The following is a 252,745-nucleotide window of genomic DNA, read 5'->3' on the forward strand; positions in this document are numbered from 1 at the left end:
TTAAATCTAAATGAGAATTATGAAAATCACATCACCCTTCCTCATTTCCTTTAACTGGAATACCTTCAAAATTTTTTCAACAGTCAGCTTAAGCTTTTGATTGTCAGAGGAAATATGCATAAAAACCAAAGAAACAGTAAATAACGTCAGTGGAGGAAGTCTAAAATTTGGTGGTTTTGATAAATTATAATAGGTATGTTAGTTTTCTATATGAGCTCAGGGAAATAAGGGAGGATATAAGAGTTCTGCAGAAGGTTTCAGCTGTTAGTAAGGAAGACTTACGTTCAAAATCACAAGACAAGATTGTGTATTTAAAAAAAAAAAAGTCTGCAGGAACATATCATGTGGACTACATTATCGTTTGAAAAATGTGTAGGAGTCAAATTTAATAGCAGAATGTATCTAGGTTTGAGTACAGATTCATCTCATAACTTGTTAGTGAAAAGTGCAATGCTGAAATCCAAAAGAATAAAAAAAGGAGCATATACAAAAGCAGTAAATGGCAATTTAAAAATTTGCATAATAGTGTCAAAATCAAAAAGCAAAAAAGTTGCATAGGGGACTTGAAATTTGATTCAAGATCTGAGGAACACAATAAAGAAGTTTTATACTATTCTTTGTGTCACTGAAGTGCTCTTTTGTGTGCCACTGGGTGCAGTTATTACTGTATAATTAGTTCAGGGAGGTAGTATTACTGCAGGTATGAAAAACCCTCTAATAATTCACAAAGTACTCCAACTTATTGACAATAGAATTAAGTACAATAATGCGAAGGATGACCTGGAAAGCTAGGGGTAATCATTGCTGAGCAAATAAATAGATCTGAAAGGAAAAAAATGGTAGAAAATATAACCATCAGTCACCATAGGTGATTTATCCACATTGCACATGCTATGGGCCAGATCTGAGAAAAACTTATTCAAATAATACTACAGACAATAATTATTAGAGTATTATGTTAACAAAATCTTCTGTCAGTTTCTGGTAGAACAACATTATAATAAATGAAAAGCATCAGTTTACTTTTCATTTATTATTACAGCATTCATTACTTGCGAATAAAAAAGACACATTTATTAAAATATTCATTTACATGAACAAAACATTTATTCGCCTTTTGTAATAAAATGGCTTATGGATAATACACAGGTAAGTTTGGGATGGACAAACTTTTCTTGCTCCAATTTTTTGGCATTTGGATGTATAAAGCAAATATACTTTTTGATGCATTTAAATTGGTTTTCAGAACAATTTTTTGTTCAAATATTTTGTCAAAAAGTTTATTTGATTTTAAAAGATTTGCCATTGTGATACATAGAAAATATGTTCTACACATGTCATAGAGTGTAGCGACACCTTACGTCTCCTGAAAATCGTTTTGCTTCAGGACAGCGATGTTGTTGTTGTTGTTGTGGTCTTCAGTCCTGAGACTGGTTTGATGCAGCTCTCCATGCTACTCTATCCTGTGCAAGCTTCTTCATATCCCAGTACTTACTGCAACCTACATCCTTCTGAATCTGCTTAGTGTATTCATCTCTTGGTCTCCCTCTACGATTTTTACCCTCCACGCTGCCCTCCAATACTAAATTGGTGATCCCTTGATGCCTCAGAACATGTCCTACCAACCGATCCCTTCTTCTGGTCAAGTTGTGCCACAAACTTCTCTTCTCCCCAATCCTATTCAATACTTCCTCATTAGTTATGTGATCTACCTATCTAATCTTCAGCATTCTTCTGTAGTACCACATTTCGAAAGCTTCTATTCTCTTCTTGTCCAAACTATTTATCGTCCATGTTTCACTTCCATACATGGCTACACTCCATACAAATACTTTCAGAAATGACTTCCTGATACTTAATTCTATACTCGATGTTAACAAATTTCTCTTCTTCAGAAACGCTTTCCTTGCCATTGCCAGTCTTCATTTCATATCCTCGCTCCTTCGACCATCATCAGTTATATTGCTCCCCAAATAGCAAAACTCCTTTACTACTTTAAGTGTCTCATTTCCTAATCTAATTCCCTCAGCATCACCCGACTTAATTCGACTACATTCCATTATCCTCGTTTTGCTTTTGCTGATGTTCATCTTATATCCTCCTTTCAAGACGCTATCCATTCCGTTCAACTGCTCTTCCAAGTCCTTTGCTGTCTCTGACAGAATTACAATGTCATCGGCGAACCTCAAAGTTTATATTTCTTCTCCATGGATTTTAATACCTACTCCGAATTTTTCTTTTGTTTCCTTTACTGCTTGCTCAATATACAGATTGAATAACATCAGGGAGAGGCTACAACCATGTCTTACTCCCTTCCCAACCACTGCTTCCCTTTCATGTCCCTCGACTCTTATAACTGCCATCTGGTTTCTGTACAAATCGTAAATAGCCTTTCGCTCCCTGTATTTTACCTCTGCCACCTTCAGAATTTGAAACAGTATATTCCAGTCAACATTGTCAAAAGCTTTCTCTAAGTCTACAAATGCTAGAAACGTAGGTTTGCCTTTCCTTAATCTTTCATCTAAGATAAGTCGTAGGGTCAGTATTGCCTCACGTGTTCCAGTGTTTCTACGGAATCCAAACTGATCTTCCCCGAGGTCGGCTTCTACTAGTTTTTCCATTCGTCTGTAAAGAATTCGTGTTAGTATTTCGGAGCTGTGGCTTATTAAACTGACTGTACGGTAATTTTCACATCTGTCAACACCTGCTTTCTTTGGGATTGGAATTATTATATTCTTCTTGAAGTCTGAGGGTATTTCGCCTGTTTCATACATCTTGCTCACCAGATGGTAGAGTTTTGTCAGGACTGGCTCTCCCAAGGCCGTCAGTAGTTCCAATGGAATGTTGTCTACTCCGGGGGCCTTGTTTCGACTCGGGTCTTTCAGTGCTCTGTCAAACTCTTCACGCAGTATCGTATCTCCCATTTCATCTTCATCTACATCCTCTTCCATTTCCATAATATTGTCCTCAAGTACATCGCCCTTGTATAGACCCTCTATATACTCCTTCCACCTTTCTGCTTTCCCTTCTTTGCTTAGAACTGGGTTTCCACCTGAGCTCTTGATGTTCATACAAGTGGTTCTCTTATCTCCAAAGGTCTCTTTAATTTTCCTGTAGGCATTATCTATCTTACCCCTAGTGAGATAAGCCTCTACATCCTTACATTTGTCCTCTAGCCATCCCTGCTTAGCCATTTTGCACTTCCTGTCAATCTCATTTTTGAGACGTTTGTATTTCTTTTTGCCTGCTTCATTTACTGCATTTTTATATTTTCTCCTTTCATCAATTAAATTCAATATTTCTTCTGTTACCCAAGGATTTCTACTAGCCCTCGTCTTTTTACCTACTTGATCCCCTGCTGCCTTCACTACTTCATCCCTCAAAGCTACCCATTCTTCTTCTACTGTATTTCTTTCCCCCATTCCTGTCAATTGTTCCCTTATGCTCTCCCTGAAACTCTGTACAACCTCTGGTTCTTTCAGTTTATCCAGGTCCCATCTCCTTAAGTTCCCACCTTTTTGCAGTTTCTTCAGTTTTAATCTACAGGTCATAACCAATAGATTGTGGTCAGTGTCCACATCTGCCCCTGGAAATGTCTCACAATTTAAAACCTGGTTCCTAAATCTCTGTCTTACCATTATATAATCTATCTGATACCTTTTAGTATCTCCAGGGTTCTTCAATGTATACAACCCTCTTTCATGATTCTTAAACCAAGTGTTAGCTATGATTAAGTTATGCTCTGTGCAAAATTCTACCAGACGGCTTCCTCTTTCACTTCTCTCCCCCAAACCATATTCACCCACTACGTTTCCTTCTCTCCCTTTTCCTACTCTCGAATTCCAGTCACCCATGACTATTAAATTTTCGTCACCCTTCACTATCTGAATAATTTCTTTTATCTCATCATACATTTCTTCAATTTCTTCGTCATCTGCAGAGCTAGTTGGCATATAAACTTGTACTACTGTAGTAGGTGTGGGCTTCGTATCTATCTTGGCCACAATAATGCGTTCACTATGCTGTTTGTAGTAGCTTACCCGCATTCCTGTTTTCCTATTCATTATTAAACCTACTCCTGCATTACCCCTATTTGATTTTGTGTTTATAACCCCGTAGTCACCTGACCAGAAGTCTTGTACCTCCTGCCACCGAACTTCACTAATTCCCACTATATCTAACTTTAACCTACCCATTTCCCTTTTTACATTTTCTAACCTACCTGCCCGATTAAGTGATCTGACATTCCACGCTCTGATCTGTAGAACGCCAGTTTTCTTTCTCCTGATAACGACATCCTCTTGAGTAGTCCCCGCCCGGAGATCCGAATTGGGGACTATTTTACCTCCGGAATATTTTACCCAAGAGGACGCCATCATCATTTAATCATACAGTAAAGCTGCAATCCCTCGGGACAGCGATAGAAGACTTAAATTATGACTTTCTTGGGTAAACATTAAAGAAATTTCTAATTTCACTCTACTTTTTGGCGATTAATTTCGTTGTGATTCCACATCAACTCCACATTTTATTTTTCTATAACAACTTCATCTGAAACTCGTCACCAGATTTCTTCAACATTTATTGGGCTCTTATACTTCTCCAGCTCAATGTAATCTTCCACTGGTCATGGAAAGCAATACAAAATATCTATTTGTTTTTAAATCATACTAAAGTTTGTATGTTCTCCCTCTGGTGTTGAAAGACAAGAAGTCTTCAATTCGTCTGTTGATACTATTATCTCCATAGGTAGCTGTCAGTATGCTGCAATAAATAGTGAAACTCGATGTCTCTTATGAAATTTTTCAATCCCAAAGCTTTATGTAACTGCATAGATGTATGTCATCTTGTAATTCAAAGATTAGTCAGACTTATTCGTAAAACATTTTCAATTAATTCAGATGAGTTTGTATGTCCAGCAGCTTCGCACAAAGTGTTACATTTTCGTATAGTTGTGCTGTGAACTATGGATAGTGCTGTCTTAGGATACTTTAGATTCAAATTCTGTTCATGTTACTCTGTACCAATAGCGCAGTCCTAATTGTATTCACATATTCTGTACAGTATTTTATTTCTAATTTGCCCAGTTACTCTCATGTGTACAGTACAAGACATTAGATATTTGACAAGTGAATATTTAAAACTACGCTGAACTTCAATAAATAATTACAGTTGAACATCTGTTACACATAAACAGCATTTTAGCACTACAAACAACAGAGATCTGCATGATTATATCAAGGAGACATCTAAATGCAATACAATAGTGGAAATTAGTATAAAGGCATGTGGTTATCTGTAGAAAACCCCTTGGTTTACGTATTTGGTATAGTATTCATTTTCCGCGAACAGTTTACAATAAAGCAAACTAAAATACATTCGCACTTCACCATTAAAATTAGGCTGAGTACTTAAAAATTGAAAAAAAGCAGTCTTTCGGGTAGGAAGGGGCGGCAGTTGATATAAAGATAGCTTCGCTAGATGACCCACACAATAGTGAATGTTAAATGTTCGCTGCAGTTGCAGTTTGGAGGCATGTCTGCTAATGTCGTACGGCAGTTATTGTGATAACACAGCGTGGAAAACCTCTGTCGGGTAACGAACAAGCGAGCACTAAGTTGCACAAAGAAATGGCACTGCCTAATCGCCAGATTGCTAAGAAATCAGGGTGTTCCAGTAGTGTTACTGACAATTTTCTCAGACTGGGTGCACAGTATGATAAAAATGGCAAATATAGCCGGACACGAAAATTGTCAACATCAGATACGCGTTTGATTCTGCGTAAAGCAAGAGTTAAGGGCTTCTGTTCCTCTCAAATAGTGGTTAATTTGCGGTTATCAGTCACTTCCATGTGCGCTACAGAAATCCTGGCTCAGGATGCGAATCTGGTATTCAAGAAACGGCTCCATAAGCCATCTTGAAACAATGCGCATGAGGAGGCCCGACTGAAGTTTGCGGAAGAACATATGTCGTGGACTGCAGAATGCAACAAAGTAATTTTCAGTGATGAGAAGAAGTTTAATGGGCCACACGGTTTTCGCAGTATTACTGGCATAATCTCTGTACAGAAGAACACGTTCGGATGAATAGAAAATTTGACAGTGACAGCGTTATGATCTGGCCAGCATTTTGTGCTTAAGGCACGTCCAACATATCATAGCTGCATTCCAAAATGAAGTCTCATGATTCCACAGGAATGCTGAAATTTAATTGGATCGTAGGTATGAGAGATTTGACGATGATAATTTACTATTCCAACACGAAAACGCTAGGATTCAGGTCTGACAAGAGAAAGACGTGGTTTCAAGATGAAGAAATTCCATTTCTGAGCTAGTCATCGAGAAGTCCGGATTTAAATCCCATGGAGAGTCTACGGCAGGGAGGGGGAGGGGGGGGGGGGCGACAATCTTTGCACGACGTGTTTATCGCAGTGGGGGACAGTTTGAGACTGCGGACGAGCTGCAAACGGCAGTTCGAATGGAGTGGACCTCAGTCTCGGAAGAAGAGATCACTGCCCTTGTACCTGTACAATCAGTGCCTTAGAGGATTTTCGCAGTAATTGATAACAGTGAAAGTTCGATTAAATACTAGGTCTTAGTTGTGGTCTATTTACTGTATACGTTAGTCTGACAAAAATTCTTAAGTGACTTTATATCAGTTTCCACCCCTAAAGTTGTCTTGTTTCTTTAAGTTTCTTAAATACCGATCCTAATGGAAAAATGAAAATGTATTTTGTTTTGCATTGTTGTAAACTGTGAGGGTAAAGTACATGCACACAAAAATCGTAAATAAACATCTTTTTTCCACAAATGAACATCTTTTTCCACAAATAAACATCTTTTTTCCACAAATGAACATCTTTTTCCACAAATAATCACGTACCTTTGTCCTGATTTCCACCGTTTTAGTGTTAGCAGTCTTGCTGCACTTAAGGAAAGTATTGTAGATTAGTCTCTGTTGGCCGTAGTCTCGTTAGCAGGGGGAAAGAGAGGAGAAAGACCTGGCAAGTGCAGTCAGTTGAACAGCACTGCGTCGACTAAGTGAACTGCTATGGCTATTCACCTAGCTAGGACTTTTATGTTACATTTGTTTTGGTGTAAAACAAGTAAAGCTGTGCTCGACCTGAATGTTGGCTCGATCACTACACTGCTTTACTACGCAATATGCTGTTAGAGGTGATATGCCCTTGGCTTCTTTCGACTTTTGAAGCGACTTATTCAGCCAGCTATAGGAAGACCTAAAGCTCAACGTGGGCTTTAAAATGCGGTGAATTTGACGTTTTTCTCATTGTTGAATACGAAAAAAACACGATAAATGACAGAAGAAATCCCAAGACAAAGGGGAGTCGAGCCCAAGTGCTTTAGTTTTGTAGTTGGGAACACTGACACATTCTGATCAAATGTATCCGAGCACGTGTTTCTGGACATTAAGACTGGGTGTGTTCACCCTTCGCCTTTATGACGGCTTGAACTCTGCTGGAGACACTTTCAGTGAGGTATCTGGATGCATGTGGAGGAATGGCAGCCCACTCTTCCTCAAGAGCCGAAACCAGAGAAGGTAGTGATGCTGGATTCTGCAGTCTGGAGAGAAGTCGATATTCTAACTAATCCGGAAGGTGTTTGATTGGGTTCTTGTTGGGACTCTGAACAGGCCAGCCCATTTCAGGAATGTTATTATCCACAAACCACTATATCAATGACGCTACTTTAAGACAGTGTGCATTGTCGTGCTAGTACAAACACTCATCGTCTCCAAACTGTTCCATTGCTATAGACAGTACACAATGAGGTAAAATGCATTTTGGGCCTTCTTAAGCATAATGAGAGGACCTTACATTAACCACGATAAACACCCCAACACTGTAACACCACCTTCTCTGCAGTTCACTATTGGCACTGTACATAATGGCAGGTGAAGTTCTCCATAAATTCACAGAACCCAAGTCCTTCCATCAAACTGCCATGGGGTATAGCGTGATTCATCATTTCACATCACTTGTTTCTAATTAAGCACTGTTCAGTGGCATGGCTCTTTACACCATCTTAAATGTCACTTAATATTGACTTCAGAAATGGATGTCTTATGATCATCTGTTTGACCATTGTACCCCAGTCTTTTTAATTCCTTACGCACAGTCACTGTGTTAACTGGACTCGCGATATCACTTTGGAACTCATCGGTGATTTCTTCCGCTGATTACATGTGCTTTTTAATAACCATCTCCCCTGTAATACTCGACGGTTCCCGTCCATCAGTACATGAGATCTACCTGGCCTTGGTTTAAGTCGACTGTTCTTTCGCGTTTCCACTTTAAAATCACATCACCAAGGTTGGCTTGGACGGTTTTAGATGGGTTGAAATGTCCGTGATGGATCTATTACTCAGGTGACATCCAGCGGCCAGCCCGCACTCGAGTCACTGAGCTCTCCTGACAGACCCACCCTGCTGTTACTGCTCCACTAACCACAACACTACCCGCACCTCCTTTTGTACTGGTGTGTCCTCTTTCGTGACATCTACTGGTCAATTCCGCATTACAGATGGGTATTCGGATACTTTTAATCATATGGTGTAATTTATAATCAAGTTCGAGACAGTCTGTAAAAGTCGGCACTTTCAATAGCGTACAGTTATCATTTCTGCTTGTGGGTAATTCGAATGATGGTAACAACTCGAAACAGTCGTGCTTTACTCTTCACACCTAGTAAAAACACCGTGTTCGCTAGGTCAGTTATACTATATACATAGCACAAAAAGGGAGGACTCCGAAAATTTTATTATAATTTTATGATGGAGAGACTTTCTATCTATAAAAGTCAATCTGAATGAACATTCCGGACTTGCTGCAAAGCTACGAGCGTTGACTGAAAAGTAATGCCTCCACTTTCGTAACTCTTCAACAGTTGGCAGCATTGGTATGCAGCAGGTACTGGCTTGTTCCGTAGCCTCTTCTCTACAGCTCCAGTTGGCGGGAAGCCTTAGCATTGAACGGTTGTGTTGTTACAGTGTAAAGTATGGAACCCTGCGCAGACGGTCGGTCAGTGCGATTTAAGCAACGTGCAGTCATTGAATTCTTGGCAGTAGAAGGTGTCACCCCAAAGGAGATTAATCAGAAAATGAAAGCAGTTTATGGCGATTGCGTTGATGTGAGTACTGTGCGTCGTTGGGCGAGTAAGTTTAAAGATGTTGAGGTGGGAACATTTGACTGCGTGACAAACAAAGAGTTGGACGTCCTGTGACAGCAACCACCGAGTTTCACAAGCAAAATGTTGACAGATTGATTCAGGACGATCGACATATCACTCAGAGAGAAATTGCAAGCACAATCGGCATTTCACAAGAACGCCTGGGTCACATTATTGCTTTGCTTGGCAAACCACCCATTTCAAGTGCCACAACAGCAGAACTTCAGAGACTGAATCCTACCACCATACGGCATCCTCCACACAGTCCATATTTAGCACCATCTGACTTCCATCTGTTCCTGATAATGAAAGACCATCTGCGGGGTCATCATTACGCTTCTGATGAAGGCTTGAGAGAACTGTGAGGCTATGGTTGCGGAAACAGAGTGCCGACTCCTTCCCTGACCGCTTCAGAAAACTTGTTCATCGTTGGCAGAGATGTATCAAAAAATGGTTCAAATGGCTCTGGGCACTATGGGACTTAACATCTGAGGTCATCAGTCCCCTAGAACTTAGAACTACTTAAACCTAACTAACCTAAGGACATGACACACGTCCATGCCCGAGGCAGGATTCGAACCTGCGACCGCAGCGGTCGCGCGGTTCCAGACTGAAGCGCCTAGAACCGCTCGGCCACCAGCGGCCGGCAGAGATGTATCCAATTGGCTGGTGATTATGTGTAAAAGTGAATATTGGTAATTAAAGATCACACTCTAAGGATTATTTCTGCGTTTGATTTATTAAAGTATTCCCATCCAAACACACTTAACGAAGGTGGAGGCATTACTTTTCATTCAACCCTCGTACAACGACCTCCTTCAGGGCAAGATTTGGGGTGGGGGAGAAGTGCCTCCATTTATTGCAGATGATCGGTGTCAATAGTAATATTTATGAATTATTGGCCATAAAATACAGGGTGTTTGGAAATTCCCGTCACAAATCTCTAGGACTTGTAGAGGGGAGTGTGTTAACGTGCCACAGCAATGCCTCTGCGACGTGGTTACCGTCGTCGCTGGCGGCACAGTGTACCTGTGTATCACAGTTTGAAGGCGATTGATATTGACTTGGCTGGGCAGTTTAATAAACAGCAACTGATTGGAGGTCAAAAGTTTTTCGTGGACTGCATCTGAACTTCACTTGTGGTGTACAAGCAGTGTTCGGAGGTAGTACATGGCTGACACTGGCTGCTGTATGGGGCAACCAAGCAGATTATGGTGGCCTTGAAGCATTTCCAGATGCTAACATATTGTTTTGGAAGACGTGGAGTATTGTTGAGACTACAGGACTGTTGGTTAAACAGCCTTATGGAACTCTTGTTCCAAGCATGCCATTTGTATTGTCTACTAGAAGAAAGAAGAAGTTAAATGCTGATGAGTACCTCTTTTTGTGGGCGAAAGTCGGCAATGGCAATTATAAAATCAAGATCAACGGTGACTGTATGCTGAATAGGAACCCACGTCTGGAAACGTACTGTTTCCTTCTACGATGGCTTCAGTTCAGGTTTTTAACTCACCCACTTCAGCTAGAGGAATTTAATTAGGTGTGACGCTACATGTAATGTGAATAACGACTGTAGTTCTCTTCATAATAAATGTCGGGATTTCAAAAAAGTCACCCATTAATTCTTTTGTGGAGTGCAAATATTCATCAAGAATATTAAAATCGCTTCCAAATGGGCTACAGAGAATCTATAAAATTGTTACCAGGTTTGTACAATTAATATTAGCAAAGATATTAACATTGGTGTGGAAAATTGTTTGTAACAACAGTAACCAAAACTACAGACGCGCTACAAATACATATGATACATCATCTGCCAGCGCTTGAAATTAACCATAAAACGACATACAGACAAAACATGCTATGTATTTATTATAGATAAAAATATATATTATAATTGTTGAGTGCCAAAATAAATAGTTCTGCACAGTTACTCGAAAAGGCTACCCACTGAATCAGTTGTATACAATATTTTTCATTGCTTATGTTCATTTCATTTAATAAGAAATTTGTGGATTAACTATTATAAGGAAGTTATCTGAACAACATACTCATAGTGCGCAAGCATCAAAAGATAAGAAAGACTGTCAGTTTACTAGCATCACTGTTCTGCTTCGTGCAGAATACATACTGTAAGTCTATGCTAGTTAATTAACAATGTGTAACTAAAAGCAAATGTCCGTCTGCTTAGCTGGATGGTAAGGTGCTTGCCTCCCGTGCACAGGGTCTGGGTTCGATTCCCACCTAGGTTCGCGATTTTCTCCGCTCGTGGACTGGGTGTTATTTTGTCTTCATCATCATTTCATCCTCATCACCGGCGCACAAGTCGCCCATTGTGGCGTCGACTGAAATAAGACTTGCACTTGGCGGCCGAACTTCCCCGGATGGGGCCTCCTGGCCAACGATGCCATACGTTCATTTAATTTTTTTAAAAGCAAATGACATTCTCTTACTAATATTCAAATGTGTTTTAAAACCTGTATAACATCATATAGTGCAGTAGCTCTTATGACTGAGGATGTCAGTCCAGTCACATGAGATAGCTGAAGAGGGAGCAAGCAGAGCATTATCAGGGTCTTTTGGTCGCTATTGTTAAAGTATTTGTTTGGGATGCAGCAGCATTGGACACAGTCATTTTAGTATCTCAGTTTGCAGCTTGATATTGTGTATTCATTGTGAGCTAACATAGAATTTTGATACTGAATGTTGTTGGTGGTCATTTGGCATTCAGATAGACTTGAGACGACTGTTAAATGTACTGGATTTGTTCAGGTTAACCATCTGGTGCACTGCACAATATCGTAGGCACATGTTAAACGTTGCCTGTGTGCGCTCTGCTTGCTTTGAACATGCTGCTATTTCAAATTAATTTGTTTTAATTACGGTGGAACATCGCATAGCGAGCATAATTCGTTCCAGAATCTTACTCGTAGTGCGAAACTATCGTTAAGAGAAACAATTTAGCCTGTAAAAATTAAAGTAAAATACGATAATGCAGAAAAAGTACTAAAAGTACTTCAAAGAAAATCATACATAAAATTTTATGTACTTTATTATTCACGATACATAACTAATTCTTTTTTACTAGGAAGCTATCTACTGTCATTTGCTTCTGCCGGCACTTCAACACTTAGGCGAAAATGCGATACAGCATTATCGTCAAATAAATTTGTAGCACGCATAGCCACCATTTTATTGGGATAATGATTTTCAGTGTACGATACAACCGATTCCCGTGCTTCCAGAATTTCTGTTATTGCATCAGAAGATGCTGCTTTGCTGTTACCGCCTCCTCCTCCTCCTCTGAAGAACTCCTTTCCACAACTTCCTGCTGTGAAACACATAGCAACTCCATACGCTCTTCAGTGCTCATTTCTTCGCTGTGATTTCCACAGGCTCATCGATATCACTGTTATCCACTTCTAGACCCATGCTCTTGACCAAAGGCACAATCTCGTTGACTTAGGCTCCAAGGGTACTGATTCAAATGCCTCAGAGTCACGTTCGACAACGCACTCCGGTCAAAGCTTCCTCCAAGCAGAAGTGGAAGTTCTCTTGGTAACCCACGCCTTTTCGATCATCTTGACGCAAGCAACGATGTTGAAGTGATATTTCCAAAACTCTCTGAGAGTGAGATTGGTAGCTTCAGTCAACTCAAAGCAATGCTCGAAGAGTGCTTTAGTGTAGAACTACTTAAAGTTAGAAATAATCTGATGGTTCATAGGCTGGAGTAACGGAGTGGTGTTGGGAGGCAGAAACTGGATCCTGATGAATTCAAATTCTTCAACGAGGTGGCCTTGTAGGCCTGCAGAATGGACAGGAGGGTTGTCCGTAACAAGCAAGACATAGAGTGCCAAATTCATCTCATGTCAATATTTTTTCACCAAAGGACAAAACACTTATTTGATCCAATCACGAAAAAGATCACGTCACCCAAGCCTTGTTGTTGGACCTCCACATCACATTTAACCTGCTCTTCTGGGCTTTACACTTCATGAAGGCTTGTGGAGTTTCTGAATAGTAAACAAGCAGCGAGTTTAATGTTTAAATTGCTGCTTGCATTGTAACAGAATAGCAGTGTGAGAAAGTCTTTCATTGGCTTGTGACTGGCAAAGCACTCTCCTCTGCTGTTACAAAGCACGGTTCGGCGTCTTTTTCCAGAATAGACCCGTCTCGTTGCGGCAGATAACCCACATATTCTACAAGCATCTTGAAGTTGTTGATGAAGTTCTCTGCTGACTTTGTGTTGGAGCTGGCTGCTTCGCCGTGCCTCACAACGCTGTGGATGTTGGATCTTCTTTTAAACTTCTCGAACCACTAACAGCTTCCCTTAAACACTTCTTCAGCCGCTGATGGTCCTGACGCCTTCTGAATGAGATTGGAGAAAATTATTGTTGTCTTCTCACAAATGATGTTCTTGTTATTAGTGTCGCCTTGCAGTTGCTTTTCACTTATCCATATAAGGAGCAACCTTTCGACATCGTCCAGAATACGAAACCGTTGTCTAGATACTCTTGTCAGTCCATTTGAAGCATCAATTACCTTAACCTAGTCCTTGTTCTTGAGGAAAGTGCGAATAGTTGGTGCAGACCGATTATATGTGCGTGCTAAATCAGCGACCCTCACACCACTTTCGCGTTTTTCAGTGATTTTACATTTCATTTCTAAGGTCATTTCCTTTCTCTCATAGTCGTCTTCTAGCTGCTTCATCATTGGGGACATTTGTACGAAGTTTATTAAAATTTGCACACACAAAAAAAACACTGTGTGAACACGTTTAGAAAAATGTGTGATCACAAGCTGCACTAAGATGGTAGCAGAAAGAGCACTAAATCCACACTGCAGTACTTACTAAAGACATTGTTCGTAAGCCGCTGCCGACAATGAAGGGTGTTCATATTGTTGAACTTTTCACCCGGCGCGCGCGGCTGGCTGCTGACGTCACACTACATCGTCGACACTCGTTATTCGGAACATCGCTCGTTAAGCGAGTCTTTTTTTCTTTCAATTTGTTTTGGACGTAATGCAAATTGCGAGTTATGGTAGGTGCTCGTTAAGCAAGGTTCCACTGTATTTTGAAATTTATTCATTGAATGTTCCTTAGGATGGGGTTTTATGATTCAAAAGATTTCATTAGGTAACAACTCAACAGCGAACAACCAGACCACCATATCAAAAGACAAGCCCTTAAATTGGTATATGGTTGTGTACTCGCAATCTGCTGTTTTGAAAGTAATAAATTAGGTGATCTGATGCTCAGTTCCACTTCATAATTTTGTTACCATAAACCTCCCCAATGCGTTGCAATTTGGTTGGCTCGTCTGGGATATGACTATAGTGGCAATCTATTACATGATTTATTTCAGGATCGAGTGTCCCAATAAACAGTTTAGGGCTTTGGACAGACAGGTTGGGGACTCTGATCTGTAGTCACCGCACTAGCAGCAGCAACAGCATTAGCAGTGCGCCCATCGTTTATGGGTGTACATCTGTGGCAGCAGTAGCTACAGCATATGGAATACAGGAATGTATATGCTATACGCTGATTTCCTGCCGCCACATTCTTTACCACAGTCTTTGCATCACAAGTAAGTGCTGTTATGTGTTTGTGCCACCTTTATGACACTGCCAATGTAACACTGCAGTCATCACAGGATGCTGCTGACCAAACAGCTGCCTGCCAGTGCCACTAAGGACTGATCTGCAAGGAAATATGTAATTCTGCTTTCTTACGAATTATGTTTGTCTGGTAACATTAATTTAAACTACACATTTGCTAATACCTTCAGGGAGATAACGGATGTTTAAAAGCGCATGAAAAACTTTGAACGTGTGCTAATATTTGAATTTTGTATGTGTTTTCTATATTCATTTCCTGATTAACATTCACTTGAGAGCAATGCACAGCAGACACTTAATGATCCAGGGAAGGGTTCACATAGCCTTATCACTGGGGGATGACTTCATTTTAGTGCATCATTTTGTAACTGTGTGCATTTCTCTGCATGATTTTAATTAATGTTCACATTTACTTGTCTTTTTCAATTTCTCCATTAACTGTTATTTAGGCTGTGCTTTCGTGATTCAAATGATTCCATGAGGACACAGTGTAAAAGCGCATAATCAAACCCCTAAACTAGTAGGTGAATCATGAACTTAGCATTTTGTTGTGTTCTCGCCTACCTGGTGGTTGAAAAGTAGCAAATGAGCTTGATGATTACTTCCACTCAATAATTTTGCTACCATAAACCATCCTGGTAAATTGCAGATGGTCCACTTGCTGCTGTTTGAGAATAGGTACCAGATCTCACCCTTTCATTTCTCTCAGCTTCATCATGTAACACAAACATAGCACTACTATACACACATCCATTATACTCTCTCCTACACTCTCCAATTACATACACAACACAGCTCCCACATATCCGCAAGGAAAGGCATAAATGTGCACGGAGTAAGAACACCCTTTCCAAACAGGCAGCTGAACTCTCCCTGTGGAATATCACAGCCAACAATGCCTTATAGTATTTGTATTTACCAAACCTAAATTGTGCCTCAGAAGTAAAATTCTTTGGACAACTAGAATTATTCTAGCAAACTGAAATCTTCTTGAAAACTGAAACTCTTCTTGAAAATTACAAAAAGAGTTCTTGGAAGTTAAAATAATCATTAAAGTTAAAAATGTTCTGAAAATTAGAAGTCTTCTTCAAATTAAGAAAACTATCTGAACTGATAGTGGGTGGATTGTCACATTCTCGTCTCGCTAGATTTTTTCTTTCCATAGATTGTATGTGAATATTTTACATCACGAGGCTCTCGTTATCTATTCAGTTATTTGAATTTGTTCTGGATCTCATTTCCCCAAGTGCACCTCTCAGGCAGGCAGTCTTTTTCATCTAAAACTGATTGAGCCTGTTGTGCACTACAACTTGTTTAAATAACAGCTTCATAATTTACTATCAGTAATAATATATTCATTGCATTTTATGCACAAATGGCCCACCATGTGTTGGCAACATAGTTCCATCTGAACCCTCATATAATTCAAAATGAACTCAAATTTATTTCACAGATTTTGATTCCAGTGTTCTCCTAATATTTCGTATGTGGACGTTAGTACTCTTCTAGGGTAATGACTTCATTCATTGAACTTCTGCACTGCACAAAAAAATTAAAAGGTCACGTTATTTAAACCATGTCATTTTCTTCCATTGCGACACAGATGTTCGAAATTTGGCTTGGAGATGCCTACAATTTTCCTGTGTAATCACGCCCTGTGATGTCACCCTGTCGTATGGATATGATTCAGACAGCAAGACGTTGACATGTGCAAGAAAGGGTGGATATCATAAGCTCAGGCGGGGTGTAAGATGGGTTGATGAAGCCACGTTGTGACCATAATTTATCAAAATTCTGCCTAGCGCCACCGTGGACGTTACACACGATGGGAAGGTGTGTAACCCATACCTCCTTATCTCTTCTCTTGACGCTTCTGCATCAGAGGTCAGAACCACAATGCGCAGCATTTAAACCACATGTTTTTTCTTATGAGTGGCCGACGAAAACCTTTCGCACACACCACTGCTCCGAATCAAGAGGCAAAAGCGTCAGAAAGTGCCACAAAGGCCGTGACTGAAACCACCTCTTCCCTTGGAATTTTCATTTTCACACATTTCGCTGTCGAAAATGACAGTTTGCAGTGAGATGCACAATAGGACGATATTCTTGAGAAACTTCGGCGCTGCTGGTACCTCTTAGACGTTTCAAAACTTATCTAAAGAGACCGCGGGACTGCAACCGTATTTAACATGATCTCATCCCTTTGGAGTGTAGCATGAACGCAATTTTTGCTCTGTTATACAGGGTGGAGACATTAGGAGCCGTTCAGAATCATTCAACGAAATTTTAACACGATCTGAAGCATAAAAGAGTGTTTTCACTTTTTCATCCCTCCTTTTACTCGTTCTCCTGTGGCACGTGCAAGGGGGTTCGTGGGAGGGGGGGGGGGGGTGCAACATTGTCACGCACGTGAATAAAACAGCAGTGGGTCGCTCTAAGACCTTTCAGTTCAGTAACACTCTGGGCGCCATCTGCGCACCTTTGCTAGGTGCTTTTAACATGTCCCTGTACGTAAACACTCACCCACCGCACCCTTCCCGCCAGCGAGGTAGGAGACACATTCCACATCACATTTCTCATGTGGCCAGTAGGCAACACCGTTGTGCGGGTTTGTTATCCTGCTGGTGTGTACGGATAGGTGGATGAGTGTTTCTGTACAGTGACATTTTTAAATTGCCCAAGGATGTTGCCGAACTGGGTGGTCTTAGAGGGACCATTTGCCGTTTTATTGGCGTGTCCGTCAATTTAGAACACTCCCACGCACACGCCACAGAAGGGTACGAAAAAGGATGGATGAGAAGTACCGTTTTCTACTCTTGATTACATTCAGATTTCGTCGAATGGTTTTGAACGGTACCTAGTGATTGCGCTCTGTATACAAGAGCAAAGATTTCAGTCACGCTACGTTCTAAAGGAGTAATGTCACGTTAAATGGCATTACAGCCCCTTGTTGTCCTTGGAGAAGTGTTGAAACGTCCGGGGGATATCAGCAGAGTCAAAGGTGCTCAAGAAAGTCGTTCTGTTGGATATCACTCCACAAACTGTTGTTTCTGATCGCGAAATGTGTGAAAATGAATATCGCAAGGGAAGGTTGGTTTCTGTCTTGTCGTTTGTGATACCTTCTGAGGCCTCTTCGTGTCGATTCTGAGCAGCGATGTGTCCGAAATTTTTCTTCAGTCTCAGATAAGAAACTGCGTGATTTCAACACTTGGCATCACGTTTCTGATTGCCGTCACAGACACGACAGGAGAAGGGCTGAATGGTGGGTAAGACGAGGTGTGACAACTTTCGTGGAGTGACACATCCACAATGCCAATGGTCAGAATCGTAGTGAAATATGGTGCCTACGTGACATCATTAACCCATCTTACAGCTCATCTGAACTTCTATCCTTTTTTGCACACATCGACAGCATCATCAAGCCAGAGGGTGAGACAACAGGGCGCCCTGCTTCTGCACCATTCAAGAGGAAGGTTGTAGGTATCTTTGAGCCAAACTTCGAACTTTTGTGTCGGAGTGGGAGAAAATGACGAGAGTTCAAAAATGTGACTCTTTAAATTTGTTGGACAATGTATTACCGCCCCTAACTGGGTATTTTCATCTCGGCATGGTCTCTAATACTCCGACCACCGCCCATTGCTGAAGACATACGTCGTCTCCCATTTACCTGAAACATAAGAAAGGTATTCATCTGGGTTAAACAGTGACGAAAAAATCGCAAAACCAAAGAATAATTAATGGAGAGTACTGAAATTTCGTGAATAGATTTGTCTAGATACCATATTTAAGTGATTAACATTGCAAGATCACAGCTTAGTGTACGCATTAGATAAACCATTGCAGATGCGAAATACTGGTACATCAATAACAGGTGTAAACGCCAGAACGTTGAATGCAAGCACTGAAATGTCTGTGCATTGTGTTGTATGGTGTCGGATGTCAGTTTTTGGGATGGAGTTCCATGCCTGTAGCACTTGGTCAATCAAATGAATGGCAGCACAACAGGTCGGATCACCAGGTTGACTTACAGATCTGCAATCAGAGTTCGTGGGATAACCATGAGAGCGCACCTGTTGTCATACGAATCGCACCGCAGACCATAACTCCAGGTAGTCCAGTGTGCATAGCACGAGGACAGGTTGGTTGCAGGCCCTCAGCTGGCCTCCTCCTGACCAACACACGACCATCACTGGCCACAAGCAGAGCCAGCTCCCGTCAGAAAACAACTCCCCGCTACCCTGCAATTAGCTCTCGCTTCACACCACGGAAGTCGCAAGTGGCGGTGGTTTGGGGTCGGGGGAATGCATGCTACAGGCGTCTGGCTCGGAGATGCCTTGCAGTAATCAATTGAAGGGGTCGGAGAGATGTAGTCATAAGCCACATCGAACTAGTTTTGAGATACAGCGAGTTTAAAGTTCCACGGAGGTCTGAAAATGTTTAATACAAAATAGAAACCTTATTTCTACTGCAAACACTTGCTTAATACTTGCGAAGCATGTTGTTAAATAGTCAACTCTCTGCATGCTATAAAATATTAATTTTAGAATGATTCTAATTAAGATGTAGTCAACGGTGGCTTATGACTATATCTCCCAAAAAATTGTTTAAAACATAAAGTATCAATTTGTAAGGATTTATTTTAACTACTCTTACACAGCAAGCAGAATATATAATTTTTACACATTAATACATACATATCAGGTATCTGAGATGTATAAATTACTTTTTCATTGATACAGTTACATCAAGGAAGTTCCTCTACCTCATCATTGTACACGTTATTTCCATTACATGACCGAAAGAAATCTTGATTTGCTTCAGGTATGTATGGCATAAGAGACAGTACACCATCAGTTTTTTTCTGGTTAATTGGTAGTGGCTTTCTGTACTTTATTGGCAGCTGATATGGATTTGGTTCAACTAGCCTTCCTTTCTTTTTGACACGAATATCCACTGACATGAAAGCTCCTACGTCTGAATAAGAGTACTTTACACTTAGCTTGAAGGGATCTTCAGACTCAAACTTAAATTGAGTAGCTTCACTCAAATGGTGGGGATCTACAGACGTGGATTCTGTACGTTTTGAGATCAGTGTCTTCAGGCTTTCCAAACTTCTGAAGTCTTCTCTTTCCACTTTAGTTACAATGAAATGTTTGGGACTCGCAGATTTTATTACTTCTGCCCATTCATCTGGAGTGTACACTATTGGACGTCTGTTTCTTGCATACCGTTCAATGCGACCAAAATCACGATTGCATGGTGTGACCTACCACAGGGAAGTAATGCTGGAAAGAATCAAATCTTTTGGTAGCAACAAGGGACCTTTCCAAAGCAATAATAGTCCAATTCTTTGCCTGACCCTTGCAGTTGTCTGTGATTATGTGCAGATGTTTTGTCTGAGGATTAGTTATCTCCAAGTACTTCAATAAGCAGCTCCCAACCTCATCTGAACCCCGTCCTCCATCTTTCTCGCTCCACAGAAACATATAACCCTTATTTGATCCACAGTCGTGGATACAATAGTGGTATGTCCATATTTTTCTCTTGCAAAATGCTGGACCAACTGTTAGTTTAAGTGTGGGGAACGTTTGCTGAATGTCCATTGCTATCACATGATGCTCTTTCGAATTTTCTTTAGCCAGAGCAGTTAAAGACGCAATTGTATTTTGTCCTCTGTCAGCCTTTTTGAGATGCAGTTCATATTGTTGTTTCTTTTCTGTGACTTCTTCTGCACATAATTCTGGGTTATTTATTGCAATTAGAAATCCATCACATTTTGAACAGGTGTCACTTTTTGGTAGTTTGAAGCCTATTTAAATTCAGATGCGAAAATTTCTCTGAATTTACTTTCAGATACTGCAGGAACCTGCTTTTCCATGCCGTATTCTACTTATCTCGAAATAAGGAAGCAATAAATTTGTAACAGTTCCTTGTTACACTGTGGTGCCAACTGGTGCTCAAATTGCTGTTGCAGAAGCATATAAGATGTGTCAGAATCACACCCCGAACACTGTGGTCTCCCATCTCGGTAGTGCCATCTGGACGTTCGGAGCCCGGTATTTTTGTGACTACATTCTCATGACAACTGCTGCCAGCAGTAATGTACAGTGGCTACATTCTTGCGAAGTCTTTTTGCAGTATCGCAGAAGGAACATCCATTTTCTAGTAGCCATGTTAAAGGACCTCAGTGAGGTGTTGATAATGGCGTCTTTGTTGGCTTAAAGGCATTCTTGACTAATATCAACTCATCACGTCAAATCTCAAAGGTATCTAACGCTCAGGTCCGTTACAGTGTGTATTTAAAGCAAATCTGACTTCTGTACTCATTGTAATGCTCTAGTGCCACTCCTATGCGACTGGCGCGAAATTGGAATAGTTATCTTTCAGATATAAAAACACGCCTACCAGCTTTCGTTTATGTCGCACAACTCCTTCTTGATGTTGTGTTTTTGTTTTCGTCCTTGTTATTACGACATATCATTGTTGTAGCAGTTGCTGTTGTGGTCTTCAGTCCAGAGACAGCTTTGAAGCAGCTCTCTATTCTACTCTATCCTGTGCAAGCTTCTTCGTCTCTGAGTAACTACTGCACCCTACATCCTTCTGAATCTGCTTAGTGTATTCATCTCTTGTTCTCGCTCTATGATTTTTACCCTCCACACTTCCCTCCAATACTAAATTGGTGATCACTTGATGCCTCAAAATGTGTCCTACCAACCGATCCCTTCTTCTAGACAAGTTGTGCCACAAATTCCTCTTCTCCCCAATTCTATTTAGTACCTATTCATTAGTTACATGATCAACCCATCTAATCTTCAGCATTCTTCTGTAGCACCACATTTCAAAAGCTTCTATTCTCTTATTGTCTAAACTATTTATCGCCCATGTTTCACTTCTATACATGGCTACACTCCATATAAATACTTTCACAAAAGGCTTTCTGACACTTAAATCTATACTCGATGTCAACAAATTTCTCTTTTTCAGAAATGCTTTCCTTGCCGTAGCCAGTCTACATTTTATATCCTCTCTACTTCGACCATCATCAGTTATTTTGCTCCCCAAATAGCAAAACTCTTCTACTACTTTAAGTGTCTCATTTCCTAATCTAATTCCCTCAACATTACCTTATTTAATTCGACAACATTCCATTATTCTCGTTTGCTTTTGTTGATATTCATCTTATATCCTCCTTTCATGGCACTGTCTATTCCGTTCAACTGCTCGTCCAAGTCTTTTACCATATCTGACAGAATTACATCATCATCAAACCTTAGAGTTTTTATTTCTTCTCCCGCGCCCAGGTTCCCGGGTTCGATTCCCGGCGGGGTCAGGGATTTTCTCTGCCTCGTGATGACTGGGTGTTGTGCGATCTCCTTAGGTTAGTTAGGTTTAAGTAGTTCTAAGTTCTAGGGGACTGATGACCATAGATGTTAAGTCCCATAGTGCTCAGAGCCATTTGAACCATTTTTTTTAATTTCTTCTCACTGACCTTTAATTTCCACTCCAAAGTTTTCTTTGATTTTATTTATTGTTTGTTCAACGTACAGATTGAATAATATCGGAGATAGGTTACAACACTATCTTACCCCCTTACCAACCACTGCTTCACTTTCACGTCCCTCAACTCTTATAACTGCCGTCTGGTTTCTATATAAGTCGTAAATAGCCTTTCGCTCCCTGTATTATATCCCTGCTGCCGGCCGCGGTGGCCGTGCGGTTCTGGCGCTGCAGTCCGGAACCGCGGGACTGCTACGGTCGCAGGTTCGAATCCTGCCTCGGGCATGGATGTGTGTGATGTCCTTAGGTTAGTTAGGTTTAAGTAGTTCTAAGTTCTAGGGGACTTATGACCTAAGATGTTGAGTCCCGTAGTGCTCAGAGCCATATCCCTGCCACCTTCAGAATTTGAAAGAGAGTATTCTAGTCAACATTGTCAAAAGCTTTTACTAAGTCAGAAAATACTAGAAACATAGGTTTGCCTGTCCTTAATCTATCTTCTAAGATAAGTCGTAGGGTCAGTACGGCCTCGAGTGTTCCAACATTTCTACAGAATCCAAACTGATCTTCCCCGAGGTCAGCTTCTACCCTTTTTTCCATTCGTCCGTGAAGATTTCATGTTAGTCGTTTGGAGCCGTGACTTATTAAACTGATAGTTTGGTAATTTTCACATCTGTCAACACCTGCTTTCTTTGGGATTGGAATTACTATATTCTTCTTGAAGTCTGAGGGTGTTTCGCCTGTCTCATACATCTTGCTTACCAGATGGTAGAGTTTTGTCATGGCTGGGATTATTGTTTATGACATACTCTGGTATCGAAATTTTGGCTGTCCGATAGTATAGACGTGCAGTCGTTTCGTCTCATCCACATCGGAGAACCACGAAAGAGCACAGAATCTAGAGTACGAGTAAATTTTGTCATATTTTCCCCTACTTATGGCAGAGCTCCTTTCGCACTAGCTACTATTGGTGAAGTAACTAATGGACACTATAGTAATAATAATGATACGTTCAGGTATCCTGCGTGTAGAGATTTACAAAATTTCCAAATATCCTTAGGTAACTACAATACCAGGTTAAAAACGTGATGCACCCAGAAGGGTAAGTGGAAACGTAATGAAAATTCACGAGTCGAGAGGATATGTGCTGTTACTGTAGTTATCACAAAAGAGATCCAAGTTTATAAAGAACGTGGCAATATGTGGCCACTTATCAATATGACGTTGTACCCCTATAGCAAGTATGCATCCAGCTCGGAAGTGTGTCACATAGTCGTATTCTCTCGTGAGGTAAACTGCTGTAACTGGTCTTTGATATCCTGGAGATTGGCACTGAGACCAAGTTGACGCCTATTTTGACGTATGGGAGGGTGATTTGTTCTAATATTATCGCTTTTCTGCCTCTTCCTGTTCTGACACTGTAAGAGAGAAATATGATCTTCTCTTGTACGTGCCCTAATCTCTCTTACAGTATTCATATGAATACCATCATAACAACCGGGAGAGCAGTGTGCTGACCACACGCCCCTCTTATCCGCATCCTCCACTGAGGATGACAGGGCAGTCGGATGGTCCCAATGGGCCACTTGTGGCCTGAAGACAGATTGCTTTTTTTGAGTTTGTTCGATTGGTTTCATATACAGGACAGCATGCGCTACTTGTATGAAGATATTTTGCTCCTTTTTCTTTTATGTTTCATAATTCACATGTTGCAAAGATTCTGCCACAGGTTAGGAACACTGATCAAATAACAATGACCTTGAGGTTTTACTAAAATGTTTGAATGATGAAATTATACTTATCTTATGTGGAGATTTATTGCAAATTTGTATCGCACTGTTTGTAATAGAACTTTTATAAGTCTGTGTCTTATTGGACATGGTAGTTTCCTTTTCGTCTTAAAACATGTACATGGATATTGAAATTTTTATTTGTGAATGTTACATACAGAACAACGTGACTAGCATATGGACAATAGTGGGAACTCTACATAACCTGTTTAGTAAACAGTGTGATTTACGAGCTAGCAACATTCCGCAACTGCCGCTGTAGTGCGTTGTAATCGCACATACCACGTTGGAGCCCATGTACCATATGCAGAAGTCGCACTGTTCCTGAGCGTTCAGCAGGATGTTGAACTCAGCATGCTCAAAGTTGACGTTCGACAGCAAGGTTCGTGTGCCGACGGCTTTCGGGAGTCTATCCAAACGTGCAGAGCAGTATCTAGCATGTCAGATATTCTGAGTGTGCATCTGAGCGTTGACCAATGAGATGGCACAACGCTATCTACGTCACATGCACGCCATCTCCTTCCAGCACAGATCTGTGAGGCGCCATATTGGCATTCATTTCAAGCCTTTACGTGTATGTGCTGCTTCTGCGCACCAGCAAATTGAGAATCACTCGAAAACCCATTGTTAACTGTGTGGTTCATTACAATAAAATAATGAGAAACATCTTATTCGTGGCAAAAGTATTATTGTAGCTTGCGTATTATGAGAGTATGCCATTTGAAGGCAACAGCAAGCTGAGGATCCAGCAAAAACGCACTGTTCTTTGTACAATTTGTTATAATTAAATTTCAATTAGTAACATAGCTACAATTAAAGCTTTTAGCGACTGGAAACATGATAAAAATTGGCTATCAGCAATTAAGTGTCGGTTTAACATACTGAGTAGCATTACTGACTGTCAACGAGATATATGGCAGTGGTTCGCGTCTCGTCACATAAGTTTTTTTTTCCGTAACATTCGCATTTTTAATAGGTTCTGATGCTTTATTATTAGTTTCGTATAAGTATATACTATAATATTTGATGTTATGTAAATAGAAGTTCACCTCTTTTTGAGGAGTGAGTTTGTTCGATTGGCTTCATCTACAAAATGGTTCAAATGGCTCTGAGCACTATGGGACTAAACATCTGAGGTCATCAGTCCCCTAGAACTTAGAACTACTGAAACCTAACTAACCTAAGGACATCACACACATCCATGCCCGAGACACGATTCGAACCTGCGACCGTAGCGGTCGCGCGGTTCCAGACTGCAGCGCCTAGAACCGCTCGGCCACTCCGGCCGGCGTTTCATCTACAGGAGAGCGTGTTGCAAAGATTCTGTTACTGAATAAGAACAGTGATCAAGTAAGAAAGACGTTGGGGTTTTACTAAAATGTGGGAATGATGGAACAATGTTTATCATATGTGGAGAACTACTGTAAATTTATATAACACTGTTTGTAATGGAACTATTATAAGACTGTGTCCTTATTAATTGGGCATGGTACTTTCCCTTCCGTCTTAAAACATGTAGATCGATATTGAAGTTTTTATTTGTGTGTATTACATATAGAAGAACTAGACTAACATATGGACAATGGAGGAAATGTGCTTTTTTTTATAGAGCTAACATGGGAATTTTACGCGCGCCCATTTAGTAAACAGTGTGATTTACGAACTAGAAACCTCCTGTAACTGCCGCTGGAGTGCGTTGTGGTCGCATAAACAACAATGGAATCCATGTACCGTATGCACAAGTCGCATCGTTTCTGAGCGTTCAGCAGCACGTTGAACTCAGTATGCTCAATTTGACGTTCGACAGCATGGTCCGTGTGCCGACGCCTTAAGCACTGCCCTACTCGGATTAACGCCTCCCACAGGAAACAGGTCTGTCAGCAGATCTGCCTACACTACACGTCGCATATGTCCTGCATGGCATGTTTCTGCTCTCTCTCGCTGTGCTGCCCACGCCGGTTCATTTGCCACTGTCGCGGTGTCCACTGGCCGGGATACGAATGGAATCATTGGGAAGAAAGACATCATAATGTTCGCGATACACTATTGGCCAGGATAATAGAAGAGGATGTGCATGCGACCATTCTGTAGGGTTCATATGAATACTGTAAGAGAGATTAGGGCACGTACAAAAGAAAATTATATTTCTCTCGTTCAGTGTCCGAATCGAAAAGGGCAGAAAAGCGGTAATATTAGAACAAAGCACCCCTCCCCATGCGCCAATTCAGGAGTAAACTCGGGTCTCAATGGTAGTATCCAGGATATCAAAGACCAGTTACAGCAGTTTGCCTCACGAGAGAATACGACTTTGTGACACCATTCAGAGCCTAATGTGTACTGGTTATAGGGGGTGCAACGTCAGTAATAAGGCTATCATGTAGAGAACTCCCACCTCCAGAAATTCTGAAGGAATACCTCACAGGAAAAATTCGAAATGTAAATGAGTCTTTCAAAACTGTTCTATCAACCAGGGTGCCAAAAACCGTATTTGTGGGCTTGAAAACACTGGAGATTGGGATCAATGATACTGTGATCCTGTTGAGTGATGGAAGTGCAGGCAGAATAAAAGTTCTGAAGCAATCTGGAATTAAGTCTAGCCATAATACAGAAGCAGTCCCACTAGAACTAGATAGGCAGCGAGTCCCCAAGGCATAAACTGTGGTCAAAAATACAGCGGAAGCAGCTAGATTCCTCAGACAAACAAAGAGACTGCATCTGGTTGATCCTCAAGAAAATAATGATTACAAAGCTATAGACTTTCAGGCTGCTTTTGTCATTCAACAGTGAGTTTTCCTTTACTTCAATTATCAAGTGCAATTTCTGAAAACTACTTTTTTTGTAAATGTTTCCCATCATCTCAGAAAAATAACTAGATCTATATTTTAAGTACTGTACTTCAAATGAAATAAAAAATACCTTTTTAAAAAAAGTATTTGAAAAGCAAAATAAAAATGTGTTTTGCATTTGTATTTCAGATACAAGTATTTCACATAATTCACATCTCTCCCTGGCTGGCTGGCAACTCTGGAACATCTATCACTGGGAATAATCTCTCCTCCCTGAAGGCATCAAATACCTATGGCAAAATGACTGAGAAACACCAAACGGTACAGTTGCCCATGTGTTGCTTTATTTGGGTGCTGTTTAAAGGCAAATGCTAATGGCTTCTGGTCTGTGAATATTGTGAATTTTCTGACTTCCAGAAGATAGCAAAAGTGTTTGACAGCCAAATATGCTGCCAACAATTCACAGTCATAGTGTATTGGAGGGAGACCTGGAGAAAATTGAATGTGGTTCAGGTGTTCCTTCTTGCAGCTGGTGTAAGGAAGCAGCTATAGAACAGTATGAAACATCAACCACAAAAATTAATGGAAGAGTTGTCGAGGGATGAGGAAGCTGAGTTGCATTAGCTAGTTCTGATTTTAACTTTCTGAATTATTTGTCTGCTCTGTCATTCTGCACAACAGGGTTATTGTCTTTCCTCTTGGCATTCTTGCACAAATTGAACAACGGCTTTAGATTTCTGCAGTATGTGGTATTATACATCTGTAGAAATTCACCAGTGCTAAAAGCATCATCGTTCTGCTACTGCTCTAGGATAAGGAAAGTCTTAGATTATTATCGCCTTATCTTCTGATGGTGAAATTCCTTGATGTGACACATAGTAAGTCAAGAATGATATCTCTTTCTCTCCAAAAACGTATTATAATGTTAAGGTGACTTTCATCCAACCATTTACAAAGCTGTTACAGATGCATTATATGTTCTTTATCTGGTGCTGAAGCTAAGTGAATATCATTTAAATAGGAATACATAAAAGATAAATCATTCAATATGTTACTAATAAATCGATGTAATGCTTGTTCTACATTCTGAAGACCAAATGACAGCTTCAGAAATTCGAGAAGTCCAAATGGTGTAATCACAGCTATCTTATGTGCTTCTTATGACGCAACAGGAATGTGGTGATACGCCTGAATAAAGTCAGTTTTAGAGAATACGTTTCTGTTGGAGAGCCGTCAGTTGAAATCTTGTAAATAAGGTACTGGATAGCAATTTGGCACTGTGAGAGCATATAAAATTCTACAATCTCCATAGGTACGACAAGTTTCATCTTTCTTTGGAACAAGATGTAGAGGACTAGAATAACAGCTTTTATATGGGCAAGATATAACATTGTTGATAATCTCTTGAAATACGAGTTTTGCTTCCTCTAATTTTGCTGATGGCAAGCGTCTGACTAGTGCAAGCACTGGAGAGTCTGTAGTTGAGGTCGTATGTTGCACACTTAATTCAGAAAAATTGTAATTAGGTTTCTCTTTGAGAATGTCACGACATCCCTCTATCAAATCTCAATATTTGTGCTGTGCATCAATAAAAACACTAAACTGCTGTTGGGTACAGCTGCAGAAGCTATACTAGCGATTTTACATTTGTTGTCAAGAAACATTTGTGACTTAACCTCAAGCAGCAAATCATAATAGTAGTACAGCTGAGTGGGTTCTGTGACAGAGTGCATTGTTGTCAGATCTCTGATGATGTCAACAGTGACATCATGTGCTGTTGCCAGATTTCCCCCTCCCCACTCCCTCTGACAGAAGCCAATTGCACTTTGTGAAAATGGTGAAAAACTAAAAAGAATGATGGGAAATTCAAAAAAGCCCAATCACGCTACAGGGTTTCCCCAACTCTTAACATAACTGCAGAAGTACGTCGCTTGTAAGTATAAGCTTGTAGAAAATCCAAGATCATACTTTGTTCTGTTCATGTAAAATTCAAGGGCAGGCTCAATGACATCAGAATCCAAAATGGCTGACCAGGGGATACTAGGGCAGCCTGTATTGTTGCTGGATTCCCTGGGTTTTCCCCATCTTTATGATGTAAGAATCCAAAAATCTTTACACACTAGAATAAAGGAAGGCAATCTTGTGTAGTAATCTATCTGAACTTTCCTACCATTTACATAGCTGCCCTACTCGCAGCAACATGAGAAACCACTTTTCACGTTTTCCCCAGTCTATTATTCATTCAGATGTATGGGGACCCACAGTCATACCTGTCAAGTCACTTATAAATTTGAAGTTGGCTGCTGTTTTTTTTCACCTTCTGGTGTCACACGTACTGTTTGTCCTAAGTTAAAGCCCAATTCCCCTCTGATGTAACAGATTGTCGCCTTAAGGTTGTATCTGACTTGTTCTAAATCCACTTGTGCTATGCTGGGAAGTGTATAGATGTTTGATTTGAAGTGTGTATCAATTTTTACCTCTCTACTATATTATTCCGAGAAGTATTGACCTTTTGAATCCCCTATACAGTGATCCTATTCTGCTATATCTTTGTTGGCGTCCATTTATCTTATTTTCTCTCATTTAATGGAGAACTCCATGTTGACAGCTTTAGACAGAATTGGTATCCAGCTTCATTACATCTTGTCATTGAATGAGTATGTAATTCTTTGAAAGTGTTCTTCTTGTCACTGAGTATGCTTTGTAGTCTTAGTGATTAGAGCATTTTTCCTTGCAAATACTAAAAATAAAACAGTAGTTACGCAAATTGTTACAATACATTTTAGCAGAAATTAATGTACTAGAATCATCTTTCGATTCCAATGAAAATTTCGGAGTTCTCCATTAAATGCGAGTAAGTACAAAAAGTAGATGCAAACAATAAAAGTAAAATATGATCAGTGTATTTACAGTGAACTTAAATAAAGTAGTTTACATATGGACTCATAATCAGGTTCAACAATGCGTGAGTTCACAAAACACCATTTGACAAAACCAGCTTCTCTTTCATATGAATCAAAAACAAATCTGGAATCAGTTTCTTCACCTACTATCACAGGTGTGAACAAAAATAAAGCAGAATGCTTGCAACATATCATAATTCCATTCATTGAGTCCAATACACGCAAGATGTCGTAATCAGGAACACAATGTAAGAAAACCAGCTTCTGTGCCATGTCATGTCATGTCACATGGTTTTTAGGTTTCCATAAGTGCTAAAGCAAAATTATTTCCGCTTCATAATGGCCACACAGCAAAATTGCAATATTAGGTTTTACCAAAAATCTTTATACTATCAAAAGGAGAATGGGATGACATTACAATATCTTATATGAAAGTGGACCTAGCTATGAGAAGTTAATCTTAGTTTTCGAGTCAGGTTTATTGAATGTATTACTTTTCAAGGTCACGAAATGTTTCCAGGCAGGTCCTAAACCACTAGACTCCGAGGCCTACCCATAACGTAAAAATTTAAAATATTGTTATCTAAAATACAGGGTAGTCCATTGATAGTGACTGGGCCAAATATCTCAAAGAAAAAAGCTACAAAGAACGAAACTCGTCTAGCTTGAAGGGCGCTGCCATAGGTCAAACGGATATCAACTGCGTTTTTTAAATAGGAACCCCCACTTTTATTACATATTCGTGTAGTACGTAAAGAAATATGAATGTTTTAGTTGTACCACTATTTTCGCTTTGTGATAGATGGCGCTGTAATAGTCACAAACGTATAAGTACGTGGTATCACGTAACATTCCACCAGTGCGGACGGTATTTGCTTCCTGATACATTACTCGTGTTAAAATGGACCGTTTACCAGTTGCGGAAAAGATCGATATCGTTTTGATGTATGGCTTTTGTGATCAAAATGCCCAACGGGCGTGTGCTATGTATGCGGCTCGGTATCCTGGACGACATCATCCAAGTGTCCAGACTGTTCGCCAGATAGTTACGTTATTCGGAATTGTTCAGCCACATGTGAAACGTCAACCACGACCTGCAACAAATGATGATGGCCAAGAAGGTGATTTAGCTGCATGTGGCGGCTAATCCGCACATCAGTAGCAGACAAATTGCGCGAGATCGGGAATCTCAAAATCGTCGGTGTTGAGAATGTTACATCAACATCGATTGCTCCCGTACCATATTTCTATGCACCAGGAATTGCATGGCGACGACTTTGAACGTCGTGTACAGTTCTGCCACTGGGCACAAGAGAAATTACGGGACATTGACAGATTTTTTACATGCGCTCTATTTAGCGACGAAGCATCATTCACCAACAGCGGTAACGTAAACCGGCATAATATGCACTATTGGGCAACGGAAAATCCACGATGGCTGTGGAACATCAGCGGCCTTGGCGGGTTTATGTATGGTGCGGCATTATGGGAGGAAGGATAATTGGCCCCCATTTTATCAATGGCAATCTAAATGGTGCAATGTATGCTGATTTCCTACGTAATGTTCTACCGATGTTACTACAAGATGTTTCACTGCATGACAGAATGGCGATGTACTTCCAACATGATGGATGTCCGGCACGTAGCCCGCGTGCGGTTGAAGCGGTATTGAATAACATATCTCATGTCAGGTGACGTGGTCATCAAAGCACCATACCATGGCCCGCACGTTCACCGATATTTACTATCGTGAGTCACCGAGAACGCCTGACAACATGCTTCAGCGCATTGTCAATGCATATGTGAACATTACAGAAGCCGAACTACTCGCTGTTGAGAGGAATGTCGTTACACGTATTGTCAAATGCGTTGAAGTTGACGGACATCATTTTAAGCACTTACTGCATTAATGTGGTATTTATACGTAATCACGCTGTAACAGCATGCGTTCTCAGAAATGATAAGTTCACAAAGGTACATGTATCACATTGGAACAACCGAAATAAAATGTTCAAACGTACCTACGTTCTGTATTTTAATTTAAAAAAACCTACCTGTTACCAACTGTTCGTCTAAAATTGTGAGCCATATGTTTGTGACTATTACAGCGCCATCTGTCACAAAGCGAAAAAAGTGATCCAACTAAAACGCTCATATTTCTTTATGTACTACACGAATATGTAATAAAAAATGGGGGTTCCTATTTTTAAAAAACGCAGTTGATATCTGTTTGACCTATGGCAGCGCCATCTACCGGGTCAACCATAGCGCCATCTGGTTTCTCCCCTCAAGCTAGACAAGTTTCGTTCTTTGTAGTTTTTTCGTGTTACACTTATTTCGTGAGATATTCGGCCCGGTCACGATCAATGAACCACCCTGTATAGAAGAATATAGATTTACGGGCATTCGATTTTCATTGTCTGGCTACTATGAGCGCTACTGTCGTTCTCAGCAGCCCTATACGGTGTCTTTCAGCCGCTCTCCCTATCTGTTCGGTAGGTAAGCGCACTGAGTGGTTTGTCTATCGAAGGAGAGCATTTCGGAAGTCATGCCGTACGGCTCTAGCAAACTGAGGCACTGTTGTTGCTTCTCCTCGCGCCAGCCAACTAAATACAAGCGGCCACAGGTCCACACCTGTGCACTGTGCCATGAACCAGAAGTGGCTAGCAGGTGACAAGGGCATGCTATTCTTCGCAGTACCGGAAAGCGTGTTTGCAGGTCTTAGTACTGATCAAATTTCCCTGACCACATTTCCATGCGTGCGTAATAATTACCATATTATGTCATTATATTCACATTCACGTTCATCTTGTTTTGGATTTTGTATTTCGGAAAATGGAATGGAATAGAACAGAATAGAATATTTATTCGCCTTTGAACATGCTTACCTGTAATTGGTGTCATCATATATTTTTTATAGTTACAGCATTAGAGTTATTTTACAATTATACTTGCCTAATTATGCTGCAAGGAGGGTTTTACATAAGTAACTACTTCAGGAAAGTACATTGTAACACACATTGATCGCTATTTGCAAACCAAATTCAGTATGCCACAATGAATCAGCATATTATGATAGTCTCATTGTATCTAAATAATCTCTATACAATTATAATAATCATAAATTTTATCTCTAAATTGCCTTATACAATATGGCACAGGGAATCAACATACCACATGGGTAGCTTCACAAAATATTACAATTTATAATTGAGTATATAGTCATACCTCAAAACTCCAAATCATCTATGACACATTCTTAAAATTATTTCACTGTATAGAAAACTTTGCTTTTTACCCACTTCGTTATTAAACTTTTGAATTTATTCAGGGCAATGAGTGGGCATTTTTAGGTAGTTTGTTAAAATATGTGACACCAAGATATTTACAAAAAAAATGGCTCCGAGCACTATGGAACTCAACATCTGAGGTCATTAGTCCCCTAGACTTAGAACTACTTAAACCTGAGGACATCACACACATCTATGCCCAAGGCAGGATTCGAACCTGCGATCATAGCAGCAGTGCAGTTCTGGACTGGAGTGCCTAGAACCGCTCATTCACCGCGGCTGGCAGGTATTTACAGCTATTGTGGATCTTTGCTAGTCTAGCATATGGCTTGTCAACTGCATGTCTCTGTTTACTGATATGATGGTGTATTGACATCCTAAGGTCAAAGTTATCCAGGTTTTCTTTCTTATATACTAGGTAACTATAAATATATAAACTAGGTACTGTCATAATATTCCATTTCCTTAAAGTAGTGTATACATGATTCGTGTGGTGCGAGTCGCACAGTGCATCTGATGGCCTTTCTTTGCCATTTAGATACAGTCTCAGATTCAGGTGAGTTTCCCCATAGCAAAATCCCATATGTCAGTAAGTAATTCAAGAAAGCCAAGTATGCATAGAGCAGCAGAGTTTCACTTACACAGCCTCTCAACTTATACAGCAGATAAATCACACAAGCTAGTCTGGAGCATAATTTATCTGTATGTGTTTTCCAGCTTAAACTTTGATCAATATGGAATCCAAGAAGTTTCACTGATGTATTTTCCTCACACACTCATCTACTGCTATTGCTACATTTAGCTGTAACTCAACCATGTTAGTATTCTGAGCTATTTATGTGGTGTCATCTCCATATAGTACAGAGTCACAGGGCAATATGGAAGGCAAATCATTTACACACACACACACACACACATATATATATATATATATATATATATATATATATATATATATATAGAGAGAGAGAGAGAGAGAGAGAGAGAGAGAGAGAGATGATGATGATGTTGTGGTTTGTGGGGCGCTCAACTGCGTGGTTATCAGCGCCCGTACAATTATCCAATCTTTGCTCAGTCCAATTTCGCCACTTTCCTGGATGATGATGAAATGATGAGGACAACACAAACACCCAGTCATCTCGAGGCAGGTGAAAATCCCTGACCCCGCCGGGAATCGAACCCGGGACCCCGTGCTCGGGAAGCGAGAACGCTACCGCGAGACCACGAGCGGCGGACAAAGAGAGAGAGAGAGAGAGAGAGAGAGAGAGAGAGAGAGAGAGTGTTACAAAAAGGTACAGCCAAACTTTCAGGAAACATTCCTCACGCACAAAGAAAGAAAATATGTTATGTGGACATGTGTCCGGAAATGCTTACTTTCCATGTTAGAGCTCATTTTATTACTTCTCTTCAAATCACATTAACCACGGAATGGAAACACACAGCAACAGAACGTACCAGCATGACTTCAAACACTTTGTTACAGGAAATGTTCAAAATGTCCTCCGTTAGCGAGGATACATGCATCCACCCTCCATCGCATGGAATCCTTCATGCGCTGATGCAGCCCTAGAGAATGGCGTATTGTATCACAGCCGTCCACAATACGAGCATGAAGAGTCTCTACATTTGGTACCGGGGTTGCGTAGACAAGAGCTTTCAAATGCCCCCATAAATGAAAGTCAAGAGTGTTGAGGTCAGGAGAGCGTGGAGGCCATGGAATTGATCCGCCTCTACCAATCCATCGGTCACCGAATCTGTTGTTGAGAAGCGTAAGAACACTAAGACTGAAATGTGCAGGAGCTCCATCGTGCATGAACCACATTTTATGTCATACATGTAAAGGCACATGTTCTAGCAGCACAGGTAGAGTATCCCGTATGACATCATGGTGGTGAATCGAGGAAGTACAGTACATACTGACGAAACTAAAATGAGCCCTAACATGGAAATTAAGCGTTTCCGGACACATGTCCACATAACATCTTTTCTTTATTTGTGTGTGAGGAATCTTTCCCGAAAGTTTGGCCGTACCTTTTTGTAACACCCTATATATATAATTGGTGGTTTGCCCTTAAAGAGCGCAGTTGGACTAAACTACATGGCTAATTCCTTTTGTTGCCTTCGTTGCTGCCCAAACTTCCCTCATTCGCTCGCTGTGTTTCTGTTTCCGGTCCTCTGTCCATGCTTCTTGTCAGCTTCATGTCTTTGGTTTATCTTGGTTGCCTTTTTGGTTGCCCATATTTCTTTCATCTTCTCTCTGTGATCTTGTTTGTGTTCTTCACACCATTTCACGCCTAATCATTTGTCACAGTGTATCTCATGTAGTTTACTTTTCTTAATGATGTTTCTGAATTTTATGTCTGGTGTGGTGTTGAGTTTGTTCAGGTCTTTTTTTTACCTCTGCCACGCTTTTGTCATTTCTAGTGGTTACCCAGTCAAAGATCCATTTGGTCAGTCTGTGTGACGGCATTCTGTATAGGTATCCATAGAATTGTACTTTGTGTTTTCTAAACTTTTCTGTAATTGTCTCTGTATGTTTGTATAGTTCCTCTGTAGGTTCCTTGATCCATATTGCATTGCTGTCAGTTGCGCAAAATATTTTCATAAGTATTTTCCATTCTACTTTTTCTAGTTGTCTGATACTTGTACGCCCAAGGATTAGTGTGGTCTCTGCTGCATACAGTGCTTCAGGGAGCACCACCATGTTGTAGTGGCGTAATTTGGCTTTTTGTGAGATACACTTATTGTTGCAATGATTCCATATTACTTTGTATGCCTTGTCAAGTTTAACTTTTCTTTCTTTGTTTGAGTCTGTGTTATGTCTGCTCATTTGTAGTTTTCCACCGATGTTCTTGAAATCTGTCGTTTTGTGAATCGTGCCATACTTTGTGTTCAGGGATGTGAGTTTTTTTGTACTCATAAACTGTGTCTTTTCATAAGAGATCTGTAGTCCAGTTTTGGAAGCGATTTCGTGTAGTTTTTCAATAGCTCCTTTGGTTTCGTTTATACCTTTCGTGACGATTCCCAAATCGTCTGCAAAAGCCATGCTTTTAATCTGTAGGTTTCCTAAGGTTATGCCCTGTTGTGATATTTCCCATTCTTTTATTACCTTATCTAACACTAAATCGAAAAGGAGAGGTGAGACGCCATCGCCTTGTCGGACACCTGTGCAAATTTCAAAGAGCTCTGATAGTTCCCCACAGAAATTCACTTTGGAGGCCGTGTTGGTCAAGATTTGCTCTATGATAGTCCATGTTTTGTTGTCTATTTTGTAGTCATCTTGAATTTTGAAGAGAGTTTTCCAGTCGATAGAGTTCTACGCCTTGATGAAGTTGACAAAGGTAATGATCAGGTTCTGTTTGTGTTGTAAAATCATTTCCAGATTCCAATTTTGTTCTGCACAAGACCGCCCGTTACTGAAACCTGCTTGGTATTCCCCACTCAAGTGGTCATTCTGCCATTCTAGTCTGTTTAGTAAAGCTTCAGAGAGGATCTTGTATGTGACTGCTAGTAGGGATATTCCTCTGTAGTTGTTTGGGCCAGTCTTGTCATCTTTTTTGTGTAGTGGGTGTATCAGAGCAGTTTTCCAGTCATCAGGTATTTTCATGGTCTCCCAGATATCTTCCAAGATCTTGTGGATGTCTTTGGTGAGTTTTGGGTCTTGTAATTTCCAGATTTCCGCGATGATGCCGTCTTTCCCTGGTGCTGTACGATTCTTGAGTGTTTTGATTATTTGTTTAACTTCTTCTAGAGTTGGAGGTTCACTATCTGGATTGTACGCACTCGTTTTTGTCACCAATTCTTCCATAGGAGGGTCCATGTTGAGGAATTTTTCAAAGTACCTTGCCATAATGTCACAATTGTTTTTGGTATTGGGTTCTAGGGTTCGATCTGCTCTTCTGAAGCACAAGTTCGGTGGTTGATATCCAGTCATATTTTCTCTGAACGTTCTGTAGAAGTTTCTTGTATTGTTCTACGTGAAGTCCAATTCGATCTTCGTCAGTCGCCATTTATCATACTGTCGTTTTCACTGCGCTGATTCGTTGGTCAATTGCTTGGTCCCATGTGTGGTTCCACCAACGGTGTTTCCTTGTGTGTGGTACTGGTGCTAGTTTCATGGCCTCTCGGATTCTTCCTGAAAGTTGTGTCCAGCCTGTCGTTTTCTCCATTTTAATTTTGTCTAATATTTGTGTCTGGTTTAAAGAAGGTATTCTGAATCTGTTCTAACAATTTTGTTCTTCTGGAGCTTTTTCTTGGGCCAAAGACGAATCCTGATCTGTAGTAGGTGGTGGTCTGAGTTGAAGTACCCGTTACATGTATCTATGTTCAAAATTTCTTTTTGTGAGCCTTTCTGGACTATTTAGTGGCCGATTTGTAGTTCTTGCTTTCTGCTGGGGAATTTCCATGTGGTAAGTTTCCGTGTTGGCTTCTTGAATTTTGTTGGCATAATGGTGAGGTAGTGGCTTTTGCAAAAGTTTATCAGGTATTTTCCATTTTTGTTTGTGTCCTTGTGTGGAGTATATTTTCCTGTATTCCTTTTCTTTTATGAGTTTAGCACTGAAGTCTCCCAGTATTATTTTGATTCTATGAGCAGGAATTTTCCTGATAGTTTCTTCCATTGATGTCCAGAAGTCATCAATTTCGTCCTGGTTTTTCCTTTTGTAGTCATTAGTCGATGCATGTGCGTTGATTATTGTGTAGGATTTGTTGGCTGACTTCACTGTGATGGTACTGATTCTTTCGTTTGGTTACGAAAAGTCGATTATGTTGCCCGTGATGAACCTGTGTACCGCTAATCCTGAGCCAAAAAGCTGTAGGTTTTTCAGTTGTCTCGGCGGTTTTCCTTTGTATATTCTAAAGTTCTCCATGTTGAAATGGTCTTCGTCTGTGAATCGTGTTTCTTGAAGTGCACATATTTTGATTTGAAATTTTTCAAGAGTGTCTGTGAATTGTTTCATCATTCCTGCCTTCACCAGTGTGTTCACGTTGAGTGAGTTCAGTATAATTATACTGAACATGTTTACATGAAGCTGGTGTCGTCACATGTTATATAGTTACAGCATTACAGTTATTTTACAATTATACTTGCCTAATTGTGTTGCAAGGAGGGTTTTACAATAAGTAACTACTTCAGAAAAGTATATTGTAACACAAACTGATCCACTTTTGCAAACCAAATACAGTATGCCACAATTAATCAGCATGTCTTGTTAGTCTCATTGTATCTAAATAATCTGTATACAATTATTATAATAATTATATATATATATATATATATATATATATATATATATATATATATATTGTATTTATCCCTATCTGTTTTATTGTGTTGTGATCTACCATAATACAGGAGGATCAAGTTTCATAAGTTATTTAGTTGTGGTGTATATCAGTATTTTAAACTCCCTGGCTTAGAATGGGAGTTATGCTTGTAATCTTCCTTATAAGTTATTCTTGTAATCTTTCTTATAATGTCTAGGGCATACTTCTTCAAAGATCTCAGTTACCACTTCTAAAAATCTTCTGGCCGACTCATTAGCATCCATATCATGAGTAAGTACTTCATTCCAGTCTATTAATGTTAATCTAGATTTTAGATTGTTTAGCTTCTGTTCATTAATAGGTCTCATTGTTCTTTTCTGGCAGCTATCTTCTTCATGATCTAGGGGAATTCTTAGCCACAATCCTTCGTGGTCAGAAATACCTAATTTTATTGTATTGTACTGACACCCACTGATGTGAAAATTATAGACAATGTTATTCAAACTTGCATTCAGTCTAGTGGGCTTGTCATTTATAAAGTAAAAATTTAGTGACCTTAGTGTATTGAGTAAATTCTTTTTACTTTTACTCCTAATCCTACTGTCTATATTAATGTCACCAAATATTAAAACTCTGCAATTTTTATACTTAAGTTACAATATTATAAGTTTCTGAAGACTTTCTATAAACAAATCATCATTGTGATTGGGAGGGCGACACACAGACACTGCTATAGTTTTCAATTTTGGCAACAGTACTGCTGAAACTTCAAAGTTAGAGTCTACACATCGTACATCTATAATTTTATAGTTTCGTTTTAGAGTTTTATTAATATAGAGAGACACGCCACCATGTTTCATACACTCCTGGAAATTGAAATTAGAACACCGTGAATTCATTGTCCCAGGAAGGGGAAACTTTATTGACACATTCCTGGGGTCAGATACATCACATGATCACACTGACAGAACCACAAGCACATAGACACAGGCAACAGAGCATGCACAATGTCGGCACTAGTACAGTGTATATCCACCTTTCGCAGCAATGCAGGCTGCTTTTCTCCCATGGAGACGATCATAGAGATGCTGGATGTAGTCCTGTGGAACGGCTTGCCATGCCATTTCCACCTGGCGCCTCAGTTGGACCAGCGTTCGTGCTGGACGTGCAGACCGCGTGAGACGACGCTTCATCCAGTCCCAAACATGCTCAATGGGGGACAGATCCGGAGACCTTGCTGGCCAGGGTAGTTGACTTACACCTTCTAGAGCACGTTGGGCGGCACGGGATACATGCGGACGTGCATTGTCCTGTTGGAACAGCAAGTTCCCTTGCCGGTCTAGGAATGGTAGAACGATGGGTTCGATGACGGTTTGGATGTACCGTGCACTATTCAGTGTCCCCTCGACGATCACCAGTGGTGTACGGCCAGTGTAGGAGACCGCTCCCCACACCATGATGCCGGGTGTTGGCCCTGTGTGCCTCGGTCGTATGCAGTCCTGATTGTGGCGCTCACCTGCACGGCGCCAAACACGCATACGACCATCATTGGCACCAAGGCAGAAGCGACTCTCATCGCTGAAGACGACACGTCTCCATTCGTCCCTCCATTCACGCCTGTCGCGACACCACTGGAGGCGGGCTGCACGATGTTGGGGCATGAGCGGAAGACGGCCTAACGGTGTGCGGGACCGTAGTCCAGCTTCGTGGAGACGGTTGCGAATGGTCCTCGCCGATACCCCAGGAGCAACAGTGTCCCTAATTTGCTGGGAAGTGGTGGTGCGGTCCCCTACGGCACTGCGTAGGATCCTACGGTCTTGGCGTGCATCCGTGCGTCGCTGCGGTCCTGTCCCAGGTCGACGGGCACGTGCATCTTCCGCCGACCACTGGCGACAACATCGGTGTACTGTGGAGACCTCACGCCCCACGTGTTGAGCAATTCGGCGGTACGTCCACCCGGCCTCCCGCATGCCCACTATACGCCCTCGCTCAAAGTCCGTCAACTGCACATACGGTTCACGTCCACGCTGTCGCGGCATGCTACCAGTGTTAAAGACTGCGATGGAGCTCCGTATGCCACGGCAAACTGGCTGACACTGACGGCGGCGGTGCACAAATGCTGCGCAGCTAGCGCCATTCGACGGCCAACACCGCGGTTCCTGGTGTGTCCGCTGTGCCGTGCGTGTGATCATTGCTTGTACAGCCCTCTCGCAGTGTCCGGAGCAAGTATGGTGGGTCTGACACACCGGTGTCAATGTGTTCTTTTTTCCATTTCCAGGAGTGTATTTGTCCTGCTGTAGCCTGTAAGTAATTCGTAGTCATTTGGTACATGTAAATCTAGTTCTCTACATGGTAACCAGTGTTCATTTATCATAAGTATGCTACAGTTTAACTTTACCAGCCAATATTGAATATCCAGAAGTTTATTTTTTAAAGGCTGTACATTTACATGAAGCAACATTAGGCTTCTTTCATACAAGCTGTTAATAAGTCTACTGCAGAATTATTCAGTGCACTTACACTACTTGTCAGTTCTAGTTGTTCTATATTATTTTCTTTTAACACAGACAAATACCTATTTGTAGATGTCACCTTATCATTTATTGTAGTTTTTGTTGCTGAACACTGCTGTAGTGTTTTCTTCTCTGAAAAAGTGCCATGACTGTAATATAGGGCTATTGGTTCCTTCTTCTTGCATAAAACAAGGCACAGAGACTTTTCATTTCGTTCACTAATCTTAATTTACGTTTCATGTTCATGGGAAGTCCATGCCACGCGTGTTCATCCCTGTTCAGTTTGCTGACATCTACCAAGTGTGCATAGCTGAATTTTTTACATAATTTCTGTAACACTGTATTGTGATCCTCTATTTCCCTATTTACACAAGACCACTCTGGAAGGTCGTACCATACCCGTAATTAGTTATCACAACATTGGTGTGGTGAAATTGTGGCAATAACTTCCTGTAATTTTGCAGTGCGTATTAGCTTTCATTTTTGTATAAGTCGTTGGCGCCTCCTATGATCCATCTTTCTTCAGTTTCTTTCTTTCAGTTGTTAAGTTCCCTACAACAGACATAAACGAAGCACCATGTTTGACATTAGAAAACACAGAATAATCAAAGTTTATGTTTTCACTAAGTTAAACCGAGAGTCCATTGTCATTGCTATCAGTATACATTATGATGGTGCTTTAGGAATGGTGTGTAGTGCCATACTGATCGGTAAAAGGCCTCAGAATCTTACAGAATAGCAACTTCAGTTAAGGGGCTCCGGAAAGGCTCAAAATCATGAAAAGTTCAATTTTTACTTTTTTGCGTTTTCTGAATCTGCAGACTATTACCTTTTAATAGATATATAATTTATTCAATTCTGAAGACTACAACTATTTTTAAATTTTTTTTGAAATGTGTTCTACATGGGCGTGACCCACTGTGGCGCTGTTAAACTGCTGTCAAATGGTGTTATTATTAACGTCCGTGTTCATCAGGTACATTTTAGTGATGTGAGATAAAGTATGTGTTGTGGCTAACCTGTGATGGTTCAATATATATCGCTGGTGTGATTGTCGATTGTTTCATGTTTATTTACTCTGTCGTTATCTCGAAAATATTCATAATTAATTCTGTTTCTTGAGTCTCTGTTTTGTTGAAGTATAATAATGAGTAAAAGTAAAGTTATTAGAAATCCTCTGAAGGCTTTTAAGAAAAGGAGAAATGTTGGAAAGCCAAAGGTATGTGTTATTACTGTAAACAATAAAGACGATAACCAAGTGAGTGAACCTAACCTCTCAAGTACACCTGCCCATAGCAGTCAAAGTGGGAAAGAAAATACTTCACAGAAGAAGCTTGGTTCAATGAGTGAAAACTATGAATGTTTTATGGGCGAATCGGATGTGAATGAAATATTTGATATGTCGGTTCTCAAAGGAATTTTTTCAAACTGTGTAAGATGTATTCATTGTAGTGAAGTTGTTCTGCAACTCTCCATAATAAAGCACGTAGGACTTGCTAGTGAAATACAACTGAAATGTGATAAGTGTTCGTATATGACCACCTTTTGGAACAGTGTTGCAGTATCTGCAACTGAAGAAAACGGTACCAAAATCTATGAACACAACAACGAGCGATGCTTGCTTTAGACAAGGAACGCCTTCGGGCTACAGACAGGGCTGTAAAGAGTCTAGAAATACAAGCAAGAGTAAACAGGAGGAGGAACAAGAGGAAGCTGGAGGAGGAGTTTGCAGAGGATGAAGATAATCCATCCTATGGACCTGGAATGCACTAAAAAGTTAATCCAATCTTTGTCGCTCGATTCCCAAAACTTTTATTTTCTCATACTAATTACATGTTTTCTAAGGATCTTCCAAACATATTTGTTTCAAACTTTCAGTAAATGTTACACAGTACCTTCTGCATAATTTAACACAGCCTTTTTCCAAAAAAACTGTATATTTTTGAATATATAAATAAAATATTGCAAAAAAATGTTGTGAATTTTCATTACAATTGAAAAAAAAATCATCTTTAATAACTGAACTAAAATTTTGTAAAATCCCTGTGTTAAGTTGTAGCCCATATTCCAATAAATAATCTGTAAAAAGTTCAACTTCCTACCTCAAATACTTTGTGAGGGAAGATGTAATTTATAAGCGTTATTTTAACATTACAAGTATAGGGCGTTCCGGAGCCCCTTAACGAACGATAAATGACACCACCACTGAGGCTAGCCTACCACACCGATAGATATGAACGATACAGAATAAGGCTACTGCTTCGATACTGTAACGTGGGCTGTGCACATCATATCGTTTGCTGCTTCTGTATTGTCACATGGGCATTGCGCAATAATACCCACCAGGACCAGGAAACGGACCTACAACCTTTAGCACTGCAATCTCTAGCCTTAATCATTTGGCCATGACCACCATTCACAACATGTCAAATATTTCTGCTAGGTTCAATGGAGAGGGATGCAGGCTTACTTCGTTGTAGAACGATATGGATGTAAACTATATATGCATAAAATTTGGTAAGGTTTAGACTGCCAGGCTTCACAAAATTTCTTTCCATTGTTACTTAAAAGTTGTATCCACATGTGCATTACTTATATGGTAGTGCATTTATTATACTTTGGTGTTCTGTGGGTTCTATATTTCTTATAACATCAGTCGTCAGGCACTGTTGCTAGACGTCGCCCGATAAAATCGGCGGATAGTGTGGTCACAGTGCGTCCGATCTCCTCCATCAGTTTTTGGCAAGGTCAGAGGAAATTAGGTTAGGTTAGAATTCATTCTGTGTATGATGTAGGCTAGATTTTAACCTCTTATGGTGGGTTGGATACGACGAGGTGTCCTAGCGGCTTGTACTATTAATGAGACGCCTAATGCATCTGAATGAATTTCCTGTCTCGTAAAGAACGTGTCGAGTACTATATATTTCGTCCTCAGTTATCGGAATACCATACAAGTTTTACGAATATATGAGATCACGGGAGAAAAGCTCTGTCACGTACTCGAGATAATTGAAAAACAAGTTATGAACACTCTGTTTCGCTGTATTTGTTTAAAGTTGCTCAGACGTACGTCAATTAATCATCAATGATTGTCATGTAGCATACGAGTGAAAGACAAGCATTAAGCGTAGCCATAAGATGCTCTGATAACGTACAGCACTTACTCTTACTAACAGAATCACTACCCTAGAGGCATAAAACGCCAGTATGCAGTAATAATAATTTATAGACGACTAATGAAACCTATCAAAAAAAAGATCCAGTACAGTAGCTGTAAGCATGTTATGATACGCAACCCTTTTCACTTGAACAAATTATCTTTTAGAGGTTACTACCAATGCCTAAAATTTCCAATAAAGATTTTGCTTATTTGAGGTTTCGAATAAACCTGCGGTTTCAATCCATAGATTCCGAACTGTATCCCGATTATGATACTTTCATCCTCAGAACGACACAAACTCACTCTTTCATTTACTACACTCACCAGTTCCTCACGTTCCATATTTCGTGTGTGAGATCGTCGGTCGATTTGACCGAAGAAAACCAACTGATTTGAATTTCACACTTTGTCGTCAGAAGTCTGTACGTGACCGCGCACGTAGTGACGCACTGATTTGAAAAGATCGGCCGTTTCCGGGCGATGTTGTTCGTCGGTGGAATCCACCGGTACCGGACAAACCGACAGTTTGCTAGCGAATGATTGAAGTTTTCATTATTGTATGAAATCCAAAGCTGTATTTTCGATTACAGCAATTAAACTGCTATAAGCTTCCCGTGATTGCCCGCCGAACACAGAACTTAACTCAAAAAAAGATGATTTTTGTAACGTTGCTTCCAAACTTAACAGTTCCGAAAATATTGTCGGTATTGTAGTTGGTAGTATACACTATACTGGATTCAGAAAACAGTTTTGCTTACTCTACAGAATTTGGAGAAGCATTGAGACACAGAATTTCTATGAGCTCTCCCCACCCCGCTGCCCCGTCAAAATCCTGGTTGGACTCTGCGTGATTATGAAGTTGAATCACACAGTTTTCATCTTCCTCCGCTGTCTGTTGCCGTAATATCTTCTTCTATTCTCACTCTATGGATTCAACACAAAAGGAAACGTAAATAGCACTACTACTGATAGCCAATTAACACATCTGACAGTAGCGGACAGCTGTGCCAGTGACACATAATAATAATAATAATAACAGCTCTGACCAAAGACTTGTGATCACTCTGAAATGGCCAACATAAGAACGTTCGAATGAGCAAATGTCGAGAGGAAGAAAGGAAATACGCATGAGTGTAAACATACACATCAAGAAGTTTCTATTTTGTTATGTGAAATGTTGTATTGTTGTCTTTGTGTAAATAAACATTGTGTGTGTGTGTGTGTGTGTGTGTGTGTGTGTGTGTCATCACTCCAGAGATGTTTCATGTGGTACAATTGAAGTTGTGTACATGTCGAAAGTTTTAATAGTAATGCACGATGGTAGTACCGTAAATATACTTGTCATGTGCAACGCGGAAAGGATTTGACCTAATGTAAACGGTTGGTATCAACGTAGGCGTTGTCTTATTCGGTCCGTGTTGACAAACCGAAAATTGAGATACTTGTTTAAGGTGTGAGTACTTTCAATTTAGGGCCCAGAATAATGCCACTATTTGGTAAAAAGGACGACAGAGGTATTGACTACAAATCTAGGTTGGAGCATAAACTATATTTGGTGAGTCTAGAGATTATGACAGTATAAATATATTACAATCACAGATTAAGATACTCGTCTTCTGCCCCAAATCGTATTAATTACAGTTCAAGGTATTTTACAGGCTCGTGAAAATCCGGAGCCAGTTTTCGATTTGTCCGATTGTGCGCTGAAACATGTGCCATCCGGTGTCTACACGCTCTGTAAAGTGTTCAGGAAAGAAGCGCTTTATATGCAGGTACTCGAGCGATCTTCTTTATTACATTTTTCATAACTTGTTGTTTCAAATAATAGTGACATCTACAGGAGTCAGTTTTAATATCCTTTGGCAGTCGCATTACACTTGTTGCAGGGAATTACCAGTTGTTATACAAGCAAATAATAACACCATTGATTGAAATGGTGTGATTGACATTATACAGTGAATTGCTGGCAATAAATAACGACTGGCAGAAAATCTGAAGACGAGTGAGTGAATTTGTCACTTCACATTGTCTGAAGGGTCAAAGCGATATGAATACATCCGATGTAGTGAAGACTGTGAAACAAAATTAGTTCAGATAGAGTTGCTTGTTAGCCTAACAACAATTTGTAAGCAAACGATTGCTCTTGATAATCTACATTGAATATCCCAAGAGAGTGAAAATTCCGTTGTTATTTTATGGATTCAGATTACTTAGCACATAAGCCTAAATGCATGAATATTAATTTAGGAGTGACAGTGATGGTTATATAGTATGTACGGTACTTAACTACGCACTTTGTGTGGTGTTTCCACATAGATGTTTACAAGATAATCTTTCATTATTTTAATCTGGTCAGTAAGTTCATACTGTCTGCACGTAGGTAGATTGTAATCCTCGCGTAAGTATATTAGCTCAATCACCAACTCATTTACTTAAATTCCCTACTGAATGAATAAAACTGAATCTGTAAGGCAAGAACTGCAATAGCAAAGAAAAGCAGTTCTGGTACTACAAGCTTGTTTCTGCAACCTAAGGAAAACTTATTCGTGGTAAAAGTGATATTTATAAATGACATTACATCTATTTTGTAATTTATATGCTTCAATAATTATAGAAAAAACCTCTTAGTTAGCATGGGGTATGCTGCCCTTGTATTTGATTAATCACCTTCTAGTTCATTATACTGAGAGTCATAGATAGAAAAGTTACCTACACACTGTGAGACTGGAGATTAGTATCTTAGAGTACTGGAGCTTGACAATAATCCTGGAGTGTGGACCAATCCGACATAGCACTCTATCTCCATACTAATATAAGCATAATAATCTTCCCCCCCCCCCCCCCCCCAACGGCCCTCGCCAAATAGACAATGTAAGCAACATGTGTGAAATACCTTCCGCTTTGTTGTTTGGCTATGGGCAATAATGTGCAATTGGTGAGTCACTATAGTTTAGAGCACAGAAACGTTAACACAATCCATACTGCACTAGATATGACATTAGCCCAATGCAGATCAACATTTGAACTGCAGAATCCTTTCTCCTGACGTGTAGTAAAACTTTTGTCATTCTGTGTGAAAGTTACATATTGGATACTCCTTTTACTTTTCAGTATGGTGTGAATGTAAGCACTGGAGCTGCTGAAACTATCAACTTCGTGTGTGCACCACTTCACAGTTCATGCATGAAGTCTGTGCTTGATTCGGTCACTGGAGGCCACCCAGTCTGCTAGTACAACAGCAGCCTGCCAGCTGCACTCCTTGTTAGAACTAATGACTATACAGATTAGAGTGCAAGGCTGTGCTGGCCACTTACTTTCTCTCGTGTGCTTATGCTTTTTCATGTAATAAGGTCAGAGTGTTTTTGGGTTAGAACGGGAGGCGTATCAGGTCCCCTGTAAATTTTGTTAGAATTCAGATTTCGAATTGAATGAGAAATATTAGTAAATAGAGAATATATTGAATTAAGTCTTCAGAAATGTCTCATTGAAATGCTATACTGACTTTCCTTACCTATTTTTATCCAATCTGAGTTTGTGCACATTATTTAAATATAAGATTACCCGTCCATATACATTTATCAAGAGAATTGGTATCTTATGGACAATCCTTTGGGTAAGAAATAACTTTGTCATGCCTAATGTCGTAACTAATTCTGTTACTTCCATTTTCTGAGACTACAGAATGTCATCATTTGGTAAATAATCGGTCGACAGGATTATCAGTTGCTCCGTCTTCAATGTGTTATGCACAGCGTATTGTTTGCCCAAACCCTTAAAGACAAGGTAGGGTACCTGCAACCTTCATTAATCAGTGACTTGAATATAGTATGTAGATATTCTGTCCCATTTAATATCACCAACGGATTCATGTAGAAAACGAAGTCATAAAATTTATTATCAAATCCAGATTATCAACTCTTACTGTATGCTGGATTGTTTGTCAGTAGCCTCCAAATGGCACTAGAAATTTTAATGAAATATGCTGTTTACCATTACAAGTGTTACCTCTCCTTTCAGCTGCTCCTGAAACTCTTAATCTATGTGAATTTCTTTTTTAGCACTCTCAGCTTCTGCTCATGTCACTTTTGATGTTTCTGGTCCTTTGTTTACTACAAAGGACATACCTGCTTCATTACATTTCTTGAGACCTCCAGCCTTCCCACTTCTTGACACAGCTACCTTATTCTTAAGTGTTTAGTTCACAGTTACTTTTACACAAGCATATTGATAAAGGGTCTGTAACATCCATGCCAGATTTGACCAGGAGAAGAATGGAACAGGTTTATAATTTGTTCACAGCCAGCAGCTTAACACTTTATCTTACAAAGACTTACATGACAATTCCAAAAAAATAAAAATCACATATAGTTACCACAAGGAGAGAGTATACACTGAATGAGGCTCTGTTAGGAAGTTTCTGGATGTCCATGTGGACAATAAACTGCGGTATGTACCAGTAAGTGGGTAAGTTAATTAAAACATTCAATTCTTCCTGTTTTGGATTTAGAAAATCTCTTTGGAGCATCTTCAGGGCGAGGGATTATTACATATATCAGCCTATGGTATTAGTGGTTAATAACAGGAGTGATTTTTAGAGTTATCTCCGTAGTTCACAACTGCTGCAATAGAAGTAAAAATAATTCCCATATAGAACAATGGAAAATCCAAGATGGAATAATGACAATATTATGAAAGGACAAATCACTGTTCACCATGTTGAGGAGATGTTGAGTCGCAGGCAGGCACACCAAAACTCTCTCCTCACATCCTTCGGCCCTCCCAGAACCTCTCTCTCTCTCTCTATCTCTCTCTCTCTCTCTCTCTCTCTCTCTCTCTCTCCTCTCTAACACCCCCACCAACCACCACCACCACCACTCCTATCTTCTACCTGCTTCCTAAAGTCCATAAACACAACCACCCAGGACGCTCCACTGTGGCCGGTTACCATGCCCCCACTCAGAGAATCTCTGCTCTCATAGACCAGCACCTTCAGTCTGTTACCCAAATCCTACCCTCCTATATAAAAGACACAAACCACCCAGAACACAAAAACGCTCACCTGGTTCAGATTCATCGATGACATCACCATGATCTGGATCATGGATGAGACATCCTATCCACATTCCCTCACAACCTCAACACCTTCTTTTCCATTCACTTCATCTTCTCCTCCTTGACCGAACAAGCCATCTTCCCTGATGCTGACCTCCACGTCAAAGGTGGCTACATCAGTAACTTCATAAATATCAAACCTACCAACAACCAGCGAAATCTCCACTTCGAAAGCTGCCACCAATTCTATACCAAGAAGTCCTTCCACACAGCCTAGTCACCCATGTTCGTTGCACATCAGATGATGAGCAGTCCCTTCTCCAAACATACCAAACGTCTCACTAAGGCATTCACAGACTGCAATTACCCTCCCATACTTGTACAGAAACAGATCTCCTGTGCCTTCTCTATCCAGTCACCCACCACCTCCCAGGCTACCACATCCGGCCACAAAGGTGCACTCGTCTTGCGGCTCAGTACTACCCAGGACTAGAGAAACTGAATCATGTTCTCTGCCAGGGTTTTTACTACCTCTTGCCGTGCCCTGAAATGAGGAATATCCTACCCACTATCCTTCTCACCACTGCCACAGACTTATGCCACCACCATCCACCCCTGCTCCCAACCCCTTGCCTCATGGCACATATCCCTGTAATAAACCTAGCTGCAACACCTGTCCCATACATCCGCCCACCACCACCTACTCCGGTCCATTCACAAGAATCACCTACCCCATTGAAGGTAGGGATTCCTGTGAAAGCAGTCATGTGACCTACAAGCTAAGCTGCAACCATTGTGCTACATTCTGTGTGGGTGTGACAAACCACAATCTGTCTGCGTGAATAACCTCCAACAAACTGTGCCCAAAAGACAGCTGGACAACCCAGCTGCTGAGCAAGCTGCTCAACACATTGTTTTTCACTTTGATGACTGCTTCACAGTCTACACCATCTGAATCCTCCTTACCAACACCAGCTTTCCTCAGTTGCACATGGGGGAACTCTTGCTGCAATATATTATGTTCCCCTATCACACCTGGCCTCAACCTTTGTTACCCCTGTCCTTCACCCACCTGCCCCCTTCCCTTCACCCACTCCAGCAGTACACAACATTGTATTCCACCAATACACCCACTAGTCCCCCTCTCTCCCTGCCCCTCTATTCCTCCCCTGCCCCTCTTTTCCTCCCCTGCCCCTCTTTTCCTCCCCTGCCCCTCTTTTCCTCCCCTGCCCCACTTTTCCTACCCCTCCCCCCCCCCCTGGGTCTGGGGGTTAGAATAGGCCCGAAATATCCCTGCCCATCGTAAGAGGCAACTAAAAGGAGTCTCTCACTTTTCGGACCTATAAGTTCAGGTCCCATTTTATGGTTTGACCTGCAACTTTGCAAATTCTACAGAAGTGCAGGCCATATGGGGAAGGACACCTTATGTGGTGCATGAGTTATCCATAGTGCCCTTTGATTCAGTCTCCTCAACCTCTTGTCATGGATTTGTATCTCCACCTGCAATTCAACTATTTGGGTGAGGATACTTTCTGGGGTACGTCATATTCTTTCGTCTCCTGTCCTCTTTCACCCCCATGATGATTGAATTTCTCTGCGTCCAGTATCCAGCATGGTAGCCAGTCCATTGTGGTGAGGCTGCCATGTACCCATTTGGTAATAGTCCCATGACAACACAAGGATCACACAGCTGATCCCTGAGCAGTAAACTCTCTACATATGCCAAGGAATAGATGCCTGTCTTCCTGGGGCATCAGGATTCGAGGCAGTGGCCATCTTGCCAGGTGGCCTTTGCTGTGACTGGGTGGCGTCCGTGGGGTGAGCCCCTGATCAGAGTGGGTGGCATCAGTGCGGATGACCCGCAATGAAGCGATTAAGTCATCTCTTGCTGGTGAAGATACAGTGCCAGCAGTCTCTAAGAAGGACAAGATCGAGTACAATGCTGACAGATATGACCCTAAATCATTTTCATCTCCCGCTACACCATGGGAGGAACGTAGGGCTACAGAAAGAAGAGTGTCCTATTCGCCTTGGTATTTTGTTTGTAGCAGAATGGATGGGGGCTCCCTTCTCCCTATGAAGCCTCAGTTTTTTGTTGAACATCTTGAGGGTAAGTTTGGGGAAGTGACAGCGCTGTCCAATATGAGAAACAGTGCAGTCTTGATTCAGACAGCATCCCCAGCCCAATCCTGGGTGTTACTCACTTGTGACCGGCTGTTTCCATTGCTCCCCATAAAAGCCTCAACATGGTCCAGCGGATTATTTTCCATTGTGACCTCCTCTAACAGTCTAATGACGAGCTCCGTGCCAATCTAGAATGGCGAGGTGTTCAATTCATCCGGCACGTTTACAGGGGACCCAAAGACAACAGGGTTGCTACCGGTGCCTTCATCTTGGCCTTTAAGGGTGATTCATTGCCTGAAAGGTCAAGGTGATGGTTTACCACTGTGACGGTAAACCATACCTCCCTCCCCCTATGCAGTGCTTTAAATGCTGAAAATTCGGGCACGTCCTGCCGCTGCCCTTGCAATGCCACACGTCGAGACTGCGGACGTCCACTGCATCCAGATACTCCCTGTGCACCTCCTCCCACTTGTATCAGCTGCGGAGAGCAGCATTTCCCCTGCTTGCCAGACTGCACAGTACTCCAAAAGGAGTGGAAAATCGTGGAGTACAAGACACTGTACCAGTTAACTTGAAAGATTACACTCCATTTGGTTGACTTCCACATATGCTGCAGCTACACTACCATCGCCATCACAAGAACCAGTCGTACCACACACTGTGCCATGAACAGTGGGCCCTCCGGGCCTCAAGAACACATCTGCCCCCTTGGTGGTAGGGGGAAAATCTCCTTCCGTTCCTCTCGAAGTACCTACTCTGGCAGCAAGGCCCCCCCAAACACAGGGGACATCAGTCCCCTCCCCACAGCTGGAGAAGCAACAGCTGCCTCTGGCTCCTCTCATGTGCAAGGGGTCCCTTGGGACCCTCTCTCCCAAGGTCTCCACTAATGCCACAGCGGACACTAGGATCCAAAAGCTGCTGGACGAAGAGCTTCACGGTCTTCCTCTTTGCCTGAAGCTACTTCGGTCAAGTCCTCCCAGCAAGCCGCTAAAGAGAAGCGAGAGGATAAGCAAACAAATTCTGCTAAGAAAAAGGACCCTCCGGTGGCCCCAACACCACCACTCCCTACCAGTTCTGCACCTGTGGATGAGGTGGAGATCTCAGCATCCCCTGAGGCCCTGGATATCACTGATGCCTCATCCACAATAGGAATGGATACAAATATTCAATTGGTGGCAGCAGGTGACCCTGAGGCGGAACCTGCCTCCTTGCATGCTTCGTGCCTTCCCAGCCTCACGATAACGTCATCCTCCAATGGAATTGCTGCGGTTTTTTCTATCACCTGGCTGAGCTATGGCAACTGTTAAGCTTTACACCTGCTTTCTGCATTGCAATGCGGACCCCTGCCATTTGCGGCTATAGGGGATATTACAAGAACCGTAGTAACTTTAATAGAGTGGAGTTTGTGTCTATGTCCTGAGCTCAGTGTTCAGTGAACCTGTGCCCCTTCAAACCTCTCTTGAAGCTGTGGCTGTCAGCATAAGGACAACGGAGGAAATATGTCTTCCTCCAGATGGTGCAGTACCCCTGAACGCATTGCCTGCACTGATTGATCAACTCCCTAAACCTTTCCTACTTTCGAGAAATTTTAATGCTCATAACCCCTTGTGGGGTGGCACTGTTCTTACTGGCTGAGGTGAAGGTGTCGAAACTTTCCCATCTCATCTGGACCTCTGCCTCTGAAATACTGGGGCCCCCGCACATTTCAGTGTGGCTCATGGCACTTACTCAGCCATTGATTTATCCCTCTACAGCCCAGGACTTCTCCCATCTGTCCATTGGAGAGCCCACGGATGACGTGTGTGGTAGTGACCACTTTCCCATCTTCCTGTCACTCCCCCAGCAATATTCCCTTGGACACCTACCAAGATGAGCTTTAAACAAGGCAGACTGGGACGCTTTCGCCTCTACTGTCACCATTGAATCTCTCCCTCATGGTACCATCGATGTGGTAGTTGAGCAGGTCACTAGAACAATCATTTCTGTGGCAGAAAACAAGATCCCTTGTTTATTAGGTGCCCCCACCAAAACCAGTATCTTGGTGGTCGCTGGAAATCGCTGAGGCCATTAAAGAGTGTGGGCGAGCTCTACAGTGACATAAGTGGCACCCTTTTCTAGATCACGTAGTAGTTTTTAAACGTCTCCGTGCCCACGTTTGCCAGCTTGTGAAAAGATGGAAACAGGAGTGTTGGGAGAGGTACGTCTCGACCATTAGGTGCCATACGTCACCTTCCCAAGTCTAGAAGAAGATCAGATGTCTTTTTGGATACCAGACCCCAACAGGTGCCCCTGGCATTAACATCAATGGTGTGTTATCTACCGACGCAAATGCAATTGCTGAGCTCTATGCTTGAGCCTCTGTGTCTGGGAATTATCCCCTAGCATTTCGCACCCTCAAACAGCGGATTGAAAGGAACATCACAGTGAACCCAATAATGCTCCATTTACAGAGTGGGAGATCCTCAGTGTCCTAGCACATTGCACCGACACAGCTCCTGGGCCAGATCAGATCAACAGTCAGATGATCAAACATCTCTCGTCTGACTGCAAGCGACATTTCCTTGTCATCTTCAACCGGATCTGGTGTGATAGCGTCTTTCCATCACAGTGGTGGTAGAGCACCATCATTACAGTGCTCAAACCTGGTATAAACATTATTGATGTGGATAGCTATCGGCCCACCAGCCTCACCAACGTTCTTTCTAAGCTGTTAGAACATATGGTAAGTCGCCGGTTGTGTTAGGTACTGGAGTCACGTAGCCTACTGCCTCCATGCCAGGACAGTTTCACCAGGATTGCTCTACCATTGATACTCTAGTTTCCCTAGAGTCTGCCATCCGAACAGCCTTTTCCATACGCCAACACCTAGTTCCCGTCTTTTTTTATTTACGAAAAGCTTACGACACGGCCTGGTGACGGCATATCCATGCCACATTATATGAGTGGGGTCTGCGGGGGCCACTTCAAATTTTTATCCATGTTTCCTATCACTCCATACTTTGTGTGTCCAAGTCGGTGCCTCCCATAGTTCACCCCCTATCCAGGAGAATGGGATCCCGCAGGGCTCTGTATTGAGTGTATCTCTATTTTTAGTGGCCATCAACGGTGTAACAGCAGCTGTTGGGCCATTGGTCTCGCTTTCTCTGTATGCAGACAACTTCCGCATTTTGTACTGCTCCTCCAGTACTGGCGTTGCCAAGTAGCACCTACAGGGAGCCATCCACAAGGCGAAGTCATGGGGCTCTAGCCCATGGCTTCCATCTTTCAGCCGTGAAGTCGTGTGTCGTGCACTTCTGTCGGCATCGTACCTTTCATCCATAACCAGAAACTTACCTTAATGACGTTCCACTCATGATAGTGGAGACATATTGGTTCTTAGGATTGGTTTTCGATGCCCGATTGACGTGGCTTCCTCATCTTCTTCAGCTGAAGTGGAAGTGCAGGCAGCACCTCAATGCTCTCTGCTGCCTGAGCAACACCAGCTGGGGTTCAGATCGCTCTACGCTGCTTCAGCTCTACAGAGCCCTTGTTCAATCCCACCTTGACTATGGGAGTGTTGTTTATCATTCGACGGTGCCCTCTGCAATGTGTTTACTCGACCTAGTGTACCACTGTGGTATTTGACTGGCAACAGGAGCTTTTAGGATGAGTCTGGTGACCAGTGTCCTGGTGGAGGCCAGATTCCATCCATTGAAGGTTAGGCATGCACAACTGCTCGTGAGTTATGTTGCACACATTCGTAGTGTTCCTGAGTATCGAAATTACCGTCTCCTTTTCCCATCCACAGTGGTTCATCTCGCGCAACGGAGGCCCAGGTCAGGGCTTAAGATTGTGGTTTTGTGTCCTATCTCTTCTGTCTAAAATGAAGTACTTGCCTTTACCACCTATACTCGAGGTCCAATCACATACACCTCCATGGTGCACACCTAGGCTGAAGCTTCGCCTGGACCTTCCACATGGTGCTAAGGACTTTGCTAACCCCGCAGCTCTCCACTGTCACTTCCTCTCGATTCTTGACATGTACCGGGACCGTGAAGTGGTTTACACTGACGACTCGATGGCTGATGGTCACGTTATCTTCATGGAGAACATGTTGAATAGCACTCATTGCCAGATGGCTGCAGTGTTTTCACTGCAGAGCTGGCGGCCATTTCTCATGCTCTTGAGTGCATCCTCTTATGCCCTGGCAAGTTGTTCCTCCTCTGTACTGACTCTTTCAGCAGTCTACAAGCTATCAACTACTGCTACCCCCGCCATCCTTTGGTAGCGACCATCTATGCCCTGGAACAGTCCAGTCATTTCGTGGTGTTTGTGTGGACCCCAGGCCACATTGGAATCCCAGGAAATGAACTTGCCGACGGGCTACACGGAAACCTCTTCTGGAGATCGGCATCCCTGTACATGAACTGTGATCATTATTATGCCGCAAGATCTTTCAGCTTTGGGAGACGGAATGGCATAATCTCAGTACACACGACAAACTGTGTGCCATTAAGAAGACCTCCATGAGAGACTCTGTGGTTCTCTGCCGGCTCCGCTTTGGTCATACGTGGCTAACACCTGGCTAACTCCTCTGTCGTGAGGACCCACCTTGCTGTCACTGTGGCTCACATATGACTGTTGTCCACATCTTGCTGGACTGCTGGACTGCCCACTTTTCGGCGGACTTTTAACCTTCCCTGCACCCTACCTTTGGTCTTGGGTGACAATGCCTCAACAGCAGATTTAGTTTTCCATTTTATTTATGAGGCGAGGGGGGGGGGGGAGGGGGTGGTAGTGTTCATCGTACCATCTGAGGTCGGGCATTTAACCTTCTCTCTGAGGTCGCCACCCTCCCTCCATTTTAACTCTGGCGCACTTTCTTTGCATTTATTTGTCTTGGTGGTCATCTTTTCCCTAAATGTGTTCATCTTGCCTTGTCTTTTTGGGGTGGACATTTTAATGTGTTGCAGAGTGGCTGGCTCATCCTCTTTTATTATTGTGATCAGCTAACCCAGACTAACTGCTCTGTGGTTTTAATACCTTCTTCTACTTTTCTGTGTGGTGTATGTTTTCCCCATTTTTCGTTCATTCCATTTGTTTTCTTTTTAGGTGTGGTGTTAGGTGTTTTTGTACCTGGAGCCTTGCTTGTGTCAGCAAAAAGGGACTGATGACCCTGTAGTTTGGTCCCTTTATACGCCAAACCAACCAAACAACCAACCTTCCCTGCCCCTCCCCCTTCTACATCTACATCTACATTTATACTCCACAAGCCACCCAACGGTGTGTGGCGGAGGGCACTTTACGTGCCACTGTCATTGCCTCCCTTTCCTGTTCCAGTCGCGTATGGTTCGCGGGAAGAACGACTGTCTGAAAGCCTCCGTGCGCGCTCTAATCTCTCTAATTTTACATTCGTGATCTCCTCGGGAGGTATAAGTAGGGGGAAGCAATATATTCGATACCTCATCCAGAAACGCACCCTCTCGAAACCTGGACAGCAAGCTACACCGCGATGCAGAGCGCCTCTCTTGCAGAGTCTGCCACTTGAGTTTGTTAAACATCTCCGTAAAGCTATCACGGTTACCAAATAACCCTGTGACGAAACGCGCCGCTCTTCTTTGGATCTTCTCTATCTCCTCCGTCATCCCCATCTGGTACGGATCCCACACTGATGAGCAATACTCAAGTATAGGTCAAACGAGTGTTTTGTAAGCCACCTCCTTTGTTGATGGACTACATTTTCAAAGACTCTCCCAATGAATCTCAACCTGGTACCCCGCCTTACCAACAATTAATTTTATATGATCATTCCACTTCAAATCGTTCCGCACGCATACTCCCAGATATTTTACAGAAGTAACTGCTACCAGTGTTTGTTCCGCTATCATATAATCATACAATAAAGGATCCTTCTTTCTATGTATTCGCAATACATTACACTTGTCTATGTTAAGGGTCAGTTGCCACTCCCTGCACCAAGTGCCTATCTGCTGCAGATCTTCCTGCATTTCGCTACAATTTTCTAATGCTGCAACTTCTCTGTATACTACGGCATCATCCGCGAAAAGCCGCATGGGACTTCCGACACTATCTACTAAATCATTTATATATATTGTGAAAAGCAATGGTCCCATAACACTCCCCTGCGGCACGCCAGAGGTTACTTTAACGTCTGTAGACGTCTCTCCATTGATAACAACATGCTGTGTTCTGTTTGCTAAAAACTCTTCAATCCAGCCACACAGCTGGTCTGATATTCCGTAGGCTCTTACTTTGTTTATCAGGCGACAGGCTGTATCGAACGCCTTCCGGAAGTGTTGCCTTCTGTGTTGCATGGCCACAGATTTGGATGGAGATCATCTGGGATCTGAAAGCCTCCATTGCTCGAATGGCATTCCATTGTTTGTTCTGAATGCTGTTACTGGAATTTCAGGATTGCACTGTTTTCTTACACCGATGGCACTGATCAAGTGGGATCTTCTGTGGCAGGGACACAATCTCTTGCGTGCCACATGTGGGATGTTTATTGCGGAATTGATGGCGATCTGTTGGGCCCTTTTTTATTAAACGGCTCTCCCTCACCCAAGTTTTGTTATGTACGTACTTCATGAGTGGCCTTCAGGCTATTGCTCGGTGTTTTTGCTGCCATCCCTTATCTCTACCATCCACGACTTTCTCATATGAACTTGGTGATGCTGATTCTTCTGTCAACTTCCTTTGGGTTCCTGGCCACGTAGGTATTCTGGGTAATTAGTTTGCTGATCTCTGCCTCTCCTGGTAGTAATCTACTAGCCTCTTCAGTCTTCATATTGACGATACTAGGTTGACCCACAGATTTTTAGCCTGCAGTGAGTCAGCACCCATGTATAGTTGTGAGGCTGCACTAATGGTGACAGATATTTTGTGGACAAACCCTGACTTTTGGCCTTTCATATTAAGCATGCCCTCCCACATTCGTTGTCTTGGGTGTTAGCAGACGACCCACACATGGTTATGTCTGTCCTTGGTTTTCTTCGCGAAAGTAGTTGGTACTCTCAGGTGTAATTCCTTGAATTTTTTTCTTGAATTTGAATCCCTCACTTAGCATAGGCATTGGTTATGGAGGCCTTGATTTTGCCTTCACACTGACCAGGTTCTTCCTGCCTTTTTTCCCTACATTTTGTTTGGTCTGTTGTGGTTTCCCCTTTTTTTTGTCTTAATCCCATGGTGTTGTCCCAATTGATTTGTGATAATGGTATGATATGGTACGGGGTGGGTGTCAGGAGCATTCGGTGGCAGCGGTGGTTCCCCACCATGCATAGCATTTCTGGGGCACCCCTGCTCTCCCAGTTTCCACTTGTCCCCTGCTCTTTCTTCTTCCTGCTGCCTTGACGTCCATTTTCCCTCTTTTGTTTGCACGTTATCCCTTCCCCTTGACTGGACTGTGATGTTTGTATTGGTCCATCCTTGATTTGTATAATCGTTGATAATGGACCAATGACCTCGCTGTTTGGTCGCCTCCCCCCAAGTCAACGAACCAAGCAACTAACCAATCTACTTTCCTCCTTTCCCTCCACTCTGCACTTTATGGTCCCCCACCCCCACCCCCGCCCTACCCCATCCCTGCCCCAGCCCCAGCTTCTTCCTCACCCCTGCCACCCAGTTTACTTCTCCCATCATGTGCAATTGCTCATAGTCTTTCCTCTGTGGGCAGAGACAGTCTTCTTGTCTCTGTGAGTTGTGCTTGCCCGAAACTGTATGTGTAGTCTACTGTGGAAGATGGCTTTTAGCTGAAAGCTCACATGTTTAGCAGTCTTTTTGGTTTGCCTATCTACAACACGGAGCATCTCCTCTATATGGTGAGCAGCAATCTGTCTTTTCCATCCCGTGTAGAGCATGCCTCTCTCCATGGCTCAGAATGGAGTTTTATACTGCTGTATGTACAAAAGTCTAGAGCAGGTTGCCAGTAGACATCAGGCAAGAAATTGAAAAATCTTCAGAAACAGTGTACAAGACCACATCAGTAGCCACTCTAATATTTATATGGAACAGATCTTGGCATATTATATAGACAGCAGAAAGGGGTATGTGTAAAGTATTAGGTAAAAACAGCAGCTGAATGTGTAGGGAGAAGAGCAGTGGTTTTTTCTAAGTAGCTGTTTTCATCCTAATACACACATGTAAAGCGCAGGGGTAGAGTAAAATTAGTCATAATTGTTGTTAGTACATTTCTCAGATGTAGCCAGCAGTAGTTACTTGGACCTGTTGATATATAATTTGACTTGTTCCACATTCCTGAAAACTCTCCTTCATGATGGGGTTTAAGCAACATGCTGCATGAATGAATTGGTGTATGCAGAAAAGAAGCTGCAAAAGATGTTTTGTACATCCGGTGCAACTCCCCCCCCCCCCCCCCCCCCCACACACACACACACGTGTGCACACCAGTGTGTGCAGACCCTGATCAAATCCAGACAATCTAGTTGTTGCAAATGCAGTGAAAAAGTGAGGAAGTATTAAAGTTAATGCGCAGTGTGAGGGAAATTGAAACACATGTACAAGTAATAGGTAAACACTCCAAAAATTCACTAACACAATATACATATTAAGTTTCTATGGTTTCCTTGTCTTGTGTGTGTGTGTGTGTGTGTGTGTGTGTGTGTGTGTGTGTGTGGTCATGATGTGACAGTGGAAACATGTTGTTAAGGTATGGAAATTAACATGTTGGGCATACTGAACCAGAACCTAACAGCCTTGCGTTACTATAGCAGTAAGCTGGAACAGCTGATACAGTGCATACCAGAACATTCTGTAAGTTCAAAATGTCGGCGTGTCTGCCAGTATATTAGGCCAAAAAAATTAGTGACCTAAGATTCCATAGATAAGTGCACTGTTGTAGCAACAGTCTCAGTGTTGAGTCATCAGATATAGTGTATTGAATTGTCTGACAAGATGATATTCCCCGTAAGAAATTATTTTCTGTGACCACTGGTTATTTGACAAACTAAAAGTGTAAAAAGTGATATGCAACAGAAAATTGTATTTCTGCACTAACAGTGATGTGGGAAAAGTATCATGCCATACACAAAACAAAGCATTGGGTTCCCAATACTAACATAATTAAGACTGACATGTATTCAGACAGGCAGAGCAAAGGAATTGTCAAAACTTTGAGTTTGGACTGAAAGCTACAGGTTTCATAAAACATGGTGCTTGTGTGGAAGAAATGTCACAGACCTGTGGAACTAGAGACAGTCAGGCTATAGTATGCCGCAAAATTAGTTCATTACAATCAGTAACAAAACGATCGAGGTTTACAAGAATGAACTAGAAGAGTCAGCTCATGGTTGGAGAATTGCTCTAAGTAAGAAAGATAAAAAGCTTTGTAAAATGATCATCCAGTAGACTACAAAGTAGCTTACATTAGATGCAGAATTATTATAAATGCCACCGTGGGAGGAAATGTACATATTGCAGTAATATGGAGAGTTCCTGTGCAATAGATATGTGGAAGTTAATAAATGGTATTGTCAAAGATTCAAGAAATGACAGTGACAGTACCAATGTTTCTCCTCATATATATATATAAACAAAGATTCTGTAACTTACCAAACGAAAGCGTTGGTACGTTGATAGAGACAATAACACACACACACACACACACACACACACACACACACACACACACAAATTTCAAGCATACAGACACAAGCAGACATATATGTATATGTGCGGATGGATATGTGTGTGTGCGCGCGAGTGAATACCTGCCCGTTTTTCCCCCCAAGGTAAGTCTTTCCGCTCCTGGGATTGGAATGACTCATTACCCTCTCCCTTAAAACCCACATCCTTTCGTCTCTCCCTCTCCTTCCCTCTTTCCTGATGAAGCGACCATAGGTTGCGAAAGCTTGAAATTTGTGTGTGTGTGTTTGTGTTTGTTATTGTTTCTATCAACGTACCAACGTTTTTCAGGAAACATTCTTCACACACAAAGAAAGAAAATATGTTATGTGGACATGTGTCCGGAAACGCTTACTTTCCATGTTAGAGCTCATTTTATTACTTCTCTTCAAATCACATTAATCATGGAATGGAAACACACAGCAACAGAATGTACCAGCGTGACTTCAAACCCTTTGTTACAGGAAATGTTCAAAATGTCCTCCTTTAGCGAGGATACATGCATCCACCCTCCGTCGCATGGAATCCCTCACGCGCTGATGCAGCCCTGGAGAATGGTGTATTGTATCACAGCCGTCCACAATACGAGCATGAAGAGTCTCTACATTTGGTACCGGGGTTGCGTAGACAAGAGCTTTCAAATGCCCCCATGAATGAAAGTCAAGAGGGTTGATGTCAGGAGAGTGCAGAGGCCATGAAATTGGTCCGCCTCTACCAATCCATCGGTCACCGAATCTGTTGTTGAGAAGCATAAGAACACTTCGACTGAAATGTGCAGGAGCTCAATCGTGCATGAACCACATGTTGTGCCGTACTTGTAAAGGCACATGTTCTAGCAGCACAGGTAGAGTATCCCGTTTGAAATCATGACAACGTGCTCCATTGAGCGTAGGTGGAAGAACATGGGGCCCAGTCAAGACATCACCAACAATGCCTTCCCAAACGTTCACAGAAAATCTGTGTTGATGATGCGATTGCACAATTGCGTGCGGATTCTCGTCAGCCCCCACATGTTGATTGTGAAAATTTACAATTTGATCATGTTGGAATGAAGCCTCATCCGTAAAGAGAACATTTGCACTGAATTGAGGATTGACACATTGTTGGATGAACCATTCGCAGAAGTGTACCCGTGAAGGCCAATCAGCTGCTGATAGTGCCTGCACATGCTGTACATGGTACGGAATCAACTGGTTCTCCCGTAGCACTCTCCATACAGTGACGTGGTCAATGTTACCTTGTACAGCAGCAACTTCTCTGACGCTGACATTAGGGTTATCGTCAGCTGCACAAAGAATTGCCTTATCCATTGCAGGTGTCTTCATCATTCTAGGTCTTCCCCAGTCGCGAGTCATAGGCTGGAATGTTCCGTGCTCCCTAAGACGCCGATCAATTGCTTCGAACATCTTCCCGTCGGGAGACCTTCGTTCTGGAAATCTGTCTCAATACAAACGTACCGCACCACGGCTATTGCCCCGTGCTAGTCCATACATCAAATGGGCATCTGCCAACTCCGCATTTGTAAACATTGCACTTACTGCAAAACCATGTTTGTAATGAACACAACCTGTTGATGCTATGTACTGATGTGCTTGATGCTAGTACTGTAGAGTAATGAGTCGCATGTCAACACAAGCACCGAAGTCAACATTACCTTCCTTCAATTGGGCCAACTGGTGGTGAATCGAGGAAGTACAGTACATACTGACAAAACTAAAATGAGCTCTAACATGGAAATTAAGCGTTTCCGGACACATATCCACATAACATCTTTTCTTTATTTGTGTGTGAGGAATGTTTCCTGAAAGTTTGGCCATACCTTTTTTATATATATTAGGGTCAAGGAGACAGTGCTATCACCAAACTAATTGTCATATCTGCAGTCCTACTAGCAGAAAACCATTGTAGATCATCACATAATATGAATATGTTTACTTTTTCTGAAGTTTCTTCTAGTTTCACCCTAAATCTGGAAAAAAGGAACGTCAAATCATCGGACATAGCAGATACAGTGTATGTGATACATATTTTCTAACTTGCTTAAGAAAGTAATGTATTTTTCACTCCTTGACGTATTGCATAAATGAGTGTCTACAGGATGTTTTACTAAAGAATATAAATTATCTAGGATGGACCTGATACATAAAAATGAAATAGACTTCTTTAGGCTGTAGACCAGTTTCCATAATACCTGCTTTTACAAAATATTTGAAGATATCCTTTAAAAAGAGTTGTGTGTGGGTTTATGAAGTCTGAAAACAATGAAGCACAATATGACTTCAAGAAAAAATTTATTAACTATTGAGACCATTGACCAATTAAATGTACCCTTAAAGTATTTGACATCAAAGGTTTTGCATGTAAGTCACATTTGTAATGTAAGTAACGTCTTTTAAGTGCTTAAAAAATGTATCACTCCTGTCCGACTTGGATTTTTGTTGCATTGAAGCAACAACTTACAACTGTTAAAATTGTAAACTAGAGAACTATAAGCTAGTTTATCTTTGTAGTTGATGAAAGATCTGTGTATATAGAATAAAAATCGCTGTAAGTGTTTCACAGAGATGTGTGTTGAGATCTTTTTTCATTTCTGGCAATTGATGACCTGCCCTTCTTTATAAGATTAGTACAATGTTATATGCAGACGACAACATCCAGGCACAGATATGATTATCTCAGTAGTCAGAAAAATTGTGTTGATGGTACAACAGATTACAGCAAATTGATTTTGGTGTCGATGAAAAAGAAAAACCCCTGTGATATTATTTCTTTCAAGTTAGATGACTTATCATGGGGCAGTGTGTAAGGTATAGTAGTGATATATTCTCTAGAGTAATTTATTTGGTAACATGTCTAATGAACTACATGCCCAGTAATACATGTTAGAACACCTTATCATTATTTTTAAAATGTTATGCCGTATGTTATCTTCCAGGGCTATGCAATTAACACAGTATCCTTTTATTGCAGAAGAAAGCCATTAGAGAAATTATTAGGTCTTTGTGTACAGCACACTGCACACTGACCAAAAAAATTTACAGTAATAAAATTGTATTTACTAACAATTTTTGTCAGTGAACAGAGGTGCACTGTACAAGAAACAATAAACCGACTTATATTCTATATTATGGAGAGTCACATCGTAGATTATCAAGATCTGTTAACAACTTTGAGCTCAAAGGACATAAATCATTTAGAAAACTGTCATTAGTTGTACAAGATATTCCAGAACTTCAGTTTAAACAAAGAATATGCGACTAATCAATTTCCAACTGATTCTGTGTAGTAAAAGAATATGTTAATTGTAAAATCAATAACTAACCATTTTTGTTGTGTATATATTAATTCAACTAAATTGCTGTTGGTTTGATGGAGCCTGTTTCTGTAATAAGCTATCAACAGTAAGATTATTATTAATAATGTTTTTGTAATTCCAGTTGTCTGATATGCAAAGTGTATAGTAAGGGAAATCATTTATTAAGAGATTTCCAGATAAACATTAGCTTTGCTCCAGAACGAAATTTTCACTCTGGAACAGTATGTGTGCTGATATGAAAGTTCCTAGTAGATTAAAACAGTGTACCAGACCATTACTTGAACTCGGGCACTTCACCTTTTGCGAGCAAGTGCTTTACCAACTGATCTACCCATGTATGACCCACGATCTGTATTTTCACCAGTAGCTCATCTCCTACTCTCCAAACACCACCAAAAAATAGACGTTCATACATATGACACAAGAAGTGAAGATCAGCTGAGAAGTATTCCAAACAGACTGACAGCTGTTGAAAAGAGTCCTCAGCACTTACTTCTCTTTTTTTTTCCTTTGGTCTCCCATAAAATGCATAACCTTAAATCATTTGATTCAGGTACAGGAGACATGGCAAAATTGCAGTAAAATTTGAGCATAAACACAGAACAGTTGATGTTAATAAACAGCAGCATAATAATAATACTATTTTGTTATATACACATACAATGAAACCTAACGCTTAATTACCCCTTGCTCAGATTATCATTTCATTCTCTATGAATTCTTATATTGAATAGTAGCATTTCTCTCACAGACTCTGCTGTAGACTAATTTTTAAAATTTATGCCTTCGTATTAAATATGTTGTTGTCATTAACTTGCTATGTATTGTCATCCCAATATACTGTGGAGTCCATGCATATAAAATTAACTGGAATGTGTGTACCATAAAACTGTTTTTATTTCTCATGTTATCAAATAATTTTTGTCTGCTGTGTAGAGAGATCATAATTTCATAAATGTAAATGGGGTCGAACAGTAAGGAATTATAATTTGTGCAATAATGGGCGAAAAGACTGTTTACTGTGTAGCACATGTGTATCTGACAATTTTATTTTGTAGTTTCAGTATTCAATATACATAAGTTGACCATCCCCAAAAAATTTGCCATGTCTGATAAGATTCAGCATAACTATGATAAGCAATTTTTTGTGTACTCAATTCAGTGGAATCTGCTAGTATTTGCACTGCAAATGCAAAACTGCATAGTTTATTTGATAGGAAGTTGATGTGTGTATTCCAGCTTAACATTTTTGTCCACGTTTACTCCCAGGAATTTGACTGTCAGCTTCTTTCATAAGTTGATTGTTATATTGTTTTTTCAGTTCCCCAAATTTTGAATGTTTGGTTTTGAAATATACCATATGGGTTTTTGCAGTGTTCAGATCCAACCTATTTAACTAGAACCAGATTTCTGAGGTATCCAGTATGCTTTGTTTTCTGTTGTGCAAGTATGATGTGAGGCAGTTTAGAGCATTGTCCTTAATATCCCATTTTGTCTGATTTGTAGAAAAGCAAGTCATGGTTCATGGAGTCAAATCCTTTTGCAAGTTCACAGAAGATACCTGCAACTTTACTTTTCTGATCCAATGATTTCCATATCTTTTCAATAAAGTTATTCACTGCATCCAAGGTGTTTTTTCCTGATTGAAATCCAAATTGGTTATATGTGATAATATCATTTTTTATGAAATTTTTTTTGACCTGGTTTGCAGTTATTTTCACTTTTGACAGGACTGTAATAATAGAAATAGGATAACAGTTTCCTATGTCTTTCTTCGACCTTTACTTGAACAGAAGTCTGACTTCGGCATACTTCAAAACATTGGGAAAGCATTCCTGTTTAAAAGAGTGGTTGAATATTTTAGTTAAGGGAGGTGCTATTACGTCACACACTGTTTTAATCACTTTAGTGGGAATCCCTTCCCACCCAGCAGAGTGTTTATTTTTTTTAATGATAATGTAACATTTTCCGCATACTTTAGTGTGACTTTTTTAAAATCTGTAAGACACTTAGCTTCTTGGTGGAGTCCAAAGGGATTTTCTTTACTCTGACACTCTGTTATATCACTATCTGACTTTCCCAAATTTTTGAAGAATTCATTTAAACACACTGATATTTGATATGGGGTTACAATAAAGTTATCACCTACTTTAATCCTAATTATTTCATTATTACTAACTCTTAAAACCCAACCCTGAGTTGACAATGTACCACACTGCTTTTGTTTTATGTTGTACAGTGAATTTAATGTTTGCCATTTGCTTGGCTGCCTTCACAACTTTTTTAAAATATAGCTTTATAATGATGAACATACTCAGTAAAATGTCTGTTTTTATTATATTTCAGTTCACTGTGGAGTTTCCTCTTCCTGGCATTGGAAGTTTTTATACCCTCAGTTACCCATTTAAGTTTATTAGTCGTTTTGTTACATGTGGTTCTAAGTGGAAAAGTTTCATTAAATATTTCAGGAAAATTGCATAAAGAATTGTTAAAGTTACTAATACTCAAAATACACCTGTTGTACAGCCATACAACCTCTCTCAACTTATTTCTAAATGTAACTGAATTTCTTTCATTGAAGTTCCTTTCCATGGCTTTTGTTACATGAAATTTCTTTGTTAATTTTTGGCATTTGAGTGAATAATGCAGAGTGTTTAGAGATTCCTAAACCTCTACAAAATTTATAAATGTCTCGAACACAATTTATTAGAATATTATCAATATACTGTGCATTTACTCTAGTGGGTTGCATGAACTTTATTTTGAAGCCAAAGTTTTTTTTATTAAGTCAGTGGGCATGTCATTGCTTTCAGCTATGATATTAATATTGAAGTTAGTAATAGCTGCTATCTTTTTTTCTTCTGTGAGCTTTTCAAGCAGGCAATGAAATTTCACCAGAAAGGCTTCAATTGTAGCGTTCTCTGGTACTCTACAAATAGAAACTACTATGACATTTAGGTTCCTCAACTTGATACAGCAGCTTTCAAATATACGCTCTTCATTAGAATGAGTAAGTATGCAAGATTCTCCATGTGATTTCTCTCATCTGTGAAAGCTGTTGGCTAATTCAAAATTTGCCATTTTAATCAGCTGAATATCTGGTAAAATGTCTTCATAAGAGTCTATAGGACAACATGAATGAGAAGACATTCCAGAAACTTCTAAATGGTTATTTAATGTAAAAAGAATTTTATAGTGCAGAGGAGTATATGCGTCTTTCAGATATGTTTCTTGACTCTCCAGTGTTTGTGTGTGATCCCTATCATTTGAATATATTGTATGAAACACATATTTTTGTATGTCTACTCGGTAGTCATGTAAATAACTTTAAGGACCATATATTGTTAGAGGAAAAAAATGTATACTCTAGTACTATCATTATTTCCATCTTAATGCCTTATGTTGTAATATGTAGGGTAAATGCTTTAAGACTACATTAAGCTGAACAAGTCATTAGATTTCTAGTACACACTCTGTACATAGTGTAATCAAATGGGACCAAATAAAAAAATCAATCAACCAACAAGTATATTCGTATGAAAACTTTCACTTATTAAAGAAGAGTAGATCCTTAAAGTCACAGCCCATGTGCTCATCAAAAAATGTGACCCATCTATGAGTATTTACTCCCTAATACCACTCCGCTGTGTACGAGAGTGACAAGCACAACAGTAGTTCTTTCCTTCAGGCATCTAAAAGTATTCTGAAACTTGTGGAGGACATGTTCCTCATTTCTGTTGCACAGTTAAAGGTTATACTTATTACAGTCGTCTCTCAACTTTATTCTTAGGGTGCTGAGGCTCTTGTTACTAAGAACTGTTACACTCATAATCTTAAACTGTTGTAGGAAGCAACAATGCCGCATTGATAGAAAAATCTGCAACAAAGCATTGTGTCTGTCCATTAATATTTCTATACGTGTTGAGAAGAGAAAGTGTAAAGTGGTTTGGTAAGAGTGCTCTGTTGACTTGAATGCTAGATATTGGGTAAATTAAACGTAAAAAAATACTCTTGCTGGGAATATTTTGCTGCAAAGGATTGAAATACTAAGAAAAAGCATCAGGAATAAAGACATTTGGAATACAGATATTGCAATAGCAATAAAGTGGAATAATATCAATATGTTACATGAAAAGGACAGGAAAGGATGTAAACGATGATTGATGGTGACCAATGCTGTGACGGCAACAAAAGTGCTTTCTGGGACTGTGGAGTAATCTTGTTTTCCTTGGATGTGATTTCAACCTCTGTTCAATTTTTCTGTTTCTTATTCTTGAATATACATGGTAAAATTTAGTCACAAATATTTCTGACCAGTGTTAACCTTCACAGTATTCTCATTCTCTGATAACTACCTTCTTACCACTTTTTACCAAATTTTTTCATATCAAAATACTCGTCAGCCTCCTTATAAAATGTCCTGCAAAGATTTTAATCTTTACAAAATTTTGGTTTGATCAAGTACTTCATAGAGTATGACAGATATAACAAGAAACTGATGTTCTTGGGATGTACTAGGAATGTGCTGAAAATTAATGTGTGACATATTAAAATTTAAATAAAAAACTGTAACTAATGATATAGTAGTGTAAAGATAAATACTTGAAAAATGGATTGAGAAGACCTATTGCCAGAATTATGTTGTTTATTGGTGATCTTAGATCCAACATTTCTACACATGCAGACTGCACTATGAACAAAGAGTGACAAGCTCAACTGGTAGATAACAGATAGTACAAAGGTCATGAAGGCAAGAAATACCTTTTATTTAGTGTCTCAGGGCTCAGGGGGGCATGCACTCTGTGTGTGTGTGTGTGGGGGGGGGGGGGGGGGGTTGAGATGGAAACTGGTTTAGGGGTAACACTTTGATCATAAATAAAGGAAAAATAGTAAAGTTAGAAGCAGCAAAAGAGCTGAATTATGGAACAACACTATTGCACAAGCTCTATGCAAAAAATTCTAACAATATCGATGGATGGGCATCTGAAGTAGGGAAAAGCATCGGCAAGTTTTGAATAAAGTGCTAAGTAAACATTACTATGTGCTAAGAATGCTAGGACTGTTGCAGCATTGAATTGTGGTCGTGTACCTATTGTTTGCTTATATCTGCTGTGATTTACTGCGAAATACAGGTATGGCAAAACACTTCCAAACTCCAAAAAAAGGACTATCACAATAATGAAAGCACTTCCCAAAGAAAGCCATGCAGAAAAATATTTAAAGGACTTAAAACAATTACACTTCCTGACTCATATGTTGATGGATGTGTGTGTGCTTTTTGAAAACTCGCCAAGGATTTTTAGCATTGAATAATCAGGTTCATAACTAACTACAAAACAAGAAACAGAAATGATCTACACACACACCTTTTTCTTTTTTTCTGGCAAGGCCACATTTGGAGAAGATGGCATCAAAAACTTACATAATACTCACGCCAATTTGGATCATTTTGTGATAATATATTTTCAACCATTGTCACAAAGCCTTATCCCACTATCATTTCTATAGGAATGGTATTTGAAATGAAAGAAAGATACAGATAGATCGTTCTGCGAGGTGTGAAGCATGGTCAAATTACTGGCATTTGGCACTTGACGACACTGTTTCCTAAGCAATCCGTTTGTTGTCATTGGAGGCAAACATTTTCTGGAATGTAAAATATAAACCAAGCAAAGTGCCTCACACAGAGGATTTTAAAATTACTATGCTGGGAAATGGCAAGCAAGAGCTAACAGTTATCATTATTGTTAATGATTATGTACAGTGTACAAAAAAGAAATTGCCTTTCTTTCCCTTTTGTGGATTTACAGAGGAGTTCCAAGCCAAAACTTATATTAAACTGATGTCTTTAGTGGACATGTGTAACTAGAGGTAGCTGTGTACACACAAGAATATGCCACTTGTGATGATTAAAGATATAGGGATATCGTTTCCTCCGTAAATTTTATCTGTGGTAACTGAGTAAACTTTTTCTTAAGGGAAAAAGTAGTTCTTAGGAACTTATTGCATGAACTGTGGAGAGTTGCTTAATTTTTGATTAGTATGCAAGGGATAATTGACTGAAAGCTCAGTTTTGCATGTCCTGTATATTTTACTGAAATAAACTTGGCTCTGTGTAATGCTTTAGTGGTTCTCAAGAATTGCATTTTCTGATGTATTAGAAAGAACGAAAATAGAAAATGCATATGTTTTTGTACCTGTAGAATCAAGCCAGACAGGATTAATGTATTTAATTGGATATTAAAAATACTAACAAAAACCTTTTCCATAATAAAGCTAATATCAGATACTGCATTTCCAAACTAACTTTACAGTATGTTGAAGAAGAAAAATATATAGCTGACTAACACAACATGGCAGTTCTTAACCAGACTGTGTAATTGTAAAATCAATTTCCCCATTACAAATCTATTTAGGGGAATACTTCAAAGGGAGCTAATGTTGGAAGGAGGCATCATTAAATTTAATTAGTACAAAACTGTAATCAAGAAATGTATGTAACAATTTCATTTCTGGGTTGAATGAAATATTCAAGTGCAGTGCACAAAATATGTGAGTATTTAACCCAGTTAAAAGAACTTACATATGTTAGCTATCTTACAACTTGCTAGATTCTGAAACTAAATGCATACCCAATTACAAATACATTCTCCATAATTTCTTTCATAGTATTGATATTATGCTTAAAATAAGTTCGTTATGCAAAAGGTAGCTCATACTATAGTAAAAATTTTGTGGGACACAGGCTATAGGAAAGAGCACGTCTGTGTTATATGCAGAAGTTTAATCCAGCTCATCTGTTTATCGGAATAATTTGTTTGCACCATGAAAATATTCTTTACTGTTCCATTTATGTTGTTTTGTAGCTTTAGTATTTTGTTTGTTCCTTTTAGGACAATCATTTGACATCTCTATCTGGAGGAGGGAATCTGGCTGACCTTTCACTTCTGCAAGTGCTGGATCTTCATAACAATTCTCTTTCAAAGTTACCAGATGACTTAAGGCATCTACAAAACCTTAGGGTATGTAGTGACCAAAGGCAGCAACAGTTTGAACTTATTTTAATGTAAACTAATATGATTTTAGTAGCACATTTGGCATGTACTTATAGTTTCATGTGTGTTGTTTTGTGTGATGGGGAACTTTAAATTCTCTTAACACCCCCGTGTGGAACCTTGAAAGAGATTCTTTCAGGATCTGAGGCTTTCTTTCTATTTAGTAATGGGATTGTGCTCCTCTCATGATAATAGGCCTTACCCAGTGGTATGATATCAGATTTTTTTTCCTTGTCAAATGAGGTAGCTGAAATCGTACCATTACTTGATCAAGTGAAGGAAGTCATGTACAGAGCCTTCCAGAAACTGCATGTCTTGTGGAATTGATAACACTAGGTAAGTTCAGTCTTGTCTTTGAAGTGTTGGCAGAAGAGCCAACACCGTGTAGCTAGAGGAGGCCGAAATGCACGCTATAAGCTCACGCAGACTGGCGTGAGGTCTGGAACAGTTAAAGAAGTTGAGTCTAATAAATAAAGTACAAAGCTCTTGGAATACTTAACTTTAATCCACAATTGTGGAACATCGCTCTTGATTGTACATGCTTCATAAAAGAATATCAAATGCTATGGCGCCTTGCTAGGTCGTAGCAAATGACGTAGCTGAAGGCTATGCTACTATCGTCTCGGCAAATGAGAGCGTAGTTGTCAGTGTCCATCTCTGGCTAAGTCGGCTGTACAACTGGGGCGAGTGCTAGTACGTCTCTCTAGACCTGCCGTGTGGTGGCGCTCGGTCTGCAATCACTGACAGTGGCGACACACGGATCCGACGTATACTAACGGACCGCGGCCGATTTAAAGGCTACCACCCAGCAAGTGTGGTGTCTGGCGGTGACACCACAGTCTTAGTAGGTAATATATCTCCCTTGATACTCAAGTAGTGATATTGGGCCATCAATCATTGTTGAATCTGATCTCAGCCCAAAATAATTCCTTAAGAAGCATTTTAACTGAAAAGTATTAGTGAGTAATAGATGCATACTGCATGTCTTCATGTGCTTGTGTATGTCAAGTGATATTTCAAAAAGAAGTGTTTCTTTTGCATACAAAAAGAATTGGCAGTTTAATGACAGACGTGAAAGAAAAACATGGGTATTTTATCCATTTCCTTTGAAAATATGACAAATTGTCATGATCGTGCACATTCCTTCGGTGTATATTCTGCTTACAGTGCCAGTACTGTAGCAATGAAATTTTTATATGAAGGAGAATGGACTTGAAAATTCCTTTAAAAAATATGTTAGTCAATCCTTGACTATTGAAAAGGGAAATATCATCCTTAGTCAATGGTAAAGTGATCTTTGGAGAAGAGAGAAGCACCTGTGGAGGTATCATGACCTCTGACACTAAGCAGAGAAGGTAGTAGGAATATAAAGAAGTACTATACAAGAGAAATTAACTACAAGACAATGTTACAGAAAAAGAATGAAGATTAGATGTGAGATATGATACTGCAGGAAGAATTTGACAGTGCACTGAAAACCCTCAGTTGAAACTAAGACCCAGGAGTTGATGATATTCTTTCAGAATTTCCGAGATCCATGATGGAATTATTCAATTTGATGTGCAACTCCTATGCGACAAGCAAAATACCCTCAGACTTCGAGAATAATGTAGATTTTGAGAAAGATTTTTGATGATGCTGACTGGAACACATTCTTTGAAATTTTGAAGGAGCACCAGGAGTAAGATACAGGGAGGAAAATGCTATCTATAACTAGTACAGAAAACTGACTGTAGTCATATGAGTCAAAGGACATGAAAAGGAAGCAGTAGTCAAGAAGGAAATGAAACAGGATTGTAACCTATCCCCAATACCCCTATATTGAACTGTCTGTAAAAGAACCATGGAGAAATAAAAAAAAAAGAATTAAAGTTCAAAGAAAAGAAATAAAAACTTTTAGGCTTGCCAATGACATTGTAATTCTGTCAGATGGCAGAGAATCAGAAGGACAGTTCGTCAGAATGGATAGTGTCTTCACAACAGATTATAGGAGGAACATCAACAAAGGAAAACTGCAATAATGGAACTATCTGTTATCTGCAGCTGTGCTCACATATCAGTAAAATGACATGTGCATATGGCTTTATTGGTCAGGAGACCGCATTTGGTATGTTTGGCGCTTAGTGCAAATCTTTTTATTTGACACCAATTCAGCGGCTTACACGTTGATGATGATAGAATGATGATAAAGACAACACCCACACACCCAGTCTCCAGGGGAGGAAATCAACCGAGCTGGGCACTGAACCCGGAACCCTGTGATCAAGGGTCAGCAATGCTTACCAAAAGACCATGCTTATCAGTAGTTTAGTTATGATGAGTGATGACGATGGTACTAAAATGAAATGTGGACTTCCTAAAACTAATAAATAGCATTAAACTAATGAATAATGAAAATAAATAATTTGTAGTTCTGTGTAGTGTGAATTTTTTAGCATTTGTATAAATCAGCTGCCCTCACACTTCTGTCTTTTACCTGTGTCTGCACTTGCATACCATAATCCAATACAGCCTCAGTAAATACCTCTCACTTTCTGCTTATAAAAGCCTGACATCTCTTTGTTTGTCATACAGCATTTAAAGGACATTGTTGCGAGTCTTCAAGCGTCTCAGAAGCTATAAGTTATGTGACTGCCAGCAGCTAAAATGTGACAGTCCTGTGAATGATTAGTATAGAAGTATGGGTTAGGCATGTTGAGGATTGTATAAGTACTGTATTCATTTTGTTGAATTGTATTATGTACAGTGTATCAAACAATAAAAGCATATTCATAAATATGATACAGTTCAAAAGTTAAAGAAGAAATATCTTTTTCAAAGGGTAATTATTGTTCCATATTTCATGTCATATTCCTCAAATCAATAAATACCATGCACTACATACTTCCTAAAATAGCCTATGTTCTTCCTTGGTGCCCAAACTATCTCCATACCAAATTTCATCAAAATTGGTTCAGTGGTTTATTCATGAAAGCATAACAGGCAGCGTGACTTTCGTATTTATGATATTATTATCGATGTAGTAGACACAAATCAGGGAGCTAGATTAGGAAATGAGATGAGATGAGTTTTCTGTTTGGGCATCAGAATAGCTGATGATGACCTAACTAGAGAGTATATGAAATTATAAACTGGTAATAATAAGGAAAGCATTTCTGGAAAAGAGAAATTTGTTAGCATCAAATATAAAATGAAGTGTCCCAACTTGTGTGTTGTGGGTGCAGCCTTATATGGAGTGAAACATGGATGGCAAGCAGTTCAAACAGGAAGAGGATAGAAGCTTCTGAAATGTGGTGCTATAGGAGAATGCTGGATATTAGATGGACGGATCAAATAAGCAATGATTAGTTACTGAATTAAATTGGGTAGAGGAGAAGTTTATGGCACAGCCTGACTAAAATAAATGATTGAATAATAGGGCATATCTGGAGGCAGAGACACCAAGGAATTTTCAGTATGGTAATGGAGGGAAATGTGTGTGGGAGGGGGGGGGGGGGGGGAGGGCTTATAAAAATTGTAGAGGGAGACTAAGGCTTGACTACAGTAAGCAGGTTGAAATGGCTGTAGGTAGCATTAGTTCTAGAATGAGATTTTCACTCTGCAGCGGAGTGTGCGCTGATATTAAACATCCTGGCAGATTAAAACTGTGTGCCGGACCGAGACTCGAACTCGGGACCTTTGCCTTTCGCGGGCAAGTGCTCTGCCAACTGAGCTACCCAAGCACGACTCACGCCCTGTCCTCACAGCTTCACTTCTGCCAGTACCTCGTCTCCTACCTTCCAAACTTTCGCAGGAGAGCTTCTGTAAAGTTTGGAAGGTACTGAGGTACTGGCAGAAGTGAAGCTGTGAGGACGGGGTGTGAGTCATGCTTTGCTAGCTCAGTTGGTAGAGCTCTTGCCCGCGAAAGGCAAAGGTCCCGAGTTTGAGTCTCAGTCCAACACACAGTTTTAATCTGCCAGGAAGTTTCAGCATTAGTTCTGTCAAGATGGAGAGTTGTATGTGGAATAGGATAACACACAGAGGTGCATCAAACCAGCATGGGCTGAAGACCACAACAATGCCGTTGTCTGACAAGGAAACATCACCAGCTTGACCATATATTTCAAGAAGGATAAAAGCACATATGCAATATATCAACCCCAGCAATTGATCCTGCATGAAAATTTGGGCTCTAATTCTGATAACAGGCTGTTATGAGCTTCTGAACATACACCCTAAATTTTTGTGCACACCAGTTTTTTGTCACACACTTTGGCCCATTTCAGCCACCTAATGCATGAACATAAAGTACTGTACAGTAGACTAACAACTAGAACTCCCCTGTTTGCAGAATATTAAAGGTGAGGGAAGAGGGAGGTGGAGGTGGACACATCTGGCCAACGTGTTTTTAAATATTGTTTGAGAACACACATTATTTTACCAGAAAAATAGTAAGGAATAGCACATCCCAACAAATGTACTTCACTTTAACAGTGCCAGCTTTAAAATTCAAAAAGAAAATATTGAACATCAGTGATGTTAATAATTACATGGTGCTACACTACTTCTTTGATGACAAACGTACCTGTTTCATTCATTTACACTGCATTTGTGAATTGCAGTGTAAAAGTGTTCAAAGTAAGGATATCTCTGGCAGCAGCTACATATTAGAAACTGCTCAGTTTAACAAAATGAACAAAGTATGTTACCAGTGTCAAAACGGTATGTCACAAACCTCTTATTCACTCCACTGTGCAGTACTTTGTGCTCGGGCATTAAGTGGCTGCAGGGGGGCAGAGGGAGTGACAACTGGTGCATGTACATATCTAAAAACTGCGCTTCCAGGAAGTCATAACTGTGTACTACCAGAAATGTGGGTCACAGTTTCATGCAGGATCAGTTGCTGAAGCTGATATTCAGCAAATGCGCTCTTTTCCCCCTTGAAATATGAGGCCAAGTTGGTGATGTTTCCTTGTGAGTTCTTGGAGTTATGATGCATCAGAAGTAGAACAAATTAAGTACTCTCTATTTATATAAAATTATGGTATGTATTTGGTTTTTCCATGCTTCTGACGTGCATAATTTTTTGTGAAGCATACTTCGATGGCCATTATATCCTAGCAAACAGCGGCTGCTAGTATCTTTGGGTACACACTACCCCAACAGCCTTGGCATTTGGCACTGATTTTGCTCCACTGCATAGTTTGCCAGGCTTCTCAAACAGAATAAAACATTACATCAGCTGCATAATATTTAAGAACCTTTTTGAAATAAGGATGACAGCTTATTCATTTATATACCAAAAAGTGGCATTGTGTACATTGAAAAACAAGATTATCTTTTTGTGTCTTGAAAGTCATGCATAAATTTACTTCCACCCATATTAATTGCTGCTACAGCTCTGCATAGCTACCAAACACAATATTACAGAAGTAGAATATCGTTCTTGATGTGCCCAGGAAAATAAGGTAACAAATATCTCAAAAGGCCATTTGCATGGGTCAGTATGTTTTTCAGAATTTTAGGATGTTGCTCTGGAGATTTTACTACTAAAGTTATGTGACAACACTGTTGTTGTCGTCTTCAGTCCAGAGACTGGTTTGATGCAGCTCTCCATGCTACTCTATCTTGTGCAAGCTTCTTCATCTCCAAGTACCTACTGCAACCTACATCCTTCTGAATCTGCTTAGTATATTCATATCTTGGTCTCCCTCCACGATTTTTACCCTCCATGCTGCCCTCCAATACTAAATTGGTGATCCCTTGATGCCTCAGAACATGTCCTGTCAACTGACCCCTTCTAATGTAAGTTAATTAATCATGTATGAGTATTTTGTGTCACTCACTATAACTGGCAGTTTAGATGGAACTTAAGACAGTATTTGCAAGTTGTGCATTATAATCTATTGGAATGGTGTCATAATGCTACAGTGCATATCTGCTGCTGAAAGACAAATCGTTAAAAAATACAAGCATAAATTGAAGTGACATAATGAATAGAATAAGCATAGTGACATGATGACTTTGTACATTCCTAAATCAGTACACAATGAAGAAAAAATGTTGCACTTGGAGATAGAACGCAGTTTCTCATCAGATTCTAGACAAAAGTTTATCAAGCAAAATCAGATTGGATGCATTTTGAAAACACATATATGAAAACAAGGAACTGGCAACACTGTACAAAGGAACATGTATCACCCCAGACTACCTACAAACCATCGTAGCTCATTGAGAAGATTGCTGGGACAGCAAATCCACATCCACTATGGAACTGTGGTTCGAATCCTCATCAGGCTCCTATTTGATTTCTTAGACATCCATTCCCTAGTTTTTGTTGTTAATAAATAGGACATCATTTTGTCACTGACAATAACTTATCACATGAAACTTGGATCCATTACCTGAAATACAGGTATCTAGAAAAATCAGCAGGGGCTGAGCACAGTTTGTTAAATAAACATAAGATTTTATTCAATGAAACAAGAATACTTGCTCACACTTCAAACTATTGGGACTCTGTCATCAGGGAAGCAGTTGAAATTAGACTATGTTAAAATAATTTCAACAGAGACTCCGGATATGCACTCATCAATGCATGGAAGCACGCAGTTGATAAAGAAAGAGCGCAGAGGGAGATTCTTGCATTCCTCGCAGTTCTCCGCCTGTTGTGATGGATGGTGCTGCAAGCAACGCTGGATAAAGTGCGCAAACAAAATCTATAAACATAGAGGCCACCACCTCCGTACACGCCGTTTTCACCGTGATGTCATCCAGCCAATGAGAAGCCCTCCACTGCTTATAAGAGCGGAAGCCTCACCAGTCCATGACAGTCAGTTTTACCCCTGACAAAGATTACATAGGTGGTCATTGAAAGCTTGGGATTTTATCCAAATTTGACAGGGCAAGTAAACCGAGAACTTTTTATGCAACTTACCCTCGTATGTAACCTCCTAACTGTTTTGCTGAGAAGTGTTACCCTCCAAATTTTATGCATTCCTGTACCAACGTCACAATTATGAACATTGTAGTTTCTCTCACTGCTGATAGTTAGCACTAGCGTCCAGATTATAATCATTGTAATTCCTTTTGCTGTCACTTGTTAGTGTTTTGCTGCAGTGTATTGCTACTGGCTTGTGCTTGTGTAGTTTTCGCAACATTACCGTGTTGTTTTGTAGCATGTTGGTGCAGTTGTTACAGTATTACATCTGCTTGCAGCATTCTAAAATGAACAGTGATTATTCCAGTGATGAAGATCAGTGGGAAGACATCCCTGTTTCAGAATCTGATGATGACTCTTTTGACCTTTCGTCAAGTGAGGAAGAATGTGATGAAGACACTGATATGTATTGTGAGAGTATGGCATATTTGGGATAAAAATGATTGTGTTCCACTAAGATTTCCATTTACTGCTAACTGCTAATCCTGGCTGTATGATTCCTTTTGCTGATTATGAACTTGAAATATTTGAACACTTATTTAATTGGGATTTGGTGGAAATAATTCGGTTGGAAACAGCTAAATATATCAGTCAGTGTTTTTCAACCATTAGATGTAATGTTTTGCCACCATCATGTGAAGAACTTCTTTTCCTTGCTCTAACCATTTTGCAAGGTGTTGTTCACAAACCTGAATTGCAGATGGACTGGATGCAATAGACAAGCACATGAACTCCATTTTTCAATGACGTAATGTCTTACAAAATGTTTTGCTAAATGAAAAAGTATCTTCATTTTTCTTGTAATTGAGTGTATGATGCTGCAAATCACACAGATCCTTGGCTGAACAAAATTTGGCCAGTTTACCAGCACGTTGAAAATAAAATCAAAGCTTCTTATGTTCCTAAATGGGTCATTATGGTGGCTGAAGATCTACTTTTTCGCAATGGCCAACTGGGTTGGATACAGTATATCCTGATGAAAATATCAAGATATGGAATCAAATGCTACATGCTGTGTGAATCATCTAGCAGATACATGTGGTCCCTGATTACTTATGTGGGGGAAAGGAGAAAGCTGGATTCAAACTTTACAGATTTTCCAGTGTCGTAATAAGTTGTTTTGACACTTTCCACTCCTAAAGCAAGGTTACTGTCTAATGACAGATAGCTTTTACACATCCCCAGAGTTAGCAGATTTTCTAATTTTGAAATCCAGCGATAGATATGGAACAGTAAAAATGACCCAAAAAGACATGCCACAATCTCTCCTAAATAAAAAATTACAAAAAGGTGAAGTTGCAGGTGAAAAATGAGGAAAAGCTGTAGCATTGCGTCGGAAAGACTAGAAAGATGTGGTGTTTCTTTCAACTATCCACACTATGGGTATGATGGAGACTGAGAAAAGGTCAAAGAAAATAATGAAGCCAAAGCTTTCGCTTGAGAGGAGTGGACCGAGCTGATCAGAGAATGGCATCATATCCAATACCAGAAAGCAAGGCAAGACATACTACAAGAAAAATCTTTGTCCATTTCCTGGAAATTCCTGTGTGGAATTCTTTTATTTTGTGTGGCATGTCTGGAGAGAAGCAGGAATTACTGGAATTTATGTTGACCTTCTCGGAAAAAATAGTTGAGAAATACAAAGGGGGTGCCATTTCTCCTGAGCCAGGCTGACCGGGATGAACACACCACCCTCTTCGGTTGACAGAAAGACATTTTCCAGAAGTATTAAGCCGACAGAGAAGAAGAGCAGTTTGACATGAATATGCACAATTTGCTCCTAGAAACAGGATGCACATGGGAAGTTCGTCTGGAGGGAAGTACGATACTACTGCCCCCAATGCCAGGTCCCTTTGTGCATCACACCCTACTTCAGAATCTGTCATGCAGAAACGGGTTTATAATACCATTCTAAGTTGATTCTCGTTTGTATGTACCATCTGATCTATATCTTTAAATAAAATAAATTTCATCTTTTTAATAAACAGTGTGTTGTAACAAGTATTTGCAGAGATTTGTGATGAGCCCAAGTTATCTTGGGATAATACCATTTATCCACCTCGTCCTACAATATCTCCTTACATTTTTCTGATAAATGTAGGAATGAGTTGCCAAAGCAATATATTTTCAAAAAAACGTAAAATTACGTAGTAGAGGAAATAAGCAAGGCTTTGAAAGTTTTGTGGCAAGAATAGGTACATTATGAAGTTAAAGGAAGCATTTACAGGGAAATGGATTTGTCATGGAGGTCCAGTGTACTGGCCTCCATGTTCCCTGAGCCTTAATTCACTATATTTTTATTTGTGGGGACACTTAAAGGAACAAGTTTATAGTACTCCACCCATGGATGTACACGGCCTGATAGCCTGCATGCTTGATGCTTCAGCAATATTGCACGCAGGAAGATTGTGTAGGGTCCAGGAAAGCACACTCCAGCAAGTGGCAAAGTGTTTGCAAATGCAGGGTGGTCATTTGAACATCATCTCTAAAGTGCATGTTGCTCATATGTGTACGTACTGGCTCTTTGAGGATAAGCATGGCCGTCAGACGTACAGAATAGAATTTTTATGCATAGCATAATGTGCAATCTAGTATAGCCTACCTACTGTGTTTTTTGAGCCTCATTGGATACAGCCAATGTTGTTGTGGATGTACCAGAGTGATCATTTATGTCTGTAAGAAGTTTGTATTATGTCTTAATGCTTAAATAAAGGTGACATAGACAGAAATAAATACACAAGTTATCACATAGTGGAGGCATAAATTGGATACAGCGTAATGGTTTAACTAGGGGGGTGAGTTTGGCATGAACGCAACTCAAACATTGGTAAGTCTGCATATCCGTTACCCGCAACGTTGCCTCATTCAACTGAGCTAATGCCAAGGCTCTGGCACAGTGCAGAGTTTGTGCTTCCTGTTCTTGTTCACACTGCACGCAGTTACGGTGTTGGCATAGCCTCACTTTTTAAATTGTATTTCTGTTAAACCTATTGGTGGGGCTAGATTTTGCTAGGTACACTTATGACTTGAATTGGGATGAAGAATCACATGCTCACTGTCAAGTGAGCACCAAATGCACAACTAAGTTGCCACCTGAACATTCCTTGTATGTACAAAGTATTTGCTTATTGAATATTTGTTCACTGTTCAGTAATATTAATCAGGGTCCATCTAGTCTGTACCCTGAATCCATGTGTTTTCCTCCTCCAACTTTGCTCAGATTTCACCTCCTTACTGGCTGCAGATAAAGCTGCTGAAAATAACTTCTCATTCTCATTCACTCGACCACATAAATAAGAAGTGAGATTCAGTTCACTTTCTTATATTATCTTCAAAGTTAACACTCAACACATGATAAATGAGGACAGCTAGCAGCTCGTATATTGCCTCTCTGTACTACATTCATAACAGAGCTGATATTCCACTTGATAATTAACAGCTACACTACATTTATTTTCTTTGACATTTAGCGTTCTTAGATTTCAAGGAACTCTTTCTTCTGCACCACCTGCTCCATGGAACTCCTATCTCCTCCTCAGCAGGTAGGGTTGTCTGACTGCTATCCACTTCCATACAGTCACTGGATCATTTACCTCTGGTATCAGCACCTACCATTTAAAATACTTCCCACCAGTGGGGTGCTCCCCACTTATCAACTAGTCTCAGGCATGAACACCTTTTCTCTGACATGTGTATTTAAGGATGTGATACCTCTCATTCAAGGAATGGGATGTATCACTAAAATATACTGTGACTTTTATTATGTTTTGACAGGTTGCTTGAAGATCCATTGTTTGTTGCAGGTTTTGAATCTCAGCAGAAACTCCTTAAAACAGCTTCCTGCCACTGTATCTGAGCTCAAATTATTAAATACATTGGATGTATCAAACAATAGACTGAAAGATATTTTATGTGAGTTCAATGAACTCAGACATTTGGAATCTTTGGATGTTCGGGGAAATAAATCACTGTCTAAGCTGCCAACCTCCCTTGGACATTGTGTACATTTGAAAAAGTTATTAGCAGATACAGACTCCTTAAGATACCCACCTCCCAACATAGTACAACAAGGAACTACAGCTGTTGTTACATTTCTGTCACAAGGTACTGTGTTTAATTTATGCTCAAAAGAGAAAAATAAATTTTAAATGTTTTGTAGTTGTCTTATTCAGTTGAATTATGCAATCGCAGGAAATTTGTTATTGAACTGTTATGTTTGGCTGTGATCTCCACTTATGTCATTATTTTTTTCTCTTGTGAATTGTATTCGCTCAGATAACCAAACAGCAAAATTGCTATGTTCCTTAAATTTGTGAACAGGATGCACCATGTAGGACTAAAATTTTTGTATGCAGCTTCCATTTTTTTAAACTTCTGGCAGGTTAAAATTGAAAGTCTTTTGTATGTATGGGACTACAGCTGCTGGACTGGGTCTCAGACCCAGAACCTTTCATTCTATGGACAACGATTTTACTGACCAAGTTAGCCAGACAAGGATCTGGGTTTGAGTCCCAATCCAGCAAAGAGCTCTAATCTGCCAGGAAATTTCTTTCTGGTTTATTTTTGTTTCCTCAAATTCTCATATTGTTAAGTGTCAAGATGTTTTGTTATTATCATCATCAGCAGCAGTTCTATTATTATTACTCTTATTATGAAGTATTGCCCTGTAGTATCAATACTTTTTCTAAAAAAAGTTTGACATGAGCTAGATCGGTTGATGTCCTCAAAATATATTATGCACACATATTGTGTAATTTGGGAGAGATATTAGATGTTTCATAAAGATTAATTCAATTTCACAATACTACATTTTCCTCATGAATGAAAATAGAAACTAGAGGTAAATTTTAACTTCCTTGTATTTATTGTGGATGATTAACTGTAACTGTGATTTAAATTGGCAGTTTTTGTTGGTACTCGCTCTTTCCCTGCGGCTTTGTTGGCATAGGCATTTGACACATATCGGATATATTGCACACGTCTTCTCCTTCTCCTCTCCCTCCCCCGTTTCTGTCTCTCCACTCACCTTCCCACTTCTATCTGTGTATTTCCTGTTCCCCACTCTTTCCCTCTCTCCATCTTATCTTTCCTCTTCTTTTAATCTCCTTTGCCCATATCTCCAACCATTTCTTGCCCGCCCACTCTCTCTGCGCGCGCGCGCACCCACCCACTCACACACACACACACACACACACACACACACACACACACACACACACACACACACACATCATATCCATGACAAATTCATTTTGATAACCTTCATTTTCTCAGCTTTTGTTAAGGTTATCATGGGCCTGTACATCACCACCCTATCAGGTGCAGATGGCCCAGAATATTATGTTCCTGTAACCCCCAATGTGATGGTGAGCCTGCTGTCACTTAAAAACTAGGTAGCAGTTCAATAAATCATGTCAAATGCAAGCAGCAACTGGTTGTATATTATACCAATGTAAACTGTGAAATTTTAAACAGTGCGTAAGGCTGCTAAATTTTAATTTTAAAAGAACCATCCTATTTTGCAAAGTTTGCACATATGCGTGCTCATACAATCCTGTGGTACTTCTTACAATTATTTTTAGAATCAGTTTTCATTCACTTTTCACTAATTTTCAATGTGGCTTGCACTGGATGCTCAACAGACATCCAGAGTGCAGACAAACATATTTTATATTTTCATGTCTGCAGTTATTGCACTCAGTACTGCTATAATGTGGCATTGCAGTTCATCCAACACTATTTGAAGGGGTGGCACAAGCCCTTACTAAAATAAAAGTCTCATAAAATGAGATCAAGCGACCTTGGTGACCTGTAGTGCAATGCAAGATCTGTTTGGCCCATATGCTGTAGGAGGTTCAGACCCATAATCTCGACAAACAATCACAGTTATAACTGAATTGATCTAGAGAACCAAAAATTCATTTTGTTGCTTTATTTTGACTATCTTCATTAGATGCATTTGGGCAAAGCTAAACTTACGGATTTGATGCACAAGTTAAAATCCACCCCAAGTTTCTACCTTCATTCATGCAGGAGATATAGTTTTGCAAAAACAGATTAATCTTTTTGAAAATACTGTAGTATTGTAAATATTTATTAGAAGAATTTTTGTGGTCTTTTTTATGGAATGTTGAACAGAGTATTTTGTAAATGAGAAACATAGAATCATTTTAGTTTACCTTTAGCACATAATGATTCAATTATGAAAGCTGACTTTTGCTGTTTTCTCATTTCAGAGTGTGGTTTAGAATATATACCACCAAGTGAATCCGAGCCTGATAGTGGCATACCAACAGTGACTGAAAGTGATGACATAGACTGGGAATTCCAGGTGATCTTTATAACTACAGCATATTTGTTTTCTATAATCCATTATAAGGTGTGAAAGAAGAAATATTGTAAGTAGTTGATAGTGGAAATTCGGGTAATGGCTACTTTGGTGCAAGCATCTTGCTAAACAAAGTTTTGTTAAATATGTAATATCATGGACCTTAGGAATCCAAACTGCACTACTGCATTTTATTTGCAGAACACTAAGATCTGAAGAGAGGTTAGTGGAGTTGGAGAGTAATTGAAATAAGGCCAGATGTGATATAATAAGGTTACCAGATCTGCGGCAACATAAATGAAAATCAAATAGAGTTAATGTTTTATTACAGTGGAACAGAGCAAGGAGGAAATAGGGATGCAGGAAATGGCTTGGAGAGATAGTGAAGAGACACAATGAAAATATGATAAAATAAATAATTTAGAACATTAAGAGTATGGAGAAGCTAAAACAGAAATGAAAATGGGATAGACATCACACTCTAGATATCTTTAAATGTGTGAGTAGTTCAAGAGGTGAAACAGGAATGCAGATTACTGACAATAAAAATAACAACATTCTAAAATTAAAGTCCAGATGAGCTGAATGAAATTATTCAATTTACGAAGAACTAAGGGCACCTAAGGATGATGGTGTTACAGGATAAAGTAATATAAAAGTGTGGTGTCACCACCAGACACCACACTTGCTAGGTGGTAGCCTTTAAATCGGCCGCGGTCCATTAGTATACATCGGACCCGCGTGTTGCCACTGTCTGTGATTGCAGACCGAGCGCCACCACACGGCAGGTCTAGAAAGACTTTCTAGCACTCGCCCCAGTTGTACAGCCGACTTTGCTAGGAAAGGTTCACTGACAAATACGCTCTCATTTGCCGAGACGATAGTTAGCATAGCCTTCAGCTACGTCATTTGCTACGACCTAGCAAGGCGCCATTATCAATAGATATTTAACTTGTGATGCCTGTACAGTCAGACCGATGTTCTCCAATTATGGATTAAAGTTAAATATTACATCAACTACATACTTTATTTGCTACTATAAATTCCCTTAACTGTTCCAGACCTCACGCCAGTCTGTGTGAGCTTAAAAGCGTGCATTTCGGCCTCCTCTAGCAACACGGTGTTGGCTCTTCTGCCAACACTTCAAAAAGAAATACTTAAAATTTGATTACAGACTATCTACAGATGACCAAGATTAGCCAAAACTGGAACATTGTCGCATTTATTCTACATCACAAGAAGGGAAAAAATGTAGACCTGGCAGCCTACTTTACTTGGTCTAAAAATTATTCACTAAAATTATCATCAACAAAATTCATTTTGTTTTCTCACCTCAAGTCACACAAATCGTATTGTGATTGGTTTCTGCTTCTAAGTAAGTAATCATCAGATGCTTTGAATCAGTTACATAGCAACTCAACTGAACAGGCCAAGAGGTGCATTGATAATTGAGTGTGTCTCTCTTAACCTGCTGAGTTTGGCAGTTAGTATGCAACAGATTCAAAACCTCTGATGATACGAAGAAGTCAAAACCAGTCATGATACTATTTGTCTGATCTGAGGCTGAGAAAAACAATAATTTTAAATGCTGTAAACAAATTATTACAATGAAAATGTTTTGGTTACTTACATTGTAACCAAAACATCTTCACAGTAATTTAAATCATTTAAAACCATTGTGGGGCACAATTACAGTTAGAAATACATTGTCTCACATCTTGTTTTAGTTGTAGGGCACCACCACCCAAGGGAAATTTCGTCATTTGGGAAAACATAAAGTGAAAGCTATTGTAAAATGTATCTCCTCATGAACTGTTGGTTCAAAACCAATAACAGCACTATTTAAATAAATAAATAACATTGTAAAAAGTGGCTTGTTGCTGTTATTTTCTATGTAAGAGTCAACCTATATTTTGTACACAGCCATAAGCTCAGAATGTCAGTTTTCGACAATGTAGCAGCAAATCGATAATGGTGAACTATGGAACACCACCGATAATAGTGAGTGCTTCCTTCATGATTTGGGAATAGTTACAGTGGGTCTTGTCTGATTACTTGGAAGCAAAAGCATTTGGCCTGTCCTGTGGACCAAATCTGTGTGAGAGCACAACACTGATTTCATACGAAGTAGTGTCCACTGCCAAAACCACAGGCTTCGTGGGATCAAAATAACAAGGCATCTGCCCCTCACCAAGGCATTTTTGAGTGTCTGGAATGTATCCTGACACTCTTTGGTTTAAACAAAAGGCACATTCTTCTGGTGCAAAGGATGCAACAGAGGCACGATCTGAACTGCATTGGGTATAAACCAGATACAATATTTCAACTTCCCAAGAACTGACTGCAGTTCTGCCATGTTCCATGGGGCAAGGAGGTCCTGGATAGTCAGCAGTTGTGGTTGAAGGGGATGAACACCTTTGCTATTGGCCTACATACTGAATTTTGGTCTGAAAAAGGCACATTTGACGAGGCAACACTTCAAACCTGCATCTGAAAGCAGTTGAAAAAATGTACAAAGGCTACTGATATGTTTCCCCTGTGTATGTTCTGACACCACAGTATCGTTCAAGTGATTTGAACAGAACGGAACTTTTACAGTAAGCTGTTCTAAGTACAACCATAAATGTGTGTTAACCACAAACACTTTCCGAGTCTCCTCATTTAGTGGAATTAGCAAATACGCATCATGTAAGTCAATTTTTGAAAAATAGCAGCTTGCACCAAACATGTCCATTATCTCCTCAGGGCAAGGCAACAGATAAGAATCAATTATTGTTTGTGGATTCGCAGTGGATTTAAAGTGAATGCAAAGATGAAGTCTTCCAGAAGGCTTTGGCAATATGACTAAGGGGAAAGCCCATTGACCATTTGGATACGAGCAATAACACCACTGTGTTGCCATTCTTTAAGTTCTCTTGCAACTTTGTCTCTAAGTGCATGAGGGATGGAACATTCCCATAAAAACCTAGGTTGGCCTTTGTCCTTCATTGTAACGTACGCCCCAAAATTATTGTCTCTACCTAGTTCTTCAGAAAATAGATCAGGAAACTCTGCAATCAGTTGAGTAATACTGTCTTTTGGGTTGAAACCAGAAACAGAAAGTACATCATCCTGAATACAAAGACCAAACAAATCAGAAGAATGTAACCCAAAAATATTTTGACAGTCTCTCGAATGCAAAATTGTAAATGTCACTGCTCTGGTGTGAGACTGGAATATGGCAGGCAAACTGCATGTACCAAGCACTGTAAGGTCCAGACCATTATACGCGAGATTTTGTCAACTGTGGCGCACCCAACTGTTCACATGTAGCGTATTAAGCAATGTAATTTCTAACTGAAGTCACACACAGTGTCCGGCAATGACTAAGTTCACAAACAGTTTGTTTCACTATATTTGCAAAGCACTTGGGCGGGCAGAAGACACATTCTGAATCTGTTCATATCTAGTACTGAGTGAGAAGGTGCTCTGCTCTTACAAGAGCAAACTTGGGTGGAGTTCTTTTTCTGTTGCAAGCACACACACTATATGTTACCCGGCTTCCCACAAGCTAAGCAAGTTGCATTCTGCATAGAGCAGTTTTGTCTTTTCTGCATGGAAAAGCAGCAGGAACACGGTTTTGTAGCACTCATTAACACTTGTTTACTCTGTCCATGGTGCAGTGGCCTATTTGTGCACATGGTCAGTCACATGTCCGTACCTGCTTGTCACTTTGCGTTATACTGCAGACGGGAGCTACCTCAAAGGTTTCCATGGCACTGTCACACGGGTCCTGATATTCAATGATTTGCAACACTTTTTTCAAAGTAGGATCAGAATGTTTGAAAATTTATTCATGAATCCTACTGTTTGTCACATCATATGTAATTGCATCATGAATCATTGCGCCACTATAGTACTGTCCACAGACATATTGAAAATGACACTGTTGTGTCAGACCATGAAGTTCAGCGACCCAGTGATGGTATGTCTGTTCTGGGTTTCTCCACAGTCGAAAGAATGTGTAACGAACCACAGCAACCTGTACCTGACCCTTGTAATATGTAGAGGGGGCAGAAACCAATGCTTCAAAAACTAGCAAGCGTGGCCTTCTAATCAGGAATAACTTCTGAGCAAGGCAGTAAACTCCTGCATTGGCCGTTGACTAAAAATAAGAAAGTATCACAGTATGTTGCACTTGATGTGTAGCACAGTGAGTGTTGAACTGAGTGCAGTACCCATTCCATTCCTTTCGTTATTCATTGAAAGCTCACATGGCAAAATGCACAATGCAGGATGCCTTGGATGTTGCTGGCTGTTGTGGTGAAGATGATACAGCAGCAGCTTGTGCATTAATGAGCCACTGGACTGCCATCATTATCTGTAACATTTGGTTGTTCTGAAGCTGAATAAACTGCTAAAGATCAAAGCTGGCAGCAACTGGAGGCATAGGAGGATATGGGTTAGAGACCATTTTAATGAGAGGAATGTCAAGTAATTATACGTACACACACAGCGAAAACATTGTGGCTAGTCTTCAATAAAGAACACAGTTAGTAGCAATTTACATCTGAAAGGAAAAAGAGAGAACTATTAGTGAGACGTTGTGACAAAGCAGCAAAGAGCAAATGCAGCATTGGTTCTGTAGTCATCACCTGATGTTTTTTTGGCTACTGTAGGAGTCAGCACCAACACAAACAAGGAAGGACAGAAGCTGTGATGGCTGGTGGCAGGAATCCCAAATGAACTGTACATATCACATGCTGATTAATGTAACACTTTGTTACTAAAAAGAAAATAAACATAACTTAACATGCTTCCTGTGCATCCTACATGCAAGTACTTTTCACTAATACTACTCGCAGAACACAGGCTGAGCTTCAGCGTGCTATTACTGGTGCTCTGTAAGTCTGTGACCAAACTGTGCTGACCAGCGACAGACAGCTGGTTAAATTAGCATTGACTTGGGGCACTGAACTCTCTCTTCCTGGAGGTGTGGCTCTGCTTGCTCTTGCCATTGGCATATAGGTCACTGTCTTCTTGATGCTGTTTCATGGCACTGTGCCAGTCAGTATGCAGTTGATGCTTTAGGACTGCACAGTATGTCAAGAGGTTTTGTGATTGTAGTTGCATAAATTTTTAAAGTTTGTTTGAGAAGTATTTTGACAAATTTCACAAATTCCAATGGAATTACTCAAAGGTTCTGTTGTCTGTGCTACAATTTTTCTTCATCATGAGTTCAGCATATATAATTTTGATTACTTCTGGATGTTGTAAACAAAGTTATAAGCAGTAAAGAATTTTTGGTAGTAACAAGAGTGACTCTTCAATTTGCTTTATTATTTATGTTTACAACATACCGAAAAGGGTATGTTCACTTGAGATATCATAAAATATAGACATTGACTGAATGGGCAGGCTATCATTGCATGACAGAGAAGGTATATGACATGGCTACTTTCACAGATGGTCCTGCCTTGATGGGATAGGATAAGGTGAGGACAGGATTGGAGAACATGCTGGATGGGTGAATTTGGGAGGTCTTGCTCCTGGGTATTTCACAGGAATGTGACCATTGTGGCAATGGATTGAGACAACTGGGACCAGGATTTTGTGTAGGTTGTGTGGATGATGGAGTACCACCTTAGGAAGGGTGTGGAGAATTGTGTGTATGTTATCCCACATTTCCAGGCTTGATGATAATCAAAACCCTGGTGAAGGATATGGTTTATTGCTCATGTCTTTAATGATTAGGAGGGTGCTGCTTTTCAGCTGACATTTGGGGGATGGTTCGAGGATTGGGAGTGTTGAGGATATTCATTTGTGGCGTATGTTGAGGTGAGGGGGATTAGTGCCTGTCTGCAAAAGCTTTTGTGAGACCTTCATGTACTGGGCAGGGGAACTGCTGTCACTGCAGATACACCATCACAGGTGGCAGGGCTATACGGGAGAGATTTTTTGGTGTGGAATGGGAGACAGCTGTCAAAACACAAGTACTGCTGGTGATTGTGGAGAGAGGTATAGATGGAGCCACCAAATAGGTGGATGTCCATGTCTAGGAAGGAGACAGGTTGGGTTGAGGAAGACCAAGTGAAGCAGGTTCCAGAGAAGATATATTCTTATGAGGAGTGCTAGTTCTGCAAGTTTCGCAGGAGAGCTTCTGTAAAGTTAGAAAGGTTGGAGGGGAGATACTGGCAGAACTAAAGAGGTGAGGACAGGTCATGAGTCGTGCTTGGGTAGCTCAGTCGGTAGAGCACTTGCCACGAAAGACAAAGGTCCCGAGTAGAGTCTCGGTCCAGCACACAGTTGTTATCTGTCAGGAAGTTTCAAGATGTATTCATATTTATTAGTTAATGTATTTTCAAGATAGAGCACCATGCCAAAATTAACAATCAGCATCTGTTTAGCAGTCTATCTTGTAATGAACGAAAATTTGAAACTGATAATGGCATGGAAAAATAAAATGTCTTTAAAAAAAGACTTTAAATTGCTGGTTGGTATCTATTTTTATGACATTGAGTATAATACAGGCGTAGAACCCTCATAGTATCTGTTCCTGACAAAAAAACTTTATCAATGCTTATCTTCATGAAGCACAAATAACAGTTGTATTTAAAATAAGCACCATCTAAATATGTCTGCCGTTCTTGCTCCTACAATTTTGTGCAACATTAAATTATTTTTATCCTTACTCATTAACCAGTGTATGGTATATGACTTCAAAAACTTTAAGTTAAAAATCCTGTAGATTTTTTTATTCTTGAAACACTTATCAAAATTAAATCATTTGGTAACACATAAGCTTCTTGCCCTCCACATTTACAATTTTGTCAGTTCTTGCCTAGTAAACAAGCATCTTATACGTAAATGGGTCACACTTAGGAATACTAGCTGACCATAGCTCCTATGCTAGCAAACTTTTCTGCAGCACATGTGGGCACTAACATGAATGCAAAGTTATGTGTGATGTTAAAAGTTTAAGGTACATGGGCTGTTTTGTTGACATTGAAGTGAATCAATATTTCACTGTAGTTTTCCTGTTGTAGGTTTCATTAGTTTAGTGCTTTAGATGTCGAGAACAACCAAAACAAAAAAGAGTGCCTGCTGAACTTTTGATTATGACCTACCTGGTAATTTTTTAACCCTTTCTGTTGTCAGTCATATTGCTGATTGTTTTACGATGATGTAAATATTACAGTGCATGTCTTCATTATCTAGAAATTGCTACAGTAGAGAAGCAGATGTAATTGGCTAAGTTATGTTACATAGTTACTATTTATTTTTAATTGTACAGGAGCTGTTGAAGACCTTTTTTTTTCCTTTATGCCTTTAGCCAAAAAAAAAACATTGAATATTAATTCCTGTCTTTTTTTATTTTTTATTCTAGGCAAAAATCCTGCAGCTTGAGAGACTGAAGGCATGTTGAGTAAATGTGAACCTCTTATAATTTCCTTGCTTTCTTTTCTGATAACTTTTTTTATTGTTAATCTGCTTGTTTACTTTGTGAGATTGAGTTTTACTTTATTATATCTATTTTCAACTCCATTTTATGTTTGCTTAGTTACATTTAACCATTTTAAGTTTACTTTGAACTCCAAAATTTGTTTGCTTGTGCACTGTGTGGAAGTTTTGTGTGTGAATTAATTTAGTAATTGTATTTCTAATCAGGCAAGTAGAATCTTATGCATACCATTACGGCACAGGGAATTTGTTACCAGAATGTCCCTGTTGCTTTTTATGTAATTTATTTTAGTAGGTGGCACAACTGACAGAGGCTTAATCTATAAAATTAGTATAAATCAGTATATACACATGGGACATGCATTGCAACAAAGATTAGTTTGTGTAGGGGTGCAAAATTTGCTGTAAGCCACCAAGGATTGGGGGGGGGGGGGGGTGACTTGGCTAGTGATTTACTACCATGTGGCCTACCTATCGACTGTTACAGAGCATAGTTGACTGTAACTGGCATTATCATCATCGTCGTCATCATGTTGAGGAGACCAGTGCCCTCATGATCTTGGAGAGATATCACACACCATGGTCTCCAATCTACTTGCAAACAAATGTACTGATGTAGTGTGTCTTGCCTGCTCTTTGGCAATGGCTAATTAAGAGGTTTGACAACAATCCTGCACAACACACAGAACTATTCAGCTCACATTAGCGACAGGATTGTTTTCTCCAGCATTTAATTTTTTTGCTCTTGACTATGCTACAGTCAACATGATCTAGGTTTTGTATGGTTTCCAAATCCTGTCACACTTTTTGTTTAATTCATTGTGTTCAGTTGTTTCTAGCCCTAATGTTGTACTGTTTTGTGACCAAGGACAGCATTGTTACCAAGATGAACTAATACACATTTTTTGTGCTCTGCTACTCTGTGAATATTCTTACATTCCTTTATTTGGTCATAGTAAGCACCGCTACCATGAACACATGTTTGTTAAATTGGACACATTAAGTAATGTAAGCATGACCTCACGCACAGTGCACTTTCCTTTTGGATTCAGTTTTTATTTTCGTCAGTCGTCATATTTGTACTTTTATAAAACAAAACTGACAAAAAAGAAGTTTCATTCAATTTCTTTTAAAATAAGAAGCCCAATTGTAAATGGTATTAAGTCTTACAATGTCACTCTCTATTACAATCAAAAGATAATAGGAAAGATGTTGTGGTAGCCCTGCCAGTGAATACTGACACGGAAATGATATCGCTTTGTATCCTACAGGACACAATTTTTATTCGTGGTGCTGTGCAGGCCTGTACTGTGAATTTACCTATTTTCTGGCAGCATATAAAACCACTTATTTTCAATTAAAATTTGTGCACCAGGCATATGATAAGAATTGATATGTCTCAGTATAATGTCAAATGATTCACACACCCTTTTCCTTTGCATGCTTCAGTTAAGAGACAGTGACATGCTAGTCAATAGTAGTCATATAGTCAATGTAGATGACTTACAAGGAATAAGCTCATGTTGCTTGTAACGTATTGTTCAATGTGTGTATTGTTATAAGCAGTTAAAATCAGAATATTTGTTCTGTGTAACTGACAATCTCCAAGCTGGACACGTCTCACTTCCCATATGTAGCAATCTTCAAAGGAGCTTCTACTAAAATATTTAGGTGACACAAAGAAATGAAAACAGAAGGAAACTTTTAGGAATATTTTTGGGAGAAACAGATGTATTACTACACAAGGTCAACTTACTAACATACACTGATGAGTCAAAACATTAGGACCACCTACTGGCAGCCATATTGGTTCACTTCTGGAACACAGTTTAGCAGTGATATGCCATCGATTTGACAAATACTTGATAGGTATCCAGAGGTTTGTGGCACTAGATGCGTATGTACAGATCACACACTTTCCGTAATTAATGGGCAGTTGGTTTGTGGGTGCAGAGCTGACAACCAAAAGGTCTCAATTGAGTTCATCGGATTCAGATAAACCAAATTTGATGGGCTAAATATCAAGGTGAGTTCACTATCATGCTTCTCAAACCATTGCTGTGTGACTCTGGCCTTGTGCCAAGAGCAGTTGTCCTGCTGAAAGATGCCATCGGTATTGAAGAAGATATCAACCATAGGGGGTTACAGGTGCTCCTTAATAATGATCAAGTAGTTCCAGCTATCACAGTGCCTTCGATTATTACTGCAGGTTCCATGGAAGCCCAAGTCAATGTTCCCCATAACATAATATTAGTCCCACCGGCCTGCATTCGTGGCATGCTGCATGTTTCGAGCAGCCTTTCACCTTGATGATAGCCTGCCTGGACGCTAACATCAACTTGGTTTAACAATAAAGGGGATTCATCCAATCAGGTGACATGATTCCATTGATCCATGGTCCGATCTTGATATCCCCATGCTCACTGTAATCATAATTGATTGATGTTGTTGGGTCAACATGGGAACAGGTAGGGGCCCTCTGCTGTGGAACACCATGTTAAACATTGTGCACTGAACAGTGTGTTCCAAAACACTTGCATCTGTGCTAGCACTGTACTCTGTCATCAGATCTGCCACAGATGTCTGCCTATATTGCTTTAGAGAGTGGGCAAGCCACTGATCTCTGTGCTCTGTGATGAGGTATGGATGTCCAACTTCTTGTCACCTACTCGTGGTTCAGCACCACTTTCCATAGATGCTCACGACAGTAGCACGCAAACAGCCAACTAGATTTGCCATTTCCAAGCTGCTCACTCACAGGCATGTGGCTAAAACAGTTTAGCCATTGTCAAAATCCCTTTAGTTGGCAGCTTTCTTCATTTTCAACAACTTATAACTAGACCGATTCCCCATTTGCCTCTGTCCACTCATATCTTACAGTGTCATGTGCCCTCAGCATCACCAGGCAGCATACAACCTCTCAATGGGCTATGGTCATAATGGTTTGGCTCATCAGTGTATGTATTAAAGTGATCTATACGTAGATCACAGCAGGAAAATGTAGGAACTTATTACTGGAAATGAAGAAATAAAAGATAACATAGACTCCACATGGCAGTCAGAATTTTGTAAATTTTTGTATTTATGTGTGTGTGTGTGCGCGCGCGCGCGTGTGTGTGTGTGTGTGTGTGTGTGTGTGTGTGTGTGTGTGTGTGTGTGTGTGCGCGCGCGCGTGTGTGTGGGTTTTCGTGTTAACGCACAATCTGAATCAATATTATTAACATTAGAGAGACAACCAACAATAAATATTGCATCAAATATGACTGTAAAGTATTTTAATGCGATGGGAAGTTACAAACTGAATTTTTATCCATCCCGCGTCCTACGTATTACTTTAAGTAAGATGTATTAACTCCATAGTATCGTTAGCAGAGACAGTGCGCTCTTGTTGTCGAGGCTCGCGACAAGTGCAGCGATCAGCAGTGCCCAATGCCGCAGCGATTTGTTTATGTTGGCTGAGCGTGGACACTGCAGCAGACGCTTCGCCCTAAACAGGGAGAAATCCCCCTTGCTCTGAATGCAGTGAGCGGATATCACTGCCTGCATGTTCTTATAGTAACCAACGTGAGACTCTACTTACAGGTGCCATGGAGCAATTGCAACGGGTATCATGTCATTAGTCATCAGAATATTGACCAGTGATGAAATGTCCACTGTATTTGAATCCCAAGAAAATAGGAACCTTCTCACAAAGGAATGTGAGGTGATATCAAAATATATCCAACATACAAAAATTAATTGGAGGGCTTTCACGTATGCAGTAATAGCACACAAGGAAATATTATATCTTGTAAGCGTATATTTCATTTCCTCTTCTCATATTAACGCCCTTGTTTTAATATGAACTGAGAAAATAAACACGAAAAACTAAAGCTCCTGAGAAGCATAAAAGTCATTTCCTCTTCTCATATCACAACTTTTGTTTTAGTATGAAGTAAAAAAATAAACAGTTTAGAGTTCTGAAGCATAATATGACACCAGATTCTTATCGTAGGCGCTATCGGAAACGCCAAAAGCAGGGAGCTGTCCATTCTTTTGTCCAACAGTCTGTTTCCTTTCATGTATTACTCCCGCTAGGAGATTCTTATTTAAGGACTTGTGGGCATCAAGTTCTTCAGCAGAACAAGCCTTAAGTTATAGTGCTAATTACGGTATGGAAAAAATGCAACAAAGACGAGTTCCGCTAGAGCAGTGAGGATATTTGCACATGTGTGTATTCAGCAATGACTGCCAGCTGCCACAACACTTCACAGAATCCTTGCAGCAGGCAACACAACTGTGCGTGCACTTCAGACTTCATTCAGTGAGATGTCAGGAGATGGATGAAAACGTCAAATTAACGTCGCTTTCCGAGTCGTATTCAATCCAGAATGAGGTGTTACTAAGGTAGTTGAGCGTTCTAGCAATTACACTTTTATGATTCCCATATGAGTATTTCGAAAGCCAAAAGAACCGGTTAGTGTGAAACTATCGGGAACTGCATTATATCAAACTGCAAGAACTTGAGACAATATGTGGACTCTTCGCTGGGTGACCTATTACTGTTATTTAGCATTCTCTCCGTCCTAGTCGTAGTGCAAATGGAACTTCAGAGGCGCTTTCCGCTATTCTTGATAAACATCAGCAACCTGTAACCACTGAGAGTCACAACTGCATGATGATAATGGTTCAGGTTGTCAGTAGTTGTGGTGGTGTTATGCTGTCAAACTGCTTACAGTAACGTTAATGGTGGCGCACATAATTTAGCGCTGACTACCTACTTATGTAAAGATAGTGTTGTGGCATCATCGCTTGTCTTTATTTGGCCTCAGCTTGAGTAATCCGATTCAACTAACATAGTACTCCAATCGCGGGCTCCTAATACAGTATGACAGCAGAGATTATCGTGCGGGTATTTTATTATTTCTGCAAGGAAATGCTTAACAAATCTTATCCTCAGCTATGCAGCTGGAATGACTCATTACACAGGTACTCAATGTTGCACTTGGTTAAGTCATCAGTTCGCTGCAATCCTGCTTGTACTGTTCGTAAATACTCGTATGCTTTCGAAATGGTTCAAATGGCTCTGAGCACTATGGGACTTAACTTCTGAGGTTATCAGTCCGCTAGAACTTAGAACTACTTAAAGCTAACTAGCCTAAGGTCCTCAGACACATCCATGTCCGAGACAGGATTCGAACCTGCGACTGTAGCGCCTGGAACCGCTCGGCCACCCCGGCATGCATACTTGTATACTGACCATTCGTTATTTGACTAAATATGAACTACAATCTGATTCGCATGTATATGACATGGGTTAGCGCCGGCACAAAGGTATGACTAAGGGTTGGATGCCGTTGAAGTCCTGTTACATTGATGGCAAGACAAATGTTCGCAAATCACCTCTATTGCCTCAAAAAACAATTGCATCTTAAATATCGAAGGACCGACGTCCACACTGTCACAGCGCGTTGAAATACAGCTACGACGGCAGATGAAAATTTGTGATCGACTGGGATTCGAACCCAACCTCCTGCTTACTAGACAGACGTTCTGATGACTGGACTATTATTTTTTTGTTTAAAGTTTGAGAAGACTTTCAACACCAGGTAGGCGGAGGCAAAGAGGGCAGGGGTCGAAGATCTGAGGCCTGGCCACAATGCCTCTCCCATACCTGTACTGAGCAGCTGCTATTATTCCCACGTATTCCATGCTTGCACTCGTATATTCTTTTAAATTGTAGAACAAAACTGAAGTAGTAATTTAGGTAAAATAAATTACAGATTGCCGCCTCCAGTGGAGTGTGTTCCTTGTAGAACATAACTTATAACAATGGAAAGGGTGACGGAAAAATCCATAACAACATTCATTCAGAAATATATTCATATTTTAATTTATTATGCACTGGATGCATATGAGGTCTGTAAGGAAGCCATATATTTTTCAACAAATAAAAGAAATGTCGGAGCCGGTGGGGTTTTGCCAAATTAGAACAGTTCTGATTTTAGATCCAACGTAAAAGAGTATTCCAGGAATAAAGAAAGTGAAAGAATAGTATTCCTCTTCTAATGAATAAAAGTGCCCACCTCTTTGTAGATAAAAAATTTAAAACCATTCCTTATATTTGTTATTCTTCTTCAGCTTGAAATGTTCTACTGCAATATAGAACATATACTCTACTAAGTTTTGTTTGTTATGACGTAAAACACAAACTGTCCCAGAAGCCACGAATAACTGTTATTCTTTGCGGACGGGTAACATTTCCAGTCAGGTTGTAAAGCTTCAGTTATCGGTATTTGACTTTCTGCGGTTCTATTGACAGTGCAAACTTCTTCGAAGTTCAGTTCCAAATTCTGATTCTATTTTCACATGAGAAGATGTGCGCTACAGTTTCTACAAGCAGTCACTTGTCGCCGTATGGTGATGGTCTCAATTTGATTTTACATAATCGTTCCGCTGTGGGTATGGTTTCGTTTACAAAGTCGCACCATACGGCACTTACTCTAGTTGGTATAATTTTATTGTTGATATTTTTCCAGACGTTCCTCCAGTTTTTTGTAGGTTAAGTTACCGGAATTGGTTTGTGAAGACGATGTCTGGTAATATAATCATAAATGGTTCTAGTGTTGGTTTGTGCTCGTGGAAGTCTTATACAGCTTCAAACGCCATTGTACTTTTGGACGTAATCTAGGCTGGCGTGCTACATTAACAGGAGCGTTCCTATCCCCAGGATCTAACGAGAGGAACAGAAGTTTCGTGATGCCTGTCTTAGTGGCGTGTATTAGTTTAAAAGCACGTCTTTAATTCCAAGTCCTCCGTTTTGCCTCTGCAAAGTCGCTGTGTCGAAGGATACTTTGATGATATTTTGTTTCCACAGATACCAAGAGGCTACAACTTATATTTTTATGTGCAGTGACCTGCAGTATCGGTAAGACTGCTCCGACGTAATATATTTTTCTAAGTATGTATGTATTTATAATCTGAACTTTGTGCAGTCGGTCCAATGGACGCATGTCATGGTCCTTCAACAAGGTTCTGATGACATTAAGTTTCCGCTCCCAATTGTTCGTGGCCTTGCGCTTGGGATTCGCCCTTAACTACAATCTGAGTTGGAGTCTCTCTTTAGTTACATCCAACCAGTGCGCACCTATTGCACTATTGCAAGAACCGAGATGCAGTATTTTGGTATTAAAATTTTGTAAATCCGGGTTCGAATCTGGTCAGCCACAAATTTTCATCTGACGCTGTTGTTCTATTTTAATGCCCATGACAGCCTGGACATCTGTCCTTCAATCTTTAATTGATTAAGAAGTCTGTCTATTTTGATTCGTAGTGTCTGTTCTTTCGGAAACGTCCTATGAACAGACATACATGCACACACACACACACACACACACACACACACACACACACACACATTTATATCATAAGTGCTATTCGGAAAACGTTTGGCAACTCAGTGATAGTGCCGGACTGGAGCTGCATCAACCTACTCATTTCACTAGATATTGTTGTAATTTTCTGAACAATTCCTGTTTAATAAGTGACAGCGACAGTGTGTCTCATCGTTTACTTTGTCGGAAACCTGCTTCTTTCTGGCCTAGGCTATACTATAGCAATGAGTGATTGCTCACATTCTTGATACCTCACTGGACGTGCTACTGCAACCGTAACCAAAGATTCAAATCCCACTGGAAAAGTATGTTTCAAGTCAGATGGTTTTGCTCCTCCCCTACTGTCATTGAAAACGATCACAACGAAATTAAGTATAGGTATTCTATGAAACCCTTGAGTTCATACTGCGGTGCTGTGAAGATGAAAAAGTAGTTTTCACAATTATCAGATGACAGATGGAACTTGTCAGATTCCACTAATTATGATTGCATCATTAACTGTTGGTTCACAGGCGCTTTTCTGCCGCTTATTGTAACTGTTATTTGTATGTTAGAGCTGGAAGAATAGAAACATAAAATTTTCGCCATATGGAATGTTCGAATTCACCTTAAGTCTTCACGTTTCGAGCAAAGGCAGAATATCCATCAGGAAAGCTGACAACAATAAGCCAGGCCATGCCTGTCTTCTGGTGGATGTGCCAATGACAGTGATTGTACAGCAAAGAGGCATTGCCAACTCAACCACTAGAGAAGCTCCAAAATTGTGAATCGCGTATGGTGAATACGCTTTCAAGGTTTCGATCCGATTAAGACAGTAAAACACAAATAATTGTCGCAGTTATTAGTATATGACATTTGCTTTGCATTCAGTGCATCGATGTATTACAAGTAATTGCACTCTAGCCTCTAAACCTAGTTACAGAAATGCGAGTAAGACTCATGGGCATATAATGAGGATCTTGCGGCCCTTGCCACCAGCAACTTTGAGATGAAGCTGTAGTCACTTCCGAGGTCACTCACAGAACACATCAGCTGGTATCCTTCCTGGCACTATAACTGAAACTTGGCAACAGCACAGAATACCTTTGGCAACTCTGTGACCGACGAGTTACTTCCTTGACGGCACAGAACTATCCTGCTAAATTCACTTGATATTATTGTGTCATTTCAATTGAATACTGTAAGTGATTTTCTCTTGAGACGTGACATAAGGATATCAGTTAATACTTTTGGGTCAACGAAAGTGGTTTCACACGGGAAATACAACTACTCTCGTCTCTTATGTTGCGATTTATTTGTCATAGCGGCTACTGAGCCAGTAAGTACGTCAAATACCCGCACCTGTTCGCTAGCTCCTAGGTAACGTGCTTGCCTGTCAGATGCACGCTGCCTTTGTTCGCCTTTCGACACTCGCTGAATGCCAGATTTTTAATTCTTTTGTAGCAGAACTACAAGCATACAAGCAGACAGATGCAAATTCAATGAGGGAATGGTAAGACAACGTTCTAGCAAAATTCGTCTTCCTACTTTTAGTAACCCTTAGTGTCAAAGCGAAAAACCTTATGGTACTGCCAAATTCATAATGCCACTTTTATTTTCTGCCGACATACTTTTTTGTTGTTGTGAATACGTAATTTTATCTATGAACTGCCACATTTTCATAATACTTACGAAGCAAATCATGTGAGGTAACACTTCACCAACTTGTCGGGAAGGTGGAAAAAACACTACCCTTTCTGGATGCTCTCTGTATCTTCCTGGATGTCGAGGGGGTTCTAGTAATACGACCTTCGAGTAAATGGTTAGAGATGAAGAACCTAGTGGTGAATGAACTCATAGATGAGCTGAATGCGAGAGACTACTCTTGAAAAGAATAAGTAGACGATTTATTCACAGTAAGACTTAGAAAATTTGATAGTATTGTTAAACCTATGTGCACTGAACATTGTGAAAAAGTATTTAAAGACAAGCCGCACGAAAATTAGTGTAGTATTATTTATGGGGAAGCATGTCCAGCACATATACTGAAAAATTATGTTTCTCGATGAAACTTTAGAGAGGGTTGAAGTGTATCTAGAGGTAGCCCTGGATGGAAAACTATTATGAACACCTCACATAAAGAATATATTCCACTGCGAAAGATAATCTTATAAGCACTAGAAGCTGCTGTATGGTAAACTGGGGTCTAAACCCAGTACGTACTGGATATACACCTCTGCAAAAGTACCAATGATAATTTATTGTCATATAATATGAACAAAGTCGAACAGAAGGTGGCTGCTAGGGAGTCTCGCAAAGTGCAGAGACTGGCCTGCTTTCACAAACAGACGGAATTAGCAGGACATCCACTCTTGGGATGGATATTAGGCTAGACATGCCCGCCTTACACCTGTGGCTTAAAATGGAGGCCGCAGCAGGGACATAAAGGCTAAAAATTGTAAATAACTGGATATAGTTAGAATATACGGAATCCCAAATCAGTATGGCGATGGCTGGGGAAATGCCGACTAACTATACAGTAACTTCTAGCTGTTTCAATAAACCTTGCCATGTAACAGTTGGAAGCAGGGAGCAGTGGAAGAACGAACCACTACACCGTTCAGGAGACACAATATAGTTGTATACTGACAGGTCGAAAACAAATGAAACCACTGGGTCTGGTGTACTGCCTAGAATCTCTTTAGGGAAGATGGCCACAGTATTACATACTATCTTTTATCAGCATGTGCGCGGAGGAGAATTAGAGTAGACCCTACAAAAATCGTAGCATCTACTTTTATTCAGACAGCCAAGCAGCTCTGAAATCTCTATCAGCCCCTGCGACCGAAGGTCGTTGCAGAATGCCATGAAGCATTTTCTTTCGGACATGTCTGAAAGAACAGACACCACACATATATCCATACACAGAGTGTTTCAGGAGGAATATTAGATATTTTAGTAGGTGGTAGTACAGATGAATTGCATAAAAAAATTCCATATAAATGTGTCCACTTTTTATTTTGTACAGAGATACAGCTGTTAGTACGTAACCCTAACAAACTGAAAGCAAAGGCAACGAGGACATTCAAAGTTGATTTTCAAAAATTCCCCCACCAACTTCAATGCACATTTGACTTCTCTTGATAACACCACGTGTAGGTCGTCTTTGCGTTCTTTTATGAGGGCTGCACTATTCATAATCCGAACGATCAAATCGGCTCTTGGGTTTACTTTTTCTTTGTAGACTTCGCCTTTAACCATCCCCGCAGACAAAAATCGAAAGAGATAAGGTCCGGGGACCTTGAAGGCCAAGAAAAGTGCCCATATCCAATGATCCATCTTCCAGGAAATGTTAGGTTTGGATAATGTGTCACCTGACGACTAGAATGTGCAGGAGCCCCGTCATGCTGGAGGAACATATGCATTCTTGTAGCCAAATGAACCTCTTCCAATGACGCTGGAAGCTCATTTTCAAGGAAGTGCAGACAACTGGGTCCTGTAAGGACCAACAAACGAAACGAAAATGCATTGAACCCAGCTATCTGCATGTTCTATAAAAATTGGACGCATGTTATATGTCATTATTTCAACAATTTGTCTATACTACCATCTCCTAGAATATTTACTATTCCTCCTGAAACATCCTGTATAATTATTTGGGTCTCCACGGGTCAACGAAAGTTTTCGGTGCTAGACGCACGACATCGTCAGACCCTCGCGGGAATACAGTGTGGACGCAAGCTAGTGGAACAATGACCGGGGGGTACCGCGCATGTGGTATGCGGCAAAAATGGGAATTTGCATCTGACGAGAAGCGTGTGTAGATAGGTGCTGCAGAGAGGTTGACTGCTGTGTCATCATAGTATCCACCGTCGGAGGTTCAAATCCTCCCTCCGGTATGGGTGTGTGTGTTGTCCATAGCGTAAGTTAGTTTAAGTTAGATTAAGTAATGTGTAAGCTTAGGGACCGATGACCTAAGCAGCTTGGTCTCATCAGTTCTTACCACAAATTTACAAAATTTTAATACCAAAATACTGCACCTCGGTTCTTACAATAGTGCAATAGATGCGCACTGGTTAGATGTAACTGAAGAGAGTCTCCAACTCCGACTGTGGTTAAGGGGGAATCCCAAGCGCATGGCCACTAACAACTGGAAGCGGAACCTTGTTGAAGGACCATGACAGGACCGGATCTTCGACCCCTGCCCTCTTTGCCTCCGCCTACCTGGTGCTGAAAGTCTTCTCAAACATTAAAAAAAAAAAAAAAAAAAATAATAGTCAGTCATCAGAACGTCTGTCTAGTAAGCAGGAGGTCTGCGTTCGAATCCCAGTCGGTCACAAATTTTCATCTGCCTTCGTTGCGGTATTTCAACGCGCTGTGAAAGTGTGGTCGTCGGTCCTTCGATATTTAAGATGCAATTCTTTTTGAGGCAATAGAGGTGATTTGCGAACATTTGTCTTGCCATCAATGTAACAGGACTTAAACGGCATCCAACCCTTAGTGATTACTTTGTGCCAACGCTAGCCGATGTCATATATATGCGAATCAGATTGTAGTTCATATTTAGTCAAATAACGAATGGTCAGTATACAAGTATGCAGGCCGGGGTGGCCGAGCGGTTCCAGGTGCTACAGTCGCAGGTTCGAATCCTGTCTCGGACATGGATGTGTCTGAGGTCGTTAGGCTAGTTAGGTTTAAGTAGTTCTAAGTTCTAGCGGACTGATAACCTCAGAAGTTAAGTCCCATAGTGCTCAGAGCCATCTGAACCATTTCTGAAATATACGAGTATTTACGAACAGTACAAGCAGGATTGCAACGTACGGATCACTTAACCAAGTGCAACATTGAGTACCTGTGTAATGAGTCATTCCAGCTGCATAGCTGAGGGTAAGATTTGTTAAGCATTTCATGGCAGAATTAGTGTAATATCCGCAAGATAATCTCTGCAGTCATACTGTATTAGGAGCCCGCGATTGGAGTACTATGTTCGTTCAATCGGATTACTCAAGCTGAGGCCAAATAAAGACAAGTGACGACGCCACATCACTATCTTTACTTACGTAGGTAGTCAGCGCTCAATTATGTGCACCACCATTAATGTTACTGTAAACAGTATGACAGCATAACACCACCACAACTACTGACAACCTGAACCATTATCATCATGCAGTTGTGACTCTCAGTGATTACAGGTTGCTGATGTTTGCCAAGAATAGCGGAAAGCGCCTCTGAAGTTCCATTTGCATTACGACTAGGACGGAGAGAATGCTAAGTAACAGTAATAGGTCACTCAGCGAAGAGTCCACGTATTGTCTCAAGTTCTTGCAGTTTGATATAATGCAGTTCCCGATAGTTTCACACTAACGGGTTCTTTTGGCTTTCGAAATACTCATATGGGAATCATAAAAGTGTAATTGCTAGAACGCTCAACTACCTTAGTAACACCTCATTCTGGATTGAATACGACTCGGAAAGCGACGTTAATTTGACGTTTTCATCCATCTCCTGACGTCTCACTGAATGAAGTCTGAAGTGCACGCACAGTTGTGTTGCCTGCCGCAAGGATTCTGTGAAGTGTTGTGGCAGCTGGCAGTCATTGCTGAATACACACATGTGTGCTAACACACACACACAAACACAAACAGTCATTGATTCCAGTGAGGGTGACAACTACTGTGGGTTGAACAACACATGCACCAGTCAGTTCCTCAGTTGGCGTAGAGTGGATGAGATTTTTCAATTACCTTGCATTGCAAGAATTGTAAGGAGGGGAGTGAACGTAAATGGACTTGTTGTATGCTAAAGAGCTGCGACAAAGCAAATCTTGACCGATTATCAGATAACTGTCCACATGGGCTTTGTGGGCTAGTATACTTTTAGTAACCAACCCACCCACGATCATTACGTAAGATTTCTCGAGGGCGTAGGGGAATTGATTTCATTAAGTCGTCGACAGTGTAGCGTGATGGTTTACTTCCTACCATACGTTTTCTATATTCGTCCAAAGGTCGCTTGCATTTGTAGGGACACATGGCAATGACCTTGTTACCTCTGCGTTAACACGAAAACAAACACACACACACACGCAAATAGTCATTGATTCCAGTGAGGATGACAACTACTGTGTGTTTAACAACACATGCACCAGTCAGTTCCTCAGCTGTCTATCTGGCCCTGAAACGATTCTCACACTGCCCTGCTATGATGGATGGGTCTCTGCTCCTGTAAATAAACTGTTATCTCGTTAGTTCATATATTTATATTTAAATAACGTATTTGTAATAATCACATTGGATTATTATTTTCCACAGTGTTTAAGAATTCAGGCCCTGTCATAGATAAGTGATCTGGATTCAACAGTCCGATTAAGAATGTGGTTAACCCAGTCTTTCAAATGATGCGAGTCGTAATCAGATATCCAAATTAAGACTGACTGGCTGAATCCGATTAGGACGATCTTGTATCGAAATGAAATTATAGAAATCGGATAATTTGAACGTCTGTATTGCAACAATGCTGCGCACATAAATTCCTATGATGGAGCAACAGCTAGCAACTGTCTAAGAAAAAGTGAGAAATATGTCAACTAGCAGCAATTTAACGTAATTATAACCCATATTTATCTGATGGAAATATTGAATCGAACAATACACATCTATTTCAGTGGAGGGAAGATACTCCATATCAGATTTGCTGATGACATAATAATAATAAAAATCCCGTGTGGCCGATAGGGGAAACCGTCCCCCATATGGGTGGTATCGAGGAAACCAAATACTTATGGTGGACCAAATACTAACACAATCCTGAACGGCTACTCAATCCGTTGAACCCAAAATCCAGACACATCTGAGTGAAAATCACCGCTACTCTGGTCACCGTCTGTTAGCTCAATGAGCTTGGCTGAAAATATTTGCTTCCAAAGGGTTCAACACCCTCTTGTCCCGGTATCACCCAGGCCAAACCAATGAAACACAAGAAAACATTAACTATGCAAGCAAAGGTAACTTTACCCCAGGTGGTACACAACCTGGCCACCGATAGGCGGCAGTTGGATTTTCGCACTCTGGGGAGTCCAGGTTAGCACGGCAGAGAATATCGAAGATCTCTGGTAAATTTCCCTACAAGCAGAAAACATTCATTTGAAAACTAAACATCGGTACATTGATCCAAACAAGAAACCTCAATAATCTCACAAAAGAAATCGTCCGCCAAAAAATACAACGAAAGGTAGCAAAAGGCGTACCAATCTTTGGCACTGCATTTCTCGAACACAGATCTATCATCAACTCTGTCAAAGAAATCGCATCCATCAACAGTCGACTTACGACTATGCTCATTCAGAGCCCCTATAAAAGATATACACTCGAAAATACTATGAGCAAAATTCACCAAGATGACGTGAAAGTACTAATCTGAGACTTGAACTCTCTATTTGGGACAGAAAAAACATGTAGAAAAATAATTGGTACAAATTCAACACACCGAAACGCTTAGACCAACGGCACACGTCTGACTGACATTTGCCAACAATTCAACCACAAAAGAATGTCTTCCCACTTTAGGAAGTAGCCTGTTCCCAAGAAACATGTTTGGCTACCAGGTGCAAGCTGCTTTCGATCGCCTTTCGAGACTCACTGAGAGCCAGATTTTTAATTCTTTTGTAGTAGAGCTACAAGCAGGCAGATACAAACGCAATAAGGGAATCGTAAGACAACGCTCGAGCAAAATGCGCCTTGCTACTTTCAGTAACCCTTAGTGTCAGAGCGAAAACCTTACGGTACTGCCAAATTCATAATGACATATTTTTTGTTGTTGTGAATACATAATTTTATCTATGAAATGCCACATTTTCATAATAATTGCGAACGATGAACGATGAACCATGGACCTTGCCGTTGGTGGGGAGGCTTGCGTGCCTCAGCGATACAGATAGCCGTACCGTAGGTGCAACCACAACGGAGGGGTATTTGTTGAGAGGCCAGACAAACGTGTGGTTCCTGAAGAGGGGCAGCAGCCTTTTCAGTAGTTGCAAGGGCAGCAGTCTGGATGATTGACTGGTCTGGCCTTGTAACAATAACCAAAACGGCCTTGCTGTGCTGGTACTGCGAACGGCTGAAAGCAAGGGGAAACTACAGCCGTAATTTTTCCCGAGGGCATGCAGCTTTACTGTATGATTAAATGATGATGGCGTCCTCTTGGGTAAAATATTACGGAGGTAAAATAGTCCCCCATTCGGATCTCCGGGCGGGGACTACTCAAGAGGATGTTGTTATCAGGAGAAAGAAAACTGGCGTTCTACGGATCGGAGCGTGGAATGTCAGATCCCTTAATCGGGCAGGTAGGTTAGAAAATTTAAAAAGGGAAATGGAGAGGTTAAAGTTAGATATAGTGGGAATTAGTGAAGTTCGGTGGCAGGAGGAACAAGACTTCTGGTCAGGTGACTACAGGGTTATAAACACCAAATCAAATAGGGGTAATGCAGGAGTAGGTTTAATAATGAATAGGAAAATAGGAATGCGGGTAAGCTACTACAAACAGCATAGTGAACGCATTATTGTGGCCAAGATAGATACGAAGCCCACACCTACTACAGTAGTACAAGTTTATATGCCAACTAGCTCTGCAGATGATGAAGAAATAGAAGAAATGTATGATGAAAGAAAAGAAATTATTCAGATAGTGAAGGGAGACGAAAATTTAATAGTCATGGGTGACTGGAATTCGAGTGTAGGAAAAGGGAGAGAAGGAAACGTAGTAGGTGAATATGGATTGGGGCTAAGAAATGAAAGAGGAAGCCGCCTGGTAGAATTTTGCACAGAACACAACATAATCATAGCTAACACTTGGTTTAAGAATCATGAAAGAAGGTTGTATACATGGAAGAACCCTGGAGATACTAGAAGGTATCAGATAGATTATATAATGGTAAGACAGAGATTTAGGAACCAGGTTTTAAATTGTAAGACATTTCCAGGGGCAGATGTGGACTCTGACCACAATCGATTGGTTATGACCTGTAGATTAAAACTGAAGAAACTGCAAAAAGGTGGGAATTTAAGGAGATGGGACCTGGATAAACTGAAAGAACCAGAGGTTGTACAGAGTTTCAGGGAGAGCATAAGGGAACAATTGACAGGAATGGGGGAACGAAATACAGTAGAAGAAGAATGGGTAGCTTTGAGGGATGAAGTAGTGAAGGCGGCAGAGGATCAAGTAGGTAAAAGGACAAGGGCTAGTAGAAATCCTTGGGTAACAGAAGAAATATTGAATTTAATTGATGAAAGGAGAATATATAAAAATGCAGTAAATGAAGCAGGCAAAAAGGAATACAAACTTCTCAAAAATGATATCGACAGGAAGTGCAAAATGGCTAAGCAGGGATGGCTAGAGGACAAATGTAAGGATGTAGAGGCTTATCTCACTAGGGGTAAGATAGATACTGCCTACAGGAAAATTAAAGAGACCTTTGGAGATAAGAGAACGACTTGTATGAATATCAAGAGCTCAGATGGAAACCCAGTTCTAAGCAAAGAAGGGAAAGCAGAAAGGTGGAAAGAGTATATAGAGGGTCTATACAAGGGCGATGTACTTGAGGACAATGTTATGGAAATGGAAGAGGATGTAGATGAAGATGAAATGGGAGATACGATACTGCGTGAAGAGTTTGACAGAGCACTGAAAGACCTGAGTCGAAACAAGGCCCCGGGAGTAGACAACATTCCATTGGAACTACTGACGGCCTTGGGAGAGCCAGTCCTGACAAAACTCTACCATCTGGTGAGCAAAATGTATGAAACAGGCGAAATACCCTCAGACTTCAAGAAGAATATAATAATTTCAATCCCAAAGAAAGCAGGTGTTGACAGATGTGAAAATTACCGAACAATCAATTTAATAAGCCACAGCTGCAAAATACTAAAACGAATTCTTTACAGACAAATGGAAAAACTGGTAGAAGCCGACCTCGGGGAAGATCAGTTTGGATTCCGTAGAAACACTGGAACACGTGAGGCAATACTGACCTTACGACTTATCTTAGAAGAAAGATTAAGGAAAGGCAAACCTACGTTTCTAGCATTTGTAGACTTAGAGAAAGCATTTGACAATGTTGACTGGAATACTCTCTTTCAAATTCTAAAGGTGGCAGGGGTAAAATACAGGGAGCGAAAGGCTATTTGTAATTTGTACAGAAACCAGATGGCAGTTATAAGAGTCGAGGGGCATGAAAGGGAAGCAGTGGTTGGGAAGGGAGTAAGACAGGGTTGTAGCCTCTCCCCGATGTTATTCAATCTGTATATTGAGCAAGCAGTAAAGGAAACAAAAGAAAAATTCAGAGTAGGTATTAAAATCCATGGAGAAGAAATAAAAACTTTGAGGTTCGCCGATGACATTGTAATTCTGTCAGAGACAGCAAAGGACTTGGAAGAGCAGTTGAATGGAATGGACAGTGTCTTGAAAGGAGGATATAAGATGAACATCAACAAAAGCAAAACGAGGATAATGGAATGTAGTCGAATTAAGTCGGGTGATGCTGAGGGAATTAGATTAGGAAATGAGACACTTAAAGTAGTAAAGGAGTTTTGCTATTTGGGGAGCAAAATAACTGATGATGGTCGAAGTAGAGAGGATATAAAATGTAGACTGGCAATGGCAAGGAAAGCGTTTCTGAAGAAGAGAAATTTGTTAACATCGAGTATAGATTTAAGTGTCAGGAAGTCATTTCTGAAAGTATTTGTATGGAGTGTAGCCATGTATGGATGTGAAACATGGACGATAAATAGTTCAGACAAGAAGAGAATAGAAGCTTTCAAAATGTGGTGCTACAGAAGAATGCTGAAGATTAGATGGGTAGATCACATAACTAATGAGGAAGTATTGAATAGGATTGGGGAGAAGAGAAGTTTGTTGCACAACTTGACCAGAAGAAGGGATCGGTTGGTAGGACATGTTCTGAGGCATCAAGGGATCACCAATTTAGTATTGGAGGGCAGCGTGGAGGGTAAAAATCGTAGAGGGAGACCAAGAGATGAATACACTAAGCAGATTCAGAAGGATGTAGGTTGCAGTAGGTACTGGGAGATGAAGAGGCTTGCACAGGATAGAGTAGCATGGAGAGCTGCATCAAACCAGTCTCAGGACTGAAGACCACAACAACAACAACAACAACAGGAAATGAAGTAAATACAGATCTTTTCGAAGTCAAAAGTCGGTAATGTCCTACTAATTCGTGTTAAAATAGGCTCAATCGTCTTACAGATACTTAATGCTTTATTAAGATAGTCTGCCATCGTGATGTTTGTGTAGTAAGCTGAATTTAATTTTCATTAGTACAGTGAATATTTTAATTGGATTTTCCATTAGTTTACTAAACGCAACAGTAATCATCAAAGAGAAATTAATCAGCAAAAGAATTTTCTTTCACGATATCTAAAACGATCTGACAATGCTAAAGTTGTTTACAAATTCTACGCCAGTAGAAACCTACTGGTTCCAACGATATCATTATACCAGATTAGTTTTAAGAGAGGGACAAGTGCTTGAGAGAGGACTTCTCTATCAATACAAGTGCTTGAGAGACGACTTTAATTTCAATCTCCTGGATAGTTTTGTTTCTCAAATCAAGAAGTGCGTTATCATACAGTAGCACATGTGATGTAGTTGTGTTGCTCGACTTTCTTACGCTAAGACCGAAAGGTGTCTCAGTTGTTGGCAACAAATTCCAGTTGTGTTGCACACAGCCCTTGGGGCAGAATTCGTAGCCCAAAACACACTTTTGGAGCTATCAGATGTAAAATATTATGTTCATACTACTCTTTGCTCGAGTTTATGTCTTTTGGAGGGGCTCAGCCTTTCATTTCTTCTTAGGAAGTTAACGATAAAGGCATCATAACACGTCACCAGTAACAGAACTGCATACGAATGCTCAATGAGCGACCTGATGAAGTTCAATAATAGTCACTCCGTTGATTTTTGTTGTTTGGAATTAGAGCATGCAGTACTCCTACACCAGACTTCTGAACTTTGCCTGTTGAATGCAAATGTCGCATGATGGTAAAATGGTAATCTATCACATATATCAGTAGTCGAGACTTCCTTAATGTGGAAAATCATTCATGCCAGAACGATCTTTGTTGAAACAAGAATATCTTTTTCTGGCGTATTTTTCCCAAAAGTACTCGCTCCACACACAATTCAAATCTTTCTAGCTGCCTCCTCTGCATTCACCACTCTGTTATACCAAAAGTAAACGTTGTGTTGCAGATGTTACACCTATTTCCACTTACGACTCAATTTTACAATGCTTAACTGTAGTTCATAATTTTCAAGTTTGCAAAATCCATTGCTTAACTGCTAGATGATAACTAGAACTTCAAATTCGAAAATCACAGTTGAGACACACACTGACAGCGTTGTGACGCGTTCACCTGGGCAGCGCCGGATTTCAGGCGGTGGGTGGCGTCTGGCCGGTGGCCGGTAGCCGCTGCAGCGCGAGGAAACGCTCGAGCGTAAGCTGTTATGATCGCGGCGCAGCCACGAGCTATCCTGCGGAATTGTTTCTGGAATACTTGTTATTGCTGATGGGTAGAATGTTAAGCGAATTATCTTCGATGTTCAGTCAGACTCATAACTTTAGACCGACTGTGGTGAAAAAAAAAGGTATACAGTTGGACGTGAACAGGCGACTATAAGTTTAGAACGCATGACGCTTGCCACTAGACCACGGGCTCACGTAGTCCGACAACCTCTCGGAAGTAGATAACACTTTCTCCTGACACTTCCACATCTTACAGTGTTGCCAGATTGTGCAGATTGCCGGACTTAAGAGTTGTCAAGGGCGGTCAGTTATATTGGCCACCTTAAGTGAATGACTCGGACGGAGTCTCTGTGGCGGCCGGCCGGCGGTCAATTTTATTGTCTAAGACTGTACATTTGTGGACATGCTATGGCATTATGTGTCTATGAAGAAGATATTGACATCTGTTAAATCAGCACTAAGCTACTGAGGAGGACAAATTAATTTGCCAAAACCGGTGAAGCATAATAAATATATATTTGCAACTTTTTTTTGTCTTGATTGGTTTGTTGCAGTCTGCCACAAATTCCTCTTCTGCATCAAACTCTTCATCTCAAAGTAGCACTTGCAACATACATCCTGTATTATTTCTGCAATTTTTTACCCTCTACATTCCCTCTAGTACCATGGAAGTTATTCTGTGATATCTTAAACAGATGTCCTTTCATCCTGTCCCACCTTCTTGTCAGTGTTTTCCCTGTATTCTTTTCCTTGCCGATTCTGTGTAGAACCTTCTCATTCCTAACCTTATCAGTCTACCTAATTTTCAATAGTCGTCTGTAGTACCACATCTCAAATGCTTAGATTTGTTTCTGTTCTGGTTGTCCCACAGTCCAGGTTTCACTACCATACAATGCTGTGCTTCAAACATAGTTTCTCAGAAATTTCTTCTGCAAATTAAGGCCTATGTTTGACACCAGTAGATTTCTCTTGACCAGGAATGCTCTTTTTGCCAGTGCTAGTGTGCTTTTGATGTCTTCCTTGCTCAACCAACATGTTTTGTTTTGCTGCCTAGGTATCAGAACTCCTTAACTTCACCTACTTTATGACTGTCAGTCCTGGTGGTAAGTTTCTTGGTCTTCTTATTTCTGCTGCATCTCATTACTTTTGTCTTTCTTTGATATACTCTCGATCTGTCTCCTGTACTCATTACACTGTTCATTCCATTCAGCAGATCACGTAATTCTTCTTCAGCTTCACTGAGGGTAGCAATGTCATCAGCATATCTTATCATTGACACCCTTTCACCTTGAATTTTAATTCCACTCTTGAACCTTTCTTTTATTTCCATCATTGCTTCTTTAATGTATAGATTGAACAGTAAGGACAAAAGACTACATCCCTGTCTTACAGTCAATCCAAGCACTACGTTCTTGGTCTCCCACTCTTATTGTTCCATGTTGGCTCATGTACATGTTGTATATTACCTGCTTCTCCCAATAGCTTATCCCAATTTTTCTCAGAATTCCGAACATCTTGCACCATTTTACATTGTTGAATGTTTTTCCAGGTTAACAAATCCTGTAAACGTGTCTTGATTTTTCTTTAGTCTTGCTTCCATGATCAGCTGCAATGTCTGAGCTGCCTCTCTAGTGCCTTTACCTTTCCTTGTCATTCAATACATCCTCAATTTTCTTTTACATCCTTCTGTACATTATTCTCGTGAGCAACTTGGATGCATGAGCTATTAAGCTAACTGTGCATTAATTCTCACACTTTTCAGTTCTTGCAGTCTTCAGAATTGTGGGGATGATATTTTTTTTCCAAAAGTCAAATAGTATACCGCCAGACTCATTTATTCTGCACACCAATGTGAATAGTCGTTTTGTTGCTTCCTCCCTCAATGATTTTAAAGATTCTGATGGAATGTTATCTGTCCCTTCTGACTTATTTAATCTCAATTCTTCCAAAGCTCTTTTGAATTCTGATTCTAATATCAGATCCCCAATCTCTTCTACAACTCCTGTTTTTTCTTACATCCTACCAGTCAGGTTTTCCTCCTTCAATGTACTCTTTCCATCTATCCAGTCTCTCCGCTGCAATTAACAGTGGAATTCCCATTGCACTCTTAATTTTGCTATCTTTCATCTGCATCCACATCTACATGGATACTCCAATCTCGTACAGCAAGCAGAAAAAATGAACACCTGTATCTTTCCATGAAAGCTCTTATTTCCCTTATTTTATTATTATGATCGTTTCTCCCTCTGTAAGTTAGTGCCAAGAAAATATTTTCACATTTAGAGGAGAAAGATGGTGATTGAAATTTCAGGAGAAGATTCCGCCGCAATGAAACATGCCTTTGTTTTAATGATGTCCACCCCAAATCTTGTATCATTTCAGTGATACTCTCTCCCCTATTTCACAATAGTACAAAACGTGCTGTCCTCCTGTGAACTTTCTCGATGTACTCCATCAGTCCTATCTGGTAAGAATCCCACACCATGTTTGTGTTCCTTCCAATTTAACTTGTTCATAATTGTAATTCCTAGGTGTTTAGTTGAATTTATGGCCTTTAGATTTGACTGATTTATCATGTAACTGAAGTTTAACAGATTCCTTATAGCACTCATGTGGATGACTTCACACTTTTTGTTATATAGGGTCAACTGTCAGTTTTTGCACCATACAGTTGTCTCTTCTAAATCATTTTGATCTTCTGATGACTTTACTAGTCAAACAACTTAATTTCACTGAAGGTGGTATTGACTTCTGCATGCTGAGTCAGTCCTTCTAGCAATCATTTCTTTTTTGGATTTCTTCACATTTTTCTTTCACCCATTTTGCCATAGCTTCCCTGCACTTCCTGGTTATTTCATTCCTAAGCAACATTTACTTCTGTATTCCTGAGTTTCCCTGAACATTCTTGTACTTCCTTCTTTCATGAATGAACGGTAGTATTTCTTCTGTTACACATGGTTTCTTCACAGTTACATTCTTTGTACCTTTATTTTTCTTTCCAACTTCTGTGATTGCTCTTTTTAGGGATACTCATTCCTTTTCCACGGAACTGCCTACTGAGCTATTCCTTATTGCAATATCTATAGCCTTGGAGATCTTTAGGCATGTCTCTTCATTCCATAGTACATCCGTATCCCACTGCTTCGTACACTGATTCTTCCTGATGAGTTTCTTAAATGTGATTCTACCCTTCCTCACTACCAAATGGTGATAGGAGTCTAATATCTGCTCCTGGGTATGCCTTACAATCCAGTATCTAATTTTGGAATCTCTGTCTGCTCATGATGTAATGTAACTGGAACCTTTTCATTATTTCCTGGCCTTTTCCAAGTGTACCATCTCCTCTTGTGATTCTTGAGGAGAGTATTTGCTGTTACTAGCTGAACTTTATTGCAGAATTCAATTAGTCTTTCACCTCTCTCATTCCTAGTACCAAGCCCATATTCTCCCATAACCCTTTCTTCTACTTCTTCCCCTACAGCCACATTCCATTCCCCCATGAATATTAGATTTTCATCTCCCTTTACATACTGAATTACCCATTCAGTATCCCCGTACACTTCCTTTGTCTGTTCATCTTCAGCTTGCGCCATCAGCATGTATACGTGGACTTTCATTGTTGGTGTTGGTTTGCTGTCAATCCTAATGAGAACAACCCTGTCACTAAACTGTTCACAATAACTCACTCTCTGCCATACCTTCCTATCCCCCAATGTATCTTGCTCCCATTATATCATTTTCTACTGCTGTTGGTATTACCCTTTCTCATCTGACCAGGCATCCTTGTCTTCTTTCCACTTCGCTTCACTGGCCCCCACTTTATCTAGATTGAGGATTTGCATTTCCATTTCCAGGTTTTCTAGCTTCATTACCACTTTCAGAATTCTGACATTCCATGCTTCGAGTCGTAGAACGTTATCTTTTATTTGGTTATTCAATCTTTTTCTCATGGTCACCTCCCACTTGGCAGTTGCCCGGAGATCCAAATGGGGGACTATTCCAGAATCTTTTGCCAATGGTGAGATCATCATGACACTTTTTCAGTTACAGGGCTTATGTCCTGTGGATACACATTAAGTGTCTTTAATGCAGTGGTTTCCATTGCCGTCTGCATCCTCATGTCATTGATCATTGCCGATTTCCACCCTCTCTGACAAGGCCATGAGCAGAATGAGTGTGACTTCTTATACTGGAAGTCTTTGACCACCATTAGCAATTAATGACTGAATTTTATTCTGAAAAAACTACCTTTTTCAATTTTTTTTCATTCAGTTACAATACTTACATCATTTGACTATTAACATTCATAAAAAATATGCAAATTAACACATAGCTATCTTTAATTTTTTGAAGAATGTTATAAAAATTCAGCACTTGTACAGTGTGGTTAATGCTCTGAAAAATGATTGTTTTCCATGTTTTTACAACACTTATCACTCTAGTTCACATGACATCATGTATGTGGTATAAAACAGTGGACACAGTGCAAATAAGTAGGAGTTGATTTTTCATTTTTACCTCAGAAATTTAATTTTTAATGTATTTTAATTGAAACAATTTTGATTAACAATCTTTTATAAAAGATTAGTAATTAGGAATTTATATTTGTAATGAAAACAGGGATTTTCTACCACCACCATCATGAGGATCGTTGTTAAAGTCATGGCAAATATTTTTTGTCTCAAAAATGGTAACAAATTTTAAAAAATTCTGAAATATGCAAGTGAAAGGTTAGTTCATGTGTAAACATCACATGTAGGGAGTTGGATGCCTGCACACACACACACACACACACACACACACACACACACACACACACTTCCATAAAGATATAGCATAAGAAAAAGATGAAAAAAGGTTAATTGATGCCAAAGTGTTCTACTGTCAATTGCAGCAGTACACAATAGTACACAATACTATGTACTCGCATTTTCCTGCAACAACACCCACAATGGGATATTTAGGATAAACGTCCTGAATGTCTACACAGTGCATTAATTCTTCAGGTGTGTGTGGAATCTGCTCACACAATGGGGATAGGAAGTACTGGAGCATCTACCATATTTGTATATTTGTCAGACTTATCAGCTTACAATGATGGCCTCATACCAAAACTGAAAGAGCCACTGTATGGAATACGCTTTTGAACATGTGGAGACATGGGCAAGGCAGTGATGCGTGAGACCTGATGATTCGCTCATGGCAAGGTGACGGGTGTTCAGTGTCTTGTACAGCATTGGTAGTATGTGGTGGATTTTTTGGGAGGCTATTTTGAGAGACTGTAAGATGTTTCAGGTGCATGTTCCTGCCCTGTACTATTGTATACTGTTGAAATTGATAGTAAAACACATTTAAAGCAACAAAATTTGTTTTGTCTTTTTTTCTTTTGCTATATCATTATGGCAGTGGGTATGTTCATCCATCTCCCTTCAGGTAATGTTTACATATGAACTAACCTTCCATTTGCAGATTTCTGTATTTTTCAGTTTAATTTGTTACCATTTTTGAGACAAAAAATAGTTGCCATGACATTTGCAATGACCTTCATACTACTAATACAAATACTACTACTACTCCCACCCCCCCCCCCCCCCCCCCACACACACACACACACCTACCTTTACGCGTCTTGCAAGTCATGAAAATGTTCGTAGAACAGGCACTGTCATTTATAAATTTGCGTCAACCAGAAATTGAACCCATGTTGCCCTCATAGCAGGCAGCCATTCTACCACAGAACCATGTGATCTATTGAATAACTTTTGTAATTTTAGTGGATTAAATACACTTGGAAAGCTTCAAAATCGATTTTCTCAATCTCTCAAGGAATTTTGAGAGATTCGTCAAACTACTTTGGCTGACTGATATTTGAGCTCTGAACTTCTTGTAGCATAAATATAAATGAAAATCGTCAGTCTGTATGAAATTTAATGGCAGCTTCGATGAATGCTGGCAAGGTATGCATCTGTGTTTGTCACTCTTGCCTTGTGGATTGAGAACTGCACAGTCAACATTGAAAACTCAAAAAAATTGTCCAAAGAGGAACAATTGAAGAAGGGCAGAGTGGTACTCAAGATTTTAAGCAACTTTTAAGTGTGAGTGGTTTCCTATACCTTACGAATCACCTCATGTAGCATCTGAAGCAACTTCTCTCTCTCTCTCTCTCTCTCTCTCTCTCTCTCTCTCTCTCTCTCTCTCTTCCTCTTCAATGCTTATTTCCTAGTTTCGTGTCTTCCCTCTGTAGGGTGATTATAATTTAAGTTAAACTTTCAAACTGCTGTAGAGATAACACCACTGGTCAGAAAGACATCAAATTGCAATCGAATATTATCGGAGAAAGGGGAAAATGTATGGCAGAAGAAAAATAAATAGTTACAAAATGTAGCAATAGATGGTGCTGTAAGCATCATAATTTAATAGTGGTCGACAACAAATGACAAATTAATGATACCGCCAGACGCATTTATTCCATGCACCAATGTGAATAGTCGTTTTGTTGCCACTTCCCCCAATGATTTTAGAAATTCTGATGTAGTGTTAACTATCCCTTCTGACTTCTTTAATCTGAATTTTTCCAAAGCTCTTTTAAATTCTGATTCTAATACTGGATCCCCTATCTCTTCTGTATCAACTCCTGAGGTGTATGTTTGACATTAAGCAAACTGTACTACGCAGTGTGCATGGGTGTACAGGTGTGATACTGTTAGTCATGTAAGCCCATCCACCACAGCAAGATCATATTACATGGGATGGGAAAAACTGGTTTTTAACTGTCCTGAGGCCAAAAACCATATAAAAAGCATCAATCACGTCAGTTTTTAATTGTTCTGTGGCCAAAAACTGCACAAAAAGCATCAATCAAAATGAAATCGGATTATTAATTTCCATGTAACTGGTGCAAAACATGTTCAGTATGGTGTCCACCATTTTCTGCAACAAGTTGAAATCGAAAAACAGCATGTTCCACAATGGATTGAAATGTTTCTGGGGTCACATTCAGAATGTGTTGCACAACATGTGCCTTCAGTGCAGATAAGTTTGCCATCAGAACACTGAAAACAACATCTTTCAGATAGCCCCACAGCCAGAATTCACACGGATTAAGATCAGGTGATCAAGATGGCCAGGCTGTAGGGAAATGGCAGCTTATAATTCTAGCATTTTCGAAATGGCGGTCCAGCAGCTGCTTAACTGGATTTTCAATGTGCGGACGTGTGCCATCTTGCATAAAAATGATCCCATCCACGCTGTTGGAGAGCTGGAATGACGTGGTTGCATAAAAGACACTCATAGCATTTAACTGGTGACAGTACAAGTATCAGGACTGGAAGCACCTGTCTCTTCGAAAAAATATGGCGCTATGATAAATGATGCCATTAACCCACACCCCACAGTGACCTTTTCAGGATGAAATGGCACTGGTTGATTTGCATTTGGATTTTCTGTTGCCCTTATTCGACGATTCTATATATTGACATATCCTGTCAGATGGAAGTGGGCTTTCTGTCCACAAAATCTCCCACGGCCAATCATTGTCCTCTTCCATGCGAGCAAGAAATTTTAAAGAAAAGTTCTCTCTTGCTGGCAGGTCAACAGGAAGCAACTCGCGCACCTGGGTAATTTAGAATGGATAGCAAAGAAGGATGTTTCGTAGGATTTTACACATTGTGCTCACAAGTATGTCCAATGTTTAGGCAATTCTTCATGCACTACACACCACCACTGGCACCCCCCCCCCCCCCCTCCTGCATTGCTGTGGTCACTACTTCGACTGACGTCCAATCAATTCATTTCCTCCCTCTACCAGGTTGCACAACAAGAGAACCAGTCTTTTTGAATTTCCAAATCATTTTCTCCAGAGCCACAGCAGTCATCGGGCCACCTTTTTTCAAACACTTCAGTGTCTGGAACTTCTGTAGAGCGACATGTGCATAGTCATCATCCTTGTAATACAGCTTTACAAGCAGAGCATGATCCTGCATTGAGACGGTGATGGCAAACATCAGAGACGTGAAAGGAGGAAAAGCCATGTACCCGGCATGTTTATACCAACTTCAATTGGTTGTGCACATGACAGGTGTTTTAATTTACATATTCTGACACATACAGCACCATCTAATGATAAATTTTCACAAGTTTTTTTTTTTTCTCCTGCCATAAATTTTTCCCCTTCTCTGATAACATTGTGTTGCAATTTGACATCATTCTGACCAGTAGTGTTATTTCTACAGCACATTGAAAGTTTAACTTTAACAATAATAATCTTCCTGTAAATTAAAAAGAAATTCCAAATGGTGGTACCTAAATATTATTTATCTTTGTTTGTGTATCAATATACTTAATTACCAATTGAAATGCTGTGTAATAGGTGTTTATTCAGTGATTCGCGCATCTGCATAGTGAGCAGGAGACCCCAGGTTTGAATCCAGGCCTTGGTACAACTTTTCATACATCGCTTCAGTCTGCATATATACATCATAGATGTTTGAGATTTGGAAAGGTCTCTGAAACCATGTAGTTTCATTTGATATTCAGAAACTGATGAGAAGGGGGCTGTCCAGTCCATGCATTAAAAAACATATGCGCAATAATGCCTCTTGCTATTATTAGTAAACAATTATTGTAGATTAGGAGTGATGTTCTCAGAGCAAAACTAAGGAGTCTATTATATGCCAGTGCTTGAAATGTGCAATCTTGGCTCTCTCTCTCTGTGTGTGTGTGTGTGTGTGTGTGTGTGTGTGTGTGTGTGTAATGATTTGCTGCAAATGAATTTGTGATTTGTTGTAAAATAATTGTAAGGCTTCAAAGTAATTGGGTACATACTTTTGTGATTTTTGTGAAATTGTTTGACATTTTTGTAAGGATTTGCACACTGTAAAAATATCACAAAAAGTGAAACAAATACACATACATGGGTCATATTGATAATATGTTCCTCATTATTCATTTGTAACACTCTTATGTGATGCAGTGTTTGTAATATTTTGTAGGTAATATTGACAAATGAATCAGTTTCTTAATCTGTTTGTATTTTCATCATCAACAGGGATTTCACATACATTAATAGCACAGGAAACAGAGCATAACTTTGACTATGCTCATTGGATGCCACATTGATAGCACATTTATTATTATTTACATATACTTTGTGTTTTCCTCCCCTCACCCTCACATTCTCTCTCTCTCTCTCTCTCTCTCTCTCTCTCGCTCTCTCTCGCCCTCTCTCGCTCTCATCATTATTTTTCATTTTTCCACATCAACTACTTCTAATTACCAGATCGAAAACCACCCATCAGAATGGCATGGCATCAGTTGATGAAGTTAAATCGTTTCTAGTCTCCTTACTGTCTTAAATTATATAAACCAGTATTCCAGCATATTTCCTGTTGATTTTTTGGCAGATTGCTGTATGTGGACTGTAGCTTGATTTAAGTATGAGAAAGAAGCCTGAAAAATCACCCATGAGACTCACATTTTACAAATACTGCAAGTATACTATCATGTAACGATAGAAGACTGAATAAAACCAGAACTAAAAACTGATAATAACCACGCCTCATGTCAAGGGCTGTTTGCAAAAATTATTACTGGTGTTAGTAGTATATATGCACTTTATGAAGACTCTCTCAGAAATAGCTCATGGAATCAGCCAAATTGACAGAAATGAAATAACACTGACTGGTATTGTCATCTTGGAAAATAGAGTTTTCTGCCGATAATCCTTGTCAAACTTGCACGATATTTTGATCACATAACTAGCAGTCTTTATCAGGTGCTCCCTGATGCTGAACTCAGTGTGGAATGGGTCCAGTATTTATGCCTATGTTAGGCTAGGCATTCCACCGTCAGTCCACGGCATGCCAGGGGTTCCATCCAAGGAATGCATCAGTCAATAGCAGCAATATTCCATTCCACATCTACAACTTGGACATGAAACAAAATGTCAGTTGACAGAATTATTAACTGAAAACAACCGAAAAGTATGAGCATAACAGTTGGGGCAGCTATGGTTACTGCTATTGACAGGCGTATATCTCAGAGGGAAATCCTAGAACGCTGTAGAATGACGTTGGAGTGCCTAGCCTCATGTAGGTGTAAATACTGGATCCACTGAATTCAGGCTCAGGGAGCACCTGATAAAGATTGTGAGTTATGCAATCAAAGTATCATGCAAGTATGACATGGATTACCAGCAGAAAACCCGATTTTGCAAGATGGGAAAGCCTGAAGACCTACATTGAGGTATTTATTGGGTTCTGATTGTCACTAATATTGGTTAGCAGACCAAACTGTGTTTAGTAGCGTTTATTCCAATCTTGGATCACAAGATATTTTTAAAAAATTTATTTCATAAGAGTCTTAAGAAATAATAATTATCTGCAAATTAGTCTTGTTACCTTGCAGTCACAATGTTGTTCTGCAAATTTGCTCCCAGCATTACCACAGGATTTTTTTCTTGAAACTCTGATATAGCTCTTCTAATGTGTGCCGCCAGATCCAGAAGACATTAGTTCATTTGGGGAACATGACCCGTTATATTGATGGCTAGCAATGGGGTTTTCTGTGTGTTGTTTCGTTTGTTATCACAATAAGACCTTGACACAAGTAGGTGACCTGGATTTGATGGAGTGAATAAGGAGATGGTGAGAGCACCTGGCATTGTTGGATTGCAGTGACTCTATAAGGTCATAAGAACAGTATGGAATGAAAGGATGCCTGAAGACTAGAAAAAGGGAATCATAGTGCCAATTTTTAATAAGCGTTCCAGGAAATTATGGAAAATTATATTGGAATTACTTTAGTGTGTCATGCTGCCAGGGTATTTGAGAAGGTCCTAGAAAGGAGAATACAGACAATAGTAGGATGAGAATTGAGTGAGGAGAAATTTGAGTTTAGACCAGAAAAGTTAACAATGGGTCTAATTTTTAGTGTAAGTCAGCTCCAAGAGACGTGCAACAGATACGTTAAGCATTTTGTAGTGATGTCCCTGAACAGTAAAGAAGCCTATTATAGTCTGAAAAGAAATAGGATTTGGGAAGCCCTTTGAGAAAGTGAAATTGGAAGGTGACTATGATAAGAATGAAGGAAAGATGTCAACATTGTACAGTTGTGTAAAAGTGGGAGAAGAGAAGATGTGACTGGTTGGAACAGGAAAATGGGTTGAAGCAAGGGAGTGCATTATCCCGCCTACTATTCATCGTCCTTACCAATGAGATAATGGCCAGAGTGGCAGCACCAATACAAGATGAAAACATGAAAGCAGTTTTTTGTGCAGATGCTTTTATAGTGTGGGGAAATGTGAATGTACAAAAAGGACTAGATGTATGAGAGGAAGTGGGAAGTATGGACTGAAATTTAATGCCAAGAAATGTGAAGTCATATGGCAGTGAGGAATAAGATGAGAGTATCAACGGGTAAAATTATTAGATAGCTAGTACAAAAAAGAAAAAAAATGGAAATTTTTAAGTACCTGAGGAGCATAATGGAAGACAGTGGGATGAATGCTAAGGAGATTAATGAAAGGAGAAGGCAACCACATGGATTCCTGCAGAGTGTAAGAAGCCTGGTCTGGAGAAAGTGTAAATGACTATCATAATGTAACAATACGAAGGAAGGAAAGTTGCTACTCACCATATAGCGGAGATGCTGAGCCGCGATAGGCACAATAAAGAGATTCACACAATCATAGCTTTCGGCCATTAAGGCCTTTGTCAGCAATAGTCACACACACACACACACACACACACACACGCGCGCGCCAGCGCAACTTGCACACGCATCTGCAGTCTGAGAGAGCTGAAACTACACTGCTTGACTATCATAATGAGCGAATTATGCTCTAATTTGTATGCACTAGAAACATGGTTAGTTAAGAAAAGGCAGGTGAGCAAGATACAGGCTTGCAAGATGAAATTTTGAAGAAGCAGCATAGGACTGACTAGAATGTGTTAGAAACACTTTGAGAAATGATGATAGAGAAGTTCAAGCAAGGGACCATTGAAAAGTCCATATTAAGATGGTATGGAATGTTAAAAGAACAGAAGTTGGCAGGATATCAAGGCAGGCTCATGGTATGACAATAGGAGACGAGACCTAGAGAAAGACTGAGACAGGTGGATTGTTGAACTGAGGGAATTTGTGGAGAAGAAAATAAAAGACTGTGACACAGTAGAGAGAGAAATGTTGTGAGATGACAGGAAACAGCATAGAAGCTTATGTTTCAAGCAGAACCAGCCAGGGGATGGAAACTAAATGATAATGAATAAGGCTTGAACTACTGCTTCACTAGTAAAGGCCTGTGCCATCTTTCTGAAGACTGCCTTTTTCTTATTGCCTCAGACTGATGCAACAGTGGTTCATCCACTGTCACAATGTATGCCAGAAAGCTATGTCTTCAGCATTGCCTGATCCCAAATCAGGTGCCCAAGTATGGATGAATACCATCTTTTCCATTTTCCCGAAATTTCTAAAAACCCAGTGAGAAAGTCCATAACAGTGATATGAGTGAATTGAACACTGACAGTCAGTTCAGTGCCCAAAATGTCTAAAAAGTACTCCCATTATCGCAAATTGCATAGTCAACAAATCCCACATTTTCATCAGTAATGGTCATGTTTCTATAACCAGAACTTACTCATCAGTGACTGAAATTTACAATTTTTTTTTAAAAACATGTACTCTTCCTTTAGTAATACAACTACTTCATTTACTTCCACTATCCATCTATGAATATCAGGGTTTTATGCCACCTAACTGCAAAAATCTTATGAGTGCTTCTGTTTGTTTTTCAGCTGTGCACTACCAGTTTGTTTCAAATGCCTCCATCATGGCATAGCAATGTTATTTGTTGGCATATGTTCTCACTATTTAAAATTTTATTTTCTTTTTTACTTTACAAGTCTAATTCCATAGGATCAAATTGAGGAGCAAACCTTCAAGGTCATGGAACATGTCCGGACATGAAATTACAGCAGAAAAGTATTAACAGATAAAATAAAAGTTTATGAACCCAAAAAGAGACAAGCCATAAGTTTATGAAAAAAACTGTATGCCATGGAATGTCTTTCCATGAACCATAGAGGTCTGATGAAGAAATTGGAAGTCAGAGAGAGGAGAAACCCCAGGAAGATCCTAGGCCTGGTAGGAGGAGATGGGGAATTCAGAAGATGACATTATTTGGAGCTCTACGAACATATCAAGAGGCTGTCTGACTATGCAAGAAAAAGAAGGGTAGCTTTCTATAGCCATGTTGCAAGATTGCCTCCAAACAGGTTGACCAACCGTCTGTTCACTTTCTGTTAAAACAAGAAGGTTTGCACATCTTGTCTGACAGAAACTGAAAAGGACGTTAAAGAACTCGGAATAACTGATCTCCACAATGGACAGTCTGTGAGATGTACCCCGAAGGAAGTCTGAAGATTTCCAGAAAAGCCCTGAAGGAACGATACCCCCTGGACAGAAGAAAGGAAGGAGTTACATTGGCAAAGGATGCGACAGTTCTGGGCAAAGATCAAAGCCCAACAGTTCAACAAGCATGGTCCAAAGTAGGCCCATTTGAAACAAGGAGGAGAAGAAAATGTTTACGAATCCAAAAAGAGACAAGCCATAAGTTTATGTAAACACAATCAACTATATAACTCAGGAATCAGCTTAATTTTTCAAGGAACTCTTTGACAAAATAGGAGGAGTGACCCCAGTTTAGACTTGACTGCGCATGAATAACTACCAAGATTTTTGAATTCTTGTGCTAGCTTATTGAAAATGGATGCAGCAGTATACTGAACACCTCCTGCACAAGTCTAGAAAATACGATCCAAATACAGATTGGATTTCTGTCTAGGTTTAACTGAGTGAAAGCTGCTAATTCTTATGAGTAAGCTGATATTATTAACAAAAAATGACAGTAAAGAATAAATATATTGAGAGGTCAATAATGGAACACCCGGACTAATGAACAATGGACGACAAGAGGTTTGCAAAATTACACCACTTATTGCCTGAACTGCCCATTTCTGAGCCAAAAGTAGCCTTTGAGAACAGGAAGAGTTACCCCAAAATATAATACCATATGTCATAAGCGATTGAAAATAAGCAAATTAGATTACTTTTTGTGTCCAACTCAATCATGACACCATTATAACAGAAAAAATGGTAGCATTAAGTCTTTGAACAAAATCCTGAACATTGGCTTTCTGCAACAGTTTACTATCTATCTGAACTCCTAGAAATTTGAACTGTTCAGTTTTACTAATCATATGCCCATTCTGTGAAATTAAAACATCATGTTTTGTTGAATTGTGAGTGAGAAACTGTAAATACTGAGTCTTACTATGATTTAACATTAGTTTATTTTCTACAACCCATGAACTTATGTCTTGAACTGCACACAACATCCTTTACTACCAAGCTAGTGTCATCAACAAACAGGAATATTTTAGAATCATCTGTAATACTAGAGGGCATATCGTTTGTATAAATAAGAAACCATGCCCCACTCAAACCCTACATCATAGTCATTCTCAGTACTGTGGAAAATGACCTTTTGCTGTCTGATATTAAAGTAAGAGGAGAGCCACTCCCCGTATTCCATAATGGTCCAACTTCTGGAGCAATATTTTGTGATAGACGCAATCAAATGCTTTAGTTAAGTCAAGTATGTATCTTCTCTTTGGAAGAGTTTCAAATATGCAGGGTATTGACTTCATATATTGCGATTGTGCTGTAAATTTTTGTAGCAGCATGGTACAAACTGACCTGATAGTTTTGTCCATAATTCTATATTGTAGTCTTTAAAAGTGTCTTTAATTTTTGCACTACAGCTTTGCCATTTTGGATGAAAGGCGTCTTTTATGTAACCAAAACCCGAGATTAAATAATACTTGGTTGTACTGAGACTATTTTTGACATAGTGTCATCATGTGGTAGACTTTATGGCTCAAACTGGTGTAAAACACATGATGATGATTTCAGTGTACCTTAAATACATATTTAACATATTGTGAATTGATGTGCCCACTACAAGATCAAAGTGAACACTAATACATACCAACTATCTGAGTACTTCTAACTTCCAGATACTGTAACTAGCTCTTCAAAACACACTGTACACGTCAAGGCTCTCAAAATGCCTTTGAACTTAACACCTGGCTTAAGATCCAAAAGTGTATCACTTTTTAGATATTTGATCAGCTAAAGTGGATGAGTTCAATGTGATAGTTGCTAATTTTCTCCAGTATCTAAATGAGGGTGGAGGTTAAAAATGAACTTGTCAATGAAGAAAGAAGTAACTTTTCAAACTGTATAACTACTGTAAGGATATAGTGGATTTGAGTATTGTGTAATTACAAATTTTTTGAGTCTGAGACAATGTGCTGAACCATTTATAATAATGCCCTTTATGTATACTCTCATTTTATAACTTCCAAAAACCGAATTTTTTTGACAGGAGCAGAAACGAAGAGAAATGCTGGAGCTTGAGAGGAGTATAGAGGAGCAACAGAGAAAAGAATTAGAGCTTCAAAATGTTATGAGAATTTCCAAAGAAAAAGTGAGTATAGTTTTGCAACTGTGTACATGGTTAACAAAAGATTACGTTTTGCAAGGCACGAAAAATTCACTCTTGTGTTATAGATCACTACTTTCAGATAATTCTATTTTGTCAAATAATGGCATTATTTCTTTACCTGTAGGACCAATTTTTAGTTTTTAGTAAGTGTAATTCTGAATATATTAGTTTCTTTGAGTAAAAGATCCAAGGGAGAAAGAAACTTGTTTAATTTGATATTTGTCTGAACCAAAGTATCCAGATACCTATTAGAGGACATTAATATGGAAACTGTAATGTGATATTTGTCCAGGACATACACTGTATGCCATGCAGTTAGAGGCACCATGTCCCTAATTGCGCGGCCCGTCCCACCGGAGGTTCGAATCCTCCCTCGGGCATGGGTGTGTGTGTTGTTCGTAGCATAAGCTAGATTAAGTTAGTTTAAGTAGTGTGCAAGTCTAGGGACTGATGACCTCAGCAGTTTGGTCTCTTAGGAATTCACACACATCTAAGCATACACTGCCTGAACTGAAATATCCGGATGCCTATTAGTGCACATTGATATGTAACTGTCCATGCTTCACCTTTATTATGGCTTGAAGCCAGCTGAGGACACTTTCAGTGATGTGTCTGAATTTCTTTGGAGAAACGGCAGCCATTTCTCCCTCGGGAGCCAAAATCGGAGTACATTGTGATGCTGGACGCTGGGGTGTGAAGCAAGCTGACTCTCTAACTCAACCCAGAAGAGTTCCATTGGGTTTATTTCAGGACTCTGGGCAAGCTAATCCATCTTAGGAATGTTATTGTGCACAAACCATTGCCTCACGGATGCAGCTTTATAACAGCGTACATTGTCGTGCTGATATAAACAATATAGTCCGTATCAATTCAGGCAGGCTATGAAAAGTCTTACCTTCATAAGTCTCAGATGTTATTGAATTTAGCATATGTTACAATGAAGAACTAAGTAAGGAACATTATTTTTTTTTTTTCTCCAAAAAAATTTCTGTTCAGCCCTCCAAAGATGACACAGTGCATACCATTTTGAGGATGCGAATTTTGGAAAAAAATTTAAAATGCTGTATCCTTGGAAGAGCTCTAGATATGTTGGCGCTTTTTTTATTTTTTATGATTACAAAGAAATCCTCCATTTGGACTTACGTGTCAAAGTTCTTTTACTATAGCGTTCTGAACTTTTATTATAATTTATGTAAAAAATATTTATTTTCATAAATGCCAATCCATAAAATTGTAATTTTTATTGATTAGTACCATATACGAGGATAACCCCAAAAGTAAGGTCTCCTATTTTTTTATAAGTACGTGGACCTGTTTGGTTGTACAATGGTTTACATCAGTTTACAGTTTGAGCATTTAGCTATTTTTCGGCATAATCACCATTTCTGTTGATGCATTTTTGTAGATGGTGTGGCAGTTTTTGTATGCCCATGTCATACCAGCTCGCCGCCATGCTGTTCAGAAAGTTGTGAACCTCTTCTTTCACCTTGTCGCCGGAGCTGAATCGCGGGGATCACCGTTAACGCTGACAGGTACTGTGAGACTCTGAAAAAAACTCAAATGGGCAATTCAAAACCAGAGAAGAGGAATGTTGGGCAAGGGTGTACACATTCTCAGAAAACCGTTGCTCTCCTGCAACAGTTTCAGTGGAACATAATCACCCACCCACCCTATAGTCCTGACTTGGCACCCAGTGACTATCACCTGTTCCCTAGGTCAAAAGAACATTTGGCCAGAAAGCTATTCAGTTCCGACGATGAGGTGAAAGAAGAGGTTCATAACTTTCTGAACAGCATGGTGGCAAGCTGGTATGACATAGGCATACAAAAATTGGCACAGCGTCTACAAAAATGCATTGACAGAAATGGTGATTATGTCGAAAAATAGCTAAATGTTCAAACTGTAAATTGATGTAAACTATTGTAGAAATAAACAGGTCTGTGTACTTATAAAAAATAGGAGACCTTACTTTTGGGATTATCCTTGTAGTTCTAAATTCCCAGAAAAGGAGAGCTTCCACTTTTAGGTTTAACAGGTTTTATAAACAATTGAAATTTTTGCCATACATACTGTTTTATTACCATATTATCACATAACAGGCTCATAAAAACCAAAACTTAGCCTTATTTAACATAATTTCAGTTTTGAAAGTTGAGTAAGAGACTCATTTTTCAAGCATTTTAAATGGTCCCAAAATGTATGTGAAGGGTCCATAGACTTAAATGTTTCAATTTATACAACTTCTGTGCACTCTGTTTTGCACTGAAATTAGCCAGTCAATGGACTAAAAATGTGTTCCATTGCTTCAATATCTTCATTTGATATAGAGTGATGCCTTACTGTTGAACCAATGAACTGGATCACTTACAGTCTTCAAAACATTGGTGGCATTGTTGCTGTCCTTCAGCTGGAAATTTCACTACAATTTCAGTTAACTCATAATCGGTGTCTATAATCTCTGCAAGCCACCAGCCACAGTCATACATACATGCCACAAACATCCGCCTTCTCAAGTTGTAAATCTGAATATTATCGTGCTGTTTCTGAGGTGTTGGCCGAACGAACGAAATTTCCTCTTTGTTGCTCTTTAAAGTGCATGCAACATGAGTTCGCCCATCACTTTGAGTCCAAAAATGTGTCTTCTGAATTCCTTTCATGGGAGTAGTTTGTTTGTACCATTCTTCTTTTTACTGCTCACAGAATTCTTCCATTTCCTCTTTGGACAAAAGAATGAGGGCTGTGGATGTGTAAGATTTCAGAACTCTCGTAAAATCCTCAGCATTCTGAATTGCAGGTGTATTTGGTCTGGAAAGATTGTTTTGTAGCACGGTACTTCTGCAGGCCTCTTACACCATCACAAGGCCCCTTCCCATGACCAGTGCCACTGTATACCAACTCGCTTGGCAAAAGTGACTTACTCAATTCAGACAGCTGGTAACGATTTTTAAAATGACTAGGAGCACCATCAGAAATGATGATGATCTTCTTTGCCACTGTTTGCAGTTGAAGAATTTTGCACATTGCTAGCAAAGAATGTGGTGCGTCATGTCCTGTGTCATCACTTATAACTGCAACACTTGTTCTCTTATTTTGAAAATATGTTACTCCTCTAGAAATTGAAACCTAATCATTACTCCAATAGTACCCTTGTACTGCATGTGGGAGAATTCAGACCAGTTCTCAGCAAAATCACAGTGAAGCACTAAACATAGTTCTTCAGCTTGTACACATTCTTTCACTTCTGCAATGTGTTGTTGTTGCAATTTCTTCAGATGCTGGTGTGTTACTGTTTTCACTGACCATTTACCAAGTTCATCAATGAAACTGTCAAAGGCAACAGTTTTCTTAATTCGTTTATTTTCCTCCCATGTCGCATATGTAATTTCTGCAGAGTTATCTGTTACGTCTTACAGGCCAAGTGTCTGTAAAGACAGTCCTTCCTTTCCAGGACAGTCACCACATTCTTGAAACAAACAAGTCTCTTGCTTTACATGGCAAACTACTAATGACTTCACACTCCCAACCAAGGTGTCATATGTCACGTGTTCCAGTAAGTTCTTCAAAGTTACCACACGAAGTTCAAAATTTGTGTGGTACATACACATGCATACATCTGTGGGTGGATGTGGAACTACCCACTTAGGTCGTAGGGCATAAAGTTTTGATCTTTCAATACATGGAGTTGTATAGTTGCTTCTATAAATTGCAAAAGTTTCTTTAATGCTGTAAGTCATGTACGAGGGTTGTTTGAAAAGTTCTCGGAATCACCATAAGAGGTCAGTGCTAGCACAACGAGTTGTTCACGTGATATTCATTGCACTGTTGCCTGTAAACACGTGCCATGTCAGTGCTCTTGGAAGAGAGCTGCGGCAGTGATGTGGTTCTGTTGTTCCCATGTAATTATTTGGGACGATGGAAAGAATTGAGATTCGAACAGTGGTTAAGTACTTCATAAGGAAAGGTATGAAAGCAAACGACATTCATGCCGATTTCCACAATACACGGGGGGACTCTGCTTCTTCATATTCAACTGTTACCAAGTGTACAAATGAATTTAATTTTGGTTTGGGAGAGTTTAGATGATGACCCGCACAGTGGTCGGCGAAGATGTGTCCCTACTCCAGAAGTCATTTCAAAAGTGCACAAAATGGTCATGGAGGATCGCCAGTTGAAAGTGCGTGACATTGCTCATGCTTGCCAGGTGTCGTCTGAAAGGGTCTATCACATTTTAACTGAAGAATTCGAAATGAAAAAAATTATCTGCAAGATGGGTGCCGCGACTCTTGACATGTGCCCGCACACAAGTGCTGTCGCCATCGCAAAATTACAGAAACTAAGGTATGAATTGTTGTGACACCCACCTTATTCACCTGATACAGCTCCAACAAACTTCCATCTCTTCCCAAGACTGAAAATTTTTCTTGGTGGACAAAGATTCACTTCAAGCAAAGAATTGATAGCCAGAGTTGACAACTATTTTGCAGGCCTGGAGGAAACTCATTTTCAAGATGGGATCAAGGCACTGGAACATCGTTGGACCGCATGCATTAATCTACAAGGAGACAACATTGAAAAATAAAAAAAGTTTCAGTGATTTAAGTACTTTTTTTCCTATTCCATTCCGAGAACTTTTCAAACTACCCTCATACCTCTTCACTTTCACAACTTTTTGACCTTCAACTGTTACAGTTATATTGTCTTTTTTGTTGGCACGCTGGTGAGAACAATCCCATTTATCTGGAAGACTGCACTATTTTAACTTGAGCTGCTTCTACAGGATGACCATAATAGGGATCTGGTGTCCCAAAGACTTCTTTTACAAACCTCACATTTCTTGATTTGTCTACCGTGTACTTTGATACTGATGGAATGTGGTTCAAAATTGTTTTGTTTGAAAACGTCTCTGGAATAATAGTTAAAACTTGCAGCTTTTCACTGTAGGATGCACAATATTCAACAGCTGAATTGATATTTGTGAAAAATTCCTTGCAAGAGTGCTTTGTTTCATTGTCTTCTGAAGATTGAATTTCTACTTTGAAGAGTGTGGTCAGTTTTGCTGTAGTGTATTCATCCAGAGCTTTAATAATTTCTCTGCGCTTTCTTGATGCTTAGAGCTTATGACTCGACTTCACTGACCACAGTTTGTCAACAGGACTAACAGCTACCTCTGTAGTTGACTGATTCAGGGTATTTAATTCTTCCTCTATTGATGCAAAATCTGCATCATCTGCACCATGGGAGGCTTCACCTTGTTCAGGTACTAACATTGTTGTTGTTCTGTCAAAACATTTAGAGCACAAAAAGTCATCACTGGAAACATCTTCACTTTGAAACAGAGTCTTCAGTCCCAACTTTTTAACAAAGTCTGCTTTTTTTTTTTTTTTTTTTTTCTTATATAGCACCCTTTTATGGATATGCAAATAGTCAGTACACTTCACTCTTCTGTGTGGCCCCAGTCAGAAGAAATTTCAAACAGTCCTTTTCACAAAACACACTGCGACTGCGTCAACTGGCAAATTCCTCATGAAAACACAGAACTCACTGGATGGTCTCAGATTTCTTAGAAGCCTCTTCAGTAAACAAATTAGCACTGAACATTTACAATACAGAAACCTGCAATGAACAACCATAAGAAAGAAATTTACAAGAAACTACAACAAAGTGTAAGAAATATCTGCAACAATGAGAGCAAAAAGAAATAACTGCTACAAAGGAAGAGATAAGAAATAACTGCAAGAAAGACAATAGAAATAAACATTGTGACAGAGAAATTAGTAAGAAACAAATTCAGTGAAGACATAAACTACCCTTGAAAGTTAAAAAAAAAAAATTATTTTTGAAATAAAACCTGTCCAACTTAAAAGTGGAAGCTCCCCCTTACAGAAAATATAGTACTATATGGTACTAATTAACAGAAAAAATCTAACTTTTCTGGATTGGCTTATTTGGAAAAAAAAAAAATCTGTAAATTATAAAAAAAATTCAGAAGGCAACAGTAAAAGAACTTTGGCAGATATGTCCAAATGGAGGATACCATTGTAATCATAAACCAATTATCTTTCAAATAAAAAAATAAAATAAAATAAAAAACTCTAGCAAAATATCTAGAATTGTTAAAGAGATCTTAAAATTTTTTTCCAAAAGTCACATCTTCAAAATGATGTTTGGAGTGTCAACTTTGGAGGCCTGTATCTCAGGGCAGGAATTCTTTTGGAGAAAACAAAAAAAAATGTGTTTCTTACTTACTCCTGAATTTTAACATATGCTAAATTTAAAAACATCTGATACTATGAAGGTAACCCCTCCTGCCTGAAGTGATATGACTTATGCCAAACTATCATTATCTCTGAACTATTCCTCTACTTTTTGCAGTACACAATGCAGTAAAACATGTGCATCCTCCATTGGTGACATATGAGGAAAATAGCATGTTAGATTTTCAGCTTTTTCTGTGCCCCTCACAGCTTAACTCATAACGTCTTCACATGTTTTTGTATTTAAGAAGCGTAATCTTCTGTTTTAGGCTCTGTGAAATGTAGATTCTCGCAGTCTATAGTGCAGGGTGAATGGCAGGTTGTAATGTGTTCGTGTAGCCCAAGGCGGAGGTTCAGTGTGGAGGTTGACCATCTGACCTTGTCCATTCGTCCTTTGAGTAGACTGGTAGCTGCTCCTTTAGCAGGGTCCAAGTAGGCACGTTTGCTAGTAATCGGGAGTTTGTGTGCTTTGGAACCCCTTAGGGAAACAGTATCCAGAGCCACAAAGAAATCTTAAGTGTACTCAGTATATCTGCTGAGAGGGCTCATCCGAGATGTGGAAGAGGCCCTGACCATGGCTATTGAGGTTGCAGGGTGAAGTTGCCTGCAAGTTATGGCTCAAATTGGCACCAATGACCTGTCACATGGGCTCTGACATCATTCTCAATTTGTATGGGAAATTTGCAGAAGTGGTGATGAGTGTTGGCCTCACTTGCAGGGTGCAAGGGGGGCCCACAGTTTGCAGCATCATATGCAGGGTTGATCTGGATTCTTTGCATTAGCAGCTGGTGATATTGGGCTAATTCTCTACAGCATATTGTAAAAATTGCACTAGAATTGTGTCATTTACCTTCGAATACTAGCTGGAAATGGCTCTAAAGTTACGCCTTTCTCTTTGAATGCATGCTGGTATGCAATGGACAAAAACATGTTTTGTAGAACTTTTGTCTGTCATAACTAGAAATCAGTATCATGTGCTGTGACGATGGTCATTCACACTATTAGCACTCAGAGAAGGGACACAGCTGTGTGTCTTTGACTGCACATTCTCTGATGTGATGTCATCCCTGCCAGCAGTGAGGGTGCTACATTGTTCACAGCGCCAGGTCAGTGTTTTTCTTTGAACAGATGTAGAGTATAAGGGATTTTAGAGTGCTCGTTGTGATAACAGAGCTGTAACTGAGAGGTTTAGCACATAGACTGGCAATTTATCAGCTGGGGTTTGAATCCTGCTGCTGCAAACCCTTTTTTTCCCCCTCTCTGCGTTAAACTACTGTGTAAAATTTAACCCTCTGACTGCTATAAGCGTACCCTTTACATTGGTGTGCTGAAAGTGGCTTTGTTCTCAACGTACTACTCACCTACTGCTGCTACCTGTGCTGCGAGACGATGCTCTGGGTGGTATAAAATACTTATCATCCGATTTTAAGAGAACTATTTAGAGAAAAAATTTGATTTTTGCACATCTTATAGTTTTGTATATTCACTTGATGAAGGACTGAATTTCTTCTTCTTCTTCTTCTTCTTCTTATTATTATTATTATTATTATTAATAATAATAATAATTGCTGGCTGCACCAAATTAAGTAAAGCGTAGCACAACATTTTTAAAATGCTTTTCACAAGTAAAGCGCAGTACATACACTTTCCTTATGGTTGATTTCGAGTGCATACATTGCTGTATATGAAATGTAGATAAGATATTGAAATTTTATTTAAAACTGAGAGCAGAATGATCTCATTTCATTCTTGAGATATTTGTTTTTGTATCTATCAGACAGTCAGCACAATGGGCCCATATCTGTCCCTGCATGTAAAGAATTGTGTGGTCATAACAGTTGTCATGTTTTGTGAATGGTTCAAGGTATCAAAACAAGTTATTTTGGAAAAGATAGGATGCAAAGAGGCTCGTATTTTTAATGATAAATATTCTAAACTTTTTTATTCGCCTAGATATGAAAGTAACTCATCCGCAACAGTGAGAGAGTCGATGAAACAGGAAGCATAAATGTGCCAATAGCATTTAAGTTCTCTAAGCATAGTGTGTGAGGAATTTTCAAGCAGTGATGTACATATCAGTTTCATAACGTACTAGTTAAGCACATGGACAGGCAATTTGTGGATTCAGATTAGATTCCCACTGCTGCCATCATATTTTTTATTATTATTATTATTATTATTCCTCGCAGTGTTAAAAGATTGATTATAAAATTTAAATATATTTAAACAGTTCAGTTTTTGTATGGAAAATTAATATATTCAATTTATTTATGATTACTACCCATGTAAGTCAAAAGCCTATAGGCTCACACATTGTAGCACACTGGTGAGATTTTGTATGAGCCACCACTGGTCCTTTGGTTTGGAGGCCAAGTGGGTGCTCTCAGCCATAGTCTCTGTCAATTATGTGGTGGTCTTCGCTGCAGATTTCTGGACCTGCGTTACGAGATGAAGGATTGTAGGACTTCCCTTGATGGGTCAGGGATGCACTACACAAAGGAAGCAGCTACTCGGGTAGCAGAGTACTTGTGGAGTCCTCATGGGGGGTTTTTAAGCTAGGCAGTAGTTTGAGATCCTCTGATGAATGCTTGCCAGTCAGTACGCAGAGAACAAAACTGGACCATGTTCAAAGTAAAGACACTGTGAATGCAAAATTTTAACAATAAATTGCCAAACTAATCGTAACAAAGTTCCTGAATTTACTGTCCCCCACCCCTGGTAAAGTTGTTTTGCTGTAATTATTTTCAGAACCAAGAGCTGGCTGAAACCTGTTGTAGAAAGCTCCAAAATGTTTAGTGAGACAAGGAACGTAATCAAAAAGACAGGTTAGATGCCATAGGAGGAGAGCATTTATTGCAGTTGACAAAAATATTGTCGCAGAAGAAGCTGAGTAGCACTGTAGTGTAGTGGTTATGATTGTATTGTATTGTACTGTATTGTATTGTATGTTAACTGGGGGCCTAGAAACAACGGAGAGGCTCCGTCCCCGCCGCAGCCACAGTGGTTCACAATCCCACGCCAGCTACCGCAGTCTACTTCACCCCTCCGCCGTCCCACACTGAACCCAGGGTTATTGTGCGGTTCGGCCCATGGTTCCCCCCCCCCCCCCCCCCCCCCCCCACACACACACACACCAGGGAAAGTCTCGCACCAGACGAGTGTAACCCCTATTGTAGAGTAATGGTGGTGTACGCATACATGGAGAACATAGCGTAGCTGAGGCGGAATAAGGGTAACCAGCCCGCATTCGCTGTGGCAGATGGAAAACCGCCTAAAAACCATCCACAGACTGGCCGGCTCATCGGACCTCGACACAAGTCCGCCGGGCGGATTCATGCCGGGGACCAGGCACTCCTTCCAACTCCGGAAGCCATGCGTTAGACCACACGGCCAACCAGGCAGGCCAGTGGTTATGATACCAAACTATTGCATGGAGGGTCGTGAGTTCAAAACTCACCTGGACTGTATGAATTTTAATTTCCATATTCAGTTTGAGTACATTCTAGAAGTATCCAAAAATGTCAAGAATCATTGTACTGATATGTTCTATAGCCATATATATACCGTATGTGTTCTGGCCGGAAGCAGTTCGCTCTGCACTCTTGTATGTGCAAGTGCTGAATAAACCTTCATTAAGTGAAGTTAGTGTTCGTCACGCATCTAATTACACCTTCTTCTACATGACATTATTCTGGTGGAGGCGCTGGGTATTGGAACTTGTGATAGCACACATTATCAATGACACAGTGGCTCCCATCACGCCACGACAGAGCTGCCATTTACGTGGCAAGAAACCCGAGTTCGAGCCCTATTCAATAGATCGCAATCTACCGGAGGCAGAAGAAGAAGAGGACATTATGATGACAGCAACTGTGTGCCACCACATGAGATATCCTTCCGGGTTCTCTGATGATGATAGCCAAGATCCAAACAAGTGGCTGAAGGTATATGAGTGTATAGCCAAATTTAACAAATGGGATGACACCGTGTGTTTGGCAAACATATTTTTCTACTTGGGGGGCACTGCCAAACAATGGTATGAGAACAACGAGCAGAAGTTCACAAGCTGGGAAGTATTTCAGGCGGAACTGCGCAAGTATTTCGGCAACACACAGCAACAGAAGGGCAAGGCTGAAGATAAATTAAAGTATAGGGGACAGCGTCCAGGAGAAATGACAGCATCGTACATTCAAGATGTCTTGGAGCTGTGTAAAATACTGGATCCTAGAATGAAGGAGGAAGATAAGGTTGCACATCTCATGAAAGGTGTTGCTGAGGAAATGTATCAAGCCCAAAACCTGAAGGAGGTTTCGACAGCAGACGACTTCATAAAATTGTGCCAGTATATCGAGACAATGCATCAAAAATGAATTACATACAAGAAGTTTGAATGGCTTCCAAATGTTGTATCGATGTCTCTGATGGAGCAAGCAACTGATTTCACAAGTGTTCTTCGTCAGATGGTGAGAGAGGAAGTTCAGAAAGCACTTGGATTGCACAGCGAGCAAAAAACTGAGAGGCTTCAAGAGGTCATAAGCGAGGAAGTGGAACAGATATTGAACTCAATCTCTCATCCTTCATTTCCCTTTAAAATGATGAAAAAGTCGAGACCCGGGTGGAGATACGTTTCTACAATGCCGCATGAGGAACCTGCTTGGGCACCAAGGAAGACTGACGTCTGGAGGACCCAGGATAACCAACCAGTATGTTTCCACTGTGGATGACCAGGACATGCAGTGCGCTATTGTTGAGAAAGGCGGCGGATATTTGATGACACCCATGCCAGAAGACAGCAGACCAATCTTAGCCAACACCAACTCCGGGACAGCGAAGATGAACAAGAAGATGTGAGTGCAGGACGACGTAGGTTAACATCGCCGCAAGCTAGCCACTGGAAAGGATGCTCCCCAACATGCAGATCAACATCTCCATCGCCATTTAGAAGCTTCAGCCGATCACCTAGCTGCCGCAACCTGGAAAACTAAAGGGTGTGACGATCCTTTGTAGGTGAGGCCGCTGAAGAGAAAAATCCTCAACCGTCAATCACTACAAAAATCATATGAAACTACGTCGATAGCCTCATGGGTGACCGACCGGCCCAAGCTCTTGTAGACTCTGGAGCATCATATTCAGTCATTTTGGAGAAGTACCATCGCCAGTTGCAGAAAACCGTATTCATCGACAACAAAACATCTCTGCTGAAGGTGGCTAATGGGAAATATGTAAAACACACAGGAAGATGTGTCATTCATGTGGGTATAAGTGGCCATACACAGCCCTTAGAATTCATTGTCTTACGAGAGTGTAGTCGCCATGTCATTCTCGGATGGGACTTTTTGAAAGCTTCTCAGGCAATTATAAATTGTGGTCACCCGAAGATTATGCTAGACAAGATGAGATACTGTGGACAGGAAGATTCACATCTGAGTGTGTGGAGACTATGTGTGCTAGATGAAGTGATCATTCCTGCAGTCAGTGCTAGAAATGTAACTGTCACGTGTCATCCCATGCATCAACCCATGGATCTTGTAGTGGAATGTAAGAGAAGCATACCACTGAACAATAACTTGGTCATCCCAGCCTCTGTTGTCTCATTTAATAACAGATTCGGTAAATTGTGGATAGTTAACTGTTGCTGAGAACCGCAGATCATTCCAAGACGCATGTGCATAGCAAATGCTGAGCTATTAATAGAACAACAGCTTTGCGTCATAGAAATCTCCCATGCTCAGTCTGTGGGCAAAATTAGCACTACCACTCTGAGACAAGATCTTCTAGTTCGACTATCATCAAATCTCACTAAGGAACAACAGAAGAAGCTACTTGACATTCTTCAAGAGTTCTCTGAATGCTTCAATCCACAGATGAAGAGCAAACTAGACAAATCGACGGTGAAGCACCGGACGCACTGGAGACCATCAACCAATAAGCCAGAGAGCATACTGTGTGTCAGCAACAGAAGTCAAATAATTTGCAACAAGGTAGAGAAAATGATGAAGAATGACGTCATTCATCCTACGCAGAGCCCATGGTCATCACCATTGGTCCTCGTCAGGAAGAAGGATGGCAGTTGGCACTTTTGTGTTGTTTACAGGAAGCTTAATAAAATAATTAACTGAGTGAAAGCTGCTAACTCTTGGGAATAAGCTAATACTGCTAACAAGAAATGAGATTAAAGAAAATATATACTGCGAGGGCAATGTCAGAATTCCCAGACTATTGAATAGGGGTCGACAAGAGGTTCTCGAACTTACACCACATATAGCTAGAACAGCCCATTTTTGAGCCAAAAATACCCTTTTTGAATCAGAAGAATTACCCCAAAAAATAATACCATACGACATAAGCGTATGAAAATATGCGAAGTAGACTACTTTTTGTGTTGAACTGTCACTTATTTCAGATACTGTTCTAATGGTAAATAAAGCAGCATTTAGTTTCTGAACAAGATCCTGAACATGGGCTTTCCACAACAGCTTACTATCTATCTGAATGCCTAGGAACTGGAATTGTTCCGTCTCGCTTATAATATGCCCACAGATGAGGCTGATCAGGAGAAAACTGCATTTATCAACCCTGAGGGCCTGTCTGAGTTTAAGGTAATGCCATTTGGTTTGTGTAACGCACCAGCAACTTTTGAACGGATAATGGTCTTCTAAGGCACCTGAAGTGGATGATGTGTCTTTGTTATTTAGATGACATAGTGTTTTCAGAGACGTTTGATGAACGTACAAAAAGACTGAAGGCCATTCTTAAGTGTCTCCAACAAGACGGACTAAAATGTAATTCAAGAAAGTTTCTCTTTGGAGCAAAATAAATCAAGACTTGGACACCTTGTGTCAAATGAAGGTGTGCAGCCAGACCCAGAAAAGGAGAGATCTGTAAGGGAATTTCTTATTCTTAAAAGTATTAGAGATGTGAGAAGTTTCCTCGGATTATGTTCTTATTACCATCGTTTTATCAAAGACTTTTATATCAAAGCCAGGCCACTCCAAGAGTTGTTAAAAGCCTATGCTAAATTGATCTGGGGTGGTGCTCAACAAGATTCTTTCGATGTGCTGCGAAAAGCTCTGACGACTTGTAATGTCCCACAGCAAATACCCTCTACCATGCACCAATTAATCATTTTCAGTCAAACCATCCACCTTCATTCACTTTGGAAAAGTTATGTGATCTGATTTTCGTGTAATATATGCGGCGACAGCTCGTCGACGCCAAAGTATTTTCTAATGCATTTATTCTTTGAAATAGCAGAGATGCATATATGCATTCTCCATGGTTGTTAGAGTGGTAACTAGGACAGCTTCTGGGGTATCTGTTGAGGGATCGACGTGTTTCTGAGAGATACATATTCTGCTTTTCTTCTCACAAAAGCAAGCCAATTAACATTCGTGCCGCTAGCGGTTTGTTTTGAAGAGAAAGAGATTGTAAAAGGAAAATAATTAAGGTGTGGAATCTCCAGAGATCTGGACATGTAATGGAGATGGATTTAATACACGATTTCGTCCATAAATAAGGTTTGTGACTTTTTTTGTTCTGTAGTGAATGAACGAATGAGTTTTTTCCTGAATCATTTGTTGATCGTGTTGGCCCTGTAATTAGTGGGGAAGTTTCAGCTGTGTCGAAGAGAGCCTGCAATTACTGAGTCTGTGTTAAATCGTCCAAAAAGGCTTCGTACACATCTGGAATTCGCAATCTTTCGTAAAAGGAACAAATTGTCCAAACGATTGATTCTCCCGACTGACAGCAGTGTTTAACAGTAATAATAAATGTAAAGATCTCTTACAGCAAGCCAGCCACTGATTACCAAGACGAAGGACTCCACCAAAGATTCTATGTGGCTGAATTTTTTACCACTATATCACGTAATGAAATCTTATATTAAAAACTATACATAGATAAAGGAGAGAAAGAGAGAGAGCGAATGAAAAATAAAGATAATACTAATAATCATCCGTTAGTTTAATTTTTTTGCCTGTCTTATCATGGATCAGCCAAGAACTGGGAGGGCCTTACTTCACTGTATAGACTTATGTGTGAAGGTGAAGGGATCTTAAAGACAACAGATACACGTCTGTACAGACAAGACATTACACAGAGGTAGCGGCTAGCTGCATTGATAATCTATTCTCAGATTAAAGAGACAGCAACTTATTATCCGAACATTAAAATGTTAAAAGACTGATCCTATACTTGGTCTATATGATAAGAGAGCACCTACAGAACTACGCACAGATGCCAGTGGGTACGGGATCGATGCAGTGATCTGGTCCATGTGCAAATTCCGACAGTATCTCTATGGAAGGCCATTCACAGTTGTTACAGACCATCATTCACTTTGCTGGTTGACAGGTCTTAAAGATCCAACAGGACAACTCACCAGGTGGGCACTACGTCTTCAAGAGTATGACATTACCATAGTGTACAAAAGTGGAAGAAAACACCAAGATGCCGACTGTCTCTCAAGAAATCCTGTACAAGATCATCAAGACTTTGATGAAGATAGTGACTATCTTGCTGCCCTCCAGGATCTCTCTGCTTCACAGAAGAATGACACCAAGATATATCAAATTATGCTTGCCTTAAATCGGTCAGAGTATATGAAGGCCAGAGTATATGAAAGGACAATTTAAGGTAGTTAATGGATTACTTTGCAAGAAAAACTTTGATCTATTTGGAAAGAGGTGGCTACCAGTGATTCCTAACCACATGTGCTTAGATGTTCTACAGAAATTCCATGACACACCTGAGGCCGGACATTTAGGATTTATTAAGACATACGATAGAATCAGCAAGAGATTTTTCTGGCCAGGTTTATTTAGAATTGTCCGTAACTATGTGTCACACAGTCGAGAGTGCCAGAGGAGAAAGGCAGTTCCTCAGAAACCACCTGGCCGACTCATACCAATTCCACCAGCCAAAACGCCTTTTCAGCGTGTTGGGATTGACCTCCTCAGACGATTTCTAATGTCTGCTAGTGGCAATAGATGGATTATTGTTTGCACTGATTATCTGACACACTGTGCCATTACAAAAGCCATGAAAACAGCCGAAGCATCTGAGGTAGCCAAATTCATCATGGAAGACATTGTATTAAAACACGGTGCCCCAACGTCATTAATTAAGGATCGAGGAAAAGTTTTTCAATCGAACCTTGTGACAGTGATAAACCGTTGGTGCATCATTACTCATCACATGACGACTGCCTACTATCCGAAAACTAACAGGCTTACTGAACGCCTTAATAAGACCTTGGCCGACATGCTATCAATGTTCATCAATGTTGAGCAGAGCAACTGGGATGAGGTGCTACCTTTTGTGACGTTTGACTACGACACCACCAAACGAGACACCACAGGATTTACACCATTTTTCCTGGTGCGTCGGCATAAGGCAACAACGACGATAGACATTGTGTTTCCATTACATCCTGATGACGTGGACGATGACTACATCGGCTAGGTTTTAACCAGAGCTGAAGAAGCTCGGCTGTTAGCTCGACTCTGCACACTGCAGGCTCAAGAAAACAATCACTGAAGGTATGACGCGAGCCACTGCCCTGTTGTCTACCAGCCTAGTGACCTCTTCTGGATCTTCACTCCTGTTCAGAAGGCTGGTCTCTCTGAGAAGCTCCTCAGGTGCTACTTTGGACCTGATAAGGTTGTAAGGCAGTTGTTTGATGTTACTTATGAAGTTGAAGATTTCGGCCCCAACACAAGACAACGAAAAATCAGAGATATGGTCCATGTCCTTCAAATGAAGCCCTATAAGGATCCTGAAACCCGGGGTAAATTCGAAGCTCCAGCAACAGGCAACAAGCGGAAAGGCGATGAAGACCATAGCGGCAAAAGAAGTTCTAAGAAGATCGCCGCTAGGGTGAGAATCGGTCATCAGGAGTCAGAGTATGCAGGACCAATGACCCGTTTCTGGACTAGGAGGACTTAACACAGAGACGCTGTTCTCTTAAGGAGGGAGGAAAGTCACAGAAGAAGCTGAGTAGCACCGTGGTGTAGCAGTTATGATACTAAACTGTTGCATGGAGGGTTGTGAGTTCAAAACTCACCTGGACTGTAAAATTTTAATTTCTATATTCTGTTCGAGTACATTCTAGAAGTATCCACAAATGTCAAGAATCATTGTACTGGTATGTTCTGTAGCCGTAAATATACTGTATGTGTTCTGGCCGGAGGCAGTTCGCTCCACGCTCTTGTATGTGCAAGTGCTGAATAAACCTTCATTAAGTGCAGTTAGTGTTCGTCATTCATCTAATTACACCTTCTTCTACGTGACATTATTTTGTGTATCAAGGTCAAAATTGAATCTGTGGAGATATGTGGACACGAGTAGCAGGCCTGCTGAACTCAAGTTAATTATCGGATGTTCTTGTATGTGGGCTGTTCAACTAGCTGCTCAAGATAGTTTTCGAAAAACTCCAACTAATATTGCACGATCTGGGTATTGCATAGACTGTCTTTGAATGATTCTGAAACTGTCAGAGTAGGCAGTGACAGTTTCAGAATCATTCAAAGAAATTCTATGTTCACTAGCTCAGAAATACCGAGCTCATGCAGTATTCACTGGAGGCAGAGTCAACCTCCCAAGTATAGACTAAGATGTCTATGGATTCATTGCAGGTGGTACAGACAGACAATCTTGCGAAATAGTTTTGAACATGTTCTCTGAAAACTATCTTCAGCAGCTAGTGTGACAGCCTACAAGTGTAGGAATTATTTTAAACCTTGAAGCTACAGGCAGACCTGACTTTACAGATGGTGTCAGTATGGGGACAGGGATTAGCAATCATGATATCATCATAGCGACAATGGTTACTAAAATTAATAAACCCATCAAGAAGGCTAGGAGAGTATTTTTGATAGAAAGAGTGGATAAGCAGATGTTAGCATCCCACTTAAACAATGGATGGGCGTAATGTAGTTCCAATATTAGAATCATAGAGGAATTATGGCCACAGTTTAAATTGATTGTAAATCACACAGGAAAAAGCCTACTGTGGTTTAATAACAAAATTCTGAAAATGCTGAGGAAGCAGAGACTGTTGCACTGTTGGTTCAAAAAAGAATGTGCAAATGACAACTGGCAAAAGTTAGTAGAAATTCATGTATCTGAAAAACATTGATGCATGAAGCATGCAATAACTTGCATTGTTCTCTCTTAGGAAACGATCTCACTTGAGAGCCCAAGAAAAGTCAGGTCCTGCATAGAGTCACTAAGCAGTTGAAGGCTTCTATTCAGTCACTCATTGGCTGGTCTGATGTGGCAATAGAAGGCAGTGTAAGGAAAGCTGAAATTTTAAATTTTTTAAGAACTCATTCAGGTAGGAGAACCATACAAACATATTGTTGCACAGAATCCCTTACAGAGGATGCAGTAGTAGGCAGCCCTGACGTAGAGAAACAAATGAAAGAGCTGAAAACTGATCAATTGGTAGCTCTGGGTGGAATCCCAGTTTGGGGGGGGGAGAGGGGGGGGGACAGATGACTTTTCTCATATAAGATGAGTGAAAGAATAGACTCACAAAATTACAGGTGAATATCCTTATCAGCTTGCTGCAGAATTCTTGAAAATATTCTCAGTTTGAATATAGTAACTTTCCTTGAGATGTAAAAACTTTTGTCCACAAATCGGAGCAGATTTACAAAGCATCATTTGTGCAAAACTTGGATTGCTCTTTTCTCCTATGATATCCTGTGAGCCATAAATGAAAGGTGACAGAGAAATTCCATACACCTAGATTTCCTGAAAGCATTTGATGCGGTGCCCTACTGCAGGCTTTAATGAAGATACAACCATACAGGTAGGGTTCCCAGCTATGTGAATGTCTCTAAGACTTCTTAAGTAATGGAACCCACTATGGTGTCCTCAACAGCAAGTGTTCATCAGGTATGAGGATATCATCAGGTGTGCTCCAGGGAAGCATTATAGGACCACTCTTATTCTCTATATAACTTAATTATCTGACAGATAGGGTGAGCAGCAATCAGCACCTTTTTACTAAGTGTGATGGTGGTGGGAAAGTATCATCATTGAGTGGCTATAGAAGGATATAAGATGACTTAGATGAAATTTCTAGTTGGTGTGATGAATGGCAGTTAAATGTATGAAAATGTGAGTTAATGCAGATGAGTAGGAAAAACAACCTCATAATGTTTGAATACAGCATTAATATTGTAAATTAGGGCTCCTATGGAGTTCTATAGACAACTGTTTTTCCCTTGCTCTGTTAGCAAATGAAACCTGGTTAGTGAAGTATGTATGTAGATGTAGATGGTTCTGCATTTAATGTGTTCTTAAGTGCAATAAGGTGCCACGCCCTAACAAGGAAAATCATCTCTGCATCATAACATAGTCTCCCCTGTACTTCCTCCATTGGCCCTACATATGACGGCAGGGTAATGTACTCCAGGAATTCACCAAACTCAAACCCTTCCATTGAATTGCCATAGGGTACATCATGATTCATCACTCCAAATCATTTGCTTCCAGTCGTCCATTGCCCAGTGGCTTCCCTCTTTACATCACCTCAAGTGTTTCTCAGCACTGCCTACAGAAATGTCCTACTTACGAGGAGCTGTTTGATCATTGTACACCATTCTTTTTAACTCTCGACACACAGTCATTGTGCAAGCTAGACTGCTGATAGCACTTTGGAACTCACAAATGATTCCTTCTGTTGATTTCATGCAAAATTTGTATACTTTTTTTTTTTTTTTTTTTTTTTTTTTTTTTTTTTTTTTTCAATCACTCCCTTCCCCAACCCCAGCCCTGCAATGCTCAATAGTCACTGTCTGTCAGTACATGTTGAGTTTTCGCTTCACAATCACATCACCAGCAGTCGACTTGGGCAGCTGTAGAAAGGTTGACGTGACCCTAATATAGTAGTTACTCAGGTGACGTCTAATGGCTATTTGTCATTCAAAGACACTGAGCTTTCCTGACTAACCCATTCTGATAGTGCTGCTTCTCTACTGACAACACTGTCCTATCTCTCTCTCTCTCTCTCTCTCTCTCACTCTCTCTCTCTCTCTCTCTCTCTCTCTCTCTCTCTCTCTCTCTCTCTCCCCCCTCTTTTTATGCTTGTAGGTCTGCCTCTCGTGATATCTGTTGATCAGTTCCACATCCCATAGGTGCATATAGTTAGTTTTGATCGGATATTGTACACTCTCTTAGTTCTAAACGGCTCATATATTATATGACAGCTATAATGATAAGTTAAACTGGCAGGAGTTAATTGTGTCATTTTCCAGTGTACTGTGATGAAGCAGCTGTGCTAGCATCGTTTATTAGAACTAAAATCTGGATCTGGCAACTGATTTTCTCCTGTGTATTTTCTGTACATATGGATGCATATATTCATATCTTATGGGCAACCGAACTGAAAAATCATGAACAAACCAGTCACTATACCTTCAGTAACTGTGGTCGTGTGACATCTATGTGATATTCATCTATTTATGTCAGCTATCTGTTACATCGGTTTTTACAGTTTGCCACCCTAGCATTGTTTCTTGGTTTGACCAAGAGAAGATTTCCCATCACTCTTTCCAGCTAACATGGCCATAGTTCAGAGATGTTCAGTCACATGTGTCACATGTTCTGCCAACAGTGATTTCTTTACTTTCAATCTTTGTTCACTAATTTAAATGATTGTGGAGTGTTCCATCATTTCAAATATTCAGGAAGCACCCCCTACTGTGAGTCACATGGCCCACATGTGCACTTGATTTTGCTGTGTACCATAAACACCTCACAGTCATCAGTGAAAATTTTCAGTCCTTTGCTACTATATTCATGAAATTGATGTTGTGTTTGTCATAACACTTAGTTTGACCTATTTGTTACCTCGTAATCCATCTCATGATCCATATGTTGTGTACACAACTTGACATCTCCACCTAACCACCAACTTGTTCTCAGTACTGTCCTTATTTAGCTAGATAAAAAATCTTGATCATGCAGAAAAATCATAAGAATCAGTAGTCACATAAAAGTAAAATATTAATTGATCACAGAAGCAACATAGCTTTATAGCACCTTAACAGAGTTGGTGAACTCTGCCTCTTGGACATAACAGTGGCAGTGTCAGAGGTGGTAGAATTGAATTGTGGAGCAAGTAGAGGCATAACTGGTCATGATGGTGCTGGAAATCGTCTCCTTAAAATGAGGATTGACTGAAAAGTAATGCCTCCACCTTCTTAACTCTTTGACAGTTGGCAGCATTGGTATGCAGCAGGTACTGGCTTGTTCCGTAGCCTCTTCTCTACAGCTACAGTTGGCAGAAGCTTTAGCATGGAACAGTTATGTTACAGTGTAAAGTATGGAACCCTGCACAGTCAGTCAGTCAATGCGATTTACGCAACATGCAGTCATTGAATTCTTGACAGCAGAAAGTGTAACCCCAAATGAGATAGACACATTGATTCAGTACAATCGTCGTATCACTCAGAGAGAAATTGCAAGCCTAATCAGAGTTTCATAAGAACATGTGGTTCACATTATTGCTTTGCTGGCTATCGGAAGATCTGTGCATGATGGTTACCCAGGATGATGACTCCTGAAATGAAAGCGCACGGACTTGAAATTTGCCAGGAATTCCTCTCGCATTACGAGAATGAAGGTGACACCTTTCTCTATTCAATTGTGACAGGAGACAAAACGTGGGTACACCATTACGACCAAGAGATGAAATGTCAGTCTATGGAATATTGACACAAAGACTCGCCTCAGAAAAAGAAATTCAAGAGACAGGCCTCAGCTGGAAAAATTATCGCCACAGTGTTCTGGGACACAGATGGTGTTATCCGTGTTTATTTCCTGGACCGTGGAACAAGAATAAATTCAGTGTGTTACATCACAACGCTGCGAACTCTGAAACGATAGCTAACAAGGGTCCGAAAGGAAAGGGTAAATGTTTTCCTGCAGCCTGACAATACCAAACCACACACTTCAGGTACTACCACAGCAGAACTACTGAGAGTGAATCTCACCACCGTACGGCATCCTCCATACCATCCAGCTTTAGTATTGTCTGACTTCCACCTGTTCGCGATAATGAAAGACGATCTGCGGAGACATGATTATGATTCTGATGAAGAAAACATTTTTGTTAAGTTCTGTGGGACCAAACTACTGAGGTCATTGGTCCCTAAGCTTATACACTACTTAATTTCACTTAAGGATCTGATGATGATGTTGATGGAACTGTGAGACTGTGGCTGCAGAAACAGTGTGTTAACTTCTTCTGTGACAGCTTCAGAAAACTTGTTCATCGTTGGCAGAAATTTATCCAATTGGCTGGTGGTTATGTGGAAAAGTGAATATTGGTAATTAAAAATCATATTCTAAGGATTATTTCAGCATTCGATTTATTAAAATATTCCCATCCAAACCCAATTAACAAAGATGGAGGCATTACTTTTCATTCAACCATCGTAGCCACCATCTACATGTAGATCTATGCCAGCCACCTCCCAGAAAAAGTCACCCAAACTAGGGTAATATGTGGAAATGAGGGGCATATTTCAGATGACTTTGCAGTATGGGCAAACTAAGGAATGAGAGCGAGGTCCAAAACTGCTCACCACACAAGAATTCCCTGGCTTTTGTCATTCGTGTGTGTGGTGTAATATGCGCACAAGAAGAGCAAATTAGACATACACACAGCTGTTTTCAGTTCCGCTACATGTCTACAAGTAAGTAGGGGAAAATATGGAACAGCCTGTCAAAGAGTGTACAGTCAGAAGACCTTTATGTAGTATCAGTACACATTTCTAAAGCACATCTTTCATTGTACACTTACAGTTAAGACAAGAGAGTATACTACATTAATGTTTGTAAAACAGTATCACACATAAACAAGTTTGACAGCCAGTTGTGCAGCTTCTAATTTAATGTATTATTTTGTGTGCTATTGTGACAGTCTCATATTAATATATTCTGAGCAGTTTTGTGATCTGTATTTGAGATATAAGTAAACCGCCATGGGAACTTGCTCCCCCTGCTGCTGTTACTCCCCCTCCCACACCCCCCCACACCCTCTCTCCTTCCCTGAAATCTGGAGAACCGAGTTTTTATTCATATATTAATTGGATAACCATCAGTTCTCTGAGATAATAAGTTTTTAGAGTCACCTATAAAATTTCATTGTTAAAGCATGACATGTCTGGTAAAATTTCTGTGGGTGCTCATGAATATGCCCAGAACTTCACTCCAGTTCTTTGTATGTCCATATGAACTGACAGATAATTTAATAGCTGCCAAAAGAGGACTTGGTAATTTCCCAAGACGAGGAAGTGAGGAATAATGCAGAGAGAGAATACTTCCTGGCAGATTAAAACCAGTGTCAGACTGGGACTCGAGTCTGGGACCTTTGCCTTTGTTTCATTTCGAATAAAATTCTCAAGCTTTCATCAACAGTCAACACCATTGTCTTCAGGAAGACACTGGCAGGGACAGCTGTCAAAACATGGAGTGTTTTATTCAAAGTGACTCACAATCAGCATGAATACCAAGAAAATCTATTGCGACATGCCACCAGAGAAAATTTTGTGGACATCGAAGATCCTAGAGGCATAGAATGTAGGGTTGGTGGGAATCTTTCCTGGATGGGAGGAAGTTTGCATCCAGTCAGTGATGATGTCATTAGCAGCTGAGAAGAGCTCCAATTGGGGAATAATGCGGAAGAAACTGGTAATGTCCTATTGAAAATAACCATCCTGGGATTTGTATATGACATCCAATCAAGGTAGTAAATGAATTTCAGAAAATTTCTAATGTTTCTTGATTTCCTCATCCTTAACATTAAAAATTTGTCTCAATAATTAAATTTTATCATCTTGAATTTCCATTTTTTAAATCAGAGTTCTGAATTGATGCTGAAACCAGTTCATATCCCCAGTCTTAAAAGTTTTGAGCTAAGGATGTGTTTAAATTTACAATAAAGACCATGGTCACAGACAAAAATATAATATGTACATAGATAGCATAATTTCAGTTCTATGTTTTGTTTGATCTGTGTCTTCTACATTATTTTTATTTTATGGATTTTTAGTTGAGTTTCTAAAATGAAATATGACAAAAATTAATAACTTTATTTGCATAAAACCATGAACCATGTTGTTCATCAAGGACTGTAATTTCTTGTTTTACATTACAAGAAATATTATTATTCAATTGTATATATCCATCTCTCTACTCAACAAGCTACTTTCAGTATGCAGTAGAAGGTACTTTGTGCACCATTATCACTTCCCCCTTTCCAGTTATAAGCTTGTTCTTCTGTAGCTGTATGTATTTTACTTGATAATACCAGCAGTTTTAAAATTTTCTGGATTTGTATTGGAAAGAATAATCACATTATCCTAACTTTTTTCTATGAATTTTTGTCTTTCTGTTTCTTTTATTTCATTTCAGTCTTTAAGACCATTTTTATCACATTCAACAGCAATTTACATTTTCTGCAGTTTAAGTCAGTTCTGTATTTTCCAACAATAAATTGGGTTTCGGGATTTTCAGTTTCAAAATGTTGTATGATTTGTGACAATTTATTTCTGTTCTTCCATTATTGTACCTAAAACCACATTTAAAGGAAGTCTTTTTGTTATAATGTCAAGTTGAACACACATATTTCAAAAACGACACAACACATGTAAGTCTCAGAGCAAGTAGAAAAAGTAAGACAGGTGTACACGGTAATATTCTAATCAGCCTGAGTCCAAGTCTAGCAGCCGCTGGCTGGCTGGCCGCTTAGGTGGTATGGCTGCTGCATGGCTGGCAGACAGCGCCGCATGTTGCGGACGCGTGTAACTGCACGGCGGCACTTTGAAAGATCAGCAAGTCACAACACTTTTACCATCTGAAACAACTTTTTTTGACTGTGTTGTTCTGCGATCCTGCATTAAAGAAGCCCATCCAATTCTATTGATGAATAGTATTGATTTTTTAATTCTTCTCAATTTCATATTCGTAGAATTATTTGAAGTTTTAAAGCCCTCGTTTTATCTCTATTAACATTATTCTCAATTGTTTGTATTGTTTTTTTATAAAGTAATATTGATACAACATCCATTCATTCAAACCATACGTTATTTTCATTATCAGAAACTGTCAAAAGTTGTTTGCCAACAAACATGTGAAATAATGTCATTATTCTTTCAGACTGAAATATTTTATCCCTCTGGTTTTATAAGTAATACACATTGACCTGCCTAAAGCTATAAATGTATTCTTTCAATATTTTATTTCTCTGGGAACAACTTTTTCATTTATTCTTGAATGGTATTCACATTATGTTGGAAGGTGCCAATGGCATTATTGGCCAGGAGTCCCACCTGGAATGTTTGGCCAGCAGGTGCATCTCTCTGCATTTGGTGCCACTTCAGCAATGTGCATATTGGTGATGACAAAGTGACGATGAGGACGACACACACAAACTCAGTCCCAAGCAGGAAGAATCCCTGCCCTGGTCTGGGATAGAACACAGAACCCCATGATTGAGAGTCCGCAGCACTAACCATATGACTGCGAGTTGCTGACCTCATAGCTTATTTATGTAGTGGGTGTCTGTGGGCCGCATTTTCTGTTCAGAAGAGTATTGTATTAGATCATTATCCCATAATCTAACACATACATGATTATCGCTGTGCTCCCAACCTGGTGCAAGACTTCTGATATGTGACTACTTCTATGTGTAAAGTGTCAGTTTTGCTTATTACTTTATTATATACCTTTTTATTTGGCTTCAAAAGGATGAATGGAACACATTATCCATCTTTCCGGTAAATAAAAATCCAAGGTAAGGAAATGAATCCTCAACCTCCTCTGTAAATGATCCTGTGCACTAACCAGTAGACCACAGTGGCATTTCCTTTTGCAGCTATCAGAAGACAAGTAATTGTTGTATTCTTTGGTAGAAGGTAGATAGTGTTAATTGTGTTTCTTGTACAAGCTCTTGGTTGAGGCCTTACCTTAGCAAACAAACACGTGAAGGACTCCCAAAACTACTTTTAGTTGTTGTTACTTCTTACTTACGTCAAATCCAGTTACAATTAAGAGTGTTCAGTGACTGGAATGGCAGAGTGAGGTGTGCAGTGGTTAGCACACTGAACTCATATTCAGAAGAATGACAGTTAAAATTTGCATCTGGCCATTCAGATTTAAGGTTTCCTCGATTTACGTAAATTGCTCCAGGCAAATTTCAGGATGGTTCCAGTGGAAGGGTGTGGCCGGTTTCCTTCCCCATCCTTGAAACATTCTGAGGTTCTGCTCCATCTCTTATGATCTTGTTGTTGATGGAACATTAAATCCTAATCATCCTTCTTTTCCATCTGCTATTGAAAGGTTGCCTGTCTGTACAGTGTGTAATAAGGAGTCGTCACATTGCAACAGTTACATTTGGGGACAGTAAATTATGGATTAGAAAGACCGGCTGTCATTCCTTGATCGTCCACTGACATTTGGACACCTCACTGAAAGTTTCTCCAGCAGGGTTCAACCCGTCATATTAATATCCCCTGATAAGCGTCTGGATACTTCCGATCAGGTAGTGTGTATTATGTACTATTGTAGGAAGTGTTACTGTGAAATGCATTGTCTGTCATTTCCATTTTATTTAAATGCCATGTTTGAATAAATAAAATAGTTATGATATACTACATTGTTCTACTATAGTTTGACATATTTTACTGTTCATCAAAACTAGACATGATTGTCTCAATGGGAGTTCCGTGATCGTTCATTAAATAAAATATGGCGTTTCAGTCTTCGATCGCTATTCTTTATTTTCAATTACCGATTTCAGGCTAGCTGCCCATCCTCAGATCATATAGTGTAGTTACAGAATAACTTGTCCGTACAGAACACTTGGTTCACTGTCATAAGCGAACCGAGTGTTCTGTATGGACAAGTTACTCTGTAACTACACTATATGATCTGAAGATGGTCAGCTGATAAATATTGTTGATTCATGATTTCCTCTGAAGTTGATGTTCTTAGGAACAACTCCTGATTTCCTGTGTGGTACGTTTATAACATAATATTTTTGTAACATCCTCTCCTTTAAATCATCAGTACTTTAATCATCAAAAAGAGTCAAAATTGTTTGCCACTATTGTGAATGGAATGTAGAAAAGACCTGGAATGACTAAAAGAACCAACAGAGACAGGCTGACCAGCTTTCAGTTGTTACCAACAAATTACTGAGCACTGATGGAAAGACAGCAACAGAGAAAAGATAAGTGGAATTGCCGTGAAAAAAAAAAAAATAAGTCCATCAGGTAATCCAGAGTAACCAATGATGTAGCACAGTGGGAAAACAAGAACAACAGTGCATTACGGCTAGCAGTAAGAGTGCAAGACAAAGACAACACTGAAGTCAGAGCTGTGACACAGCTAGCTTTAAGATATGACCACAAACGCTAATTGGCCTTCAAGATAGGCATGGCTCTGTGACACATTAAAGCCAGAACTGCAGTGTGGTGCCACAAGCATTCACAGGTGTAGCAGTGGCATCTAACAGTCAAAGTTGAATTCATTGCTCTCCAGTGGGCTTTCAAAATCACCAGGCCAGATACCAGATCCCACCCCCTGTGAAATAGGCATACAGGGCTGGGAGAAGCAACCCGAGTGATGTTTCGGAAGGTAAACTGGCAGCATGATTACTGCCCTGCACTTAAGCCTTCTGACTGGTGTGAGGAACAGGGAGCACCTGGCAAAGCAGTGGGATGCAGTGACATGGGTAATGTTGACCACGATATAGAGAATGCATGGAGTCTTCTTTGCCCACATCTATGCAAACTGCTGCTGGGGTTCTGTAATGCAAGTTATACCAGTGCAGTTATGGGCCCAGCATAGGCAGGCTTTCCAGGTCCAGTTGGACCACCAACAGTGGTGCAATCATTAGGTGTGGATGGAGTTGGTAGGTATGACGGTGCTCCAAACTCCTAGAAGAGTCAGTTGTCGTAAGGTGCTGCCAAAGGGTGGTAACTGCTGTAGCCAGTGTCCATGCGTCTTTTGTCTCTGTAAAAGTGTTGTGCCTTCACCATTGGAGGATGGGTGAAATGGCAGACTAAACAGGTGTTTGATGCCGTTTAAAGAACAGAATTGTTCAACAGTGTTGCTGTGAATTGGGCTTCATTGTCTGACACGATGTTTTGAGGAAGCTCATCTATGGTGAGAGTCTGGATGAGTGCATTGCAGTGGATGACATGCTGACTGCATATGGATTGTAAGCATCCATGACAGTAAGCCATATCGTGCCCTGAAAAGGGCCTACTAAGTTCAAATGAATGTGGTCCCAGAGGTGATGGGGGAAGGGCCAGAGGGTGATGATGGGCACAAGTAGAAGAGCTGTGCACCATGGCTTCCACGTCCTTGTTTATCACTGGCTGGTAAGCATGTTGCCACATGAGGGCCTTCATCTGTGAATTCCCCATTGCACGTGATAGAGTAGCTGTAAGACTTGAGGCCACAGGGTTTTTCAGGATAAAGATTTGGTGAGTATCCACCTAAGCACCAATCAAGGGAGCCATTGGTGATGACCAACAGATGGTGGAAGAGGCAGGCACAGGCCTGGAGCTCCAGATTGACATTCTTTGAAAAGTGTCTGGGTGACCCCTCAGGGACAGAGTGTGTGACTCGCTGCAAGAGAGGGTCACGATGAGTGATTTGAATAACTGTAATGCGAAACTTGTCAAAAGTTTGTCGCCATTCCTTATCTATGTGGAAACGTGGGATTTTGTACTGGTCAAATGCTGGGATGAATCCCACAGGCAGATGAGGTTGAGCATCCGCATGCATGTGTTATGTTGTGAGGTTGTATTTTATGGTATAAATATAGAAGCTGAGCAAAAGCTTGCAATGTTGGATCATTGCACTGTACATTCTAGATGACTATAATGCGATCCAAATAGTGCTACCAGCTGTTTGTGGTTGATAATTAAACTGACCTTTGTCCCAGACAGGTAGACATGGAACTTCTTAATTGTAAAGACAATCGCTAAAGTTTTTTTTTTATCTAGGATTTGTTCTTATGAGTGGGTGCCAACATCTTTGACACATAGGCTCAGTAACATCATTATTCCTATGCAAGAGCCCTGCACCAATGCCATATGGAAAGGCATCTGTGCCCAAAATCAGTGGACATGGTGGGGAAAAGGGCATAAGGCAGGGCGCTACATGCAGCATACACTTCAACTTCACAGCAGCTGTCCACCTATACTGAATACGTTTCTCCCTCAACTGGTTTAGTGGAGACTTGATATGGGCTGCTTGTGGGAGGAACTTGAGTGATAATTTACCTTTCTCAATCAAGCCTGCAGCTCCTGTACATTTTAGGGGCTAGGTAGAGTGTCAATAGCCATGACTTTGCAGTCAGTGGACTGGATCCCTTCTTTGTCAAGCAAGTGTCTGAGTTATCCTCGAGCTCATGAAAAAATTGGTATTTAAGTAAGCGGCACTTAAGCCCTGCATCGTGCAACATAGTAAATAGGGCGCTAAGGCTGCGCAGGTGGTCCTGACTTGCAGTGCCCACGACAACTAGTTAGAGCAAGCAGGGATGGATATGGGTAACTGTTCAGATTTTCTCTGGAAAATTGCCAGAATGGTAGTGACCCAAAAGGCAAGTGCTTGTATTTGTATTAGCCGAAGGGAATGTTGATTATCATGATGCATTGTGACTCCTCATCCAGACAGATCTGCAAATATACATTGGCAAGGTCTGTCTTAGAAAAATATTCACCTTCGATAAGCTTTGTGACGAGGTTGTCTATACGTGGTATTAGGTAGGTCTTTACTTGTGCCTGGGCATTGATTGTCGGTATAAAGTCTACAGATATCGGTAGGGAGTCATTGGGTTTCTTAACCCCTACCAGGAATGTCCCCCAAGTGTTGGTTTTAACAGGTTCAGTCTCCCCAGCCTCATGGCTGCATTCGAGTTTCTGCTGGATGCCCTTCCATAAGGAGACTGGAATGGGTTGTGCCCAGCAGAAATGGAGCACTGCGTCTGGACACAAGATATGAGCGTGGAAATCTACGGCACAACCCAGACCATGTTTGAAGGTAGTTGCAAAAGTGGCATAAAGGTCATTGAGTTCCCCAGGAGACATGAACCTCGACAGTGATTTAGAATGCAAACAATGTGAAGTTTTCCAGACCAAAAATGTTTCTGGATGAGCAGCTATTGATAACTAACAGTTTTATCAGCTGTGTGACCTTTTTGTAGGCAATAGTGGTTGCAAATTTGTCGCAGAGGGGAATCTGCATCTACATTACTACTCTGCAATTCACAATTAAGTGCCTTGCCGAGGGTTCATCAGACCACCATCAAGCTATTTTTCTGCTGTTCCAGTCTCGAACAGCACATGAGCCGTTAAATCTTTCCGTGTGAGATCTGTTACTTATTACAATGATCAATTCTTCCTGTGCAGGTTAATGCCAACAAAATATTTTTGCATTTGGAGATTGGTGATTGAAATTTCATAGAAAGATCCTGCTGCAAGAAAAAAGAAAGAAAGAAGAAGAAAAAAGCCTTTGGTTTAATTATTTACACCCTAATTCACGTATTATGTCTGTGGCATTCTGTCTCCTATTTCATGAAAATACAAAATGAGTTCCCCTTCTTGAACTTTTCCTGTGTTCTCTATCAGTCTTATCTTATGCAGATCCCACACCATGTAGCAATACTCCAGAAGAGGACGGACAAGAATAATTGTAATCCCTAAGTATTCAGTTAAATTCAAAGATTTGTGTGATTTATTACATAACTGAAATGTAGCAGATTCCTTTTAGTACTCATGTGAATTGCTTCACACTTTTCATTATTCATAGTCAGTTGTCACTTTTTGCACCATACAGATATGTTTAAATCATTTTGTGATTAGTTTTGATTGAATTGTCACCATAAGTGACCAACAAACGGGAGGGTTTGCCCAATTCTGGGGACTTCAGATGAACATACATTTGGAGGTTCACCAAGAAAACAGAAGTCCTGTGTCCACCTGGAAGTTGAAGTCTTGGTTCGCAGTTGTGAAGTTGATGAACAACTAAATAGTGATAGGGCCACCCTGAGGAACAATTGCATGAACTTCACGCACCATCCATAGCACATGCAGAGAACAGGGTTCAGTGTCTGCTGGTTTATGGCAGACAGTTTGGAGATGCTCATGTTTTCCACAATGGACACAGTGTGCCCACTGATCCAGACAGTCCACATTCATGTGCACTGCAAAACACTGTGGACATACAGAAGACCCTGCTGCCCTCACTGACATTATGTGACAGGCTTTTCAGGAGCTATCACCACGTCAGAAGTTGGTGAATCACTGTGCCGCAATGTGGGAAGTGGTTTATGAGTATTCTTTGAACTAACAAATGTGACCATAGGCGTGCACAGGGGGCAATAAGTGGAGTTACTGCCCATGTTTCCAAGCTGTTTGGAAATGCACATTGCTAGCAACATCAGTCAGCACGCCAAGTGAAGCAAAGCAATGTTTCATTATACCACATTGTGCCACAACTACACTCATGCTCATAAATTAAGGATAATCGCAGAATGTGGTGCCACACAACGTGGCACTACACATAATTGGCGCTAATGGCATAGGCACATAGGGAACACACGACACAGATCTGTAAGTCCATGGTATTGGTGATAAGTTGAGAAAACCATCCCAAATTACATGTGCTACAAAACGCCACTGTTTCCTGTGCATGTACCCTGACATCAATATGGGATATGATCACCATGCACACGTACACAGGCCAATCAATGGGTTGGCATACTCTGGATCAGGTGGCCAAGAAGCTGCTGGGGTATAGCCTCCCATTCTTGCACCAGTGCCTGTCAGAGTTTCTGAAGTGTCTTAGGGGTTTGAAGATGTGCAGAGATACGTTGGCCGAGAGCATCCCAGACGTGCTCAGTGGGGTTTAGGTCTGGAGAACAGGCAGGCCACTCCATTCACCTGATATCTTCTGTTTCAAGGTACTCCTCCATGATGGCAGCTCGTTGGGGCCGTGCGTTATCATCCATCAGGAGGAAGGTGGACCCACTGCACCCCTGAAAAGGCAGACATACTGGTGCAATCTGACGTCCTGATACACCTGACCTGTTACAGTTCCTCTGTCAAGGAAATGCAGGGGTGTACGTATACCAATCATAATCCCACCCCACACCATCAAACCATGACCTCCGTACAGGTCCCTTTCAAGGACATTAAGGGGTTGGTATCTGGTTCACGCCAGATGAAAACCGCGAGAATCACTGTTCAGACTATACCTGGACACGTCCATGAACATAACCTGGGACCACTGTTCCAATGACCATATACTGTGTTCTTGCCACCAGGCTTTACAGGCTCTCCTATGACCAGGGGTCAGTGGAAGGCACCTTGCTGGTCTCCGGGCAAATAAACCATGTCTGTTCTATCGTCTGTAGACTGTGTGTCTGGAGAGAACTGTTCCAGTGGCTGCGGTAAGGTCCCGAGCAAGACTACCTGCAGTACTCCGTGGCTGTCTGCGGGCTCTGATGGTGAGGTATCGGTCTTCTTGTGGTGTTGTACACTGTGGACATCCCATACTGTAGTATCTGGATATGTTTCCTGTGTACTGGAATCATTGCCATAATCTTGAGATAACACTTTGTGGCACACGGAGGGTCCATGCTATGACCTGCTGTGTTAGACCAGCCTCCAGTCGCCCTAGCATTCTACCCTTCATAACGTCATCAATATGTGTTCTTTGAGCCATTTTCAACACACAGTCACCATTAGCATGTCTGAAAACATCTGCACAATTACTCGCTGCACCCTACTCTGACATGCACCAACACACCTCTGCATATGTGGACTGCTGCCTGCGCCACCATGCAACGACCACAGTTCAAATGCTCCACACGGTCAAACCCTTAGGTGATTTAGACCTGGAAACTGCCTACAAGAGTGTTGTTTCACCATGTATCAGCATTATCCTTAATTTATGAGCATGAGTGTACATTTAGCATTGTGATCTGTAAGATCTGCCACGAACTAGGAGATTAGTGGCTGCCATGTGCAAACTATAGTGACATGCTCCATAATTGTGCTGCTACCATCATCTCTGATATATTCTGAAGATGATAATCGTGGGTATTTCAGTAGTTACATATTTATGGAATTTTGCCTCAGTTCTTGAAAGTTTCCATTGATGCTCTTCTCTCTTCCACTAATTGAAGTTGTCTTCTGATTTATACCTCCTAGCAAGTGGGTCAAAATCATCTATTCATTCTCTCAGCGACCACACCGGCTCCGAAATGGAAGATAACAGAGAGAGGGCCGAAAAATTGAATTCAGTGTTCTGAAGTTGTTTCACCGCGGAAGATCATAACACTGTCCCTCTTTTCAATCGTCATACGAATGTCGAAATGGCAGATATTGAGATAGTCGATCGCAGAGCTGAAAAGCAACTACAATCACTTAGTAGTGGAAAGGCTTCAGGGCCAGATGAGACACATATAAGATTCTATAAAGATTATGCGAAAGAACTTGCTCCCTTTCTAGCAGTAATTTATCATAGATCGCTTGAGCAATGAAAGGTACCTAATGACTGAAAAAAAACACAGGTCATTCTCATTTTTGAGAAAGGCCGTAAGACAGATCCACACAATTATAGACCTATATCATTGACATCAATCTGTTGTAGAATTATGGAACGTGCTTTATGCTTATCAATTATGACGTTTTTGGAAAATGAACAGCTCCTCTATAAAAATCAACATGGATTCCACAGATAGACATCCTGCGGAACTCAGCTCACTCTGTTCCTCCATGAGATCCACAGCACAGTGGACAACAGCACTCAGGCTGATGCCATGTTCCTTGACTTCAGTAAGGCATTTGACACCATCTCGCATTGCCGTTTAATGAAAAAAAATACAAGCTTACAGAGTATCAGAGCAGAGCTGCGATTGGATTCAGGACTTTCTTGCAGATGGAAATCAACACGTCCCTCTTAATGGAACTAAATTGACAGAGGTAAAGGTAATATCTGGAGTACTATTGGGAAGTGTGATAGGCCTGTTACTGTTTACAATATATGTAAATGATCTAGTAGAAAGCGTTGGATGCTCTTTAAGGCTATTCGCAGATGGTACAGTTGTTTATACCAAAGTATCAACGCCAGAAGGTAGTAAGAATTTGCAGAACGACCTGCAGAGAATTGATGAATGATGCAGACTCTGGCAGTTGATTGTGAACCTAAATAAAAGTAACATATTGCGCAGACATGGGAAAAGAAATCCACTACTATACAGCTACGCTGTTGATGACAAACAGCTGAAGACAGCATCTGCCATAAAATATCTAGGCGTAACTATCCAGAGTGACCTTAAGTGGAGTGACCACATAAAACAGATAGTGGGAAAAGCAGACACAAGACTCGGATATATCAGAAGAATCTTAGGGAAATGTAACTCACCCATGAAAGAAGTGGCTTATAAGGTGCTTGTTCCCCTGATTCTTGGGTATTGTTCATCTGTCTGGAATCCCTATCAGATAGGACTGATAGAGGAGATGACAAGATCCTATGAAGAGTGGCGTGTTTCGTCACGGGATTGTTTAGCTGGTGAGAAAGCAATACCGAGATGCTAAACAAACTCCACTGGCAGACATTGCAAGAGAGACGTTGTGCTGTTGAAATTTCAGGAGTCAGACAACATATTACTCCCCCCTCCCCCCCCCCCCCCCCACACACACGCCCACCCCCCACCACTCCACCCCACCCCCACCCACATACATCTCGCGTATTGACCACGAGGAGAAAATTCAAGAAATTAGAGCCAATACAGAGGCTTAGTGATAGTCATTCTTCCCACACACTATTCGCGAGTGGAAAAGGGTTGGAGGGATCAGATAGTGGTACTGAAAGTACCCTCTGCCACACGTCATTATGTGGCTTGCAGAATATGATGTAGATGTAGATCTTTTGGTACTGTTCTTTCTACTTTAGTATCCTGAAAAGTTTCTATTAACATCATGAAAAATCATATGAGTTTTAGGCTATGCCAGTGCTGGAACAGTTTGAAGCACTAGAATCCACCCAGAAGCCAGTTGTACTGAATAAATCAAGTCACTTGATTATTGCCTACTAGTAGAGATACTTACACGGGACACAGCCTGAAACGTCTGCTGTGACCTGCCACAGTCGGCAAAATTCTTACAATTTCATTGCATTATATGTCTGCTGTGGTGGTCTCTCATCTCACATCATATTCGTTTAAACTTACTGCGAATTAAAATAAATCCCACTTCTATAGGAAACCAATAGAGAAAGTAACAATATTGTGAAAAGGAAAGTTGCTACTCACCATATAGTGGAGATGCTGAGTGGCAGATAGGCACAACAAAAAGACTGTCACAAATAATAGCTTTCAGCCAGTAAGGCCTTCATCAGAAGTAGACGGCAAACATAAACACACACACACACACACACACACACACACACACACACACACTCACGCGCACACGACTGCAGTCTCAGGCAACTGTGGCTGGCTTCAGTTGCCCGAGACTGCAGTCGTGTGTGTGTGTGTGTGTGTGTGTGTGTGTGTGTGTGTGTGTGTGTGTGTGTGTGTGTGTGTGTTTGCCATCTAATATTTGTGACAGTCTTTTTGTTGTGCCCATCTGCAACTCAGCACCTCTGCTATGTGGTGAGTAGCAACTTTCCTTTCCACAATATTGTTACATTCCATCCTGGATTTTCCATTGTTTAATAAAGAAAGTTTGTTCCCTAAGGCTAAAAAGCAATATGTCACAACTGGTCTCGTATTTGAGAGGAGTGTGGTTGAAATCCCCAGCCAACTAATCTGGTTTAGGTTATTTGTGGTTCCTCTCAATTATATGAAATGAGTGCAGAATGTTACTTTTGATAAGATCATATGTGAATTATTTTCTCCATCTTGTCCAATACAAGCTTGTTTCTAATTATCTTGTTATTGGTGGGACATTAAACTGTAATCTTCAATCCATTTTTCTTCTTTCTTTGCTTCCAGCAGCTTATTAGTCTTACTCAGAAAATTGTCTTAAAATTTCATGCTATTTGTCAGTCCTTATGCTATAATTATATCAATACTTATACACATAAATTTTGATCTTTCACTGCATCAGCTTCATAATCTGTCAGTGCTGAAGTGAAATCTGTGAATACTAAAATGCGCATATATACATCCTTGCCTCAATATATACTCCTCTTCTCCCAACCTCTCCCCCTCCCCCCTCAGATCAGACCCTAAATTGCAATGATATGTACTGTTGAGTTGGTACCACCATGCATCACACCTGTGCACATCCCATTCAAATTCATCTCTGCCATGTATGCCTTGATCAACCCAATGGAGTTCTATTTCCTCTCATATTCATTTAGGCTGCTGAAAAGACATAGCCTAGGGACCCCATTGCAAGCTTTAAAGAGCCTGACAAAAGTGCATCTGCAGAAAGCTCCAATCTTTTTCCAGCTCAGCCTCATAGTGTGTGCCCGTTCCATAATGAGCTTTCTACCTGAGACCCTCCTGGCTACTCTAAAATTTCTTTCATGATTAATTGCTTTTAATTTTTCTAAATTTGCTGGGGATGTAACTTTGTATGCTATTCTTAGTGGATATATTTCCATATTTGTTTCAATCTCTTTTGTTACTGTGCTGATGCAGTGGGAGACTATAATGGATTTCAGTTTCTTGAGAGTGTCCGTGGACCCTCTTATTGACTGTCAAGATTGTAAACTTTTGTCTGGATCCTTTACCCTTCTTTCCCTAGCACCTCCACAGACATTATTCCTTTTCCTGTAATTTAGCTTGTTGCTCACTGGACTCACGTCCTCAGTAGTGCCTTCAGTGTCATCTTCCACTTTACATGATTATTATCTGGAAAAATAATCTTCAGTTAATCATTTAGCAATTCCTTGCCCTTTCAAGATTATTTTTATTTTATAAATCTAATGTTGCATGATTCTTGTAATAATTATAGTATTACTGTTTCATTTGCAGTTGCTGGGAGATTTACTGGAACAACAGATCAGACTAGAAGATGAGATTCAGCGTGCTCACCGAGAGCGTGAATCAGAAAGACGACGTTTAATTGAACATTTGCAAACAGGTATGACAACTGAAATTGTGATTGGACCCAAAAAAAAATCTCTTTTTTTTTTTTTGTTAACATCTCAGAATCTTAAACTCCTCATTGTAGAAAGTTGCAAATTTGTTCTTATTATGTATCAGGTAGTTGAGCACCAGTGTAATTTCTTGATAACTTGTGATGCTATCTGGGAATTTTACCAAGTTTCCTTTTGCTAAGGACAATTGTGTGTTGTGCATAATTTACTTTCATTTGTGTTTCAGTTGAGCAAACAACAGATCATATGATTTCTCAACTGCTGTCATTAAGTGCAAGCGAAGCTAATGTGGAGCATTTGCAGCATCTCTTAGAGAAAGAACGACAGCAAGAAGAGCAGCTTTTAAATTTACGACAAGAGGAGTATCAGCACCTGCATCAACAGGAAATACTTAGTGAGTATGATGAGGAAGATATAATTGATCATGCTGCTTGTGTAATACTGTAACACACTTGTAGGATACCACAGAAAGTAAAGTATCCCAGGAACAAAATACAGGTTGATTCTTGCAGAGGAGATAATAGCAAACAGCCTCTTTTTATAATGCTATTTACTCAAATAAATAGCACCATTACTGATTCCGAACCGACTGGTTTGTCATCAGATGTCTTGTTCACTTTAAGATACATTTTTGTTGTATTTTACATTAATTTTTTGGGCTTTTTCAAATTATTAATGTTAATTTGTTTACATCATTTGTTGTTTGAAATCATTATAAGGCACAGTTACCATTAAATAGACAGTTTCACACACTGTGCTTTGGTTGTAGGGCACCACCAGCCCAAGGAATTTTCACCGTGTGGGGGAAAAAAAAGTGAAAGTAATGTAAACTACTACAGAAATGTATCCCAATGTGAACAAGCCGTCTGATGACAAAACTGTCAGTTGGAAACCAGTAATGGTACTACTTATATGAGTAAATAGCATTATAAAAATTGACTGGTTGCTGTCATCTTCTCTACAAGAGTCAGCCTGTGTTTTGTTATTTTGTATACAATCACAGTCTCAAAATGTGTTTTCAACAAAATAGCAGAAATAAAATATTAGCAGTTAATTCCACATTTTTGTTGTTGTTCTGGTCTTCAGTCCAAAGACTGCTTTGATTCAACTCTCCACGCTGTTATATCCTGTGCAAGCCTCTGCGTGACTGTTGCATCCACATCCATTTGAACTGGCTTACAGCCTTGGTCCCCCCACAATTTTGACCACCATTATGAAATTGATAATTCTTTCACCCCATAAGCTGTGTAATATCAGTCAATCACTTGTTTTGGTTAAGATGTGCAATAAATTTCTTTTTTTTCCCAATCTGATTCAGTACCTCCTCAATAGTTACTCCATTTATTCGTCTAATGTTCATCATTCTTTATTTGCACCACATTTCAAAAGCTTCTGTTCTCTTCTTGTCTGAATTGCTTATCTTCTATTTTTTCACATCTGTACCAGGGCATACTCTAGAAAAATACTTTCAAAAACAACTTCGTAATGTTGAAATTTGTATTTGTGTTAACAAATACCTCTTTTTATATTTCTTGTGTTACAGACTGTTTGCATTTTATATCCTCTCTACTTCAGCTGTCGTCAGCTATTTTGGTGCCCAAATAGCAAAACTCATCTGCTGCTTATTTACAGTAAGAAATACATATTGCTAGAAGTTTTAAAAAAAAGTGTTACTAGTTTTTTAGAACTGCAGGATTGTCTAACTCCCAAGAGAAGCAAAGTAGTCATGAATTTAACTCCTTTCATATGAGCAATATTTTCATACTGCTACCATATTGGATGTAACAAATTGTACACTTATACATAATTTCCTGTACGTACTGTTTCCTTGTTCACACACACATTGTGTCATAACTTACATACTATCTTGTGGTAAGAGCCTCATAGGTGTGTATTGGCTACTTTCTGCTCATCTTTACAGCTCCTATTCTTTGTGGTCCATTTCCTCCTCCCCCCCCTCCCCCCTCTCTCTCTCTCTCTCTCTCTCTCTCTCTCTCTCTCTCTCTCTCTCTGTGTGTGTGTGTGTAGACAACATTCCATTAGAACTACTGACGGCCTTGGGAGAGCCAGTCCTGACAAAACTCTACCATCTGGTGACCAAGATGTATGTGACAGGCGAAGTACCCTCAGACTTCAAGAAGAATATAATAATTCAAATCCCAAAGAAAGCAGGTGTTGACAGATGTGAAAATTACCAAACTATCAGTTTAATAAGTCACAGCTGCAAAATACTACAAAATACTAACGAGAATTCTTTACAGACGAATGGAAAAACTGGTAGAATCCGACCTCGGGGAAGATCAGTTTGGATTCCGTAGAAATATGGGAACACGTGAGGCAATACTGACCTTACGACTTATCTTAGAAGAAAGATTAAGGAAAGGCAAACCTACGTTTCTAGCATTTGTAGACTTAGGGAAAGCTTTTGGCAATGTTGACTGGAATACTCTCTTTCAAATTCTAAAGGTGGCAGGGGTAAAATACAGGGAGCGAAAGGCTATTTACAATTTGTACAGAAACCAGATGGCAGTTATAAGAGTCGAAGGGCATGAAAGGGAAGCAGTGGTTGGGAAGGGAGTGAGACAGGGTTGTAGCTTCTCCCCAATGTTATTCACTCTGTATATTGAGCAAGCAGTAAAGGAAACAAAAGAAAAATTCGGAGTAGGTATTAAAATCCATGGAGAAGAAATAAAAACTTTGAGGTTTGCCGATGACATTGTAATTCTGTCAGAGACAGCAAAGGACTTGGAAGAGCAGTTGAACGGGATGGACAGGATGAACATCAACAAAAGCAAAACGAGGATAATGGAATGTAGTCGAATTAAGTCGGGTGATGCTGAGGGAATTAGGTTAGGAAATGAGACACTTAAAGTAGTAAAGAAGTTTTGCTATTTGGGGAGCAAAATAACTGATGATGGTCGAAGTAGAGAAGATATAAAATGTAGACTGGCAATGGCAAGGAAAGCGTTTCTGAAGAAGAGAAATTTGTTAACATCGAGTATAGATTTAAGTGTCAGGAAGTCGTTTCTGAAAGTATTTGTATGGAGTGTAGCCATGTATGGAAGTGAAACATGGCCAATAAATAGCTTGGACGGGAAGAGAATAGAAGCTTTCGAAATGTGGTGCTACAGAAGAATGCTGAAGATTAGATGGGTAGATCACATAACTAATGAGGAGGTACTGAATAGAATTGGGGAGAAGAGGAGTTTGTGGCACAACTTGACAAGAAAAAGGGACCGGTTGGTAGGACATGTTCTGAGGCATCAAGGAATCACAAATTTAGCATTGGAGGGCAGCATGGAGGGTAAAAATCGTAGAGGGAGACCAAGAGATGAATACACTAAGCAGATTCAGCAGGATGTAGGTTGCAGTAGGTACTGGGAGATGAAGAAACTTGCACAGGATAGGGAAGCATGGAGAGCTGCATCAAACCAGTCTCAGGACTGAAGACCACAACAACAACAACAACAACAACAAATATGACCATCATATGCTGTAAGTTCCCAGGACTATACCCCCTCCCAGCACTAGTTAATAATCACAACATTACATCTTTTGCCCATGGACAGCTTAGATTGTAGCCAGCTTGTTGAGACTAGACTGAATTTTAAAGAGCAAATCAGTTGTAGTAGATGCTAAAAGATACTGTCATTTCTTAAAGTAAGTCTGTTCTTCAGTGCTTCATGTGTGGCTCCAAATGTGTCAGTTGGGAAGTATGAAATTTTCATCAACAGCACAAAATTCTGAAAACTGGTTGGACTGTTCAACAATATGTCAAACCAGGAGTCGGAAGGGGGACTTTCTTGGTTCAGTCCTGTGTATTAAAAGTGTTTCCACTGTTCAATTTTAGTCTATGTTTAGGAGGATTATCACAGGCATCTAAATGAATGCTGGGTCTGGGTGAATCTTTACAACAGTGATGCAGAACATGCAGGTTTCAATGTAAATATTTCTTCAACTTGCTGTTCAAATTTAAGAACTAATATTGCTGGATGTGAATTTTTGTTAGGGATTTACACTAAAAAAAATCCTGTTAGATTAGAAATGCATGCTGAATTGAGAATCAAACCCATAACTTTTGCTATTCATGGGCAAATGCTGTACCAACTAAACTTTCCAAGCGTGACACTCAGCTTGCCTTCACAGGTTTACTTCTGGCAGGAACTCTCTTCTACCTTTCAAACATCACAGAAGTTTCCCTGCTTACCTAGTTGGACTAGCACTCCTGGAAAAAATGTCGTGGAGAAACAGCTTAGCCATAGCCTGGAGAATGGTTTCCAGAATTAATTTTCAGTTTGCAATTGAGTGTGTGCTGATTTGAAACTTCGTGGCAAATTAAAACTGTGGGGCAGACCATGACTTGAACTTAAAACTTCTGCCTTGAAGTCTGGAAAGTAGGACAGAGGTACTGGTGGAAGTACTGCTGTGAGGGTGCTTCATGAGCTGTACATTGTTAGCTTAATCAGTGGAGCATTTTCCTACAAAAGGCATATGTTCTGTGTTCAAATCGTGGTTCATTACACAATTTTAATCCACCAGGAAGCAACAATGTGATGTACAGTTTATGTCCAAAATAATTTTACAACCTTCTGTGAGTGGATTTCTCACTCTAACAGAAGAAGCAGACTATAATGACAGATACACACAAATCTTTCATTACTGAAAGAACATTCTTCAAAACCATGACATCAGAAACCAATCGTGAATGTCCAAAATGTCCTCACTGCATGCACACACCATGAACTGTTGCAAACTTTGGAACCCCAATAGACTCCATAAAATAGTTTTACTTATATCCATGACAGTTTGATGAAGTGTCCCTGCATTAGGAAAGTCCACTGCACATACAAGTTAAGTGATATGATCTTTCAGATAATAATAAAAGGTATTGACTCCCAAGAAGTGTGTAGACTGTGGCACTGGTTCTCACCGTTGTATACCTTGTTCTTCACAGATATTATCTAGTGCACCTTCAATAATGTGACTGAAGTATACTTATTTATACATTTTATATACTTTCATTTCCTGTTGTCATATAGGATTATCTGCAAGAGTAATTCAGCCAATCAAAAGACAATATGTAATGCAGCAGTACAAATACTGCGCACAATATGTGACTATACACAATGCAGAACTTGCTTCAAAAGTTGTGGAATTATAGTACTCATTTTCCAATACTCAATACATAATAATAATAATAATAATAATAATAATGAAAATGGATTATGAATGAACTGTGATTTGTGAAACCACATTACACCATACAAAAATAATTTCTGTGAAGAGTTTTCTCATAGTGTAGGATTCATTGCGGGATCTTTATTTGTGTGTAAACATTTTTAACACATGATAGGCTGATATATAGTGAGAAATTTGGACTGTGGAAATTAAACATTAAATTTAAATATGTATTATTAGCCTCTCACAACAAAATACATCTTGCTAGACACTCCCATTCTACAAATTATATGATCATTTACTCCAAGAATTGAAGACTTGCTAGCTGCATGATTGGAAAGTGTGTTGACCATAAAGAGAGATCTATTCTTGCATAATTTAGCTAATTCTTTGGAAATTATTAGTTGCAGTGATGGAAATAGTAAGTAAGCTGTAGCAAAGAATCAGCAGCTTCTTAGCTTAAATGAGGACATGCAAGCTTTCTTTCAGTGTAGAAAATTTCTGATAATTTTATTATTCTTAATTGCAGCTGTGTGAGCACAAAGAGAATGTTGTAGTTCATGATAAATAATTCTTAATACAACTTGCAGGTTAGTTTCTGACAGCTATCTCTCTTTGCTGAAATATAGCTTTTCACATCCCACATCTGTGATGGTTCTCCTCTAAAAGTACCTACCAAACACATACAAATAAGTCTCTTTCCTCCCATCACCATCTTTCTCGCTGTTCAGTTTGATTCATATCTACTTATTTCTTTACTATTACTGTTACTTTTCTCCTATTTCTTTGGTTACCACATTTTGTGTGGTTTCCGAATTATGTTTTATTTTGAATTTAAATATTAGTCACACAAGAACCAATTACATTGGAGGGTGTACAATACTGCTCAAAAAGTAAAGAACACTTTTGATTATCAGTATAATTTGAATTTTAACACATTTTTGACATTCAGAATTAGGATCCAATCTCCAAAATCACACAAGAAAATTAAGTCATGTCATAAATAAGACTACAGACCTGGTTGATTCAGTTGGTGATGTGAGGTAGAATCAAGGGCAAGACAGTGGTAAGAAATATTTTGATGTTACAGTAGTTAGTACAATGTCTGCTTAGCTCTGTGGCTGTGAAGTGCAGCCATTAATTTTGTTGTATATTGCTGTTTTAATATATTGAATACACAAAATCGACACAACAGTTCTCAATCGTTAACAGGAAATTTCCGCCCTCCAATAGATACAGAATGTTGTTTCTTTAATATCTCAACCAGAAGCTTCCAACATGTGTTCTACTAAATGGTGTGTGGATGTGGTGGTTAATAAATCCCTAACTTTCTGCAATTCTCCTCCCAAGTGCTCCAAAGGTCGTTATAAGCTTTTGCCATGTGTTCTGGTCAGTTTTCTCATCTGGTCCGTTTTGTCTCTGCCTGCATATTTTCAGTGGAGCTGAGGTCTAGTGGAGGAGGAGACCATATACGGACTGATATCTCATTTTGTTCTGGATACTACTACTGCACCATTGCAGACATTTTAATTGGAGACTGACTCCTGCCCCTGCAATCTGTCATTCACAAAATAATTTTAATCAGAGTATACTAGACTATAATTTACTGACAAAAATACTGATTATCAAAAAAATATTACGTCCTGCCAGTCATAATTGATGTTTTCAGCAAATGGTAATCACAGAATCAGTGTTCATCATGGAGTGTCTCCTTGATAGCTGCACAGCTGCTATGTAATCCAGACTTCCAAAGTTGTCAGTAAATGCCAGGAATTCCAATAATATCAGGATCATTCAGTAAATAACTCCCACAGTTGTTGTTTTTTTTTTTCAGAAAATGTTTATTCTTTAGAGTTAGAATTTGGTGACAATATCAGTTCAACATTTCTTTTGCAGGTACTATTTTTCTACTGCGCCCCATCACATTGTATGGCCTTATGCCAGCATTGTGGAACAGCATATATTTTCTGGTGGTAAAAACTCTTGTGCTGTGCTAATATCCATATTTTCACTACTTTAATTGTGTTCTCATTATCTTCAAAGTGTGTCCTAAGTAGAGAATCTGTAAGTGATGCAAACAGGTGAAAACCACACCTATTTATTGATGTGTTCCTGGGTTCTGAGACTTGTGTGTCAATGTGCTTTGTCGTGTTGGATTCTTATCAAACCAAACATGTCAGATGGTTCTTGAGTTTGCCTACTGTTTTCGCATATGCATCTGAATTAATGGCTGACCCTTCTAGCAGACGTCCACGAGAATGGCTCCCTCGCTTTCCCAAAAGACTGTCCTCATTACTTTCCCAGCAGAAGAAGCAATAAAGTCTGCAATTGAATTTCATGACCCGTTTCTGTCCAGCTGACAATCAGATGTATTCTGGGAAATTAACTGTATAGTTTCTAACAAAAAAACTTAGAGCCACAAATGTGATCCGTTCACTTATGTGAAAATGAACACATCTACTGTTATAATTATGTGTCCAACAGTCTGCACAAGTTTCCAACACTATACACTGCAGAAATCTGAAGAGGAAGTTTTATATCAATTGAGCAGTCTGTATGCTGCATCTGCAAGTTATGTAGTGGTTAATGGTAAGAGACATCCAATATATACATTAATTTTTTGAGGCCACATTTTTTTAATACTTGGTTCTATCTGTTGAAACTAAATGTATTTAAGAAGCAATCATAATTTACTTCACTTTCTGCCATGCCAGAAATAGCAACTACATCCAAAAATGTTTTTATAACTGGTTTCGTTTTGTACAATTTTTTCGTCAATATCATCTGTGAGAAATCGAACAAATATCATGTTGCGCACTTTTTATAGAAACACAGATATATCATCCACATTTGAGATCCATTAGTGGATCTGTAAAGAATTAAGTTGACTGATAGTGATATAATAGGTGTTTAACAAGATATTAACAAAAAATGGCCCGTATTTGAAACATGCTAATGCAGACAGGTGTGAGAACTTGGTGGCTGCCTACGGTAGTGTCTGAAAGTTCTGTGGTTACTGTCTTGGATACAGCACTGTACGCTGCAAGTAATAGGTTGACACTATAGGTTGGGTATAGGAACCAACCCCTATGATTAAGTTTTTGAAGAGTATGTGAAAAAGTAAAAAACAGGGCTATGCTACAATGCTAGCAAGTAAGTGAAAATTCCTTCTTTGTTGTAGATAGTTATGCTGCATTTGTCAAAAACAATTTTCAGATGCAATGGAGGCACTGCTAGAAGAAGAAGGGAAACATGAACAGAAGTTGAGGGAGTATGAGCAAGACAGAGCTGAGACAACTCGCACATTGTTGAGCCAGTGAGTAAAGTTGCATCCTTCCTTCTTTTTCCTTCAGAAAATTCTTCCTCATGTTGACCGTAACTCTGCCCATTGTTAGGATGTAATTGAAATAAATTTGTGTTCTATATGTTGTTGTTATTTCAATCCGGAATTTCATATTGTGGCCTTTTCCTTTTAAAAAGTTCTGCTAATCTTATGACAGATTCTATGACCTAGAGTCAGTGGCATACAGATACAACTAAATAAATATTGTATTATATTAATTGAACTAATAATTAGACTGGATTTATCTAAACATATAAACGTTACTGGCAGTCATGTAGGACTTATCTCGTTTAAAGTTCTTTAATTTTAATGTTCCTCATAGCTTAATTTCAGTTGTGTGCTTGCCATTTATTCATTTGAAATAATATATCTGTATGTCATTCTATATAGTACCAAAAACATACAAATAAGGAAATTATACCCAATTAAACTTAAGTTACAATGTGATGGCCTATAGGCTTTTGACTTACAATGTTAGTAATCATAATTAAATTCAGTATATTAATTTATGTTTATAAATTGAACTGTCTAAATATTATATTTAAATTTTATAATTAATAGTTTAACATTGCAAGGAATAAAATAAAATGAAAAAAGTATCAGTATCTGGGGAAACCGAACCAGGATCTGCAAATTATCATCCTATGCTCGAGACCACTCACCCACCATGGAGTCTTGAAAATGGCACGCTAAAAATCCCTCATACTCTGTGTTTGCACAATATGCATGTTCAAAGAAAACTGCTGACTTTTTGAATTCGGCAATTTGTGTCAAATGATTGACTCCATATTAAATACTTGTTCAGAACATATCTGCCCATCCTAAAACCAACTCCATGTTCACTTAAATTACACTCCAGTATTGTTTCCACTCTGCTTACTGTAGTCTTGGAAAATATGTTACATGCAGCTTGCTGCAAAGAAAGTTGTTAACATCTTGTTTATTGCCTTTCTTGTGTAGTGGATGTATCATGCCTTCCACTCTCCTGGGAGTTTTTCTGTCTTCCAGATTTTTTTCAATAATTAATTTTAGCTTTTTTTTATTTTTGATAGAGACCTAAAAATGTTCCGCTATAATAGAGTCTTCCCGACTAGTTTTGTAAGGTTTTAACAAATTCAATTTCTTTGATAATGGGATAAACCTTCTAAATTTTCAAGCGTGAGTGAATATTGGAGCTTATTGATTGAGCAGTTAAGAAGCTGATCATAATATTTTGCAAGTGTTTCGAAATTTCCTGTGTTACGTATGCCAAATTAGTAAGCCTATCCCATGCACCTCTGTTGTTATATTTACATTTGAGGTACATCAGCTTAACTCTGTAAATGTCACTTTCTCCTCCAGACGTCTACTAGAAAAGTGCCTCTTTAGCAGATCATCTACAGAAAACACTTTCATACTGCTTCATGTACTCACTTGTTTTACCGCTATTTAGCCTATAGCCTTTTGACATACAGGGATAGCAATCATAACTATAAGGAGTATATTAATTGTGTGTGTATAAATTGAAGTGTTATTTTTAAATTTTATAGTGGATAGTTCAATGTTGTGAGGAAGAAAGTAAAATGGAAAAAAGAATGTTGGTATCACCAGGAATCGAACCCAGATCCGCAAATTACCAATCTATATGCCTTAATTGTGTGCCCACAATGCCATCACAACAGCAGTTGTTTAAAACATCAGTCTGGGCACAGTGGCTAGAGACAATAGTTGTGTGTGTGTGTTGTGCTTGTGTCTGTTTTCTACTTTAGAAGAAGGCCTCATGGCTAAAAGCTAGAATATATAGCAGTCTTTTTATTGTGTCTGTGTGTGACTCAGTGTCTCCTCTATATGGTAAGATTCTATTATTTTCATTGTATTTCTGTTAGAACTTTGTTTGATGAAATGTTACTGTCTTTGCATAGAAGCGGTTGCTGTAATCAGACTGAAAGCTTGCTGAACAATTTTGAACAAATCTTGACGATTGTAATTGTTACTTTCATATCGTCACTTTTGTAAAGGACAGTAATGTCAGAGGAAGCTATGTATAAAGTGAAACTGAATATTTACAGTTTTGTTGCATATTTATTGCCTCCCTCCCTTCCCCCCCCTCTTCCCCTCCCTCCTCCCCACCCTACCCCCACCCCACCAACACCCCCACCTACCCACCCATCCATCCTCAATTCGAGTGCGATTGAATGTATGATATTGCATTGCATATAAAACTCTTGTTACATTGGTTTTCATTATACACTTGTGACAACTTTACGGGTTTAGTTAATAACAGGAAAAATTTTGATGACAATATTTGTGTCTGCCTTGCAGTATAATTTTCTGTGTGCATAGATTATGTATTTTTTTAGAATTTTGTGCACTATGAACAGTGACATACTACTTTCAATTCAGGGAACTGGAAAATAACGAGCAGCTGCTGAGCTTATTGTCAAACCAGGATCAGAACAAGAATGAGCTCTTGAGAAGATTGCACAAAGATGAGGAGTTGCAACGTGCAGCTGTTGGGGCCCTGTTGGAGCGAGGTGATGCACGCTCATGGGGGCTTGTGCAGCAAGTGGCTATTGTAAGCTCCCAGCTAAGTGCACTTACTGCCCTTGAACTGGAACGCAGGCGTCTTGATGTAGCAGAGCATGTGGTAAGTTTTAGGTTTTGTATTGTTACTTTGCTTTTTGATTCTCATATTTTGCCTTTTTTTTTTTAACAAACTAACAAATTAAGGACATTTTCACATAAGCGATAATTTAATCAATCTGGAAAAGAAATTGGTAGTTTTAGATGAGAAAAAAAAATCGTAATTGATTGATCTGAATACCACAGACCATAGCACAATTCAAAGGAATGAATAATGTGAATAAACTATTCAGAGGCAGGAATGCACCTACCTATGCAACTGCTAATAGGTGGTCCACTGCTACAAACTGAGTTTTGTAGGAAGTGAGAAGTATCATGTCCCATATGCGGCGCAAGTTCATTACAGCTGTGCCTCAATATGTGATTTATTGCTTCATGCTACTTACGTAATGAACGTTTTGATAGGAACAATACAGTATAACATAACATCATAGACACCATCACTTGTTTCTAAATGCTGAATAGTGAAGTCTAGTGCAAAAGCTGTATTTAGCTAATAAACAGTGCTTTGCCTATTTTGGAAAGGCATGATTGACTTGAGGAAGCTGATGTTGTGGAAGTGTAATGCTCGCACATCAGCATAGTTCGCATAAAGTAACTTTGTGGTTGGCAGATGTTGGTGGGGGAGAGGACATTGTTGCTGGATAGAACACAGCTTACCATGTACTCATGTGACCAATGTAAATCACTTAATATTTAGCTCTTCCCCCTTCACCCTATGTCATCTGAATTGCCTGACAAAGCTTTGCCTGCAAAACAGGCAACACTGTGATCATGTGGAGGCTGAGAAAAAGACATGGTTGGCTCCTACCACTGAGCTTACTAAAATGTCAGTCCCAACAGTATTTTAATCAATGTATAGCCACAGATAACCTCCAGGAGGAGTCAAATTGTGCAAACAGTGTGGAGATGCAGTAATCATGTATAATTATGATTTAGAATACCTGGCACTCTAAATAGGCAGCTGCTCATACTCGGCCTCATAGTATTGTAAACTTTGTGAATGCTTCAGTGCAACAGCAAAACAGTGTGCATTAGAATGACGAATGCTCTCTGGAGCCCAGCATTCATTTGCTGGGTACGGGCTAGGTGACCCTGGGTTCCCAAGATGGGGACTGGTAAGCACTGCCAGTAATCTGTCACTATAAGCTCTGGGCATGCTTCAGCAACCACTGTACAGCTCAGCGATGGAACTTGCATGTCACAGGGAAAGGAGATCTCGGCCTGACAGGGTATATGATAAAAACCTCTATAAAAGGAAGCCCTTAATCCCAAGATGTACTGCATTCCAGTGAGGTGCATGGCCGTTCAGGTGGAACAGTTGTTAGCAGGCAATCTATGGGGAATCTGTCACATCTCACTTCAGTTGTATGAGGCTTACCTAACCAAGTGGGGCTCTGTGTGAGTGGACTCCTTATTTCCCCAGCTGCTCATGAAACCAAGAGGAAACCATCGAAATTTTCTCCTTGTAGCAGAATGGGTGGCCTGCCAGTAAGTAACAACTCCCAATTACTCAAAGGGCCCCATGTGACAAGTCCTCCAGATACTGTATTTTATCAGAATAGTTCAGTATTTAGTAACAGAACACACGCTGCAGCTCAGAATGTGTTTTTGATAGTTAAGAGAAGAGAGGGTGGGTCTGAAAATGTTTACCCCTTTGCTCATTCAGAAGCATTTATAGGGCATTGCTGGTACATTAAAATCTGTAAAGCGGTTGTGCAATGGAACACTGTTGGTTTAAAGCTCTAGTTCTCAACAAGTGACAAACCTGTAGAAACTGCCTTGAACTACAGCAAAGGTGTTGTGCCATGCAGGGATCTGGTGGACATTCCCAAAGAAAGACTGAGAGATGAGTGGGCTCAAGAAGGTATGGTCAGTATGCAAAATATCGTGAAGAGGGTGGATTAAAATCTGGTAAAATCTCCCAGGGCATGTCAGGGCAGATTTACTTCACTTAAGTATGCGGCCTTATGTCCCAAACGCACTGTGCTTTTTTAAATGCCAGCCCTTTGGGCACACTGCTTTAGGATATAAGAGAGAAGCCACTTGTGGCAAATGTGGTAAGACTGCCCACAATGGAGTCATTTGTTCATCTCCTTTGAAGTGTTTGAAGTGCTCTGGGAATCATCCTGTCTGGAGTAGGGACTGCAGCTTTTATCTTGAAGAACAGAAGCTACAAGAGATTAAAACTATGAAGCACATCCCATATGATGAGGCCAAAAATATGTATAAGCCCATGCAGCCACCTCCATTTGCTACCTCCTTTGCGGCAGCTCTTAAAAAGCCTGTTCAGAAAGCTGATGTTGGTATACAGATGGGGGTTGCTAGTGTCAGCACTAGTACTTGTGTTTGCCAATGCACTTGCATTACTGCAGTTATTTTGAAGCCTGTACCTTCCCCCAGAAAATCAGAAGTGTCTGTGTTTGCCGACGATGCAGAGGTCCCTGTCCCTCCAGTGGCTTTCCTAGTCCTCCACCCAGCACTGCCATTACCACTTCGATGGCTGTGGGTCTGAAGCCTCCCCAGGCCAAAAAATCAAAAGCCAAGCGTCAACTGTGGACAGAGATAGGATGTAAGTTGTCCAACAGTGTCAACATGACACTCTTTGGTGTCTCTCATGATTCATCTTCAGAGCCGGTGGACCTTGACGTCATCTGGGCCATTCGTCTCGCCACAAGACTGACAAGGAACCACTTCATCGCAAAGTCACAAGTTCAATCTTTAGTAAAGCTCATTTCAAAGTGTTGTGGTAACAATTATGACAGGAAAAATATTAGCTATTAATGATTCACTATGTACATCAGGAGGGTGACAGAAAATGAGTGTCTAGGATATGCAGTGATCAACCTCTAATGCAAGATTACTAAAATTTGCTTTTAAGTAGAAATTGAAATTAATGACTGAAAGAAAAAATGTCAAAACTAACTGAAACAGACAGAAATTGTTGATGATGGATGCTTTTCTGTTGGTGACCAAATTGACTTCTAGAAAATGCTGTAAAATTTAGAGAAGATTACGTCTTTTAATACCACCATTAATTTTGCGGGGCTGGAATCTGTTATTTATGGGTGAAATGGAATCATAACTTGGAGGCTTTGGCCAACTCATTTAAGGTTCTGCACTTGCATTCAAGTTTGCAAAATGCTTCATGATTATCAGCAGTTAATTTCAGGGACACTGCAGCAAGTTGCAAATGAATAAATAGCAGAATACTAATTGTATTCGGCCTTTGCATCTCCACCCCACAATCTGCTAAGCTCATATTTGTTGTTGGCTGTAACAGTAAAACATTAAGACATTTTATGTATCTAGGAGAACTGTTAAACTGAGAACTAATGAGACTGAACTAGTTTACATTAATATAATTGCAAATGGTTTTAAAGCTAATACATGAAACTTACATCAGATTTGTCTTCGCAAAAGAAAGATTATTTACTGATATGCAAGGAATACAGCTATTGTGCATCCTATCAGTACAAAGGATAACAGACAAGAAACAGTGTGTGTGTGTGTGTGTGTGTGTGTGTGTGTGTGAGAGAGAGAGAGAGAGAGAGAGAGAGAGAGAGATATCTGAGCAGGAACACTCTTCATACAGTCGATCACAATCAGTCACAGGCTGACTGCCGCTATATCTTTGGAACATTATTTATGAAATAATAATTACATTTCACAAAATTAATTGGCATGGGTCTGCCCATGTAATACTTCATTCCTATGGGATCTGTGTATTACAGTTCACAAAAAATGATCATCGACATTCAAGAAATGTACATAACAAACCAGCAACTTGCACCATGAACAACAAATCAAAAAGGGCATGCCACAGTGATCACAAAGGTTCGTACCATCAAGATTGAAGGGGAACTCCTTGGCAATTACAAACCATGAAAGACGTTCTGCTAGTTAGGTATCCACTTTTAAAGAATGCCTATAGGATCATATTGATGTAAAGGGGTGATGAGAACTGAAGGAATGTGATGTCACCACAACCGAATGCGGAGCAATCTGTCATGGAGCTTATTGTGAAACTGGCTGTCCTTTACGGCATAGTTGCAGATAGTGCAATACTATGTTTTGTAGACATGGAAAATACAAACATCCAGAGGGGCCAAATTTGTCCAGTGGTTCCAGATGGTATAAATTGCAGCGACACACTCTTTTCAGGAAGGATAGTTTGCTCTAAAGGAGTATGATTTTTATACGCAGACAAGGAATTGTCAGAAAAGTAATAGGCAGACAAGTACCGTATTTACTCGAATCTAAGCCGCACTTTTTTTTCCGGTTTTTGTAATGCAAAAAACCGCCTGCGGCTTAGAATCGAGTGCAAAGTAAACGGAAGTTCTGTAAAATGTTGGTAGGTGCCGCCACAGCTAACTTCTGCCGTCGAATATATGTAGCGCTACACAGGCATGCTTTGCAGGCACAAAGGTAATTACTGGCGCCAAAACCTCTGCGTCAGTAAAAAAATTTTAAAAAAGGTGGAAGACAAGCTTTTTTTCTCCGCCCCAAGTTTTGACCACTGCATTTTCATACATTATCCATCGAAGTAAATACAAAATTCGTATTATTCATCGTCCAATGTAGCAGTATTTCAATGTACTACGAAAATCCGACTGGCAAGACTGTTTGGTATGTTTGTTTGTCAATATGGGAAACTCTACGTTCTGAATTGTTTCCTACCTGTGAGAAGAGATGGTTGCTAATAGGGAGTTTTATGAATTGTGAATCACATGCAGTATTCTCTTCACCATAAGAGTAACAGGAATATAAACATTTTGCCATGTATTCTTTCGTGTTTGCTGCTATCTCATTTAAATCCTGTCTGCCTAATAAACTGCGAAACTAGAGTGAGACAACAGCAAACGCGGAAGAATACACATGTCATGTCATGTTTATATTCATATTATTCTTATGCCTAATAGTGATACTGTCAGAAATGAAGCACGGCAATTGACTAGATTTTTGATCTAAGATGACTATAATTTCTGTGCAGAATGTAATGTACTAAAGAATGTAATGTTCTATCATACTCAGTCCAACAAATAGCAGTCTGTTGCCATTGTTTCGCTAATGAGACGCGTCCTCTCTCTCTCTCTCTCTCTCTCTCTCTCTCTCTCTCTCTCTCTTTTATTGTAAACGGCGGTAGCATGCACATAACAAAGCCATGTCGCGAGCAGCGACAGGCCGTAAACAATCATTATCAGAATGCGACAAACAACGCATGACAGTACAGTACTGCATTTTCAGCTTAGAGTGACGTAAACACCTATAACAAAGAGAACGGCACTTATCAGATCAAAGAAAAATAAGCAATCTATTCAAATTAGACGAAGCACGTGAAAAAGAAAGGGTACCCGTATAAATACGGACGGAGCGCCTGACGCATTGGCTACCTGGGAAAGCTTAACTGCTAAGCTTACGACTCGAACCAAACTACTGTAGCTGTATTGTCATTCATTCGACCTAAATTGTGTCTCATATTATAATGGACCAACTTTGTTTCGATTTGGAGGTGCGGCCTAAAACTTTTCTCTCCCGTTGAATTTTGAGTCTCTAATTTCAGGTGCGGCTTAGATTTGGGAAAATTTTTTTTCCTTGATTTCGAGTCTCATTTTTCAGGTGCGGCTTAGATTCGAGTGCGGCTTAGATTCGAGTAAATATGGTAATTTTGATCAGCTATTGGCCAAAAGCAGTGCACATGCCATATTTGTAGTTCTCTTGGGCTAATTTTCCCCCTCGAGCTTGCTCTGATGTAAATATTCCCTACTGCTCTTGCAAGATCACACATGTGGTAAAGAATCATAGGGGGCAAAGCATTTCCAACTCCTTGCAGCACAATAAATAACTCACCAGCCAATTTACCATCCAGATTAACAATCGACATAATTGTATATGACATTGATGTTGCACGATCTTGATAAAGCACTCTTGGTCCCTTTAATTTCCAGGGTTCCTTTCGTATTCATAAGCACTTCCTCTTCAAATCTTGATCGTCGAAGTTGAGAACAAATTCCGTTCTGAATGCTTGGATAAGTTTGTTTATCTGATCCACAAACTTTCTGGCTGACTCTGCAGTTTGTTGAGCATTGTCAGGTTGACAAAAAGTTTGAAATTTTGTTATATTACATCTTCTAGTTCTGTAGCAGTGTTTAAAGTTATGTAACGATCCACTGCTTCCCTTGAAATCACTATAACCTATGTTGCGCACAATTTGATGTGCATAATGTACTAGGTCAGTATCATGCACATCCTGTAAATTGTTTCGAACATTCTTGAAACGTACAAATGACAGTTATTTTAACAAGTGTATCTTGTCCTCCCTTGAATAGCCATAGTTTTTCTTATGCACTAAACAGTGAAATTGCTGTGGACTTGATCAAAATCTGTTAATAATTTTTTTTAGTAGGTTACTGATGATCTTCCACGTATGCAATTACGTTTAATACCTGCTCTTTGAAGAGGGTCGCCAAGCATTTGCATGGTAATATCCCACTGGCCACGCAGGGATCGCACTGTTAATGCCTGAGCCGAAAACTTACCGTGTATGCCAAGGAGTATGTGCCCATTGTGACTGGGGCAAGGGGATTCTGAGTAACGGATTGCTGGCCAGGTAGCCATTGCTAAGAGTGGTTGGCGCCCATGGGGAGAGCCCATGTTGAGAGTGGGTGGCACCATGGCAGATGAGCCACAAATGAAGCAGATGAAGTTATCTCCTGCTGGTGGCCATAGGGCTCCAGCAATCTCAATGGAAAGAAAGTCCTTGTACAATGTGGAAAGATATTATCCTAGAATGTTCCCCTCCCTGGCTATGCCATGGGAGGAACATAGGGCTAAGCGGCAAGTAGAGAAATACTGTGCAATATTTGGTTTGCATGAGGACTTGCAGGGATTCCTTCTTGGCCACAAAGCAGTCATTCTTTGTGCAGAACATAGAAGACGAGTTTGGGGAAGTGGAAGCCATCTCCAAAATAAAAAGTGGATGAGTTGTGATCAAAACAGCATCCCCTGCACAGTCATGGGCACTGCTCGCTTGTAACAAAGTGGGTGACTTACTAGTGACTGTCGCTCCCCATAATGGTCTAACTATGGTTCAGGGCATCATTTTACACCAAGACCTGCTCTAGCAATCAGATAGCGAGCTACAAACACTTGGAGCAACTTCGTTCGTTATGTCCATAGGGAACCAAAGGACAAAAGGGTTGCTAACATTGCCTTCATCTTGGCCTTTGAGGACGTTTCTTTGCCTGAAAAGGTCAAGGTGATGGTGTACCAATGTGATGTGAAAGTGTGTGTGTGTGTGTGTGTGTGTGTGTGTGTGTGTGTGTGTGTGTGTGTGTGTGTGTGTTTGTGTTTGTTTGTTTGTTTGTTTGTTTGTTTTTCCATGCAGTGCTTCATGTATTTTAAATTTAGGCACATGCCTTCGGTTTTGCAACGTTAGCCCCATCTGTAGATATTGCATGCAAACACTCCTTGTGCCCCTCCCTCCATCTGTGTTAAATACAAAAAGCACAGATTGTACCATTTTTCATAAAGAGAAGAAAATAAAGGAATATAAGACTCAGGACAAACTAACTTATCAAGTGACCAAGAAGTAGTATGAGCAGTTGCACCCAGCATGTGTAACAGTGCCATATGCTACACCTATGATGACGTCACCCCCTTTGGTGACACTGCTCCCACCCATTACACCTCCATGTCTTTTGACAGGACAGGGTCCCTCGGGAGAATTCCTTCCAAGGCTTTTGCCTGTCTACAAGCAGTCACCAGCCAGTGGCTGGAGGAGCCACAGCTGCTGGTCGCAGGGCTTTGCAATCATTATCATTACCTGAAACTCATACAGAGAAGCCATCACAGTCATCCAAATCTAAGGAGAGGCTTGCCATAGCCGTTCACAGTATAATGTCCATAGTAAGGAATCCTGTCTGATGCTCCTTATTTGACGATTTTGTGGTGGTCTGCTCTTCCTCCAGTACTGGAACAAGAAGTCATCTATTGCAACTTACAGTGAAGAGGTTGTAAGCAGAGGCTGCAAAGACTGGTTTTACATTGTAACCAGAGAAGAGTGTGTGTGTGTGTGTGTGTGTGTGTGTGTGTGTGTGTTTCATTTTAATCATACTTATCATGCTTTTGCTTTACTTGAGTTACTTATGTGGGGCACTATCCTCCATTTGAAAGACTCTGTGAGGGTTCAGTGCCTAATTTTTAATTCAAAACTGTCATGATTACCACACCTAATGGACCTAGTCAAGGTCACAAAAGGCATTTAACATCTTGAAAAGTTGTATACTATACAAATTGAGGGGATCAGTTTAGCCACGAGCACTTACAGGAACAGCCCCACACCCAGTCTCTTTGCTGAGGCTTGTGAATCACCAACTACCACCCAGTGACAACTCCTTGTAGTCCACCAGGTATGTACACTCTTCACCACTCCCACTTCCCGAGAGCATCATACCATTATTTGTCCAACTATAGAATGCCTCTTTACCAATCATCCACAGGCAACGAGGCCGTTTGGGATCCTTGCAAAATGTATGCTGGAGTCCTTCGGTGTGGGGCACTACAGGCTCAAATCCGGGGTTTTAACCTACTCCCACCCTGGTTACTCTAGAGGCCAGCAGTAATTTTAGATTTAGTGCAGTACAGGAGCGATTACACTCCTGCTTATGTTTTTAGTACAATGTTTTGTGATATTTTATTGAGTGTACTGGAGCTGAGGTGTGCTGTGCCTGCTAAATTCCTTGTGTGTTCTGACTGCCAGAGTGTCCTTTACTGCAACATTGGTATCCAGCTGATAAAGTAGTCCAGAGTATCAAGGATGTTCTTCTCCTCTAATAAAGATTGGGGAATGAGGCATCTTTCTGCTGGGTGCCAGGGCACATGCACACATCAAAAAAAGTTTTGCATCACCTCAGTTCCGAGAGTTTCGGAACCTGTACAGAAAATTGGAATAGAGATGAACATAAACATCATTTCCATCCCTTTTATTGCTCATGAAAACCACTTATTGCATGTTGTACCACCATACAGCGAGACCTTCAGAGGTGGTGGTCCTGATTGCTGTACACACCGGTACCTCTAATACCCAGTAGCACATCCCTTTGCATTGAGCATGCATGTATTTGTCATGGCATTCTATCCACAAGTTCATCAAGGCACTATTGGTCCAGATTGCCCCACTCCTCAACTGTGATTCGGTGTAGATCCCTCAGAGCGGTTGGAGGTTCACATCGTCCATAAACAGCCCTTTTCAATCCATCCCAGGCATGTTCAATAGGGTTCATGTCTGGAGAACATGCTGTCCACTCAAGTCGAGCGATGTCATTATCCTGAAGGAAGTCATTCACAAGATGCGCATGATGGGGGTGTGAATTGTTGTCCATGAAGACAAATGCCTTGCCAATATACTGTCAATATGGTTGTACTATCGGTCGGAGGATGCCGTTCAGCCTGCCGGGTTGCCTCCAAACATGTCTCCGACGATTGTCTGGTTGAAGGCATATGCGACAATCATCAGTGAAGAGAAAGTGATGCCAGTCCTGAGTGGTCCATTTGAAATGTTGAGCTCATCTGTACCACGCTGCTGGTTGCAAAGATGGACCTCACCATGGAAGTCGGGAGCGAAGTTGTGCATCATGCAGCCTATTGCGCACAGTTTGAGTCATAACACAACATCCTGTAGCTGCACGAAAAGCATTATTCAACATGGTGGCATTGCTGTCAGAGTTGCTCTGAGCCATAATCCGTAGGTAGCGGTCATCCACTGCAGTAGTGCCCGTGGGCGGCCTGAGTGAGGTATGTCATCGACAGTTCACGTATCTCTGCATCTGCTTCATGTCCGAACAACATCGCTTTGGTTCACTCCAAGACACCTGGACACTTCCTTTGTTGAGAGCCCTTCCTGGCACAAAGTAACAATGCGGACATGATCAAACCGTGGTATTGACCTTCGAGGCATGGTTGAACTACAGACAACACGAGCCGTGTATCTCCTTCCTGGCGGAATGACTGGAACTGATCGGCTGTCATACCCCCTCCGTCTAATAGGCGCTGCTCATGCGTAGTTGTTTACATCTTTGCACAGGTTTAGTGACATCTCTGAACTGTCGAAGGGACTGTGTCTGTGATACAATATCCATTGTCAACATCTATCTTCAGGTGTTCTTGGAACCAGGGTGATGCAAACCCTTTTTCTGTGTGTGTTGTGTATGAGGTACAAAAGGGTAAATGGAGCAACTAAGGAGGCAGCTAGTTCAGTGTGCCATCTTCCTGCATACTATTACCTCACTGTGGAGGTGCAGTACCATGCGTTGATGGGAAGAAGAGTGGCTGGAAGTGACAGAAAATAATCTGCTTCTATTAAAGTTACAACCCGGCTGAGGCACAGCTCCTTCCAACCACACACATGGGATGAGGTGCTCCCCACTTGTCTTCGCATAGGCCACAGCCCTATGACATATGGTTTCTTGCACCAGCAAGGTGACTTCCAGTGTGTTGGGCTTGTGGAGTACAGATCACTGTGCACCGCATTTTATTAAACCATGTGGCAGAGGAGAGTGGCAGGTTTGCCAACAGATGTGCTCTCTGTATTAAGTGTTGAGTGGTACTTAAGTAAATAAATTAGTGAAATCAAAGTGAAGTAGAAATTAGAAAATAAATGAAACACTTGGTTTAGTTTAGAGAGTTACATACTGGCAAACAGCGGGCAGACCAGAAGAGACAATGACCGTGAAGTCAGCAAGTTCAGGAGAGCCATCGCCCTCCCCACATAAGCGGACGTTGTCGATTCAGCCGTCAGGGCATCGACCGACTGGCTCACGTGTTCTCAGTTGTCACGTGTGATCAAAGGCCCTCGCCTACATTCCAAGAGCCAATGACTGACGTTAAGAAGATTCTTCGAGAAGCTTTTCAACGTGACAGAAGAGGCAATGACCGTGAAGTCGCTCACCTCCAGTGAACTGAAGTGAATAAATATCCGAGACGAAGAAGTGAAGAAGAGTAGCAGTAGTTTTCAGTCAGTTTCGGTGCTGAAGACCGTCATGCAAGAAGAGACTACATCATGCACAGATGCACCAAGTCTGCCGCTGTAATGGAATAGCAAGCAGCAGCCTCGGCGCCAGAAGACAGAAGTTAAAGGTATTTGAAGACGGATTTTTACATACCTGGGTGACTGGTGAGGACGGGAAGGAGACGGCCTCACATCAGCAGTCACCTGTGAGCTGGGATGAAGATCTGACAGCCGAAGACTGGCAAGTGGGAGTCCATTGTTCGAGTCTGGGACACTGGCCTTCCCCCGCCGCGCCGCTCCGCCGGCCGACTCACAACACAGGCGGCCGCTTAGAGAAGAGAAACACTGGGACGCCGCTTCCAAGGTATCACCGTCCGATGCACGACTTTGCTCGCAATAATTAAACGGGCCACCTTGCGTTGCGCGTCTCAGTCAACTGGGCGAGACGGCGACACGAGATACACACTGCCATGCGTAATCAGACGCCGCCGCTGCCGCAGCAGAAGGCTTCGCAAACGACACAGCTGCCGTTCTCCGAGCCAGAACATCGAGTAAGGAAACAGTTGTACAAATCTTCAATAAAAGTTATCCTATGTAAAAATGCTGTTTCATTCCACCTCATACCCGAGCCAAGGAAGAACCCACCCTGCCCACATGTTGTTAAGAGAGAAAAGTAATTAATTTAGTATTTTCACCCTGACATAATGCTTTAGAATCAAATGCACTTTGCAGTAATGCTCATCCTGACAATTGACTAGCATCAAAAGAGAAAACCCAGTTACATTTAGTGACAGAACTGTTACATTTGGTGTCAGAGAAAACACCCTTGGCTCAATATGAGGTGTGAATGACAGTCACTAAAGGTCCACAGTTAGTATTGTTTAATGTGTGAAAGGATAGATGTTTGCAGAGCAGTCGTAATATTTTCTTTATGTAGAAGTGTATTCTCTCTCATAATTTTTAGAGTTTGTCGAAAATATTTAAACATCTTTTTCATTCAGTGTAGTAAGATTGTGTAACTAAGAGTGTGTAAAATGACACGAAATTGTACAAAGTCAGAGTCAGCACCACAAGCAGTTTCTACTGAGGAAGCTATTCAGAGCTTAGTTAATCAAATAGCACAGCTTAAAAATGATAATAATGCATTATTTAAACAGTTGAGTGAGATTAGGCAAACCAGTTCAATCCCTCCCACCCTAGATTCCTCGGCAGCAGCCTTAGTAACTCCTTTTTCAGGTAAACCTGGTGAGGACATAACAGCCTTTTTTGATGATTTAGTAGCAGCTGAAAAGTTAGGATCATGGTCAGATGAACAGCTCTTACAAATGACAAAGTTAAGATTGCTAGGAGAGGCTAAAGCACACATATTATACCATGAAGAATTACGGAATGCTCCAACATTTGAGGAATTGAAGAAAGGATTGCTTAAACGTTTTCAGAAACAGAACAGCTGTAGATTTTATAGGGAACAGTTAAACACTATCACTCAGAGCCAAAACGAGTTGTTAGAAAGCTTTGTAGATAGTATTAGAAAAGTTAATATTAACACCTATCGGTTGACAACTAGTGATGAAGCAAATAAAGTTATTTTACAAGACGCAGAAGACAGAGCTCTGGATACATTTTTACATGGGTTACCTCTTGAAACGTCCCGTCGTGTCAGGGCAGCGTTTACTAAAAATTTAGCAGAAGCTGTATCAGTGGCGATGGCTTTCGAAGAAATAGACATATCGACAGGGACACATAGCAAAAAACTGCAGACAACCTCAATGCGCTAATTGTCAAAGAATAGGTCACACATTCAAGGAATGCAGGTCTAAGAAAGTTTCTGGAAATAGAAATGAGTTAAACTCAAACTGGAATGTCGGAGCCGCCGCCAGGCGTTCCCAATAAAATTTCATGCCATTAAGGCGAATGTGAAGGCGGAATGCTGGTTATCTGCTACCATACAGGATAAAGAGGCAAGGATACTGGTGGATACAGGCACAAACGTATCAATAGTGAGTAATGAATGTATTGGAGAAAAGAAATATGACCCTCCAAGGTATAGATTGAGTGGAGTAGGAGGAGGTAGAGTGAAGTCATTAGGATGTACGTCATTGATTTTCTGTATTCACGGTGTACAATTTCTAGAAGATGTAGAAGTGGTAACAAAGGTAACTGATGGGTACGACGCGATCCTAGGGCTGGATTTCCTGAATAAATATCACGCTAAAATCGACCTCAGACAGCAAACTGTAGAACTTAGCGGAATTGTGTTTCAGCTAGGTGACACCGCTGCAAAGGGCCCGCTGCCGCAAGATTTCCCCAACCGGAAGGCGAAATCAACTACACTGCGTGCAACGTCCTTGAAGGTTGATTCGTGGGATAAGATAGCATTTGGCTCAGGAAAACTTTTCTGGATGACCGTTGACCCCGAGGTACCTACAATACAGTGTGTCTAATAGAGCCATTAGAGGAAAATGAGGAATTAGATGTATCACATGGTTTTGTACGTAGAAGTGTTGTACAGGTTCAAGACTTTGAGGGAGAAAGAAAAGTACCGGTACATATTGACAATTTCGGAGTGGAGGACAAAGAGTTGCATAAGGGAATATTAGTAGCTGCAGTCAGTACTTTTGAAGAAGAGGATTTCATTTGGTCAGATATTACTGATGGTCAGAAACCAGACACCTATAAAACCGCATTACGCCAGAAGATTGAGCATTCGAAAGGAAACGATAGAGACACGATAGAAGCAGTTTTAGTTGAGTTCCAAGATTTATTTAATGCAGAAGGTCCACTGCCAGCAACAGATATCACACAGCATAGGATCCCAACAGGAAATAGCCCCCCAGTTTATAGGAAGCCTTATAGAGTTCCTCATCACTTACAGCCAGTACTGGATGAATTTTTAGAACAGCATCTAAAAGACGGGATTGTAGAATATTCTGATTCGCCTTATAATTCAAATATTGTAATTATCCCAAAGAAGTCTCCCGACGGTACAAAACACTATAGATTCTGTTGTGACTACAGGCACCTTAACAAACAAACTATCTCAGATGTTTATTCTGTTCCAAACATTACAGATATCATTGACAGTTTGGGTAACAGTAAATACTTTTCAACAATCGATTTACGTAGCGGATATCAATTGGAAGTTGCACCTGAAGATAGGCATAAAACAGCATTTTCTACCCCTGGAGGCCACTGGCAATTTAAAAGAATGCCTTTCGGTTTGAAAAATGCACCAGCAACTTTTCAAAGACTACTCGATGGAGTATTGTGAGGACTCAAAACTCAGCAATGTTGTGTATATCTAGACGATATTATTGTATTCTCCAAAGACATTAATAAACATACTGTGCGTCTGCGTAACATTTTTCAGAGACTTAGGAAAGCTAAATTAACATTAAACATGGAAAAATGTAGTTTTGCATTGACAGAGGTTACATACCTAGGGCATGTCATTAGTGAAAAAGGAATTAAAACAGATCCTCGATTAATTTCGGCAGTTAAGGACTTCCCAACACCACAACGCGTTAAGGAAGAACAAAGTTTCATTGGTCTCGCATCGTATTACCGAAAATATGTTCAAAATTTTGCTGAAATTGCCCGACCCTTAACCCAATTATTGAAAAAGGATGCAAAATTTCATTGGTCTGAAGGTTGTGAATCAGCATTTCAAACCCTTAAAGATAAGTTAACACACAGTCCAGTATTAGCCTACCCAGATTATAATAAAGAATATATTTTATCCTGTGACCCAAGTTGTCATTCAGTAGGAGTTGTTTTGAATCAGAATATTAATGGCACGGAACACCCCATAGCCTACACTTCGAGACAACTAACAACGGCAGAAAGAAATTATTCCACAATGGAGAAAGAATTGTTAAGTGTTATTTATGGCATCAAATACTTTAAATGCTACTTGTATGGTAGGAAATTCAAGGTTATTACAGACCACGCAGCTGTAAAATGGTTGCTTGGGTTAAAGGATCCATCTAGTCGTCTTACCCGTTGGGCCCTATGTCTTTCCGAAATGGATTTCGAAGTTATCCATAAACCAGGCAAAAAACACACGAATGCAGATGGCGTAAGTCGGAAAATAGCACTTTTGGAAGCAACGGGCAGAGATAATGAGGACTGGAGAAAGGCACAAGATGAGGATACAGAATGCAAAAAATATGCAACTCAAAAACAATTTTGCTTTGAAGATGGTGTATTATGCCGTAAAACAAAACTTGGGCCGCGAATTGTTGTTCCCCAACACCTAGACAAGAAATAATGGCAGAGGCCCACGATCATATCCTAGCAGGACACAGTGGACAGCGGACAACCGAAAGACGCGTAGCAGAGCGATTTTGGTGGCAAACCAGAAAGCAGGATGTTGCACAGTACGTTCATAATTGCATTGCGTGCACACAACGAGCTGAACTTTCTCGTTTAAGAATACCCTTACAGAGGCTCCCCGAGGCTTCATGTCCATTTCAAATCTGTGGAATTGATCTCTACGGGCCATTTCATAAAACACCTGCAGGTAATAAGTATGTTCTTACAATTATAGATCACTTTTCACGCTATCTAGTCCGCAGCTCGTGGTCGCGCGGTAGCGTTCTCGCTTCGCGTGCCTGGGTTCCCGGGTTCGATTCCCGGCGGGGTCAGGGATTTTCTCTGCCTCGTGATGACTGGGTGTTGTGTGATGTCCTTAGGTTAGTTAGGTTTAAGTAGTTCTAAGTTCTAGGGGACTGATGACCATAGATGTTAAGTCCCATAGTGCTCAGAGCCATTCGCGCTATCTAGCTATGGTGAGTATCCCAGATCAGCAAGCAAATACAGTTGCCCAAGCTTTAGTTAACAACTGGATACTTAAATTTGGCGTACCTGAAGCTATTATCACAGATCAGGGATCTAATTTTATGTCTGAATTAATGAAACAGCTATGCCACTTACTAAAAATACGTAAATTACGCACAACTCCGTTACACCCTCAGTGCAACGGATGCACAGAAAGAGTTCATCGGACAATTGGCAAGATGCTTAGTTATTATATTAACGAACAACATTCTAATTGGGATACGTATTTACCAATAACGGAAAAGTCGGAGAAACAGTAAAAGATTTCTGTCGAGTGATGAAGGATGTATGGAAAATGGTTCAAAAATCTAATACAAAGGCTTTGGAACGACAGGAAAGATTAGGTAATGCCCAAGCTAAATATCCAAATTACAGAATCGGTCAGTGGGTGATGCTGTCAACCCCATACATTGTGAAAGGAAAAATGAAGAAATTTGTAACAAACTTCAGAGGTCCTTATCAAATTATTGAGATCACGTCACCAGTCAACGTTAAACTGCAACTGCCCACCCGAATTACCATTGTGCATGCAAGTCATTTAAAACCTTTTAAGGGCGCTCCAGATGTAATTCCTTCAACAATAGTGTCTGCTTTTCCAAAGGGTGGAGGAAGTACCCGAAAAGAAAAAAGAGTGGCCACGCCAGCACAACATACAGACATGGCACCATATAATCTTCGACCAAGAGTGCGAATGTCCTAGTTGAATCATAGTAGACTGTGGATAGTGTACAAATGTAAATAATTGATACATGATAATGGTTTATTTTTAAGAAAAAAAGGTGATTGTAGAAACATGTTGATCTTGTAGTTAACGATGTATTCCTTCTTTTCTTTGTTTTTGTTTTTACTAGGTTGGTAGGTTCATAATAACCATGTTGTTTGCTTTTTTCAGAAAACGTCATGCAAGCATTTCCTACATAAAACCTATCCTACCTCAATGACTCCCTTGACAGTTACCTTCTGAAGTCATTAGATATGTTCATAAACTCGCAGCAAGGCAAAATTGATGCCAATGGTATGATGCAACATGTCTTAAAATTAAAAAGTGAACACAAAACTAAAATTATAATGCTAGGAACGGGTATATCTGGAACCTTTGTGTTGGTGTTTCTGCTTTGTACAGTTTTCTTTTATTTAAGCCAAATCATAATATGACACTTCATCAAATTCCTGTTAACTGGATACCACAATCTTAACTGGTGTACTTCAGTGATTACTTTTGAGCATTAATGTATTAATTTTGTTTATTGTACTTCAGTCTTTACTAAACAGTCTCATATTAAAATAAACAAAACTGTAGAATAGATATTCTTGCATTAATATAGGGTAAACAGGTGTTGCTATGTAATTTTCTAAGTGAAAAATCTATTCTTGTTTATTCATTGTCAGCAAGATTTGTTACACTTATTGTAACCAGTTATGTGTGAACTATGTGATTCATGAGTGTACAGTGCTTTAGTAAAGTGATAAAGTATTTTCAACATACTTAATTTGAAGCTTGTGTAATCTTCTAAGTCGAGAGTTTTCATTGCTTGTGTTAGTGCTTTTGCCGTGTGAAGAGTGGAGGAATGTTGAGTGGTACTTAAGTAAATAAATTAGTGAAATCAAAGTGAAGTAGAAATTAGAAAATAAATGAAAAACTTGGTTTAGTTTAGAGAGTTACATACTGGCAAACAGCGGGCAGACCAGAAGATACAATGACCGTGAAGTCAGCAAGTTCAGGAGAGCCATCGCCCTCCTCACATAAGCGGACGTTGTCGATTCAGCTGTCAGGGCGTCGACCGACCGGCTCACGTGTTCTCAGTTGTCACATGTGAGCAAAGGCCCTTGCCTACATTCCAAGAGCCAATGACCGACATTAAGAAGATTCTTCGAGAAGCTTTTCAACGTGACAGAAGAGGCAATGACCGTGAAGTCATTCACCTCCAGTGAACTGAAGTGAATAAATATGCGAGACGAAGAAGTGAAGAAGAGTAGCAGTAGTTTTCAGTCAGTTTCGGTGCTGAAGACCGTCATGCAAGAAGAGACTACATCATGCACAGACGCACCAAGTCCGCCGCTGTAATGGAATAGCAAGCAGCAGCCTCGGCGCCAGAAGACAGAAGTTAAAGGTATTTGAAGACGGATTTTTACATACCCGAGTGACTGATGAGGACGGGAAGGAGACGGCCTCACATCAGCAGTCACCTGTGAGCTGGGATGAAGATCTGACAGCCGAAGACTGGCAAGCGGGAGTCCGTTGTTTGAGTCTGGGACACTGGCCTTCCCCCGCCGCGCCGCTCTGTTGGCCGACGCACAACACAGGCGGCCGCTGAGAGAAGAGAAACACTGGGACGCCACATCCAAGGTATCACCATCCGATGCATGACTTTGCTCGCAATGATTAAACGGGCCACCTCGCATTGCGCGTCTCCAGTCAACTGGGCGACACGAGATACACACTGCCAAGCGTAATCAGACGCCGCCGCTGCTGCAGCAGAAGGCTTCGCAAACGACACAGCTGCCGTTCTCCGAGCCAGAACATCGAGTAAGGAAACAGTTGTACAAATCTTCAATAAAAGTTATCTTATGTAAAAATGCTGTTTCATTCTACCTCATACCCGAGCCAAGGAAGAACCCACCCTGCCCACATGTTGTTAAGAGAGAAAAGTAATTAATTTAGTATTTTCACCCTGACATAATGCTTTAGAATCAAATGCACTTTGCAGTAATGCTCATCCTGACAATTGACTAGCATCAAAACAAAAACCCAGTTACATTTAGTGACAGAACTGTTACATAAGAGAAATTCAGCAAATATGATTAGAGTTTTAAAGTTTTGTGATATGTTCAACTTGTTTCCTAAGATTTTAGGGGGATGTTCTTAATGTCCTAACTGGGTGATTGGCCCCCCATGTTTTTTGTTAACAGCCAGCCAGTCTCATTTTGCTGTGCTGCTATTTATCTCCTTTGTTCTTCATGTTTTAATCCCAGGTATAGCAACTTCCACCATTTCTCCATTGTGTTACAGCATGTGAGCTGGAGTGATTGTGTGGGTCAACACTGGTAACGTGGGAGTGAGTGTGGGAGGGAGGGAGGGAGGGAAGGATGGATGGACGGATGCTCACTTTTTATATTTACTCCTCATGGTGTGACAACATTTTTAGTTGTTTAGCCACAATCGATAATTTGTTTCATAAAAAAAAAAAAAACGCGCGCGCACACACAAACACAGAAAGAAAGAGAGAGAGAGAGAGAGAATAATATCTAATTGTAATTTGATTTCATTTTAGGCATAATGGGAAAGTTACTACTCTATTCAGATTTCTATTAAATTAAATTTTTCTTAATATTCTTGATGTTTCAGTGAAGAACTAAATGGCTTTTCATAGGAAACACTCAGTAACGTATATCAACTGAGCCTCCAGCAACACCTTATTTATGTTAGACCAGCCAGGAAACATCAAAGCCTTTCATGTTCAGTTCATTTCCTTTTCTCTATTGCAACATTAATTGAGTTGTTGGGCTGGAAAAAGAGTAGAGCCACTTTCTTGTTTAAATTCATTTGTGTCTTTGGAGTTGCAAATTCTAATTGATTCCAAGTTGAAACAGTATAGACCTTTCATTAGCCATTAAATATCATCAAAAACCGGGTTTGAATATAATGGACATGATCCCTTTCATGGTGTTACTAATGTTTTAGTTTGCGGATGAATGACTGTGTGGAATTAAGTTCATATTATACATATGAAACTGTCAGAATGGTGCCAAATAAAGTTTTTCACCAGGCCAGGAGCCAAATGATATACTGGAGAAATGATATTGTGTCATATGAGCATTGGGGTTTATTGTTGTAAACACAACATACAGTGGAAATAAAACTACAGTGTTGCAGACGGTAGTGGGTGTGCCTCCATAAACACATCTCGTTCATCTAAAACTACTAATGTAAATATTCAAACTTTTTCTCATGGTTAGTGAGAATTATAGTGCTTGTTTTAATAGTTCCGAAAACTCAATTACTTGTCATTATTATATGTTGAGTGTTATTAATATTATAATTAAATAGATGATTCAAACCAAATATTAAGAAGTGCAGCTCAAGCTTACTACTCAAACAAAATGAATTATGAAATGAATCCAGAATGAATCTTTCAGTCTGCTCTGCAGTGTTTGCTGTTTTGGAACTCCTTGAAAAATTAAAACAGTTTGCGTGGCTGGGTCTCACACAGAACCTTGTCTCTCAAGAGGAATCCTCTAAACCCACCAAATTACCAAGGCACAACTCATGACCCACCATCTAGGCTTCAGTTCTGCCTCTTCCTCTCTCCTGCTTTCCAAATTTAACAGAAACACTCCTGCACACTTTTCTCAGACAACACTCCTGATATGATGGATATTGGTACGAAATGTCTTTTCCCACAATGAATCTTTCATTCTGCAGTAGTGTGTATGCGTTTTTCAGAGACACCTTGACAGATTAAACTGTCTGCTGGTCCGAAGCTTGAGCCCAGAATGTTGCCTTTCATGAGCATTGCTCATACTGACTGAGCAAGTTAGGCATGACTAACAATCTGCCAACACAGTTTCAGTTCTGCCAGTACCTCTGGTCTACATTCCAAACTTCCAGAAGCTCTTGCACGTGTCTTCTCTGCAATCTCCATGTAGTCTAGCAAGGCATTGTGATCTCACCCGTCCTTCCTAATTCCATCTATTGTCCACATTAGTCTTTTATGAAGATTTGAGAAGACTGAAGATTACAGTAAACTTTCTAGTTTACTTAGCACTTCATGTAGAGTTGGCTCCAGTTCTTCTTGTCTTAGTGTCTGATTCTTGAAGCTGAAAATGTCACATTTCAGGTCCTCATGTTTGGAGTGATCTAAATAACTTTGAAGATTGTTGTTACAAAATTTTTGTTTTTACATTAATATATTTTCTCACATTTTAGTATATCATACAGTCTTTTGATTTTTCACATTAATAAAGCCGAAATTACATTGTTCACACAAAATACAAAAATACGTCTGATCACATCAGAGGCATGCTTACAACTCTCGCAATCTGCGTAAATAACCATATTCCAAAGGGGTTACAATTTTTCTTAACAAATGAATTTCTACTAGTCTTTTTTACATTATTACTTTCGATTATTATTTCATGAATGAATCCAGAAATAAACAAAGTAACCAGTACAGTATTGTATAATTAATAATAGAAATTTTAAGTGTGCCAGTTGTTCATAATTTCAAATGTTTCTAAAAAAATAATTATAACTGTACATTCAGAGTTAATACTTATTGATTGTAACATCGAGACAAAACATTTTACAAACTAATTCATTTTCATAAATTTTAGCCTGAAATATGACATACTGTGTATACAATTATATGAAAGTTTTCAGAAAACCAAATGAGATAAATGATCTGTCCAAAATTCAAAAAATAATACTGGTATCGACAACTACTGTTGAGGAAAAGTAATGCTAGAGGAGCATGTCCTGTTACAGTGTCCAAGTGAGCTCCTGTAAAGTATGGGAAGTAGGAGAAAGGTACTGGCAGAAATTAAGCTCTGAGGGTAGTACACGAATCGTGTCTGCCTAGTTCGGACAATAAGGACAGGCTTGGTTTCAGGTACGAGTCCTGGTCCAGAACACAGTTTTAATCTGTCAGGAAGTTTCTATACTGTCAGCATCTATTTATGTAAAACATGGTATATACTGGTACAAATTAAGCATAAATTAATAATGAAATACCTGTCACATATTTTTCCGAAATAAGGTATCATACCCGAAAATAATGTGCCCACAATCTATGAAAGATGGAAGTTCATATTTCTGAACATCTCTTTCATAATGGTGGGAAACCTTACACTGTTTTTTAGCTTCTAGTGGCTGGTGATGAGATTCAAATGAATACATGAGTAGATGCATTTCTGTTAACTTGTTTGGAAAAAGAATATGTATACAACAGATAAATGTCCAACATAAAACTCATTGTCAGACTAGAACTTAAGCAATTATAGGCCTGTATGTATGATTTTTGTCACACTTTTGATGTATTAATACTATCTCTAGTATGAAAAAAGAAGACAAATCTGGATTACAATCTTTTCGTATGTTATTATAGGCAGACAGGGCAGGAAGGAAATATTGCACAGATGTAGGCTTTATAACAAACTAGAAAATTAAAAGTATTAAAGATGCTGAAGGAATCTCAGACACAATAGGTAGACTGTTTTAAAAATAAACAAAACATAATCCATGGGAATCATTCATGCCTTTGTACCAACATTTTAACAGTTCGAAAAAGAGGCAAAAAATCACTACGATGAGTTATAAAAATTTATAAATAACAGAAAATTCCACTACAAGATAGTAACAGGAGATTTCTTTGCTAAAATAGGACAAAAACTTAAGAATGATACATCAGTGGGAGTCTTTGGATATGGTACTAGAAATGACAAACTATATGTTAGTATAATTTGCTGAGAGAAAAAACTTGTTTACCTCAAACACATTCTTTCAGAAGAAAACAATTAGAAAATTGAACAGTGGAAAATCTTGTATAGAATAATTGTAGGAAAGAGAAGGAGTGCTACTCATTACACAAACAAGGCATTGAGTGGCAGCAGGCCACACATATTTTCGTGTATTTTCTTTGTCCTGCCTGCACCACACACATTTTCTCGCACCTCACAACTAACAGCCCCATCTTCCCTTATTCAAGTATGCACCTTACTGACCTCATCCAACCCATTTACATCTTCTGCCTCCTCGCCCCACCCATATCTACCCATTGACATGCACTCCACTTGGTTATCCTCTTTTTATTTTTATTTTCACTTTGATCTCATCCTGCTTCTTCATTAATATTATTTCAGTTACATCTTGTTTCTCCCTGTACTTCATCTAGTTTCATCTTTTTGTAATATTTCCATGCATATGTGTGCATTTTTTATTCTCTGTTAAGGATCCTTGCTCCTTCCTTCTGCATCAATACATAAAAGTTACCATATCCCTAGCAAGAACTCAGTTCCACATACTGTTCCTGCATTTTCGTGTACTCATGGAACGCCGTCCCCCTCCCCTCAATATGGCCTGGACATCAAATTACCCGTATCTGGCTGCAATCTGTTCGTCCACAGTAAACTATATCTCTTCAAATTCTGGTAGTGCATATCCATCACACCATCACAAAGCTCCTGCAAAACCATATAAATCAAATGTGTGCTCCCTTACATTTCCTCTGCTCCATCCATAAAATCCTCCACCGAAACCCTTGCTCCCCCTCCCCAGGAACTAGAGCAACATGCACAATGACACCTTAAAAAACTGTCCGACCTATTTATCTATTACTGCTGGCTTGGTCTACCACTATCCACCACCACTTCGAGAGCCTCCTTAAAACCTCCTCCCCCTCCCCATCACCTCATAGCTGCAAAACTCTGTCTTACAGACATACTACATTTACCACATCCTCAGGAGTCCCTCTTGCCACACTGCAGAACCAAGAGCCTAAACAAACCTGTAACACAGCATGAACCTGTCCTCCAAAAGCCTCGGTCCTCTAGAAAAGGTTGGGCCTTATTGCTCAGAGAAGACTGTGACTGTGACTGTGACTCTGTGTGTGTGTGTGTGTGTGTGTGTGTGTGTGTGTGTGTGTTTTCTCGTACATTTGACATAGGAAATGGTCCAATCAAACATGATGAAACTCACCCTGAAATTTTTCACACAGGAAGAATACAGCAAAAGAAATGCACTGTTAAAATTTTAGCTGCTAAGACATACTGCAAGTATTTTTTTTTAGTGCTGAAGTTACTCATTTGTGTTACATGAAGAACTGCTTACAACTGTGATTTGTATTACCCTTCTTGCCTAGCATGTGATTCGGCCAATAAGCAGACACAGCTGTGACAAGATTATGTTACGCCATATAGCACAAAGTACACACATGTGAATGTTAAACATTGAAACCATACCGAAAATGTTTCAAATCATTAATTTATTGAATAACATGTAGTTCGTATCAGCAAACATTTGCAGATGTAGTTGTTCCACAAGTGACTAAAAGAGGAAAGAAAATCAAGACAGTGTATAATGCTACATTACCGAGAACTTCCATCAATTGGGACTTTAATTTGTTAACATTAAATATCTTATAACATTTCCTGTAGCACAGTCTTTATAGTAATGTTTGAATAATGTATATTTTAATAACAATGAAACAGTTCCTGTTTATTTCCTGTAGTCATCACAAAAATGCGAAGTGTCTGTTGAATGGCAAAAATGTAAGTTTTCCTTATGCCAGGCACACCTGATAAAAGAAAAATTAATGCATTCACGCAACTAACAGTAATTGCCTAGTTTTATTTACACACCACTGGAATGGAGAAAGAAATGGTTGTTGTTCTGCACATTATGCTGCATACAAGGCAAAAGTGAACAAATTTGCTAAATGTGATGCAAACTGTCAGTACAGAAACGACTGAAATTTAGCAATACTGTTCTGCTTGTAAACCTGAAATGACAAAACTCTATTATAAATTATGTTGTTCGACAATTTTCTGACAAGTGGTTAATGCTGTCAAAAAGTGTTTTTATCGAGAGGGTGAATCCCATTCTTAGTTCCTGGTGGAATCAGAGCTATATTAACAGTCTTTTTGTAATGCCCCTAATTACAGAGGTATCATTATGTCTAGGCCAAGAGTCAAACAAAACAATGAACTTTTTTCTGCACATGATAAGAAGACGTTTTGGATGTAACAAGGTAAATTATTCTCTTGCAGTTTTCAGATTTTGTTATGTTAATTACTAGTTTTTCCCAAGTAAACAGTTCTTTTTTTATTTTTTGGTCTTAATTTGCCTTCAAGTTTCTGACTACAGATACCGAGCTGTGGAAATGGTAACCCACTGATGCTTATCGTTAGCAATGTTGTATAAGAATGTGTCATAGCATTCATCAACTGCACAAGAGGCTCTGTCTTTTCTTCACTTTAAATGGTAAAGTGCAGTTTGCATGCAGTTCTTGCATGAAACCCGACTGATTGGCTTCACACACAGCATTTTAGGGACTAGCAAGAAGCTAGTCAGCTATAACAGCAGTTTGTACACTTTCATTCTCTATGGTATTACCTATTAATGACATCTCCTCTACCCATTTAGTTGAGGGAACTCGTAATTTCGGGACCTCCTTTCCTTTATAATTTTCTGCATCTGTTTAAACAGGTCAAAGAAGCCGGAAAATCAGTAACAAATATCTCACTTGCAGTTCAGCGTGCCTAGTCTCATTGATCTCCCTGGGTATTCATGCACTTACTCTCAAGAGCAGTGCTGAACACTTCATACTTCTTCAAGTTTCATTTTTGCATATATTTTGTACTTTTTGTAAACCTTTCTTCCATTTATACATTTCATGTGCAGATTTACAAGACAAAACTGGCTTTGCGCACTGTTTATGCTGGTGTGATTTCTCCCTCCTTCGTATAACCCAAAAAATATACAGTCTTTTCGTTGTCACTGGAAACTATTATTGTATATGTATGTACTCTATTTTTTTCTGGACTTTAATTAGCTCAACACTCTTTGTCGAAACACAGTTCACAAAATTGTCAGAATTATTTCCTATTTCTTCTAATGTTTCCATCATTTCTGATGATGTGTCAACATCATTCAAGTGAATGTCCAAGAAATTAACTAATAAACGACACTTATGTAGGTCTTCAGGAGAAGTAGGTGACTTGACTGCATATTTCACCTTTGCAAGATTGAAAACCTTAATTGGATTCCACATTACTGTAAAACTCTGGAACCTGCACAAAGACAGTTGCTATTAGCAAATATATTCGAAGACATCACAAACAAAACTAATTCATTTTTACCTCCATTGTTAACATTTAGTGATACTGAAAAGGCAATTGCTAATTATTAAGAGTATTAAATGAGTTGCAAATTCGAGCGAATAGTAATTTAGAACAGTTGTGTCGGAGAAACTGCCAATGGAAACTGGAATTCACTTTACAAATTATGATCATATTGTGTCATGTTATCTATTTGCTGATCAGCCATTGACCAAGGATACTTGCCCGCTTTGTTGTGTATGCACTGTCTGCTACAGCTATGGGCTGTACATTTCTCTAGCTGTCTAGCATGCTATGAATTTGGCAATTTTCAACAGTTCTAAAAAAATCGTTCCAGTCTATCTTAGCAGCTACATTTTTGACATTGTGTTTCTTTCAGTGTATTCTTTCTGTATAAAAAACTTCAGGACAGATTTTGACATGTCGGATTGAACTCAACAGTTTGTTAGTCTGATAGCTGATAATATCTTCAATGTGCGTGCCTACCACTCAGTGCCTCCTGTACATGGTGAATAGCAATCTATCCATTTTGATTAAAGAGCTATATTTTTGTGGACCAAATAGGACTAAAAGTGAAACTAACTATGTTTTATCAAACAATTTGAAAGTTATACAGAATAAGATGTTGGTCTTAAATCACTAAGAATTTAAAGTGATCATAGACTGGTATGATGCAATTTAAAAATACATGCAAAGCCACAAAGTAAGAGTAATGTGGCAGGAAATAAAAAAATGCAGAGAATGATAATTTTATATGAGTAGGGAGGTCTACTTGATAGAAACAAGCAGTAAGTTCAGGATTTGGAAAAATAAATGATACACAGACATAAATGAGAGGAAGTAATTATTCAACACTGGCCCTTAAACTAACAGAAAAAGATACTGCAAGTATGAAGACAACAAAAGAAAAGAAAATTTCAGATAGAATGGAGAAACTATTAAGGAGAGGACAGTAGCTATGAGTAAATGATGATAAGAACATAACAGAATGTACTCAACTGAACGAAACTATTTGGAAATGTGTCTGAAGGGATGGGAGAATCTACTGTGGAAATTTAATAGTGACTCAAACAAAGAGGAAATTAAGGAGGCATTCAAAGATTTTTTAAAACTGTTTATTTAATTCAAGGAGTACATTGCAAAAACAACAAAAATAAAGACTTTCTGGAAGCAATGTGAGATGTAGTGTATAAAGTCATTTGGGGTTGTGACAAATCTGGTCAACTATCAGATGTAGTTCCTTGGTGGCAGTGATCACAGCAGAAAATTGGATGTAAATGTGGGTGGGTACAGCACTATTTACATCCAATAATGTGGTGTACACAGATACATTTGGTTTCACTGGATTTACTTCTATAAATATCAAACCCTCCTCACTGAAATAGTTATGGCCTGTCCATGTCTTAATTACATAGTTAAATCTCCTTTACCAGTCACGCACATCCTTTCTAATTAATGATAATATGTTATACGAATATAGATAGTAACAATGAAAAAAATCCATGTTTGACAAAATTATTTAATTAGATAGATAAAAAATCTACTCACCAAGTGGCAGCAGAACACACACATAAAGAAGGTTGTAATTACCCAAGCTTCTGTGAGACAGTGGCTCCTTCTTCAGGCAGAAGGGTTGAAGGGGTGAAGGTAAAGAACTGGAGAGATCTGCAAAAAGGGGTAGATTTTGGGAAAGTCACCCAGAACCACAGGTCAGGAGAGACTTACTTAATGTAATGAGAAAGAAAGAAAGACTGATTATTAGGGACTGCATCAAACAAGATTTGAAAACCTGAGAGCTTAACGGTGGATGACTGGGTGATTTGCAAGACAGAGATTACTGCTTAAACATCATGCAAGAGTTAATAAGATTGAAAAACTAAGGGCATTGTACATAACAGAGGTGGGAGGAGAGCAGTGAAAAATAGGTGAGTAAGACAATGAAAGATGTAGAAAACTAAAATGGAGTGAAGAAAAGAGTAGCTACTGTGAAGAAATGCTGAGACAGAAGAAATTAACGTAAATTAAGGGCGGGTGGGTGGTGAGAACTAAGGACGTGTTGTAGCGCTAGTTCCCACTTGCAGAGATGTGAGAAAATAATGTCGGGGGGAAGACTCGATATGGGGCATGTACTGATACAGGCACAGAGGCCATGATTGTCATGTTGTAGAGCGTGCTCTGCAACAGGATATCGCGTGTTGCCAGTATACACCCTCTTCCTATGCCCATTCATTCTAATTGAAAGTTTGATGGTAGTCATGCTGATCTAAAAGACTGAACAGTGCATAACAGCTGTGACTTGTCGTTCCACATATGCATTTCCCTTCGATAGCAAATATTTTTCCAGTTACAGGGCTGTGGTAGGTAGTGGTAGCAGGGTGCATAGGGCAAGTCTTGCGTCAGGGACGGTCACAGAGGTAAGAGCCATAGAGTAGGAAGATGGGTGCAGAAGCAAAAAAAATGGTTCAAATGGCTCTGAGCACTATGCGACTTAACTTCTGAGGTCATCAGTCGCCTAGAACTTAGAACTAATTAAACCTAACTAACCTAAGGACATCACACACATCCATGCCCGAGGCAGGATTCGAACCTGCGACCGTAGCGGTCGCCCAGTCCCAGACTGTAGCACCTAGAACCGCACGGCCACTCCGGCCGGCATGCAGAAGCAGCTTAGGGACTGACAAGAATACTCCAGAGATTAGGAGGGTGACGAAAAGCTATTCTAGGTGAGATGGGCCAAATTTCAGATAGAATGTATTTAATTTTCAGGAAGTCATGGCCCTGTCGAAGTAGCTGATTAATACATTCCAATCCAGGATAATACTGAGTCACCAGTGGTGTGTTCTAAAGTTGTTTTTTGGAGGGATCAGCAGCACCAGGATTGAATGTGAAGGCCTGGGAAATCTGCTTTTGAACTAAGCTGGTAGGGTAATTACATGCAGTGAAGGCTGATGTGAGATTGGTGGTGTATTGCTCTAAAGAGTCTGCATTTGAACAAATACGTACTCGAGTGCCAAGGCTGTATGGGAGGGAACGTTTGACATGGGAAAGATGGCAACTGTCAAAATGTGAATACTGTTGTTTGTTGGCAGGTTTAATGTGGACAGAAGTGTGTAGTTGGCCTTTGACGAGGTCAAGGTCAACATCAAGGAAAGTGGCATAGGATTCGGAATAGGACTATATGAAATTTAATTGTTGGTGTTGTGGTCTTCAGTCCTGAGACTGATTTGATGCAGCTCTCCATGCTACTCTATCCTGTGCAAGCTTCTTCATCTTCCAGTACCTACTGCAGCCTACATCCTTCTGCTTAGTGTATTCATCTCTTAGTCTCCCTCTATGATTGTTACCCTCCACGCTGCCCTCCAGTACTAAATTGGTGATCCCTTGATGCCTCAGAACATGACCTACCAACCGATCCCTTCTTCTGGTCAAGTTGTGCCACAAACTCCTCTTCTCCCCAATTCTATACAATACCTTCTCATTAATTATGTGATCTACCCATCTAATCTTCAGCATTCTTCTATTCTCTTCCTGTCCAAACTATTTATCGTCCATGTTTCACTTCCATATATATCTACACTCCATACAAATACTTTCAGAAACGGCTTCCTGACACTTAAATCTATACTCGATGTTAACAAATTTCTCTTCTTCAGAAACGCTTTCCTTTCCATTGCCAGTCTACATTTTATATCTTCTCTACTTCGACCATCATCAGTTATTTTTCTCCCCAAATAGCAAAACTCATTTACTACTTTAAGTGTCTCATTTCCTAATCTAATTCCCTCAGCATCGCCCGATTTAATTCGACTACATTCCATTATCCTTGTTTTGCTTTTGTTGATGTTCATCTTATACCCTCCTTTCAAGACACTGTCCATTCCGTTCAACTGCTCTTCCAAGTCCTTTGCTGTCTCTGACAGAATTACAATGTCATCGGCGAACCTCAAAGTTTTTATTTCTTCTCCATGGATTTTAATACCTACTCCGAACTTTTCTTTTGTTTCCTTTACTGCTTGCTCAAAATACAGATTGAATAGCATTGGGGAGAGGCTACAACCCTGTCTCACTCCCTTCCCAACCACTGCTTCCCTTTCATGTCCCTCGACTCTTATAAACTGCCACCTGCTTTCTGTACAAATTGTAAATAGCTTTTCGCTCCCTGTATTTTACCCCTGCCACCTTCAGAATTTGAAAGAGAGTATTCCAGTCAACATTGTCAAAAGCTTTCTCTAAGTCTACAAATGCTAGAAACATAGGTTTGCCTTTCCTTAATCTTTCTTTAATTTGATTAGGAGAAGGTATTCAGAGATTCCAGGAATTTTAACAGGTCATCCTCACTATGAGTTCATATGGTAAAGATGTCATCAATGTATCCAAACCAAACTGGAGGCTGAAGACTTAAGGTTCCCAGGAAAGCTCTTTCCAAATTACCCATGAAAAGGTTGGTATAGGAAGGAGCTATCCCGGTTCCCATGGCTGTACATCTGATCTGTTTGTATGTCTGTCCCTCAAAGGTGAAGTAGTTGTTGGTAAGTATAAAGTTTATTAAGGTGAATAGGAAGGATGTCTTCAAACAAATGTAGATTGGGTAGGTGTAACAGTCACTGTGCAGTATAGCCTAATCAGCCATCAGCACTCAGGTGAACAATACGTACGGCACTTTCAAAATCAGTAATAATTGTTAATTGTACTACTTCACTGCTTGTTTTCTTATTCACAACAATACATCACTGCCCCATCACATTATTATGGTTCCGATTGACATGGATTCCATTCTTGAAATCTCAGAACAGACAGACCTAAAAATGACTTCAGGCCCAGTGCTTAAATAGCTTTGCAAAAATGGCTACTAAAATTTCACATTGCTAAATACATCATTTCAACAATGTATAATTAGATCTTTACATCTCAGATTAATTGAATAGTACAGAAAAATTGGTTTTTGTCTGAAATTTATTTACGATAAGAGTTTTGACTGAAATAAGTCTTCTTGATGATGAAACTGCAAAAATAACTAAATAGTGTCATGCATAAAAGTTTTAATTACCCAGAAATTAATTAAGTGCTGATGTTCCTACCATGTTTTGGAAATTAGCTACATGAATAGTTTAAGGGTTTCTATAAGTTACTTTCCTAACTTTATCAGTAATATGGTAATTACATGTGCTTACATATCAACAAAGTGACTGGAATAGGAAATAATTACTGTTAGTTAATTGAACTGAGCTTTAGCAAAACTAGTTATTTGAAATGGCTCAAATTAATTAGCAAATTATTCTGACTAATGTAATTTATCAAAGTTGGGTCTGGTCTTATACTCGGAATTTCAGAATGACAGTTTTATATTATAGCACATCTCTAACAGTAATGATAATTAAGAAAAAATGACTTAAGGAGGCAAATAACAAAACAAAATGAGAAGGGGTGTGAGAAAGGAAAAGCTTTAGGAGCTATTTGTTTTTCAAAAGAAATGTATAAAACTGTGGGAAAAGGAATACACAATTAACTTGCAAAATTGTTTACATAATGGCTGCAGAAGAAGACAATTCCTCAAAACTGTAGAATGTAGTAAGTGTCGTACTTTGCAAGTCATAAAAAAAAAAAAAAATAATAAATAAAAATAAATAAATATTCGGAATCAAACAATGGCAAATCCAATATGGAATATTACAATATTATAAAAAGGATACTTGCTAGTCACCATATAGCGGAGATGCTGTGTCACAGAGAGGCACAACAAAAAGACTGTCTCAAAATGAGCTTTTGGCAACAAGGTCTTTGTTGAAAATAGGCGCTCACACACACACACACACACACACACACACACACACACACACACACACACACAACCACAGTCTCCGTCAGCTGATGCCAGACTATGAACAGCAGCGCGTGATGGGAGAGGCAACAGGATAGGGATAAAGAGGAGGCTGTGGTGGGGAGGGGGGGAGATAGCATGGTAGGAGTGGGGGACAGCAAAGTGCTGCTAGTGGGAGTGTGCAGGGACGAGGTGGAGAGAGGGTAGGGCAGCTAGGTGCAGTCAGGAGGGTTACGGGAACATAGGATATGTTGCAGAGAGAGTTCGTACCTGCACAATTCAGAATAGCTGGTGTTGATGGGAAGAATCCAGATGGCATAGGCTGTGAAGCAATCATTGAAATGAACGTTGTGTTGGGTGACATGCTCAGCAACAGGGTGGTCCAGTTGTTTCTTAACCACAGTTCGTCAGTGTCCATTCATGCAGAAAGACAGCTTGTTGGTGGTCATGCTCACGTAGAATGCAGCTCAGTAGATCACATGACTGGTTTCTCAGGTAGCTCTGCCTCTGGTGGGATAGGCGATGTTTGTGACATAACTGGAGTATGTGATGATGGCAGGATGTATGGGGCAGGTCTTGCATCTAGGTCTCTTACAGAGATATGAGCAAGGAGTTGGGAGCAGCGGTTATGTAGGAATGGATGAGGATATTGTGTACTTTCGGTGGGTGGTAGACTACGACTATGAGAGGGATGGAAAGGATAGTACGTAAGACATTTCTCATTTCAGGGCACGATGAGAGGTAGTTAAAACTCTGGCGGAGAATGTACTTCAGTTGCCGTGTCCTGGCTTGTTCTGAGTCACAAGGGGAATGCTCCTCTGTGGCCTGACAGTGGAACTTTGGGTCGCGGTAGATGACTGGAAAGATGAGGCACAAAATATCTGTTTTTGTACAAGGTTGGGTAAGTCTGTGAAGACCTTAGTGAGACTGTTGCTATATTTGAAGAGAGCATTTGGGATATTAGTGTAAAGGGAGGTGGCATCAATAGTGACAAGCAGGGCACTGTGTGGTAAAGAAGCAGAAACTGTGGAGAGTCATTGGAGGAAATGGGTGGTATCTTTTAAATAGGAGGGCAAGTTGCGGGTAATACGCTAAAGGTGTTGGCCTGTGAAGCAGAGATTCTCTCAATGGGGGCATAGTAATCAGCCACAATGGGGCACCCTGAGTGGTTTTGTTTATGGACATTAGGAAGCATGTCAAAGGCAGGAGCACGGGGAGTGGTAGCGGTGAGGAGAGAGGTGGACTCCAGGGAGAGGTTCTGGGATGGCTTTAAGGATTTGAGGAGAGACTGGAAATCCTGCTGGATTTATGGAATAGACTCATTGTGTTAGGGTTTGTATGGTTTGTAGGTGGATGAATCTGACAGCTTGAGGAGTCCGTCTGCTAGGTAATCCTGGCAGAGTCCTTCTGCCAGGTAATCCTTGTGGTTCAAAACAATGGGGCGTCCAGGGTGGTTCAGTTTATGAACTTTACAGCTCTGTCAGCCTCATCTCCATAATGAATGAGATATTTTCTACAGTTATTACTAGCTACATACAAAAAACATTGGATTTCAATCAAGCGATGAAAAGTGCTGGGTTTAGAAGGGGATTTACCATTTGTTGGTCCTGAATAAAATTAAAGAAAGGGGCAATGAGTATATATGCTTCTTACTGGATTCATAGATTTTCCAATAAAATCTTTGATAAGAGCCCTTCAGAAGGAAAGCATTGCCCCAGATTATGTATAATGGCAGTCAGATGAAAACAAGACAAATGGAGAAAAAGTAAGTAAAGTGTTTATTATTTCAAAAGTAATCACCACAGCTGTTAACACATTTATGCCACTGCGAGACAAGATGGCCAGTGCCTTCATGCAAAAATGTTTGCAGTTGCCTATGGTGCCATGGTTATACCCAGACGTACATCAATGGCTATGAATGTTTTTCTTCTGTTGCCACCATGGAAACATGGAGCCCAGAAGAAAGGCATTTGAGGCTGTCAGTTTGCTTCAAATGAAAAGATGTATGCCTGGGTACAATTGTGGTTCCATAGGCAGCCGCAAGCATTTTTCCATGAAGGCACTGACCTTTTTGTCTCACAGTGGCATAAATGTATTAACAATTATGGCGATTACTTTTGAAGTAGTAAACAGTTTCCTTACTTTTTTTCATCTGTCTCGTGTTCATTTGACTGCCCCTAACAGTATATTGTGAAGAACCTGTATTGGGGGGGGGGGGGGGGGTGTTCAAAAGAAAATGTACAAAATGACGCTGTGAGTATAATTGAAGTGTTCATTCAAAAGTAATCAGAAGAGGCCTGAGCACAACTGTTCCTCTGTTTCACAAACCAAGGAGTTCTCTGTTTCCGACATGTCTCTGCTGTAGAATGGATGCTCAAGCTGCTCCCAGTTTTACTTGGTCAGTTTACTTTGTGTGATCTTGGAGATGTGGGTGCACATAATTGTGTAGCAGAATCACTCCCTCCATTGGCAACCCACGCCATTTGCTCTTGGTGAACTTGTGTAGGCTACAGAGTGTCTCACATTACATGTCACTTGCTAAGGGCACAGCTTTCAGTTTTGTAGGGGGAGGTGACGACACTAAATTTGCATTCCTAGATGTCTCACTATGTAATCCCAAAGTGGCATATTCAAATTTCATCATGTTAAGTTGTTGTGAAATATTGTACCTTACCATTTGAACCCACCTTACACATCAGTGCTACAGCTCCCATTAGACTTCATAAGGATAAGGTGAAGTTCAGAAGATGAGTCAGGCTAGGAGAATCTATGTCATCAAAACGACTTTCAGCAACTCTGGATAAAATTCTCAAACCCTTAAACTCAATAAAACAAGATGGAACCAACTTTTCTTTTTGTTGATGGCATTGTACAGTTTGCTTCTTGTACAAATGAACTTCAGTAACAACTGGAAAATTTAATAGAACAAATATTAAAGTAGGCCAGAAAATCTGTTAAAATAAGACCGAAATAATTCTTTACCAACATATTAGAAAGAAAATAGTGTAAATTCACAGTGAAGTCATGAATTAGTTGATCAGTTTTTGTACGTATTGCAGTTAAAAGATGATTAATGTATGGACAATAAAATAAACATAACAGAGTCCAAAAAATGACCTGCAGTGCTTTTGGTAAATGATATAGAGTTTTCAAAACTAAGCTTCTGATGTGTGTGATACAGAAAGCTAACAATCAGTGTGTGTTATCATTTTCCACTATAGGTAGTGAAGCAGCAAATTTAAGTGTAAAATGTGAGCTGAAGATTGTTCAGTAAGTCAGTGAAATATGGACAAATGGTGATCCTAAAACAGGTATCATCATTTTGCGACTGTGTTTTAAAGGAAGCTGTTCAGATATGAGTGGCTGACTACATGATCAATGGGGACAGTGACTTCACTCTCGCTAAAGTGTGGGACTCAGCACTTGGCCAGCTGAAGTTACAACATTGTCCAGTAATTATTTCCGCAACTGAAGAAGGTGGAAGAGACACTGAAAGATAAGAGTTCATGCCCAGCATTTGTCAATTGTGTTCCCCACCACTCTATCAACTGTAGTGTGCTGCTGTATAGTGGAGGGGAGGGGTGGTGAGTGATAAGAGTAAAAAGGAGACATAACAATGCAAAGACACTCATTCTGCAGATATCTCATGAAGATGACAGCATGGTAAGCTGTCGAAGTATCGTATTTTGTAAACGACAGTACCTGGTTGGACACCTGAGTGCAGCACAAACTGTTACTATTGTAATGAAAATGTAATGTAGGTGGACAGGAGAGAGTGTCAGGTAAATGGATGTTAGATGGACAATGTAAATTCTTTGTTAGATTTGAAGAGGTAAGAAATGGTTGAGAAAATGACCTAATGGAAAGTGGCAGGATAGAATTACATATAATACATGGTTGGACAAGTGTGGAGGAGGCCTATCTAATTGTAGATTTCAAATGTCTTATGAGTTTTCTCTTTATTTTAACTTGGCATACCTGATAGCCCTGAAAAAGCAATCCCTGTCTAAATATACTACTACTACTACTACTACTACTACTAATTCTTGTTGTTGTTGTTGTTGTAACATATTCCTCAGTGCTTCCGCCTAAAGATATTCTTTATCAAAAATTTATTGACTGTTAATTTTCAGAAACACAGTATCTGTTAAATGTAGGGGCAGCATACTTCGTCTGTTTGTATATGAATTAATTGTTCATTGTTAGAACCTATTTAAGTATGTCTCATATATTTCTTCATAGGCTGAATTAAGTGAGAAGCGGAAAGCACTTTCTCACTTGCTTGTAAAACTGATGGGCCAGCAAGAAGAGCGGCGTAAACAACTTCTCCGAACCTTGAATGAAATGGAGCGTCGAAGGCCACCAGACAAAGAGGTATAGTGCAAAGTAGCCAATACCAAAAAATCTTATTTTGTTCAACAAGTAGTTACTTTGATATGACATATGACAATATGTTTCTTGAGAACCTGCAACTGAAAAGTTGTCAAGTCTAGTATTATAATTTCCCTTCTGAAAGACGAAATGGTTGATTTGGCTGCACAGGGCTTTTAAACTTTTCTTCACCATAATGTAGGACTCTTCATACCTTACAAAAGCACACAGCAGGAAAAATAATGTGTTTAAAGCTATTAGTAGTGATTGTTTACATCTAAGAAAAAAACAGTAGATCTCTAATTATCACGGGTAAAGGAATACATGTCTGTTGTCTTTATAATATGTACGTAATATGAGTATGGCTTTGAAATAATGTCTTCTTTTGTAATTTCTTAAATTTCAGTCGAAAACTAATGTAGTATAAGACTTTAGGGAAATGAAGTACAAAATTAAATAACAACTCCATACTCTTACAGTTAAGAAGAAATATTTAAATTGATTCCATGTTCTGTGAATCATAATTATGAACTCTTGCAATGATATTGAACAAGTCAGTTTTTATAATTGTTGTACATCCTCTCAGAGGAAAAGGTGACAATATGCTGTCCATTTACACAATTTCATATCTGTGTTGCCCTTTTTTTTTTTTTTTTTTTCAAGTAGAATTCGTTGTCGAGCTGATATGAGTTGTGTTTGTATTTGAAATTAATTTTGTTAGCCATTAAATTCTGTACTCACTTAAGTAGGTGGCCAAAGATTTTTATGGCTCATTACCTTACTCCTTTCTCTGATACACTAAGTGTGAATGATGGATAGTGTAGATCATTCCTCTTTAAGCTGTTATGTTTATGAAAGTTGTTGTTCCTTACAAAATGTAATTGCCTGTTGACCACTGGCCTTGCCACAATGGTAACATTGGTTCCTGTGAGATCACTGATGTTAAGCACTGTTGGGCTTGGCTAGAACTTGGTTAGGTGACTGTCCTGTCTACTGAGCACTGTTGGCAAGCGGCATGCACTCAGCCCTTGTGAGGCAAATTGAGGAGCTACTTGATTGAAAAGTAGCGGCTCGAAGCAACGGGCGGGAGACAGATGTGCTGACCTCACGCCCCTTCATACCCGCGTCCAGTGATGCCTATAGGCTGAGGATGACACAGCAGTCAGTCAGTGTTGTTGGGTTTTTCAAGAACTGTTCAGGCATAGTTTTAATTGGTTGTTGATGAAACTTCATAAGGTAGTAAATTTACTATGAGATTGTTGTCAGTGTGCCCAAGTAATAATTGTCTGCAAGAGGTTCCAGAATGTCCATGACATGCCGCTGTGCCATGAGACTTCTTTCAGTCCCTACCACCTGTGACCTGAAGACATACCCAGTGGCTCCCCACACCGTGAAACAATGCTGTGCCACTCCAAAACATTAGAAGAATGGGACCTCTCCCAGGTTGCAGCCATACTCACCAGTGATGATCATCCAGGTTAATGCTGTACCACGATTTAATGCTGAATAAACTGGAACTCTATTCAACCTTGAGGACTAGTGTACCTCCCCTCACATTCCCATGCTGTCCAACATAGGGCCACATATCAAGATATCGCACAATTTGACCAGACAACCAAATGGACACCCACAATGAGACCCCTTTCAAACTCTGTCAGGTGCTGAAATGCTGTCTCATATGAGAATGTAGCATCTCTATGTCCTTCACAGCGATTACTCAAATGTCTGATTCTGTTCACGCCTATACACTACCAGGCTTGACAACAACACCATACGTAGTCAACACCAATCATAGTCAACACCAAACATAGTCAACACTAATGCACTCTGGTGGCTAGTCAAAATGAACACAAAATCCCACAAGAGATAGCTATTCTGCAGGGCAGTGAGCAAATACTAAGAGTGTACTGCTCCAATTTCTAGGTCTCTACATCGATAGCAGTGTTATCTGGAAACGTCATGTCCCCCCAGACCATAAAAAGTGTGGCTTCGGCTACTTTCGCCACTAAGACAGTCTCACATTAGAGACATCAGTATCACAAAGCCCACTTACTTTGGTATTTCCACTTTGGTATTTGGCTATGGAATTATCTTTTAGTTCAATTCACCCACATTAAAGAATTTTTCCCGCAGGAAAATATCCAAATCATGTGCAGAGTCTCTCTGAGAACCTTCTTTTACAGTCTTTGTAAGGAAATTTTGATACTTGCCATCACTACCGAATACGTTTATTCTGTTACGAACTTCATGATTGACAATTCTGTGCACTATGAAATCAATGAAATGTACCATAATCACACTACAAGAAAGAAGGCTGACCTCCATTTTGATTTCAGAAATCTAACCCAGGTACAGAAATCTGTAAAAATGTTTAGTTAACTGTCAAATAAACTCCAAAGATCTATGCAGCGACAGCACATTATTTATAAAATAGAACAAAGATGTGTTTACTTGATAAAACTTTTTATTTAGTAGATGGCATTTTTAAGAGAAATGTGCACTATTTTATGCATATATTTTGACTGTGTTGTTTGTTGTGTATTGTTGTACATGCACTAATCCTTGCACTAAGCTTACTTTAATTTATTTTTTCTCTTTTTGCTTTTTTGGTTCTAGATTTATGTTTTTATTTTATTTTCAACTGCTTTTGTAAATTAACCATTCTTTCACTGAAATCCCTTGTTACATATTCTGTTTAATTTATATTTATTTATGTTTTTATTCATTCCACATTCTAGCACCTCACACACATAAAAGTATCAACATGATACCTGTATCCAACTAGACCGTGCCTATTAAAGCACTCTGATACTCATATCAACCTTCAGTTTGAGGATGCCTTTACTTTTCTTACATACAGACAGCATGATCTTGTAAAAGTTTTCTGTGCATGCAGCCCTGTAGCAGTGTGAATCAGTTACATAATCACCCATGACTTTTCCTCAACCAGCATCATCATCTGGTGTTTCTACCAGGACACTAATGCAAGATTCCTTTGTCAAAGCTTCCTTTCTCAAAGGCCAGCAGAAATAGGGTGAAAATAGCAGACACAGCATGACATGGTTTTGATGTTAAAAGCACTGTAATATGAAATAGTAGTTGTTGAGCATCCAGAAACTAAATAATAATTCAGTGCAGATGACCTTTCTCTGCAGTTTCCAGCAGAGAGCACAAAGTGCAGTGGCACATATGAACTTCTATGGAGAACTTGGGTCAAACTTGATAACATCCTCTAGTTAACTACCATTGCTCATGCCAGAGTCAAGCGTATCTCCATTTCTAGTGACATAGGTTTATCAAAATTGCATAGTCTCTAAATGTAATGTTATCAGTGTAAGACCATAAGTTTTAAACTATGTCGACATTATGTGAAAATTGATTTTGCTTCTTGCATGGTATCAAGTGCTGACACTATTCTAAATTTACCTTATCTTTTACAGTCTCAAGCTGACTTCTGGCTAATGCAGTATCAACGGCTGCTTGATTCACGACCACCAAGTCTTGTTGATCTGGAACGTAATTTAGATCCAGCTTTGGGACATCATCTTGTAATGGCTGGAGTTGTTCACTGTTTGCCCTTTTTGTCAGAATGGGTACATGACACAAAACGCCTTGAGGAACTGACTGATTATGACCTTATTCAGGTTGGTTCCATTGTGTGTCTGCAAGTAATAATTTAATAGCTAAACAGAAAATTGCATTGCATGTAAGGAAAATTTTCAACACATAGGTACAAAATAGTTATTATTATTAAACTGAACAGGGTGAAGTGTGTGACTTATCAGTATTTCCCAGCAGAGTTGTTGCAAATGCATTTATTGGATTTTTTGCCAGACAGTATTGAGTAAACCCCACAATATTATTACAAAACAACTGCCACCATCCAAATTTATCAGAGCTGCAAGAGGAGTCGTGCAGTGCAGAGTGAAGTGAATTGTAGCATTATCCAATGTTTCTTTTGTTTGTTGTTGTAGAATTTAACGAAAACCTATGCCTTCAGTACAAGTAGCATATGAGAGAACTATAGCAGGGTGTAATTCATACAAACTGGTAAAAATGCAACAAGTTTCTTCAGTGTGAGATGAGAGAACTGCTGGTGCAGGAGCACTTGCAATAATGATGACAGATATGAAAGCTTGAGGTTTCAAAAATAGTTTCTTTTTCTCTCATTTCAGAATACTTTCCCTCAAGTCTTTTCTGTCCCTTCTCCAGCCACAAATGTGTGTCACCTTCAGGCAGTGATGATAGCCTTTGGTGGAATTCCACAACAGCTGACATTGCACATTAAAATAAGGAATAGGTGCTGTGTTGTGAGAGGTTTCTGGTTGCCAAAAATTGTGAAAATATTGGTATAGTTTCATCTTTGACATATCACATATTAATTCTTCTCCAGTCTCTATTCTTGCAATAAACTTCAACATTTATTATACATCCAACAACAGATACCACGGTTGAGAAGAGTCTAAAACCATACTGAATTTAACTGCATTTTTTTTTATAAAAGTACTCAAAACTCCATTATTGAATAGCTTCTGTATTGATGACAGTAGATGTCGCCTCCTCCAAGGCTCCCTGCAAGCAGTCCATCTTATGTTGGAAGCTCAATCTCCATGCTGTACTTGCAATCTGCCAGCGAACTCCGAAGGCTGCATGTTGCAAACGGGTACCTCAGACAAATAATACAACACAGAACAAATATTTGCACTAATCTACAATATAATTTGTATAAAAAATGCACACCTGTGTGTTATTCAAATGTGTAACCTTTAACATAACATTAATTACCAACACACTTACAAATTTATATATAATGATGGTGCAGAATGTGGTGTCACCGCCAGACACCACACTTGCTAGGTGGTAGCCTTTAAATCGGCCGCGGTCCGGTAGTATACGTCGGACCCGCGTGTCACCACTGTCAGTGATTGCAGACCGAGCGCCGCCATACGGCAGGTCTTGAGAGACGTCCTAGCACTCGTCCCAGTTGTACAGCCGACTTTGCTAGGAAAGGTTCACTGACAAATACACTCTCATTTGCCGAGACGATAGTTAGCATAGCCTTCAGCTACATCATTTGCTACAACCTAGCAAGGCGCCATTGCCAGTTTATATTGACATTGTTATTGATGTATCAACAAGAGCGATGTTCTCCAATTATGGATTAAAGTTAAGTATTACATCAACTACGTACTTTATTTGCTACTCTAAATTCCCTTAACTGTTCCAGACCTCACGCCAGTCTGCGTGAGCGTAAAGCGTGCATTTCGGCCTCTTCTAGCAACACGGTGTTGGCTCTTCTGCCAACACAATACAGAAAACTTTGTACCTATGGCTCTTATGAGAAAAATACCAAATTTAATCCCGCAAGAATTCATTACACTCAAAGCTGAAATATTACAGTTTTGGTGTCACCATCTGCTGTAGTAGTCAAGAGTCTTAACAACATTTATTATATTGGGAAAGCCTTAAACAGTACATGCTTATGTTAATAATGAATTAGTGAATGAGAGTAACAAGGAAAAATGTTAAGTCGATAGTTAACAAAGTAAGCAAAAAGCATAGCGCCTAGAAGGAGAAGTGCTGTTACTTCTGTTTTCATCATCTCTCTTACAACAGTAGTTGCTTTACCCTACGACAGACTGCGTAGAGGTTGCTTGTGGCTGACTGAAGTAGATTTCTAATGGTGCGGCTCGTAAGACACATCTAGACTCATTGTCGTGTTTTCTTGTGTTTCATGATGTCAAAGAAAAAGTAACAGTAGATTAATATTTACATGTTTGTTTGTAGACTTTTTACACATTTACTGATAATCTGTGTGGTGTATTGAGTTACTGCTATCTGACAAAGAAAACTGCATTAGTCACTATGCTGTGCTATTTATGTTCCCAGATGTCAATCAGGATACAAGTCATCTGCAACAGATAGACATTTTTAGACCCCCAAAGACTGCCAGTGATTTTGTTAATGGGCTGAAGCTATTATGAGGAAATATATTCAATTAACAAGTAAATCATATGCATGTGAAAAAGATTTTGCTGCTGATTTGCTTGTTAAAATGGACTCATTCGTTATAGAAGGAAAGAAGGTCAAAATACTGAGAACAAGATGGACTTTAAAGCCAGGGTCAGTGCCTCTATTTTCCAAACTTTCTGAGCTATTTAACTACTCACTTGAAAGCACGCAAATCTCCTTCAAGGAGAATAGTAAAAAAAACTGTCCAATTTTGTACCAAAACTTAAAAGATTTGTACACCAGTTGCAGTATGTAGAGCTTCCCATTTATTAGACAGTGAGGCTGATGCCAGAAAAATTATCAGCAGTCAAATGAAAACCCAAAAATCTAAAAAGAATGCTAGTGAGAACACAGAATCAGCTACTGGAAGAGAGGGAGAGTGTAATTTTGTTAGAAAAGGAAGTTTCTGCTCTAACACAATCCAAGTCATGTGCATGTAGTATATCGAATTTCCCGAGTAAAAAACAGAAGTTAGTCATAGACATTATGCTTAAGAAGTGGCAAATAACCCCAACTGGTATTTGATATAGTGATGAGTTTATTCTCTGAAAGCTTGCTTTGTAAAATTAAATCACCTAAGGGCTACAAGCATTGTCAAAAGCATGACTTACTTCCTGTGCCTTCTGAATATCTTTTGAGAAAGCTCTGCAAGGGATTTAAATGCTTGTATGGTGTCAACACACATGCCATAAATGCTATCAGAGAAAATTTTAAAAATGAACAGGACAAAAATAAACATTTAGGCGTTGAAATTTTTGATGACATTAAATTAAGGGAAGACATTCGGTTTAATTGCTATTTACGCAAAGTGGATGGATTTGTAGACTAAGGTTATTTATCTCCAGAGGAAGAAAAGTATACTTTGGTGAACCAGGCTGTGGAATTCATGTTTATTCCCCTACTTTATAGCTGGGTCCAACCAGTTGCCATTTATGCAAGCAAAAATGCAATGTGTGGTGATATGCTAGCTAAACTATTGATGCAGATAATCATACAGTTGGAACAAGCTGGGGCAAGAGTGACAAGTTTCACAAACGATGAAGTCAATCAAATAAAAAGGCTTGGATTAAACTAGAAATTGCCGGCAAACCAGGAAATGTTAAATGTAGTATCCGAAATCCAGTAAATCAGGACAGAAAACTTTGGGCCTTTTCAGACTATGTACACATTTAAAATGTATGATGAACTATTTTCACGATAAGAGTAGGTTGCTGCACAAAAATCAAGAAATAGATTTTAATTTCTGTAGACAGGTGTATGCTTTGGACTTGTCCCATCAATTTGCAGGCTTTAGAGCTTGCCGAAAATTGACTTCTTCCCATATTGCCCCTATATCTTTCTAAAGATGAATGCGAAGTTGGCTTTTCAATTATTCAGCAATTCAATTGCAAATGAAATTAAAATTTTCTGCAAAACCAATCCTGAGAATTTGTGGCAGTGAAAACACAGAACTTTCAAAGATATTAATTGATGTTTACAAAACCATTTGCTCAGGAAACAACACATTTTCCTCAAACAGAATGATGGAATCTCTCAGAGTCATGCTAAAGAGTACATTGAAAGTTTTTCAGTATTTATAGTCCAAAGATTTTAAGCACATAAAGACAGGAAAATTTAACCAAGACCCTCTAGGACATAATTTTGGATTCTGAGGTCTATAAGTTGTGAGGACTCTCCATCAACTGTCGATCTTCTGCAGTTATATATGTTACAGCATGTTTGTGTCCCCATTAAGACAGCTGTATCTGCATCTAGGAACTGGGAACCAAATTCTGAACCACCCCTTACACCATTTGTTAATCAGATGCATTTATGGGCTAAAGAAATGGAGGTACAAAACAAACACATTAACTTATCTGCTGAGGTCAAAATTAAGGACAAAATGGTTATAGCGGGCTGGGAAAATGAGTTTCTTATTCCGTATACAGACAACATTCCAAAACAATGCATAGTTTATCACATACACTATGTGATCAAAAGTATCCGGACACCCCAAAAACATAAGTTTTTCATATTAGGTGTATTGTAGTGCCACCTACTGCCAGGTACTCCATATCAGCAACCTCAGTAGTTATTAGTCATCTTGTGAGAGAAAAATAGGGCGCTCTGCAGAACTCATAGACTTTGAACATGGTCAGGTGATTGGGTGTCGCTTGTGTCATAGGTCTAAATGCAAGATTTCCGCACTCCTAAACATCCCTAGGCCCACTGTTTCCAATGTGATAGCGAAGTGGAAACGTGAAGGGACATGTACAGCAAAAGTGTTCAGGCCGACCTCGTATGGTGACTGGCAGAGACCGCCGACAGTTGAAGAGGGTTGTAATGTGTAATAGGCAGACATCTATCCAGACCATCACACAGGAATTCCAAACTGCATCAGGAACCACTGCAAGTACTATGACAGTTAGGCAGGATGTGAGAAAACTTAGATTTCATGGTCGAGCGGCTGCTCATAAGCCACACATCACGCCGGTAAGTGCCAAACAACGCCTCGCTTGGTGTAAGGAGCATAAACATTGGACGATTGAACAGTGGAAAAACATTGTGTGGAGTGACGAATCACGGTACACAGTGTAGCAATCCGATGGCAGGGTTTGGGTGTGGCGAATGCCTGGTGAACAGCATCTGCCAGCGTGTGTAGTGCCAAAAGTAAAATTCGGAGGTGGTGGTGTTATGGTGCGGTCATGTTTTTCAGGAAGGAGGTTTGCACCCCCTGTCGTTTTGTGTGGCACTATCACAGCACAGGCCTCCATTGATGTTTTAAGCACCTTCTTGCTTCCCACTGTTGAAGAGCAATTTGGGGTTGGCAATTGCATCTTTCAACATGATCGAGCACCTGTTCATAATACATGGCCTGTAGCAGAGTGGTTACACAACAATAACATCCCTGTAATGGACTGGCCTGCACAGAGTCCTGACCTGAATCCTATAGAACACCTTTGGGATGTTTTGGAACGCCGACTTCGTGCCAGGCCTCATCGACCAACATTGATACCTCTCCTTAGTGCAGCACTCCATGAAGAATGGGGTGCCATTCCTCAAGAAACCTCCAGCACCTGATTGAACATACACGTGCAAGAGTGGAGGCTGTCGTCAAGGCTAAGGGTGGGCCAACACCATATTGAATTCGAGCATTACCGTTGGAGCCATGAAATTGTAAGTCATTTTCAGCAAGGTGTCTGGATACTTTTGGTCACATAGTGTAGCAGGTTACATTGTCAAAAAGCTTAAAAATCAAAGCAGCTGTGTGAAGTGTGCTCAAACTCTCGTGAGTGAAATGCCATCTGACACAATAGCTGCAACTTTCACTGCCTTAAAGACTTCGGCTCAATATATGGCCTTTATTATTTAACTTATCCATCCGAAAGCATTTTCAACATTCTTTTACATGCTGAAGTAGTTCTTGAAAAGAAACTGTCTTCCATCTCAAATGTATGGGGTGATATAGTTTGAGTGTTTAGACAGCACTGGTGAAATTGTTTTAGGGACAGGTGATTTAGGATGTTGTGTGGAACATAAACGTGACCTTGCCAGTAAATTATTTCCTGTTTTAAGTGCCTCTTTTTCTTTCGCACAAGAGAAATTGGCAAGGGCTCTCTTGTCAGCAAAGACATCATACAAGCTTTCCAGAGTTCTGGCAATTAACAACTACAAATTATAAGAGTGAGTTTATATTATCTTTTATCTCTGATGTTTTAATCTGTATCGTTGATTGGTATGCGCCCTTATAGATCATTTTTTACATGTTAAGCTGTATTTTGAACTTAGTTAGCATATTTCATTTGCTTATTTTATGTGACCTGATGTTTCAGAATTGCCTTAAAGGACACCAGCGTTTTACATTTTCAATGCAGATTGCATAGTTCACTTATCTTATCAAACGCAGCATTTTAAATTTGTGTGAGATCTGACAGGTAAATATAATGAAACGTTCCTCAACCAGTGCAAAGCGATGGTAGAGCTGCATAGTGGCAGGCCCATGGAAACCTGATAAGTGCCTACACATCTTTTTCTAGACCCTATGCAAAAAATGTTGGTTAACATCCAGAGTGAGCTATTTTGCTCTGCAACAGTGTGTATGTGCAATACTTTGAAAGTTCCTGGCTGATTAAAACTGTGTGTAAGATTGGGACTTGAACCTGAACCTTCCCCTCTTGTGGGTGATGCTGTTAACAACAGAGCAGTCCAAGAATGATTCATGAAACACACTTGCAGCTTCACTGCTGCTGTAATTAATCCTCAAATTTATAGACACCGATTGACAGTTTGCATTTTAGTTCATCTGCTGTGTGCAATTTAGCACTCAGTTTTGGGACATTATCACAGCTTCATTTCTGCTATTAAAATGAGTGCGAACTAGAGGAGATGTTAAAGTACATTCATCAAACTACGTTTAACCAAATCTATGAATAAATTATGGCCTCATTAGCAATAAACAATTGTACCACTGCATACAGATGCACACAAGTTGTCCGTACAAGTGATCTGGCCATAGATACTTAATGCTACCCATGTGAAACCTGCCTGGGTCACTAGTAATCAACAAAATTGGTTTCTGCTCACCCTTATGTCCTACTACCAAAATCTTACTACGAGTTGTCCTATAATAGTGTCCTATTATAGTGCTGATACAGTAGACGATAAATATAATGCTTTCCTCAAGACTTTTCTCGTGCTCTTTGAAAGTTGCTTTCCGTTAGAACGTTCAAAACAGGGTACTAGCACAAACAGGCAGCCTGGGTGGCTGACTAAAGGGATAAGAATATCTTGTAGAACAAAGTGGCAATTATATCAAAACGTTAGAAACAGTCAAAATCTAAATGCAGCAGCCCATTACAAACAGTATTGTAAGGTGCTTAAAAAAGTTATTAGGAAGGCAAAAAGTATGTGGTATGCAGATAGAATAGCTAAGTCTCAGGATAAAATTAAAACCATATGGTCAGTCGTAAAGGAAGTGGCTGGTCTGCAGAGACAGGTCGAGAATATAGAATCAGTGCGTAGTGGGGATGTCCGTGTTACTGATAAGTCGCATATATGTACAGTACTTAATAATCACTTTCTGAATATAGCAGGTGAACTAAATAAACTGTTACCTGAAATGCTCCTCCATGATACTGACAAGAGGGAGATTGAGTTAATAATTAAATCACTAAAGACCAAGAACTCTCATGGATATGACGGGGTGTCTAGCAGAATACTGAAGTATTGTTCCATGTATGTTAGCTCAGTACTTAGCCATATCTGTAACTTTTCCTTTAGGAGTGGTCGGTTTCCTGACCGATTAAAGTACTCGGTAGTGAAGCCACTTTATAAAAAGGGAGACAGGGATAATGTTGACAATTATAGACCTATTTCTATGCCATCGGTGTTTGCTAAAGTTATTGAGAGGGTTGTATATACAAGGTTACTGCAGCATTTAAATTCACATAATTTGCTGTCAAATGTACAGTTTGGTTTTAGAAATGGCTTAACAACTGAAAATGCTATAGTCTCTTTTCTCTGTGAGGTTTTGGACGGATTAAATAAAAGGTTGCGAACGTTAGGTGTTTTCTTTGATTTAACGAAGGCTTTTGACTGTGTTGACCACAAAATATTACTGCAGAAGTTGGAACATTATGGAGTAAGGGGAGTAGCTTACAATTGGTTCGCCTCCTACTTTAAGAACAGAAAGCAGAAGGTAATCCTCCGCAATATTGAGAGTGGTAATGATGTTCAGTCCCAATGGGGCACTGTTAAATGGGGTGTTCCCCAAGGGTCGGTGCTGGGGCCACTGCTGTTCCTTATTTATGTAAATGATATGCCTTCTAGTATTACAGGTGATTCAAAAATATTTCTGTTTGCTGATGACACCACCTTGGTAGTGAAGGATCTTGTGTGTAATATTGAAACATTATCAAATAATGTAGTTCATGATATAAGTTCGTGGCTTGTGGAAAATAATTTGATGCTAAATCACAGTAAGACTCAGTTTTTACAGTTTCTAACCCACAATTCAACAAGAACTGACATTTTAATCAGACAGGATGGGCGTGTTATAAGCGAGACGGAACAGTTCAAGTTCCTAGGCGTACAGATAGATAGTAAGCTGTTGTGGAAAGCCCATGTTCAGGATCTTGTTCAGAAACTAAATGCCGCTTTATTTACCATTAGAACAGTATCTGAAATAAGTGACATTTCAACACGAAAAGTAGTATACTTCGCATATTTTCATACGCTTATATCATATGGTATTATTTTTTGGGGTAATTCTTCTGATTCAAAAAGGGTATTTTTGGCTCAAAAACGGGCTGTTCGAGCTATGTATGGTGTAAGTTCGAAAACCTCTTGTGGACCCCTATTCAATAGTCTGGGAATTTTGACACTGCCCTCACAGTATGTATTTTCTTTAATGTCGTTTGTTGTTAGCAATATTAGCTTATTCCCAAGAGTTAGCAGCTTCCACTCAGTTAATACTAGGCAGAAATCAAATCTGCATGTGGAATGCACTTCCTTGACTCTTGTGCAGAAAGGAGTGCAGTATTCTGCTGCATCCATTTTCAATAAGCTACCACAAGAACTCAAAAATCTTAGCAGTAGCCCAAACACTTTTAAGTCTAAACTGAAGAGTTTCCTCATGGCTCACTCCTTCTATTCTGTCGAGGAGCTCCTGGAAGAGATACAAAATTAAGCAAATTCCAGTGTACATTTTTTATTTTCTTTATTTAAACTAACGACTTGTCGCCTGAATATGTTTCTTATATTTCATTTTATCTGTTTCTACAATCGTGTTATAATTTCATGTATTGACTCGTTCCATGACCATGGAGACTTCTCCTAAATGTGGTCCCACGGAACAATAAATAAATAAATAAATAAAAAATTAGCTTAGATGGTGATACCCTCAGTACACCTAACACACTGTCAGCTTTCGGTACATCAGCTCCAATCCAACAGTCTTACAATTTGCCATCACTGGATGTCAGAAATGTTTCTAGTCATGAGCCATGAGCTTTTGCTGTTACATCCCATGTATTGTCTTCTGAAATAAAAGGGACGGTGAGTCACAGCTTACAGATTACTAACAAGCAAGGACATTTACATTAGTTTTGTTAACTGTTGCAGTAGGGAATAGATCTCTAGCTTACAAAATAGAGGAAAGGGCATGGAGAAACAAAACCTTAATTCTTGCAAGATACAGATCAAGGAGCAGTAGGATACGATTAGGTGGAAGTAAATCAATAACTGTCAGCAACAGGTCTGATTCAGAAATTTTGTATCTGCTTTCTGCCATTGAGACAAGTATTTTTCTTTTAGGGCCAACTTTGAAATGTGATTGACTTGCCCTTAACAAGAGGTGTACCATAGTAGTTCATGTTGGCATCCAAAGATTTAACCTTTGTATTTTGTAATTTGGTTGTGAGTGATTACGTTGGAGGTGTCTTACATCTCCTATTTTCTGGACAAAGATATTATCTAGAACAACATAAATTAAATTTTTTCTCTAAAACTTTAAGCCTTTCTAACTCCACAGTAAAACTGTCTTAAAGTACTTGTAGACAGTAGAGAAAATTAACTTGTAGAGTTTACAGTCTTGAGACACACACACACTCTGCCGCTATCTGTGCCATAAAAGTGTATTAAATATCTAAAATTAAATTATAAATGACTTTTTAAAATCTGATTATGAGTATTTAAATTAATTAGTATTAAATATATCTTTCTGATAAATTTGGACTGTGTAGAACATAACATAGATCCATATTTTGTGTACATATATTTATTTTGTTGAAATCAAACAATGGAAAATACAGTATAGAATAATGACAATATTATGAAAAATATAGTCTGCTACTCACTATGTAGAGGAGATGTTAAGTCACAGGTAGGTACAATGAAAAGACTGCTATACATGTTAGCTTTTGGCCAAAAAGCCTTTCTCTAAAGTAGAAAACACAACACACACGCACATGCACACATACAGAACTCACACACACATGACCTCTGTCTCTGGCCACTGAGGCCAGCCATTCCTCTATCTGGTAAGTAGTAATTGATCCTTTTCATAATATTATTGTATTTATTTTGTTGGTTGACATCTAAGGACCATGAAGAGCTAACAACCATTATGGTCTGATATTTCTTATTTTGTTCAAGCCAGATGTTCTATCATCAATGCACTATGCATAGCACAGTATTCATCCAGCCATTTAGCACCAGTTGTTCATGTCTCATCTCAAAAAGTCCCAAACATCATAGTAGCTGTTCTGAAGACATCTCAGTTTTGCACATCTTCCAGCTCTATATCCATTTCCTCTATTTTCTCCTATATTCAAATACAACAGTATTCTTTTGTTTGGTTGTAAGTCAAAGATGTTGAAAATACATTTCAGCCTTTTGGAATCATTCATTCCCATTATGTGGCCATAAAACTGAACTGTGCATTTGCATTGAAATTTTTGTCTGTTGTGGAATATATTTCTTTTTTTATTTTTTATGTACATCCCATTTTTATAATTTGCACTTAATATATTCTGTAAAATATATATTATAACATAACAACATGTATCAAATAATCAGATTACAAATTTATAAATGACTCCTTTTCTTCAAATATTTAGTAAAATATTTCACAATCATTGTCTGTGTTACATTGTTGTAACTGTTACCTAGATACAGCAGGACTGTGAACATTGCTTCTACCATATCAAGCAGAAATGGTGACCCATGTTTTTCTGTCAAATCTGTACTATTGCAGTATGATTCAGCATGGTACAAATATTGTAAACAACTTGAACAAGCCATGAACAGTTGTGTAAGATGTGTGTGAATCATTTTGTTGTTTCATCACATCAGTTGGTTGGTTGCTTGGTCGGTCGGTCAATTTGGGGTAAGTGACCAGACAGCGAGGTCATCAATCCCATCGGTTTTTGGAAGGATGGAGTTGGAATTCGGCGGTGCCCTTTCATAGGAACCATCCCAGCAATTGCCTGAAGCAATTTAGGGAAATCAGATAAAACCTAAATCAGGATGGGTGGACGCAAGTTTGAACCATCGTCCTCCCAAATGGAAGTCCAGTGTGCTAACCACTGTTATCACAAGAGTCTTTCCTATGCTGTTATGGTGCATCTGACCAGATATGCAACATGATTTTTACACAAGCTGTTTTCTTAATTGGTTTCTTAGCCACCATAGTCCTCTAAACCTTTCTGAATGTCAAATATCTGTCATCATTCCACAACTGTAATACAAGATCTGATACCCATCAGCTTGACTGCACCTATGGCTAACCCTAAGTATTTCTCCATATACTTCTTCATTTCAGCCTTATGACCTGCGAACAAATTGCTCAGTAATGTGCCTCTGAACCAAATCCACACTGCATTCAAGAGGAGATTTCCTATTATCAGTGGCAAATATTTAGTTTCAGTGTATCCCAGTTGTCTCACAGCTGTCCCAGTTAAATTCACAATCACCATACGAGAAGTCAAAATAAATTATATGTTGGTGATGCAACCCTGTTTAGCATCCAGAATGGCAGAATGGAGGTTTTTTTACTGTGATGCAAAATTCTCTACCAGGTTGTTGGCAGATTTCAGGTGGGAAATTGGAAATCCCCGAGAGGATCTTGTTAGCTTTTCCTTCTGTGGTTTATCAGAATAGTTTGATTCCAGTATTTCAGTTTTAGTTAACACAAATGTTCATATTAAGCAGGTACGGGTCACTGACATCTTCAGTCTTCCAGCTAAGACTGCTGGCAGACAGGTAGAGATAGATTTCGGGAAGATGCACCACTCATCAGAAAACACAAGGACACAACTAGTCATGATAGCCAGAGATTATGAACTGAAGTCCTATTTTGTAAAGACTTCAAAGAAGGTGAAGTTTTTATGATGGTTACAATTTTCATGATCCTTCACATTAGAAGACTTGGAAAGCAATCCTGTAGTTAGCTTTCCATGACGACATGTCTGGCCAAGTGCTGTACCAGAATAAAACGTCGGACAAGTTCCCTATTATTAATGGGCTCAAACGACGTGTCCTTGCGCCAACGTTGTTTGTTTTGTCCCTAGCAGCCATGCTCTTTGAGACATCGTCTGTAGACAGGAGTAGAATTCAAATACAAATTGGATGGAAGGCTATTTAATTAGTCCAGGCTGCACTCTAAAAGGTTCACAAGTCTCACTCAGTAACTGAACTACAATAAGCTGATGATGATGCTTCTTCAGCTCACACACCAGCAGAGCTGCAACTGTCTGTAAATTGTTTCAGTACTGCATATAAATGGTTTGGCCTGACCACCAACAGCCAAAAAACAAAGGTGCTAGCACAGCCCACTCTCAGAACTGCCTTTCCAGATCTCAATATCTCTAGTTCCTGCACACCTTTGGAACAAGTAGATCACTTCCTCTTCTATGAAGCATACTATCAGCTAATTGCTCCTCAGAAGAGGATGGGGAGAACTGGAAGCATGCTGCACATTTTGCTTTTGGACATCTCCTACATCAGGTCTTCCTGAATAAAGATCTAACACTATGCACCAAACTGATGGTGTGTCAAGCAGTAGTTGTTTCTACTCTGCTCTATAATTGTGAAGCCTGGACACTATATCGCCATGATCTTAAGATCTTAAACCAACGGAAGCTTGGATACATTACGGACATCAAATGGGATGACTTTGTATCAAACACTATGTTTCTTGAGAAGGCAAAGATGTATAGTATAGAGCCAACATTATTTGTCACCAACTCAGATGGATTAGGCATGACCAGCGAATGAGAAACAACAGACTTCCTTGGCAAAATTTATACAGTGACGTGAGCACAGCTAGAAGGCCTTGTGGTGCTCCACTAAAGTGCTATAAGGACCAATTTGAGAAGATCCTAGAGAGTCTAACAATGGCCCAAGTAATTGCGGTGCTCTTCTGAAGTGCTATAAGGATAACTCGAGAGGAACCTTAAGGGTCTAAACATTGACCCAAGTAATCGGTGTGCTGCAGCAGAAGATCGTAAACAATGGCACATAGCTACTTCACCTGCTGTCGTACATTTTGAGCAGGAACGTTGTAGACAGGAAAATGAAAAACGGCAGAGATGAAAACTTCGCCAGGCCCAGCCACACCCTCCGCCCTCTATTATGTGTAATGTATGAGGCCGCATGTTTCATGCCAGGATCGGTCAGCTAAGCCATTGTAGGCATCTCCGTACCTGAACTGCCTTGCAATAATGGAAATGCAACAAAAAAGAAACTCTGGTACAAGTATCAGCCGACTACGAGTCAGAGTGAATTTTGGTAATGTTGCAACAGTACTTGACTGTGCAAAGAATTGCATGTGTGATCTTTGTTTGAGGGACAGTTTAGCCTGCTATTGTGTGGTAGGCAACGCATGAAATTGTGAGAAATAAAGCAAATAACTGACAGACTTCCATGTTAATATACAGTGGTTATGACAACTATATAAACAGATATTTTGCTAACCACATATTTGGAATCCAGTGATTACAGCAAAACTAAAGGTTTGACACTTGCTGTAAATGCTTTATTTATTTCTTAAGTTCCTTTTTTTGTAGGCTGGCATTAAATCATCAGAAGATCGAGCAGCCATTAAAAAAGCCACAATGGAATACTTGCAAGAGAAAACAAGTAATACATCAAGTGTGGAGCCTCAAGATGTGCCATCAGCCCCATCTCTTCCAGAGACAGAAACGCACAATATGGATGCTGAATGTGTAGTTTGTCTAGATAGACAGGTAGGTAGACACAAAAGTATTCTGCTGACAAATGTATGGTGCTGCACATTATTATCATAAGACAAGTACTGTATTTTACGGACTATAAGACACTTAGGACTTCAACAAGGACCTTAATTTTTAAGCTGTTTTTCTTTTAAAAATAACATTTTTACTATTTTATTGTTAGACTGCAAAGCCAGACTAAAAAAAATTCTCAGTTTATAAAACCAAACTGACCTTTAAAAATCCCTGAAAGTCGTCATCTGAACTTTCTTCTTCTTCTTCTTCTTCTTCTTCTTCTTCTTCATCGTTGTCCTTTCCATATGTAAAATGGTCTTCACTGCCATCGAGAGCATTACTTATGTCACACTTCTTGAAATATTTAAAGATAATGTCTTCTCTCACTCTAGATGAGGACTGTTTTATCCACTGTCACACTTGTTTGATTGTAGATCATTTTAAAGCTCCCTTTGGCGTGAATTCATGTTGGGTCTCAGCCATCATCCATTTGTTCCATTCCTCTCTCATATACATTTTAAATGGTTTATTTATTGAGACATCAAGAAATTGCGATTGTGAAGTAAGTCCTCTCAGAATAAGAGCAACCTCTGTATTTCCCTTTCTCAATTTCTCTCTCACAGAATTTTTCAAATGACTACTAAACGGGTCTAGAAGAAGAAGAGAACTCTTCTTCAATAAAACACCTTTCCTTCTCTCCCACACACTGTTACTCCATAACTTCATATCAGCCTCATCCATTCAGCCTTTGTCATGTATGTGAACAACACCACCTGTTGGTATTTCTGATGTTGACATTGTTTTTGCTTGAAAATGATCATTGTATTAAGTTTGCTGCCATCAGCACAACATAAAGAACAACAGTGTAGTGCATTTTTTCATGTCCACTTGTTTTTATAGTTACAGTTTTAGGACCGCTTGTGGCAACTGTTCTGTCACTAGGCACATCAAATGTCAGAGGTGTTTTGTCCATATTCGCTATTGGGCTTAGTTCCACACCGGTTTTCGTTCGATGTTGAATAATAAAGTGATGGAAAGATAATATTTTCTCTTCATACAATTGTGGCATTTTCTGAGAAATTTTGATTTTGGTTTGCATGCTAAGTCCATGACACTTCATAAACCTGTAGCACCAACCAACCAACTCCACCCTTAAAGTCTGTTAAGTTCCACTGTAGTACTAGCTTACGAGTGTGAATTTGAATCAATTTTTTATTCCAGTGCCATTTTGATGGTGTCCTTGAATCCATTTCAGTATGTCATCTTCTAGTTCTGGCGATTTTCATTCAGTTCTCTATTTGCACATTTAGTTTTCCTCAGATTTTTCAGTTCTACACTAGCCCATCAATCGCGAATGGTTTTTTTCTGTTGGTGCAGGGCTGAACTGCCACTCAGCTGGTCTGTTTCCATGTTCTTCTGCATATACTATTCAGTTTATAGCCCACATCATATGAATACCTTTTATGTTTTTCCATTACAAAACTAGCTACTAACAAAAATATTGTATTGTTACCGATAACACAATAACTTTCATTTAAAGTTCACTGGGAACATAGACTGCAATGACAAATCATATGCTAGACAGTGTTCTGGGATTGTGATGGCAGGGTGGGAGGGAGACAGTATTAGCAAGCTTATGAATGCCCGCAACTCATGTTCGTTGCATTCGTGCACTACTGCTGCCGCCATTTGACTCCAGTATTGCCAGATAGAGAGAGGTTTCCTGCGACATTGAATGGCCATTTTTAAGACTGGCAGTAATTTTAAATCAAACACTAGACATTTTATATTAATTTTGAGGATAAGTTGCACCTGAATTTTGGAGGCAATTTTTTGAAGAAAAAAGTACGTCTTATAATCTATTAAATACCATATAACTTTATATCCTCTGCCATCATCAGCTACTGCTCCACTCACCATACTACTGATATTCAGTGTATTTCACCTTTCCTTTGTTTAGTGTATAATTTCATGATCCCTCATTATTCTGTTCATCACAGATTTTGTTCATCATAAGAGTATGTGTTATTTTTAACTGCTGTGAATTTTTATATGGAAATGGATATTCAGTTTATCAATTTGGAAAACTATCTAAAATAAAACTAAAATTGACTGTATTTTTTCAGTTCAAATTTATAATGCAGCTGGCTAGTTTCACTTCCTTCCTTCTGAAATCATTGTAGTTTTGTTGCCACAAGAAGGATACTTTTTTTCTATCTTGAGCATTAATCAGTATTCTCAACAGATTTATTTGAATTTTTCTTGTTATTTATAAAACAACTGCAATATATTTTGGTGAACATTACTAAATGCTCCTTTCATTGCTGCGTATAAGAGCCTTGAAATTTTTCATCAGTTTGTTAAATATAAGCTCAATCAAACTCTTTATGCTTAAAAATATTACTTCCAAAATTATCTTTTTCAGAGTGACATCGTATTTGTCTCATGTGGTCATATGTGCTGCTGCAGTATATGTTCCAATCCACTAACAGAATGTCCGATGTGCCGAAGCAACATCGTGCAGAAGCTGCGTGTTATAATGCCATAATGTTTAGTGTGTTTGTTCCAGAGTAGGTACTGCAGGTGGTATTTCATAGATTCTAGTCAACTGCTGTGATCTGACACAAAATATATTGTGAGGAGAAAAAAACAAATTTTCAGATGATATCTAGTTTGTAATTATATATTTCTGTAATCAATTGACTTAAGTAATAACTATTCATATGCTTATAGTGTTGGAAAGTGCAGTGGATACTCAGTGTAGTTAATAGACTATAGAAGCCAGAGCTTTCAGAAAATGCTCATCAGCATGTACTATCATGGCATATGAGCACTATTTTTCGAATGGTTTTTTTTGTTATGATATTACTTTAAATTAATATTATTGGAAATTTTTAACAATGAGCCAAAATCCAGCACAGACAATTAATAACAATTCATACGTGACTCCTCCGCATTTTTATATCTTCATTTGGCAGTGGACTTCAAATCCCTATCTGGACATCCTGATTTAGGTTTCCTGTAGTTTCTCTAAACTGATTAAAGCAAATGCTGAAATTCCTCCTTTCGAAAACAACATGGCCAATTTCATTCCACTGCTGTGCCCTGTCTGTGCTTGTGCCCCATGTGCAACATCCCACTTGATCCTTTGATCACGATTAAGCTTTACCTATACGGACATACGCAGTCTGTTCAAAAAATTCCAGAACTCTGTCCTTAAGATTTTTCTGTACTTACCTTTTACTTATTGTGCATGGTCTCCTCTTCGGGAAGCAGTTTTGGTATGCCTCTTGCTAGATCATGGAAAGTGCCGCTGCAAATTTTCCTTTATCTTGCCTATTGTTGCAAATCTTTGTCTTTGCACTGGGGTTTTCAACTTTGAAAATAATTTAAAAAAATCTGCACGGGCCAGGTTGGAGAGTACAGAGGATGTGAGAGAACATTCATTTTGTTGTTTGTGCAGTAGTCAAGCACCAACACGGATGAATATGTGGTTGCGTTATCATATTGCAAGACCCATGAATTGTCTAGCCACATTTCTGGCTCTCACATTTTCTTGCAGGCATCGCAAAATGGCCCGATAGTACATTTGATTAACAGTTTGTCCCTATGGCATGAATTCATGATGAACTGATCCTTCGAAGTCAAAGGAATAATCAGCATGGCTTTGACACTTGACCTGACCTGATGAGCTTTTTTTGATCTTGGAGAATATTTCCTGACCCACTGTGAAGATTGAACCTAGGTCTCAACATCATAACTGTAGACCCACGTGTCACCAGTTATGATTCTCTTAAGGAACATCTCGTTCTCATTCTCGCGAACCAAAAGCTCTTCACAGATTGCAAGGTGAAAGTCTTTTTGGTCTTGACTCATGAGTCATGGGACAAACTTGGCAGCAACACAGTGCATTCCAAGAAGCTTTGTCAGGATTCCATGATATGATCCAACTGAAATGTTACATTCTTCTGCATTCTCTTAGACAGTTAGTCATAGATTGCCATACACTATTTTGTTGACCTTCCTGACATGAGCATCATCAGTAGGCATCAAAGAGCGTCCTGAATGAGGTCATCTTTAACTTCCATCCAGTGACTTTTAAACGGTATGAACCATTCATAACTTAAAATACAGCTTAAGCACTCATCACCGCAGGCTTCCTGCATCATTTGGTGTGTCTCTGTAAAGGTTCTCTTGAGTTTCACACAAAATTTAATGCAGACGCTTTACTCCTCTAACTCCTCCATTTCAAAATTCGCAAATTGTACAACACAATGTTCTGCTTAATACAGGTCTGAACAATAATTAACAGACATATAAAACGAAACTTCCAGCAGTTACACATTAAACACAAGCCTACCGCACATTGCTCTCACACACCATTAGTGTGAAATTATGAATGTTCCAGACTTTTTTGAACAGACCTTATATAGTCAATGATACAAATACCACTATGATTTTATGCATAGGGAGAAAATGTGATTAACTATCTTTGTCTCCTAATAAAAATTCACAGTAATTAGCAGCTGTGAAGGAAATTGCCAACTTCTGGGCATTCTACTTATTGTTTGACTGCACAGGAAAACCAGATAACTTTAATATAAGAGTATATGTAATATAAATGAGATATTTTTCTTTTTTTATATGTACATCACAGAGCTATTACTTTTATGCAGTCAAGATGCTGTACTACTATTGTACCAGCAATCCTTCACTGATATTTTACCATTCCAAATGTCTTCTGTGGTGCACAGTTTACCTTCCTTCAGAAATATTTAAGCTTTAACAGTTTCAAAATAACAGTTCACTGTCACTTTTTTTGCTGGTATTCGTCTGCTTGTGACAACCATATTCTTAACATCTGAATACATATTTGTTAAATATTGGCTTATGCTGAATAGTAGAAATATTTTATGTCTTTTTGCTCTGGATTCATAGCCAAAACATAATACATCCAACCCTCCTGCAAAAAATTCATCACCCACAACTCATTGAATATCTTCTCAGTGAAGAATGGAACAGTCAGTTAAAGTGTGGCAGCTAGTATCATAACAACCATCTCATGCTACTGTAATAATAGTGGTCCATTTTGATGGTTAGCTTTGCTTTAATTTCAGTGCCTGAAATATTCTCTCTGGAATAGAGGCAGAGATCATTGTCTTATACTGTGGCTATCAGATGGTACCATCATCTCACAACCATCATCTCACAATTTCACGCCCTAGCCACAAACATGTCACCTTATTTTCAATACTGTACTGTCTTGATGGGGTATACATGGAACATTTTTCAGAATCTTTATTTGTCTTTCATTATTTTTCATACGATTGGCTTTAGTCAAGTGTTTGCAACAATCAATTACATACATTTGAGAACTAAAAGGTTTTCTTTATCACCTAGAAAAAGCATATACAGGGTGTACATAAAGTCTGGAAACACTTTCAGCTATTTATTGCACAAGAACTAAATTTTGTACAGATGTCATACATATTGCATTTTGAAGAGAAACTGTGAAAGTTTTTTTTTTTTACAAACAGTTGATATGCAACCATGAGTGACCAGGCAGACGTGAATACGGTAATCGAATTTTTGCCATACCCGTCCCAGCATGGCATCGTCAACTGTGGCAGTTGCTTCCCATATTCTCTCCCAGAGCTCTGCTACATCACATGGTAGAGGCGGTAAATACACCAGATCTTTAATATGTCCCCACAGAAAAAATTCACACAGAGTGAGATCTGGTGATCAGAGAGGCCATTTCATGAAACAGCTGTCCACTTCTGTAGCACGGCTTATCCATCACTGTGACAGCTCCGTGTTTGGGTACCCACAAACTTAACGATGAATATGGGGTGGAGCACCATCCTGCTGAAAGATGAACGGAGAGTCCAATTGCATTTGAGGCATCAGCCATTGCTGCAACATGTCCAAATAGGAATATCCAGTGACAGTGCTCTTGGCGAAAAAGAATGGCCCATACAGTTTTCGACGTGACAAGGCACAAAAAACGTTTACCGTTGGGGAATCATGCTCAAATTCAGTGCATTTGTGTGGATGCTTTGTACCCCAGATTTGACGACTATGCCTGTTTACTTTCCCATTAGTGTGAAAAGTGGCTTCGTCACTAAAAATTAAGCGATCAACAATGCCATCCCCAATCTCGTTCAGTTGCTGCAACTGTGAACAAAACTCGAAATGCTTGTCTTTGTCATCATCATTGAGCTTCTTTGGAGCCATTTCGAGTTCATGGGATGCACGACGCACCAATTTCTTTGGACTCCTTATGAATGTCTCTCATACGCACTCCACATTCACTTCACTCACACTGGGACATCCACTTGTCTTTGCTGGGCACAGGAGCCGGTCATAACAAATTTGTTGTGCCAGTGGTAAATGGCCTTCCTTGTTGGTGGCTTCTTATCATACTTGGTTCTAAACATCCATAGAGCAGCTGTATCACACTTGTTTTTGTCGAAATCCAACACACAGAAAGAGCACTCCACACCTGAACTTGCCATGTTTGTGACTAGTGCTGACTATCAGCAAATTATGAACCATGCTGTGGCAGTATACATGAAAAAAAACTTTCAGGGTTTCTCTTCAAAATCACATATGTATGATACGTGTACAATGTTTGGTTCTCGTGCAATAAATAATTGAAAGTGTTCCTGAACTTAATGTACACCCTGTATTATAATGATTAATTTCTAGGAATTCTTCAGTTGAATGGAATTCATTGTTTTGTTCACATTTTCCCTTCGAACCCACCGGCTGTTGCCACAAGGTAATGTCGAAGCTCTCTTGTTACATTATTGACCTGCTTATGCTTTTTCTTCAGCAGTTCTTCAGAGGTTGGGTGGAGGGAAAGAGGTGCCTCTCTTAATAGGGTCACACACTGCATCCTAAGTCATTCATTGGCTTTAAACGAAGTAGCGCTGCCCCCGCCAAGGGCTCTCCCTCTTTCCCCACACTTCTGTGTCTAGCAAGAAGTGCTGGCCTCACCGTTATACTAGAGTTATGTGTGCTGAGTGCACTTTGATGTGATGCCTATCAATGGACCACTGTCCTGTGATGTCCTGGGTACTCTTTGTGATCGTAGCTTATATCTTTACATTTATCAAACCTGGCTGCTGTACTGATGGCTGGCCAGTCAACTCGCTGCACTGTGGCTTCTTTTGCCATGCACAGGACTTTGAATGTATTCTTATTTTGTCAATAATTTTAATATGAGACTTGACTTTTTTTTCTGTGAACATGACACATTTCATTAGTAGTACTGTATGAAATGAGTGTGGTAACTTAATGAAGAATTTTATGCTTAAGTACTTACAGTTATTGTGGACTATAGTAAGTTTTGAGGAAGGCAAATCCAACAACTGACAGTTTCTGGTATCGTTTACACGCTCATCAAATCTCATGTTAAATTTTTCCAGATTTCCTGTGGCATATATTAAAAGTTATATACGTACAGGCTAGGGACTCATTATGCCATGCTGATACTACTGATAAACATCTGATCATTTTTTTATGTTATCTGAATATGCATTTAGCTCTTGTGAATTACTCCAAAGCAATATTCCATACTGCAGATAGCGACAGAAGAAAACAAATTATGATTGGAGGATCAACTATTTGTTCATACTGTTTCTTCATTTATACAATAAAAATGTTCATAAGCTGATTTGCTGTGCAGATAATTGATGTGTCCTTTCCAAGAGAGTTTCTGAACTATGACCGGCTGCAGTAATTTCACTGTTTCCTTTTCAGTTCCCTTGAGGTTAAAAATTATTTATGCTGTTTTTGTCTGCTTAAAGTACAGTGTATTGGCTTGACGTCAGTGACTAGGCATTTGGATCATTTTTCTTTTGTTATCTAGTACGCTTTGAAATGCTCTCCTTATTAGTGTTGTTATCATCAATGTAAAGTACATTCTTATTTGGTATATAATTCAAAAAGTCGTTAATGTAGGCGTTGAGCAGAAAAGGTCCAAGAACATAGTTTTGAGGTATTCCTATTTTTATTGCGAGTATTGCTGATCTCTTCTTATTTGCTTATACAAGCTATAATGTAATGCTTAAATAAGATTTGAATAAATCAAGTGATTTATCTTAATTGTGGTGCTATTCTTCAGTTTTGATCATTATGTCCTGTGACGCTGAGTCAAATGCTCTGCCAAAGTAAATGTTCTGGGCATGCATAGCCTATTGTAGTCTTCTTCATAAACATTATTTGCCAAAGCTTCAATTGTTTTTACAGTGAGACCTGAACCCAAACAGTTGTTCATTTAAAATTTTGTACCATTCAGTATAGCTCCATATCTATTTATGAATGCAATTTTCTATTATTTTGGATATGTCTGGTACTACTGAAATGGGTGCATAGTTATTTGAGAATTTTTATTACATAAGCTGTGTAATGGTGAAGACGTTTTGGGAAAATTCCTTCATTTAGTACTCTGTTTGACAGTGAGAGAAGTGGCATTTTGATTTTCTTCGCTATTTATTTTATAATGGAATTACTGAGACCAAAATAGCTTTCTGTTTTGAATTTCTTAGCTTGTTTATCAATTTGTAAATATCATTTGAAGTGTTAAAACTCCAATTAAATTTCTCACTTCTTGTCCATTTTGCACGAGTGAGCAGGGTTTCTTTAGCTAAGGTAGAATTATTAAGTGCAGTATCATAGTGGGGTTACTATTTTCACTATTACAATTATTAATTTCCATTTTAATGACATTCCAAGCTGCTTTACATGTAGTTTTAGAATTTAAAATATACTCAGCATTTGCATTGCACTTAGCAATTTTGATTTGGGATCAGTAGAATTTTCTTGTATTTATGTACTTTTCTTTGTTTCTGCCACTTTTATGAAACTTATCTTTCAGAATGGTTAGTAGTATCCTTAGTTTGTTAAGTTGTGGGATGTGCAGTTTGTTCATGTCATGCTGCTTTTGTATAATACAGGTACTATATCATTTTGTTGTAGTGGGGCAGTTAGTTCTTTTCTATTATGTGCATAATCTCTATTTGGAAAACAGTAAAGCATTTATCAGATGTTTTAGTGATATCCATTATATCAGACCAACACAACTGGTTTAACATACAGTTCACAGTAGATTCTCATAGACTTCCATACCTCCTGCCGAACTTTCTGTTTTAACCCATAGCTCTTCAAGATCTACTATTCCTAATTCTGTGACATCACATTCAAGAGAGTCTGTGTGTACTCGACTAATTATGTTATCAAGATGCATTTAGTCTAGTAGGCTTTTCATTGAGACAGTAGTAATTCGGTGACTTCAGAGAATTGACCATGTGATTCACAGTTTTTATCTTTACCTTTATATCTGTGTTAATATCAACTGCAATTTTTGTTGTTTACATTTGGACAGCTGTAAAATTAAAGTATTAATTTTTTTCTGTAACTACTATCTCATAAAGAACTTGGAGTTCAATAAACTGAGACAATTACAATGTTTTGTGTGTGCTTTCACCATACTGGCTACTTTGAATGCATGTTCAAGGCACATAAGACTAAGGTTTGTTACTGAGTTGTGTAAATCAAGGTCACTTTTAGTGTAGATTGAGACCCCATAAAGTAAAATGCTTGCTCTGCAGCAGCTAGTAACTAGCAAGTATCCAATAGGAACACACATCTGTTTCAGTCTTTTCTCCATTCTTAATTAATACATGTAACACTACAGTCAACAGGATTGTAATTCATTGATTTTACTTCTAAGAGACTGCACATTTATATAAAGAAGGAGAATAGTGTTATTAGCACAGAAAGGTATTTTGATTTCACTGGGTCTTGCATGGTTATTTATTTTCACTGGGTGACTTAGAGCAGCACAACTGTCTGAATGAGTTAGTGTGCTGCAGTTTCCTCTTTACATCGGTTCTATCCCTCCTTCCTCTAAAACATTGTTTCCTCCATATAAAAAAAGGGGGGAGGTACACAAGCATGTCTTTTAGCACAAGGAATTGTGTTGAAACATTTCATTCATAATTTTGTTTATCTCCTGACAAATAAAATTTTTTCCCCATGGTAATTTTGATGCAATGTGCAAATTTTTCTCTAGTCTACTAATATCCATTACATTGCATTTTGCATAAATGGAGTGTGTTTTTTTCTAATATTAAGATTTACGATTTTATTACATCATCATCATCATCATCATCTGGCACAACTGAACATGTACATGTACATATAGAGTAGCAGATTATAAAAAAATGACATTAATTCTGTGTAAAGCTGGCTTAACAGGTAACTGAACATTAAGGACTACACACAGATGCACTGAGTGCTGAAGAGGCATCTTACTGAAAGACTGGCATAATGATAATACTCCTACTTCTAGGTGTATGTATATGATATACACCACAAAACTATAGAGTTTTTAAAAGCAATGGGATATTTGTATGTGAGTTGACCAGTGATTCAAAATGCCATCCTTCAATTTTACAGTACCAAACACAGGTACACGTGGTGTCTTGTAAGATAGTTTTGTTTGAGCATAAAGCAATAACTAGGAAAAAGCCTTTTTTCCACTCCACTGCAGTTTCCAATGCAAAAGTTTGAAGTAAAGTTTTATATGTTGCTGAATGACCTTTTTAAATGATATACTTGCAATTATGCCATGCAAAGGACTGTTTTTAAAGGTATTATAACAAATAAGTTGGAAATAACATCACAATTACTTTCAATGAAATACAAAAAGAATATGCCCATTATAGTACGTGAAGCAACTCTGCTTACTCATTATTCCAAACAAATGTAGATCTTTTTAGGAGGATGAGAATGAATACATATGTGATTTCCCTGTTGTTGAGTTCTGATAAAGGAGCTTTTTTTACTGATTAGTGCCAAATTTCAGGTACAAATAGTACCCTGAAAACGTGTGTAATGATTGTTTTTAAATTTTCTGAAATAAGGTATCATAAGTACACCAGTATTACTTGCAAATAAGCTGGTGACATTAATTGGAAAAGCACAAATTAAAGAGATCTTATAGAAATCTCATTCTAAATATTGTCAGCATAGCACAGCGCCATATTTCTACATTTTCTACTGCAGGCACATCAGATTTATAGACTTGTAGCTGAATTTGGTGGTAGACAAATGTATAAAGTTGCAAATTTCAATGTTATTAAGACAGCCTGCATATTAAGAGAAGCATTGTATGAAGTTAAATGCAAATATTTGGCATTTTGTCTCAATATTTATTGTTACTGTTTACAAGTATTTTATATGCTGTGTATGTAAATTTTTCTACCAGTTTATAAGACAGTAAGAACTCTGAGTATATGAATAATTTTTTGTATAATTTGTGTAACCACTTACTGATATTGTGATTGTAAGGGCCTAAAGAGCAAGCTGGCTTGTTCACTGTGCGATTTCATTTCATAAGACAGTTCATAGTGTTAAAATATCTGCTACTGTGAAATATAGAGCCATATTTTTGTGTCAGTGTCTTTTTTAAATTTGTGCCATTTGATAGCATCAACTGTGGCCTTCTGTAACATTTTCATAGCAGGACATTTATTTGCAGATTAGGCCATGAAATACCTTTATTGTGCCACAGCTACTGTATATCCACACTGAATTGAAAGGCAGTACAAAGTACCTTTAGCCATTTTCCATGGGTTATTTTCCATTAAACCTTACAATTCTTTATTGTGTTATGTGAATATCTGCTACATAACTGTGCACCATTATTGTGTATTACAAGTATACTGGGCATTAAACCCTCATCTTACTGCTAATAAGTGTTTAAATCTATTTAGAATTGTATTATTTTCATTTTGGTGGTTAAAGAATGTGCCTTAGCTAACTAGTACTAAGATTGCCTTTTTTCATAGTATTGTAATAAAATTTGGAATGGCTTATACAGATTGTCATTTGAAAGCAACTAATCTCATCATTATAACAATGAAAATAATCAGTTATTGATAATAAAAAGTAAATGGATAGATAAAAAATCTACTCACCGAGTGGCAGCCAAGGAACACGCACACAAAAGGGTTTAACTTTTACAAGCTTCTGGCTGGAGGAGGAGCCACTGGCTCCAAAAGCTTGTAAAAGTTAAACCCTTTTGTGTGTGTGCTCCCCTGCTGCCACTAGGTGAGTACATTTTTTATGTTTGCATTTACATTATACTGTCAATAATCTCATCATTAATCTTAAATTCATTCTTGCTGACCGACATCATATGAACATAACAGGGTGACAGCTATTGCCCACTTTCTCATCTCTCTCTCTCTCTCTCTCTCTCTCTCTCTCTCTCTCTCTCTCTCTTTAATAAACTGTTCAAGAACATAACTTTTACTAATGTTATCTAAAAATGACTATGTTAAGAGCTTTCTGTCACATGCTGTTATGATGACATTTTGTTTTTCTGTATGAATGAAAAGTGTATCAACAGTTTCAGTGTAATTCTTTACAGTTCAGTAAACAAAAGCAATAAAAGGCAATCACTCACAGATAGCTGATTGACGTGTGGCATGGAAAAAAATAACGGCACACAAGTTATTAGTTTACGAGCTACTGCCATTTTTCCAGTTTAAGTACGTACACTCACATGACCAACCAGACACACGCAAACACCCTACACCTCCCATCTCCAATCCCCTCCCCTGTGACAGTTTCACCATGTCCTTGGAGATGTGTACTTAAACTAGAAAAACAGTTGTAGCTCAAAAGCTAGTAATGTCTCCATGCTATTATATGGTTCTTTACACTATGCATCAGTTAGCTGCAAGTGGGTGGTTATTATCCTTAGTTTTTTCTTCCATCTTGTAGTATCTGTAATTGTAATATTCTTTATACTTACTGCAATAATGTTATGTGCTCTTAAATCTTGGAGCTGGTTACTCTACGTGTATTATATGAAAACATTAGGCACATGTTTTCATGGTGTTCTTTACATTTTCCAGTAAGGAAATAAAACTGATACAAAATAAAACAATTTTGACTAAGAGCAACATTTGTACATAAAAAATAGGGACCAGGAAACCAAATATAAATTGCTGGTATATAAAACGCAATAATCCAGAATATTTTTTCCATTATGTTAGTTGTTACAACAAACCAAAATTTTTATTGCGTGTTAATTTCTAAAAAATTACTTCTTTTTTAGCCATAAGAGCAACAATCATATTTGTTACATGGACAAAAAAGCTAACTACAAATTACAGTACAAAATTTTAATCTAGCGTAATTTTGGTATAAGTGTAAGTGTAGTGAGAGAAAATTAGATTATTGAGGTTACTCTCCTTCGATTTCATTTTATTTTTATTGCAACTCTGAAAATAGACAAAAGCTATTCAAGATGCTCACATATCCCGTAGCCTCCATTTATTAGTTTTGCTTTGATTTTCCTGACTTTTTTATGAATCTAGCCACCAAAAATTTCTTAAAGTTTGAATCCTCCATTTCAGTATAACAGTCACTCAAATTCTAAATCTGTACACTGCCTGGTAGACAGACCTGTGAATGTCACATCCCATACCCATCCTTAAACTGTAAAACTGACAGTAATGGCTAATGATTAAACTCGGTAGTTACTCATACTAAGGAAAAAAAAGTGTAGTAGTATTTCATTACACATTTTGCAATCCTCCCATGCATTTCTATTGGATAACCACACACAAAACCCAACCACTATCTCATTTACATTCATCTGCGCTTACTGTAAGGGAGGGCATCTCCAGAGTGACGTGATGTGTAGCATGGCATGCAGGTGACTTGACGCCAGTAGTAGTGATGCGGCATTAGTCATGTTTATTTCAGGCAAAAAGGTGTACTGGCTTAAATCAACTTAACTAACGTTAAGCGACAAAAATCCAACAGGTGTTGTTTACATCCTTACTGTCATACCAGCATGAACTGACATGGTGCTTTTGAGGTGTTTAAGAAGTTGAATATGTACCCCACTTTCGTTATATTTACTAATTCCAACTCAACAAATCTTGAAGAAAACAGCTTATTTTTATCAGGAATTATGGGATCTACTGACCGTATTGGTAGCTTTGACAGAAAGCATGCCAGAGTTGAAGTTCCTGCTAAATCAAGATAAACAGTCTGTAATCTTTTTAGTTGTCTTAGATGCAGTTGGATTATTTTTATCAGGTGGCATTAAGGAGAATAGCCACAACAATGGTGAGAATTATTAAACGAAATGTCTTTGTAAAGAATTGTTTGGCAGTGTGTGCCCATCTTCAGAACCAATACCTTTGCTAAAATAAGACTGCAGATTGATTTTTCCTCACCTGAAATGCCATATCCTTGTAGATAATTAACTAATGAAAGGCATATTTAATTACAGATTATCCTGGGTAAGTAGGTGTGTAGGTGCATTAGTGTCAAAGTTCTGAGTATAGATAATCAGTAAATTGTGACATGAATAAAACTGATGTGATAGTTTAAGCTATTTCTTCCATAATTTTAAATGGATTCATTTTGGTGTATTCTGTCACACAAGCAGCACAATGTAGGCCACCCTATTGAGAACTCATATCAAAAGCCAGAAAACAGTATAAACAGCACTATTGGCTCTGCAATTTCTTTTTCAGCCCTGATCAGATATTACTTGAGATCAAACAAATCAGTAAAAAGATTTGCAGACGTACTTTATATAAAACTACCCTACATCTTTCTATTTAGTTCTGTTGGCTTTCTCTGTCACAAATAAATTAAATGAATTAAAACTACTGTACATGTCTGATATTTCATCCACAATACTTTCCCACACTTTATCTTGAGCATTCTTGCTGCTGTATTCAGCACTGCTTTGATCATAAATACGTGGATGTTTATCCACAAGATCATTTCTTATTTTCCTGGATACAGACACAATCCTGTAACCAAAGCAGAAACTTTCATAAACTGTCTCCAGTACAATAATGGTGTGTACCAAAAGTGGAAGATGTCACTTTTCATCTGGAAATGATGTGCCATGTTGTACAGCTCAGCTATGTCATGTCAGTTCAACAGCTGCTACTCCATTAGAATGTTTCTGTTACATCTGAAGTCATAAGTTAAATGCAAGTCTTGTGCCATGTCATGATGCGGATCACTTGCCACATCACTCCAGTGGGTGCTCTGCCTAAAGTAAGTTCTCATTTACACCTCTCCCCCTCCCATCTCTTCCTCGGCTTGAAAGTGCCCAAGAATTCAATACTTCTCCTATAACATTACATTGATTTTGCATAAGTACTTAGGATTTATAACATTTTCAAGTTATGCTTAGTAACCATTTACAGCTATCTATTTGGGAGAAAGATAATTAAGATTTCCGATCTGACTGCACTTCATCAAAGAAGTCTCAGTTTGTGCAATAAATCAATCATAATCTCAATAGAAGAGACTCTTGGTCTTTACTTTTTTCACCAGATTATTTGATTTTGTTCTACATAAAACTGTCCAGTGAAGTGGCCTTATTATAACCAGTTACACTTAAGATCGTATAGCATAAGTATATTTATATGCTGCTCTTTTTGATATAACACTGTGATAATAAGTAACTCAGGAGCTATGAGTTTTTATATAACTAGCCTAAAGCTTGCTATGCATTCCAGCACTCACTCTTTCTCTTGTTGATTATATTTCTAAGAATTAAAACTCCTCCATCCTGTAGTTATGTAAACATTTCAAATAAATGGCAAGTCTGCAAAGATATTAACTGTTTCATTTGTAATATCTTTTACCTCTGATGCCTGTCCACCTGTCATCTTTGTATTCCCTCATCCTCAAAACTGGGGGGATCCCTCTCATTTTGGGGTGTGCGTAATCTGCCCTCCTTTTTAACTTACCCCATCCAACAATCTCTCCTTCCCTTTCTAAGAAAGGAGCTATTGGTTCCAAAAGCTAGATGAGTGTCATGTATTTTTGTATGTGCACATTGGCAGTACTGATATTTCACCTCCAGAAGGTAAGTACTGACCAGAAATTGTGTGCTACAGTTTTTTCATTTGTGTAATGGGCAGTCAAATGAAAACGAGACACTTGAGAAGAAAAGTATGTAAACTGTTTATTATTTCAAAATTAATCACCATATGTTAATACATTTATCTCACTGAGAAACAAGATGTAAATGCCTTCACAGACCAATGTTTGCAGTAGCCTGTGGATCAATGATTGTACCCAAACACCTCTTCACTGGAAGTAAATTGACAGCCATCAGTGTCTTCATTCAGGGCTAAGGTTGTTTCAACTATGCAGCAGAATAATACTGTAGGAAATACTGCAAGGTTTTTAGAAATGATTCCATTGTACAATTAACAGTTTCAGGCCTGAGCCAACGTTCAAGCAGCTTTTCATAATCCACGCATTTCTGTTGCCTGTGTTAAATAATGGTTGACGCGGTGTAAAGAGCAACACAACTGGGCAATCCTGACTGAAAACAAGTAATTTGGTGTGTTGAATTGTGCTATATTCTGTGGGTGCTTAAGAAAATGCTAACTGCAGAAGGATATGAACATGTTTTACAGTATTTTATACTGCAAACTGTAGAAAAACAGTTTGAAGGTGACAACTGATTGTATCAGCATTACAATGCACCGTGTCATTAAAGGAGCATCTGTGAGCCAATGGTTTGTGGGCAATAACATTCCTGAAATGGAGTGGTCTGCCCGTAGTACTGACCCAGACCCAAAAGAACTCCTTTTGGATGAGTTAGAACATCAGCTTGCCCCAGATTCCAGTCTCTGACATTGCTACCTTCTCTGGTTTTGGCTCTTGAGGAAGAATGGACTGCCATTCCTCTACAGACATTCAGACATCTCATTGGAAGTGTCCATGGCAGAGTTCAAGTCACCATAAAGGTGAGTGGTGCACATGTCCCATAGCAATGTCCCCTAATAGGTATCCAGATACTTTTGATCAGATAGTATATGTGGTATCAGTGTGCTGATCTGAAAGCTTGACATTATGTGATATACCGTATTTACTCGAATCTAAGCCGCACTTGTTTTCCGGTTTTTGTAATCCAAAAAACCGCCTGCGGCTTACAACCGAGTGCAAAGTAAGCGGAAGTTCTGAAAAATGTTGGTACCGCCACAACTAACTTCTGCCGTCGAATATATGTAGCGCTACACAGACATGCTTTGCAGGCACAAAGATAAATACTGTCGCCAAAACCTCTGACTCAGTAAATAAATTTAAAAAAAGGGTGGAAGACGAGCTTTTTTCTCCGCCCCGAGTTTCGACCATTGCATTTTCGTACATTATCCAACGAAGTAAATACGAATTCCGTATTGTTCATCTTCGAATGTAGCAGCATTTCAATGTACTATGAAAATCCGACTGGCAAGACTGTTTGGGATGTTAGACAATATGGCCAACTCTACGTTCTGAATTTTTCCTACCTGTGAGAAGAGATGGTTGCTAATAGGAATTTTTATGAATTGTGAATCACATGCAGTATTCTCTTCACCATAAGAATAATACGAATATAAACATTTTGCCATGTATTCTTTCGTGTTTGCTACTATCTCATTCAAATCTTGTTTGCCTAATAAACGACGAAACTAGTGTGATACAACAGCAAACGCGGAAGAATATACGTATCATGTCATGTTTATATTCGTATTATTCTTATGCCTAGTAGTGATACAGTCAGAAATGAAGCATGGCAATTGACTAGATTTTTAAATCTAAGATGACTCTAATTTCTGTGCAGAATGTGATGTACAAAAGAGGCGTCTGCAAAGATTTTCAAACGCGAAAAATTTTAGCTAAACTCTCGTTCAGAACATCTTCTATCATACGCAGTCTATTATTTGGTTCTTGTTGATCATTATCAAAGAAAGCAGCAGTGTAAGTAACAACAAATAGCAGTCTCTTGCCATTGTTACGCTAAAGAGACAATTCCTCTCTTTTTTTTTATCGTAAGCAGCGTTAGCGCGCACAAAAGCAAGCCATGCCGCGAGCGGTGACAGGTCGTACACACACATTATCAGAATGTGACAAACAATGCATGACACAGTACAAAAACGCATTTTCAGCGTAGAGTGACGTAAACACCTATAACAAAGAGAACGGCACTTATCAGATCAAAGAAAAGTAAGCAATCGATTCAAACCAGACGTAGCACGTGAAAAAGTAAGGGTACCCATATAAATAAGGACGGAGCGCCTGACGCATAGCAATGGCTACCTGGTAAAGCTCAACTGCTAAGCTTACGACTCGAACCAAACTACTGTAGCTGTATCGTCATTCATATTACAATGGAATGTAGTCAAATTAAATCGGGTGATGCTGAGGGGATTAGATTAGGTAATGAGACACTTAAAGTAGTAAAGGAGTTTTGCTATTTAGGGAGTAAAATAACTGATGATGGTCGAAGTAGAGAGGATATAAAATGCAGACTGGCAATGGCAAGGAAATCGTTTCTGAAGAAGAGAAATTTGTTAACATCGAGTATAGATTTAAGTGTCAGGAAGTCGTTTCTAAAAGTATTTGTATGGAGTGTAGCCATGTATGGAAGTGAAACATGGACGATAACCAGTTTGGACAAGAAGAGAAGAGAAGCTTTCGAAATGTGGTGCTACAGAAGAATGCTGAAGATAAGGTGGCTAGATCACATAACTAATGAGGAGGTATTGAATAGGATTGGGGAGAAGAGAAGTTTGTGGCACAACTTGACTAGAAGAAGGTATCGGTTGGTAGGACATGTTTTGAGGCATCAAGGGATCACAAATTTAGCATTGGAGGGCAGCGTGGAGGGTAAAAATCGTAGAGGGAGACCAAGAGATGAATACACTAAGCAGATTCAGAAGGATGTAGGTTGCAGTAGGTACTGGGAGATGAAGAAGCTTTCACAGGACAGAGTAGTATGGAGAGCTGCATCAAACCAGTCTCAGGACTGAAGACCACAACAACAACAACAATTACAATGGACTAACTGTATTTCAATTTGGAGGTGCGGCCTAAAACTTTTCTATCCCTTGAATTTTGAGTCTCAAATTTCAGGTGGGGCTTAGATTCGGGAAATTTTTTTTTTTGCTTGATTTCGAGTCTTATTTTCAGGTGCGGCTTAGATTCGAGTGCGGCTTAGATTCGAGTAAATATGGTAGTTGTCTTCCTTACGCAATTACAAATATTGCTAAGATATTTTTTATTTTATTTGCCTGGCTACATTGGTGACCTCACACAGATAACTACCCCATCCTTTCAATCATGTTTGCACAAGAATTTATACCAATTACCATTCAGTACTGAACTTGACATTTCTTTCCACTCAGCACCTCCAATTACTCATTCTTCAAGATTCAAGATCTGTCTTAGTTCCCACAGAATCATCTGGAAGAATAACTGTAATCATAAAGAAGTTTATAATTTTGAGGAGTTCATTTTTTTTTTTTTTTTTTTTACTCCACTGTTCTGCCCGAGTTTAGCTACATTTCTTATCTTTTGATGAGCAATGGCTTACATTTCTCCTGTTTTCATTCTTCTAAGTTCATTCTGCTGCCCAAACCCAGTAATATATTATCTATACCTCTGATTGTCATTCATGTGGATGGATGAATTGCTCTTCCCTATCTTTTACTCTTCTCTCAAACTTGCTTCCCGCCATTCTTCTTCTGATCTCCCTACTTCAGACTAATGTTTCACAATGTCAAAGCAACCGATCCCAGTTTCTCAGTAGGATTTAAGTGCTAAAAACTCTTCTCTTCATCCTTTTACTCCCCTGCTTGGGTTTTGTCTAATGCTAATCTTTAACTTCCATATTTTCCTCTTCTTCTTCTTCTTCTTCAAATCTGTGTATGTCAGTTATAAATGGTAAATTGCAAATGGTGCAGACAGTAGGAAAGCATATACTGTGTCAGGAATGGGAATCAGAGGCGGAGACATTACATAAAATATACAGACTGATTTACAACAAAGTGTTTGAATGCAGCAATCCTTTCCTGAGGAAGAACTTCAGCTACAAGCATAGGAACATTAAAGCAGTAGGCAGAGCATAATCTGAGAAATACTGTGATTATTACAGGCATCTAACAAAAATAATTTCTTGCAGCCTATTTGCCAATTATCTGGTCATACCAGATAAGAGAAAGTCTGATGAAAATACCAGTGGAGCAGGTGTGAGGAATGCATATGATTTAATATAGCATCAGTGGTATAGTTTAAACACTCCAGTCATTGGATTTGGCTAAATTAAAAGAAGACAGTGTGGGAGTAGACAGCAGATTAATTTAATGTTTAATGAAACATTCATCAGACACTAAATACATGAATAACTACACACATCAAAAAACATTTTGCATCACCCCGGTTCCCAGAATTCCTGAAGATAGACATTGACTGTGGATATTGTATCAGAGACACAGTCCCTTTGACTGTTCAGTGATGTCGCTAAACCCAGTCAAAGATGTAAACAACCATGCATGAGCAGTGCCTATTAGACGGAGGGGGTCTGACAACTGATCAGTTCCAGCCATTCCACCACGAAGGAGATACATGGCTCGTGTTGTCTGTAGTTCAACCATGCCTAGACGGTCAATACTGTGGTTCAATCATGTCCGCATTGTTACTTTGTGCCAGGAAACGCTCTCAATGAGGGAAGTGTCCAAGTGTCTGGGAGTGAACCAAAGTAATGTTGTTCAGACATGGAGGAGATGCAGAGAGACAGGAACTGTCAATTACATGGCTAGCTCAGGCTACCCAAGGGCTACTAATGCAGTGGATGACTGCTACTTACAGATTATGGCTCAGAGAAACCCTGACAGCAATTCCATCATATTGAATAATACTTTTCGTGCAGCCACAGGTCATCATGTTATGACTCAAACTGTGTGCTATAGGCTGCATGATATGAACTTCACTCCTGACGTCCATGGCGAGGTCCATCTTTGCAATCATGACACCATGCAGCACAGTACAGATGGCCCCAACAACATGCCAAGTGGACCGCTCAGGATTGGCATCACATTCTCTTCACCGATGAGTGTCGCATATGTCTTCAACCAGACAATCACCTGAGACATGTTTGGAGGCAACCTGGTCAGGCTGAACACCTTAGACACACTGTCCAGTGAGTGCAGCAAGGTTCTCTGCTGTTTTGGGGTGGCATTATGTGGGGCTGACGTATGCCACTGGTGGTCATGGAAGACGCCGTAATGGCTGTACGATACGTGAATGTCATCCTTCAACCGATAGTGCAACATATCTTCATGGACGACAATTCGCGCCCCATCATGCACATGTTGTGAATGACTTCCTTCAGGATAAAGACATCACTTGACTAGAGTGGCCAGCATGTTATACAGACATGAACCCTATCGAAAATGCCTGGGATAGATTGAAAAGGTCTTTTTATGTATGATGTGACCCACCAACCACAGGCATCTACACCTAATCACCGTTGAGGAGTGGGACAATCTGGAACAACAGTGCCTTGATGAACTTGTGGATAGTATGCCACGATGAATACAGGCATGCATCAGTGCAAGAGGACGTGCTGCTGGGTATTACAGGCACAACAGTCTGGACCACCATCTCTGAAGGTATCGCTGTATGGTGGAACAACAGGCGATGTGTGGTTTCCACGAGCAATAAAAAGGTCGGAACTGGTGTTTATGTAGATCTCTATTCCAATTTTCTGTACAAGTTCCAGACCTCTTGAAACCAAGGTGATGCAAAACTTTTTTGATGTGTATACCTTCTTAGAACCATCGTTGATACCTCAAGTACAGAATAGAGAAAAAATTCTCTTGTTAACAACAGTGAGAACAGAATTTCATAAACTTCTGAACTGCTGTTTTGGAACAAAAGTGCTGTTAGATTATACAAACTGAAAGCAAGGATCATTACTTTTGAAAGGTTGGCTGCACATGCAAAGTGAAAGCAAATATCATTACTTTTGAAAGGTTGGCTGCAACTTCTGGTAATACCTGGAGAAAATGAATTAATTTATTTACCTGGAAAAATTTTCATGGTAAGGAAACTATTCCATGATTGTGACTGTAGTTCAGATTCATAATGTGTAAGTTATGCAAACAATGACCATCTACAAATATCCTCAATGTAGCAAGTGAATAAACTATTACAGTAAAACTAAGGGTGAAGTAATAAAGCTACTAAATCATCTTCCTCTAAAGACTGAGTACTCCTTGAAGCTTCAAATCATTCTCCATATTCTTTTCGCTGTCCTCTTCATTTCTTGATACTTTTGACACTCTGGTACTTCCATCATACCTTTGATTTTATTCTTTCTTGGCCTCTCCATAGTTTTATTTCCCAATTTTTTTTTTCTCACATTATGTATGTTAGAAACTTATTGTGCCTCAGTATATCCAAAAACTTATGCTTTCCTAGTTTGGATTTATGCTATGAGGTTTTTCTTCTCATTGACATCTTTATAACCCCTGTCAGTGTTCTCTATAGCCATATTTCAATCACTTCTAAGAGTTTTCTGACTGTTTTCAACAGTGTCCAACTTTTACATTCATATAGGGGAGTACACTCAAGATGAACATGTTGATGTACTTTTTTTTCTGCACTAAATGCCTAGAAGTTGTCTTCAATCATTGAAAGCCTATATAGTGGTTACAATTTTTTCTGATTTCCATGCTTCCCCAATACTAAAATTTATCAATTTTTTTCAATTTCATTTCTTTCAGTTTGTAAGTTGGGTGTCCTAATTTTTTACTTGGCTACTATCATCACTTTTGACAATTTCAGGTTCAAAATTTTTCATAATTGCTGAAGATTTTGAAAGTATGTTTTGCATATGTTTTTCACAGTAGCTATTTAAGGCAATATCATCTACAAATGTTATGCAGTGAATAGGAATTTAACTCACTTTAATGTCAAATGTTTTTCCTTTAAAGACAATCACACTTTTGTCAATAAAAGGTTAAACAAATTGGGAGCTAATGAGCACACTTGTCTTACCCATTTACTAATTTTTACTATACATTCTTATCTATTAATCTCTATTCTCACATTTTAGTTTCTATGCAAGTTTAACAATGATCTTCCATATTTACAGTCTAGATATGTGTGTAGCAACGTCTTTAAAACTTTCTTCCAGCCATTTCTAGCTCAATAAAGAAAATTTGACTATAACAGTGCTTGATGACTTCTCTGGTCAGTTTTTTTTTAGACTTAAACCAAACTGATCATCAGGTTCTAGTTCTGTTTTACATTTTATTCTGTTGTATATTATGGAGGTGAGCATTGTTGTTGCATGTGGAATTAGGATTATTATTCTGCAGCAGTCCATTTTATCCACTGTTTTTATGAATGAGTACTGTCTTAATTCCCACAAAATCATTGGGAACAATAATTGTAATCATAACAGCAGTTAATAATTTTGAGTAGTTCATTTTTTTACTACACAGTTCTGCCAGAGTTTAGCTGGCACTTCACCTGGATCTGGAGCTTTCTTTATCTGTTCATTCAGTGCTTCTTGTAATTCCATTTTCAAAAGTGGTGATTAGATTAGATGTATTTTTTGTTCCAATTTACCCATAGTGAGGAGACTCTCCAGGATGCAGAACATGTCAGAAGATCAATAATACCTAATAAATATTTGCAAAAACAAATGTGCTAATGTACCTTCCACAGATCCCAAGTGGAATTATAATCATAGACGAGGAATGAATCAAAAAATTATTAATCATACTTTCATTTGTGAGGTAATAAACACTAAATCGAAGAACTATTTTACAACACTTACACTTATTGCATTGCTGCACTGAATTTGTACAGAAGTCAGATTGTACCTCTTACATTATTAGTAACACACTCCCATCAGTTGTTTCTATGATGAAATTCATCAGTGGAGTAGGAGGAGTTGGCGACTAATAAATCCTTTAGGCCCCTCTTAAAACTGCACTTTATTGGTAGTTAAACTTTTTACGGCTGCTGGCAAGTTATCGAAAATGTGTGTTCCGGAATAATGGACACCACTTTGGACCACAGTAAGTGACTGTGAAGATTATTCTTATTCCTAGTACTGATTCCATGAACTGAAATGTTGGTTTGAAAAAAAGAGATATATTTTTAATGACAAATTTCATTAATGAATGAATATATTGGAAAAAATATATAATATCTCTAGTTCCCTAAACAGGCCTCTGCAGGGTGTCATTGAGTTCATAGCACAAATAAGTCTTATTACATGTTTTTGTACCTGGAAAACTTTAATTTGGCTTGATAAGTTACCGCCAAAATAATCCCATACGGCATTATAGAATGAAAGTAAGCATAGTATGTCAGCTTTTTCATTTTTATATCCCCTGTGCCTG

General features: G+C 39.6%; 1 protein-coding gene across 1 annotated transcript; it reads left to right on the top strand.

The window, feature by feature from the left end:
- The first annotated feature begins 45,279 nt into the window (after window positions 1-45,279).
- On the top strand, window positions 45,280-231,036 carry LOC124612866 (E3 ubiquitin-protein ligase LRSAM1-like). Its single transcript, XM_047141297.1, has 15 exons — window positions 45,280-45,385; window positions 45,478-45,560; window positions 45,664-45,777; window positions 71,030-71,158; window positions 81,914-82,214; window positions 84,347-84,441; window positions 127,214-127,315; window positions 163,613-163,721; window positions 163,964-164,131; window positions 172,132-172,231; window positions 174,641-174,884; window positions 210,622-210,753; window positions 214,191-214,394; window positions 228,309-228,488; window positions 230,914-231,036. Exons 2-15 carry the CDS (start codon window positions 45,489-45,491, stop codon window positions 231,034-231,036), a joined length of 2,073 nt encoding a protein of 690 aa, XP_046997253.1. The 5' UTR covers window positions 45,280-45,385; window positions 45,478-45,488.
- Window positions 231,037-252,745: the final 21,709 nt, after the last annotated feature.

The sequence above is a fragment of the Schistocerca americana genome, chromosome 4 (genome assembly GCF_021461395.2).
Source record: "Schistocerca americana isolate TAMUIC-IGC-003095 chromosome 4, iqSchAmer2.1, whole genome shotgun sequence".
NCBI classification, from domain to species: Eukaryota; Metazoa; Arthropoda; class Insecta; order Orthoptera; family Acrididae; genus Schistocerca; species Schistocerca americana.

Coding starts and splice junctions, on each gene's coding strand:
- LOC124612866 (XM_047141297.1), top strand. CDS start 45,489: ATGCCACTATTTGGTAAAAAGGACGACAGAGGTATTGACTACAAATCT. Junction 84,442..127,213: donor ACATAGACTGGGAATTCCAG/GTGATCTTTATA, acceptor TTTTTTTGACAG/GAGCAGAAACGAAGAGAAAT. Junction 164,132..172,131: donor GCATCAACAGGAAATACTTA/GTGAGTATGATG, acceptor AACAATTTTCAG/ATGCAATGGAGGCACTGCTA.